Below are 241,390 nucleotides of genomic sequence, written 5' to 3'. Positions count from 1 at the left end.
GTGCATTTCAGTTACGCTTTTTAAAACCCATCAGGCCTGCAGAAGGCAACAGTACAAATCATACAGCTACAGGAGGTAAAAGAACAAAATTCACCCCGTTTTGAATGGAAGAAGTGACGCTGATGCAAAGTAGTTTTGGAAACGTCACCTCAAATGCGTGAAGATACATCCACCCAGCTGCTACCAACAAAGTGTTTCATTTTTCATTTTGCTTTCCACAAATCCCAATCCTTAGCATGTCATCTATTTAGCTGAGTTACTGCAGCCTTGCTTCCAGTCTGTTGTGTGTGAGGACTCCAGCAATGGTGCAGGGGCACGAAGGGCTGTCCTGGGCTCACCTTGTGCTAAGAATACTTGGTGCAAAGAACGTTAGACAGCAACTTGGCAAAGCATTGGGTACTCTTGTTTCACTTGGACCTTTGTACTAGTTTGAGATAGGGAATTTAAAGCAATATGATTTTTAAAATGCAGATTTGCTGCAATATCGTTAGCGTTTTAAAATCCCCTTTGCGCGGTAAAATAGCATCTTTGTGATTTATATTTCTGCAGGTTTCTCGGTTGCTAGGTGCTTTCAAAAACCAAAAAAAGGTGACCAGAAGTTTTGGTAATGCTGTGAGTATAATAGTCCCATTTTTTTCTTTCATGAAGTTTCTCAATAAAGGGGTTTGGAAATTTCGTTGTTATTTTTATATTCCCCAAAAAGAAGGGCCAAAGAAGTGAACATAACGTGCTCTTAATGCCATCCTGGATTTACATTGGTTAATCACTGTCACTGGCAATTGTATATTAAGTGTGAGTGATAATACAAGAGGCTTTGGCAAAAGATTCAAGTGGCATGAAAGTTCTCATAAAATACAGACATAAACCAGTCTTCTGAAATTCATCTGGAAATGAGCAAATATTGGGCAAAACAGAAAGATTGTTGAGAAGCTTCTCATTTTCTTTCTTTTGCAGACTTCCCTCTAAGCACTAGATTTACTTTACTGCTGCTTTTAGAATACCTTGCATCTAAAATTCTGCCTTTTCAAGGTCCTCTTTAAAGTATCTTAGACGTTGATTGTGTATTTCCCAGTAGCTGTTTTACCTTCTTTATGTGTCTTTGTTTGAAGTGCCCATGGGCCTTTTTTTTCAGTGAAGGCAGGAGCAGGGCTCAGCATTGCTGCACATACCTTTAAGCAGGATTTAATTTTAAAGAGGAGCTGTGGCTTCTAATTACAAGTTTTGTGCACCAGCTAGAAAAGAAACCAAAGGGTCACTTATACAGTACAGAAGGAATCAGGTGAGGCACCTCTGGCTCTGTTCATAACACACTTAGCTCAGGTGGAGTCTTGCAGTGCTGTAACAAAGCTCTGGGGTTTTGTCGTGCACTGTGAATTTCTCTGGCTCAAATGAGTCAAAAAAATCAGTCAAGATGTATTGAAATTCTGAATATTTTGTGTGGAGAGGGGTGGTAACATATCTTGTCAGTAGATTCAGTCTGGAGTTTTGCAAATAATATCTGAGCTGCCTTTTTCTTAAGTAATGAGAAGCGCAGACAAAACTGTTGGAACTCTTTAAATAAAGCAAAAAGGGCTGGGGCATGTACCTCAGACTAGTGATCATAACTTATTCTTTTTTTCATCAAAGCACAGTACTTTCTTCCCCCGTTATTCGTTGAGCCTGAGCTGTGCAAAGAAAGAAAAAAAGACTAAGAACATGGGAGGAAAATAAACTAATATTGTCAAAAACGGGTCTGAGATTTTTAGGAGGTCACTTGAGAAGTTTGCATTGGCATGACCCTTTTTTTTTCTTTTTAAGATGAATGCAGCTTCTCCTATCCCTTAATCTTTTCTAGCATGTGTCAGTGTTACACAGCACATGTGTAACAGAGCCATCACTAGGTAACACCACCTCCTCTTCAGGTTTCCACAGAAACCATGCTGAGATCATTCATTCCAAGGAGTACTGAGCAGGAACCTGCCTTTCACATTCAACCTCTGTTTTGAAATAGGAACAGATAGTAGGCAAATTTTTAAACAATTCTCTCAAAACATTTTCACAATCCCTTGGAAAGCAAGGGAGTTCATTCTCACTTCTGTCCAGGACTGCTATTCTTCATAGTGAATGTTTGGTAACTGAAAATTTCTCTTGTTTTCTGATAGTTATTTGGTTCCTACAACACATGAAAATGTTTTCTGTGCAGAAAACAAACATTCATTTGTTGTACTACTGATATTTCTTTACCTAGGTACAAACAGTAACTTTAATCCCAGGAGATGGCATAGGACCTGAGATTTCTGCTGCTGTCATGAAGATCTTTGATGCTGCCAAAGTAAGTCTCGTTTGTCTTGCTATAAGAATTGTAATTTTAACTACAACAACAAACACTAACTAGGCATGTTTAAAAAGTTTTCCCTTTAGCTTCCAAAAGATAAAGTAATATTTAAGCTATTAAAACTTCTTGAGAATAGAGTTCAAAGCTTTAAGTAATAGAAGACAGGAATGTGATATCAAGGCAGGGCTTGAAACTGTTACGTGGCAGACAAGTAGAGAGTTGAGAGCAAATGCTGTGCCTAATTTTTGGGAATATGAACTCAGTGTATCATGTGATACTCAATGAACTCAGTGTATCACCTGGCTGATGTAGTAATCCTGAGGAACTGATAAGAGCCTGTTCTTTCATTGATTGTGCTTCCAGTGCAGGTGAAAGTGTGTGTGAAAGGACTGGCTTGTTTTTAGGAATCAAACTGCTGCACTGCCAAACACATCAACTAAAGTGATATGAAAACTCACTGTATCCAAGAACTGTGGGCCTGCCCACCTGAGGAACTTCACCAGAATTGGTCAAGTTTCCTTGAAAGGAAATGGAGCTCTTCAGGCAAGATGCCTGTTCAATTGTTCCACATTAGTAACAGCACCAAGGCATATTCCCTTTCTATTACAACTATCCAGCCTAGATTTACAAAAAGTGAATTTCTCTTTAGTGATGTTGTATCTTTTCCTTTATGGCCCTCCCTGCTGAAGTGAAGGGGTGGCAGCCTGTCTCCACTCAGAAGATTCCTGTGGTGAATGCAAATTCAGAAACAATTGTGGAACACATGCAGATTTTCAGTTAGATAACAGATACATATCTGTGTCATGTACTGTGTTCCAGGCAGGAGAGATGATGAGTTCTCAATGAATTCAGTTTCCAGATGTTGTCTCTTGTATACAAAGAACTCACCAGCTCTAAAAACTTGAAAGAAATAGCACCTGTCTTGCAATTCTAACCATTTCTGTGTATATGACACCTAGGGAGGCATTGTGGGATTCAAGTTTATGACGATGTGCTGGTCATACTACTTCATTTTCACTTAATTGTCTTTTTTAAACACTGCTTTAGTTCAAACATCTCATGCTTACTTTCGCTCACCAGAGAAAATTTGTTTTATGAAGACCTGGACAAAATTCCTAATGCACTTTTTTATGAAAGGAAAGTTAAAACTTGAAGCAAAAGTCATGCCATTTAAGTTAACATGGAGTATATGTGTTTAGGCTCCTATTCAGTGGGAAGAAAGGAATGTTACAGCTATCCAAGGACCAGGAGGGAAGTGGATGATACCCCCAGATGCCAAAGAATCCATGGATAAAAACAAAATGGGATTAAAAGGTATTTTAGGGGTTAATACACAGATATTAAATACTGTTGTTTTTATCATGAGTCTGACTTAAAGCCAAAGTTCTTCATCTGTAGCACAATAAAATGGGTAATTATAGGGGACAGCCTGTCCTGTTGTCTGTAATCTTGAAACAGTCCTTCATTTCCAAGCCATACTTTTGATAGTTCTCATAGCTGAAGGTGGGTATTACTACATTCCAACCTTTGGACTCTCTGCAGAAGGCATTTCTAAGATACACAATACCACACAATAACTGTATTCATAATGAGCAGTATCTTTATATGTGTTTTCAGTGAAAACCTTTAGTAAATTCTCCTATTCCATGTCAGGATTGCGATTTGGCCTTTAAACAGCTGATTGATGTCCCTGTGCAGCACTTGATAGCACAGAGAGTTCCCTGGCATTTCAGCAGAAGGGTTACATGGGAATTTGGAGATCCTCTCCAAGAGTACACTGGACCCAGAGTTTCAGCTCTCAAACCCATGCATATATTTTTTCATCCAGGGCCTTTGAAGACCCCCATTGCCGCAGGGCACCCCTCCATGAACCTGCTGCTGCGCAGAACCTTCGACCTCTACGCCAACGTGCGTCCCTGCGTGTCCATCGAGGGCTACAAAACCCCCTACACGGACGTGAACATCGTCACCATCCGCGAGAACACCGAGGGCGAGTACAGCGGCATCGAGCACGTGGTACGTGCTGCAGGGCTGCCTTCCTGGGGGCTTCCTGTGTCAGGGGTCCTAACTCTGCCCACCTCAGGGGGGTTCAGGGTGGTTTTTGTTTGGCGCTTTCCCTCTGAAATGCAGTGTTGGGACTGCCTCCCTCAGCGCTCTGCTCCCTCAGAACTCTGCTCCCTCAGAACTCTACTTCCTCAGCATTCTGCTCCCTCAGAACTCTACTCCCTCAGCATTCTGCTCCCTCAGAACTCTGTTCCCTCACCACTCTCGTCCCTCAGCGCTCTGCTCCCTCACCGCTCTGTTCCCTCACCGCTCTGTTCCCTCACCGCTCTGCTCCCTCAGAACTCTGTTCCCTCAGCGCTCTGCTCCCTCACCACTCTGCTCCCTCACCACTCTTCTCCCTCAGCGCTGTACTCCCTCACCACCCTACTCCCCCTCATCCCAGTGACTTGAAGAATGATCTTACACTTTTATGCCGATGTAATCTGTCTCTCAGATCGTCGATGGGGTTGTGCAGAGCATCAAGCTGATCACAGAGGAAGCCAGCAAGAGGATCGCAGAGTTCGCTTTCGAGTACGCCAGAAACAACCAGAGGAGCCACGTCACGGCTGTGCACAAGGCAAATATTATGTATGTCCACACTTCTTTTTGAGGAGGACAGAATAACAACATGCATTTAATTACAAACAACTTGTTAAGTCTTACTCAAATGTGTAACTTCTGTTGATGCCACTGGGAGTAAGTAAAACGGCAAAAGAGTGAAGTAAATTCCTCCTAAGTAAAATGGGCCATACTGACCCAGTGTTGATAAGGCTACAATAATGATGTACTGATGTACTTACTAGCAAGTTTTTAGGAATCTTTTCGTGCAAAGCTCTTATTTTATAAACTTTTACACAAGGCAAATTAGTTTAAAAACTGAGGATGAAAGTGGCTAGTGTCTTTTACAGTTTCCAAGCCTGAACTGAGTCATAACACCTGGGATGTGTGACACCACTGAGCCTTTAGTAAAGGAATAGAAGGCATTCTGACAATGAATGTGTATGGCTGTCAAACTACTGACACAGAAGTGTTTTAGGAGGAAATTTAAAACTTCTCTGTAATATACTTAAAATATTAGTTATATTTAGGAGACAGTCACAAATTAAGTTTCTGCAATCTAGTATTTTTATTTAAATCTCTGTTGCATGCAGTTTTCTTTACCTTGAGTACTGCTTCCTTACAATAAATGCAATGTTATCTTGCTTATCTAATTGCAGGAGAATGTCTGATGGGCTTTTCTTGAGAAAATGCAGGGAGGCAGCAGAAAACTGTAAAGATATTAAATTTAATGAAATGTATCTGGATACTGTGTGTCTGAATGTGAGTATTTATATATTTTAATTTTTGTTGAGGTTTTTTTTGTTGTTTAAATTCTTAACCTTAATGAAACTATACTTCCTTCTAGATGGTTCAAGATCCATCACAATTTGATGTGCTTGTTATGCCAAACTTGTACGGTGACATCCTCAGGTATGGAGATTGTAATTTCAACTAACCCAACACATAAAATACTGATACTTTCCCAACAGTCACTGAGGTTATGTGCAAGCCAGATGGGTGATCTATGCATCCAGAGTTGAAAACTTCATAATCCAGACTTGAAGTGGGAAGAAAGGATGGTATTATTACACTTCAATTATTAATGTATTGTTGGGTGGGGCTATAGGATGAGAATGTGCTTCTTATTTAAAAGAGAAGTTGCTGCTTATGGAGTCTATGAATATTGTTCAGATAGGGCAGAAGAGAAATTTCTCCAAATGTGTGGAGAATGTAATGGCTTACATTGCAATCAAGAGTGCTTGGTTAGAGATTAGGGAAAAACTTTCTCATCTTTAGCACTAAAATAGATTTTGTAGGGTTACTGTGGGACCATGATGTGTACAGAGAGCTACTCACACAGTCAAATGATTCTGCAGAGTCACTGAAGAACCAAATGTGTGGCCTCTTCATATCCTACCAGCTCTTGTTTTATGTATTATGTTTTCTCCTTACCTTCAAATGAAATTTCATATTTGAACTACATTAATGCTGGAGGAGCTTGGTCTCTTGAAGGCAAAATCCACCAGCACACATTTTCCATTCTGTAAAATGTTTAGGTAGAGTGTAAATTCCATCAAATACTGTAAAATGAAGTGTCCCATCTGAACTTTAGGTGTGGAACATAACATGGCATCTCCTTGCACCTTTTAAGGAGACATTGAGAAACCAGCCTGATTCAGGATTTGTTTTAAAGTTCAATGACTATTTACATCTTAGAACCCATCTCCTGTTTGTCTACAGATAATAAATTGAGGGGTAACTTACATATAAGAAGAAATGCTTCTTAAGCTCTTTTAAAACTGCCCTCTCTCTGTGATAAGGCTGTCTGTCCACTCCAGGAAAAATCAGGTTCCAACTAATGCTTCTTGCTGTAAGAATTGGTAGAGGAGTGCCCAGGGCCCTCACAGCTGCTCTTAGCTGTTAACTAAAAGAGATCAAATCACGAGTCCATCATCAGTACTGTTGCAGCTCCCTTCACATAGTTCAGTTTTAAAGTTCTCAGAGAAATTCCATAAAAGATTGCAGTTCTAAAAATTTGCAATAAATCTGAGTCTGTCCTTGAAGAGGGCACTGTGATCACTGGGTAAGGCCAGCATGAGCATAATGCCAGACAGGTTTCTTGGTCTGAATAGGTACAGAAGGAAATGTCTTTCCTTGAAGCATTTAATAGTTACAGTGACAAATTCAACTGTATCCTTTTTTTCCCCAGACTCTATAAAGCTTTATTTTAGATTAAACTCACAATATTGTTCTGTAAGGTCAAAAAGACTTTTCTGCTTGTTAGTCCTTGCTGAGCTGAGTTGTGGGCAATGTGTATATCTGTGAAAACACCCAAGTTTTAAGAGCATTGTTTGTCAGTATGTTCAGCTCTGAGGGCACAGTTGGTTTGTCCTTCCCCATGTTAATTTTGGAGGAACCCAAATGCAGATGGCTGATGACCTGCTAACGTCAGACTGGTGACTTACAGGCTGTTCAGGAAAGGGAGGGGGAAAGTTAGTCTGGTGTCACTTGGAAAATGTCCCTTAAACTGCACACAAAACACTACAAAACCACTGGTAATTCAGCTACCCGAGGAAAATTCTTCCACCTTTTTTTAGAAGGACTTTACATATGAAAAGTAGTTCTGTGGCCTCTTCAGAGGAAATAAGATTTCTGGATAGTTACAGGGAGCTGTACATTACAGTTTTTACTAGTTTTTTAGACTCCTACACATATTCTGTGCTTTTAGTACTTCTTGTTGTGCCTGGGTCTTACCAGCTCTATCCTAGAATTTGGAATTTCCTTTTGATTTTCCTTTATTACATTGCCTTCTGCTGGTAGTCCTCAAAATTTCCAAATGTTCTAATGGAGCACAAGCATCTGTTCTTAATATTATTCTCAGACTGTGTAGGCGCATAAAGTAAGTTACAGTTGCAGTAGATTGATAAACAAATATTTTAATACCTTACAGAGAGGTAACTCTGTATGGAAAAACTTGTGTTCCTTTCATTTGATGGTTGGGTTTTTTTCAGTGACTTGTGTGCTGGGCTGATCGGGGGCCTGGGAGTGACACCCAGTGGGAACATCGGGGCCAACGGAGTGGCCATTTTTGAGTCGGTAAGTTTTGTTATCCAAGGGGGGGAGCAGGAATAACTGCTTTGTCTCCACTTGGGAATCTAAAACCTCTCCATACTATACAATGTGACTGACATTTAACAAAGTTCTGCATAAAACTGGTTTTTACTGTGGAGCTGATGAAGCTTTACCCAGAGAGACTGGGTAAAGTGTGTCTCGCGTGGAAGTTTTTTGCACGTCCTTTTTCTTGACCAACACTTTATTTTCCCTCTTTTTCATAAGATAAATACCCTCTATGAAGCAGAACCTGAGGGGCACAATTTAGAGGTATTAGGTGACCTAGTTCTGCCATTCTGATGCCTTTGAAATAAATTGTTTTGGTCTTTGGTATCTCCTTTGCACTGACTGTATTGCTGCAAAGTAACTCCCATTTTAATATACGTGAGGATTTATGGTCCAGATTTGCACACACTTGGACTGCCTAGGACATTTTAATCAGCATATTGACATCCCAACTGATAGGTTTGCTTTTATTTCCAGGTTCATGGAACAGCACCAGACATTGCAGGCAAAGACATGGCAAATCCAACTGCTCTCCTCCTGAGTGCTGTGATGATGCTGCGTCACATGGGACTACACAAACATGCCACAAAAATAGAGTCAGCTTGCTTTGATACCATTAAAGATGGAAAGGTAATAGGAAGGGGTGCAAATAAATGCAGTGAACTAAAATCATATTATATCACAGCAAAAATTCACTCAGAACATGACCACCAGAAGGGTGGCTGACCTGCTGTGCTGGCCTCTTGCATGAGCAGTGCCACTGTCCTTCTCTGACAGTAATTATATTATCTTTGGTGGTATTAAGCCTGCCCTTCTCAGTAATAAAGGACAGGCTGTAGCATTCCTGGTGTCTCAGTAATGCTCATCTCACATTTCTACAGCTTTGTCAACTCTAAAAGCTTGAACTGGATGTCTATTTTTCAGGGAGGGGATTAGAGGTTTAAGTAACTAGTAGCATTTCACTTATAAAGTTTATAAAACATATACAATGCATATATATTTAAATCTGGATCCTGAAGTGAAGGACACTCCTTTGCCTTTCACAGGCCTTAATCACCCACTTAGTTTATAGCGTTCCAGTCCTGACTGTAATACCTCTGTTCCTATTTTTTTCAGCTCAGTTATTTTCTTTTTTTCTTCCTTACTGCTTTTACTCCTTTTTGAACTACAGTTTTTATCCAGTATTTACCTTTTCCCTTAAGATTATATAGGATTTCCCTTTGGCAGTAAGTGTCTCTAGATTTAAGACTCAAATAGGGTATTTGGGGGGGTGAGGAAGGACTTATGCTCTGAAACTTGACTTGAACTTGTGCTCTTACCATTATTGGTTCACTGCTCTGCTTTGATGTCCATCTTTTCAAAGCAAAGTTGGAAAGATCCTGGAGCTGGCAGTTAAGGAGGATGAGCAGTTAGCCATGCTGGTTCAGGACCACAAGAAGCTGCTTGGTAATTAAAATAACAAGCATGCTGAAACCAAAAGTTGTCATCACTTTGCAAGGGGTCTGTTTGCAGCTACCTAACTGTGTTAAAAAACACCTAAACTTACAAGTGAATAAAGGGGTGCTCCTGTAAAGTTCCCATTTACTGCTCTGGCAGTGGAATCCTCCATCTGCAGGTCAGTAATTCTATGGAAGATAACACAGAGCAAGTTTTGTGACATGGGTAGTTGTTCCCCAGTTACTTACAACGTTATGATTACATGCTCACAATGGAGAGAATCTTTTTATTTGAATTTTAATGCAGTTAAAATTATAAGGTCTTACAACAGTAACCTTGATGGCTTCTCATGCTGCTATTCCTCCCTCCCCTCAATCATTTAATTAAGAGACGTGTGTGTCATGTAAGGGGGAAACTAATGATTTTAAATTATCTCCCAGACTGCTTTAATCTAGGTTAGACCAGCGGTGTTGCCCACTTTTTATTTTACTCTCTTAAAGCTCCCAGACAAGAGTTGTACTTGATGACAAAGATGTTTAACTCTACATTTTCCATCTCTTAACTAAACTAAGCAAACCTAAAGAATTGTTAACATGTAGCATTGTTATGTGTGCTTTTTCTGTGTGGGTTTCCTTCAAACAAACAAAACAAAGCAAAGGAAAAATAAACTCTTATGAATTACTCTCAATTAGTGCTGAGCCTTCATATATGAATTCTACTTCCAAAGGACAAACTTCTTACTGAAAGCTTAAATACTTAACAGTTAATTACATTATTATGGAGCCAAAGGACTTTGTAGAGCTTTGACCAAACACACTTTCTTCCTGCAGTTAAGATAAAATCACGTTCAAATTTGATAACATTAAAGTACTTCATGTTGATCCTCCAGTTTCTGTGCCTGTGCCAGTCCTTCCTGCTGAATTCTGTATGGGCTGCAGAACTCCTCAAACGTCCCGTGTTCCTTCTCACCCCTATTTCCTATCCATGCACAACATATCAGAACATGTAGAACCGTTCAGGGACAGGACTATCCCCATGAAACATCTCAGTAATACTATTTTTTCTTCCTTTCAGGTCTTGACAAAGGACTTGGGGGGCAATGCCAAGTGCTCGGAGTTCACAGACGAGATCTGCCGCAGGGTACGGGACAAGGACTAAACTTCCCTCACCCCGACTCCTGGAGGACGTGTCACACACAGAGTACATTATGTGTAACTTGATATCCATATGCAGATAGTTTGCTTATCTCTTGAGAGCAAACTTTTTAGTTAAGGCCTCTCCATTAATAAATTTAGTCCAAATGGCTACAAACGATGCTTGTGCCTGCTTTCAGTGGACTTTTCCAAGTGCTTTGTCTTATTTATTTTTTTTTTCTATCTGGTGAACATTTTTATGTAAGTGAATTCTTTTATTGGCACTGTAACTGTCTACCATTTTCCATTTCAGTTAGAGGGTTTTACTTTCCACAAAGAAAAATTATGCAACTATAAACCAGTAACAGAAGTAGTGAAATGTAAAAGCACCTTAATGGTTAAAACCTGCTTTATTGGTCTTGCTGAAGTTGGAAAGGTTTCCAGCCTAACAGTAGCACAAGGTGACCTTCAGAAACAGAAACGGGTATAAAATAACTTAAAATAGCAATTTCATGTTAAAAGCAACGAGAAAACCACATTAGATACTCTGGTGATGAAATATAGCCCTGCCCACCAAAGGCATGAATAAAGAAGTACAAAATTCTAGAGATTTAATCTATTTGTGTACTTTAAAAAAGCCCACAACCATTAACTAGCAAAGGGTGAGAATTAACGCTGAAGCAAAGTTATTTTTCAAATCTAGATACCACAATAATTCTTACAAGTTTTCCCTCTCTGAAATACCCTTTCCAACGGAGTTCTAATGAGGGTAAATTATATAAAATTACCTCGGCCGTATATTGTGAAGGGAAAGTATTAACTTTGCAGATTTATCCTAGATATTTCATGACTTCTGCTAGAATGCTCTTTGTGTTGTAGCTTTCTGCATAGTCTGTTCAGTGTGTTCTACTGTATTGACTGGTAATTTTATCCAAAACTGAATGTAAGGGACTAGTCCTAAAGGGATTAAGACAGATCAGCGGTTTGGCTCTGGTGCCTATGTTCCAGAAATACATTTCATCCCTATTCAAGGGGATCCAAGACTTATTTTTTTCCTTGCTTTCTAAGCTTAACAGGTGCAAAAACAACTCTTCTCCCTCCCTCCTTCATCACGTGCAGATGGTCATACGAGTCATTCTGACCTGTATGTCCAAAGGTATCTTCCATCAGTGCCCCCAACGAGAAAATGTGTATTTTAAAACTCGTTAGTATAGCACAGGATTATCCCTACTGCCAGAACCAGGCTTCTTAAAGCTTAATTCTATTAATAGAAAGTCACTAAGTGGAGTAATATCTATTAAGACTGTTTTAGGCTGGTTGTTTCAGAGGTGAAATCGTTTCTGAGTAACGTGGCTCTACAAAGTGAGCATCCCAGCTTTTTTATACAGTCTAACAACATGTTGGAGGAGCTTTATTCCTCAGGCACTCTGCTTTTGGTGAATAGGGCAACATTTCTTTCCGTGTTTTACAAGCTGCTGCTTCCTTGTTTCCTTCGGATTAATATTGTCAAAGAACCTCTGAATGACCATTGCGCACAAAATGGGGAAGAATAAACTTTTCAAAGCCCTCTTGCTTGTTTTGTTTTTATAATCTTAGCCTGCTGCCTTGTCTTGTGTGTTGAGCTGGTTATTGGTACTTGCAGCAAATCTTAAGTCTACAAGATGAGCCTGGTAGTGGAACTTCCATGGAAACAGTCTCCTGTTCCGCAGCACGTTTTCCTCTCAGGAACAGTGGCTGGAGCTGCCTGCCAAGGGTCACTCACAGCACACCCCTGACACAACTGTGCCAAGCATGTCCTCCACGTAACATGATTTATTTTTCATAGGGGTAAGAAGAAATGCAGCTCCAGAATTAGTACAAAGTGAGTGTTGGCACACGCAGCTCCACGCCAACAAACACTGCTTAAAGAAAAGCACTGTAAACAATCTGAGAGAAGTTTCTGTTCTAAACAGCACTCCCATGGAGAGCTCCTGTATTTGCTGCTTTTGTCTTCCAGTCTTGGGGAGTTATTCCCCCAACTTTTTTGATTATCTGTTTTTAGGAGAAATAGTAATGCTTATTCCAACACGGACTTAGAAATGAGCTGCTGTTTTCACAGAAGCCACTGCAGAAATGGAAGAGAAGCCTTTAGGTTCTGAAATGTGTTAGTGAACAACAAGAGACTCCTGTGTAGGAGGAGAAAACAATTCAGCCCTTTTGATTTTTTTTTTTTTAATAATTCTCGCTGGAGTGGTCTGGCAGTTTTATTAAGCAGTACTGCCAACTACCAAAATGTATCCTGAGCTATGGGCAATGGCCTGTGGAACAACAGGGAAAAAGGAAAATCACTATATAAAAAAAATGGTTTTCCAGTCTAGAGGAATTAATTAGTTATACCCAGTTTATACAACACAGAAGGATGTTCTAATCCTTTAGGTCATAAAGTAAAAATAGTATTAGAAAATGGACACACTGTAGATGCTTCTGTAAAAAGAGGACAAACGATCAGGTGAGTATCAGGAACAACTAAACTGACACAGGAACAACTAAACTGACACAGCAGCTTTCTAGTGGTTTGGTTCAATAGACTACAGACCCAAAAAAGGCATAAATCTCCATTAATGCTTTTGATTAGAAAATACTTTCTTTTGCTCACAGATCTTTCTTAATGCTTGGAGGAAAGGCTTCCTACTCTTCATAGAAGGAGTCTACTTCATTCCTGTATTTCTCGAGCACCATGAGCCGTTTCAGCTTCATTGTTGGACCTTAAAAGAGAGAGAGAGTCACAATACCAGAAATGGGAACAGAAATTCCTACCCACTTGGAGCTTTGGTGCCTGAGTTTTTTATTGAAGAGCCTGTTGGGAAGCACATGCTCCAGTTTGAGTGTAGATAAATGCTAAAAGTGAGAAGCCAGTGTAAGGCTGCCTCCATGTAAGCATGAGAACCTCAAAGGGAGCTGCAGATAAGAGGGTGATAACTGAATACTACTTTTTTTCATTAAAAATAAGGAGTGATGTTTTTGAAATTCCAAGTTCATTCAGAGAGCCTGGTGATGTGCTTCAGGCTCCATTATCAGGCTTTCACTGTCTTGCTTATCTTTTTTTTTTTAAATGAGAAACTTGCAGTATTATTACTGGAGGTTATTAATACTGCCCAAGGAATTAACCAAAATTGACTGCTTAATTACCCAAAGCAATCTGAAATTTAACTACAAGAGCTGCACTTGCAAATATGCACACAGCTAAAACTCCCATTTTTGTATTCTTTACCACAGACTGCAGAGTGTTTTGTCCCTTCCCTCTAATGGCTGTACCCAGAACCTGGCACGCAAAACAGTACCTCAATATAAATGAGTAAATCTTACCTAGTTCTCCCCCCGAAATGGAGAAATCCCTTGGCAGGACTGTCCATTTTTGAATACAGTGGACCCTGTTGGTGGCGTTCCTGTTGACTCTGTTGATTCCCTCCTGGATGGCCCCGTAGATCGCCCGGTCTCTGGTGGCTACAATCTCAGACACTTTAGTGGCTTTACTACCACTCTTCTGGCAGAAGTCTCTGGCTTCCTCAGTGAGAATGTCAGTGGGATCAGATGTGTCTGGGTCCAGCTCACTCTAAAATATCAAATGAAGTGAATCACCAAATGCTCCCTCTTAAAGGCATTAAAGGTTCCCTGATCGGGTCCTCCCCGACTGAGAAGGCTCAGCACAAACACACAAACACTCTGTAAGCATCAAAAAGCAGGAACACCTACAGATGGTGGTGCTTTTCTTTCCACTTGGCTACCAAATGCAAATATTTTTGGCTTATACGTACATGAACAGACTTGAAATGTGTGAATGAATCAGGCAATAGAGTCCATCTATAGACCTGGAATTTCTACCATATTTTCCAAATGACTCCATTGGTACAGAAAAACATTTAGCTCATCACTAAATGGAATTACTATGGTGTAATGTAAACAGCTTGAGATAGAAGCATTCTTTTAAGTTAGACTTCTTAAATTAGCATTTCTTTTGTGTCTGGAGATAGGGAGTATCAGTCACAGAGGTAAACAACTTGAAAAAACCTCAGTGTCAGTCACTCAGGTATGTACACAGAACACCAAGTGCAAATGTTTTAGGAAAACAGTGATTTCTCAATTGCAGAGAATTGTATACCACAGCAAGGCCATTAATTATTTTGTTCTACAGTCACCCTTCTTGTGTTATAAAAATAACTAGTTGTAGAGAAATGCTTCTGTTGGGAAGTTTCGGGGTTTGCCCATAACAGAAACATTTGTTGGCTTTGCTTGTCTGTCAGAATAAAACCTGTTATTGTACAGAGACTTCTCAATCTTTCAGCATTTCTTAATTGAAAAGTTTGCATTTAAATAGAAAATAGCTCTTATTATATACATAGGAGAAACAGCAGTGAATATGTAGATGTTTAGCAGATCATGTAAGCAGAAGTTTAGACCCAGCAGGATTTAGTTTGTGGTTGCTGTACATTTTCCCCCCTGCCAACATCTCCTATGTAATTTTAGGTCTTTTTACAAATGGTTCAAAATTATTCTTCTTTTAGGTGCAGGTGTGTAATGTCACCAAAAGCAATATTAAAACTGGTTTACCTTTAGGGTCAGGAACATTGACAAAAACTTCTTTTTATCCCCAATCACCATAGCATTACTAACAATGGGGAGCTCTTTTTTAACAGCATCTTCAATTGGAATTGGAGGCACGTTTTCACCTCCAGCTGTAATAATCAAATCTAGGCAAAAAAAGAAAGGCTATTAGTTGAACTCAAATAAATTCCAGGCTAATGTCTGGATTGACCTGCTCTCCTTATTCTGACATAAAGAACGAGAGAGATTTTTTTCTCAAGATGTTTTGCAAAGACAACAAATCCTACTAATTATCTTCAAAGAAAAATGCTACTATTTTTCAAACATGCTCAAATTCTCAGATCTCCCTCAGTATAACATATTTGGTCCAGATAATGTTTCACATAATCCAGTAACAGGTTATTCCCAAGGCACTGTTACATAACCTGGAATTTTTCTGTGAGACATCATCTCTTCCAAATTAGCAGAGGATTCACCTTCTGTTTTATGGTTGCTATCTCACCAAAAAGCAAATTCATTGTTAACATCATGATTAAAACCAATTCTTAAATCCACCAAGAGGGGTCAGACAAAAATAAGTTACTACTGCAGGAAGGCTCCACAAAAGAAAAGGAGAGAGGAGTGTGGGGGAGAAGCCAGGAGAGGAAATTTGCAGAGGAAGGAGCAATTCCTGCCCTACTTTTGACATGAGGGGAATGCAATGACAGACTGGAATCTTAATACCCTTAAGGTTTGGAAACAATGGTAGTGATACCTTATTCTGTTGATGAAGGAATGTGTATTTTTATTTGAATACCTTTGTTCTGAAATATGATATGTATATTCAGTGAAATTATTACAAATTTGACTATTCTCTAAGTAAATCCCAACTCTTTGCTTTCATTGCATTGGTGACTTCTCCCTGTCCTCAAAGAATAGTCTTTGCAGAATTTCAAAATGTGCTTCAACAAATAGTGCAGACAAATCTTCCCAGGCCTAACTTTTCCTCTCATTCCACCCTCCCTTTGCCATAGCCCTGTCTTTGTCTTAGACCCTCTACCAACCTCTGGCCCTCAGTTTTTCACTGTCTGAGTTGTCAGCTTTTTCCAGCTGACCCAGACAACTATAATAATTGCAACAAGTTTTTCACACCTCTAAAATACCCCCCTGTATGGATTTCTCCAGCTGCATCTTTGAGCTCATGAGCCCTAAAACTCATAAGACATGGATAAGCAAAGGAAGAAGTTCTCCTTGTAGTCACTATAAAAAAAAAGCTTTTCTATTAGATTTTACCTTATTTGGACTCTAATTTAAAACTTTAATGAAACTGGGCATATGGTTATTTTATCCCAGATGGTTTACTCATCCTGTAATTTAGAGTAATTGCTTTTAGTTCAGCAACCAAGGCAGATGTAAGAGAAACACAAATGTTCAGATGATTGAGACTAGGGGTTGTCAACTGCTACACTAAAGGAAAATTAATCAGACAAGAAAGTAAGTTAAAACCAAGATATCTGCATTTGGTGCAGCCTATTAATAGTACCAACCTAAGTCCTGATTCCCAGCAGGACATGATGCCACCTGTGACAGATTCACTCATCCACGTTATCTCCCTCGTGATTCATTCTGTGTTCTGAGATGATACTCAATTCTTAAATTTTCTTCAGACTCATCTTGCCTGTGACCAATCCCACTCCTTGAATGTGTTTTGTGAAAAAAAGCTCCCAAGTAACCAAGTGACCAGTGTGACTGTCATTGACACTTCTGTCAGTGTTTTGTAATAACACCTCACTTCATTGCTTTAGCTTTAACTTTCCCCTCTGCTCTCAAGCTTCAACCCTCTGAAAAAACATCACCTGAGGCATCAGAGGAACCTACCTCTGACCTACAGCAATAGCTTCCAGACAACACAGGTGTCCTCTCCTTACTGTCTAAACATTCTAATGTGCAATTAGGACAGTTTAGCAAGATTCAAAGGGAGCCTGGACAGCTTCATGAATCATTCAAATCAAAGAAGACACATTAAACCCATGTTAGTAGTTTATATTGCTAATTGTAATTAATACTGAATAAAGGTCTGGGAGACAAAAAGCCTCATTGTAGGAACTGAATCATCTCCACCTATTACAGATTGGAGGAAAACCTCCCCTGAACACACAGCACATGCATGGGAAAGTTTATTTCACCTTCCTATGAGGGCAATGGTGCTGGGAGGAGAGGAAAACACTTCATTAGTGACCACATCTGCCATTAGACTGAACAGTGCTGAGCAGTTACCACAACATAGAGTAAGACTTTGCCCATTACCTTTAATTCTTCCAGTTACATAGAGAAAGCCATCCTTGTCTAGCTTTCCTAAATCTCCAGAATGCAGCCAACCTTCCTCATCAAAGGCTTCTTTTGTTCTGTCTTCCATATTTAAATAACCCATAAAAACAGTCCTTCCCCAGAAGCAGATTTCTCCGTTGCCTTCTGTGTCCTTGTCCACCAGTTTCACTCTGCATCCAGGGACTGGTTTACCACAGCTATCAGAGAAGAGCAGAAACACCCCCCAGGGAGCACAGAGATATCAAACACAACACTGATAAGATGGCTCACATCCCAAAGCCCTGAAACTACCAAAACACTGCAAACAACACCGTGCTGAAACTGTTTGACAGTTATGGAATATTAATTTACTAGGGCAGAGATGCTGGAGTATCTAACCACTTTTTGACAGTCTGTCTTGCCTGTGCTTGCTGGTTTTTCCCCCTCTGTATCTTCAGGCATAAAACCACTTTTGTGTTTGAGGTCTTGCATTTGAAAGTTATCCTGCCCCAGGCCAGGGCTACAATATAAGTCAGATTTAGGAACTGTTCTGCATGTAATGCTGTAGCTCACTGTCAGTGCTCCTGGCATGGCATGTGCTCAGCTTCTGACCTGCAAGTTACTCTGACTCCCAAAGGCACAACAGAGCACTCAGAAAAAATAAAATAAGCCATAAGACCTTTGCTGGCCTTAGTAAATACTTTTTTCATAGATATAATGAAACAGGCCATATTAAAAAGATAATAATAATTAAAAAGGTAAAATTACCTGTGCTGCCTGTAAATGTAAGGCCCAGACAGGCAATGTGGGCCTGTGGTCTCACTCATCCCATAGGCCTCATACAGGGTGATGTTCAGACCCAGGAAGAAATGCAGTGTTTCTGTGGTGAGAGGAGCCCCCCCACAGAAGTGCTTCTGGCAGCAGGAAAACCCCAGAGCGCTGCGGATTTTTGCAAGCACGAGGTAGTCTGCCAACCTTGTCCAGAGCTGCTTTAGGTCACTGCTGAGTACAAAACACACAAGTCAGAGCAACCTAGGAAGTTTTCAGAACAAAATCAGGCCCAAATTTTGTTTAGAGGTATATCTGTCGTTTGGTTTTGGGTGCTGATAGAAGTTACATCAGTAAGAACAGGTGACATATTAATCCTTTTTTCATTTATCCAGTGTCTTTCATTGCTCCAACTTTCACATCCCCAACTCTTGAGGTATCTGAATACAGCAAATACATAAAGAATCTGTAAAAACATATTGTACACAAAACAGCTCTTGTGTTCATGATTTTTCATCACTTAAGTGTGTCTCTGACAACCTACACCACTAAAATCTGAAAATTGCAGGACCTCTCTGAGAAGTTGAATGATCAGACAAGCAAAGCACTCTCACAGAATGATCTTTTGGAATACCATTTTCCGTAAGCAATTTCACACTTCATTGCACTGTCATGCTTTAAAGAACCTTGGAACAGGAAAGGATTCTGAATTAAGTTAGTATTTGAATTTATACAACATTATTTATCTGGGCAATCTTATGGAGAAAAACACCAGTGGTCTTCAGAACAGAGATGATGTACTTGGAGCTCAGAGAACTCATGGGGGTTGTCCCTGGGTTTTTGCAGGGAGATGAGATGTTCTTAGCTCTCATATCCCAAACTATCATGAGCCAGCCTGTCTGGGCCGTTCCCCAGAATTTGCCCCCTCTCATACACACCCCCCAATTTGATGCCCTTTCCTCTCAGCAGTGAGTAGCACTTGCACAGCCACGGGGAGCAGGGACTGCAGCAGGGAACTGTCCCAGCTGAAAACCAACCTGTTCAGTCCCAGCAGAGCCAGGGGCTGTGTCAGTGAGTGTGTGTGCTCAGGCAGGAGGCAGAGACACTTCTGACACTCACCTGTGTTTCAGATCAGCTACAGTAATTGATAAACACCCCCTCCCTCTTGCATTATATTTGCTTTGTTGCCAGGCCAGATTTTACCCATTTATATTTAGAGTCTCACTGAGGCTTGATAGTTCATTACAAGCAGATTGCTACTTGCAGGTTGCTGTAAGTCTCACTGTCTGTAATACATACCTGCTTGAGCCATTCAGGTTCCTCTCTAAGCTAAGGGACATGGCCCATGACAGCATTTTCTTCTTCACAAATCCTGACTGAGCAGAAGCATCCTTTAATTTCTCCATGATTTTCTCCCATACTCGGGGGACTCCCATGTGAGCTGTTGGCTGCACTTCTTTTAGTGTGTTGATCAAGCTGCCCTGTTATAATCATTAAATAGCTTCAAAACTTTGCAAAAGGCACACAGCAGACCTAAAGAGGTTTGGTGATGCAAAACCTGCATCTTTAGGGGTGTTGAACATGACTAAATATGCAGGATATAAAGAAGGGCTGCTGAGCCTCCTTCAGTCAGACATATGCACTGACACGTGTCAGCTCTGACACACTGGGGAGGTTCCTACACCAGAAGGAAAACACACAGGTGGGTTAGTTCCTCCTGCCTCCCTTTCCTCCAAAAATTGCTCAGACTTCTTTTGCTTTAGATGCCTACTCTTTTGCCTTAAAAGAACCTTATGGATCTGGATTATATATTTCAATTGGAATCTAGAGCACTGGATCACAAATCTAATGGACTTGATAATTCTTACAATAACGGACGCTCAATCTTCATCCTTTACCACTTCTCAAAAATCATATTCTCTCCCTAGGATGCTTTCTGACAGAAAGAAGTGCAATCTTAATTAGATGCAATGCAAGACAGGATACCTTCAGAGCATCTGGCTCAGCAAAGTAGACCTGCTCTCCCCATTTGATGCCAGTCCACAGGTCATACATCTGCGCAGCGACGTGGCTGAGAGGGAGATAACTGACTATAGACTCCTGCTGGAGCTCTGCAGGTTGCATACCTGCTGCTCTGCTGCAGTGTGCTGATGTCCAGGTTATCTGTTTGAATAAACAATAAGACACATTAGGTATGGCGAGGGGTTTGGACTGGGAGTTTTATTTCTTTTTTCCTTTTAACATGAACTAAGGACCCTCACGCTGCTCTGATGTAACTGTGAAGAACCTGTGCTCACAGACACTGCTGAGGACACTGCAATAGTGACTGTCAGTGCCCTGGGGACACTCAGGCCAAAGCCAGGTGACCTTCACAGCAGTACAGAAGTGCAGATGACAAAAGCACAGAGAGTTTCTGCTGCCTGCCATGAGCATTATCAACCCCCCATGCCCCAGTGACACACTGAGCAGGCAGCATGGGCTGGATGGACAAGGATAAAGGGATCTGTCCCTTCCTTTGCAACTCTCCTGCTCTGCAGACTTTCTGTTAAACTGGCACTTTGCACCAGTGCTGTATCTATATGTTTACCTGAAAAAGAACAATAAATACTCAGTGATCAGTGAGCTCAAAGGAAAATTCAGTATCAGCAACAAGCTCTTTGTCCTGTATTGATCCTCCTGGCCAAGCACTAAGGAGGGTGACAGCAGCTGTACTCTGCTCCTCTGGGATATTCACCACAGGGGTTCACAAGTGCCACACACACACACACTCCCCCTCTTATGAGAGGCAGCACATACATTAATATTTTTGAGGATGTGCTCCTTGACCTCTTAGTGAAGCTGGATGATATTTCCCCCCACTTCTTCCCAGTTCCCACATTATCCCAGAAGATGCAGTTCAAGGATGCTAAATATGCATATCTTCATTATCAGAACACAGCATATGGAAGACCCACAAATACATGTGATGCTATGAGAGACGAGGGAAAAGATGTATGTGCACAAAAAACCCAACCAAATAAAAACCAAAACAAACAACACCTCTCAAAAAAAACCCCAAACAAACCAGAAAACCCCAACCAACAAAAAGAAACAGCTCTTTCTCTGAGGAGTCTGTAATCTAAACTGGGTAGTGCAGGATAGAGAAATGAGATTATTCAAGGTGGCAGAGCAGAGACACAAATCACAGGTGATACCTGTTATCAGAGTACATCCCTGCCACCTCCTCTGTAATAAATTAGAAGGTACAAGTGTACACTTGGTCTAAGGAAATAGGGATTCTCAAGAGAGGGGTTTAAGACCAGGCCAGGCCACTCCAAGTTTAGAGGCAGCACTGGACAAGTGGCTGTGGGAGACTCACACAGCAGGAAGAATGGGATGTCTTTAAGATGTGTCCATTCATTGCTTGCCCTCCAAACCTCCCAGCAGGTCAGTGGGAGCACTGACTCAGCACTGGTTTTGCACAGGGACAGTGGCAAACAGCTTTGACTAAAGAAGGCAGCAGCACAGCTCCAGGCACGGCATGCCTTCCAGTGTTTGTCAACATAAAAATAGCCTGTTTGTGATCAGCAGCCAAGAATAGTTTGGCAGCTGGCATGGCAATGACACCAGGCTCCTTTGAGATAGAAGAGCATAGATCTGCAACGTCACATCAGTCTTTTTTGTCTACCAAGTCCACAACGTTCTGCTGCCAGATACTACTGTACTAATTCCCTACATTTGGGTGAATTGCTGTTCACAGTGTGCATGTCTGCAAGAATTTCTGCTTCATTTTAAGGGGAAGGCCACAACTTAGACCTTTCAAAGATTCTCTGTGTATTCAGAAAGGCTCCCTACCACCTTCCACTCCCACTCAGCCACCCTATGAAAAATTAAATATATAAACTCCCAAAACAACTACACTTCAAATCTCTGCTAGCTGACCTCTGTGAAAGCTCCACTTTGCAAACAACTTGCTTTTCTCTATAACTGGAAATGTTCTATTTGCAAGAATGCAGGTAGGGCTGTTGTAGTACCAGCACTGTGCACCAGAGCTGTGTTATCCCCCAGTGACAGGTGTAGAAACCTGCACACAAGTCTAGGACAAAATGCCAAAGTACAAACAACACACATCCACCCCCAATTTTAATTAAAACTGCAAAAGCAGTCCATTGGGCTGTTTTGATAGCAGCTGGCTGATGCCTATGATTTGTTTTACATCCCCTGAGAGACTTTGTGTCAATCTGTGAATTTTATTTATGAATATATGCATTAGATCTCACAAGAAACTGAGTGAATAAAAATTTCATATTCATAAAGAACCGTTCAACCTTGTGAAGTGCTGGTTTGAATGGAGTTTCACTCTCTACCTTGTTTATACTTTACCAGAAACAGCTGACTGCACTTCAAACATTGCTTTGCAGTACGGTACCCGTGTTACAAAAGCAAAAGGATTTCAGGGTTCTGGTATGTACAGTCACTTCAAACCACAGGAATAAACATCTTCATGCTTTGCTATTTCTCTGCTAAAGAAAGAGCCTGAGGTACATACATTGTCATGGCTCAGCATGGCTCCTTTGGGCTTCCCAGTTGTCCCAGAGGTGTATATCAGTGCACAGCATTGATTAGGCTTTTGAGAGTTAATAATATCATCCAGAGTAGCATCAGATATGTCATGTCCCAGCTCCAGGAACTCCTCCATCTAGAACATGTAACAGAAAATACAGGATATCAAGTGGCTTGTTATGAATTGTTACAGGACTGCATCTTTCCCCTCCCAAAAATGGCAGAACACTTCAGTGCCTTGTTTGAACCTCTACCCAAGGCGAGTTCCCCCTGATCTTGCCTATGTAACAAATATGGTAAGTCTGGTTTAGACCTTAATGTGTGAATTGCAAACAGACTGTGCTGTCATGAGCCTTTTCAATGTCTAAGAAGGGAACAGTAATACTATTCCTCCTCCAACGTGGATATAGGGATCAGTCATGGAGGCTAAAATTCTGCTACTGTCTCACACTGTAAGAATGATTTTGAGTCTTATTTAAAGGAATCTGGATGCAATATTTTTAGGTTAAGTGCACACTTATGCCCCCTCATATATAATTCATTGTACTCTATATAAATATAAACTATAAAGCAACTGGATGGAAGCTTCTTTGCAAAAGCATCATTATTTAGATGTGTGTATGTTAGCCCAAATTATCTGCTATTTTATAGGAAACAGAGCATATGATGCTGGTCACAACTTCCATTCAAATTTGGCTCTTTCTAGAGTGAGATAAACCTTTTAATGACACTGCGCTTTTGTGCCACACAAATCGGCCCAGAAGAATCCTGAGCCTGATCCTCTGTATTATATTGGTTACTCCTTCCTTTGCACACCCCTGCTCTGCTGCTAAGTGCACCACTGATTTCAATGTTAATTGAAATGTAAAAGAAAATCAATACCCAAACTGTCAGTTTGCCATTGCAATCATGTGGCTGCTGCTGTGCTACAGAACTGTGCTATTTAAATGCAAGGTGCAGCACCTCCATTTTCTTGGAGCTCTATCTAGGACCACAAAGCAGAAATGGGGATGAGCTGAAGGACAGCAGAGGTAAGAATGGAGAGTCTGTGCAGCACCTCCATTTTCTAATGATTTCTTGGAGCTCCATCTAGGACCACAAAGCAGAAAATGGGGATGACCTAAAGGACAGCAGAGGTAAGAACAGAGAGTCTGTGCTTGAGGGGAGTTTGTTGCTTCTTTCAGACCTCTGCCATCGTTACTAAGGTTACAACACTCAGCCTCTGCTGCCCCTTGAGTGTCTTCTCCTGGATGGCAAGGCTGTCCTAAGGATCATTCAGCAGTTTTACACTTTCTTCCAACAAACCACAGGTCTGAAAAGAGAAGCTGTAACTGCACAGCTCCGCAGCAAGTAGAGATTTGTCCCATTCCATCTCTCCCCACGGAACGTGGCAGCATCAATCTCCCAAGCTCCTGCAAAGTGTGGCAGTGTCAAGGATGCAGTTGTTTGTCCCAGTTTTCCTGACCTTAGTGTGTTCTCCCCCTGGAATGCATCGATCCCCGTGAATGCGTTGCCCAGGCTTTGTTTACTGAGCAGGACCCGCCCCAGACGGTGTCAAACAGTCACACACACAGCTCTGACTTTGCCTTTGCCTTCTGGAAACAGGCTGTGCCCTGGCTGCAGCAGCCCCTCCTCACACAGGAGCTGTCACCCTGCCCCACAACCCCCTTTTATCAAACCCCCCGTGGGCTGGGGGGTTTGCTCTGCATCAACCCTAAGGAACAGTCATTTCTGCCTGTGGTGACCTGGTCTCTGATTTTCCCTTTAGATGACACAAACTATGGCAGCTGTCACACACTCTCAGAGCTCCCCTGCTCCACTGAGAACACGTCCAACACGGCACTGGAACGGGGCTGCTTGAGAACACAGCAGTTCTCAGGCATTTGGGTTTCAGCAAGCTGCTCAAGAATTAAATGCTAGCACTTAATCTTTTCACTAAGAAATATAAATAGTAAGATCATCTTTGTATTATTTTTTTTATGGTACCAAGATGCAAGGCATGCTCCATACCAGTATGTACAGTATTGGAACAGTAATTGTTTATTATTAAGTTATATGCAAGATATGGGGGAAAAAAGGACAGAAGACTTTTTTTCTTATCAGATTATTAAAATTGCAAATATTTTAAAATAGTTCTGTACTGTTCACTTCTCATTAATATATTTTTTCCACAGTCAAAGTTTTTTAGCCTAAAGTCTGATCAACCATAGTCGACTTAAAATATGAATTTTTTTTATTCTTATTGTTTAAGAATTACTGAGGTACAATTATATTTTCAAAATATATTGTAATAACACATTTCAAAAACCTGCTTTGCCTCAAGCCCTCATGCTTCTTAAAGGCTGAACTTCTACCACTCAGAAATTTCTCATCCTGGTTTTGTCCTTTTTCCTTTTATTTTTAACATCTAATATGAATATTCTACATATACAAAGAAAATGTGCTGCTTTGTGCAGTCCACAGTCATTTCTCTTCACTTGTTGCCTATCACCAGAAATATTTGGTGCAGACAAAATGCAACTATCACCTGTAAAAGAACAAGCATTCTCATGTTCTTGGATCCTGTGTAACTCACCACAATTCAGTTTTCACCAGGGGGCAACTTTTATTTTTAACCATGTGAGACTACACATTCCCACCTGAATAGGTATGAATAATAAGTGTTTTAATAGTCCAGTCAAGTTAAACACCAAGAAGACACAAGACAGAGAGTTAAGCAAGGTATCGCTAATTTTAAATGCAAAGTATCAAACATGAAGAAAATTAAACAGAAAAAGCTGATGAAGTTTTTGAATGTATTTGCTGGAACACAGCAGTGCATTCTAAATGACACTCTGCTGACAAAGCATAGTAGAAATTTCTCAAATAAATAATCCCCCCTGAATTGTAAGTCTGTTCTAGCACTCACATACCGTATATAAATTTGGATGTCTCTCTGGAAGGGAGTCCTTATATAGCACAACAGCTTTCAAGTGTGGCAAGCGATCCCAGATCTGTTGGATTTTTTAAAACAAATTTATTATTTATTATTCATATCTTGTGTGGGCTTTTTTTCCCCACTAAAATACTGCCAAAACTGTATTGGCTTGACAGGCACAAACCCCCTCCTGTTTCCCTCCACCCCCAAATATTCTCCCCTGAACTCACCCCCAGTCAGCTCAACTAGAGGCGGGGGAAGGAGGAGGGGACTACACAGTCTGCACAGTCTGCTCTAGAAAATCTGGTTTCAGCCAAAAAGAATAAAAAAACCCAAAAAATACACCCAAAATGGCTCCTCAGCATCCCTTCTCACAGTGCACAACAGGGCACATCAAGGAGCAGGGCAGATCAACCTGGAAGCTGACCCCAACTGCTGTGGTTTGCAATAAAGTCCCTCAGCAAAAACTGGTGTTCAAGTGCTAAAAAAAGTTCTACTTCCTCAAGGAAAAGAGGAAAAGGAGCCATATGGACAGTGGAAGGATACACAAGGACATAAAGCTGCAGGCCCAAGGCAGACAGCCACGGCTGCTGCTGTCAGGAGCTCTTTGTGTGCTTTGCATGGCCTGCAGAAAACATTCATTTCACTCCACTCCCTGGGCCTCATTGACCACATTTGGAACTGAACCTGTGCCAATACAAAAGCAGTGGCTTGATGACAGCCATCGTGTACACATTATTAGAAGGACAGCAATTGAAATGGTGTGTTATCATTTCAGTCTTGGGTTCTTCCAGGAAAAAAAGGTTCTGGAAAACCCTCTGTTCTAGAATTCTTCTAAAAACCTGCCTGCCTACAAATCACATATAAAACAAAGCCGCAAAATACAAAGTCATTAATGCATAACTTATATGAAATACATTTGAAAAAACCCCACTCTGTGGCAGGTACATGTTTTTGGCAGAAAACTCCATCATGAAGGGGCCCCTTTGCTTCAGCAAACTGAAATTTGGTGCAAGTTTGATGGGTCATCTCCAGCCAGGGGCCTCCCTCGACACCTGACAGACAGACAAGCCCTTCCCAGGTTGCTGCCTGTGCTCCTGGGCTTCTCCCCAACTCCTGCAACCGGGATCCTTCTGTTAAATTGGTCTTTCCCTCTGGCACCGCTGCTGAAACCCAGTCACGGCTGCACAAGGGTTGTGTCAAAACTGTGACTGGTCACCTGAAGAGGCTCCTGCTCCTTTTTCACCAAGGTCTATCTCATGTAACCATCATGCTGTTTAACCATCATGCCACCAAAGTGCAGTAACTCAACAGCCTTAATGGCTACTATGACAAGATATGGCAAGCAGGATAAGATGACACCCTGGAAAGAGGGAATCCTGAACACTGGCACACTTCACATTTGAATTGCAGGCCTTTACAAACCCCAGTGTAATCTCTTCATTCCAGTGGGCTGTGCTTTGCCAAACAGAAGCAGGTGGTGACAGTATAACCATGGGATGAAAAGGTGAGCTTTTTCAGGGAAGTCTGCAGTGAACCATCCAGTGAGCTCTGCTGGAGCCACAGACACTGGAGAGGACAGGGCAGCAAGGCACCCATGAGCTCAAGCACCAGATACTGGATTTCTGAGTAAGAACACTCCCATGATACAGATAGTGTATATGGTGTTTGGGACCAACACAGCATCAAGAAATGAAAAAACTATGGCTTTTCAGCAACCCTTCAGCCACCTCGTACCTGCATTATCTTGTCCAGTTGTTTCTGATTTTCCACAACCATGATATTGGTTTTGCTGTCATGAGCAATGTAGTGACAGGCCTCTGGAGAATTGGTTGTGTATATTCCTGTGACAATTCCTCTGAATCAAAAAATTTATATATATACACATATATAAGAACATGTATTTATATACATACACACACATATACATGCACTTAGTATCAAAAAAGAGTAATAATCAAGGATCAGATGAAAGCTGAAAGTATGAAGATGTGGAAGCAAACACAGCACAGCTCTCATTTGTTTCATGTATTCAGATATAGATATTTATCTAAATCTCTGATTTATGCACATTGCAAAAACTAATCTCTGAACTCTATTCAGTAGAAGGTGCTGTAGGCTGGGATTCAGTGTTTTAACCCACTTCAGGCTACTCAGGATCAGCTCAGGAAGTTGTAAAAAATCCCCAGTCACGTCCCCTTCCTGTTCAAGCTGTACACAGGTACCAATTTGGATGTCACTGGCACAGAACAGCTTAAGAAGTAAAACCCAAATTGTGTGAACAGGTATCAGGACAGAAGGAATCAGGCTGGTCAATATTCATATGTTACTTCATCTATTTGAACATATCTTGCTGTAGATAAATATCATTAATATAAAACTGTGAGTCTCATCTGTTTCCCACATCTTCCAGAGATAAGACACTGTACAACAGCTCCTGTCACAGTTCAGCCCACAGCAAACAGGATCAACTTAGGAGTGTCTGGACTATTTCAGATAAGAGACTCCAGCAGGTTGCTGAACATGCTAATCAGTAGCAACACAACTTCCAAAATATGACAGCAAATACTTATTTGCTACATTTCCACCTCCAGCAAAACGGAAATGCCCAAAGGCCCTTCAAAATCAACACCCCTCAAAAATATCTTACCCAGCAAAAACAGCTCCAACAGCTGAGATGAACCATTCTGGAGAATTAAATCCAAGGATTGCTACGCTGTGGAATCGTTCAAGTCCAAGCTTAAAAATAATAAGCATGAAGTTTAATATAATGTAGGCACACTGGAGAGGAACATACACACAAATATAAACCTTGGAAACTTCTGATTTATTACTGCAGTATTGACAAGGCATGTCCACACACAGCTCTGTGCTGGTATCCACAGCAAACCCAGTATTTATCAGCAGTAACATGATGTAACTTTTCCACTACCTTCTCCTGGCTGGTTGAGCTCTGCTGCCCAGAAAGGCCTGAAATCCAGAACATTTCAATATGAACAAGACATCATGAGTACCAATATTACCCTGTGTTTAGAAGGCTTTAGAAATTGTGTTTATCTCACCAAATTTGTGATAGTACTGCTTTCCCCTATTTTTCTGGTTTTAATCTCAAGGGCCTCGTGCTGAGCTCTGTAACCACATCCCAGTGAGGAAGTGTAACACAGCAGCTCTTCCCTTGCAGCCAGGCTCCCCTCACAGCACTGTTATCTCTGGCCAAAACCCATTTTCATCATTATTTCAATAAAGAATATGACTACTGATCTTCAAGTAATGGGAAAAGCCTCTTATAGTGTGGGTTTTGGGGGTTTTCTGTTCATTTGTTTTCTGGGGTTTTTTTAAAGGAGACAAAGGGAGAAAATGAAATGGCTTTGTTTCCTGTACCTACCTTCAAGAAGCTCTTGGCCGCTTTCCTGGAGAGGCAATAATACTCTGAAAAAGTTATTTTCTCCCACTTTCCATTCTTTTTGCTGGCCAAAGCATTAAGGGACCCGTATTTTTCCAGGCTCTCCTTGAACATCTGATGAACCGTTATGGGAGTCTGTGGACATGAGTTATCTATTCTCAGTCTGACTCTGCCATCAGCAAGGGAAGTCCACAGGGACTCTGGAAGGTAAAGCACTATTGTCAAGGTATTCCATCACTGAAAAATACCATGTGACTGTGTACCAGAGGACAAGAGAGCTGAATAAAGACCACAAGACTAAGCACAACTCTGGCACTTCTCCCCCTCTGAGAGAAGGGCTTCCCAATTTTCTTACTATCAAATACACCACATAGAAAGAGAAATCTTTCTCTGTTACATTTTGTTCTGCATCTTGAACAGAAGTGCCACTGGACAGAATTACACTGATCTTCTGTTACAGACACCCCCTCAATTCCAGAGCAGTGTCTGCCCGTGCTCAGCCCTGCAGTTCCCTTTGTGTAGTGGAGTAATTGGTGAATTAGAAGGCTACAGAGAGCCAAAAGATCTGAAACCTCTAACCCTACTCAGCATCCAAGCTCCTTTTGCTTGTTATAACTCTTCCCTCCCTCCTTCCCCTCCAGCTCTTCTCCCTCATCCTGTCCCTGTTCCCCACTACTTCCCACAGTTTTTTCCTTGGTCATCTGCCCCACGTTCTAATTTGTACAACCACTCCACCCACTCCTGTCTTGCCCTGTTCCCATGTCATTTTTCATCTTTTCCTGCTCTTGTCTTCCTCACCCTGCCTTTCTACCATCCACTTTTTTCTTCCTGTATTTTTCCTCCCCTTCCTTGACAGGACACAGACACAGAGCACCAACAAATGTCCCTTGGCTCTCACCACTGGTTCCAAGGACTTCACAAGAAATGTCTCTCTCAATGACTTTACTTGGCTCTTGCAAAGCCAGAAAAAGGTTGAGTATAAATACACTCCTTAGAGAATGTAGGGGTTAGCAAGTTGGCAAAATTCAGGTGAATTCTCACAAGGAAAGCACAAACCCTCCCACGACTCCCCTGTCAAACAGTTCCCAAGCTTTTGAACAAAACAGTACAAGAACATTGTAAGAACAACATTTTTTTTCTTTAGATTCACGTTCATAAATGAAGAAATAATTTTAGCATAAACATAAAAATACGTATGTATATTCTAGAGGGAGCTGATGAAAAAATTTCAAAGTGCATAGGCTTGTCAGAATTGAGTGTAACAGAAAATAGGACTTTTTGAAGTTCCTGATAGAAGTTAATAAGCATGATTGTCTTCTACTACACTTATGGAAAGCAAACACTGTGAGAAAGCTCAGACAGCATCTGTGGCTGAAAAAAGGCTGTTCTGGAGTGTTCAAAAGTCCAACATCCCTGTCCAATGCTACTCCTCTTGTTGCTTCACGGGGAAACCACCTCTCTGAGCATTTCTGGCAATATGTGAACACATCAGCCACAGCTCTTGGATCCACACGAGCTCTTCAGGACACACTTGCAGCCTCTCTAAGCCAGGCCTTGCAATCTGCACGGACAACCCGAGGCACAGCAGGCTGTTGCAAGCTCACAAACATCATGTTCTATTCCTGCCCCTGGCTGGCAGATTTGCATTTGTTCTCTTGACAAACAGAAGGTGTTAATGACAGCAATAAATACAAATAAAGCTGGTTCATCTTCCCTGTGCCTTCGTTTGCTCATGTGCAAATTGCACATAATGATTTTCAAAACATAGGTGTGGAGCTTTCCTTAGCTCAGTGGAGAAAGGGCATCATACATCCAGAGTGTTTGGAAAACAAGTAGCTGTGAAGGATTTTAGGTTACAGACAGACTTTATCCAAGTGCAAACAGTATCACCCAATAAATATTTTATGAGTTGAGGAGGCAAAGCAGGTGTTACTGCACTTAACCCCAATCCTGGTGTGGAGCTGTTGTTAATCCAAATGCTTATTTTCTGCAGTGACACACCACAGCCCAGGTGAAAAACTCTAAATATAGATGTTCTGGCTTCTAAACCAACCAAGGGGGCCGGGATTGCAGGTGTGTGTGGGCACAGAGAGGTGACTGCCCTGTTGAAAACAAAATTGTACCATACAGAGCTAAAATACAACATTCTGGTTCATGTATTAAAAAAATGCTCTGCAAGGGAAGTGAAAATATTAGAACATTCCTGAACTAACATCACAAAAGTTGCATGATTACTGTCTTTTCACTGCAGAGGTGTAGTAGAGAACAGAATAAACAGAACACTTTCCAGAGAAGAGTGAAAATCATCCATCAAATCACTGAAATATCTATACATAGAAACCAAAAATGTCCTTGGAAACTAAGTTTCCTTTTGTTTTTCTTCATGCAGGTTTTTCCAGTGTCAAAAAGGCATCTTTGATTCCCACCAAAGACTAAGAACAGAATCAGTTTCAGAGACTCTGGGCATCACCTTAATAATACAAAAGATACAGTGCAAATGAATATAAACCTAAATGCCCATTCAGTGTCTGCTTTTGCATGTATTTGCAGGTAGAATTTATCTCAAAACAGTCCTGAAATCCAGATATAAGCCAAATAATTCTAAAAATCTAATGAGTCTGTCCCGTAAAGTCAGTAAAACCAGCAGAACATGAACAATATATTCCTCTGTCAGTTTGCAGAGGGTTTTTGAGCAGAGGGCTCATTCTTCTCAGAAAGAGCCTGGGAAGGAATGCCTGGCAAAATACTGAATGTGTCAATTATCAACTCTGGGAAAAGCAAAATAGGTGCTCTGCCTTGCTAACATCTGAAAGTTAAACTGCAATATCCAGGCTGGAAATGAACTCAGAACCTCCTGAAACCAAAGAGGCAATCAGAATAAAACCCCTCTAAATGCACTCTTAGCTTTGGTACATTATCCAGCTGTAGGTTTACAGGAGAAAACAAACCACATTCCAGCTTTAAGTACTTGATGCCACTGAAAGTTCCCTATATGCAAATTTATCCCTTTCCTCTTTCTCCCACTAACTCCTGCTACCTGCATTATACTTTGCACCCAAAATGCTTTTTCATTCACTGATATGTGACCTTGGCTCATGTCCTTCACATCAATCCACTGAAGGGCAGAGATGATGAGAAAAGATTTCTGCTTAAAGAAGGTGATGTTGTATTTTAAAATAAAAAGAGCAGAGATTTTATTCAATAAGTCCTTGTGACTGTCACTCTTTGAGCCTCTTGAGCATCATTCTCCTCCAAGGCCAAATTCCATGATCAGACACCTTCTCCACGTTTCACTGTCTTCACTGCTGAAGGAAGAGGTGGCCTGGAGTAGTCTCATAGTTCTATAGTTACACTTATAACAGGAGGGCTGGGCTGCAGTTTGTCTTGGGAACTGCTCTAGGGAAAGCTGATCTTAATACTTGGGATTTTAGGTGTGCAGTTTTCCCACTAATGTGTAAATTTTCAACAAGAAACTTTACAGGAGGAAAAAAAAAAGTAGTTAAGAACAACTTAAAAGACACACCAAAAGTTTCCACCTCATTTTTCACAATACAACCCTAAACTTATGAACCATTTACATGTGAATACTGATTTATAAAAGTACATCTGTTACTCAGATATTTTCTTTCAAGTCTGAAACGATGCACAATATAAACACATTACAATTGTTGTATTTTTATCAGCCAGTTTATTCCTTCCATCATGTGATATAAGAGTTATGACACAGTACGGGCTGTCTTTCCCAGACCAAAAATTACTTTAAACAGACAAACAAATAGCAAGTCCATATTTATTTATTTTTTCATGAATAATCAGCCTGGGTGAAACTGCTGGGCCTCTGGGATGTATAAAGGAAACTGTGTACTAGTTAAAAAAAAAAGAAAATTAAAAGAGAAATACACTAATCCTGCAGTTTAAAGCTAATATAATCGATGAGACCTTCTCTCTGTTCACTGATATCCTGGTGACTGGCAGAAGGGATCTGAGAATGTAAATAAATTCTGATGTTTCTGGAACAACAGCTCTGAGAGCCACACAAAATGCAAGAGAAGCAAGGTCACCTTTCAGGCAGGTAAACAAAGAGGCTGATGGAGGAGCAGCCCTGCTGTATGACCTGAGGAGCTCCAAGTGATATTCCATGGATGTGCCCTGAGAAACAGGAACTAAACCAATAATTTAACTTCTGCTTGAAAATGAATCAGATTTAACTCTCAAAACAGTGTCTTGATTATATGCCAGCTGCTGCAAAACATCCCTCTGCCCTAATGAGGAGAGCAGGAATTCAGCTCTTTGCTGGAGGCATTCCTGACAGTCATCATCCCAGATTCCACAGCCATGATGCCATCACATTCTGCTGACAACACAAATGCATCATTCCTCCTCTCACCCAATATTTTTTTGCTTTTCTTCAAGATATCTGTGACCCTAAGAGATTAATTTCTTAAGCTGAGTAAATTAATTTCTGTAAAAGCTGAGTACACACAGGTTGGAGTCTGAGAGCTTGGTATCTGTGTCAAACTTCCCCTTGTGCCAACAAACAGACTAAACAAAAGTACAGAACTCTGGAAATGAAAGTGAACCTGAAAGTATCAGCCAGAGTATATACACAGTGATTCTTCTAATAAAATACAGAAACCAGCTTCCTGTTGCTTGCCTTGCCACAGCTGGGGGAGGAAAAGGGTTTTCTGCTACATTACCAGTTTTCCACAACAAACATGTAATCTTACACTGTCAAACAGGAAAGGCTGAATAAATAGAGGAAATCTTTTTCAATTAGCCAAAACACACAAAAATATTTCAGTTCATGGATACCTTTTCCATTGGAGGAAAAGGGAACATTTATTAATTGCAATAAAATATACTGCTCTTCATAGCAGTGAACTCCTGCAAGTGTGGATCAGAGAAATGAGATATCCTGCAAAGAATCCTCTGTGAGCTGACGTGGAGGGAGTGGTGCATCAGGGCAAGGACAAAATAAGCCTCATAACAACCCTGACGCTTCTAAAACTGATTACGATGCACCAAAATGGAACGTGTGGAGGGTGTAATCAGGAGGAAACATCACCACAGAAACACTGCCCAGGCATGCAGGCATGGAAAGTCAAAACTCAGAACTGGGATTGGTGAATGATGGGAAGAGCCACAAGAAGGGCTTCTATAGGTACACAAGGAGAACCAGGGACATCATGGGCCACTTACTGACACAGGACATGCAAAGGGCTGATGCTCCCAGTGCCTTTTTCACCCCAGTGTTTACTGGCAGGATCAGCCTCTCTGGGTTCCCATGCCTAGGGACAGGTGAGGTGTTTTACCTACAGCAGACAAAAATCAAATAGGGACCACTTGCACAAACTGGACACGTGCAGAAGTGTTGATGGGACCACATGAGATGCTTCAGAGTGGACACTGAGAAACCAGGTGAAAGCCATTGCAAGGCTGCTCCCTGCCATTGAAAAGGCACAGCAATTTGGAAAGGTCCCCATGACAAGGAAAAAGGCAAATGTCACACCTGTCTTCAAAAAGCAGGAGAAAGAGGATTCAGGTAACTAAAGGCCAATCAGCCTCATCTTGGTCCATGGAAAGGCTGTAGAACAAACTCTCCTGGAAATCATTTTGGGCTATAAAATGGTCACTGAGACCAGCCAGAATGGACAGACCTGATTTGGCCTTGGGAAATCTAACCCAACCACCTTCCACGACGAGTTGACTGGCTGTGACACGGTGAGAGCAGTGGCATGTTGTTCACTTTTTACCTTTAACAAGGTCTTTAACAAGTTCTACATAGCCCAGCATGGAAGGTTTGAAGCAGGTGGAGTTGGAGGAACAGGTGGATAAAAAAGTGGGAGGATAACTAGTGTTCAAGAGCAGTGGTCAACAATTCCAAGTGCAGCCAGCAGTCATTACAAGTGACATTCTTCAGGGGTTACTCCTGAGAAGGACACTGTTTAGTGATGGCACTGCTGTCCTGGACTCACAGCTTCAGAGATGACCCCAAACTTGAGGAACTGCCCAACATGACAATCCATCCAGAGGGACCTCAGCACAGCAAAGAATGGGCTGACACAACCTCAGAGCTCCACAAGGGTGAACATAAGTCTTGCACTCTGGGCAGGAGAACCCAATGCCCCAGCAGGGACAGGATGGCAGCTCAGCAGGACAAACCCTGTGGCTCCTGGGGGACAGGCTGGATGTGAGTCCGTACATCCCGATGGAGATGAGGGCTGACTGCATCCCAGCTGCACTGGCAGGATTACAACCAGCAGGTCAAGGGAAGGGATGATTTCCCCTGCTCAGCACTCCTGAGGGTGCACCTGGAACAGGGAGCAGCTCTGGAAGCCCCAGTGCAAGAGAGAGATCCTGACAAACTGACACAAGCCCAGCACAGGGATTCCCAGTGGACAGGGGCCTGGAACACACCGGGTAGGAGAAGCCTCTCCAATCTGGAGAAGAGAAAGAATGAATCTCCCTGCTGTCTGCCACAGACTGAAGAGGGTGCTGCAAGGAAAACAGATTCTTCTCAGAGGCACCCAGCAGAAGAACAAGAGGCAATGGACATGAGCTGCAGCAAGGGAAACTCTTGCTGGACCAAGAGAAGTTATTTCCCAGTGTAGGTGACTCAGCTTAAAAAGAGGGACCGAGAGGCTGTGGAATTTCCATCCCTGGAGGTTTTCAAAACTCAGCTGAACAAAGCCACAAGCCCTCCTATGAGCAGAGAGATGGACTAGTTGCCCTCCAGTGGTCTTTTGCAACATAAATTACTTTGTGACTCCATCAGTATAAAGCCAGCACGAATGAATTCTCTTCTAAGTCAATATAATGGTTTTAAGTCAATATAACGCTTGCTGCCAACAGTAAGGGTACTCTGGATTTACAGATGCATTAGAAAACCCCAAATCTGGCCTGCTTCCACAGCAATGAGCTTCTATACATTGGTGGAAAGGAATGGGGAAAAAAATTCCAGAACAATCTGCAGTCCTCACTGAACAAATTTAGTCCCAAGGTTGCAGAACGTATCAATTATAAAGCGAGAAAGACAGTTCTGCACAACTAGAAAACATCAGAATCTCCTCCTTTTCTCTTTATATACAATGTAGACCCACTGAAATTAGACACTGACCTTCCTTCTCACGAAAGATTATTTGGGAGAAGTGTTTGAAATTCAGCCCTCACTTTCCCACTCAGCATCTGCAGAGCAGCGTGATGTGTCCAAGTCAAACACTGCTTCTCATTTAAATGGATAACAAGCAGTGCCACAGATTCTCAAAGTCAAATAAAAGACAAAGTCTAACAAATTGTGAGCTCCTGATTCATCACCTTAGACGATCTAAACAGCAATAAAGGAACTGCTTAATTAAAATGGATGAGGTGTGACTTGTGTTTGCAGGGAAATTATGACAGAACAGCTGGAATGGCTTCTCCCCTCATTGTTCTCCTCCCCTCTGTGGCAGAGCTGTGGTCACCTCTGCAGGAGTGGCTGCATGGCATGTGCATTCCTTCCTGAGCAGGGTTTACAGCCCAGCATATTTCTCTAAACTGCAGCCAGCAGCAAACTCTGGGAGGAAGGCAGGGTAGGTACTGACAGCAGTAACCAGAGTCCCAGATAAATTCTTAGAAAAATAGGTCAGAGCCTTCCTGAGCACACAAGGACTCTGCAGAATCACAGCCTCGGTAATAATCTAAATATAGAATGTGTGCCTCAAATAGTTCCATAGATACCCTGAAAATTGGAAGCCAGAAGTTAGTTATCACCTTTATCCATCCAAATTTATTTCCTGCTTCCTGAAAAAACAAAAAGCATAGAGCTGGCAGGTCAATTCTGGGAAAGAACTTACTGTGTCTCAAAGAACTGCCTTTTAAAAAACAAAGGTATGTATTTATACATGTGTATAAAATCTGCATGGGAGATTCCTACACAGATCTGATATCTATGCAGTCATTGCTCCAATTGTCTCTAAGAACAAATATTCTGGTTAAATGAGCACATTTAGATACCAGGAGCAGCCTCACCAAGGCAACAGGGAGCTCTCTCAGGACAGCAAACCTTGCAAGGAACCTCACAAAGTTCTGCTAACAAACCTCCTTTAATCCTCCCCAGGTGACAGCTGGGGAACAGGCTGTGATGCCAAAGGTAACACAATTTGGGTGATTTAAAATGGGATCAGTCTGTTTTTCATTCTTATTTGGCCACTGCCTCAAATACAGACAAAAACTGGGAGAAACTATTGAATCCATGCAAATTTACAGCTCCTGAAAGCTTTTCAGCTGCCCAGACTCACTTCACTTTTATTTTTGGTTTTTTCTCTCCTTATCCCAGCTCTGAAAAATTATCAGTCATAACCTGCTAGAACAGAAATACAAATTGCATTAAAAAAGAATTCAAAAAAGAGCTCAAATGTCCAAGGATCACCTTTGCCAGGCTCACCTGCTGGCTCTGTGCCTTCACCCTGGGCCTCCTCCAAACGGGGCAGTGAATCTCTGCAGACAGTCTGTGCACCTGGAAAGCTTCTAAAAGAAAATATAACTATTAAAAAGTTATCCAGGAGTGCTGGTGGGATCCAATACAATCAACACAATGGTTTGAAGTGGAAATAAAAACACAATTTCCAAACACTTCGAAATATAAACTGGTAAAAACAGGAAGCTCAGAGGTACCAATTCAGTTCCTAACAACAACAACAACAATAATAATAATAATAATAAAGTTTCTCAAAAACTTCCCTAACACAACAAATTATCATTAACACATGGATGACATTAACTTCTCCTGGCTTAAACAGACCAAATACAAACTCCAACCCAAAAAGTCTGCAAAGAATTACATGAACAAAATATCCAAACAATAACTAAGCATTTAGAAATGACTGACTGCACACAGCAATGAACTGCAGATTATTCATGAATGGCAGCATAAAGATTTTTTAATTTAGCTCATTTCATTTCAAGAACAAGTTGGGATTTCCTTCATTCCTCTCAACAGAAGAGTCCTGAGGGAAGCTCAGAAAGTCCTTCCCTTACACACCGTAATAAATTAACTCAAAAGGTAGGAAAAGAAAGATGAAATTATGCCCTTCCCAACTTCCAAATAAATAACAACTTCAAAAGCCATTTTTTACCCAGCAGTGTCAGGTACAAACAGCAGGACCTAACACCACATCAGACACTATTTCCTATCTCATATTAACAACTACACTTGTAAAATAGTTCTGTGTGGAACACTCCTAGAATTTATTATTGTTATTCACAATGAAATCATGCTTTAAAAGTGCCTTAGCCACGCTGGGTCCCTTCCACAATAATGTAGCAGACTTTGTAATTCTTCACCCATCAGAAGTGACAATCCCAGTTCATTTCCTCCCTTCCTCCTCCTCCCCAGATTCCCGAGTCTCAGGTCACAAAAGCAGCCGAGGAAAACGAGGAGTCATCACTAATCCTGCCTGCGAGGATATTTCCTCTCTTGTCAACAGGCATAATGGGACAAAACATGAAAGGGCTTGTCTGATAAGCAAAAAGGGGTCTGAAAATAGGCACTGCCTTGGTGAGGGCGGATGTTGATGAGAACCTGAGTAATTTAAATATAGAAGGGGATTATACTGCATTTTGAAAGGTAAGCCTGTGTCTCACACATGGTGGCTTAATGAACTGGGACTGCAAAGAGAGAATGACAGACCAGGAAGAGATATTTGGGAATAAAACCAAAACAAAACATCTGAAATAACTTAAAAACATGTGTTTTATCTGCCATCTCAAAACACTTGAATTTTTTCCTATTTTACAGAAAAACTACATTTGATGCTTCAAAATCCAGTGGAATCTTTTCCTTTAAATATCTTCTGAATAATAAAGCTTTTAAAATTTTATTATTTTACAAAACAAACAAAACAAAGTCTTAGTCTAAAGACATCTGAACAATCCTTTTGAGGAAAAAAACTAGCAAAAAAGCCTTCTGAAGAAAACAGCTCTGCAGTAATGTACCAGAAGAGCCTCCTCTGAGGCTACTCAAAACTTTAATAAACATGATTAGTGACTTTTCCTAGATTAATATCTCTTTAGTTTGCTTTAGTCTCAGCTGTTATAGGCTTCTGGTTCAGTTTATATTATGTTCCCTTCATAGAAAAATAACCAACCACCAAGTCTGAATTTCTGGATGCTCTCTGGTAATGTTTCACCAAGTAAAAGTTGTATGAGGAGCTCTACCCATCCAGCATGTTCAGGAGTGTTACAGTGGGAACACACGTGCCTGGGAGTTGTTACCTCCCTCCATGGATTAAGGATCCATTTGAGAGTGAGGCTTTTTTTCACCCTGAAAGTACAATTAAGAAATTTCCTCTTCCACCAACAATTTCCGTGGATATCCAGAACCATCCCATCCCTTCTGAATGAACAGATGCGGGTTTTGATGTCTTTCCTTTTACCTTCTGTCAGGAGTTATTCCTTTAAAACTGCAGTAAAGCCCCCAGGAATGGTTGTGTTATTTGGAATTGTTCAAGACTGAACTGAGCAGAATTCAGAGGCACTGCCTGGCCCAAGCTTGCTGAGCACACTGCAGCAAGGAGAGAACGCACTGCAGAACCCCAGCTCGGGGCTGAGATGCCTCAGCAAAGCTGGAATGCTTTGGAAATCTCGACTTGGGCTCCTAAATATTTTATTAAGACCGAGGTTCTGCATAAATTATTCAATGTTCTTAGTGCAGGGCCAGCGTTTTCCAAAATCCAGCTACCAGTTTAGAAGTGGATTTTTCACCTCTGATTCCTGCATTGGAAGTTTACAATTCCAAAGGTAACACACAAAAACCTGCACAAATCCCACCCAGAGAGGATTTAACGCGGAGGTCACTGGAATGAGTCAATTAGAACAAACTGAGATCACGCTACAAAACCTTGATCAGCTGGAACTAAACAAAGCATATTTCTGTATAGCTCCATTAGCAGGGGTGGGTTTTGAATGACAGCACTTCCTGATGCAATTTGGGATTTAATTTCAAGGTACCATTCCAGCAAACATGACCTCATTCAACACCCTCCCTTCACCTGAGACACAGAATTCTCAGGCTGACTGGTTTATCCAGGGGTTTGGGGCCAAGCACAACCCACCTGCAGCTCCCACCACTGCCCTCTGCCAGCTGGATGCTACTTCCCACTGAAGCTGTTCCCACACATCAGGTCAACCTGGAAAGCAGGAATCTGAAAATTCCATATATTGGAAGAACAAAGGGAAAGCTTCCCTTCCTTCAGTGTCTCCACGATTGTAGCAGCTCTAGTGAGATTCATCTTTGCAAACCCGTGGAAGGTAAAATAATGACTGATGGAAGTGACAGTCCTTCCTGCTGGGCTGAGTCACCAGGAGCAAAGCATCCCATCTGGATTTGCTGGCATAGCAATTACTGGTTTTATCTTAGTGTTTTTGAGAGCAGCCAGTGAATATAGTAGCATTTCTTATTGTAACTACAGAAAGTAAATGCCACAGCTAAATCTCTCCACTTTTATCATTACAAAATGCTCTTCTGCCAATTACACACTAGAAAAGCTGTTTGTTCTGTTACCATAATGATGCTGAGTGATTAATGGCACTACTGACTGTGATACTAATTGCCATAGTTTTTTTGATTTGTTTTGTTTTAAGGGAATTTGGAATTAGCCTTTTCCTTCCACAGGCTCTATGTTTCCTTCTCTGGTAATTAGAATTTCTGCTTACAACTCATACTCCAGGTCAAATACAGTCAGATATTTGCTGTCATCTAAATTCTTTCCTCATAGCAAAATTTTGAGAAAATACTAACAATAAAACTGAAAAGAAGCTATAAACTCAGTCTTTAATATGATAATAAACCAACGATTTCCATGGAGAAAATGTTGTACAGAAATTCTCACTTGAATAAGCCTTACAGGATACACTGGTTGTCCTGTGTAATTAGGTTAGAATCTTCCCTCTCAATTTTAAAAACTATGAATTTCAGGTTCTAGGGTATTATATATTTTGGCCTTAATTCTGCAGAGTGATTTCTGATATCGTGAATTGCACCAAGAGAATATGAACACTGTTTTGCAGCAGTCATATTATCATGAGATTTGAGGGGAAGCTATTCATTAAACAGATTATGTATAGTGGCAAATAAAAGACATCTCATATTCTGTTTGTATTCCTATTCTTTATCACTATTGTTCAACTCCTGTAACATTGTCAATGTTAAGTTTTTACCAGTTGCCTCTCTACAGGGGTTATTAAAATTTTTAAAAATAAACCATCTTTCTATAAACTTGCAAAAATAAGCCATTTATCAAATAGCTATATATGTAAATTGTTACTATATTCTCCAGGTAAAGGTATTCCTTTAGACTTCAGTATATTTACTTATAACCCTTTACAGACATAGAGCAAGTCAAAGTACTTTTAAGTCTGGAAGTCACATTCACAGCTGCTCACAAAGATTTAAACAAATATTTTTTGGCAACTAAACCAGTCAGTAGTTCAGACTAAGCATTCACCCAGAAGCCACATTCTCAGCTCCCAGATTCTAGAGGAAGATACCATCTCCTCCTCCCTTCCCTGGTATTCCCGTGCAGAGCTTTCTCCAATTATGCAGCTTCTCCACTCCCACCTTGCTCCTGGGTACTGTTGTACCTTGGGTGTGAGCTCACCATGTACTGGAAGTATTTTTATTAATTAGTTATTTCTAATGGTTTAATGCATGAGAAATGTTCACTGTTGAAGATTCTGCATTCATGGTATACATTATCAGAGGTTTATGTGAGGCCTAATTTTAGAAGAATGGTTTGTTCAAAGTGCAAGGCTCTGGTCAACCATGTCACTGCAGTTCAGGCCCACTTAATTTCCAAAGCTTTTATTATAAAACTATGGCATGATTTTTTTGCTTTTGTCCCTTCAAAATAAACACCCTGCAGACTGTCTGCAACAAAGAACACAGCCAACAACGAGGCAACGCTCAATAACAGTGAATACAGTATCATTTCTTATTGTAACTGAGTTGTGTGCTATTGTAACTGTGTGCTGAGTGCACACAATTTCCCTGTCGCTTCCATGCTTTTTCCAAAAAGCAATCCCATCCAGCTGCTCCTGGGAGTGCTCTCACAGCCCTGCTTCCAGCCTCAGAGGCTCTCAGCAAGGCTCAGGTGTGATGACCTCACTGTGATGACCCAAAGCTCTGCAGCTCCTTCCTCTGCTTTGCTGTCCCTCCAAGCACATCATTTCCAGGCTCCCCCACCTCCAGGCTCATCCATGAGGCAGCAGCATTACCTCACATTTCTTACAACACAGTCTCCACCTCATAATTAAACTCCTTTCTCTGCTGGCCTTGCCCAAAGAAGCATTTTGTAAGACACAGGTGTTTATCTCGGGCAGCAATGTGTGCAGAGCCCCATTTGCACCAGGACTTCCTTTCTCAAACACTTTTGTTGAACTGGCTTCCCTAACTATTAATCTGATTTAATACACAAAAAAATAGGCTGAAGTGGAAAATATCCATTTTCCCAAGACGGAACTTCTCCATAAATTTTGTTTCAATCTTTCACTGCTTGCTTCTCCTGAGGATGACTTGGTGAGTTCCTCCAATAAAATCCTACAGTTTGGTTGTTTGATTGTTTAAGTAATCCACAATAAAGAGGATGATAAAACATCCTTATTCCAATCAGTGTCTATCTTTGAGTGTTTCATTCTTGGTGGCAAGTGTCCTAAATATTTATCCCTGTTCCAACACTGAGAAATTCCCACCCCCCTCAGCTTTTGTTCCGTGTTCTCTAGGACAACCCAGCTCCATACATTCCAACAGCCTTACTCTGCATCAGAGCTGCTTTGGGGAGTGTTTTGGGTCTACAGCTGCACATTCTTAAGAGCTTTTCATTGGGTGTTAGACATTTTCAACAGCTCATTGTGGTATTTGAATTCAAGATGGAATCATTAAGTATTCATCTGACAACTCTTCTGGCAGCAAAAAGCAACAGCTTAAATTACCTATGGGTACCTCTGAAAGCTGTAATGATTCTGGCACTTTGCCTAGAAACTTCAGAAACCAAATATCTTCATCTGGATCCCATTCATGACAAACCCTTTCCCCATTCCCCCTGCATCCTGCAAGAGCCAAATCCAATATTTTGAAACAGAGCTCTGGGGACAGATTGTAGGACTGAGCCCAAGACAATAAATTTAGAATCACAGATCTGTCCTAGAGTTCTAGACAAAGGCAATAAAGTCACTCTGACTTGATCAACACAGCACCACAGCTTTGACAGCTGAGCAGCTCAACAGAAATCTGGGACCAGCACAGGAACGGCCAAGTAGCAAATACTGCACCTCCAGACTCTGAGGAGCTGTCACTTGTTACCCAAGACATTCTGAAGATGTCTTCTCATTTTTTTACAGCATAAGGGAAAAAAACCCACAGTAATGACACACAACATTAGTTCTTTAAACCCTCAATTTCTATTCCATTTAAATTCTTCCTGTAAGAAGGAATAAAGAAGAGAGCCACAGGAGGTCCTCGTGGGCAGCAGGACATTGCTGTCTGTGATGGCTGGTTATCTTATTTACTAATTACTCCTCTATTCAAATGAGGGCAATATTATAATACACTCCTTATTAATTCTATTTAAAATTTCCCTTTGCCCTCGAAGAACAGGTTAGATTTAGCTGCTAATTGGTTCTCATGCCCTTATGAGACTTAAAAAGGGGGCCACAGATCAGCCCAGATACGTTCCTACTCTTGCAAAAGGGGTCAGCACAGTGCACAAGAAGCCAGTCTTTCCCAAATCACTCAGACAACAACTTCTCTTCCAAAGGTACCTTTAAAAGCAAAACAAATGCTTAATAAAGAACAAAGTAGTAGAGATAAAGTTAGCAGCTGAGACCTGTTTTACCATATAACACACTTGGCACACACCTTCTAGGAGAACATCTTTACTTGCAAAAGAGAGAAGTAAAATCTTTTTTCCCTTGTTAAGAATAAATATCCTCAAAAATCAGGTCAGTTATTTTGGTGACAGACCAGTTTTATGGATAGCTGGGAACTATGTGGTTGAATAGGAAGAAAAGAACAATAACCCCAGCCTTTTTTATTCTCCCCAAAAAGGCTCCATTCAGCAGTTGGGAGCGTACTACAACCCTTCCCTGACCTTGGGACGGATTTTCTGGCTCTGTTCTCCCCTGCACAGCAAAAACCCAGACCTGGAGCAGAAATTTTCCAGTAGCTGCCTCTGTCTGGCTGTTTGCAGGGAGTGCAGCACACTGAGGTCACAGAACTCATTATTTCATCTCTTCCTCATTTTTTAGGTCACACCGATTCAACTGCAGCCTTATAAAAGGTCTTTTTTAACTCTTTCCAGCTTGCTATGGTTTTATTCTCTTTATCTAGTCCTTTCTACCTAGAATCCTGCTTCCAGCACACAGGAAAAGGTATCTGAGTTTGCTGCCTCACTTTAAACCACACCAGGTAAACAACACTATTTACCAGGATAACATGCCCTGACTTCTTCCAAAAAAATAACATGGAAGTTTTATGCCAAGGGCTTTGAATACACCACAAGTATTTGGAGTTCTAGTGTCTGTGATATTCTTTCACTAGAAATTCAAAAACAAACCAAATGCTAAACATCTTTCTAGTACAGGAAGTTTAAATTTCCTGTTTGCTGTGAATGCAAACCACTGTATATTTTTATATTCTCCTCTAGCTTTTTTTTCTTTAGCAAAGAAAACACAGAAACTTTTCTTTCTTGCTTAAGCATGTCACAAATAGAGGCATGTGTGGACTAAAATAGAGGCATTATCACTGATTTAGCAAAATCCTAACTTTCATGAGTCAGAGGGTACATGTGTCTATATTGATCACAAGTCAAATAGTGTTTTATGATCTTTGGACAGATTAAACAGAAAATGACAATTCCAGTATTAACTGCATTAGGATTCCAGAGGCAACACCAACACATTCAAAACTTTTCAAAGATTTCTTAACTTATTCCTGTTCTGAAAACCTTAAATCTTTGGATTGCTCCTTATGATTCTTATGCAGGATTACAAAGCCCAGAACAGAAGAAATCATTATGACAGAAATTATCCCAACAATCCTTTACCTGGAAGGCTCAAGCAAATCTTCCAAGAGATAAAACATGCAAGTTGTTGCCTAAAAAAATGTGAAGTTAAATGTAACTTAACAGAAGACTAAGTATCATACAACAGTTCAGTCTCTGGGAATGAATAATTAGTACTTAGCAATCCTGACAAGCTTCTAACAATCAGAAGCTAAAATATTTCCCGTGAGATGTCTTGCTCTATTTTTAAAGTAAGTATTTCCAGAAACTCTAGACATGGGCAGCTTTCTCTAACAGGAGACACCACTCCAGAGCAACAGGAACAAGAATGTTTTCCTTTTGTGCTGCCTAGGACAGAAAGGAGACAGCAGCCAGTAGGATTATCTCACATGTAAAAGGTAATATAAACACTGAAATAAACTGTTCTGAAATTCAGTTCTCTAAGAGATGGGTTACCTGGATAAGTTCTGTTGCCTTTTTGGGGATGGAGATGGTCTATCACAAGGACCCATTATCATCTAAGGATTAGTCCCCCAAATCCAGAAGGGAAGAGACCTACTTCCATAGCTGCAGGTAGGGTATTTTTTTAAAGTCCATGCCAAGTAGATTCTGTGCATTGTCAGACATGCAGAGTAACCACTACTGAACTTCCAGAGTCCTTAGTGCCACTCTTACCATCAGAGACACAGAAGGGATGGCACAGGAGCACAGGCTGTTGGCTTTTTATTCCTGACTCCCTGGACTTTGCTGTTCTCTGGTATTTGAGGGTGCCTGTAACCTCACCTCATGATAGAAAAGCCACTGACCACTGAACACTCTGAATCTTAAGACTCTACAAGCAGACCAGGATTTTCAGCTACTCTTCCATATTTTTGCTGTGAGCAGCTGAGCCCTGAGAGCTGAACATCCCTGTCAGAACTGCTGGACACAAACCACTGCCGAGCCCAGCCCGGGGCTAAAGAGCCTCTGTGCTGTAAAATAAACACTCTCCAGCCAGATATATGCCAGAAGGATACAAGCAACACAGCCCACACTGAAAGATGCTGTCAGGTTTAACGTCACAGTAGAAGTTAGCATAGGAGAATAAACCCATTTAGATCCTTCATTACAATTTCCTCCCATTCCAGCCTCAAAAGATGCACCTTCCTCTGCACTAGAGACACCATTAGGCAAAGTCGTGGCTGCAGTACAAGACAAACTTAAGTTGTGAAAAATTGGTAGATCAGTTTGTTAAAATAAATGCTCAAGCTACTTTACCCATTTTCATGGCTTCCTGAAACACTCCCTGCATTTTCATCCTGTGGCTGTTTGGTGAGAGTCTCTCCACTGTTAGGCATCCTGACAAAGCCTCCAAGGCTGGGCACAAATATGCTAAAGGACTGTGCGGGTCAGGCAGAAATAAACTACTTGGACAACTGAAGAAACCAACAGTAACTGGTTATTTGTTAAAAAACCCAACACGTAACACAAGAGGAGGAGACTGCTGCCACAAAAGCTGTTTCTTTCTGATTTTAACATGCTTGAAATGTCGCAGTGCCTGTGAGCTGCTTACTGTTAAACTTTCCTTTTAATTCAGTTTTTCTTTAATTATCCATGAGAAGAATTTTAATGAGTCTACAATGCTTTAAGATGCAAATCTTTTCTTTTGCCAAGATTTCCAACAACTTCGTTCACGGAGGTTGAAGCAATTCTAAATTTATTAACTCTAATTTCGAAAAAGGACATTGAGTGAAGCTATTTTCTCAAAGAAAATGCAGATTAATTACATTAGGAAATGCCTTCAAGTCAATTATACCTATGAAGCCCAGCACTGCAACAGCCAAGCCCCTCCTCCAGCATCACAACTACACCAGCACTTCCTCGGCTTCACCAGACCAGTAATGTCCTGCAATGTGGAATTTTCTACACATGACTGAACAAATTACTGCCCAGGATGTAAGGAAGTCTAGTGCAGTTACTTAGGCCACTTCTACATTAGTCAACAAAACAAGATCCAGAGAATGGCTCAAGCCACCCACTGTGAGCACCTTCCCTGGGATGGTTTGGTCTGTGGGAAGCGGAATTTCCCTGAGCCAGGGGATAACCTGGAGATGGTGTTAATGGTTACCCTGCCTGGAGAGGAGGAGGGATGTGACCTGTGCTGTGCCACAGCCTTCAGAGCCAGAGAACATCATCTGGAATGTTTAATTTACAGTTCAAACACAGCCACAGTGATTAGGAGTATCTAAGACTGGTAAAAGTTAACTTTATACAAAGATGTGGATTTTATTCCAGAGTATCTTACACCATATCCAGATGTGGGATTGTAGACAATGCAATTTGTAGTGAAAAGAAAGAGAACTTTGCAGTGAGATCTAAGGGGTCTATTCTCACACCAGAAACTTGCTTTGAAAATACCCAAACACAGAACAGGGGATATTTCAATGGTAAAAATGTGTCATCTTATGCAGCAAAAATTCATTTTTGTCAGGATTGATTTAATTCCTTCAGTTTGGGATAATTCTCCAAGCTCTGACTTTGTTCCAATGATTCTTTGAAGGAAGCTGCTAGGTATCTTCCTTGGGCTTGCAACCAAATTTGCAGTAATATAATAAAACTGTTGCAAGAAAACTAATTTTTTTATTCTTCTGACAATCTAAAATGTTTTACATGCTATATGAAGGAATCCAATTAGACAACTGCTCATTACCTTGCTTGGGTTGCATGTTGGGTGTTGAGTGGCCAGGTAATAAGCTGGTCTTGTGGGTAAAGCTGGTACTTTCAGCAAATCAACAGAAAATCTCAAATATATGTGTCTTCTATACACACTGTGTTTAGAAAGGATTTTTTTGTTTTATCTTGATTTTCCTATAATCTTCCTTAAACTTACTGTTGGTATTTTGACACAATCAAGGATTCCTCAATGATAAATCACTTCCCCCATAACAAGGGCAGTTGCAGGGCTGGCAGGTGGGGAAGCAAGGGGGATTTACTGGGGGGAACTGGTGAAGAGTTGCTTTTGGACTCTGTATCATGTGACTGTAACAGAAAACTCAAAATTGTGACAAACTGGAGGTTTCCTGCAATTGTCAGCTGCAAACACTCCTGTCCCTTGAACAACAGGCTCAAGCTCTAAGAAACAGCTCTCCACAAAATCTGCCTTTGTAGTTCTAGCACATTCCTAGGCACCCTTCAAGTGTCAAGAAATAAATCCTGACAAATGAGGCTGGCAACTTGTGTAGAATTCAGGAGGAAAGGCCTTCACCTCAACTCATTTTTCCATGCTGCAGCTTACATGATGCTCTGATCTTTTCCTTTTTGCCTAGACCTACCTGCACGTGAGCTGCACAAGACTGAATTTTTGTGGTGGGCAGCCACAGGTTAAGATTTCTGGGCATTCACAAAGCTGTGAAGGACCAGAAGAGGCAAACGGAGCTCCCGCACTGTTCACATCCTCTGCTCTGCAGTTACGATCGGTCTCTCTCACGAATTTGCAACTCGATACCTCAGAGCTGAAGACACCGTCCCCACAAACTTGCACCGTCACAAGACCCCAAACAGAACTACCAGAGAGGCCCAAACAAAGCCACGTTGTTACCGAGGTCAGCGAGCAGCCCCGGCGTGGGTGGAGCGTGGCTGGGACAGGATGTTTCAGGTTTAATTCACAAACGCCACCATGGCAACACGACACTCCCCCGAGCTCTGCGCTCCCCCAGCTATTCACCTGGGAGGCAAGAATGGCAATGTTGGTGTTTCACCATAAAACCTGTATTTCTTTAAAATGAATGGAGGAGTTCCCTAATTCTGGATGCTCCTTGCTGTTCAGCCCAGTTAGTTTAAGCAACCGTGTGATAGCCCCCCCCCCCTTTTTTTAAGTAATGTAACTGGTAACAAATATTTTAGTGTAAAACAATACTTTTTGGTACAAACACGATATCATGATATTAGACTTGTAGTCCTGTTGTTATTCCAGTCTTCCAGCACTGAGTCTAGAAAACCAACCCCCTCACCCCACAACAGCCACCAGCAAAACATCTTTATAACCTTTACCTTTCCTATTTCAAAGGCTTTGTTACATTTATTTACAAAATGGCACCACTTCTAATCTTTTTTTTCATTATTTTCAATCACTTCTCTCAGAGCCTGGCAGCTTTTCAACTTGCTGCTAATTGCAGCCCTCTGCCTGCTATGTTCCTCAAAGACTCTTAACTGCATTTACTGTGATTATTTACAGCTTTTGCACACAATACATTCACAGAGATTTCTTTTTCCCAGTTTCTCATAAAATTAAGGATTTAATTTGGCCGCTAAAGCACTTCAGCTAAAATAAAAACAAAATTAGCTCCACAGTTCCTGTTAAATGAGACTAGGTTTCAGGGTTTATGAAAACTTCTAAACCCAAACATGTCTTCCAACATTACTGTGGCAAAGCCTCCATTTAAGTCTTACTAAACAAGTGAGTCTCAACAGACACCTCAAAGATCAACCAATTTACACTACCTTGGGCCAAGGACATGATGCTGAGGGCAGATTCCACAATGAAAAGTTCCAGGCAAGCAACATCTTTTTAAACTCACATATGTTTTTTACACTAATTAATTTGTAATTCAGATTAGAGAAAGGAGGATTTTTACCCCTACCTGTGTCTCCCTACACTTGCAGAACTATAGAGAATTTATCCATACTCAAATCAGCATCCACAGGCAAAACAAAGACTGCCTCGTGTACCTTCATCAGGTGAAACAGTTTATCCCACAAAACCCTTTGCTACCCACAAGCACAGCCAGCTGAATGTATTCACATTTCACAAAATTTCCACCAGCAACCTCCCTGTAAAAATGTTTTCTCTCATTGACCACACCACAGCAACAGGATTTTCATTTTGCTTTTCTGGACAATGTATTCTGCTTTCTGGGGAATCGTTCCACAGAAATACAGAGAAAAAGACATTATTTGTGCAAAGCTTCTGGAGTCTGAGTGCCAGCAAAAAATATCTCAGGTTTGCCTGTAACTACCAATTTGTACCAACTAAGGAAGAGGGTTCTGGGGAGGGGGGAAAGCAGCTGAAAATGCACATCTGGAGATAGAGGCAGCTGTTTCTGAGCAACTGGAGAGAGGCAGAACATCCTATCAGGTCAAAACAACAGTTGGTCTGAGGGCAGGCACATCCAGAGACTATTTTGTTCCTTCTTTCTGAGGAAAAGATTGGTTTAGGCTCAAAGTAAGTAGCTGCACTTTCACATTTACCTGTAGGTGTTCCTTTATCCTGCCATATTTGCAGTCAAATTTTCTACAGGCCCAAACCACTTAGAGATGCCCAGCCTCTAACCAATAAAAACTGCATTATGAAAACAGGTCTTTCTCACTCTTTCTGCATTACTAGCAATTAAAATTAATTACTACAGATTGATGCAAATTTTAATTAAAGTTGCCTCAGAAAAATCCTCTAAAGATGCTACTCACTCACTATACACTGCCCTGAAATAGCTCAAAACAAATGCCATCATCTGAATTTTATTGCAGATACAGATCTTTTACTCTCCATCTATAGCAAAATGATTTTTCCAAGAAATTTCTGTGTGAAACATCCCTTTCAGATATTAATTCTGGGTCCAGTACTGTTAAAGGGCCATTACATGGAACTGTTATACTTGACTTTTTAAAGTACATTTTTAATAAGACTAAATATGATAGGTTAAAAATATTATTCCAAGAGTGTTGTCCTAACAGCTTTGTAGAAATTGTGATACCTGTTCAGGTTTGGATGCTTGAAAGAATCCAGCTCAACACTAAGGAAATTCTGCTGTGATTCTAATTTCACCTTCCTGAGGAACTACTGAAGCTCTTTACACAAATTTAGTGTGACTGAAAACAGACTCGAGTTTCCAGCCCTCAGATTTCTGATTTTTTTTTTTTCAAGTGTTTGTAATAAAAGTAATTCTTGGCACTTCTTTACAAAAATCAAGGGTGCTGCAAGAAGCTGCAATTCAGCAGGTTGTCCTGTTACCTGTGTCTCCAGGATGCTGCTTTCAACCATAAGGAGAAATGGTAATATGGCCAGATAAAAGACAAGAGATGCAAACAAGTAGATGCTGGGAGTATTTGATATAGCAGGGATTAAAAGATAAATGTATCATTCTTGTAGCATATAAAAGATGCCACGTGCTCCCAAGGTTGGGGGGGAGGCAGTGGTTTAACTCTTGTTTAGTGCAAACAGAACCCATTTCAGAATCAATTAAATGAAACGAGCAGCAGATCTAATTATTCCCCTTTCCCAGGCCAGTCCTGCCTCCTTGCAGAGCACAGAAGTTCTCTGCTTGTTTTCCTGCTTGCACCTACACACAAATTTGACACTGGGCAAGTAAAAAGTGACACGGTGACTGATGTTACATGTGGCAGGAGGGAAAGGAAGGGAAAGAGCAGTGAAAGAAATCAGCTGTTCATCTGAAAAGTGGGTAAGCAACTGCTGGTTAGCAACCACAGGCTTAAGGAGGCAAAGAAACAGAATTGGGTACAGACACCCTTGATCACCAGGTTGGTTGAGTAAAGGAACCAGCACTGTAACTGCTGAGAAATGTCTGCACTATAAAGGCACATGATGATGCAAAGAATACCCATGGACTGCTATCTCTCCTATTTTTCTAATCCAAAACACCAACCCTTACTACTTTTCCCACTAATTCTTTGAATAAATAAGGACTTTAGTTGCATCAACTGCAACCAAAGATGGAGAAAACAAATCTTGAATTTCAAAGTCAATGTAACTTGATAGCTCTCTCTAATAAAAGGAAAGTAAACGAAGCAGGAGGCTCAATGCCCTTAAGCAAAGATCCATACCAGCCAAGTTTTTGGCTGTTACTACTGGTAACAAATGTTAACAGTAAGAAACCACCCACCAGTCTGAGTTCTTATTCTATTTACCAATATCTACACATGCCTACGCAAGGCTTTCTACTCACAGAAATTATATACTGTATTTTTACAACATATTATACATTGAGCTCTAAAATTCAATATGTGCTTTGAAAGCTTCTCATCTGCTGAAATATTCAGCCTCTGCAAAGCTAGTAACAGATCTATCAATTCTTCTTAAATAGAAATATTGTGTTCAGGACTACAGGATTATGGTGAAATTATCTTTAAGGTAAAGATCATTACTAGAATAAACCTTCTTTTTCCCTTAAAAAAGGGATATATTGTTCTCAGCTGACAAGTTTAGAGAGTAACCTACCATAGTTATTTTAGAAAATAATTTCTGTATTTGCTTGTCACTATAATTTCACAATTGCAAAACACAGATTTATACGTTCAGCTGCTGATATTTATGCTTAGAGAAAATAATAGTTACCAACACTGATTTCTTTCTTGGGTTTTGAACTGTTCCTTTCACTGATATTTTGGGTTGTTCTCCTGTAATTAGCTCCCCCTTCTTCAGTATGTTTACATGTTTAACACAAGCAGGTTGCATTAATTCAATCTTCTAATAGGATTTACCTGAAACACAGTAGGAAGTTCATTATAACAGCACCAGAGCTTTAAATGATGACAAATTTTCATTCGGACCCCACATTGCTTTTTTCCCCTGTTTTCTTTTTCTCCATTTCCCACTGTTAGACAACACAGGAGGGCTCTGCTTCCCAGTCCCCCTGACTCCTAACCTGAGCTGGGGTTGGCAGGGCAGGGCACTGCAACCTTTGGGTTACCATAACCAGGGGAGATGCTCTGGCTTTAAAAAACTGTTCCCGGGAATGAAGAGCTGTTTCCTGGAATAAAAAAAGCGGCTTGTAAGCACTTCTACTCAACTCAAGTTTAAACAAAATCTGTTCTCAGTTCATACAGCTTTTCTGTATTTTTCAGCACTAAGTTGCCATCTTCTACAAAAACACGCTTTTGCTCAGGTCCCACACCAGCACCAGTACTCTCCTTTTCCCTGAGCAGTAAATAATTAACTGGGCACCTCTGGTTGCCTGGAGAACGAGGAAAACTACCCCAGCTTCCGAGCCTGCTCTCGGCAGGCCGGCTTGAGGAAAGGGCGAGTAACAGACACAGAGCAGGGGCACAGCCCAGTTAATTTAAAAGGCCCAAAATCCTGAGGAACAAGGCGTCAGGAGCACAACCTACTAACTAACCAGATCCAGTGCCCAGCCAGCACCCGCTGCCCAGCGCGGGGCAGTTCGCATCAGGGTGCTCGCCAGGCTCTGCCTGACGGGAATTAATGGATTCCACAGGGAGGGGAAGGAAAGCGCCGCCGGCAGAGGCGGCTGCCCCGAAATGGCCCCTCAGGGCCGCGGGGTCTGCGGGAGTGGCCCCAGCGCGTCCCTCCCTCAGGACGAGCCCCCTCAGCCCCGGCCGGGCCCGCCCGATTTCAGGACTGTCTAAAGCCGACACAGATGGAAGATTCCTGGCCTAGGCAGAAATGATTGATTCTACAATACAAACGCATAAAATAAGGGGTTTTTAAAATATATTTTGAATTCCATAGTCACATTTTAACCCTAGTGAAATGCCTGTCTAAAGCCTCTGTTTAACACATCTACAATGTTGAAACTTTCAATATATATATACAGTGAAATATAAATTTTCACTGGGTATATATGTATTACGTATAAAGAAGAGGTAAGAACAGGCCTGCATTATCACGTTAGCCTGGCTGTTAGTTCACGGCTCATACTGAGGGGCAAACTGCTCGTTAGTGCACTGCCCGCGTACAGGTTTGCGAGTTAACCGTGCTGTGGGAAAGCCAGGCCCGTCCCGTCAGCTCAGCCGTACAGACTGTGGGATTAAGGATATTCAGGGCTCTTGACTCTAAAACCCCAAATTAAACCCCGAGCCCCAGCCCCAGGCTCGGGCTGACACTCGGCCTCAGACTCGGCCCCGGGCCCCGCCCCGCGCTCCTCCCCGGCGCGCGCCGCCGGTGACGTCACGCGCGACCGTTCCAGACCGTTCCAGCCGTGACGTCACGCGCGGCGTCATTCCAGAAGATTCGGCCGGGGCCCGTATAAAGGGCGCGGAGGGGGCGGGGCCGCGCCGGGAGCGCAGAGCGGGCGGCGGGAGCAGCGGCGGGACCGGGATCAGTGCGGCCGCGGCGGTGAGCGCGGCCCGAGCGGCCTCCGCGGGGCGCCGGGCGGGGCGAGCGCGGGGGTGACCCGGGGATGACTCGGGGTAACGTGGGGTAACGCGGCGCCTCCTCCCGCAGGCACCCACAGCCACCATGGTGAAGGAGACCGAGTACTACGACATCCTGCAGGTGAAGCCCAACGCTTCCTCTGAGGAGATCAAGCGCGCCTACCGCAAGCTGGCGCTGAAATACCACCCCGACAAGAATCCCAGCGAGGGCGAGCGGGTACGCGGGGCCGGGGCCGGGGCCGGGCCGGGGGCCGGGGCTGGGCCGGGGTCCCTGGGCCGCCCGCCCGCCCTGAGGCGGCGGCTCCCGGCGGCTGCGGCGGCCCCTGCGAGGGGCAGGGCCGGGGTCGGGCCGGGCCTCTTAGGCCGCAGGAGGAGTTGCGCCCCCGCAGAGCGGGCGATGTTCCATCCAGCGGACCCGCAGTTGTAATTTAAATCCTGCCTTGCCCTCCCTGCACCATTACATGGAGGCTCCCCCGCTCCCAGGTCTCGAACAGGCCTGCGAGGCCCATGCGGGGCGGAGGGGATGCGGGAATTCCTCTTTTTGGACGTAGTTCCTCCCAGTGTCCCCGTGGTTGCAGTAGATCAGCCTCAGAGGTGCGGGTTAAAAGAGGCAAAGCTGGAAGGGTTTTTAGTGTCCCAAAGGCCACCGTGCTGTTACAAAGGCCGGTGGTGGGTCCAGCTGCCAGCACTGCTGTGCTGGGTGGGTTTGTGTCCCCGAACAGGAAGGGTTTTCCTCAGGGAAAAATGCTAATGCTGATGTACAAGGTAATAACCATCCCCAGGGGATCGCTGGGCTGCACATGGGTGGACTGTGTGCAACAAAAGCACGGTCTCAGCACAGACCCTCTCAGCTCCACGTGTTGGCCCGGAGGGTAAATGGGCATCAGCATCTGAGAACTATGGAAAACTGTGGATGGGATTGTTTATCTAAAAGCTGGTCTGATAGTACCTTAACATAGGAATAGAAACTCCAGATTTATGTCTCTAGTATACTAATTTACAGAACTCAAGTTAAACAGTAGTCAAAGGTAACCTTTTCTGCTTTTATTCTTGGCATGCCTTTTTTTTTTTTTTTGCTTACACCACTTTACCTGATCATAAGCAAATCAAGTTTCAAATGGAAGTAGTCGTTCGGTAATAGCAAATTACGTTTAAAAATTCAGTTGGTAATCTTAGTAATAGGAAATTCTTTATAGCTATTATAAAAAAAAAATCCTTGATTGTTTTGATACAGTGGGTGTTTTGATTTCTATCTAAGTCCTCGTGTTTGTGATGAGTAAGCAGCCCCAGTGTGTGGTCACATCAATCCCTGTTTAGTTGTAGCTGGATGTACCAGCTCAGCAGGCCTGGAGGATCCCTGGGTACTCAGGGCTGACTGGCACCAGGGCCATGAGCAACTGGGGACCTGCAAGACTCGGGGGACAGCACCATGTCCCTCTAAATGGATTTGTTAGAGCTTACAGTGGTGGTTACAACTACCACAGCCATCCCAGCATAGTCTGAATATGCTTGTAAGTTGGATGTGACTCTGAATTAAGCCCACTTAAAATCTGGGAGGAGGGGGGAGAGGGAGAAAGGGGGTGGTTTTCTTGGACAAAAGTGTCCCCTTATGGGAGTTTCCTGTTGGAAACACACAAATGCTACAGGAGGGGGCTGTAGGGGCTCGGTCTGAAGGTGGAGTTGCATATGAGAGGGTTACTTTTCCTCTTGGTCATAGCTGTTCAGAGCTTCTTTTTTCTTTTTAGTTTAAACTTATATCCCAGGCATATGAAGTTCTGTCGGACCCAAAGAAAAGGGACCTCTATGACCAGGGTGGGGAGCAGGCTATTAAAGAAGGAGGCCTGAGTGGCGGCAGCTTCTCTTCACCCATGGACATCTTTGACATGTTCTTTGGTGGTGGAGGCCGAATGAATAGAGAGAGAAGAGGTACTCAGTTCTAAACAAGTTCTAGAAACTCTAACCATGCACTTCAGCATAAAACACCGTGCTATGGTACTGCTGTTCTGCTAAGTGCACATAGTGTGGATATTGTTGCAACAATAGAATAAGTAAACTATGATTTTTCTAGTTACTCTAGCATTAAGATTCTAATACAGTAGATAACATAACTTAGCCATAGCCATCTTTTTCTGCTAAGTTCTGTTTGTTTTTTTTTTGTTAAAGGGGGTGTGGGTAGTCTGTAGGGGAGGGGGAAATATTAGTAGGTCAGCAGTTGAATTAAACCTGTTTTAAGTTACCTTTTTCCAGATCTGTGCCTCACTTGCTCATATGCTTTGGGCAACCTGCTTCAAAGGACACCATCAACTTAAACTTCAGTAAAGTTAAATCTCATGAAAATATTTGGGAGAAATTCTGTGAAACTGAGCACAGAGTGCTACCAAAAGCACAGTTTGATTTTTGTCTTTTTCATGCCCAATGCCTGTTGAAGGAGCAAGTAGTGACTTGCTGTAAAATCATTGAAATTATGCTATGAAGTGGCGTGGAAATTCATAGGTAGGCATAACAGCAACTTCTAAATTCAAAGATCTGAAGCTGGTAGTGTCCTTGCATCTTGCTGTTTCAGTTAAGCTTATAAAATTAGGAGTAGGGGCAGGGATAGGGTGGCTTTAATGATGCTTTGCTTAATTACAGCTCAACTTTTATGTTTGGATATAAATGGGTGCAGCTTAGTGGAAGCTGATGGAACTGCACATGCTTTTAAGGGGGCTGAGCTGTGTTCAGAGTTTGGAATGAAGTTTGCATTTCTTCAGTGAGACTGTGCATGAACATTTGTCTTCCCAACAGCTGAACAAGTATTAACCTTTCCTTTTTGTTTTTTTAAAGGCAAAAATGTTGTGCACCAGTTAGGTGTCTCTCTTGAAGACTTATATAATGGTATTACAAGGAAACTGGCACTGCAAAAGAATGTTATTTGTGCAAAGTGTGAAGGTAAAAAAAAAGCAAGTAGTGGTTTCAAACCCCTCTTCCTTCAGGGGATTTTTCTGTGTGTGTGGGGATTGTCTGGGGCTGAGAATAAAGTCTGGAGGTTTTCTTACTTTCCCCTCTCCTCCCTAAGAGTCTGCCAGGTTATTTAGTTCTTGTTCATGCTTATCCAAGAACAAGCCTCTCAAACACAGTGGTATAGAGTGATTGTTCTAATGGCAGACTAAAACTTGCTGAGTTATAGTTAGGGGGACCTAAATGAAAAGGATCTTCATGCAGAACTTGAATGGAAATGTCTGCTCTGTCAAACCTTTTTTAATTGCTGTGGGTGGGAGTCTGGCTTGTGTTATGCAACTCACTTTACAGTTACTAAGTATCCATAATGACTGGTCTTCTTTGAGGTAAATCGTAATAAGGTCTTGTATCTTAGTACTCAGTTCAATATTCAGCAAGCAGATTTTTTCCAGTTATTACTGGAATGTCTGGATCTTGAATTTAGTATGCTGGTAGTTCCTTGGAAACCAGGATTTCCTGGGAGGTGGGGCAGAGGCTAATACAATAAGCTGTACAAGCATTTTGCTTGAGGCTTCCAGCTTGTAGGGCATGTTTTTGGTGATGGCAACTAAATTTCATTACTGAACTACTCTTAAGTTACCCTGAAGATGCTCTTGCAGTCAGTGAGTTCCAGCCTGAGTGCTGCAGAGTAACTGTTCCTGAGGCTGAGATCCAATCTAACTCTTTTGTCCAAGGTTATGGTGGAAAGAGAGGGGCAGTAGAAAAATGTCCTGTGTGCAAAGGAAGAGGAATGCAAGTCATAGTCCAGCAGATCGGCCCTGGCATGGTACAGCAAATCCAAACTGTGTGTCCAGAGTGCAAAGGCCAAGGGGAAAGAATAAATCCCAAGGACAGGTGTGACAACTGCAATGGCTGTAAGGTGGTGAGAGAGAAAAAGATCATAGAAGTCCATGTTGATAAAGGTAAGGACTGTGTGTTTGTGCCGTGTCCCTGATCTCAGCCTGCAGTTAGTTCTGCTGAGAATAAATGGGTTTCTCTTCCCCAGGTATGAAAGATGGTCAGAAGATAGTGTTTCATGGAGAAGGTGACCAGGAACCTGATTTGGAGCCTGGTGATGTTATAATTGTGCTGGATCAAAAGGATCACAGTGTCTTTCAGAGACGAGGGCATGACTTAATCACAAAAATGAGAATTCAACTCTCAGAGGCTTTATGTGGTTTCAAAAAGACCATTGAAACCCTGGATAACAGAGTCCTTGTCATAACATCTAGGCCAGGTAGGTGTTACAGAGTTCTAATTCTGTATATAAGCTGTATCAACTGCTTGCCTGTCTCATTGTGTCTGGACTGGAGTTTTTTGGGGAGATCGTTTGGTTTGTTTTGGGGGTTTTTTTCTAACCAGATGATGCAACAGATTCAAGCTACACTGGGCAGTAATTTCATTTAGTTGGTTCTTTAACATTCTTGTCACTCCTAAAACATACAGAGTTACAGCTAAAGCTGTCAAATGCTGCTTAATAAACTTTAGCCTCAGCTGGTGATTAGCCAGGAAAATATTAGACGTGAGAATCTTAAATGATCTGTTCATTCAGCCCGAAGGCTGTGCCAAGAAAAGCTGATTGCTCTTTGAGAAAACTGCCCAAATGGCTTGGGTTTAGTACTTCTCAGTCTGCATTCCTTCCTGTGAACTGCTTGGACTCTGTCCCTGAGGGGCTGTGACAGCACTGCCTGTGCACAGCCCTGCTCTGGGTGGCCGTGAAGGGGCTGTCACATCACACAAGCTCACTCCCAACTCCTGCCTCCCTGCAGGTGAGGTGATCAAACACGGGGACCTGAAGTGTATCTACAACGAAGGGATGCCCGTCTACAAATCTCCAATGGACAAAGGCAGCCTCATTATCCAGTTCTTGGTAAGTTAAATACTGAGCTGTAGCCACAACGCTCGTGTTTGCACCGGGGGTGGGAACTGTTCATTAAAAATATGTACAATTGTAGGTCCAGTTTCCAGAGCACTACTGGCTCCCAAGGGAGAAGCTGTCTCTGCTGGAAGCTCTGCTTCCTTCCCGAGAAGATGTGATGGTCACAGACGACATGGATCAGGTGGACCTTGAGGATTTTGATCCCAACGAGCAAACCTACCGGAACAGCGCGGGAGAGGCGTACGAGGAGGATGAGGAGGGTCCAAGAACGGGAGTACAATGTCAGACATCTTAAAGCAAGGTGGAGGGGATGTCATCTACCATGTAAATTTTCACAATGAAAACTGCATGGCTGTAAGAGCCACTGCTTGTGGTTTTTGTGTTCAGCAAATTGAGTTGCTGCGCTGTCGGTATCACCTTTTTGTAACTAATTTATATTGTGTTCTTGTAGTCTTTCTATATAAAGCCAATGTCACACAGCTGAGAGCCAGCTGAGTTGGTAAACATTTTCCTTGCTGTGAAGGTTCTCAATTTATTTCACCTCTGCTTATTTCTAAGACTTGGGCAATATGGATAGAGGCTAAGTGGAGTGTCTTATGTAAATACTTTCATACTGGAAAATTAATTTCATAGAATAAAACATAGCAGAATAACTTCTAATAAATAGTACTTCACATTTTCTCATGCTTCTCTTGTACTTTCTGAGCCACTCTCGAGCCCCCTTTACTTAAGGAAGTTTTTCTAAGCTCAGACTCCTCTCCCCTAGAGTAGCTCATTCTCCAGGGTAGCTGCACCACGAGTACCTGTCTCACTGTATTTCAGGAGCATTCCCCCTCCCTGCCTCCTCCCCCTCTGCCCTGTGTTCCCCTGGGTTTCCAGTAGCCTTCCTTCAGCTGCTTTCTCTCCTTTTAAGTGTGACTCAAGGTTACAAGCTGTCCTCTAATGTGTTACATACAGGCAAATACTTCCAATAAAATTTTGACCTTTCAGAAGCTCCAGCTTTGTATTTCAGCCTTCCCTAGAAAGGTTTTTACTTCCTCCTAGGCACTGTGTACTTGTGCCTTCACTAAGATGAATAAACCAAAACCACAGGCTTTGGGTCCAGTGCTGCTGTTTTATAACATGACCAGGTGCCACAGTGCCATGATCACATTAAAGCTTTTTATACCTGTTTTCTAGCAGTGTTTGTATTAAGTGAGGGTTGGAAACAACTGGCACCTTTTAGGGCAGTTAAACCACGGTGAATGAGCTCAGTGGACCCCACAATTGCTGAGTCCCTGGGACAGCATCAGGATGAGCCCAGGCTGTCATTCCCCACTCCTCCACCCCAGCCTCAGCCCCTTTATTCTGCTAAAATAAGACTTGGCCAATGCTCTCCAGCTCTAGTCTATTTATGTAGAAAGGCAGGAGAGATTAACTGAGCAGTTACTTCACCCATGACTACGTATTTCCAAAAATACATTTTTGCAAGGATTAGACACAAGGACTTGCATCTGTAGCTTTTATTTTAAAAAAGTAAGGCTTTTCTCTCATGCTAAACAAAATCAAAATTGGATATAAACATATCTGGGTTTGCAGGTCAGTATGAAATGGTTTTATCATACTAAAAAATTACATAGGACAGGAGCAGTCCTTGAAAGTGCCCCAGGAGTTCACCAGAGGGCCTGAGTCGAGACATCTAAACTGGACAGTCATAAATATGGATTTCTTGGTCATCTCCAACAGATACAATTTTGGACCCACTTCCATTGTATTTCACTCCCCAAACCTGCAAATAAGATACACAAGGTTATCAACAGATGCCAAAGAATGTCTTTGTGGCAGTTTTATTTATTACAACAAGCAGAAGAGGGAAGATTATTTAAAATTCCTTAAAGGAGCCAGTGCAATTCTGGTTTCTGCTTTCCCAGCAGGTGAGGCTGATGGAGCACAGAGGGACACTGCCATCTAGGAGCATGACAAGCTCCTACAGCCCGTGACAATGGATCACACAATCTAAAGATATACTTGAAAAAGGCTGGAAAGTTGCCTAAATCAACCCCAGCATTTTCACTCTTGCCCACGCTGTGGCCCTTCCTGAAAATAGTATTTTACAGTGCAGGAAAGCAAGAGAGGAAGTGTTCTTCATGCAGGCTGACCCATCCTCAGGGGCTGAAGAATGATCTGGTTTATCCTTGGGCTATTTGAGAGAGACATTTCCTTAGCAGTGCAAAACTTAGCAGAATTCAGGTCAGTCCTCTGATTCCAAACAAACTCTGAAGGGACACCCCTGTCCAGCAGAGTGACATGAGGAGGGTGAAGGGGACCCAGCACATCCACATGGGATTGCACAGAGGGGGTATTGACAACAGTGTGTTTGGGGCAATTCTGTGCACTCTCTTGCATTAATACCAAAACCCAGCCTTCCCAACAACTCTGCCTGTCCTAAACTTCCTGAGATTACAGACACCAGCTAAAACAACAGGGAAATCAAATTCCACAGGGTACTTCAATATTAAAACTCCCACAGCTGTAGGTAACTGAAAAGAAGGTCATCAGCAAAAAACTACTGTGGAAGAAAGAGCTCAAATAAAATCTGGAATAATTCCCTTTGTTAAGTCTTTCTCAGTGATCCATTAAAATATAACATTTTTCTATTTTATCACCTAACATTTGGACAAAGAGTAAATGGGTAGAAACCTAACTTCTCCCCTCTCATGTTTATTAATATTAGTATTAATAAATATTAATAATTATTATTTATTAATAAACACCTAGTAATTGAGCAATAAATTTAAAAAATCCCACGGTGTTACAGACATTTGGAGGAGGAAGAAGTCCCAAGTTTCAAGGCTGCTTCCAAGCACTGCTTAGATAATTCCACCCTTTTAAACAAGCATTTCCCCCCTTACACAGGCCCATGGTGTACAAGTGACAGAAACAAGACCACAGCCAAAGTGGTCTTGGCAGGACTCTTGGCCACTCAGAATTGCCCTTATTTGGGCCTAAAAAACGTTAATTACTTGGAAGAGATCAACCTACACACTTGGAGTGTTAGTTCAATATTAAGGGACATATAATCACAAACATTTCTAAGTTCCTGCATTCCTGCAGCCCCAGGGGGAAGCACAAATGTGCACAGCTCTTAACAACTCAAGTTCTCCTGGGAACAGTGACCCAGGGAGTCCCAGTCATACCTGGTCCTGGTGGTCAAAGAAGGTGTGAACACAGGTCCTCGTCCCAGCATCCCAAACTTTTACACTTTTATCAGAGGAACTGAAAGAAAAGTAATGCTGATCAATATTTAAAGTAATAAATTAATTAAAGTTTAATGCAAACACTAAAAGTCTCCGTGGTAGACATAAGGAACCCTCTTTCACCCCTCTAACACAGGGATGAAGTAGCAAAGAAGAGCATCTTCTGCCAGGTCCCAGTCACTTTAAAATATATTTACTGTTCCAATATCTGCAATGTGAAAATGAAAACTTCCATTTTGGCCAAAAATTCTTTCAGGCAAGTTCTCTGGATAAGGAAACTTCTGTTCCATCCACTTGGTCCCCCAGCTGCCTGAGCTGCTTTAAGAATTAACATTACAGTTCAGGCAGATTAATGCACTACTGCCTTAGGCTGCACTTTTTAATTCAACAGCCATTTTTCAGCTATTAAGAATCAAACTGCCCTTCTCAGGTGTCCTTCACTTGTAGGGAACTGCACTGCAGTGGGATGACTTACACTATAAAATACTATTCACTACAACTGGTATTGGCTCCTGAGTCTCTTACTGTATTTTACTCCATTATAGATCCCACTGCAATTTGTACACATTTACTTTTTATGATCCATCTCCCTTTATAGATATAAAATCATATTTTTTTTTTTCAGTGAGCATAAACGAGTTAAAAGTCCTCAATACCTGGAAACAAAATGGGTGTCATCAGGACAAAATGCTACATTTAAGACCCAGGATCCATGACCACTTAACGTGCCAGCCAAGTTTGCATGTTGCCTGTGGAAAGAACAGATTTGAACATTTGGTTTGTGGATTCCAGGGGAAAAAGCTACAGGAATATACTCGAGCTGGTGCAGTCAGGAATGGTTCAAGAGAAGGTGACCTCTGGACACTTGTTCAGCCAAGCTGAACTGGTGTCACCACACATTCTGCTTTTCAAACAACATACAAATAAGTCACTAAGAAGATACACTGGAGGACAAAATAGTTTCACCATGAAGAGGTCGAAGCAATGAAGGTTTAGGGGAGTGAAGATCACTGAAGCAGTGCCTTTTCCTCCCCAGGGTTTTGAAAGGTTTTGCACAGAAATAGGTCATAAATGTAATTTCTTGGGTAGAGAGCAGATGTGTAAGGAGGGTGGACACAAACTCACAGGACAGATACACAGAACAACCAGCCTGGTCCCTACAGGGCAAATATGAGGAAAGTAATTTGTTTCCAAGTTATGGCTGTCACCTACCTATGCATTTTAAAAACTAGCTGAGGATGTAGCATGTTATGATTTATGATATAAAGAAGTCACCAAAAGCTGAAGGGAACTACAGAGAGCAGAGAGTCTGATGTGTATTTTGCAGTCTCAGCCTCTCTCAGAGCTGCTCTCCTGTGAGCACACCTGGCAGAGCCCAACTTACACGTCGTAGATTTTGATGTATCCATCGTCTGAGGCCGTGACCAGCAACTGGGAGTCGGGGGAGAACGTCAGGGAACGAATGGGCATGGCATGACCTGCAATTCAGAGAGACACAGGGCTCACAATGCTCTTACTCAGGACAGCTACACCACCACAGCACCCCCTGGTCAACCTCTGCAGGCTCTGCAGGCCTCTCCCCACAACAGAAAATGGAAAGGGACAGTCATTCTCAACTTTGAAGGCATCTGCAACATGAGAGTATCTCATTTTTTTTCAGCTGTAGATCTTTATTAGAAATTATGTCCTATTTTCTAGGATGATTTCATATTGAAGTGGTTGGGTTTTTGAGGAACTAAACTGGGCAGAAAGCACATGAACATTAAAAGCCCGTTTATCTGTTAGAAAAACGCACGTCTTCTACCACATGAAACGTTTGGTTATTTTACAGAACAGCAATAAATTGCTACAGGACTGATACCATGAGAAAAACCTGTTTCCCTCTGCAATGCAAGGAACTACAATTTAAGAATTTAGTGAGGCATCACTGACTGTGTCTTCTGAAAGGGTTTTATGGTGCAAGCCTGAGTTTACAGTTTGCCTCTAACATTTTAAGTGGTTGAAGTTAGAGCACATTAAGTAACTAAATACTGTCTAATGGGCAAAAACATCAACTCATTTATGCCATGGTTGTTGTAGCTCATTCTGACCTGCACTGTATCCTTTAATTTGGTTGAGGAACGAGGCCAGAACGTGGGTATTACCAATACCAAACCATTACCTTCGAGCGTGTGCAGGAGTTTTCCAGTTGCAATGTCAAAAATATTGATGATTCCATCTATTGCTCCACTGGCCAAGTATTTTCCATCTGGGCTCTGTAATATAAACACAAGAAGAGTGATTCAGCATCCATGTGCATTTGTGCTGGGTAACCCCTGACATTCCTTTGGCAGCTTTTCACAAATAATGATCTGTTCAAGATCCCTGGGCTCCAGAAATCCTTATGATGACTTATTCAGAATATGTATATAAGCAAGATCAAAGTGTATTTTCCATATATGCAGGGGGGGAAATGTCACACAATTTGTGCTTGGAACTACCAAAGTATGGCTGTCATTTAGTGTTACATAGAGACAAACTGACAGATGGAAACAAAAATATCTATTTACAAAGATATCTATTTACAACAGGTCACTGTGACAGCAATTTCACATGAGAAATTATCAGTTGTGCTTCTTACATAGGCAATGCTAAGGATGAACTTTCCTCTGGTGTCCAGGGAATATTCTTTCTTTCCAGTTTCAACACCAAAAATATTTACTTTCCCCACATGACTTCCTGTTGCCAGGTACTGGGAGTCAGGTGAAAAAGCCAGGGACCAAGCATCAACTGTGTTAAAAAGAAAAAATGAGTTAGCTGGATCCCTGGCTCCTGTTTCTAGTTCTTATTCAACACTGTCAGCTCTGTGTGAATCTGTTTAGACATTTAACCCTCTAACTGCTCTTAATACTCACAACTCTACTCCCTTCTCTTAAGAGAAGGGTACAAGCTCATGCAAGTTACCCCTTCTGTGTAATAAATGGAGCACAGCTCGAGCCATTTATTTATGTTTAATGAAAGATTACATTTTATAGTAAGACCCTGATCTTATTAGACCCTCCTGGAACAATAAATTGAGAACTTAAGACTGCCTCAGTTAAGTCTAAATTCTTAATTTTCCCCTAAAAAATTATAAAACTAGTGAAAGCAAACAACACTGGTTATCCAGCAAAGCACAGAAGGTGCAGGAGAAATGCAGATACACAAACATAACACAGAGCAACATTCCTGCAACTGAAGGTAAAAACCCAGCATTTTTTATAGCAGTGCAATGTATTTATCTGGCACAATGTAATTCACAGGTGTTTTTCTATAAGCTTAATATTAATTACCTAAAACACTGCAAGGTTGTTCTTGAATTACTCATTACCTACCAGACTAATTCAAGAACAATTAGTGAGTGCCAGTGGACCAATGAAATACTTGGAATAAGATCTTAGGCCCTGAATTCCAGCCTGGAGGATGTTACCACTGTTAACATTGATAAATGCTTTGAGTTGCTCACTCAGGGCTGGATGTGCTGCATAAACAAGCACCACACACGGAGCTCAAATTCAGTGCAGAAGTTTCTTTGTAAATTAATCTGCATAAGCACTTGAATTATTCCTTTGATCGAGGATATTTTTATCAATGCACCTGTAAGTGCAAGCTGGTTTCCCTCTTGCTTTGGTGCACGCAGCAAAAAGCCTTTCCACCCGTGTCTGAGGAAGCACAAAAATAAACGTACGATTGCCTGGCACCGCTTCGTGCTGAGCTCAGATAAAGATTAAAACATCCCAAGCAGTGCCCTGACACAGCCAGCCCTGCCCTGGGCAGCCCTGGCAGCAGGAGCAGCTGAGCCCTGGCACTCACCAGGCCCGGCGTCGATGGATTTGACCTGCTTGCCCGTGTCCAGGTCCCAGAGGCGGATGTGGGCGTCCAGGGAGCTGGAGGCGGCGATGGCGCCCGTGTGGCTGATGTCCACCGACACCACCCCCAGCTGGTGCCCCTCCAGCGTCCACTGCAGGTCCAGCTTCTCGTCGTTCCTGGGGGGCGAGGGGAAGGGAAGCCCAGTTATGAACAGCTGGGGGTGCTGGATGGTCCCCAAAGTAAACACACAACCCACGTCCCTCCAGTTCAACTCAAGGGGGATCCAAGTCCACCCGTGGAAGAATTTCTTTCCAGAGAGGGTGATCAGACATTGGAATGGGCTGCCCAGGGAAGTGGTGGATTCTCCATCCCTGGAGGTTTTTAAGATAAGACTGGATGTGGCATCAGTGCCATGGTCTGGGAACCACAGCTGTAGTGGATCAAGGGTTGGACTTGATGATCTCGGAGGTCCCTTCCAACCCAGCTGATTCTATGATTCTATGGGATGGGAAGAGAGTGTTGCACAAACTCTCTGTACTCAAAGAACTGCCCAGTCAATCACTGACCACATTCCTGCAGAGCAGGCACTTCACCCTCAGTTTGGGAACCACCCAAAAATGTCCATCCCACAGCAGGCTGTGGGTGCCCACAGAGCCAAAGCTCCTCTGTCAGCACAGCAGGGCATGGTTATAACCATACCCAAGCTCCCCATGTCACTGAAGTGGAGCTCACACTTCACACTGCTTGGCCCAAGAGACAGAACAACTTCTTTGCAAAAGCACCTCCATGAGGGTTATCAGGGTTTATTTACCTTTTAATAAAAAAGCAAGCTGTCATTTCCTTTTTCACTCACTTCCCATTATTCCTTTCACAGGACACATCTCCAAACTGTCTCATCAGAGGCTGCATTTCTCATTCCTTGATTTAGAAACAAACCAGGTGTTGTCTGGCAGACAACATGTAAAGTCTGATGTGCATTTCCAAAGGGGTTCTCATTCTGTGGCAATCAGAGCCCACCAGAATGCCCCTCTCCAAGAGAAACCCCCCCACCAGTGAAGTTCTCCTGCCCAAGGGAACAGCTCTGTGTGCCAGGCCACCCCTTCCCTGGTATAACTTCTCAATCCCTGTGCACTGTGGAAGTCCAAAACTGCTCCATCTCCACACTGACTACTTCCAAGCCTAAAACTGGTTAAAACATGGAGCACTCACCATTTCCAGACCTTCACCAGGTCATCCAGAGAACCAGAGATCACCGTTTCAGAACCATCATTTTTATTTTTCCCCCAGGCCACCGACCAAATGGCATCATCGTGGGCTGAGAGGGGAGACAAGCACAGAAATGAAAGATTGAGTGGTTTCTGCTGACAGGAGACAACAAGCGGCACTGGTGAGCGCTGCAATGGCTGAGTGCAGTGCTGGCAGGAGCCCTCCTCTCCCACAGCCCCCTTTCCGTTGTTGTGTGACCCAAGGCACCGCTGAACAAACAGCACGGCAACTCACATCTATCCGTTATACAACCATGACCAGCTCTCCTCACACCTACACCTACCGACACCTGCCATTACCAACTTTAATCGCCCCAGAACACCAACAGTGCCCAACCCGCCAGCGTTCGCTCACCTTGCTCTTGCTTGAAGAGAATACCGTACTAGAAAGAAAAGAATAACTAATATTACACATGAGCAGCCTACAAACAGCCAAGCCAGCGGTCGGCGGGGCTGAGGCGGTGTGTTTATTTACCTGCGTGGTCATTTCTGTGGGAGCGATCCCGGCGGGAGCGGCCTGGGAACAGCCGCGCACAGCGCCTGTCGCCGTCGCGCCGCGATGACGTCACTACCACCGAGAGCGCCTCTTCCAAGCGCCGCGCCGCTCTCTAGCGCCGCCTTGTGGCCGGGAGGCTCCCCCGCCCCTCGCGGCCACAGCCCGGCGGGACCGCCCTCATGTCCCTCAGAGCCCTCAGGGACAGCGGGGCTGAGCCCCCCTATCTCGGGTCCCTCAGGGGCAACGGGGCTGAGCCCCTCGGTCCGTCAGAGTCCTCATAGACAGCGGGGCTGATCCCCCCGATCCCTCAGGGACAGCGGAGCTGATCCCTCCGATCCCGATCCCTCACGGACAGCGGGGCCGAGTCCCCCGATCCCGGTCCCTCAGGGACAGCGAAGCTGAGCCCCCCGATCCCTCAGAGCCCTCAGGGACAGCGGGGCTGATCCCCCGATCCCAGGTCCCTGAGTTGTGTCCCCCAGTTCACAGCTGCAGTGCCATGGCAGCCCCCCGGCCCCTCCCGCTGTCCCAGTGACCACCCGGGCGCGGGGCCGGGGCTGTCCAGGAGCCCTGAGCGTCTCTGGGCTGTGGTACCACCGTCGTGCTGGAGGCACAGGGGGATGAGGGCTGCCCTCCATGTGAGGAGCTCAATGAGCGCGTCGCCTGAGGCTGGAGCAGGCCCGGGGCAGGCAGAGCAGGCGCCGACCGACCCCGCGCCCCGGGCACTCTGTGACACCCCCGCGATCCCGCGGTGCAGCGCTGCCCGTGGCTCTGATCGCAGCACACAGGGTTTAACTTCCCAGAGTCACAGCACCACTGAGGCTGGAAAAGCCTTCCATCAAGTCCAGCCTTTGACTGCTCACCACCTTGCCAACTAAAGCAGAGCGCTGGGTGCCACGTCCTGTCGTTCCTTGGACACCTCCAGGCGTGGGGACTCCACCACCTCCCTGGGCAGCCCCCGCCAAGGCCTGACCACCCTTTCCAGCAAGAAATTGCTCCTGATGTCCAACCTGACCTTCCCCTGGCACAGCCTGAGGCCGTTTCCTCTCCTCCTGTCCCTTGTTCCCTGGGATCAGAGCCCGACTCCCCGGCTCCCCCCTCCCGTCAGGGAGTTACAAAGAGGGAGAAGGTCCCCCCTGAGCCTCCTTTTCTCCAGCTGAGCCCCCCCAGCTCCCTCAACCACTCCTGCTGCTCCAGAGAGGAAGTTTCCCAACTAATCATCTACTTCAGACTACAAAAAAAAAGGTATGACTTTTTTGGAAGCTGAGATTTTTCAAGTTGCTGCCTCTCCTTGAGTTAGAAGTGGAAAAAATGTCTGCCTTAAAGTTCAGGAGAATAAATCAGATTCCCCGAGGCTTAAAATTAAAGACAAAAAGCTGGTCTTTCACAGCTTTTAATCTGTTTTTATGTGTACACAAAGCTCTTTGAGATCAATGGAACTTGCCTGAGTAAGCAGAGTAACAACTAAAACAGGAATTCTGAATGTATCTTAACACAGCTCTGCAGTCAAGAATGAAAATCTGGGTAAAACTCTTACACATAATTACAGACTTTTACATATAATTACAGAATGCTTAGTTGTCTGATTAGGCTGAGCTTTCAGAAGACTTTAAGGCATACTACAATGTATTGAATTTCAGAAAGCCTCATTTTCTCGTTAGTAATGACGCAATGGTAAACATTTTCCCAAAGTAAAAGAAATTATTCTATTTCTGTTTCTTACCAGGATCCTTCTAAGAATTCTTCTATTAAAATGTGCACTTAAAATGTAACTCTTTCACCTTATGTTCAAACAATCAGGATTTGGTTCTGCAGTTCTGTATAGAGTACTGCAGGACTGTAACATAATCTTTGACTGACGAAGTGTTTCTAATCCCTCCAGAGTTTTCACATCATGCAAAGTTCTCCTTTCTCCACGCTGGTATTTACTTTGTACACAGAACACCTCAGACCCTCCTGGGAAAAGGTTGTTATTGTTCTCCTGTGAGTGCAGAGTGAGACTGTGTGTTATTTCCTGCATCACTTATGACACAAATCTGTATTTGTTAGAGTGAAAGCTGATTAGATGCTGCTTTGGTGCATCAAGAGGATAATCTGAAGCAAAGTGTGCCACATGTTTGATTTACAGATAAACTGTCTCCTTGGAATAGTAACTGAGAGCATGTTTCTGTATGTCTGTCCTTGCTCTGGAGCACCAGCACGTGCTGTGTCTGTGTGGGTATTTCAGCCCTAACCACAATAATGCTTTAGCAGTGCCTAGGTGTTTAAATGACAGCTTTTAAACCGTGTTCAGGGGAAAAACATGACATATTAAAAGCCATTATGATCCCCTCATGTTGTGCCCACACAGAGAAGTGAATTAGGCTGAGACTTTGGGTGCCACATAAACATGGCAAAAGGCACTTCCCAGCCTGAAGCTCAGTGGCAGAGAACACACTGAGAGCAGAACACTGAGCTTCAAACCCAGCAGGCTGAGAGCCACTGTGTCCTGCTATTGCAATCCCAGTGCAGAGCAGCATTCACAGCTCAACACCTGCCCAGCCTCACACACCACACCAGTGCCAAGTAAGCCTTGATTTATTAAGGTCTTGAAGACACATGAGTCTCCACACAGCAGCAAGGCTGGATAATTACCTGGGAGCTCCAGCTCTGCAGGTATAGGAACACTGCAGCATTCAAATGTCAGACATGTCAACTTCTCTCCCTGCTCCACACTAAATAATTCATTTGCAGGCGGGTTTGAGGGAAATGGGAATGGTATTTAAGTTATGTGTGGGGTGTGCCAAAGTGGTAATACACAAATATGTATTTTTGTGGGTATCAGAGTCAGGCCATGGCAGTTTAGAAAGGGAACTGTGTAACACTGTACCTGCTGAGGGCTGGATTGAATTCCAGGCCCCTTTCAGGAACAATCCATCAATTTTGGGTTTGATTTTCCACCTTAGGGTTCAGTGTAGGATCAGTCACAGAAACCTGCAGGCACTGCAGAAACAAAGGGTGACTTCTTGCAGAGCACAGACTCTGCATGCAGAGATACATACATATATATATATGTGTATTTCATCTGTGTGTAGATAGAGATATATATATATATATATATATGTATTTCATCTGCCCATTGTGGGGCAGCAGCAGCAAGAGCGTCTCCATCCCCTCTCCAGGAGCAAGGGGTTGGCATTCACAATGACACATTAATCACTCCACATCCTGTGTCTGGGGACTCTGAACAGTTGTGGCAGGAGCTAAGAATCCTTCTGTTACCTGATGTGCCTCTAGGAGATCATTAAGGGGCTGTGTTCCTGCCAGGGAATTGGAATGGCATTTGCACTGTTTGCTCTTTCATTTCAGATCTCTGTGCCCCCCATCAAGGCACTCACAGCACATCCACATGTTTTGTGCAGCCTGTGTCAGCACTGCAGGGCATTAGCACTGGGACAGTTGAGGCAAAAGCAAGAGCCACAGTAAATCAGATCCTTAAACAGTCTTCAGTTCCACTTTTGAAACGTGTCCAGTTCCTTGCATGCAGATTTGATGAACTTTCAGCTTTTGTTGCTTTTCCTCTGCTCACTTATTTTGTTATATCTTTTTTTTTCAGCTGCTGTCTGCTTTCTTCCCTTTTCTTGCAACTTCATGTGCTTTTTCACTCATAAGTTTGTCTTTGATGGTCCCAAGCAGCTGAATTAGGAGCTGGAGTTGAATATAAACCTTCCTGAAATTCACAGAGGTTCAAATCAAAGTTTTGCTTTAAAAAAACCCTCTTGTCTTATTTCCAACAACATCCACTGTAAAGGCACCCCATGTTTCAGGTGGTGGCACCACACCCACCAGACTTGGCACTGCTGGAGTTGGAACTACAGGCACATCTTTAGTCCCAGGGCTGGCCAAAACAGGGAAATGATTTAATGGAAAAGCTCTTCTTTGAGAATCTGAAACCAAGTCCAAATATTAATGACATTCTTGCCCTATGAGTCAAGGAAGGATCATTATCCCGTTTCACAGAAGGGTGAAATCTGAAGCAAGGTGATGAATTTAGTCAGTGGTAGATCGAGGAATGGAACCCTCTTGGTATGTGCTCTAACTCAGGGTGTACCTACACACTGACACTGCTTTAAGTTTACACCTAAATACTAAATTGTTTCACAGCAAGAAAGCAAGGATTTCAATGTATTCATTCAGCAAGCAGGGAAAAGTACTTGGGACAGACAAAAATGGAAAGGAAAATCAGAACTGCCAGAGAATCAACCTAACAGGAATGAAAATAAAACTTAGCACTTGCAGGAATAAATCTTCCCCTGGCCAGAGGTGCCCTGATGGGGTTCTGGTCAGGGGAAAGCTTGGCCTGGAGAGCACTTTCCTTCAGAATGGATGAGGTTCCTTCGGAATGGAGAGATTGGTGTGAATTAACAGCTGCTTCTAGGAAGAAAAGAAGAAAATAAAACAGTTAATTAAATAAATCCTAACAGCTAGACTCTCCCCTCCATGGAAGCAACCTCATCCCCACTGTCACCTGCAGAGAAGCCAGAATGGTGAGGTGTGATTACAGACCTCTTAATCTCCTGCTTATGGCATGGATAGTTCAAAGGGAACCTTTCAGAGCACAGTTGTTTTGAAAGGAATAATCAAATAACAAACAAAAAGCAAAGTCATTGTTCTTCATGATTTTCTATCAATTGCTCTGTGCTTGATGGTAACTGAACCCAAATGTTATTTTTCAGCCTATCTTCTCTTTATCCCTGGGAGAAGACTTCAGTTCTTCCTTCATTTATTTGTTTTATTTCATCAGAATTATCGTATTTTATTCTTTACTTTGTTCTTTCACAGCTTTCCTTTTTTTTTTTATGGGGCAAGAGGTGGGTCAGAGAGAGTTTCTGAGGCCTTGCCCTGAGCCTGAGATGTTGACTGCCTGCCTCCACTGAAGGCCACCACGATAAAAGAAACATCTGGTGCTCATTTTTCAGGATTGAAATAAGGCCCTTTTAAAACATCATGCATGTAGTTGGGACTGGCTTATGCAAAGCACAAAGTTTCAACCCATACATCAAATCTAGCAGTAAAACTTTGCTCTGCAGGATGATGAATTTCACATGTTTCACCAAAATTAATGTATGCCCCTCACCACTGTGGTTTCAGATACACATGGCAGGTAGTGAGGACCTGATCTAACCTTATGTACCAACATTTTTTCTGATCCATACAGACAAAGGCTTAAGAGGTTGCTGCACTGGGAGACAGAGAGCAGGGAAGGGTTTTCCTCCACCTGCTGTGGGACATTCTCTGCCTGACCAAGCTGCTTACGGTTCACTAATGATGCAGTGAAGGCATCATGGATCCAGGCTCTGGATGTGTGATTTGCTCCACTGAAAAATGTTATTAACTTTATGCTTCTTAGGGAATCTCTTCATAAATTGACAATCCACTTAGCTACTAAAATTGGCTTTTAGCCAGTTTTTTTTCTGGAGTAGGGAGCCAGAAACTGGCCTGGCAATGTGACACCTTTGTCACGTCAAGGGTCTTTTTTATATGGAAAACTTTTACAGGATCCAATGTAGAGGACACAACTCTGGCTTTTGAGAATAATTAGTAAGAAAACTCAGAGAGAAAACCCTTCATTCATGGGCAGTGGGTGCAAAGAAGGTTGATAATAATTAGCTCAGACACCCTGAGAAACCTCTAGTTGTGTTTAGTAAGTGTTCGCTCCTGTGTATTTTTGTGTCACCATCTAGAATATATTTACATAAATAGGCACTTAGCTCTTCCCTGCCTGGTGTCCGTTTGCATGGGTTGCTGGCAGGCAGAATATATGGATACACTTGGCTCAACCAGCCAATTACTTTGCCACTTATCTTCATGTCACTGCCCCTCTTTGTTATTGCAGCCCTCAATGCCACTTCTGTCTTCATCAACACTGTCTCATTCATGCTGTTTGCTTTGATGACTTTGCTGGGCAACCTCTTTCGTGTGCTTGGGTCCTTCTGAGAGAGGCTTATTCTTCTGCAGTTGGGCCTGTCTGGCTCCCAAACCCCTGTGAACTGAAGGTATTAACCTGACACAGAGGAGCTGTGCTGGGGGATAAATGCCAGTGCTCTGCATGCTCTGGCTGCCCTGGAAGTCAGGGGGAGGAGGGCTGAGCATGGCACACCACAAAACATTACATTCAGCTACCTCTGATGCTTGAATCAAACCCTGTAAGTTTGTTAAATCGTTGTGTCGGTTGCTGGCTGTGAAAACCCATTTTACAGTGGTGATTCAACATACTATTTCTGCACAGCAAGAGCATGTGTTCATGTCCCAGAGATTTTACTAGTCCTGAACACGTGTTCCAGTCTCTACTGAATCGGTTCCATAAATACCTCGTATAAAGTGCTGGACTCTTTTGTGAGTTCCCATCAGAAGTACTTCATTCACATTTGACATCGTACCAGTGATGGGTGTTTCATATAATGGAAAAAAAATTCCAGGTTTGTAATGAAGTGATTGTTTGACTGCTTTGGTCCACCTATGTTTAGTGATGTGTTACTGACACGAGCAGGAGCATGGCATGAGGAAATAATGGATTTTGTATGTAAGGTAATTGTCATCCATGCTGTGATACCAGGAAATCTTCAGTTCTGTCTGTTTTCTCCAACAAGAAAACCTTTCCTTTGACACTTTTAACATTTGAGATAATTTATGAGGTGACATCTGGAACCCTGTGCTTTTTGACAAGACATTCTTCAATTTTGGCTTGGAAATACCATCTCAATGCAAGTGTCCCTTCCAAATTGAACTTCCAAGTTCCCAAAATCGCAGTGGAAAACTCCTGAGGAAAGGTTTTCTTTTAGAGATTGATACATTGAAAATACTGAGAGTGCAAGTTTCCCTGTGGTGTCTTGGCCCTCGAGGGTAGAGTTAGAGGTACTGAGGGCGAAGAGCCCCAAATATGTTCATTGCATGATGTTGGACCAGTGTTAGTGAAGTGGCTTTTGCACTGCACAGGAACCAGTGCCTTCTGCTTCAGCTGAAAGAGAAAAACTAGTTTCTGCAGCTGTACTGAGCCCTGTTTGCATCTGTGACCCACTTAGTTCGTGATGCTGCCTAATGGAGGAAGTCGTGCACAACGTCTCTGGAATGACACCTAGGCCAGAGCTGATCCTGCATGAAAACAATTACCCACTGACCCCAAAACTTCCCAGGTCAGGAAGGAAGACAGTGATTTTTAGGCACCATCAAATCCCATGAAGTGCAGTCAGTAGCTCTCATTTACTAGCCTTAGTTCACATGTTGTTACTGACAGAGATTCAGCAGGTTATTGTTTGGAGTGCTGCTGTCACTACAGAATTAACTGGAATATTTCGAGTGTGAGTGCCATCACTGATGTTCCTGTGACATGCAGTGTGTCACAGCAGTAGTGGATGGGACTGGGACAAGTCCCTGCTGGCAGTTTAACGGAAAAATCTGTGCCATAGGGACTTTAACACCGGGCAAGGTGGTAGTTAAAATACCTGAGTGTTGGCCAGCACAGCATTCACCAGTCTGGTGCAAACAGACAACACATAAACACGGCCTTAGAAAGCAGAGAACGAGTTTTGGCCCAGTAGCTCAGTATGGAATGAGAGGAAGGGCAGCAGTGGCCCTGTCTGGGCTGCCACTATAAGTGGGGATTTTATGAGAGTGCTCAGAAGGTGGAGGGGTTTGTCTGGCCCTTCTGCTCTGCTGAACTGAGCACACACAAGTGTGCTCAGGTCCTGATCCAGCACGGGATCAAGCAGGCACTAAGTGTTTTAGCATTGAAGTACAAATATTTGCAAGCATGATGTGTAAGTCGTTTGCTGGTTCTGAGCCTTAATAACAAGAGATGAAGGTAATAAAAGCCCCCTCCCATCTCCTCAGTGAAGATTATTGCTCAAATCCTAAAATTGAATCATTTTAAGGAGATATTTTAAGCTGATGTTTTGCCTAGGTCAGATTGGTCAGCTCCTGAGTTGAGGATGCTCCTAGAAGAGTCTTCATACACTTTGATAAAATGTGGGTGGGCTATGGGGGCCTCTGTGAGAAGAGTCACTTTTCAACATAAAAGGTGCTCTATCAAACATCAGAAGAGAAAATGGGAAATTCAGCTTCACAGCCGGTGGTCTAAATATTGGCACATGATCCTCTGCAGCAGTTTTAGATTTTGAAAAGCAGCTTTTCCAGCACGTGTTTAGAATTGGAATAATTTACAATGTGAAGAAAAAAACAAATGACAGATTTCCAGTGTAAGTCTGAAGGACCAGTCGTCTCCTGTTTCCATGGACTGCTTCCTGTGCCAGGTTTTGACTTCTGAGGAACCGAGCAAGGCCCAGGAGAAGGCCTCTGCTGGGAGAGGAATGCACAAAAGCTAAAGGACACTTAGTAATGTGAGCTGGAATCTGATATACTTTGGAGCCTTAAGTCCTGCATAGCCAGAATCTGGTCATCTCCTCCTGACCCTGGACAGGGAAGAGCACAAACCTGGCTGGCTGTTTATCCTCAGCACGATGTCAGTTGTGTTGCATGTGTGCAAATCCCAGCAAGAACAGCCTTTTTCCCAGGGCTGGGAAGTTCCTGGGTTTATTACATGTGGTAATAGAAATGTGTTATAGCAACTGCTGATAAGGTGCTGATTTAAAGAGAAGCAGCCTGTAAGTCCTGGTCTCAGTGGACACTTTTAGCTTAGAAAGACTGAATAAAAGCAGAAGGGTTTTTGATTGCCTCAGTAATGAACATCTTGAATTTGAGGGCTAGATTTCCTCCAAATGCAAGTGGACAAAACTCAGCTGTTAACAGAGTGAGCTTGCCTCTGAGGATTTAACAATGTCCAGCTCCTTAAAGAAAATATCAGCTTGCTGAGGAAACACAGTCCCCTTTGCTTTGCTGTCTCTGCACTGATGTCTGCTCAAATTCTTTTTGCTACTGCTGGTCTGGGGATTTTTGTTGTGTTTTTTTGTTTTGTTGTGGGGTCTTTTTGTGGTTTTTTGTTTGTTGGTTTGAGGGGGCTTGTGTATTGGGTTTTGGGGATTTGGGTTGGATTTTTTGGTTTGTTTCATGGGTTTTTTTTAATTTTGTTGTGGGGTTTTTTTTCTTTTTGTATGAATTGGGTCACTTTCCAGTCTCCTTGCATTAGGGCATGGTAACAAGATCCAGTGTGACAGTTCCCCAACTGTTCCAATGTTTTCAAGAGGGAGGTGTGAGGCAGCAAAGGAAGGCTCTGCCCTCGAAGGAATTTAATCTCTTGGAAAACGCCGTCTCAGGTCCTTCCAGGCACTTCATTGACCGACTTTTCAGCAAACTGCTGAAAACCTAATGGACCACGTTTTGATGGGTAAAACAGATGTGGGAGGCAAAGGGGAAGATGGGCTGGGAAATGTGAGATACACCCCAGATTAGTGTGGAAATGAGCATCCTCTCGGCTGAGCTGGATGTTCTCAGACCGGTTCTCACTGTGCAGGAGGAAGGAAACAGCCCCAGAAAGCGGGAAACTGCCTCTGGCCTTACCTGCTGCTCTGGGGGGAAGTCGAGCTGGTGTGAGTCACATCAACCTCTTTGCTGAGGCCAGAGGAGACAAACTGGGCAGGGTGGGCACACCCTGGGCTCCAGGGAGGATGAACTGCAGCACTGAGTGGTGGAGAGGAGGGCTGGAGGGAAAGGCAGAGGGTGTGCTCTCTGCTACCCGTGGTACTGCTGCTGCAGCCCAGTGTCCATGAACTGGTGCTGCTGCAAAACAGTGGCTGGGGACCATGAGCACCCCTCTGCAGAGCTTCCCTCATCCCCTCCTCCTCTTTTAGCTCACTACCTCAAAAAGAAGAAGAGAAATCCCAGGGTTTGCTAGTTGGTCCTGCCCTGATGCAGTCCCAGCAAGACAACAAATTTTTTTTACATCATGCCAAACTCCTCTCAAGAGCAGCCACAATCTTTTGGGGGCTTTTTTTGGAGTGGCTGTGTTTTCTTTTCACCTCTGCTGAAACCAAAATCCCTGACCTATGTTCTGAAACCTACACCATAAACTGAATTCTGATCAGACCATCCCATCATTGCAGTGCATTCCACTGCAAATGCACATGCTCAGAAAAATTATTGCTGTAGGCATAATACTTGTGGTTTAGGTGCATATTTTCTTCCCAAATTATTATAATTAAAAGCACTGATATGAGAGGTCCAGGAATGCAGAACTGGCATCCCTTTGTGAGGCCTGTGCGTGATAAAGGATCCATGGGGAGTTTAAGTAGAATCTGCACCACAAGACAAGAAGCATTGCAGAAAAGAGGACTTTAAGGAGAGACCTGAACTAGAGAAGGAAGAACAAACTCGAGGATTCAGAATGAATCCAAGGACCCCACTCCAGTGGGTGATTGCAGGTTTCTGCTGGAGACCTCCAGCTCTGTGCAAAGGTGAATGTCCCCTTGATGTTTCTGACTCCCCACAATTTCAGAGGAAATGCTGTCTTGTGTGTAGCTGGAGTTGTTCAGTTGTACTTGCAGGTAGAAGTGAGCTGGTAAAACGAGTGTAAACTTAGTACCAGCTTGTAATTATTAAGTCATATTTGTTGAAGTAAATCTCTTCTCTTATGTATCTCTGAGTAATGTCATTTCCCCCCCAATTTCAGTTGGAATCACTGTACTCCCAACCAGCTGGAGTCCAACCTAGCCAAAAAGAGCTCATTATCTTCCCTCTACCCTTTGTCTTTCCCAGTCACTGAGGAAAACATAACCATTAGATGCATTTCTCAGCCATCACATTCCACTTGCCTCTTTCCTGTGTTATTATCTGCCCATCTCTAAAGCCTGTAGAGTCTTTCCCCCTAATATCTCTGATAGTTACAGCCACAGGGCTCAACTTTAACCCTGGGACTCAAGTCTCTGCTGCTATAATATTCTTTTCTTTGCCTTGATTGTTTGGATTGCTCTACCCACAATGATTTTGCTCTAACAATTCTGACTCGTGCACAGACTCACTTGCTTTTGTAACTTCATCTTGCCAAGCACAAGCTACTTGTCTTCACTCTCAAGACCATTCCTAGCTACAAACTGTGGCCCTTTTATCGTCTGGCACTCAGTACAAAAGGTTCTGCAATAATCTTGTAACAATGGGCTGTTACAAGTGGAGTCTGCTTCTCTTTTCACATTTGTCCTGAGCAGCCTCTTTGGTTTCACTGGGCATCCTTGGGAGATTGCATACAACCCATCTGAGTAAGGCCAGGAAAATCTGCTCTGACTTATTATCATTATTATTATTAAATAAATAATCTCCAGATGAAATAATTGGATGGATGTCAAACTCAGCATCCTTTGGAACAGCAGAGTACCAAGAACAGATGTATCCCCGTGTCAGCAGCGTTACAAATGCACTAAAGAGATGCCTGTGCATGAATGTCCCCACTGAGCATCCATCAGCTCATGTTTGGAAATAACTGGGGTAAGAAAACTGCAAATAATTAGCATAATTAAATCAACTCCTGTACAATCACAACTACAATACTGCACCATTAGCTAGGTTAGAGAGCTTTCAGAGACAGTTATGGATAGATTTAAAAGTGCCTCGTTGAGCCAATAAGCTGATTTATTACTCTTTGATCTTTCTGTGCCCAGGGCTACGCTCTTTGCAGTTAATAGTAGTCATTCTTGGTAATGATGAAACTGCTCTAAAATGAGCATTAATGGAGACTTAATTAACTATCATGATATCAGCTGGAAATAGCTCTTGTGGCCACAGAGAATCCTGCAGTCGTGGAGAGATGATTGGATTTAACAGTTTTACTGAACAAAGCTGCTCCTTTCAAGTCCAAGATTTAGACTTTCCTAGAACAGCAGCTGGAATTCGTTGCCATGATGAAGAATAGCACATCTCTGTTTGGTTTGTTTATTTGTGCAGTGGGCCAAGGTCTGTTCCTGTGTGTATTATGCTTTATCAGAAAGTTAGCACTAACTACTGTGGAGTAGTTGGACATTACTAAAGTTTGGGTTTAAAATGTTGGAAAACAATGGTTTATGTAGACTCTGATGTAAAAATACATCTTAAACACCAAAAATGGCATAAATAAGTAATTAGCTGCTTTTCCTTATCTTCTCCTTTGGAGTATGTTCCCCCATTGCCAGTTGTGTTACGAGTGAATTCATGTAAGAGCACCTTTCTAAGCTTTCTGGGAAATATTCTTTGAATGTGAATGTGACATGCAGTTAAGGAAAGCAATAGCAAATACCTGAATCTTCATAATGTTCCAGATAAACCAGTGCCTCTTCCTAAATGCTTGTGGAACAGGGAAAGCACTGGATCACAGGATAGGTGGGGTTGGAAGAGACCACAGTGGGTCATCTGGTCCAGCCTCCCCGCTCAAGCAGGGTCATCCCAGAGAATATTGCACAGCATTGCATCCAGATGGTTTTTGAATATCTCCAGTGAGGGAGATAAATCAGTCCCATAGATAAAGTTTCATTATTCTGGCTTGCACTGGGCTGTGTGTTAGGGAGAAGTGGTGAGGAGGTGCTGTAGACAAAAGCGTGTGTATGTGAAAGACATTATTTGGTTTTCTGTCAGATGAACTTCTTAGATATCAGTACAGTGACATCCCTTCTGGCCCGGGTTAATCTTCCCAGAATTGATCCAAGTGGTAGAGAAATACTGATTTCCTAAAGCAGCAGCATCTGCAGGGAAGGGCTGTGTTTCTGCCACATTCCTCCCACAGAGGTTTGTGCCACAGGGGTTCCTCCAGAAACGTGAACTGCAGTAGCATCTTCTTTATTTTCTATTCTTGCCTGACCCAGAGGCTTGTTCTGTCACTGAGCTTTCATGTGAGGATGGGGATATAACAAGAAGTTTTAAAATTTAATTTCCAGGGTTTTTTTACTAAATCCAACTGTGGCCTCTCGCTGAAAGTGGGAGTTTGCTTTCATCCTATTGCTGTAAACAGGCACCCTGGTGAGACACAGAAAACCCAACCAACTTAAAGCAAGGAGTTTAAAACTGCAGGAGGTGCTGCCTGGAGTCCTCCTGCAGGTCTGGGGCTTTGCTACCACTTCTCTTATTTTTTTAAAATGCTTTTCTCTGTAGTGTTTATTTGATAAAGATATAAAAGGGGATGTGGAACAACTAAACGCTGTGACCCTGCTCCTGCATGTTCATGGGGGACCACAGTGACCATGCACACTCCTGGTTAATGTTCAGGAGCTTTCCCTCCCACCTCCAAACTCAAACTAACCCTACAGAGCAGAGCTGGCTCCAGACAGGGTCTGAAGAAAACACCAGAATTTACTGAGCCAACATTTCGGAGAGTAAATGAGTTGAAAATACCATCAGAATAATGTTTTGTCTCCAATTCTTTACACTTACAGGAATTTGCAGGAAAATCACAGACACATATGATTGCATTTCTTAGTTTGTGGCACCTTTAAATTAAACATAATATTCAGATAGATAGTAATAAAACATTAGATCCCTACAGTACCATTCTTTTAAGTTGCAGGCTAAGGGATGTGATTTTTCTTCATATTCTTCTGATAAAATTCCAAATATCAATTATTTCTTTTTGTCCCACAAGTGAAGCAATTAGCCTGGGGGAGATGCCAAGAACTTAAAAACTGTTCCAGTGCGTTGGCTTGGCCGCCTGATGGCTTTGTAAAGTGACTGTTTCTAACACTCCCATCATCTTCCACACATGCACACGGCGCTGCCCTAATGTTCTCATCCACTTCACCATTCCGGGGTGTCTGGAGATCACAAAGAGTCAATGGAGCACAACCACTCCAAACAAGCACTGGTATCATGAGTAAATGACCTTCTCTTTCCTGCTGCTGTCAGTGCCCAAGGCCAGGAGATGCAAGGTTTTAATGTGTTCTGAAAGCAGAGTGCTGGTGTGCTGCTGCTGGGCTGCCACGAGCAGCAGGGAACAGGCTTCTACACATTATAGTCAGGACTGTCATGCACTTAATTAGTGCTACATGAGCCCTGCCTGGCCTTACATACTATTTACAGTCCACTTTTGATGCACATTTAGAATTGGGACACCATGGTGTAGATCCTTTTTTCCAGTTTACTAGTGGGTTCATTGTGAAGGTCTGAGCCAAACAAAAATGAAGTTTTACAGACTCTGCAAGGTACTGAGGGCTTTTAATTCCTGCTTCAGGAAGCTGTACCATTGGTACACCTTCAGTTAGAGTCCCACACAGGTAGTCAGCTGCCAGTTTGTCTTTTCAGTGTGTCACTTATCCCTCCTGCTCCCATCTCACTTTCCATGGCCTTTGTGAGTTTGCTTCATATTTTACATGGTGCCCCACCTTCTCTTCTTGTCAGATGTAATAATGTCACAGCATCCACAGGAAGGAACGACATTTGGGAGCTGACTGCACAGGCTGGTTCCCTCATCAGGCTCATACAGTATGACTGCTCCAACACTGCCCCTATTTTGTGCCTGGCCCTTCCCAAGGTTGGGCACTCCCTCTGAAATGTGTGCCAGCTGAACCAGTGTGAGTCATCTCAGATGGGTGAGGCAATGGCTTGGCCCCATAATACATTATATTTGTGGGTTTTCTTCCTGCCCAAAGTGCCTCGTGGAGTGGCACACTCTACAGAGCCAGTGTCACACCCCTCACTGCATGTGAGCATGGTACAGCCAAGCCTTCAGAACTGTCACATAAAACAGAATTTGAAACCTTTAGCCAGCAGCAAACTGTGCTGTCACAGTCATTAGTCTAAAAAACACGGGAAGCGCATTAGAGGTTGTTGTGAAAGTATATTCTGCCTAATCACAGCTACAGGCAGTGTCGTCGTGAAGCAAGGAATAAATCATCAGACTGAAGGCCTGATTTAACAGCAGGGAGTCAGAAGGAGTTATCTGCTGTTTACCTTCAAAGGGAAGGTGAACCTTGTGTTTGGTGTCTGTAACTGTTCTAATGAGTTAAGTGTTTCATTATTAAGTCCACAATGCTCAGCCCACTTCCCAAAGGCAAATATTGTATCTAGAGCTGGGCTATCTCCAAATCATAAGCAGCAAGATACAGTTCTTTTTTCATAGAGGTTTGCTGGTGTCACTTGAGAAGACCAGCAAACCTTTCCCATCATAACAGTGGACAAAGATAATTGGAGCTGGTGTCACAATCTGCCCTTGTGTGTCTTGTCTGCAGAGCAGGATTCCACTGTGACTGAGACAAGGTCCTCCATCCTACCCAGTTCTTCGTTCCCTCTGTTGATCAAGGCTCCTGCTCGGTTTGTCACTTTGCAGGAACAGCTCCCATATGTGGCACCTGGAAGCAGAGGGGTTTGGAGTCCCATGGGCTGACTGCCAGGGCATCCTGCCTCCTGTGCCACACCAGTGCTACAGCAATGCCACAGTTACTGAACTCTGTGGTGCATCAAGTCCTTACCAGGCAGTGAGTTCAGATTCCTGGAGCACAACAAGCTCCCGAACACAGTTTAGTTGCCTTGAAATTCCTCACTTTCCCTCCTGGTTTAGATCCCAGACAGCCCTCCCAGCAATCCTGCTTCTGATATTGGAGCATCTCTCTGTCCAAGGAAGTATCTCTCTGTCCAAGGAAGTAGCTTCCATTACTGACCCCCCTCTAAGTTGGTTAGTCTAAGTCTTTTCATTACTTCTACTCTGGCAGTGGATCACAGAATCTCAGAAACCAAACCAAAAAACAATAGAGAGACTCCATTCAAAGTCAGTGGTGTTATGAGCAGAACCCCTCCTGTTCCAGACAGGAAGATGCACTCAGTGCCTTTCTGTCATAGCTCATTAAGCAAAATCCAAATTAATCAATATACTACAATTTCTTCATTTCCAGCTGTGCTACTCTGAAGTTGTGCCTCTGACATATGGGCTCCATTTCTCTTTAGAGATCCTGCTTAGGCATGTAGCCTTCATTGTCACAGAGATTTCACAGCCTGGCCCCCAGATATGGACAGTGACCTGTTTGTACCAAGAAAATATCATTTACCTTTATTTATGAATGGAAAAAGCATATGGCATAATGGGGGTTTTAATCTTGGGAGGGCCTTTTAAATGGAATATAAGAAAAGAGTTGAAAAAGATGAGTGTTGTCTGTGGTCTTTCCTGATTTAGGTCTGGCTGTTTGCATGGAACTGTTGAATTTTTCTTTTGGTTGTAGACAAATGCTTTTAAAATGTGCATGTAATGACATTTCTTCTTTTGTAAACCATCTGCCCAGTCACAAAAACTCTAAATGATATATTAAAAAGAAAGTCTTTCTTTTTTTTCCCTTTTTTCCCTTCTAAAGGGAGAATCTCTTGTATGGGCTGGAAAGCCAGAGCCCTCTGACAGTCTGGTGGCAGAAATTGAGTTCAGATGAGGGGAGGGCTCTTTATTCAGTGACCCACAGTAATTAATAGTAAAAAGGAAGTGTTCAGCTTTTTGCCCTAAAAATTTATGGTTTGGGATTGCTGTTTAGATTTCTGACACGGAAAGATGTCGCTGTTCTTCGCAAAATAAACCAATATTACATTAAAATAACAATTTAAATATTCCTGCAGCTTCACTGTGGCCCCTTTTTCTGTCACCTCTTCTGAAAAGTAAAGAGTTTTCATCAGCACAACCAAAGTTAAAGTTTAGCAATTCCCCTTTAATAGTGTACCCATAGAATAAACTTCCTATTTGTCAGCTTTCATAAAAATACCCTCCCGAAATTCAGCTGCGGTATTTCACCCTGAGAGCTGATACCCCGAAATTACTTGACACAACATCCTGTCCCTCTCCCATGTTTTTCCTGTTAACATTATTGAGGGAAGATGCTCATAGGAAGCTGCTCCGGGCTGGAGGCATCTGGGCTGCAGCTGGGAGAGCTGCCGGCGCTGACATGGAGCGCGCTCTGCACTAGGTGGTGCTGCCGGGAGAACCAGGACACACCGCCACCACCTCTGAGAGAAGAGGGCTTCAAAGACATTTGGAGACGCGCAGAATTGATTTCCTACATTCTTAGCTTTTTAATGGCCTCTTTTGCGGGAGGGGCTCTTGGGAAAATGAGACAAAGTGAAAAAAAGTGACTTATTTGTACTAATGGGTTGCATGAACACGGCCTGCAGTTCCTAAGGGACTGAAGCCCCTGTAGTATGACCCTGTATCTTGGCCAGAATTCCTGTTTCTCATGGATGTGTTATACAAAGAGCTTGAGGATCCTAAAATCTAAATCCATCTCCTTTTGAGAATTTCATTCATGCTTCCCAAATTTGATTGCTTTCAGCAATTGCTTCATCCAAGCATCCGGTGAGACTCAGGAGTAAAAATATTGTGATTCATAGAAGTGCTCAGTTCTTTTGACTGACATTAGTGGCAGTCAAATTATTATTAACTCTGAAGGCTGAGGTTCTTTTATTTAGATGCCTCATGATGTAGTTTGCTACAAATTTCATCATCCCAGTTTGAAAACTGTGGCCATAATCACTTAGGTCCCTAGAGATGACCCCTCTAATCTTAATTGGCGAGGAAGTGGCTCGAGTTATCTTGATGCTTTCCAGATAATGTTTAGACAAAGAATGTCTGCATTATTCCTTTTCAGGCTGAAATCTGCAGATCTAGTACTCGGGAGGAAGCCTGGAAAACAATGACCTTTTTGTCAGGGACTCTGGTTTCTGTTGGGAACGGTCACTTGGCCTGTTCAGTTAATAAGCCCCAGAAACCTTCTGAATTAGAAAGAGCAAAGGATGTTAGTTTAGAAGGTCAGAGGGTTAACAATGGAAGGAGCAGTTGTACTCAAGGTCATTTTCTGAGCAAAATTTAGCGAGACAAAACAAAACTGGGAGAAGGATTGATAGGAGTTAGAACACCTATGGCTCACATATTTCTAGATCTCATCTTCTGATAGTATAAATTGTCATCTTTCCCTGACCTAGTTAAATTAGAGCTCTTTATATCAGTAAGAACTAACTCAAATGCTTAGACTGATTATTGCTTTGAAAAGAGGCTGATCAAAAACCTTTAAAAAACATTTGGAATTTTAAATTGAATTAACGGATGAGATCCCTATTTCCTGGTTCTAATTTTTGTGGAATGCTAAATGCTCTGTTTTGTTAGGAAAGGGAAAATGAAGTTTCTTCATCTTCTTTTTGTCTGCCAGATGTAGTGGAAAGCTTTTGAATTTAGCACATACACAAAGGTCAAGGCACCGTGATTGTGCAAATGGCATGGCCTCTATAGCTTCAGGACATGGCCCTGGTGGGAGTTCAGTCCAGACCTAAATGAGAATATATTCCTTTGAATTCACTCATTCTTCTTCTGGACATTTGGGAAAAACACCATGGTCCTCTGTCCCGGGAGACGAAGATCCTTTAGGAATCTCCAATGACCACGCTCGGTCCATCTGCCTGAGCAAGTCAATCTTAATAGACCTGCCTTGTCTTCAGAGAGCTGGCACAGTTTGATTCCTTTTCTATTGACAGCTATGGCTTTATTAATGCCTTTTGTTCAAGCAAAGGAGAATTGCTGAGTTCCTGAGAGCCTCTGTGAAAACCCCTGGTTTCTCATGTCGTGGTAACCCCTCCATGAAAAAGAAACAACTCTTCTGCATTGGAGGTTACAGGGAGGGTTTCCAGTTTAACAACCAAACCCCAGCGATGCCATGGCCTGAAGGAGCAGAGCAAGGCTGAGACACACAGAGCACCACTCTTGCTGCTCTCACATTGTTAGTTTGCTGTAGTGACCACGGGGGGGAATTACCAGACACAGCTCAAAGGAAGGGTTGGGTTTTCAGAGCAGCAGCTCTACCCCTTGCCTCTGAAGTGAACCTTTGGAGACATCCAATAAATACATTACATGAGGTATTTCCTTAAAATCCTCTGATAGGGGAGCAGGAACTTTGTTCCTGACTGTTGGACATGCTATGGAAGACTCTGGCTTGGAGCTGGCTGGATTTTATTTCCTAGAAGTTTATGTGGACCGTTATCTTCCAACATCAGGAGCCCAGGAAGCTCCTGCCTCGGATCCTGTGCTCTCCCAGCCTGGGCCTTGCCTTAGGTTGTCTGTGAACAAGTGCCAGTGACTTGGCTGCTTAAAGAGCTGCTCATTGTCTTGTCTGAAGTGAAGGTGTTGGGCTGAAGGGAAGCATCACCAAAATTAGTCGAAACAATCTGAATGCACCATTTTATTTTGCTTCCTTCAGCTAAAGGAGAGGAAAGCTGGGGAAAGAGAAAAGGAAGTTAATATCTTATTTGCTATTTTGTCAAAAGTCTACTGGGATTCTCCAGGATCTTCATTCAGAGAGCCATCCTTGACTCACAGTTCCACAAACAATCCATTAAAACACACGTAATGCACAGAGAATGACTTTCACCCCAGGCCATGGATTCTGAAATCAATAAATCCTTGTTTTAGTTTTTTCTTTCTGAAGTACATTGTCTTACCCAATAAACCAGAAAGCTCTGTTTAATCATGTGAATAGATTTTTTTTCCCCCCTGCTCATACAATACTGTGTTTTAAACTTGACAGATTGTTAGTGTTGCTTCCAAACTGTTCCTTTCTGCCATGTTTCTTTATCTGAACTGGAGGGTTTGGGGATTGATGACTCCCTTTCAGCTGCCAAGCCACATGCAGAATCTGACTTTTGGGAGACAGGAACTGTGCAAGGCAGCTGGTGATGGCTGGACAGTTTGGACAGAAGGTAATGTCACTTATGTTCCAAACACTCTCAGTCAGTGCTCAGATTTGTTACATTACAACTGCTCAATTGTACATTAAGAGGTCCAGCTACTAAAAATCTCTGCTGGATGTTGGTTACTCAGTATGACCCTGCTGCACAACTATTTAGCAGTTTGTAAGTGGTTTTCCAAAGCAGTGTTCTGAACTAATTTATATTACAGGCAGAACATTAGTCTGAGACCGAGTGATCTTGATTTTCCTCTCTATTGATATTTGTGGCTTTATTCTGGTACTGGCCCAGGAAAACACACCCAGGAGCACCTCTAGGGCACAGCCCATGGTGATTGTGTTACTGCCATTGCCACCACACCGTGCTGGGGCGGGATCAAATTGCTCAGCAGTCTGCAGAATTAATGCCCAAGTGAAAAGACAATCAAACTCGCTTTGTTTTCAGAGTCAGAGCAGCAAATTTTTCTTTGGCTAAGAAAACAATTCTCAACTTTATTGTATTCTTGTAGCAGATCGGAAGATAGGAAGAGCAGGTGGCCAGCTTAAAGCCTGACTGTGGAACACAACACAGATCAATTAATTCCTCTTGGAAGGGAATATTATGGGGAAAGAATTAAAATGATAATATTTATTTTTCTTAATGAACATAAAACTGGCAAACACTTTCCTGTCTGCCTCTAACAATGCAAGAATTCATTTACTTTCCTATTAGTTATGTCTGAAAAACCAAAAGGATAACTTGGCACTGGAAATCTCTCCAGCATTTTAACTTGGGAAGAGTGGGTATTCTTTCAGCTTAATGAGAGGGCAGTAGGAGACACAAGGCAGCACTGCAGCAATGCTGGTCCATCACATACATTCGTATTACATTTCACCCATTGTCCTGCTGGAGGCCCATTGTAAGTTAATTTGGCAGGTAAATTTACGATGGCAATTTGCCTTCCAGTTGTATAATTTATTCGCGTCAGAAATAATTTATTTCTTTATTATTTATTCTGCCTTAAACCAATCTTTCTTTCTTTTTTTTTTTCCTTACCTAGGGTACCACCTTAGCAAATAAAATCCATTGTTTGCACTGAGCCCTGTGTGAGTTCCCAGTGGTCAGCCAATAACCTCAAGGGGATAGTTCTGGTCCCATTACTGGCCACTTATTTGTATGGATGATGGAGTGCCCTGGTCCCATCTGTACATATATTACTTTCTTTTGTCTTAGAGGCACTGTTGGAAAGATTAATTAGGTCCATCTGCAGGCAAGGCTCAGCCTGAGGGGATTCAGGTAAACAAAATAAATGCCGAGGGGAAAAAGTGCTGAGGGGCATGTTTAGAAAATCAAACTGTTTTCCATAACATTAATGGGAAAATTACATACAGAAGGAGATTGAAAGAAAAGTAAAACTGCCGTTTAGTCTGGGTTGTTTCAGCATGACCTGATAAACATCCCCTATTGCTGCTGTGGCAGGATAAGGATCTATGGAGGGCTAAAGTCCATGGGCAACATTCTCAGCTAATATAAGTCAGCACAGCTTGGTGATCTTCACTTTATAACAGCAGAGATTTGAGTCATATCTGCCATAGTGATACTGTTTCTGTCCTTCATTTGAGTGATCCCAGACATGCAGTAAACCCATCCTAATTCACATTCTGCCTTTTTACTTTTTAACAGTGCTATATTCCTTATGGGTCTTACATCACAGCTCTGTTTTCCTTTCCTTTAAGCTTCTTTCCATATTTTCTTCCTTATCTTTTCCTTCCCTTTCCTTCAAACAGTTCAGCATGCAAATGAATCTAATAGCATTGAGCTGATACGATCAGAGCTCATAAAACAGAAACTCAGCTCTTACTGACTTTTATATAATTATTATATGCATAAGTAATTAGTGTAACTGGTGCATAAACCACGTGAAGTTTGTTGCCATTGAAGTTACATCTCCCTGTGTTGCCTTCCCAGCCTAAGTGGGGATTTGTATTCCACAATGCAATGGGATTACAATCCACGATGTTTTCATGAAGCACCAAATGGAAAAACAAAAAGACAGTTTTTCTCACTGAGCTTTGGCTGTCCTAAGCGACTGGAATAATAGAGCTGTTTTGCTTTTAAACTTTTGTTGGAGTGAAGTTAGCTTCCTTATGAGTTCGGAGTTCAACTCCTGCTGACTTTAAAATTAATTAGTAAATCCAGAGAAACACCAGGGCTTATTTTTGAGAAAGAGAGGGAAAACACAAATTATTTAAAAGAAAAGAGAAGAAGCATAGAGAAAGGACAGGAAAAAATGTAACTCAAAGAGTAAAGGGGGAATGCTTGTTGGTGATCTGTTCAACTACTGCACGAGAGGGAAAACATTGGCTCTGGAATGCTCGTGCCTGTCTCCCTCCTGTGCCAGCAGCAGTGGCCCCTCGGTCTCAGAGAGGGACAACTCCTTCTGGGGTTGAACTTTCAGGTCCAATTCTAAATAGCTGCTAAGTCTGCAGTGGGCAGTGCTGGAAGGAAGCTGCCTCCCTAGATAAATAAGGTGTGAACATGTACACGTGTCCAGAGAGAGCCAGTGAGCCAGCCCAGAGCCTAACTGGCTTTTTGGTTGAGCAGCTGCACTGTAGAGGTGGAACGGCACCTCACGGTCTTTAGATAAGATTATAATGTAAATAAAAGTGTAACTTGATTCCATGTATTTAGGATGAGTAGCTCAATGTGCTGCCATTGCAAAGCAGAGCCTTTTCTGACCAAAGGCACTTCTTCCTTCCAGCCTGATGCACATTCTAGATGAAGGGTGTTCTGAAGGCTCCCTCCTGGTCTTCATGAAATAGGTCAATGGCCACAGTCCAACCCCTAGGACCGAGGCCTACATCTTAGAAACACTCTCAGGTGGCATCTGCTGGAGTAGTTCTTGTTTGTATCAGTGGGGGAGCAAACGAAAGAACAGTCGAGGAACTTAAATGGTCCTTTAAAGAACAAATTGTCCCTCCTTAAAATCTTCTGGGCCAACGCATTTCCTCAGGTAGAGACAGGTGTTCCTGTGTGGTTTGTGCTGCTCAGACTCATTCTCATAGGGAGCTGAGGGCTTTGTCCTGTGGAGACTGAGCCATATCACTGGGATGCTCCAGGTATCCACATTCTGCAGGGTTCTGGAAGCAGGGCTGGACCATGGGAGCGTGTTTTCAGTTGTGCAGTTGGGAAGTTGAAACCGAGGTACTGAGCAGGGTTTTTCTTCAGTGTTTCATAGCAATACACAGGCTTGGTGTGGTTTTTTTGGGCCTGCAGCATTATGTTTGAAAGTCTTAAACCTCCCTGCAATAGGGAAATTATTTATGTGTCTGTCTTTTTTTTCCACAAATGTTTTTCTTTGAGCCAACTGGGATTTGTAAACAAGTATTTCAGATGGGGGACTAATTTATTGTCATTTACTTAAAAATGCTTCGTGCTCTGGTTTTTGTTTTTGGTTTCTGTTGTTGTTCTGTTTGGTTTCTTTTTAAAGAAATCCTGTTATTGGAAACAGATATTCCTAACTTAAATTTTCATTTCCTGGAAAAAAAAAACAACAGATTTTCCATCAAAATATTTCAGTTAAAGAACTATGCCAGGTCTCCAGGGTATCCTTCTGAAAAGGCAGAAATAAAACTCAGTAAAAAAAGAGTGACAATCAACAGACAAATATTTGGTTCTGCTCTGTGTTTCTTACTCGGGTAAAACTCTTACTGGGATAAAAAAATGAGGGCAAATTTCAGCATATAGGAACTGGAGAATCCTGCCCAACATAGTAACTCCCAGATCTATTCATTTTCCAGGAGCAAACACGTTTTATACACACCTCAGGTAACCTACGTGTTCATTTTACAGAGAGAGTCCAAAAAGTGAAGAAGGGTTGTGAATATACTGTGAAGGTGGCTCAGCAAAGGTTTTCCTATAATTAAAACACATCTGGCTCTGTTCTGATTGGGAAATCACGGACTTCTGGATGATTTGAGTATTTCCTTATGCACAACAGCAGCAGAAAAACTCCATATGCCTTAAATTCTGTTCCCCTTAATCATGTGGATAAATCAGCTGCAATAAGGAACTTTAATGTAGCATCTTTGACCTGAAACGAAGGGATTCAAAGCAAAGATGGTGGGAATGGTCCTGGAAAGCCTGAGAGGCACAGAGCAGCACTCATCTACAGCACACTGGTGTTCATTTAAGTCAGTGTGAAATAGCTTCATGTGTTTCCCCATAAAAGCTTGTGACCACCGTGGGCACTGCTCTTTCTGATGCCATAGGAACAACTTCCAGCTCCACACCTGTATCCACCTGCTGCCAAAAGCACCACAGAGCAGTGAGGGACCGTGTGGCTGGGGCTGGGGAATTTCTTGTCTCTCTCTTTGTCCTTCACCCTTCTCGAAGGGGCAGACTCGGCTTAGGGACAGTGACAGCTTCCTTACAACAATCCCCTACCCTGGGAAGGGCTGTGCTCCCTGGCACCCCTTTGGCTCAGTGGCTGTCCCCAGTGCTGGGGCAGGGGGTGCTCCTGGCACCCCTTTGGCTCGGTGGCTGTCCCCAGTGCTGGCCAGGCTGGCAGGTGAGCAGCCCGCCGGGATGTGTGAGTGTGGGGAGCTCGGGAGCTCGCTGTCATGGATTGCTGTGCTTCGGCCGTGCCGTGGTGGGATCAACCCGCTGAGAGCCTGGAGAGGCTGCACCTACTTGGATTGTCCGCTGCCTTCCCTGCCTGCCTCTGGGGCCTTTCCATCAAGTCCTCGGCGTCCCCCATTTGTGGGACAAGCGACAGCCGGGCTCTCCTGCTTGGGCAGCCCCAGGAGGCTCCCGGGGGGCTGCAAGGGAGGCAGGCAGGGAGTGATGGATGGAGAGGGCAGCAAGGATGGATGGATGGATGGATGGATGGATGGATGGATGGATGGATGGCCGTGTCTGGGAGGGGGCCGGCTGTCTGTCGGCGTGGTGCCGGCCCGGGGGAAGGGGTGGGGGTCGGGTGGGTGTGCCCCGCTCCCGCAGCCGCCGCCGCGGTCCGCCCCGCTCACAAGGTGCCTGAGCCGGAGAACGAGCAGCAGCGCCGCGTCCCCGCCGCCTCCGCAGCGCCCGCCCCGCCATGCCCAACTTCGCCGGCACTTGGAAGATGAGGAGCAGCGAGAATTTCGACGAGCTGCTGAAGGCGCTGGGTGAGGCTCGGGGAGCCGGGAGCGGGCTGTGCCCCGCGGGAGGGCGCGGGGGGCACCGCGGCCGCGCTCCGCTCTCTCCGGGCGGGCACTCGGCTCAGGGCACTCGGCCGGAGCGGGGGTGGCTCATCCCTGCCCGGGGAGGGGCGGCCGAGGCACGGCGTGTCCCCGCCTCACCTGCGGAGCTGCCCCGGGAGCCGCTGGCCCGGCGCTGTGCCCGGGCATCCCCCCGACACCCGCGGTCCGTGCGGAGCCGCCGCAGCCCCGCAGCTCCCGGCCCGCGGCACTGCCGGGGGGTCCGCGCCGAGCCCCGGCCCCGAGCCCCGCTCCCCGATCCGCCCGATGCGGGGCGAGGTCAGCCCGGGGCACGGCCGGAGGCGTCAAGCTCTGCTTTCCTCCTCGCTCTGCCCAGGTGTCAACGCCATGCTCAGGAAGGTGGCGGTGGCAGCCGCCTCCAAACCCCACGTGGAGATCCGCCAGGACGGCGACCAGTTCTACATCAAAACTTCCACCACTGTCCGCACCACCGAGATCAACTTCAAAATCGGGGAGAGCTTTGAGGAGGAGACGGTGGATGGACGAAAGTGCAGGGTAGGAGGAGAGCTGGGGTGTGTGTGAGGGGGGTGTTTTACCAAGTTCCTTTTAGATGGGACAAACACATCTGCTGCCGGTGTCCCCAGGCAGTGGCGTTGCTGCCCTCCATCCTGTTCTAGCCAGAAAGTCCTCTTCGGGGGTTTTTGGTGGTCACCACCACTCTTGTCCCTCTTGCGAGACAGAACTGAAATCTGAAGGCAACAGAACACGACAAAAAAGAGCACTCCCAAAAGCAGAGTTCAGATACCTGTTTGCCAGCTCCTTGGCTGGCACAGTTTTGTCCAGCTTTTTTTGCTTCCCTCTCCCCTGGAGACTTAGGCTGCAGGGAAAGCTCTCCCCAACCTATCCCTGACAGAAACATTGGAAACAGTGGAGCGAGAGAGACCTCAAGAGTCGGGATTTGGTGCACAAACCTGACATAACTTTTGTCCTAGATTGAATCAGAGTTCACAAGCAGGACCACAGACTGTTTGTAGTTTGGGGCTGAAATCCTCTTTCATGCCCTTGTAAGTGCATATCTCCAGTTTGCTGAGCAGAGGGTAAGGCAGACTTTCAGGTGGTGTTATACCAGCCACAGTTACACCATCTCCTTGAGCAGAAGTGAACAGAGGACACTCACTGGAGTGTTTTGGGCTTGATTCTGTGTGTGAGACCTTCGTAAGCACTTGTGTGGCCATGGAGGGAGATTTCAGTCAGCAGCAGCTGACACCAGGTTCTCGCTGGTGTAGGTACCTGGGGTCTGAGGTACTGGGGACATGGGCTGTGGTCATAGCTGTCTTTTGAAAAGAGTTAGTTGTGCTTTCCTTGGGCACTTTACTCTCACAGTCATAAAAGAAGTACATATAAAACTCTTATAAAAGAAGTACAAATAAAACTCTTATAAAAGAAGTACAAATAAAGAGCATCAGAATGTAGTCCCAGATGAGGATCCAGTTTTAAAAGTATCCAATGATGGTGAAATAATCTACTTTCCAAAATATGATCTCTCCTAATTCTCGGGCCAGCTTCTGAGACCATTAAAAATTCAGAACATGCTGTTTTCGGTGCAATTGCTGTGAACTTAAATTTATGAAAAAGGGAAGGAGATTCTGGGAGTCAGTGAACGTTTAAAACATCCACTTGATCTCTGGGATGAGTTCTTGTATATTTAACAGTTTGTTCAGGAAATGTTGCTGGCTTTGTTAATTTATCTTGTTCTGCAAAAGTAGTATTTTAGTGTCTTCATGCATAATGCAGATACAATAAAAGTGACCCGCTTTCTAGAGAAGGATTTATTGCTGCAGATGGAAAAACAATAATTATGGCTGTAAGCTATGAAAGTTGGAAAAACCTGAAAGAAATGTGTTTTGTGAAGTAGTAAATTTTTTCCATGTGTTGTGGAATTATTTATAGTCCACTCTCAGGAATAAGTTGTACTGCTGTGTGTATATAACCAAGATGGGGCCACGGAGCAAAGGCTGACAGAGAATAAAGTAATACTCCAGAATGTAATTTGCAATATCTGGCAAAACTGCTGACTGGTGATAGATTTTGATATACTTTATGGGGTGGAGGGTTTTGTTCTGCCAACTAACTTGATCCATTGTTCATACAGACAAAGAGGGAGAACATATGTAGTTGTACTGCAAGGCAAAGCTTCTACAACTGCCTCTTGAGAATGGCTTATAAAACCTATTGTTTTGAAAAATATTTATAAAGTAAGCAGCTAATCTTAAATCAAAGTAGAGGGGGTTTTCCCTTTGAATGTCTGGGAAGTGTTAACTTGAATTTAGGCATATATATGCACCCACACACGTGTATATAAATATATATGTATATAACCACAGACTAATGAATGTCTCCCCTGTGTAGTTATAAAGTGATTACTTGCACATTCATTACAGGGCATCCTCCTGCACAGCTGTTCCATTGCACTGTGCAATGATAGTTCAGTGCTAGAATGAAAAGCAAAAGACTTGCCTGTTTGTGAAAGTTAAACAAAATCCTATAGTTTTTGGGTTTTTTTTAATTTTCAGTGGTTTCATAGTCATCATTGCAATGCTTTGAAAAATGCCCAGGCCCACAACCTTAAAATGTAATGTCACAAACACCCGAACTCTTAACCAAGTTTCTTTAATTTGGTTGTGATTCATTCTAGTTTGTTTTATATACAGCTAACTTGGCACAGTGCCATATAGCAGGAAAGATTGTAGGTGACAAATACTGCATTATATATGACCACAGTGTGATATATAGGATTGTCTATGCTTTGACTCTAAGGGGACTCTAGTGATAAATAACATGTCAGATCAAATCACACATGTACAGAGATGCTTGGGAACACAGACACGACATTGCCGTGTTCCTAAATTACACTTTTCAGCAACAAGCGTTTTATGGAAACTGAGTGACTTCACCCTGCAAAGACACATTTACAATTACCTTGTTATTAATCTAGACCTCTTTCCAAGATGCCCCTTCACACCTTAACTTTGATGTCACCGCTTTCCTTTATCTATCTGTGTGTTGCTCCTTTAGTGAGCAATTATTCTCACTGCTGCTCATTGTTGTGTCTCTGTCTCCTGCTACTGGGGAATATAATTAATGTATTTCCTAATGGTTTTCTTGCCTGCAGAGTTTGGCCACTTGGGAGAATGAAAACAAGATCTATTGCAAACAAACTCTTATTGAGGGAGATGGCCCCAAAACATACTGGACTCGAGAATTAGCTAATGATGAGCTGATTTTGGTAAGAACCTTGAACCCACTCAATACATGCAACCATATTAACAGGGGTTTTTGTTACCACATAGTATGACTTATTATTTTTCCTTAATTAAGTCCATCTGGAATACTACCATTTTCATAATCTTCTACCCATACAATTAATAAATCACTCTTTTTCCTTTCTTTGTATTTTTTTTAAGAACAAAGGGAGGTATATGCATGTTCTGACTTGCATTTGATTATTATAACTTTTGCCATACTTTTACTGGTACAATAATCACAAGTGGGCCACTTCTACTCTGTAAATGCACCCTACCAAAGAATTTGCTTGGTTTATTGCAGATTTTCTCTGTTGAAAGTGAGATAAAGGCATTTGACCTCATTTCTGGAGAATCTTCTTTTTTAGGCATGTGCATAATATTTCGCTTCTTATCCACAGTCACGTGGCGTATAGAGGGGGAGATGTACATGTTGTTAGCATGCTCTAATCTCTCCTCTTTATGGAAAACATGTAATTTCCTTCCCCAATTCCCTGATTATCTCTGAATCAGGTTCAGAACTGCCTTCATGAGTTTCTCAGAAATACACAGGTTTGCACATTTGCTCTCAGCCCAAGTCCCCCCTCGTGTGTGACTCCCCTCTGGCAGAGGGTGCCGGGGGCGTTTGAGCAGCACCTCTGCTGCTGCCTCCTCATTTAGATTATCCCTGTTTCTGTCAGAGTTGAGTTCTCTGCACTGCACCTTTCCTCAGCAGTCACTCCACATCAGTTTAGCAGTCCCCAGCACTGAGGGAAGACGCTGCAGCACAGTTCAGCTCGAGTTCAGAATCATTTTCTTGCACGTGTTCTTACCGGTGCATTCCGGATAAATAGTTGATTAGACTGTTACGCCTCATCGGCCTGGACGTGGAAGACAAGGCTGCTGGAGTGGGGGTAAGGAAACATCAAAGCAGGGAGGTTTTATTCCAAACTATCACACTGACTAAATCTCTGCACTTTAGAAAACAAACAGCCTCCCCAGTGTTTCTCTAAAGCAGTTGGAGTTCTGTTTTTGAGATTGCATCTGAAACAAAAACAGGACCCAAACCTAACCAAGTATAAACTAAAAGCTTTTAAGCTGTTAATATTTTTCCAGACATCTTGGAACTGTTCACCCACCCCTTAGGAGGAGGTGTCTGCTGTTAGTGAAATCACACTGCTTTCTACTGAATGAATACTCCCATGCTGGAGCGTTTCTTTTGACTCAACCACTGGAATTCTTTATATTATCGCAACACTTCAGAAGGCAAAGCACTTTGATCTCTGCTTTGCATCTTTGTATGTAATGCAGTGCACGAAATATCTTCTCAACTAGAATTTTTCCAGCTTTCTAACAATACATTTCTGTAGCTGATTATTTAAGCAACAGGCTAATGAGGCAGCTGTTAAACGAAGTGAACTGCTCTGAGCAAAGCAGGAAAGGCAGTGAGAACACAACTGCCTCCTGCAATCAGCAACGGGAACTTACCCTGCTGGGGAACAGTAATGAAGTTATTCCAAGATTATAAAGCCATCTAACCGTTTTTTCTTGTTTAATACAATCTGTTGAACTTTTCTGAATTAATTCTTTTTTACCAGTTAGGATATAAATTAGAAAAACTTGCTTCCTCTTAAAATGTTTCCATTTATGGCATCTCACAACTTTTTCTAAGTTGGTTTACTGGTTCATTTCCTTGCCATTAAAATATAAACATTCCAATCTGTGTATGTGTAGATTCAACTTCCAGTCTTTACATATTGTGTATAAAAGAACCTAAATAATATGCCTAAAATTTTATATTGCAAATACTTCTTTTAACACCCCTGATCAAGCCACCTCTTGGAAGAACTTTCTGATTGTTGAGCTAAACCATTGGAAGACCTCGAGCTCCTCAATGTAAAGGAACCTTTCATTGAATCATTCTCTGAGTGCTTCTTTAACCCCCTCCAGTGTATCACTTTCCTCTCTAAACTGTGAAAACCAGAATGGCACAGACTGTTTTGGTAGCAATCTAGCACCTGAAGTAGTGATGACTTCATCTCACTACTCTTATGTAAAATTATTCTGATTCATGTGCAAAGACTTTGTTAACTCTTCTCTGGGAACTCATGATCCCAAGCAATTTTCCTGGTTTCTGATTCCCCAGAGTGATCCCCTTCCCCTCTCTGGCAAGCTGGGACCGTGTTCTTTGGTTGCAATGTATTATTTTACTGTGGCCATTATGAAAATATAGTGTTTGTTTCCAAGTGACCCAAATCATTCTCTCTTGTTTTTACTACTCAATATGATATGCAGTTCCATTCTCCTACCTCTTTTTTGGATCACAGTGGCCTCTTTTTCTTTTTATTCACTACTTTGACAATAACTGGTCCTCAGGAGAAGTATTTTCATGCCCTCATGACATTAGATGGGACTGAATGTACAGATCTTTGCAATACATGGGTTAACACGTTCCAAATCTCCTGACACCCTAAAGCTCAGCAGTGAGGTGTTTCTGGGAGTCAGGTGGTGAGTGTGAGGCCTCTGCTCCTCTGGAGAACCTGAGATGGCCAGAATTAACCCTTCCAAGAGGCAGCAAAGGGTTCTACAGCTTGGAGGGAGATGGAAGAGGGTAGGCTACATTTTCTTGTCTGTGGTCCCTAATTTTAAAACCCCAGAATATTCCCTCCAGACTTGGGCTTTAACAGCTAAACTGCCTGAAGGGGTTGGCTGAGGTGTGTTCCTCGGCTATGAAAGGGAACAAAGGGGGAATAGGAGCTCTTAGTGAGAAGACCCTTTTGATCTCTTGCCTCTCCGCCGTTTGGGTTTTTGGCTGTTTGGGTTTTTCGTCACTCCAGCAAACAAAGATTCAATTTAGATTATTTTGTCTTGCTTGGAAATCTTCCTTGGTTCTGAACCTGTAAACCTCCACTTACATCTTGCTTCTTCCAAACTAAGAGCACAGTGAGAGGGAGAGATCTTTTGTTGTCTTCTCCTTCCTTTCTTCTTCCATTCTCCCAACTTCATTAGGGATCTTTAGGACCTGAAGTTCACTTCTCATTCAGTTTTGCTGCCGATATCACTTCAAATATTTAACAATTCCCATCTTCACATTTCTCAAACCTCCCTGCTTATCTAAGAAATGTTTTCCTTTACTCTTTCTGATGGACTTCAATACGTCTCTGCCTCTGTTTTTCTATGCAGAGAAATCTTTCCAGAAGTCTTGAGACTCCTTCTTAGCTGTTACATACATTTGCAGAAGAAATCAAGAAAATTCCTACCCCTTTTGGAAGAAGTTGCAAGAAATAATCAAAACTGTGTTAGACAAATTGAAAAAAGGCTTGGGGTAGCAGGCAGGGGGTAAGGAATTAGTTTTACCCTCTTAATCCTGGCTGCATAAATGTTGGAGCTTTGCCACATCATTTTGATCTGATGTGCTGCATTGCTTAGGGGATCCATTTGATTATGACATTTTCCTAGTGGAAGGAGGTATTTTTCTCTCCAACACAACATGTTAAATAAAATGCATTTATTATCACATATAATAAAACAACCAAATCAGTGTTGAATTGCCATGACTACCACAGAGCTAAAATAGAAACCATACTACTGTAAAATTATCAATGTTTCTTGCATCCTGGCAGAAGAATTCCTTATGTTCTTCCTAGATATTCCCTGGAGCAATATGATGGCCTTCCATGCCCCATTGTGTCCTCTGGTGCACAGATGCTGGAAACACACTATTTATTTGGCAAAGGTTTTCTTTACCTTCAGGTACCAGTTGCCTTTAGTTGTCCTCAGCTCCTTGCAGCTTGGAGAATGGAATTGCTCTTATCAGGAGAGAAATAATAATTGGCTCATACAATGGCAGGTGTAGGTCTAAAGTCCTGTTAGAAAAAGACTCTTTTCAGTGGAGTAAGGGAAGAAGGATCAAGTTCTGCTTTATAAAAAAGGTGGTCTAAATGTCTCAGAACATTGCAACTACTTTTATCAGAGCAGTTTATTCTAATCTAACCTGATGCACTTGCTGGGACTTCAGTGCTGCAGTTTTAGAATTACTGAACAATATAGATAAAAAATGCATGAAATGTGCAAGCAAGGGAGGATGAAAAGGATATTTCCCCATCAAAGTCCACATTTATTTGTCTTGACACTATATTGTATTGTGCTTTAGGACTGTAATGCACACAGAGTCAGAACATCTGTATTTACAAGTCCAGATTCATAACCTATACTTGGATTAGCATTTAAGCAATCAAGATCAAAATATAACACAAAAATATATATTTCCTTTACTTGTTTGAAAATTATGACCCGGGATTAAGTGCCTTTTCTTCCCTTCATTATACTCTATAACATTTTTGCTGTCGCTGTGTGTTTTTGTCAGGGACATTAATGAGCTATCAATCACTTGTGTAAGTCAGAAGAACAAAAGGTCTGCTCTTTACAAAGTTAAAGGATGCTGCTTACAAATATTAGCTATTCAAATGAGACACATTTCTATTCAAACTTCAGCTGCACTGCTGCTTTCAGGGCTGCTCAAGCCTCCATAGATTTAAGTTTAACCTGGAACACACAAACATTTTAAAGTGGATGTGAAGAGGGGCTTTAAAAACAGCCTCTGACCACATTTTACACAGTTCACGTATCACACAGGGGTTCTCAGAATCAATTATGGCAAGGGTCAAAGATCAGAACATTAGGGGGGTTTCAAGCATGGTTTCTGTTCTGCATTCCCTCCCCAGAAAAACCAGGCCCTGGTTGATTAAAACTGGTGAGCTGCGGAGCCTTGATGAGCGAGTGAACATTTTCTAAATGATATTGTTGGCTTTTAAAATCCAACCTGGTGGGGGAGAAGGGTCAGTGCAGATTTGGAAACCTGCTTTGGAGCCTTGTATGGAACAGTGTTCCACTACCCCCGTGTTTAACTTTTCTATAGCTTTTGGAGAGTGATCCTAAATAAAATCAGTTGTCAAAAGGAGGGTCTGCTCCTCCTGAGCTCGGTGTGAGGAGCTGCTGCTGACCTCGTTAAAGCAGCCCCGATGGAAGTTCAGGAGCCTGTGATGATGCAGGCGTGTGTGTTGCACGGGCCTAATGCTTTAATTTACTCTTTGCCATGAGCAGATTTACAAGGGGGCTTAGGGAGCTACAGCCCCTGCTCTCCCCTGCAGCCTGGGCTGGGTCACACCCCCAACAAAGGAAGAAGCCACAGCCGTTTCCATCTGGGATGCACCCAATCCTGAATGCAGCCTCTTATAATATCACTGGCAGCTGAGATGTTCTCTGTTACTGGCTTTCAAGACTATTACTGGGAGGTACCATTGTCTCATGTTCTTCCCTCTGTCATTCATCTGCTGCACGAAGCTCTGAGGAATCTGTGTGATCCAGCAGTGCCCAAACACACACACTGACACTGAGGCCCCTCGGTGAATGGCCTGGCTGTGCGTGGGCCTGTCCACTGATGTCCTGAGGAGACTGAGGGCGAGCTCATAGGGTTGATATCCAAGTTTCAAAGGGCTCCAGATCCATAATGATCTTTCCCAAAACATTTTGGGGGTCAGGAGGAGAAAGGAAATATGCAATGTGCCTTTGTTGTGAAGATCTGTAGCTTTATTCTGGGCAACATGGAGGTCTGCACGTGGACAAACCCTTTACTGAGCATTCATTTAAATAATATCTTCTTTTCTCCATTATTTTGCTGACACACTCTGCCTTCCTTTTGTAAGTCTCTGCATTTTGGTCAGTTATGAGCAGATAAAGGGATTTTTGCATACAGTGGCAGAAGGGATCTTTCTCAGGTGATTGTTTCAATGACACTCTTCCTAATTATACTGTGTGTTCCCTTTATCACAAAGGCTCCTCAGCAAATGTTTATAAAGAAGGCCTTCAAAGAGCAGATTTACTCCTACCAAAATATATTACTGCCCTGTAATTCTCTTTTAATCTCTCATGATGTCAGTGGTCATCAGATTTTGAGTGAACTGAGAGAGGTCAATTTATTGGATTATCCCCCTGCACAGGGCTTTGTTTGCAGTGTGCTTTTGGACTCTTAGCTACAGATTATGACAAGCCAAGTGAAGAAAACAATTCTGCAATTTGCAGTCACTGCACATTTAAAATCCTATTTTAGATTTAGATAGAAGTCTTGCCTTGGAGCGTTTTGCAAGCTGATGAGAAGGTGGTGTTTGAAAATCCTACATCTTCTCATTAGATCTGAATTGCACTTTGGTAGCAGTGCTCTTTTTTTAATTGCTCTGATGTAACTTCATGACCAAATAGCCAGGATTGCTTGGTCTCCTTCTTTTTGTTAGGAAGTTCTGCTGCTTTAGGTCCTGGAAATCATTAAAGTCAGCTTGTTCTGCTAGGAACTATCACTTCTTTTGAATCTGGAATTAGAACCACAGACACTAAACTCTTTATCCTACCTCTGAATACAAGGATTTAAGTGTGAAGGACAGAGGAGTAACAGCCTTTTGATTTGGATCCTCCCCTGACCTTGGGCCCAGCTGTACATTCGATGTTTCTGTGAGTAACCACAAGAAAAGGAATGCAGCAAGTCTGAACACGTTCCTCTTTTCTTTCTTTAGTATCACTGGGTGGAGTTCATCAACAGTGATAATAAATTACAATAAGATAGGGAAACACCTTTTATGTATGTCCACATTTAAACCATGTGCATAACTGTGACAATAAGGCCCTTTATTTATGTGCTTCAATTAGGTTATTAATCATCTGAATGGGTGTAAGGTATAAAATCTAAGTGCCAAAAAATGCAACTTATTCCCGAAACAGGTCAGAGGCCACATAACCTAAGCTGGGTCTTCAGGGAAATGATAGCTGATGTTCTAAGAAGTGCCCAGTGGCTCCATGGTACTCCAGAGTCACTGTAATTGGGCTTTGCATGATTTTTATCTCTTTACAATCTAGATTTCGAGATATGATTGTGTTAAATTTTAGTGATTTTCCAAACGGTGAGACCGGTGTGTTGCAGAGAACGACAACCCTTGTGTGTAACAACTGATTCACTATGGATTTGGGTTTCCTGGCTATGTCCATGTTTCCAAAGTCCAGAAGTCCATCTGGAGCTGGATGTTGGAAGTACAAAATGAAGGGCCAATGTACCATGTCACGGGCGTGCCAAGCTGTGACTGAGAGCACAGCAGCCCTTCTGCATGTGCCCCTGCTCACCCACACTGAGCTTTCCCAGACAGTTACTGTTTCTTTTTTCTTCCTCCTCAAATTTTCGTCTTTATTTCCACACTCCCTCCTTGCAAGTGAGTCTTGCAAGGAGGCTGCCAGTCAGACTCGGCTGATGTCTCAGGAGCAAGCTCTGCCCTGCTCCCAGTCTCAGAACTGGACACTGGAATTTCAGACCCTCGGAGCTCCAGTGACTCCCTTGCAGTATGGAGCACATCTACCTCAACCTGCTCCTCCCTGCAGTGTTCCCTCTCCATCCAGCTGCTGGCCTGTTCTGAGAATAACTGCTGCTGCACAGGTTTAGGGGAAGGAGTTTCTCTCTTAACTCCCCTGAAAGAACAGACTTGAATTGTCTGGGGAGGCACAAGAGTTTTGGCTGCTGCAGCCTTTCTCATTAGCACTGGCTGCTGTGGCACCCCCTCACATCACAAGATGTGGCTGCAGAGCTGTGCAGCTCCAACTGTCAGGCTGGGGCCCTGCCAGCTCGAGGGGAACACTGCACAGGGGCTGTTTTACCACTGTTCAGGACTTGTGTTGAGGGAGCAGCAGGGGACCCAAACTTCACTGTGCTTAGCAGTGCCTGACTGTACCACAGAAAAACAGCCACTGTCACAGGGACCTTACAGTCACCAAAGACAAAATCAAGGCTTGGATGGTCTTAGCTCTGACTTTCTTTCTCTGGAAAGCTCCTGCTGCAGTAATTTTGCCTCTGTGTATAATTTGGAAATGTTAAAGGAAGCCATAGTAAGGGTATTTGCAGCTGGTGCTGGGGACAATAGAGAACTATCCACATCCTTTAGTGTTCATTTCCAGACATTTTCATGTATAAGCTAAAAATGTATATAAACATTTATATGATATTGATGTGCATAAAACCAAAGCCTATATCCCCAAAATAATAACAGAGTTGTCTCCTCAATAATGTGAACAAAACATAAGCCAGAGTCAGTTTTAAAGCCAAGTCCTTTCAAAGAAGAGTTGGCCAAAACAGGTGTAGAAAGCATTAAAACAAATAGTGCAGCTGAATTTTCATAACACACTGGGGTAGGTCTTAATTTATAGTTTTCAGTGAGCCCTTGGCAGTTACTGCAGCCAAACATCCACCTCACAGCTTGTTAGTGCCGAGCTCAGAACTGTCTGTTGGTGCAGCTGAACGTGAAGTTTTTTGCAGTCACTATTTCCTCGCTCTTGCACCCATTATTTCCTTCACGTTTAATTGCTTGGATTTTAGCCTGCCAGACCTGCAATTCCAGACAGACACTTTGGGATTCAGGTGGCTTTCTCAGACAGCTGCCACGATCACTGTCCTGCCTGCATATCCTCATAATCTGTGTGGCCCTACAGATCCTCCTCATCCCTAACAAACCCCCCAGTCAAGGTCACAGCGCTTTGAGAGAAGGTTGTGACTGACACTGAGGGTTTGGTGTCCTAGGATGGGGTGTCAGCAGCCTGGAGCAGCATTATGTTTACAGGTCATAGGTGTACATTCTCCTGCTCTCCATCATCCCTCCCCTCACTTCATTTGAACTGCCCGGATTTGTATCTGGGAATATCAAAGGATACCTTCGGAGCTCGCCGTCTGAATTCCACCCTCAGCAGTTCTAGTTCAAAGTGCTGCGACTGTTTCTAAATATAACAACAGCACATTCCAAATTCTCTTTCTTTTCTCATGTTTATTTATAAATGCGTGCCAAGAAACTATAGAAAAAGGGAATTTATGCATCATTTATCATTCTGACAAAATTCATCGCGCCTCGGAAAAAGGGTCACTTAGATTGCATTCCTCTTCCAAAATGACTTCTTTCTTTACTCCCATCTGTCAAAAGACATAAGAAAATGTATTTCTGCTGTAGAACTAGCTACTATAGTAAAAATAACATTTCAAAATGGTGTTAAATGTTTGCTGGTTCCATCTCTTCTGATTGATTTCTATTTCTTTTCCAGACCTTTGGTGCTGATGATGTTGTGTGCACGAGAATTTATGTAAGAGAGTAAAAACATCAATTTGCTTGTCATCTGGGATGAAGTGGAGAGCTGTGAAATCCCCCAGTGTAACGAGTATCTGTGTGTGCTGTTCCCAATGCGGTGTTGTATGTGACCACGTGTGTTCTATCTGAACCCAGAGCCTCTGTTAAGTGTATTTTGCTTTCATTTTTCAGTGCAGACACTGTTCCTTCCCACTTTTATGCCATTGTTTTCCGTGTCTGCTTTGTATTTTGTAGTTGTCACTTGCTATGGTTTCCTCAGTTATTAAACTTATTGGGCATAACTCACAGATGTTTTGGGGTGTTTTTAATTGAAAACCCAGCAGTGCTTTGGATAGGACTGAAACACTTCCTCCCCTCTGCTGAAGTGAGTGTGGAGTTTCCCTGCTGTTGGCAGGTACAGGAAACACTTCCCAGGGCAACACCAAGGGATGGAGAAAAGGAGTGGCAGGGCCTTTGGCAGAGCTGCAGGCTGCTCTCTCAAACCCAGAGCTCTGCTGCTTTCCTTCTTTCTGTCTTCTCTCCTTGGGAGGGTTGCTGAGGAACAACTCCTCCTGTATCCTGTGATTCAGCTGAACCAGACAAGACAAGGCGAGATCTTTACCCTCTTCCCTGCTGTGTCTCTTGAGGAATGCCCAGACTTTCCCTGTTGAGACATGCACCATCCAAGAACAAACCCCAGCTGCATCTACAGGACAAATAACAGTGTGATCATGACTAATACTTATTGTCAGCACACCCAAGCACCTCAGGCCTGATCAGAGAACCAGAAGAATCTGACACAAAAAAAATAAAGCTGAGGAAAGCTGCTTTTGTCCTGCCTTCTCACCTGGGACAGAGAGAATTTCCCATGGCTTCACTCCCCCTCTGTGCTACAACTTCTCACTCCTGGTGATTCAACATTTCACTCTTTGAGCAACTAAGTATTTCACAAACCAGGGCCAGAGTTCAAGAATAAAAGAAACACCAAATTTAATGTATTTATTCTGGCTCAGAGTCCTGGCTGCAGCACTATCAAGTATTAGTTTCAAGCTGAACAGACATTCCACTAATAAACCAGAAACTCTTTGTTCTTCAGCCTTGGAAGTACCTGGAGTTTGAGACTTAGGAGCACTGCTTATTTCAGTGCAATATCCAACCTGATCTGACCAGCTTTCTGCTTTGCAAGAATGATTTATCTGCTTCGTGTCACACAATCACACAAGGTTTTTAAGAGGTTCAGTGTTAGCAGAGTATGTGCCCTGTTCACTGGATTGTGCTCGATATTCAGAACGGGAAAACAGGCCCAAATCTTGATCATGTTGGGACATCCCTGGCAAGCAAATTACTGTGTCTCTTCCTCACTCTCATAGCAGTGCAGAGGGATCCCCTTGGATAGGACTGTGCAGGAATCAGCCAGCTGAGCTGTTCTATATATTCAGGGTGAGCTACAGAAGCACAAGAGGAGACAAACACGCAATGTTTTCGGTCTCCTCTGCTCTGACAGGTCGTGCTTGCTTTCCCTGCCACTGGCACTCAGGATACCATACTGCAGCTGGAAAGAGGGTTCTTTTCTTCCACACTCTATTGTTAAGCCAAATCCTGTGTCCAGGACCTTGGTTCCATTGGTACCAATTAACACAGTGCATATTAGCTCACGTTGAGACGAGAGCTGAAACTGGTTCATTGTGGTTTGGATGCAGCTGAAGCGGCCCCCCAGTAAGAATGAAACCATGAAGGGGGATGACAATGATCTATCTTTATTTTCTATCTTCTTTTAAGATCCAAATTAAAATAGCTGAGTGTTTTGTTCCAGACAAATTCCACCTCAGGAGTATGTGGGCCTACTTGTGCAATCAGCCGTGCCAAAGGGACCCCGGTGAAAAGTGCCAGGCTTTGAGCTGGCTCAGAGCTTCTCAGGGATGCAGACAAGACTGTCTTGCCACATCAAGGCTGAGCAGTAAATAGCACTGTGTTGCAGGACGTGTTGGCACACGTCGTATCCCAGAGCACCAGGAGCCCACCAACACCACAGAGGGCTTTGCCTCCACCTCCAAGAGGGTGGGTGGTGGGTGTGGGGACTGGTACAAGCTGATGAGGCAAGGAATAGAGGCAAAGGCAGTAAGCAGCAGGGCTGGTTTGCCATTCCAGGAAAACATGGCACTCCTGGCAATCACCTTTTCTACCTGTGCCTGGAACAGCCCCGGTGCACCGTTTGTGAGGGTTCAGCAGGGCACTGGTGTGAACTCACACTGTCTGAAGTGTTTGCATTATCTTCAGTGTTGTGGCAGCTTGGGGCACTGCAATACAAGAAAGATATGAAGGCATTAGAGAGTGTCCAAAGGAGGCAACAAACATGGGGAAGGGCCTTGATTTGAAGCCGTGTGAGGACACTGAGGGCACTTGGTGTGTTCAGCTGGAGAAGAGGAGACTGAGGGGAGACCTCAGTGCAGTTCCAGCTTCCTGGGGAGGGGCAGAGGAGAGACAGGGACTGAGCTCTGCTCCTTGGGGAGCAGGGACAGGACCCAGGGAACAGTTGGAGCTGTGTCAGGACTGGGTTGGGTTGGATTTTGGAAAAAGGTTCTTCCCCCAGAGGCTGGTTGGGCACTGCCCAGGCTCCCCAGGGCAGTGGGCACAGCACCAAGGCTGCCAGAGCCCTAGGAGGGTTTGGATGATCCTCTGGGGCACAGGGTGTGGCTCTTGGGGCTGGGCCTGTGCAGGGCTGAGGGTTGGACTTGATGATCCTTGCGGGTCCCTTCCAGCTCAGCATATTTTGGGATTCTGTGATTTAATGGAAGCAGTGATTTCTGTGCTTCATTTCTAGGAAGGCTCATGCTAAGCTGTTGTTCTGCTCAAGCAAATATCCTTCAGAAAACTTTCCCATCAACTGGAAAATACCAAGTCCGGTTTCCATCCAGTTGGCAGCTTCTATCCAAGTAGTAAAGCATGAGCTGTGTGTAACTAGCTTGTAGAGGTTATGATTAAAAACAGGCTCTTGAGATATGAGCTACCCTGAATATCTGGGAGCTTTCTTCTTCTGTCCCTGAAGCTGTTCCCCTAAGCTTCATTTGCAGTCTGGCATGACAGAAGTTCCTTTCTTTAATAATTTCAGTGTGGAAGATTCACCATTTGATTGACTTTTGTGGAGTTACATTAAAGTTACTGGTGCTTGGCTAAATTCATATGAACAGAGACTAGAATTGGTCCAGGGTGTTAGTTTTATGGCTCATTGTTGAAACAGCGCAAAGGCCAAATTGCATTTTGTGAGTCCTCTTGGGTTTAAAAGCTCTTCAAATCAAGGCACACAAGGATTTGGAGTGAATTTACTGGCCAAAAACTTTGCAGTTGTCTCCTGCTTTTCTTTTCTTTGCTAAGATTAAGATCCTTTGGGAATAGGGGAGTCGAATGATGCCAGGGTGACCAACAGAGAGACAGTTTTATCCACTTTTTGTGTAAAAAATCATGAATTCACTCCTCCCCAGATGAGGTGATGGAAGCAGAGTAGAGTTACTGTAGCTCACATCCACAAAAATTTGGCCTCGTGATGTCTGAGTGTTAAATGGTTGCGTGGCAGAACAGGGTCCTGAGAGCTCCAGGCACACAGGAGGGAGGGACTTCCCCAGGCAAAGGGGCCAGGACAGAGGAGGACCTGAGGGTTCCATGAATGCTTTGTTCATTACTTGACAGCGTGTGGATGTCTGAACAGGGCCCCAGGGGTTGTATGGGTATTGTCTTCCAGATTCTAATCAAAGACACGCTGTCTGCAGCACTGTCACTCAGCCAGGGGCAGGACTGGCTCAGAGGTGTGCCAGGGAGCAGCAGAACTGCCCCTCCTGCTGCTCTTCCAGCACTGTCCCTTGGGCTGGAAGCTCCCAGTGGCTCCAAGCACTGGCTGGTGACATGGATTGACCTCTCTGTGCTGTCCTGCACATCCCTGTGCCCCAGCAGCTCCCAGGCCAAGGCACCTTCGGCTTTGTTGCCAAGAACTTTCTGATCATAGAGGTGGCTGCATCAGGGACTCTTCCCTGTGAGTTTATTACACACTGGTTGTGTTTGAGAGCATTTCTCCACACAAGGGCAGCAGAATGCAGTGAGCTAAGAAGGTGAGGTCTTCCTCCTTGAAGCCTGAAGGCTTTGTTGGGCCTGAACAGTCCTGCTGGTCCAATGGACACAGTACAAGTGAGTGTTCAGACACCTAAACATGGGTATCTCCAGCTGTTTTAGATGTCCTGTGCACCCAAGAGATCTGCACAGAGCTGGCCTGCAGGAGAGCTGTGCCTCTTTTTGGAGAGGCAGCAGCAGAGCAGGGACAAAGCCTGAGGGCATCACAACTGAGGTGGCTGTGATTGGGCAACTGACTCCCAATTCCTGTGCCTGCAGGTTTGGGGTTGTGCACTGCAGGGACCACACTGATAACTCACTGCTCCAGGAGACAAAGAAAGGGTTATACAGATATCTGCAGCTACTTGGCACACGTGCAGCATTTCACAACAGCAAAACTTCCCCACATGAGTGGAACACTCGGATACAGAGGCCATATTCTCTGCCCTAGGGCAAGAAGAGTTCATTTTAGGATTTTCCTTTGATTTTCATTTTCATACTTCGCTCTTAAGCTGCTTTCATAAAACATTAATTGTTTTTCTTCAGGAAAAATAAACATCCTAACCAGTAAACAGGTCAGGCAGTGAAGTTAGATTCAAAATAATCCACTGTGGGAAACTCAAAATATGAAAAAAAAACCCCTCAGCTAGAAATGTGATATTACATTGACCAGTTCAGTTCACACAGATCTGTCCCACCAGCCCCTTTTGTGTGGCTCAGAGCTGTCCCACTGATGCTGAATGCTCCAGAGAGCTACTGCTGCTTTACCTCAAGTGATCACTTCTTGCACTCTGAGTGCAAAGAGAACTATTTCTGACAGGAAGCTCCAAATCCCACATGGCTGCAGAGTGCAGAGCCTTTGAATCCTGTTAAAATACGTGCTGTCTGAACACTGCCATGTCAGGAGTGGGCCAGCCTGGTGCTCTGCTGACATGAAGTATGGTGACCACACAGTGCTTCTGCCACAGTCTCAAAGCAAAGAGGAGCGTGGCAGCTGATCCCTTCTACAAGCTTGAGCACAATTTGCTGTTGGAATTTGGTGGATGGTCGCACGCTGCAACCAGAGAGGGACGTGGTGAGGCTTGAAATGGTTTCTGCAGCAGACAATACCACAGTCTTCTCCTAGACACTGCTCTCTCCTCACACACCACTGCTGAGAGAGGCAGTTTGGGTGCTCAAGCAGAATGGATGTGACAGTGTGAGTGGCTGCCTGAAGTGCAGGTCTCTGAGAAGCCCTGCAGATGTGTATCTCAGGGTTAATCTTCACAAGATGTTCATGTGGAGCCAGGGGACTGATTTTATCACAAGCCTGATGAGTTCACAGAAAGTTTTCAAAGGGCTGAACCTTTGGTGTCTGAGCTGCTGCTGCCGGGAGATAAAGGTGCAACTGGAAATGCAGTGATCCTACAGAGATTGCAGATAGGAATAGAGAGAGTGGGTCAGTGCAAAGGTCCTCTGGGCCTCTCTCCCCCAGAATCCAGTCCCTAAGAGTCCTCCCTGAGACCCCTGTGAGCCTGCACATCCCTTTAGCAGGCTGACAGACATCCAGCCAGTCTGCCTCCAGACCAGGCCTTGGGAACACCTCTGTGTGCTTGTGTCCCAGTCCCTCCCATTTCCTCACCTTTGTGTTACACACACACAAAAAAGGCAGGAATTTTTTACCCCCATCAAAGAGACCGAGGGATTGGTCACCTTTTTAAATGCATTGAGAATTTTTGGCACCTCAGGCTGGGCTGAGACAGACAGCATCACTGAGGTACACAAAAGCTTTGAGAATCAAGGACTTAGGGATTCTGTACATTGTGAGAAAAACAAAAAGTCTGCTTTGCTTTTGTGTTTAGTTTCTGTTCTGCCCTGTGACATAAACCCACAAAATACACCTAGAAGATATCTTAGTATCTCTGGAGAAAGATCAGTGACTACAAAAAATCTTGATGGAAAGCAGTGCTATCAAAGTTACTCAGATCTTTTGAGCACTAATATATATAGTCCCTGTCAATGCTGAGATTCTGATGCTATTAAGGGGTTGCTGATTGCTGAAGCTGTTTCTTTCCATTTCTCTTGCTGCAGTTGGGAGATTATTAAAATGTTCCATATGTGGAAGTTTATGTAGAATTGACACTGTGCCATAATGATGCGTGGTGAGTCTGGAACATCTAAATATTGATATTAATTTGCATGATCCCCTCTAGGATGTGCCAGGACATCAGCAATGACTGCAGTGAGAAAGTCTGTCTCTGAAGGAAGCACCTAATAACTCTTTCTGCAGGAGTTTTTAGCACTGAGCTTATGCAGTCTGTGGCAAGGCTAGAGACTGAGAACATATTGCAGTTATTACAGGGCTTGAAGTCCAAGTTCCTTTTAAGACACGTCACCAGCAATGTGTTTTAATCAGAAGTATTTTAGTGAAGTAAATTGGAATCATCTGGTCCTGACCAGCATCATGTTCTCTCAAGTGTGATTTATCCTGTAATTCCTTTAATCAATTTGGTATCAATACTCTGGGATGAACAGGAAGAGCAAACGGGAAGGATCTGTAGTGCTTCCATTAGCACAGGTTGGACAGAAACGTTGCTGTTGTTGATTTTGCTGCAGCAACAAAGAGAATCCTCAAAACAGGTCCCAGGGCAGCTGTGGGAATGGTCAGGATGCTGTAAAAGGTCCATTTTCAGGGACAGAGCTTTCTTCCCTGCTTTGTTTAAGTAAAAAGAGAATGAATTAATTCACTGATTTATCGCCGATGTTTCATCCTGCTGAAAAAATATCCAAGAATATACTCCAGGACTTGGGATGGGGGACATCTTGCAGTGTTTCTCCTAACCCCATAGCCAGGGTCCCAGGGAGGAGGGACACAAAGCCACATTTTCAGGAAAGGGAAGTGGGAGGCAGGGAAGGTGCAGTGTGTGTTTGTGTGTGTGTGAAACAGCCCCTGGTTTTCACACAGCTCCAGCAGACACGGCTGAAGATGAGCACAGTGCTCTCTTGCTTTTCTTCCAGTTCATTAGAAAGTGACCCACTTTGCTCAAAAGTCATTCACTTCCACCTTCTACTGAAGGACAGACAGATGGCATGGCTGAAAAACCTCATCCTAATCCTGGGAAACCAGGCTGAGACCCAGTGAGAGATGTCCAGCTGACACAGTTCTGGTGACAGAAGGGGACACTGCACACTCCTCAGGTGGGGTGAACGGTGCTGTTGAATGTCCCATTCTGTTATTTTCCCAGAGTTTTTTGATTTTACATGGGGATTGGCACTGTGGCACACGAGATTTTCCACACCAACACAAATAGCTCTTTCCCCTCTCACCACAGATAGTATTCTGTGTGTTAATGTGTCAGTGGGGAACACTCTGCATTGTACATAAAAGTTAAAAAAAATCTCAAATATAATACTTGGAACCATAGAGGGATCTCAGCATAAAGCCCTGAATCTGTTCCAAGACAGGGAGGAGGAGAATAGAAAGGGAATTTATAACTTTTTCTTACTTTTCTTCTTCTTTATTTTGGCTAAGAAACAAAACTTTAGGAAGGGTTGGAATACTTTGCTGTAATTAAAAGCCTGGGAAGAGCTTCTTTGTATGCTTTTTAACTTACATGCATTTGAACAAATTGCTGTATAGCTCCCTAAACTGTTTGACATTTGCTCTTGTTAGAGCAAATTATGGTTACATCTACTTCTGACCCCGATATTTTGTGAAAGAGTAAGTTGCTCTCTTCTAAGTTTAAACAATTGCATGTGCTAAATGCTTGTAATAAGTGCAGTGGCCTGTTAAATTAAGCCTTAATTTATTCAGGATATGTTAATTTTAGGAATACTTTTGAATAAGTAATTATAATTTTGCCCGAAGCCTGTCATTTGGATGCCGCAATAATTAGGGTGCCCATTAGCCAGATTTCATCATCTAATAACACAAAGTAAATACAGAAGGAAACTGAGGAGAAAAAGTTTGTATCTTGAAGATATTGGGATGAGAACTTAAAAGACATTTCTCTGTAAGCAGGACGGGGGTTCAGTCAGTTTTTGGAGCCGATTCAGCAGCGACACGGTTCCTGTGGCAGGCGGGGCCGTCACAGCTGGGTGGCTGCAGGGCAGCAGCAGCCCTGGGGATGGCAGGGGGCCGCCACTCTTTGTGCTGGGCACGGCACAAGCATCCCATGGCAGCCCCCTAACACCCCTCTGGTAAAGAGAACGGTTCACATGGTCGTCAACACGGTCATAAACAAATGAGATCAGTCTCAAGGAAATGATGAGAACCTACAAACATCCTGGTGCTCACTGGCTGGGAACGGCGTGAATCTCCCTCCCAGTTACCAGTCCTGGAGGTGTCTAATCCCTCTGTTACCCTGCACTCTGGGCAGCAATTCTGAGCTCATTCCTATGGAACTGCATCATAATGCTCCCACAGTTACCCACATATATATAAAGGGGCTTTTTAAAATGAAGTCTTCTCTCTGTAGTTTGGGCACATGTTCCCAGGGGAGTCCCCTGAGTCTCTGCACTGTCCAGAGTTCAGTACTGCTGCACACAAGATGGAAGGAAGGAGCTGCTTTGGAGGGTTATCCATGGCCATAAGGTGTGAGAAGACCTTGCCTCACACAGATGTGAGCCCTCACGGAGCAACAGGGTAGAGGATGCAACACACAGAGCCAGTGCCAGTCAGCAGCCCCAAACAACTTGCCTTTGGCCAAGGAAGCAGCTCTTGCTCCTCCTCTGCCCCTGCTTGAAGAATCAGGATGTGCCTTTCTGGATGAGCCTAGGAATGGAGGGAATGGCAGGAAGGTGGATGGTCAGGGATTGCAGCCAAGATTTACTCAACTAGAAGATGTTTGTGGGAGACACACTTCTATCCCTTGAAAATAGATGCAGGAGTGTCCTTACACACAAGGATGTGTCACACAGCTCCCTCACCCCACCCAGGCAAGGCCCCTGAGTTCAGTGCTGCTCCCCTGGCAGCCACAGGGCTCCTTCCCAAGGGCTGCCTGGCATGTGCTGGCCCTGGGCACACACAAACACTCCAGACTGGGAGATCTTGGTGCAAGGTTGCTGAGGGAAACCACTGGTGTGGCCATAAAGGATTTCTTTGAAAGTTCATCTGCAAAGTGCCAGCTGCATTTCTAACTATAAAAATAGTAACAGTGCCCTTTGTACATATGACTTTAAGGGCATAATTTGTCTTGTATTGGTATAATAACTACTGTCTTCTCATGCTTAGTGTTGCAAGAACAGCCAGGAGGCATCCAGCCTGCATGAAACCTTCATCAGAGATGTTGTTTTCTCCATGAAATGTGGCAAAGTCCTCTATTGTTTCTGGAGATCTTTGTAGCTTGGCTGCATTGTTCTGCTGTCTCATCATCCGTGCCCATGATAAACTGGGCACTTCTGACAATTGTTTTATAAAACTGTGGCTAGGAAAATTAAATGGCCTTTTATTTTATTAAGGCAACAAAGTGATTTATGAAAGGACACATCCCCTTCCCTGCTGGGAAGTCCATGTGTGCTTCGAGCCCCAGAGCTGAGTGTGGGCTGAGACTGTGCCTTTGCCATAGCTGTTCACCACTGGCATTACTGGAGTGCCCAGGAGGACTGAGCCCCTCTGCTGCCCCCAACCCCACTGGGCTACCTGATGAACAGAGATGGTTTGAGGCCCTCCCAAGCTTCAGTCTTTGTAAATGCCCTGGGGAAATGCTTCTGGGGGCAGAAAGACACACTCCCTTCCCCACGGGGCTCAAATGATCCACATGGAGGTTGTCATCTCTTGTGTTCCAGGGCTGAGCTGGAGGGACAGGAGGAGGATTAGAGCAGCACAGAAAACAAATCATTCACACAGCCTTGCTTCAGTGCCTCCCCTCTCAGCTCTCCCCACAAGGCCTTCCTCCAGAGCCACACTGTTTTCACTTCACTGGGTTCTTGGTCTCCGTCTGTGCCTGGGAAACATTGTCCCATCTGCTGGGGGGGTGTCTCGGGCAGCCCTCAATTGTGTGACATGAAGCTGTGCCCAGCTTTATCTGGAGTTACAGCTGAGTGCATCCAGCTTGGCTGGGCAGCCATCAGAGCTGGCTGGGGCCTCTTGGCTTCATCTGGTGAAAGGTAAATGACTGAAAGGATGAAAACAGGGCTTTTTAATTGCCAAGCCACTTGAATCAATAGGGAACTCTGCATGTTACTACGTGTGGTCTCCATGGACCCCATATGAAGGATGAAGGCAGCTGTGACCTCGCTTCATCACCCTGGCCTCAATCAATAGCTACCAGCTTTTAAAGTCCCAAAAGGTGTGATTAAGTCTCTGCTGCATGAAGTTAGCTTTCCTAGCATATAGCCCATTGTCCTGACTGAAAGGACCTGAAAGCCCTTATTCTGTGGGGGTTAATGACCAGATGTCCCTGGAAGGAAGCCCATCAGCCCTGGGCCTCAGTGCCAGGAATTAGTGCAGCTGATCTCACACCCCTTTGCACCCCTGCCTTAGCTGCAGTGGGCAGTGTGGAGCACTTCACGGGGGGAAGCAGGTCTGTGTGTGCAGGGATAACCTGTGGATAACCAGGGATAACCAGTGGTGTCCTGGGAGAGGACTGGAAGGAGAGCTGTGTTATTCTATTCTGTTGCTCTTAGTCTATGAGAGGACACTTCAGAAGGAGGCAAACTCAGACCCTTCCAGACCTGAGAGTGTGACAGTGCATGTTTCAAGTCCATACATCCAGCACTTTCTCTGGAGCAGTCCCTCCTATGCAGTGAGTGTGTACATGTGACAGTGCCAGCGAGGCCTAAATCAGACTGTCCCCTTGTAATATCAAGGCTTTAATAATGCATGAACAGGACAATTGTGTCTGTGTGAAAACAGTAAGGACAAGTTTATGGTTTGCAACAGCAGGTGCCTCAGCACCTCTAGCAGGAAGGGAATGGGCAGAATAGTGTGGAGGCATAACTGAACAAAGCAGAAGTTGCCTCATATGATGTACCTGACTCACTTAGCAGTGCTAATATTGATACATCATTCTCAAAGGGCCACTTCCATGTCACCATTTTCATGTAGAAATCTAACAGCACATCCTTCAACTTAAAAGGGCTCTGTGAGGAGCTGCTTTCATGTATTTTCCTTTTACTCTGTCTCATTATTGATCCTCCAGAGGCTGTGAGGATGCCTCACTCCAAGGAAAACACTAATACTGGTATCTTGCTCTCCACATGGTGTATTATTGACTGTCTGTTACTCCACTCAGGCAGCACAATTGGATAGGGAATTTGGTTAGCACAGTATAACCAGGCTGTGTGATAATTACTGGAGCATCATTATCAGTCTTATGGCATGTTTTTGCAGTTGTTAATTAAGGCTTTTATCTTTCTTTGCACATTAAAACTTTGAAAAACACTGAACAGCATTAATAAATCTCTAGTCCCTGCAGCCAGCAGCAGCTTTGCTTTTAGAGAAAGAAAAGCTCTGGAAGTCTTCCTTCCAGGCAGTTGTGCCTTGCAGGTGAGCCTATGACAGATCATTAAGGATTTGCTGCTCAAGGATGGAGGCAGAAATAAACTTACATATGCACAGAGCATGGAGCACAGATGAATCCAGCCATGATTCACTTGGAGTGCAAGATTAGTTTCCTTTGAAATGCCATCAGAAAGCATTTGCTCACAATCTAGGTCACAGCAACAAAGGCTACGGGAGGGATTGACTGAAGGCAAGAGGAGTGAAGCTGAAATTACCTATGTTCAACAGCTGCCCCAGCCAGATGTTTGCAACATTAAATATTCTGTGGGAACAGAGCTCTGTAGCCATGCAGAGCCTTTAGTGGGAAGAAATGGAATTGTACATTTATGTGAGTCCACACAATGATGTCGTAACTCTCTTACCTGTGCTATTGCTAAAAATCCCTGCTTCTCTTCATGCTAAAAGTGTGTTCACAGCTCATGCTGTGTTTTTTTTCTACTGCTTCACTTCCTTTCCCTGAATATAATAATTGTTCTTGGAGCTCAGGACCGTGAACCAAACATTGATAGAGATTAAGAAGACCAGCAGACGATGGGAAACAGAAAATTCAGCCAGACTCATCAAGCATAAACAAATATTTTGAGGTGCAGTGCTCAGGCAGTGATTAGTTTACCAGCTGTAGGCAGAGCTACAGAGGAAATTAAAAAGATGGAGTATGCTGAAAACTGCAAAGAAACTCCATCAGGGTACACTGACTCATAATGCATCAGGGAAAGAGTGGGGTTTAGACTGGGATCTGCTGGATTTTAGGATTCTTGCTTCCCTGAGAGCCAGCCTGTCTGTGAGACACTTTCTGTGTCACGCCAGCACTGGAGCGGAAACTTTTTTTTTAACAGGCAGGAGGAGGGGGGAAAGCCCTGCATAAAACCCAAGCTCTCATAAGAGGAAAATATTGCATGCACCTTTTCAAAATCCTTCAGGATGCAGCTGCAGATAATGAAGACAAATGATGCCTTCAAAATAAAGATAATAATGGAAACAAGCTATGCCTAGAATTCACCTCAGCTTTAGATTCTGATGGCAGCAAAGGTAATAGCATAATGGAGCCCATTAATGCAGCAGGAGGCAGAAACAGACAGAAACTAGAAGGATGAAGGGTTATTTAAAACATCTAGGGGATGTGTACAAATGAGTCTGAGGCAGCAAATCATCACTGAGATCATGAAAACATGAACAGTCCTGATGCATGTTGGAAGTATGTTGTGGCCTCTCTACTTGTTGGTAGTTGGAGCAGCATCTCTAGTGCCCTCTCCAGAATGAGATGTCTCAGCAAACAGCAGCAAGTAGAAAACAGTCAGAATGTTTTCAGAAATACACCTCTTTTTGTCAAGAGACATCAGTGAGGCTCCAAAGCTCTCCTGTCAGCGATGGAACATCAGCTGTGAAAAGGCAGCGGGTTTAAGGTAGGATTTCTACTGAAAAAGCACCCACTTACAGAAAATACCCCTGTAATTTTGGCACTCCACAGTATTACCAGAGACGTGCAAAAGCTGGTTCCAAGATCCCCTTCCTGTTTTAGATGATGCCATGAGCTTCAGGCAGATGATATGGAAGATGCCTGCCTGTGGGAAGAGCTTTTTGGCAGCCTGGAGATTCTCCTCATCCCTGGAAGTGACAAAAAGATCTAAGAGAAAGAAATCTAAACGATATGCACTTCTAAACCAGAATACTGGTCACCTCATCGCTTTCCAGATAATGTTATTTGATAATGCAGCAAGGCTGTAGTGTCTTTTTGTGTTACTTCCTCTGACTTTTAAGAAAACTTGGGACATAATTTAAATGAAACTAAATAGAAAAAGCATATTTTGAGCTAGAGAGGAAACTGAGAGGATTCAAGGATGGGATGAAACAGCTGGAGGAGTAGAAAGCCTGGTTCTTTTCTGTCAAACTCCTCACAGCATTCCTGGATGATAAGACAGCCCTCGTGAACCCTGAGCAACAGGGCAGGCCTGTTCCATGTACAGAAAATGTGGAGTTGTCACCAAGGTCTGGTAAGAACAAGGCTGTAGGTGTAGGGGACACGCAGTCTTGGCAGGGCTGCACTTACAGATCCGTGCTGGAAGAACAGCTGGCAGCCTGTATTAATAAGGTTTAATCTCTTCTCCAAGGAGACCGTAGATACATGACGGGAGTCTGTGACCTCCCAGAGGGAGACCGACTGCTGACTTCACCAGGACAGGTTAGAAATGATCCTGTAGCCCTTCAAGGCCTCTCCTCTACTGATTCATCATCTCATATGCTTTTGAGAATTTATCTCACACCTGCCCTTGAAACCTCATTCTGTTCCTTTTTAAACTTACCCTGACAGCTCTCTTAGACTTCAATACATTTGTAAAAATCCCCAGAGCCACAATATCATCCAGCAAACCTGCCTGTGCTGAGCTGTGAGTGACACACAGGGCAGTGCTGTGGCAGCAGGAGGGCAGTGCCACTGCTCCTGATGGGCACTGGTGCCCTGAGCCTCCTGCAGCTCTGAGCTGCTCGAGCTGCTGCAGCAGGAGCAGCCCCTGTCCCTCGTGCACAGTGTGTGTTACACCGGGGTCTGGGGCTGGAGGCAGCATTACTGCTAAATAGAAAAATACTGCTCTGAGAGAACAAAGACTTTCAGCTGTGATTAACATTTTATTGCCTGGGCGGTGGGTATCAAAGGGCTTTTGGGCTCTTCTGGAGGCACTTCAGTCCAGTTGGATTAAAATCAGCACAGCTGTTCCCCAACTGGCTTTAAAAATGCTTCCAGCAAATGCCACTTCCTGCTGTTGCTGTCCTTCTTCTGGGAGCTGCATCGCCCTGCTCAGCTTTGCTTGAAGACCTGCTCTTCTACTTCCTCCTCCTTCCCTGTGTGTTTCCCTGAGCCCCAGCAGTGTCCATCCCTGCATCCTCCCTGCACCTCCCAGCACCAACCTCCAGCACAGAACTGAGGAGTGGGGCGTGGTGGGGGGTTCCCAAATGGAACTGCCCACACAAACAAGTGAGGCTGTGAGTGTGGGAGATGCCAGGTTATCCCGTTCTGCTCTTCCCTCTACCCTGGCCTTGGGCGCCAGGGCTGGAGAGCTCCAAGTGGCTCTTCCTCAGAGATGGACAAGGGGAGCTCTGCTGTAGCCAGCTGAGCCCCATCTGCTGTGGGGCTACACAGCAGAGGCAGGAGCACAGCTATTTCCTTGGACAGGCCACGTGGAGGGGAGACTTTGAGATGCTGAGGATGGTACAACCAGCAATAACAATTGTTTCTGCCTCTGCTGCGTGTGCAGAAATCTTTGGTAGCAACGCAGGGGTGAAGAGGGGCTGGAAGACTCAGGCCTCTGACTGCACTGGGAAGTGAGCAACAGAGGGTGTAAATTTAAAAGCAAATAGTTGAGAGTGCCTGTGCAGAAGAAGCCAGGACAGCAGGACTGGAGCAGCTCCTCTTCTGCCAAAGAGCTGCTGCTGGGTGATGCCGGTGGGATGCTGAGCAGCAGAGCGACAGAAGGAGGGTTCTGAGCGTCTGAGCTCCTTTGATTTCTCTCTCAGGCACTGCCTTGCTCCAGCCTAGATTTCACTCCATCCCTAGGATGCAGATGCCATCTGCAGGAACTGCTGGATCCAGCCTCCTGCAAGCTACAACAACCGGGAAGGGAAAATCTAATCCGAGTAGTGGAAGAGGTGCCAGAAAAGAGCCCCCGCCTGCCTCCCTGCCTGCCCCCAGGAAGGAAGCACAGCCCTTTTCTGTGGAGGGACCTGCAGGGGTGGGGTGGCAGCAAAACTGCCCCTCACAGCCACGGGCCAGGGGTGGGGCACACTGGTTTGCTCGGGCACCCTCCTACCTCAGGGGATAGATTGAAGGTGTCTCCCCGTAGAGCTGGGGGACTCCCCCTTCAGAACAAGTGTGTTGGACAGGATTTAGACAGAAAGACTGGAGTTGTCTGCTCCCACACCTGACTTCTTGCCCAGTTGGCCTCTTGGGTTCTCCTGAACACTCGGCTCTGTGGGACTCTTACCTAGTCCTGACTTGAGGACCATTTTCTAAGACAGATGATCTGGTGTTCGTAGCTCAGACTGTTCCCAGTTTCTAGGAAGGATGGATATGGTCATTTGCTTCAGAGATTGGAGTTTGTGTTGCTAAAAGCCTCACGCAGTGCAATATATTAAGAAGTCCTGAGCACAGCCCCAACCTCTCTCTGTCCTTTGGGGCACAGTGACTGAGCTGAAAGCAGAACTTGCTGTGAGCCACATCCCAACTCACCAGGAAAAACCACATCCTTGTGGCTTGTCCTGCTGTGGAGGTTTCCATGGATGACTGAAGACTGTCAGGTGTGGATGAGCTGTCATCATATTAGAAGCATTTAATAGCAATCAGCAGTTAAAAAGAGCTTTAATACCATCCATACTTCCCTTAGGCACTAGGGAATTGCAGTGCCTGGTGCTGAAGGGTGTGACTTCATGGTCATTCTTGCCAACTGTTTCACTAAATTCCCCAAATTTCTTTCTTGTGGATGTATGCAGTATGTTCTCTGCTTGCCATCTCTCCCTGCAGGGCTGGAGCTCTGGGCTCTCTGGGATGCACCCAACAGCAGTGCCCAGCACTCCACCCCCTCTCTTTCCCCCTGCAGATGTGGGAAATGCCCATGGTGGCACTTGCCAAAGGGAACATTCTCCTGCAGTGAGTGAGGAGAGCGAGCAATTTGGCTCCCCAGAGCAGATGGCAGGTGAGCACTACCTCCCTGAGAGGGAAAACACTTGTTCCCAAGGGTTTTAGGGGTGGAAGCTCAGCGAGCAGTGCCTGAGTTTGCAAAAAATCCTGAGGTAAGAAAGCTGAACTTGCCTCCCCTCTCCATTTCCAGCAGCGTTAAGGGAAGGAGGCAACAGATGCCATCCATTTAAAACAAGCATGTCAGAAACAACCACAGCCTGAACCAAAACAGATGTCATCTCCAGGGCTGTTAAGCCTGATACTTCCCAGGCTGCCCTAAGCCCTGGACAGTGTAGCTTGAGGTTCCCCAGTTGGTTGTTGCACTTCCTGAAATGCTCATGCTCACAGCTCGGAGTTCAGCTCATCTGCCATCGGCACAACAGAGTCCTTCTTCTTCCTGACATCTCTGGCAAAAGGCTTTGCCCACACTCAGACTCTGCTGAGTAACTAGAAAGGGCAATTTTTCAAGCTCCCTAATGATACAGGAGGCACAACGGTGCTGCAACCTCAAAGTAGGTGCCTGGTTTCAGAATAGCAAGAGTTCACCACCCTATTCCTGTATCAGATGTAATTGGAAGTAAAGGCTGTTCACTGGATTTCCCTTTTGGTCCTAATAAACTTTTCACAGCAAGGTTGTTCTCCCAAACACAACTCCTGAAGGATACTGTATATTAGCACTTCTTTCACAAGTAAAACACCTTAAAACCTCTTAAACACCTCTTTCCTTCATCTGGAGAACAAAATGTGCTGAGGCCAAGAAATAAGTTTAGAAAAGCAGCTTCCATGACACTTGATCCTCTCCACATACCCAACCTGAGCTTTAGAACAGTTCAGGTGCTATGTGTAGGAATTTACAGGACAGCATTATCATCTGACTCACTGAGAGTCTCCTCAATGCTTGGCAGGGACTTTTAGAGGGGATTCAGAGTTGTGTGCATCCATCTAAAGGGCAGCTCTCGTAAGAGACTAAAACTAAATTTTTGATTTCCCAGGTGCCAGCATTTTAGAGGAAAAACTATGACAGCAACTTGAATTGCTATCAGTGAATCAAGTAACAAACACCAGTCAGAGTTAATTAGTATCCCAGGGATGAGAAATCCAGGGAGTATCATTTCTTAGTGGAGCCTCAGCATGGGTAAGGAGCTTGACTTTCAGTGTCTTTTGGGACACTGGCTCACACAGCACAGACTCGTGCCAGGAAGAAATGCTTTTCCCTCAGGCAGTCATTAATCTACTTATTTTGATATTAGGGATTTTTTGTGGTGAGTATAAGCAATATCCAATAAAAAGCAAAGCTTACATTCATATTCTTGAAGATGACATGGTGGCATTGATGACACTGCATTACAAAAAAAAAAATATATATATTTACATAAGCAAAGATTGTATCTCAAACCATGTGGTGTCAAAAGTAAATATTCAGTCATGTCATTAGTGAAATATCCATCCTGCCATGTTCTCAGTTTACAGCTCACCTGATTCCTGTGGCTTTGCTGCTGTGGCACAAGACATAAGGGGAATATGACCATTTGATTGTTTTTCTTACAAATTGTTCAACCCAAATGCCAAAATGTCTTTGTGACCTTTTTAATCAGCTGCCCCATGTAGCCCCAATTTTGACATACTCTGTACACAGATTAGTCTCACCCCCCTCTGTACATTCACTTGTGGACTCAATTGATTGGACTGACCTAAATTTTTTAAGTAAATATTCTAAAGAGGTTTCCCAAGTTTTCTTCCTTATTCTCACAAATTCATTCAAGTGGAATAAAAATGTAGGTTGCTATGTTATTTTGTTCCATCTATAGACGTGTAAGGATTTTTACTCTCCTCCTCTGAAGATCTCTCCCTGCCTTGCAAGAACTGTGTGAGATTTACTGCATCTGAGCTTTAAATACAGCAGTCATATGGAAGCCAGGATTAGAAGTGATTTATTCAAAGGGCTCTACTTCAAACTCCTGGATCGACCTGCTTCTCCTGCAGAGGGATGTGTGGCATGGGTGCTCTCTGGTTCTTCCTGCTGCTGTCCTCCATCCATCTGCACGGAAAAAAGGGAGGAAGACAAAAGAAGGGCACAACCAGGGGAGTGTATTGCGTTACTCTGGGTTCTCTCACCATGTGATACTGCTGTGGAACACACACCTGAGAGCAATATTTAGCTCAGCTCTTTCCACAGCAAAACCGCTGCCTGTGTCTGAAATGGGGTGAAACTGAAATTCTCTCCGTGGAGTGACTGCCTCTTGTACAAGGAGCACGAAGTAATTCCCTCTATTCACATTCCCTTCTTCACTAAGACTCTGCTTAGCCTGTTTCTGTCAGCTCTAATTACAAACCAGCAACACCCAGCCCCATTTTTTTCTGGATAAGCTCTCCCTTGAATTTGACTTATTGCAGGATGTTGGATGCCAGCTGGGAAACAGGGAATACATTCTGGAGACTGCAAAGACATCTTTCTTTCTAGACAGTTACACAATACCTTAAAGGAGTTCACGGAGTCCCACAAAAATCACACAAAAAACTAGTAGGCAGAAAAATGCAGTAGCTCAGGTGCTAGTAAGCAAAAAGAAAGAAAATTTTTGGTACAAATTAAAACCCAAACATTTTGTTATATGTATTAAAAATATATGGAATTTGGAATATTTATATATGTAAATACATCTGGAATATATAGGAGATTTGCTTTCCAAGAATCCGTCTGATGTGTAAAAAGGGCACAAACCCCTAAACATGAGCAATCTGGTCAGAGACAGACAGCTTCGGGCACCATGAACTTGCATTTTTGAGAGCCCCTCTGGCCACATCTGGGCCACATTCTCCACCACATCCCCACCCACCCCGTTCCCTCTGCCTGCAGTCTCTCAGAGATAGGCCAGACACCATTGCAACCTAAAACAGGGAAAAGGAAGCTGGAATTAGGGTTTCTCATGCAGTTTTGAGTATAATTTTGCAATCAGTGTGTCAAGTCCCTCTGTGACTGTTCAGTTTAGGGCAAAACAGATGCAGGCAAAAAGTGGGTCAATTAGAGGCTGAGATACAGACATCCTGCAGGAAATCTTTGCTGCCTGAGACTGGTGGTGAGTTCTGGCTGCATTAGTGTCTAAACCCCAGATATTATCTATGTGTTATAGCCTGGAGAAACTACTGCTGCTTGACTTGTTCACCACTGGGAGCGTGGCCTTGTGTTCTGCCACCGCTGCACTAAAGATCAAGACAAAAATAAAATTCCATCATCCAGCTAAGAAAAAGAGATCACTTGAGGGGAAGGAAAAAAGAAAGATATGGAGAGGAAAAAAACCTCCCAAAGAAATCCAGTATGAGAGACAGAGCAGAGCCAGGTCAGGCCCCACTGTGGGACAGTGCTGAGCACACGCCTTCCCACTCCTGGCGTGGTGATGGATGTTCCTGCCCTGCTCTAGGAACCAGCTCACGGGCACTTTTCACCCCCTGCCCTGGGGAAATTCAGGTTGTATACTGGGGAGAAATCCTTCCCTGGGGTGGGGGGGAGGCCCTGGCACAGGTTGCCCAGAGAAGCTGTGGCTGCCCCATCCCTGGAAGTGTTCAAGGCCAGGCTGGATGGGGCTTGGAGCAACCTGGGACAGTGGAAGGTGTCCCTGCCCATGGCAGGGGCTAGGAATAAATGACCCTTAAGGTCCATTCCAGCCCCTTAACATTCCATGACTGCATGTGCCGAGGGGCTGATCCCGGGGGTGGGACAGGGCAGGGACACGGACACAGCAGAGGAAGGGGCAGGGAGGGGGGCAGGGACAGGGAATGGGACAGAGACACAGGGACAGGGAATGGGACAGAGACACAGGGACAGGGAATGGGACAGGGACACAGGAGCAGGGACAAGGGAAGGGAATGGGACAGGGACAGACAGAGACACAGGGACAGGGACAGTCTCACAGGGATGGGGCAGTGTCGCAGTGTCACAGTGTCACAGGGAGAGTGTTACAGTGTCGCAGTGTAATAGGGATGGGACAGGGGCAGTGTCACAGTGTCACAGGGATAGGGGCAGTGTCACAGGGACAGTGTCACACTGTCACAGGGATAGGGCAGTGTCACAGGGACAGTGTCACACTGTCACACTGTCACACGGTCTGTCCCACCCGCTCCCTCCCGCGGTACCGTTCGGTGCCGCCAGGGGGCGCCCTCGGCCCCGCCCCCGGCCCCGCCCCCAGCCCGTCCCACGGGGTGGCCCCGCCCTTTTCACCGCCTCTGTTATCGCGAGAGCCGCCGCTGCCCTCCCTCGGCTACTTCCGCCCTCTCTGCGAAGCCTCGCGGCATCTCGCGCCCTTTCCTGCCCGGCTCTGGGGGCGGTCTCGCGAGATCCGTCCCCCCGCGGGGGCGGGGCGGGGCGCAGTCTCGCGAGATCCGTGCCCCGGCGGCGGCGGGGCGCGGCGCAGTCTCGCGAGAGGCGCGCGCCCCCCCGGTCCCTCAGGCGGACATGGTGGCCGGCGATGGACCCTCCCAGCGCAGGTCGGTCACCGCGGGCCCGGGGCCGCCCCGACGGGGGCCCGGCGCAGCGCCTCGCCCTCCGCGCCGCCCAGCGCCGCAGCCCCGGGCCGCGGGGGTCCTGCCAGGCGCGGCGGCGCCGTCCCCGCCCCGCTGCCCGCGCCCCCCCCGGGGTATTTATTCTGTGCACTAATGGCTGCGGCGGGGTTCCTTCTGTCCCTCGGCCGCATGACGCCGGCTCGGCGGGCAGTGCTTTGTGCCTCCCGCTGTACCGAACCCCGGCTCTGTTATCTGCGCCGGTGCCTTGCCCTGTGTGTAGATGGCAAACCGAGACAACAAAGGTCAGGTGTGTGCGGGCTGTGCCCGTGACCTGCGTGACCCGTGTGCACCTGCTATTGCAAGCGCTTCTAAAATCCACCTTAGTCACACACCTGCATCACGAGGTGTCTCAATCCGTTTAGAAGCCTGTCCGTATTACATCTACTTACAGTCCAGAGGAACGTTATTTTTGGTAAAATCAGAAATAAAATCTTTTTCCTGTGAGTGCTCTGTGGGCGCTGGAAGCTCCCGTTCCTTGGTGTCTGTAACTGTTTGTTTCCTCCCCAGGAAGCCCCTACCAGCCCGTCATTGAAGCTTTGGAAAACCACCCCCAGAAGAAGTTCTACAATGTGTCCAAGCTCGGAGGGACCAAGTATGGTACGTGGTGCTCTGGGGGGTGACTGGGGTGGGACCAGCAGCAAACGGCCCCCTGACTGCCCTGCAGGGTGGGGGGATGCAGGCAGCAATTCCTAATGCTTGGAAGCTGAGTGTTTCCCACTTTGTCACTGCTTTAGGAAGCTGGCAGGGGTAATTCTTGGAGCTTTTTATCAGCAGGGTGTTGCTGGAGTTTTCAGCAATATTCCAAATCAGAATAATTACACTTTTGGAAAAAAAAGGTGAAGTGACAAAGAACTCCTTCAGAAACAGAACCAGCTTTTACTGTAGTTTTGTGCAGCTTCGTGGAGTTCTGGTTTCACCTCCCCAGCAGCCTCACGTAGTCTGTGTTTGCAGGAACGTGGCTCCTGCTGCAGGAAGGGGAGGCTTTGTTTAATCCCAGCCTGTCATTAGTATGTGACAGTGGTCTGTGCCAGAAAGGCCTTTATTGGGTCTGCCTGTCCCAGTGCCTTTTGAAAGCTCCCAATTGCACATGTGGTGGGAGGGGATCCAGGGGAGGGAGCTTTGCCCAGTGCCAGCTGGAGCAGGGAATCAAAACACACTTGTGTTATTCTCTCCCTTTCCTCTCATGTTAAACTAAAATACTTACATGAGGTACTTACTAGAGGCATTTGGGATTTTATTTTTTTTTTCAGTTTGGCAAGGTCTGAATTCTTCTGTATTCACAGGATTTGTGATGTGTTTGTTAAGTAAAAAATTACCAGTGGATGTTTCGCATTAAACTGATATTTGACACAGTAATTAATTCTCTGTGGTTTGAAGGGGAGAGAGAGGGGAGCACAGGGCACAGAGTCTGCTGACACTTTGTGCAACAGCTGAGGGCTCTTGCAAATTCCTCCTGCTTGTGGTAACAAAGTTAATCTTTCAGATAAGCACAACTGAAGGAAGGAGAAGGTTTCTGCTGGTGGCTTTGCCCAGGGAGAAGCAGTGCCCTGGTAGTAACAAAACCAGGCAGTTCCAGAGCAGTTTTTTGAAAAGGCTCGAGACAGGAGTGGAAATACAACCACGAGATACCACTTTCTGCTAAAATGTGCCATAAATCTTGGAGCAGCAACGGGTATTCCTGAAAAAGCTCTCAGGAATTTGGATTAAGAGGGTCTTTGTCTTCTAGTAGAAACTTCTGTGCAGAAGTTGGAAGCCTCATGTTAACTACAAGATAGCAAAATATTAAATAACATTTAGACACAGTGTGGGGCAGCACTGGTAGCAAATCCAGCCTCTGGAATTGCTCTCTGCATTTGTTGCTAGAACATTTTCAGTTTTACCTGTTTGCCCTCTGCCTTGGGGCTTCTGGCTGTAATTGTTTATGTTAATCAGATTACTAGTGTAAATGTTAATTGATTTATTTGCCAGTTTTCTAGGGAGATTTTCTAATGTTTGAAAGTTATGGGGAAATGGGGACCTGAAAGAGCTCAGAGGGATTTAGGGCAGAGGGGACATGCGGGGATGTGGATGAGGCTCCTGCTGGGTCTGCAGCTGGTGTGGGGAGCCTTTATCAAGTGAGCTCTGCAAGGCTGGGAGGGCAGAGACTCCTTCCCCTCTTGTATCCTGTGCTTCACCACCCTCCTGTGAGCTGCTTTTTCCTTGTATCCAGTCCCAGTGTCCCTTCCTGCACCCCGGGACTTTCATTGTGCTTTCACTGGGTGCTCCTAAATCAGACCTGCCCTTGTCTGCAGTTCTGGGGGTGGTGGGTGCTGCAGGCCCCTCACTCACTGTGTCCCTCGGGGGCAGCCAGCCCACAGCACCTGAGGCAGGCACAGCAGTCCCAGAACTCTTGGAGGGCCCTGTGCTGGATGTGATCCCATTTCTGGAGGTGTCCTGGAGCCTGGGAAGCCCCCCCTGCCCACAGGATTGCAGCTGGGAGCTCGCTGTGCCTCCTGGAGAGGAGCAGTTGGTTCTCCACAGCCGGTGCTGAGCAGCCCCGGGGCGGTGGATTTGTCACTGCCTGGTGTTGGTAACCCATGAGAAACCAAAACAGTCCCTTCTGGGAACTTGGCCTGGAAATCATGTGAGAGGTGGCATGACAGGTCATTAGATGTGGTTCTGGTGACATCTTTATACTCAAAGTCGCCTAAATCTTAAACTGGAAATAGGGACTTGTGTAATTAGACAACAATGAATAATACCTGAGAAAGACACGGTGGGAACAGAGTCAGCAAATTCTGTATTAATGGTTTGTGAACAAACCTCTGGATTAGGTTAAGACCACCAGTTCTAACCTTTTTTTATTAAAGCCTGAACTTAACTTTCACCTCCTTCTAACTTTTTTTGTGTTTCTCCCTGTTCTCATGAAGTTGACTACTTGAATGATGCTGAAAATAATGGTATTTTGGGGAGGAATCAATTAACCTTGATTTTTTTTGTTTCAGTTTTTTGTTTGTTTCTGTGCTGTGAATAGTGACATTGGGGGTTTTTTTCTTTTCTCTCTTTTTTTCATTATATTTTCATTTCCCTATTTTTTTTCTGCCAGAAAACTGCTGCTTGTGGTTGCTTAGTTCAGATCAGTAGCAAACTAACTCAAGTTACATTTAGTGAAATGCCCTTGTTTATATTTTATGAGGTGTGTTTCATTTTAAAAGGGCACATGGCAGAACAGTTTCTGGTCTTCATATCACTGTTTATTAAAATAATATTCTGGCAGTGGATGCTTTTGGCTTGATATCTCGAGTAATGCAATGGTGAAATTTACAGTTAAAAGTGAGTTTGAATATTCTAATTGCAGTTGCTTTTGGCCTGCTCTGATCAGTAATCCCAGCTCTGTGTTCCTGGGTCTCTCCCCTGGCAGCATAACGTACCTTCCTAAATGTCACTTTTTGCACGCAGTGGGGTCAGGCCATGGGCTTCTCCCATTCAGATCCCACAGGATAACTCATCTCCTGCAATATGGACATTATGCAACTCACTGGTCCATACTGTGTGAGGAAGATCAAACCCAAAGGCAACTGGAAGAGCAGGCTCCTGAAGGTCTCAGCCTTCCAGTGCCTAGAAAAGTGGAATTCTTCAGGAATGGGGGATGTAACTTTAAAAAGCTGCAGGTGTTGCTGTCACTGTTCCCTGCTCCCCAGACACTCTGCCTTACTCCATCCGAGTGCTGTTCGAGTCCAGCGTCCGCAACTGCGATGGCTTCCTGGTGAAGGAGACGGATGCCATGAACATCCTGGACTGGAAAACAAAACAGAACCATGTTGAAGTGCCCTTCTGTCCTGCCAGAGTTGTTCTTCAAGACTTCACGTAAGTGTGGGAGCACCAAAAGCCCCGAAAGCACCTGTGTGAACTCCCTGAGCTGATGTGCAGTCCTTGGGCTCGGGAATAAATCACGCCATGCCTTTGATACCCCAGGGTCTGCTTTTCCAGTGGAAGCCGGTGCACTGCTCCTGCTGCGCAGGGGATTCTTTGTGATAGTTCCATGTGATGCAAGGGCAGGAGTTGTTCCATAGGGTGCCCTGGCTTTAGTGCAGGTTGGCAAGGCTGAAGCTGCTGGTCCACAAGGAACACTTCACAGGATAAGAGCCAGAACACAAAAGGAAGTGGTGATGTTTGGCTGTAGCCAGATGGCTGACAGTTCACTGAAATACATGGAATTCTTGCTTGAGATAGTTGAAGATTAAATATTGCTTACTCCACAATGAGTAATCCAGTTGAATCATGAATAATACATACATCTAAAAAGCAGTCTCTTAGGATATTAACTTTCTTTGTGATTGGACTTTGGCATAGCTAAAAGGACAGTCCTTCAGCAACTTGCAAACATTCAATTGAAGCTGTCTCACTGATTACTTATTAAGAAGTGAGATAATTAAAAAAAGGAATTATGATAATAATAAATTTGAGGTAACTTCTGCTTAGCAGGCAAAGCCAGTGAGGTTTATGTAGTTCTGTGTTGTATAAACGTTACCCACTCTCAGCTTTGTACTTCAGGTGTGCTTATTATCCATGTCATAGCAACACAAATAGTTTTGTGAAATGCTATGAGCTTCAGAAATGGCTCTGTTAGACAAAGAACACCTGCTGAGGTGTTAAAATGTACAGCAAGGTTCTACCATAAAGGTAAGGAGTATCTAAAGATTAGCTCTGCAGGGAAGCACAGCCAGACACAAGAACTGTGGCCGTGTCTGAGGTGGTCCTGTGTTCGTGTCCTCACGCCTGAGGGGAAGGTGAACCAACCCCACTGGCTTTAGAAATGGTTGAAGCCCTTTAAAATTGAGAGAATATAATAACAGGGGGTTGTCATCTGAAATGAGACTTAGCTAGATCTAGAATTAAATACCGTTAAAAAGAAATTTTTTGGTGTGTTTTGGTGAGTTCATGTCTCCTGTACTATTTTGTTTTTCCATCTGTCAGTGGAATTCCAGCGATGGTGGATTTTGCTGCCATGAGGGAAGCTGTGAGAAATGCTGGAGGAGATCCTGTGAAAGTCAACCCTGCCTGCCCCACTGATCTCACTGTTGACCATTCTCTGCAGATTGATTTCAGCAAATGGTAATGTACTTTTCTTTTACAAACCATACATTTTTGTTTGACACTTGAGGTGTGGATTCATTCAGGTCCTGGTACTGTCCCATCATTTATCCTGGGTGGATCCTTGCCATGAGATGTGGTGGTATCTGAAAAAAGGCTGGATAAAAGTGGCTAAATTAACACTCTAGAAGGAGAGAAAGAATGTTTGTGAGGCATTCTGGGTGAAGCTGACTGATAATCCCAATTCTGGGCAGGATTTTTCTGAAATAACAGGATCTGGCATGGTTTCCAGAAAATAATATATCTCAAGAGGATGAGGCAGAGGGAGTTTGTAATTTTGCTTTGCTCTGTTTATATTGTTCAAACAGATAAATGTAGCTGCATATATTTTCAGCGAGAATAAGTGTACTTGGAGAAGTCTGGACAAGTATGAGGACTGGAAAACTACCAGTGTGGTTTTCCTTGTCTGACAGGCAGTGATGTGATGAACACAGCCTGGGGCTGCCTTTGCTAGAAACATAATACTGCAGAAGAGGAACAACTTGAGTTTTATTCAGTGTTTGCTGAAGGAAACACTAAATAACGTGGCTTCCCTCCACCTTCTCCCCTGCCCCTCCATCGTGGAGCCTTCCAGACTCCTGCAGAATTGCACAAATTGCTCAGGCTCTTTGGGAATTTTAAAAGTTCGTGGGGAAGAGAGGCCTGTGGTCAGATGGACATGGGTGTGTGAGTCATTTCTCTCAGCCTTCCAGGGGCTCCCAGGATTTCAGTCTGGTTGGTGGTAGGAGAGGAAGAAGCTGCAGCTGATGGGCTGTGCTCTGTGTCCCTGTGTCTGCAGGGACAGCTGATTCCATTGCAATTAGGCCAGCCTAAAATTATCAGGCAGCCCAAGCGTTGGCAAGAGGTCTCAGTGTGCTGCTTTGTAATGATAAATCCAGGCTCTGTAGCATCACTTGGGAAGCTTTTGGGTCTCGGCAGCTGCTGGGCTGTGATAAGAAGCCCTTCCCTGCAGGGTGGTTTGTGCTGCTTTCACAGAGCTCCCACCTCCTGCAGCCCAGGGCCTGGTGGGCTGGGGTGGGATTTACTCGAGGTATCCTCTGAGCCAGCACTCTCCTGCCCTTTGATAACTGAGTATCTGCCTGTGTTACTAAAGCAGGAGAAAGCAGTGGCTTTAATTGCAGATATGTGATTTGGTAATTACTGAGAGGTAAATAGTCATTAGTTTTTTACAAGCTTTCTTTGCTCTCCTGCACAGACTGGAAGTTGTACAAATAGAGGGTACTGTGCTGTATGGGCTTTATTTTTTAAAAACTCTCTAACTTTTCTGTCCTACTTCTGACTGACTTGAATAGTGTATAAAATTTATCAGAATATTTGAGAATTTGGATAAAAAGCCTAATTAAATAATAAAGTTACATTTCTTTCCTCGAGAAAGCTTTGCCTGTAATCGTTCCTCTGTGGATTTAACAGAACATGTACAGAACACTCTTAAAAAAAAAGAAACAAGTTGATTCTACTGTTTGGATGAGACTGTGTGAGCACCTTCCAAGTTTAAAACACTGGTTCAGCCTTTGCAATGCTGTTTATAAAGATTTCTGGCCTATTGTGAACAAGTGGAAGGAGTTGTGTGGTGTTAATCTTTCGGACAATCCAGTTCTGTTCATTTACTTCTTACCGTGCCACATTACTTAACTAAGCTTATCAGCGGTAGTTTACTTTGCAACAGGCTTGTAGCAAAATAACTCTATTTTTTTCAGATGATATTTTATAATCTGTTGAAGGGATTGCGAAAAAAACAAGGTGGGAGCGGGGAAGAGCAACCTATTGACCGAGTTCTCGTTGTCTTTGTGTTGCAGTGCAATACAGAACGCCCCCAACCCCGGCGGCGGGGAGGGACCGAAGCCGCCGGCCCGGCTGTCGCCGCTGCGGGCGCAGCCCCGGAAGGTGCCGTGCCGGGGCCAGGGCGGCTGCAGGGGCGGGCCCTGCGAGTCCGGCCGCCACCCCGCGCCCTTCTCCGCGCAGATCGAGAACACCCCCATCCTCTGCCCCTTCCACCTGCAGCCCGTGCCTGAGTATGCAGCCTCTTCTCACTCACTTCGTACCTTGTGTGTTGTTGAGCTCTGCCTGTGACAGCTCATGGAAATGGGATTTTTTTTAAACATCTGTCCTCTTCAGCTGTGCCATAGGCAGGTTTCAGTAGCTAGAAGAAGGTCAGATGTAGCAGATATGAATTAGTCTGCAATAAATTTATCGTTGTACAAGAAGAGCTTTACTGAACTCAGTGCAGATGGCCAACTATTGGCTTATGGCTGTGACTTTTAAATTAAATTTTGATACTTCCTTTGTTTCTTCACAAGGACAACAAAGCAGAGGATCATAATCCTCTGTATGTTGGAAAGCAAACCCGAGTGAATAAATCAGTGAAGCATTATTTTATTTCTAAAAGTAATTTATAGCTTTTGTGTGATAACTTTTCAGAAGTCTCTGGCTCTTAGAAGTAGCTTATACATCATCCCCCAACCTTTACAGGATCTCACAGTCCATCTGTCACTGAGCTGCAATTCAGTAAATATCCTGCCCTGTAATAGCCCAGGGGAGGCTCATCTCTGCCTTGCCCAGGTTTCTGTGTTATTCCCAGGTCGGTGTGTGCTGCTCCAGCTCTGCCAATTACACATAATCACCCTCCTCTTTGAGCTGCCTCCTTGGTGGCATGGACTGTTCAGATCCCAATCTGCCTGTGCTGGGCAGGTGGAGCATTTCCCAGCTGATCCAATCTGTATCCCACAGATACTGTGCTGAATGCCGTGGTAATTTTGTCGATGTGGGAACGTTCCTGCTCGGTGCAGGTGCAGGAGTGCAGGAGCAGTGGTGTTTTCAGCAGCACTGGTGCTGTGGCACAGCCCAGCAGGGGTGGTGATGGAGCTGCAGTGTCACACTCACTGTCCCTCAGGGCCTGGCAGAGCACTGGAACTGCTGAACTGCTGCTGCTGCAGAGAGGAAAGGGAAGGGTCGTGGTGTAAAATACACCTCTGAAAATTGAGAACTTCCTGGTACAAAGCAAATGTGTTCCCTTCCTTGTTCAGCTACTCAAAGCAGAGATTATTCCTCTTAAGTTATGGATTACTCTGTTATAACAACTATCAGTATCTTGATAAATACAACACTTACTAAGAAAAATAAGTTCATTTTATGATGCTACAGATGAGTACTTGTGAAGAAAAAATTGTGGCATGGAGGGAAATACAGGAATGGAGGACAGTCACAATTGCCCTGATGTTCTACTCAGCTGCTCAGGGCTAGTTCTGAATGTGGAGAATGTTTTTACAGTAACTAGTGAACATCTGGGTTCTTTACTGTGTGGGGTTTTGAGGTGTGCAGCCTGTGAGACAACTCGTGGGGGTAAAAAAGCTTCTGTGTATTGTAGCATATGCCTGGAATAGATCCCTTAAAGTATTTCTGAGATCAGATGCTTTAGGCAAACCAGACCTGGAATAAACCTGTTCTCAGGAGCAGCACACGTGGAGTCAGCTGTTTCTTACTGTTTACAGAAAGCTTGCTGCAGGGAAGCAATTATCTTTGTTCTAATAAACCACTTCAAATAGTCCTGCAGGCTTAAACGAGTCTTTCATCAAACAAGCTAAAACTACAACTTGTTCTTCTGTAATTTGAAATGTATTATGACAGTCCTTGTAAACTTGTTATCTTCTAGGCCTGAGACGGTATTGAAAAATCAAGAGATGGAATTTGGCAGAAACAGAGAGAGGCTTCAATTTTTTAAGGTATGTCTGTGTACCTGCAGGCTTTGTGTTCTGGGCTTTTTTTAGGAGCCATTTGTCTACCAGTGTTCAGGTTTAGATGATAAACTTAAATGTAATCATTTGGAAGTGTTAGACTCTCAAATCTGAATTTAGTACAGGAGCAGAAAATTGGCTTTCTAACTTGAAAAAGTTTACTCTGATTTGGTTCTTGTCCGTGGGGATTTATGAAGCATTAGTCTTTTTAATGCCTTTTCCTGAGCTCAGTGCCTTAGGTCACAATGAGTTTCTGGATAAAGGGTTCATTTATCCACAGCCCTGTTATAAAACTTCTGGAGCTGGAAGTGTTGAGCAGAGAGCAGTGTTCAGACATGGCTGCTCTCAAACTGGGCAGCACAAATCCCATGGGGAGCATCAGCTTCTTTGCTGCTGGGCAGGGACCTGCAACACTGGTATTTGATCCTCATCATATGAACTAATTTGACATGGTTTAGGAATTCAGTGCAATGATCTAAGACTGTTTTCATATGTGTAGACTAGGAGGTTTCTCTCTGAAGCAAATTAGCTTTTACATTATTAAAGAAGGAAATGGCCAAGCTGAATCTTGTTACAAGTTTCCATGTCAGCTCTGTTAAATGTACCATCCTGAGTTTGCAGCTGGTCTCACCCAGGAGTGTCAAACCTAAACTCAATTATGCTGTAAATATAAATTCTGCTGTAAATACAAGTGCTTAGGTTCTGTTCTCTAAATATCAGTCTTAGGTGGGCTTGAAATAAGTTGTGTGAACTGGAAGGTAAGAGATTTCTGCTGCCCTGCTTTTGAAAGGTAGGTATGAATTATTGATTCAACCTTCACAGGAGCTGAGCGAGTGGTTTTGTTGATAATTAGAAATGTATCCAGGGGGATCAGATGCCTCTGTTTGACAAAGGAGCAAAAGCCCCCTGGGTAAATAGTAAGGACTCCTTTATTGTGTCTTAGTTTTGCCTTTTTAGTTATGTTCTAAGAATTAAATACACCTTTGAAAAAAATGCAACTCCTTTTCTTCTCGTTTTGAAAACATTTCAGTGGAGTTCAAAGGTTTTCAAGAACATTTCCATAATTCCACCTGAGACTGGAACGGCTCACCAAGTGAACTTGGAATATTTGTCCAAAGTTGTTTTTGAAGTTAAGGATTTGCTCTATCCCGATAGCGTGGTTGGCACAGATTCCCACACAACCATGGTAAATGGCTTGGGTATCTTGGGCTGGGGTAAGTATGCTCAGAGTAACTTCATTGCACTTGGACAGGCACACTAAAGCTGCATGTTTGTATCTCAAGCATAACAGACTCTTGAATTATTCTTCTGCATGTTTCTTGTCTAAAAGTAATCTTGACTGACATTTCTTTCCATTGAGAAATGACTGTAATTAAAAGAGAAAACAGCCAAAACCCAACTGATATTCAAATAAGTGCTGTTTGCACAAATTTGCATGAAGGTTTCTCTCAGAAAATTAGCTTGAGATATTTTTATATTTTCTGCTTGGCTGTGACGTTTAACCTGAGCAGTGGTTGTGCTTGATCTGAATTTTGGATTTTGATTTAACGCAACTCCTGCGTTTCTTGCTGTGTCCGTGTCGGGAACGGAGGGATGTCCTTCACTTGTAAGAGAAGCAGCAATATGTTTGTTGTCACAGCCTTTAGGCTTAATAGACAGGGTGTTCTTAGATTTTTAGGAGCTGAGCATGCAGAGTGTTGGTCACTTTAGCTGACGGGAAGCACTGTGATGTTCCCTTCCAGGTGTCGGGGGCATCGAGACGGAAGCCGTGATGCTGGGAATGCCCCTCACCCTCACCCTGCCCGAGGTGGTGGGCTGTGAGCTCACAGGCACAGTCAGCCCCTTTGCCACCTCCATAGATATTGTTCTGAGCATTACAAAGGTAAGTGTTTGATGCCTTTTCAAACTAGAGAGAGTTTGTTGCCAGTAGCACCAGTGGTGTTTGAGACCTGAATTAAACACCAGGAGTGTTTTCAGTGCACCTTTGATCAGGGCAGTGCAGAACGGTACAAATAATCTCTAACCATTTTTATTTACTAGTCCTTTGAAGTAGCAGGTTTTTCTTTCCCCTTATAGTCATTTTATTTACATGTCCTCTTTCACTAAAAAGTAATTTATAATATTTTTTTTTCAAATGTAACCTTAGGGTTTCAGCTTTTTATTTTAAATGTTCATGACTCGTGAACTGTTGTGACAAACGTGGCTTGCATTGTACCTCTGCACATAACAAGTGTTGTTGTGTGTTCTTTCCAACAGCATCTGAGGCAAGCTGAGGTGGCTGGAAAGTTTGTGGAGTTTTTTGGGAGTGGTGTTTCCCAGCTGTCTGTAGCAGACCGAACCACAATAGCAAATATGTGTCCTGAATATGGTGCTATTCTGAGTTTTTTCCCTGTTGATAATGTGACATTGAAGCACTTAAAGCATACAGGTAAAGGTGAAATTAAAAGAGTGATTCATTCTAATTGTACTTTTGATTTGTGGTAATACACTTTTTTGCTTAAAAGTCCATAGTTCTTACACTGTGTAGAGTTCTGATGTGGATTTAATGTATAATTAGACTTGTGCTTGAGGTTTGTGTCCAGTCTGGTTCATTTGTCTAATACCTGATTTATGAACATGATGTTATTTTTCAACATCCACAGCCCTTGTTTTTGAAAGCATCTGTTACCCTTTAAAAGAAAAGTATGAAGGAAATTCTCAGTTACATTTTGAAATGTGTATGAAATGTAAGTCTTCTCAATTTGAAATGAATCCATTAACCACCTGTAGATTCCCTACAGAATCAAAATTTAAAATGATTACTAGAAAGGAGTGAATCTGCAGAACAAATCACATCCTGATTTTTTTCCCAGTGGATTATGTTTCCCTTTGAAGCTCATGATTTCAGGCTAAACAAGGAGAATGACAATTCCTTATCAAGCTGCTGCAAACAGAGAAAGCCACAGTGACAGATACCAAAAAAAGCTCATTCATGAGGGAGCCTTTCTGAAATGAAATCTTTCAGTTTTAAATGAGTTAAATATTTTTAACAGCAAACATGTTTGTCTGGCCAGTGCAGAGCAAATGAACAGCTTCCAAACAGTAGCCAGCAATTCTGCCTATTGTCAGCTCAGCACATGGTCTGTATTAAACCAGTAAATCCTAACAGAGAAAAGCCTTATGGCCTTCAGGGACACATCTGTAAATTTAATTAGAGTCACAACTGCTAGAGCTGGAATAACTTATTTTATTCCTTGGTGTAAGAAGACAAGTTAAGCTAATTTAGAAAAAAAATAATCATTTATAAATGTTTTAAATTGTGTATCATTCCTGAGGTTGGGGTATGGAAGTGGTGTGCTTGGAAAAAAAAGTACTTTGAACGTTACACTTAGGAATCTAAACTTCTGAAAATTGTGTGTTTTGTTTTACTTATGTCTTTAATGTGACTCTTCTCACGTTTGAAATCACCTTCCTAAGGTTTGGACAAGGCCAAGCTTGAAGTCATGGAAGCATATCTTAAAGCTGTGAAGTTATTTAGAAATGCTGAGAGTTCTTCCAGAGAACCCGAGTATTCCCAGGTATGCTGGAAAGGACTTGGTGGGGTTTGATTCTCCTAAATAACTGCTGAGGATTTAACAGGCTTGTCTCCCCCTGTCATTTGCATTGCTTTCAGCAAAGTTGTTATGTATTAACTCACAATTTCAAGAAGCAGAGTTTATTTGCAAAACATAAGAGGGGGTGGGGAAAATAAGGGAAGTACAATAATATTGTGTCAACTAACAGACGCTGAATTCCAGTCACTCCCAAGTCTTATGGATAGTAGAAAAGTTAAGAATAATGTTGAAACCCCTGCAATAAGATGAGTAGCTTTTTACAGTGAGTGGTCTTGAAAATGGAAGCCCAGAGTTCTAAATGTCTGTGAACATTGAGATTTTTAACAAGAGTTCCACATCCATGTCCTGCTGGGCTGGGATTGGTAATGCCTGTGCTTTCTGTTCCTTGGTTTTTTAGGTAGTGCAAGTTAGTCTAAGTTCTATAATTCCATATGTCAGTGGTCCCAAGAGATCCCAAGATAGAGTGGCTGTTAATAACATGAAGAGTGACTTCCAAGCCTGCTTAAATGAAAAGGTTTGTACCACTGATGTTCTCTTCCTAAGGTGTTTCCTATAATCCATGTGAATCAATGTTATGTTGCCTGTTCCCTGCACAGCTGCTGACCCTCCTTCTTGCTGCACAACTGCTTGGCCAGGGTGTCCTGTTCTTGCTTGACAAGTGTCCCAAGGGTAGTAGTTGGTAAATCATAAGTGGTTTGGCAGGAACATGAGCTTCCAAATATCCTTAATGTCACAGTTTAGATTGCTAGGGAGGAAGAACTTTAAGTAATACACAGTGTGAGCTTGTGAAACTTTTTCAAGGATTTTTTAAACAGTTATGTCTTACTTGATTTCCACAACAGAATTTATCAGGAGAAAAGAAAATTCATCATATCTTAAAGGAGATTCAGAAAGACTGCCAAGATTTGTAGCTAAGCAGCATTCCATGTTCTTAACTTAGCAAATGATTTTTGCTTACAGCTTAACTCGCCTTCACAGAGTGAATGTTTTCACTCTAAGGTATTATTTTTGGTTAGGGGTATGTTCAGGTATCTAAGAATGCAGCCAATACAGGAATGTACCTTCATTTTTAGTGTTTATCACTAAAGTTCAAGACTGGCAGCAGTGTTAGTAAGAATTCATCCTGTTGGCTTTGGCTTTTATTGAGGCTGTGACCCAGTGGTCAGTCGTGCTGGAGGAAATGGGAGCTGATTGTGGAAGGCAAAGGTTGAGGTTGAAAGGGACCCCTGAGGATGTTTGAGTGCTGGGAGCACTCAGGTGAGGGTGTGAAATGCTGATTGACCTACTCTGGTTTAGTTACCAATCTCTTACAGTTAATCTTGGACATGCTTCTAATTCAGGAACAAGTGTTGTGTGGGATTAGACAGGGACTCGTAAGGGGCTGTTCTTTGCTGGACAGCAGGGAATGAGTTGTGGCATCAGCCACTTGTAGACTGGCATTTGTCCCCAACTGCTGCAGAGTTAAAGCAGTTGTGAAGGAAGGAGGATGAGACCAGTGTGTTTACAGAGGGGCATGAACTGAGGGCTGCCTGTAAAATCTGTTTGAAGGTTCCTGATGGCACAGCTGTTATTTCAAGATGAGGCTTCCCTTGGTCTCTCTGTTGTCATCCTTTGTGTGCTGTAGCAGCTGCTAACAGGTATCTTTGCCCCCCAGTGTGGTGTGAAGGGGTTTCAGATTGCAGCTGAGAAGCAGAACGACACGGTGCCTGTTCAGTATGAAGGAAATGAATACAAGCTGTCCCACGGCTGTGTGGTCATTGCTGCAGTGATCAGCTGCACCAACAACTGCAACCCCTCTGTCATGCTGGCTGCAGGTACGTCAGGAGCACACAACCCACAGCCCTCACCTTCACTGCTGGGGGTTCTCTGCAGTGACTCCACCTAAAGGGTTGAAACTACAAACTTGTAGCCTTAAATTGTGTGTTCTGGAGGTGATCTAGTGACAGTTATTTTTCCACAACACAGTCTCCAAGTTTGTGCCATAAAGCAGTATTAAAGAGAGTAATTAAGAATATTTACACCTGGCAGTGCTCCAGCAGGGAAGCAATTGCAGGGCTCTTGTCAGGTGACACAGTTGATGCACAGGGGGGCTTTAGCTTGGAGCCTGTCCTGGATGATGATGAGCTGGAACACCACAGAACAGGACAGAAACTCTGCATTGCTGAACAGTTGATGTGTCACTTTTTAAGGGGTATCTGCTGCACCTTTACAAGCTGCAGATGGTTTTGCTGGAACAGCTCATCTGTCACAGTTTGCTCTCATGTTTTAAGGTCCTCTGTGGCCAAGGTGAGCTTCCCTTTGGGGCTCTGTGGCCAGTCTCTAACACTGAATGGATTTACACTGTCAGCCAGAGCATGGGAAAGACATTTTCCTTACAGAAAAGAAAATGGGAATGGGAACAAAAACCTGTATGGTATTATGAGTCAAGAAACTTTATTCAGGCCAGTAGTTGCTTTAATAATTTAAAAAACAGGAAGTTGTCTAATCCTCTGTGGGTTTTTATGCTTCATTTAACTAAGGTAGCAGCATACAGGTGTTGTGTTAAGGGATATAAAGGGATACACAAATCATAATCTCTCTCTTTGGCTTTTTCCCTTTCTGTTTGGTAGGGCTCCTGGCCAAAAAAGCCGTGGAGGCTGGGCTGGTGGTGAAGCCCTACATCAGAACAAGTTTATCACCAGGCAGTGGCATGGTTACACATTACCTCAGTTCCAGTGGAGTATTGCCATACCTCAGCAAGCTCGGGTAAGGCCTGGCTCCCCTTGCTGCAGGTGGTGCACAGAGGGTTTGTACCAGCTGAGAAATAGGATTGCTGCTCATTTGGAGTCGGATAATTCTTAATAGATTTTCATTTTACTTGCTGACTTAAAATTGTTTTGCTCCATTGTATTCCCACTTTACAATTCACTATGTGTAGCTCTACCCCATCTGAGCTCTGTTTTTCCAGTACTGGACTCCTTAATTTTAAGTGTCTTGCAGGACAGGATGCACTTGATGTATTTTAAAAGTGGAAGCTGGATGCAAATTTGTCAGGACAGTCACTATTAGTCTTCTCTTGACACTACTGCTGTCAGTGGTTGTTCAGCATGGTTTTGGTTGCTCCACAGCAGATTATGCCCATAATTCTGCAGCAGTGCCCAGCTGTGCCTTGCATCAGTGAGATGTGATGTCTGCTGCTCACCTCCTAAAGAGTTTTAACTGCCAAAGGGAAAAAAATTCTTAGGGATTGCTGGTAAAACAAAAAGCAGTTTTGCTGACGAATTGTTTGTGACCATGGAATGTGTGACTTGTTTGGTTTTCCCATGTAGGTTTGAGGTGGTTGGTTATGGGTGTTCCACCTGTGTTGGGAACACAGCCCCTTTGCCAGAAGCCATCAGGAATGCAATAAAACAGGTAAAGCTCTGCCTGGCTTGTTAAATACAGAAATGGGTTTTCCACCCAGTTAAGAAATCAGGAAATACAGCAATCCATGCAAAATACACTTCATTGTTGGTTTGGGCTTTGCATGATGTTTTTGCACATTTGCAAGTCAGGGAGACCTGACAATTCATTGCTGTGTATAATAAATGTTATAAATGGTATTTGTAGCATTCAGCTGGAAATTACAAAGTAAATACATGTGATCTAATCTTATGGAGGATGCAACGTGTAGGTTTTGTGTCATAAGTGAAGAGGAGGTTTTTAAGGAGCTGTGGACTCGAGTCACTTTAACCAGCAGTGTGTCAACAGCTGCAACTTTTCTCCTCTTCTGAAGCAGAAGAAAAATACAAGAAATAAAAGGCAGGAGAGGAGTTGACTGAAGGGACAGGAGAACACATCAGAGGGTCAGAAGGGAAAACGAGAGGAGAAGGGTAGTGGGAGAGAGCAAACTGCCTTTCAGCTGTAGTGTTAGAGGAAATGTTTGAGGTGGAATGCTAAAGCACATCTGACTTTGCTAACCAAAACCAGCAGCACAAGTTTCTGTAACAATCCACCTGGCTCTGCCTCTCAGGGTGATATCATTGCCTGTGGAGTGTTGTCTGGCACGAAGAACTTCGAGGGCCGCCTGTGCGACTGCGTCCGTGCCAACTACCTGGCGTCCCCCCCGCTGGTGGTGGCCTATGCCATCGCAGGCACCGTCAGGATAGACTTTGAAACGGAGCCTCTGGGTGAGTGTTGTCTCACAGCTTCCACTTCTGCACGCAGGGCACGTGGGGAGGGCTCTGCACGTGCATTTCAGCACCACAGCCTGGCGGTGCTGGGTGTTTGAGGAGAAAGCACAGCTCTGTTTGGTGTTACCTGTGGCTAAAGCAAAGCAGCCATTCAACTGCTCAGATTCGTTGCCTGTTTGGTACCGTCTCTGAATGCCTGAATGTGTACATGTTTATATTCTAATATAAATCTGAAGGCTCATGTTTTATTCTTTAAAACTGCTGTTCTGTTTGGAATCTTACTCAGGCATTGGCTTTAATGGCAAAAGTATTTACTTACGAGATGTTTGGCCCACCCGAAAAGAGCTTCACACAGTGGAGGAAGAGTGTGTGATATCATCCATGTTTAAGGAATTGAAGGAAAAGATGGAGGTAAGAATGGTCTTTTACTCCATGTAATTTAAAGGTTGCTTTTCATTGTAGCTTCATAGTATCATCCAGTTGAATGTGGTTGGTTTATCAGTGACTTCCAGGGCTTTAACTGGCATTAAAAAGTGATTCATAAGTAGTATCCAGTGAGGTAACTTGTAATATAGGATAGAAAATTATTTACTAAATAATAGTAAGTAATAGAAAATCACCAGTAAGTCTTTGGTTTCTGAAGGTAAAGATATAATTAACTAATTTCTGTTCGTTTTGCTTCATTTTCTTTCTTGTAGAAAGGAAACAAACGATGGAATTTACTGGAAGCACCAGAGTCAACTTTATTTCCCTGGGATTCAAAATCTACTTATATCAGATGTCCTTCCTTTTTTGATAAACTTGTAAGTACAATGGATCTATCCATCAGATGATATGCATTGCATTGAAGTAAAGGAATAGCTATTCCAGTAAATCTTCAATGTTTAAGTAACAAATTTAATTATCACTAATATTTCTCAGTCTTTGAAATACTGTTTGTGTCTCTGGAATGAGTGGAGCCTGTACATCAAGGTGCCTTCATACACTGCAGATGTGTTTTATGTCTCTAAGGGTCTTGGAAGAAAATGTTTCTTACACTTTTTTCCCTTCTGTTCTTTCCCCTGCCCCTTTCCTTTCAGGCCAAAGAACCAGTTGCACCACAGCCAGTTGAAAACGCCCATGTCCTGCTGTACCTGGGGGACTCTGTCACCACAGATCACATATCCCCTGCTGGGAGCATTGCCAGGAGCAGTGCTGCTGCCAAGTACCTGACCAGCAAAGGGTGAGCACTTGGCACCTTGCCCAGCCCCTGCTGTGGCACAGGAGTGCTGCACATGGCAGAGAACTGAGCAGCAGGGCTGCTGTCCTTTAGGGCTGCCCCTCTGCGCAAAGGGGACATTGTGTGGGGAAAAGCCCAAAGTCAGCACCTTCTGGGCAGGCTGTCCAGGTTACAGCAGACACTGAGACACCCCTAAAGAGCTGCTCCCCACAGCCCTTGGCACAGTACCAGCTGCTGCCACAGAGATGCCAGGGCAGAACTGCTGTCCTCATGTACAGATCAGTGCCTGCTCTGTTAGCTGAGGTCAGTCATTGTCACTGGCCTCAGGAGCAGTGAGATGCACAGATGATCAGATCCTTTTTAACACATCAGTTTAAGAAATGAAGCCCAGTTTTATAATTGAATGTGGGGTGGACTCTTCTTTCTAACCATTACATTCAGTCTGAAGGAGTCATATTGCAGGAGAGAAAAAATTAATGGGCCTTTAATTCCAGGATGGTTGGTTGATTGATGAGTAAAGCTCTCAGTTTGGTACAAGGCTTGTTAATAAATGTGCTGGTAATAGTAAGAGGATTAGTGAGCTGGGTTGTTTCCTAGAACTGTCTGCCCATAATTCTCCTGGAAGTACCACGCTGCTCGTAGCACTTCATAATGAAGTTGTAGAAAATCAATTTAAAATTGCAGCTTTCCTCCTGAGTAATCCAGCAGTGGTTTACACATGCTGTTCATGATTTATAATAATTACATCTTTGGAGGACTAGTTCCTTACATCTTGCACCAAAGACTTAGATATGCTGCAATAATTATAAAAAAATCATAATATCCTTTTAACTGGATAACCTTTAAAGTAGCTGATTCCCTCTTCAATTTGCTTTTTATTCTAGGCTCACACCTCGTGAATTCAACTCTTATGGGGCTCGAAGAGGTAATGATGCTGTGATGACAAGAGGTACCTTTGCAAACATCAAACTTCTGAATAAGTTCATAGGAAAACCAGCTCCTAAAACAATTCACTTCCCATCAGGACAGACGGTAGGAATGCATTTGTTTGCACAGCTACTCTGAAACGGGGGTGCAGGTTTAGAACTCACACTGTGTCACTTTGCCATTCCACAGCTGGATGTGTTTGAAGCAGCAGAGCTGTACCAGAAGGAAGGCATTCCTGTAATTATTCTGGCAGGAAAGAAGTATGGACTGGGTAGCTCAAGAGACTGGGCTGCAAAAGGACCTTTTTTACTGGTACTGCTGGTTTGTTTGGGTTTGGGGGGTGGTTTTGTTTTTTTCTGGAAGTGCCTAAAAACACATCATATGCTTTCTTTGTTAGAATCTTCATGGGAAAGAATCACTAGTCAGGATAAGTCAGAATTTCCTAATTATGTAACTTACCCTCTTGGGTACCAAACTTTGAGATAAATTAGACACTTATCTAGTGCTGACCTCTCTTTGGTCTCCAGGGGGTGTTCAGTATCTCACTATTGGAGACTGATTTCCACTAACATTCAGAATTAATAATAGTCAGCCATTGATTCATGTCCTGCTAACTCCAGCGAGGTCACTGTGTGTGACAAGCCCCATGTCACACTCCATGGGCCTGCTCTGGCTGCTTTGCTTCCATCTGCTGTAAAACCAAAAGATGCTCCAGTGCACTTAGAGGACTGGTGTAAAGAAAGTACTGTCTTTGCTCTTAGTTTGAGTGGCAGGATTTTGGCCCTAAGGTGTGTTGGAAGGTCTCACTGTGCTGGCTGTTGTGTGTGTTTGCAGGGTGTTAAAGCTGTGCTGGCTGAAAGCTTCGAGAAGGTTCACAGGAGTCAGTTGATTGGAATTGGCATCGCTCCACTGCAGTTTCAGCCCGGGGAAAATCCCAGCACTTTGGGTCTCACTGGCAAAGAGCAGTTTTCCATATTGTTCCCTCCAGAGCTGTCACCCAGAATGACTTTGGATGTTAAGGTATCTTTGCAATATTTTTAATTTCTCTGTTGAACGTGCTGACGATTGAAAGCAGAGAAAGAAAAGTTAGTCCTGATGACAGGAAGCAAAGCAGGAAAAAACAAACCTTCATTCTCTTGGAAGGTAAGCTTATAGTGCTGCCTGCAGGCTGGCATGGCTGTTGAGTTTCCCAAAGCACATACACATGTTCTTCCTACACAACCTGAAGTACCTGATTGTTCCTTTGGGTGTTGTTTTCCCTCTCCTGGGCACTGTGTTAGGGTGGAATTGAGTTGTCGCTCATTCAGGTGCTTTTAAAGACAAAGGTGTGATGATTTGAGGGAGGCTTTGGCTCTCCCAGCACACAGTTGGTGCCACCTTAGGGACGTGGCACCTTGGTTACAAGGGGCACATCGCCTGCTCCCAGCTCCATCTACACTGGGCACTAAAACAAGCCTCCCATCTGCTCCCAGCAGTCCTGGGGCTGTAGTGGCACATAAGAGGGTTGAATTCCCTTGTGTTCAACAAAACGTGGGGTTAGAATGTTAGCTGATAATAAGCAAGGGGAAGTGAAAGCAAAACTTAATTAGTTTCTCTTTTTTTGCTTTTGTTTTGAAGACGAGCACTGGAAAAGTATTCAGCGTGATTGCCTTGTTTGAAAACAACATGGAGATAACTCTATACAAGTATGGTGGAAGTCTAAACTTTGTGGCTCGAAGATTCTTATAGTAGCTACTGACTGTCTGGGTACCTTGCATAACTGGTAACTCTGCAAATGCCTTGTGTGAACCCAGGAATCTGTACTGTGGAACTGCAAACAGTCCTAGTGTGCTCAAAGTTACTTCGTCCATGGATGTAAAAGATTGTGAATCATTGTAACTGCAACAAGATCCTTTCTGATTTTAAATAATATTCTAATGGTGCTATTAAACATTGCTAAAATCAACATGTGTATTGTGGCAGAGAGCTGTAAGTATGGAGGGGATGTTTTATCAGACCATTTTGTAAATAAACTATGCGAAATCTGAAACTGATTGTGCTGAAGATTCTTATGTAAGAAGATTTTCTGCAGTTGTTTCCACTCGGTTTTTGCACCTGTAAATCTGTGTACTGCTGTTTGTTGGTTTAAGGGTAGCAGATGGCCTGGAATCTTAAAGGCCAAACTGAATTTTTTTTCCATCTGGAGCTTAAAAAAGATGCGGAGTTTTGAATTTCTTGTTCTTCGGGTTATGGACTGAACAAAAAGCAGTCCACTTGAGGCCCATGGTATCCTGTATCACAGATGATGACCTCCTTACCTTTATTATGGGATTATATTTCATCTGGATACAGATTTAAAACTGCTCAAGCTATGAAATGTGTGCTTAGAAATATGGGAAACATCTCTGCATTTAAAAACAAAGCTCACAGTTGTTTGGTTCAGGCAGGTTTGTTGATGCCCTTCTATTGAAGTTGGTCAAATCTGCTTCAAGGGATGCAGTTTGTCATTTCTGGCATCAGATTTTCCTGTGCTGTCTGCAATATCATCAAACAAAGTACCTCCCCGTAGGGTTTTAGCCTTTAAAGATCTTTAAAAACGTCTCTTAGGACTGTTTAAATTCATCTGCTTTAATTACAGCCTGTGTCTAATAAGTTGTACTTGTCAGATGTTCAAGGGCCGGGTGGCTGTGCTGCCTTTTTCTGCTTTCTCCCGTGCTGTCAGTTCCCAGCTCTCCCAAAGTGTCCCGATGCCCTGTGGAAGAGCCCAGATCCCTGAAGGAGTCTCCTGTGGCCCTGCAGTGGCTGTGGCTGTCAGCACACGGAGGGTGAACCCTGTCCCACAGTTCAGATCAGCACAAGGTGCAGAGTTGCTGCAGTCGCTCGTGTTTCCCACCTCCCTGAGCGTTGCTGTGTCCAAAGTGTCCAGGGAGTGCAGCTCCAACCCACCCCTGCTGTGCTCCTGTATCCTGAAAAGCTTCCTCACACCTCTTAGGGTTTGTGTAGAGATTAATTGCTGCTGGAGAACAAAACTGCAATACTTGCCTTTTGCTTGAAGACTTTTTGTTCTTGATAAACATTGTCTTAAATATCAAAATATTAACTTTACTTACCTGTGCTTTTAATTTATAACCAGACACTAAGCTAGCTGACTTGCAAACTAACAGATGCACTGTTCAATTCTTTAAATAGTATGTTTGACATTCCTTAAAAAAACCCCCAAACAAAACACCCAAAACCTCTCATGGTTATATAATTATGGTGTATTCATTTTTTGACAGTTCAAAGGCCAAACTAATTTAATTTCACTGACAAAACTTCAATATATCTTTTTCTATTTTATTAGACAAAGTTCACTAAAATTTGAAGTTGTGTATAATCTGGTTTTATGTTTCACTAGTTTGATGTGGTTTCCTTTTAGGTGAGATGAAAACCCTTCGGTGACTCCTGCCACTGATAAGGGGGATCAGTGGATGCGGGTTTGATTATAACATCCAACTGAATGCTGAATGAGTCCTGTTCTGTGGTACATTCCCACTGATTCTGTCCAGAGTGACTGAGCAGATCTTTCTCCTTTTACAACTCTAATGCTATTTTATCCCAGCTCAAAGGTGTATATTCTTGATTTAGTTCAAGAAAATGTACATTACTGGGGAGAAAATGGGAATTTAGTGCTGGCACATTGTGATGCCTGATGCAGATGATAAAACTGCAACTCCGAGCCTGTTTACAGCTTGTGCAACTGCTGAAGCTGGAAGGGAACACAGCCTCCCACCCTCTTCAGGAGACAGGGATCCAAGCCCTGCCAAGGCACACTGGTGGAGTTAAGCACAATTTCAAGGGATGTGACTTGTCTGCAAGTCGTCACCAGTGAAGCATTCAGCTCTTTTCAGAGACATGATGGCTTTCAGTACCACAGCAGCTACTTTAGTTCTGCTGCACTCCTGTGTCTTACAGTCCATGAGAGAGGGAGAGAGAGAGAGAGAGAAAGAAAGGGAGAGGTTCTGAGCCGCGCCTGGGGCTGGAGGCTCCTGCTCACGGTGCTGCAGTGGGTCCATCTCAGGTCAGTGGCATCTGAGCTGTGCAGTCTGACTACTCCCCTTTGCTCTGTGCCCCTGGGGTGCAGGGGGGCTGTGAGGGACCCATCTCCTCCCGTGGGGTGAACTGCCAGTGCAGGTAACACCCCATGATCCCTGGGAATGTGCCTGTTCCCACTCCCTTGTGCAGCAGTGAACATTGTAAAGCCCAGCTCAAGAGCCCAGCAGTGAATGTTGTAAAGCCCAGCTCAAGAGCCCAGCAGTGAATGTTGTAAAGCCCAGCCCAGCAGCCAAGGGAAGATGTTTAACTGTGGGCACTGCTCAGATCCTGTGAGCTTTAGGTGGGCAGCAGTGACCCCTTTAGGAGGGGCCTCGGGCAGTGCAGGGCATGGACAGAACTGCTGTGATCACACCCCAAAGGTTGGTCATTAGACCTCTCTAGTATCTTAAAGCATAGGAGGACATGTACCTTTCTGTGTTAGATGTATTTAACCCAGACTTCCCTCTCCATTTTGATTTGGAGGAAAAATCTGTTACAATTTTTCTAAATGTTTTCTCTCCGTGCTTCCCTCTTCCTCCCTGTCCCAAACTACAAAGCTTTGGGATAGTGTTGATGTTTATACATTTTACATCTAAGCATAAGAACATGAAACCATGTATATTAATCATATTTAAGCAACTGCAAATCAATATCTGCTGTTTAAAGCCAACAGAACAGTGTAAGTTTTAAGTTCAGTAAGTATTGTAGAGATATACATTGTTTGATTGATGAAAATTGTGCATAAAATGTTACCAATGCTGTAAATTATTTTTAATAAAGAAAATTGTATCACAGTTCTTGTATGTTACCATCTGTTTTGAGTAGAATGGAATACACATGAATTGGTACTGTAAGTATGTCTGAAGGGGTGGGGTGGATATGGGAAAGGGATAATATCATGTATTATATAATTATGCACGTTTCAGTTTCTTGTTAGGATTGTCACGTGGGCTCACTAAGCATGTTTAGCTGGTGTCGAAAGATGTTCTCTGTGTTAGCTGAGCTCCAGATACCAGACTGGATCTTACATCAAATGATTTTTGACTAACCTTTTTCTCCCCTCCAGAGTAATGTATGATTTAGAATCTAGATGAAATCCTGAATTAAAGCATTGACCAAGGTTACAGCTGTGACAAGATCCTCAGCAGTGATGTGGGGATGTCTGACACTGACCCAGCTCTGAAGACTTGCTTTTTCAGCCTTGAATTCAACCTGCAGGTGCTGAATTACTCATGTCTGATCTCTCTACAGGTATGGAGAGAGGCTGAAGCACAACCTTCACCCTGTGCCTTGCCCCACAGCCAGGGTGTGCTTCCCCCCAGAGCACTGGGCAGGCAGGAGAAGCACAGAAGTTTAAAGGTCTTAAGTTTTGGCACCCCTGGCTGGCAACTGAGGCGAGAGTAACGAGGTACAGATCTGCAAAGTGCATTGTAACTGTTTGCAGACAGCAATATGTTTCTGTAAATCTTAAAGCATAGCTAGAATGCTTTCCTGCTGTATCCATCTTGTTCCAACGAGCTAAAGCTTTGGTTGGCTTCAGAAATTAGGAGAGGGAACTCTAAATATTTTTCAGAGCTTTTATTCTTGAAAAAACTTAGTTGTGTGATTTCTGGTGAGAGTAGTTGGCCAATAACTTTTAGTAACATCTATTCTGAAATTGGAGGGGGCAAATTTGTTTCTTGGGGAAATAGTTTCCCTTTTCTGAATTGCCTGTTTGATTAAAATAATGTTTTCAAGTTCATGTCCATAATATTACAAATAATACTGAAATAATGGGACAGAGGATCCTTAACTGATTTACTTATAATCCAGATGTTTGGGTTTTGTTTCCATGAGGGGTTTTTTTTCTGTTTTGTTTTTTTTTTAACTTCAGTATGCCTTTTCTAAATTCCTTTTTTTTTCATGTTCCTAATTCTGTCATAGCAGGATCTCAACTATTGTAGATTACTTTTTTTCATTAGGAGTTTCAGAAGAGATTTCTTTATTAATCTTGAGGTTTGTCATTAAGTCTAAAATTCTCTAGGTCTGGACACGTGGTCTCAGTCTGAACTCAAGTACAGTCTAAAGGACATCCTGAGCAAGATGCTTCAGGTTTGTTATTTGTATACGTCTAGTCTTCGGTCTAAGCATTTGGCAGATTTTGATCTGCTGTGCTGATAGAAGGATTTAACCAAAATAACCAAACAGGCATCTCCCTCTTTGCTATCGCTGTGGCAGCGCTTTTTTTAAAGCGTTTTTTTCGCTTTGTGACAGGAAGTGGTGCCTTCCCTTCCCTTCCCGCTCGTGCTGTTGGACAACAAGCGCCGTGCCCGGGACGTCGCTCTGCGCGCACCCCCCGCTGCCCGCGGGAGGAACGGGAGGCGCGGCCGGGGCGGCTCCTGCGCAGGGCCCGGGGAGAGCCGGGGAGAGCGGGGGCTGGGCTGACCAGGCCCCCCCGGTGCCGCCGCTCCCGCAGCCCCTCGGCCCCCCCGGGCCGGGCAAAGGTTGGCGGCGCTCCCGCCGAGTCCAAGGGTTGCTGGTCCGTCTGGGGAGGCCGAGCTCGGGATCCCTGCGGCGGGGCTGCTGAGAGGGGAGCGAGCGAGTGCAGGTTTGTGCTGCCTTTCTTAACGCAGGAACTTGGAAGGCCGTGGCCAAGAGCAAAGATTTAAATTGCTTTAACGTTAGGATTTACTAAAATATTTCCTGTCTTTTGCAGACGTGAATTCAGAACTTCCTGGTCAGGGATTCAGCAACTCTGTTCCTTAGGAAATCATTCCTACCTATCAACAATACCAGGTTAGGCTGCTACTAGAAACGAGCTAATAAAAGTACTCCCAGTTAATAAGCTTTTCACGGCTGCTGGTTCTGAGCAGATGGAGTGCATTGCTCCAGGAGTCTTTCCTTGGGGGAGTGCAGCCTAAGCAGCTGATAAGCTGTGATGTAAAACCTGGGCTGGCTTGGTGGCTTTTCTTTGGGAACCCTCCTCCAGTAGCTGAATGCATTTTGTTGCAGTAATTACTGCTTCTGATGTCAGAGTACAGATCATCCAGCTTCTCTTTTTCTCCTAGAGACAATGTCTTCTGGAAATGACTGTCGGCCCCAGACTTTCACCAAACCAGCACTGAGTGAGAAAGAAGCAGCTGAATTGGTTGACAGGGTGTTTGGATTAAAGGTGTCTTGGCTGAGGCCACTCCCCAGCTATGACGATCAGAACTTCCACGTGTGTGTCTCGGGAAACAAGAACGGGGCTGAAGGTGCTGATGAGTACGTCCTGAAAATCACCAACTCGGAGGACACCCGGGAGCCTGAGCTCATCCAAGTGCAGACCCAGGCCATGATGTTTCTCAGTGCTGAAGGCTTTCCTTCAGCTACTCCTTATCTCACAAAAGATGGTTCCATAATGTCTCTGGAGTCGGGAGGTGAGCAATTGCCAGCACCTTTGCTGCCCCACCCTTAGCTCAGCAGGAGCTTGTGTGTGGCACACACACTGTGTAGGTACTAAAGGGTAACTCTGGGCTTTTGTTTAACTATTAGGGGATATGTGTCAGGTGACCTGTATTCCACCCATAATAATCCAGACTTAAAATACCAGAAACAAAGCAACTCAAAGAAACTAATAATTAACTATGAAAACACTTAGGAAATCACTTCAATATAATGAATTGGATAAAACATTTATGTGACGTGAAAAGGAAAAAACCACCTCATTGACTAAGTGATGCTTGAAATTATTTGTCTACAGAATGGTGTAAAATACAGTTCTAACCCATCTATGAATCCAGAACAAATTGCTTTGACAGAGCTTGGAAGAAAGGTTGTGTTGACATTTGGCTTTTACTGTCACTGTAACCTTCATACAAAATCTGAGATTCCTGAGACCTGCTGTTCTGCTGCAAAGCTGTCAGTGGGTGTGTGGGCACTGGAGGAACCCTGATGTTGGCAGAATCGGTCCCAAGCACAAGGACTTGAAATCCAGCATAGATTGCAAGTGTGTTACGATTTCAACATCATTGTACAACACCCTGGTAAATCAAATCTTTGCATGTTTTATCAGCTACATCTGACGACTCCTACACTGGGATAAACCTTTTTTGCCTCTTGCATTGACTGATACTCAGTAGCACATATGGAAACAACTGACAGATCTGTCCTTGCTTGTCAGATGCTGGGAACAAGAAGCACATGGTCAGGCTGCTGACCTACCTGCCAGGAACACCAGTAGCCAAAGTTGCCACCGATGCCCAGCTCCTGTATGAGATCGGTAAACTGGCTGCCAGCCTGGACAAAGCGCTCGCAGAGGTGAGTTCCCATCTGCAGCCTCACACTTCTTCCTTCCTGAATGTCTCCTCAGCGTTTGTTCCTGTGCTCTGCCTGCTCTCCCGGGCTGCACAATGCAGGTGTCACTGACTCTCCCCTCAGTGTCAGCTCCAAGCTGGGCTGCTGAAGCCTCTCCCCACTACAGGACTGGTGATACTCTTGCAATGCATTTTTGTACCACCTACTGGGGGACAAGGATTTCCTTTTGCTTACGCAGAGCTCACCTGCTTAGTGTTTCAAACCTGGCAAGTGAGGAGAATGAACTCCAGGGTGCTCACATTAGAAGCATGCCAAGCTTGTTTTAAAGGATCTTTGTGTAGTGCACAGCTGGCTGATCCATTACTTTGAATTCCTTTTGACTTGGTGACTGTCTCCTGGTCATCAGCCCTGTGACCATTTAACATTGGTAGCAGCTGGTTCCTTCCCTACAGTGCCAGCTGTGCCAACAAACAGAGGTCTCTGACACTTCTCATTTGCACTGCTACCACTCAGTCTCAATGCAAAGTAAGTTTTTCCTTTACTCTGTAATTATACAGGATAATAAAGGTGATAAATCAGCCAGTAATTAAGTTTGATACATAAAAGGACTCTTGCATTATTTATTGCCTTTCATTAACCTTTCCTTCTCATGTTCTGACTACCAGCTTCAGACAATTATGAAATGTGAATTGCCAGCTTTACTAACCACATTCTTAAATTACAAAACCATTTTTCAATTGGGAAAGATAACTTACAGTTGCCTTCTGGCACACTGGTCACACTCTTATAATGCGATTAAAACAATTTATGTAGGCGAGCTAGTCTCAAAATAAGCCTGTGACTGATCCTGCCAAGGAGGAAGTACTTGATGAGAAAGCAAATTCTGATGGAAAAGGCTCTTTATGCCCTTAACACATGGATTATCATCTACCAAGGCCTGTCATTTAAAAGAAAGCAAATCACAATAATTCTTGTCAAAACTTCAAAATGTTGTTGGCACTAAAAATAATACCTAAGGTATTAAGTTTCCTGACGACAGACCAGAAAGTACAGCCTGTCTTTTTTATCTAATTAATTTACTTTATTAATCCAGTAAATTTTACTTTAAAAGTAAATTTAATTTACTTTTATCCAGTTAATTCACCTTGCTAGCAAAGCACTGTGCCATGCTTTGTTTTGTGCCCCAGATTGTATTCCCCCCCTTCTCTGGTGGTGTCTGTTTGGCTCGGATGTGCCTCGCAGCCCCTAAGTGGAAATGAGTTTATGGGTGACCTTCTAAGGCTTGGCAGTGAGGAGGGCTCATGACTTACCACCCTTACCAGCAGATGGCTTTATTCCTACTGATGTGTGGCTTCCCACAGCATTAGGGATCCTGTATTGTGATTTTGGTTTAGGCTTGATGTTCCTTGTTCATACACAGTCTGTTTTGACTGTCATTTAGTGATCATTAATTACAAGCATAGTTTTTATTTTTTTTTTTTAAGAGGAAGCCAGCTGCTCTCATGGGAAGTCTTTTATTTGCCCTATGCACTGCCACCCTAATAAGCATTTGAGGAGTGCAGGTGTGGAGTGTGCAGTGGGAGAGATGCTTTTCCTCTCTGAGTGCCTTTTCCAAACCACCTTTTCCATTTGCTGGTGAGAGAGAAGTTAAGGACCTTGTTTGTTTAAAATAGCAAGGCCTGGTTGTACAAAGGCAAATTCCCATACGAATGAAGTCGTGGTCAGAGTCTCCATGAAGTACTTTGTCCCCAGGGGTTTTCACACAGCAGCTGTTCCTAAGGCTTGTCCCCAGAAGCTGCCACCTTTAAAAGCACAGAGTGTGCCTGTTCCCACCACGCTGGCAGGTTTTGTGTCCCTTCTGCTCTGACATCTTTCTGCAGTGCCAGCTGTGCAGGCTGGGCTCTGCCAGTCTGGGGCTCTGCCAGCCTGGGGCTCTGCCTTGGCAAGGCCTCAAAGTCACCACATCCTGTCACGTTACGGGCAGTCAACAGCAATTTCAGATTATTTAAGTGGCAAATGACTTAAATAATCTTTGTACCTTAAACCATGGGAAAAAACAACGTTCAGGCTGTATGTAGATACTAAGATGCTTACCTTAATCATTCTTCAAGTTATTCTTTTACTTGATGTAAAGCAATAGTGCAAGTAATGGTGCTTTTCAGTGAGTCTCATTAGAAACCTGTTAAAGTTAATAGGGGCTTTGAATCAAGCCCTTTAATCACAAACCCAGCATTTCTACTTATGGCCTATTTTATTGTGTGCTTTTTCCAAAGAAATTCCATCATCCATCAGTAAAAAGTCTGCATCGAGGTCAGTTCATTTGGAACCTGGCAAATGTTCCTCTTCTGGAGCAGTACATTTATGCCTTGGGCCAGAACAAATACCGTGCAGTTGTGGAACAAGTTATTGAGCAGTTTAAAGGGAAAGTGATACCCAAGCTAAGCAGTTTTCGAGCCTGTGAGTATTTTGTTCTCATTTTAATTATGTTGAAATGAGACACGGAAAATTCTTTCAGGAGTTTGGGTCTGTGTAGAAGGCAAAAAAAGGCAAAAGAGTAAATCTCCTTTCTCCCCTGCCTAGACATGGGCAAACATTGTGCTGAAATGGACACAGCATCTGTAAGCCAGGAGGAATGTGCTGTCCAGGGTCAGGGTCAGTTCCTTTCTGCTGAGTTTGCTTCCAGTTAAGGTGATGATTTTCATGCTGTTGTATCAGCTTACTGAGTATATATGAGTGCACCACTTCCTTTCATAAAGGCCCAGATAAGTACTTAATCATACTTTTGGAATTCTGCTCACATTGATCTCGATGACAATGTGACAGTTTTATAGTTGGAACTGCTACTGTGTATTTGGAAAACATGTAGCATATCACAGGTGGAACCAGACCAGTCAGATCTTGAAACAATCCCTCCATCCACTGCTGTCAGTGCAGTGGAGGTTCCTGGGCAGCAGTAAAGGTGTGAAAGGCAGCTCTTGATGCTGCAGGGGACTCGTGTGGTTTTGTAGTTGAGTGTTAGTTTGAGCCTTTATGCATCTTCTTAAAGCTCTTTCACTGAGAAACGTGGGGGGAAAAAGTTAAATTCTGCTGCTTATTGATTATTAAGTACTGTTTCTCCTGTGCTTAGGTATCAATCATGGAGATCTTAATGACCACAACATCCTAGTAGACTGCAGTTCTGCTTCCCTGGAGAACCCCCAGTACAGAGTGTCGGGCATCCTGGACTTCAGCGACATGAGCTATGGGTATTACGTGTTTGAGGTCGCCATAGCCATCATGTACATGATGATCGAGAGCCCAGACCCTCTGGGCGTGGGGGGGCACGTTCTGGCGGGGTTCGAGAGCGTGGTGCCGCTCACGGCCGAGGAGAGAGGGGCCCTTTTCCTCCTGGTGAGCGGGAGGTTCGCGCAGTCACTCGTCATCGCTGCCCACACGGCTCTGCTGTACCCAGAGAACAAGGAGTACCTCATGATCACAGCCAAAACCGGCTGGAAACACTTAATGACAATGTTTGAGATGGGCCAGGAAGCGGTGGAGAAGAAATGGTTTGAGACTGCCCAGGCGTACGTGCACCACACACCTGCCCCGTCGGTCAGTGGCTGCTGAGGTGTCACTGGCAGTGACACTGGACCAAATAAAGGCAATAAAGTGGGTGCTGCCTGGGCTGGATGGGACTCGTTTGCAGGCAGGGGTGGGAACTGGGCTTGGTCTGCCTTCCCCAGGGGATGTGGCCATTTCTCCCCCTCACAGCAGAGTGTGGCCGTTACTGACCCTCAGGGCGGGGGTGTGGCAGTTCCCGCCCCGTTCCGCCGTTCCCACCCCGTTCCGCCGGCCCCACCCCGCGCAGGGCAGGGAAGGGCACAGGCCCCGCCCCGGCCCGTCTCGCGGCACCGCGCAGGCGCGGCGGCCATTTCCGACGCGGCGGTGAAGGCTCGGGCGCGGCCGCAGCGCCCGGTTCGTGCCGCGGGACGGGACCCGCCGCCCCCGCCCGGCCCAGCGGCTCCTCTCCGGCCCGCCGTGAGTGAGGGCGGGCGGCGGGCGGGCTGGGGGGTGCGGGGCGCGGCCCTGCGCGGCGCGGGGGGCGGCGAGGCCCTGGCGTTCCGCCGCGCTGAGGATGACTGTGCAGTGCGGGCGGGCGGCAGCGCCCTCTGGGGCCGGGCCGGGGGCGCTCGGTGCCGGTGCCGGTTCACGTGTCCCGTGTTCCCCCGCAGGCCCGGTGCCGGTTCACGTCCCTGTGTTCCCCCGCAGGCCCGGTGCTGGTTCCTGTGCCCGTTCCTGGCTCACGTCCCTGTTTTCCCCCGCAGGCCCGGTGCCGGTTCCTGTGTCCGTTCCCGCTGCACGTCCCTGTGTTCCCTCGTAGGCCCGGTGCCCGCGGCGCGTCCCCGGCACGATGGTGAGTGGTCCCCTCTCCCGGGGCTCTGCGGGGCGCGGTGCTGCCGAGTCACGGCCCGGGCGGTCAGACCGGCCCCAGCTCACCGGGTATTTGGGTCTGTTGTGTTTGTTACACGGGAACTTGGAGGGTTGGTGTCAAGAGACTGACGGTACTTACTGAGCTATTGCTTTTTACAGTCTCGAAGATATGACTCCAGAACTACCATATTTTCTCCTGAAGGTATTTTTTAACCCCACACTTTCAAGTAAACTCTGACTGCTCTATTCATCTTCTCACTTGCATGAAGGTTGGTTGTTTATAGCGTGTTTCTGTCTGTGTATGAGTTAGAGAAATCATATTTACCCAATAGAAGTAGCACCCAGTTCTGTAAGGACACCAAGGGTCCAAAGTGGACATTTCCAGATTCATTCTGACTGAAGCAATAATAAACCCTTCCCTCATTAGTGAGTAATATCACCTGCCACATTTTTGAAATAACCATTTATCTTTTATTTGATATGGGTGGATTTTGTCACTCTCTCCTAAGACTGGACAATATCCTGCTGGTGCAGTCACACCTCTCCTTGTTATTCTTACACATGCTGAAACAAGTGTCTGCACACCATGTTTTCCTATTTCTTAGATGGAGGAACTCAAAAAGTTCAGTATCAGATATTTTCTTTGATTATTGAAAATCCATTTTGGCTCATTTTACTGCAGTAGAGACTTCTCTAGATTTTTTTTTTTAATTTTTTTCAAGAAAGGATATTTTCCCCATTTTTGGATTTTCCTTCTTTGATTCCTTCCTCCTGTTCAAACTGTTAATTTGCTCTCAACTGGTAACAGACTGGAGAAGTAAGAGCAGCTTGTATAATGAGCACCTGCTAGATTCTTGCAAGTTCAAGTCAGTGTGTGAACTTGATGTTCTTTGGTGTTATTTTTTGACATTATCAATTGAAACCCTCTCCCAGGTCGCCTGTACCAGGTGGAATATGCCATGGAAGCCATTGGACATGCAGGCACTTGCCTGGGAATTCTGGCAAACGACGGAGTCCTGCTGGCAGCAGAGAGACGCAACATCCACAAGCTGCTCGATGAAGTGTTTTTCTCAGAGAAAATATACAAACTTAATGAGTAAGTTGAAATGATGATCAAATGTCCAGTGATGCTATTAGTAACAAAACACTGGCTAGCACATAATCTGCTTTTATTTAATTTGAAGTGTTAACAATCTTTTTGGTGTTTTAGACAAGTATGACTGCTTTGTTGTTGCTCACTTTAGTAGTTCTCCTTCTAAAGCAGAAATATTGCTGGGTTTGGTTTTTTTTATCTCTAGGAGAATTTTCCAGGTGGAATAGCCTATTTGTTGTGCTGTGCCATACAAGGTAATGGTATTGCAGCAGTTCAGAAAATTGGGAATTCTGTTTTACAGAGTACCATTAGGAGGCAGAATGAAGAATGCACACATGCTACTTCAGCTCAGGATCCTCCTCTAAGTCTTTGTTTTTCTTTGGTGACTCAAAGAGAACAAGATAATTGGATGTCTTAGGCTTCTTTGCCACAATTGTAGCAGAAATGATACATCTCCCTATTACAACTTCCATTTTAGTTCTCTGGAAATTACATTTGTGATGTCACAGCAAAGATTATTACAGATTATGCTTTCTTGCCTGTAAGGGAGGTAGAGCTTCATCCTTGCTGGAAGGTGCACATGAAACACAAATAGTTTTCCATCCTGTCAGCCTCCCATTCCATGTTGATCCTGAAGGCAGTTAGAACAGTAGGAAGCACTGGATTTTAGAGGAGGCAGTGCACTGGAGCAGTCCCTAGAACAGCCCTTCCATCTTCTGGGAAATTCCCAATTTCACAAATCCTTCTTGGGTAATGAAAGCTTTGTAGCAACATGAGATTGGGCTAAAGAGCTCTTAATTTAAGAGCTAACAAAACAATCAAGGATGTGAAGTGCCTGATTTTATTAGGGTCATATCCAGATGACTGAGTTTCAGTGGCACAGATGCCGTGTGTCAGCCAGCAGCTCCCACTGGAGGCCTGTCACATCCGTGTGGTTCCACATCAGGTGGCCTCCTGAGGGGCACCTGCATGTACCTGATGGCTCTTGTAAAGCCACCTGGCACTTGATCATGTTTGGCATGATCTCAGAACTCTCTGTGTAACCAACATGCTGACTCACTCACATTCGCTGTCCAGCTCTGCTCTCAGGAAAGGGTTACTAATATTTCTGGTGTACCCTAAAAGCAGGAGCTGATGAACCTGTTTTATGTGGCAGCTACCTAGTTTTGATCAGAAAAGCCTTGACAGCAGGTGTTGTGCTTGGACCCCTGTGTGAAGATGTGACTGTCGGCTGGAGATGGGTGGGAATTCAGTCTGTGCTTCCCTTGCAGGGACATGGCTTGCAGCGTTGCAGGAATTACTTCAGATGCCAATGTTCTGACCAACGAGCTGCGACTGATTGCACAGAGGTGGGTCTGCTGATAGTTCACATGGTTTTACTTGCCTGCCCTGTCACATTCAGTTCCCTGGGTGTTAAACCAAAATGAACGTGCCTTTAGTAGATCAGAAGTAGATTGAAATAGAACAGCTAGATCAAAGAGGCTCTAACTTGGGAACTTGTTTCCTCTTAAATGTTGTACAGGATACTGTCAGCAAAACAAGTTTTGAAAACCGTTTTTTCTCCTCTTTGATATTAGGTATTTGTTACAATATCAAGAGCCCATTCCCTGTGAACAACTAGTAACAGCACTGTGTGATATCAAGCAGGCTTACACACAGTTTGGAGGTAACGAATGTGATGAGTCATTGTGTTATTAAATGCCTAAGGAACAATTCTCTGTCATAATATGAAGGATCTAAATCTCTGGACAGTTCTACTGAATTTAAGTTATACTGAGAAAAACAATAGCCTAATTTAAGAGGGGAATGGGTAGTCATGGTTACTGCTTTGCTGCTGAAGGTGCTACTTTTTATTGATTGGGAAATTGATGGCTGAGATGCCATCCCATTGCACAGAATGCTTTGAGTGCTCTTGTATTTAATCAATGCCTTCAAAAGACCAGTAGAGAATTGTTTGATAGGCAGCTTTTCAATGTTTGGGGCCCACCCAAAATGTAACACTTCAAAAAATACTATTTCTGTGGCTCGAGGAACATGTCAGAGAACGAGGTTGTCTTGTTCCTTAATATGTGAACATTAGTATGTATTCTCTGTTTTACATATATGTAGTGTGAAAGAATTACCTTTTCATGTACTTGGCTTTTGACACTGTTAAGTTAAACACTTTAACAGCTAAGCTACACACTTTAAATATTCAATTTTGATTTAAAGTCCTGAGATGATAAATTACAATTTGTGGAGACAGAAATGAGCTGCTCTTAGGGTTAAATGGAATAAATCTCTGCTGCCCCCCACCCCATGACTTAGAAAGAGATGCTGGCGTGCTTATCTCAAGCAACAGAAGTGCAGAACTGTCTGTTAAATCCCAGTTCACAGGAATAGATTTGGAAAAAGAAATCAAAGAAAATAATTGTCACTCATGACCAATCTTGTTACTAAATTTAGATTGCTAATAGCCTTCTTTTCAACAGGAAAACGTCCTTTTGGTGTGTCGTTGCTCTATATTGGCTGGGATAAGCATTATGGATTTCAGCTCTATCAAAGTGATCCTAGTGGAAATTATGGAGGCTGGAAAGCTACATGCATTGGGAATAACAGCGCTGTAAGTTCTGGGTTTTTTCTTCTCAAAAAACAAGGAAAAAGGTGTAAATTGCACTGTACTAATTAAACTGAGTTGTTTATTACTAGTGCAGAAGAGATTTACAGGTGATTTTAGCAATGCTGCTGTTACTCATGTATTATCTGCCAAAAAGCCCAACAGTTTGGTTGATTGCCCAAAGATACCTTTTTAATTTCTGTCAAATTTACAGGCAGCTGTGTCAATGCTAAAGCAGGACTACAAAGAAGGAGAAATGACCTTAAAGACTGCCCTGGCCTTGGCCATCAAGGTCCTGAACAAAACCATGGATGTCAGCAAGCTCTCCGCAGAGAAAGGTGAGCTCCTGCAGTGCCACCGTCTGCAGTGAGGGCACGTGCTCTAGATGTGGGTTGTTGGCTCTTTTGTCATGCAAACGATGTAGGGGTGACACAGGGAGTGTGTCAGTGCTGTGTGCTCTGCCTGCTGGCAGGGGGAGGACAGGAGCCTTGTGCTTCCCTGTCACTTGTGCTCCCAAAGCTCGCCCCAGTGCTGCTGGCTGTGCCCGCAGGACAGAATGTAACGCGCTGTCTGTTCCATGTGTTTCAGTTGAAATTGCAACACTGACCAGAGAGAACGGAAAGACAGTGATAAGGGTTCTGAAGCAAAAGGAGGTGGAACAATTGATTAAACAACATGAGGAGGAGGAAGCAAAAGCTGAACGTGAAAAGAAGGAAAAGGAACAAAAAGAGAAGGATAAATAGAGTATGAAATCAAGTGTTCTCTAGATAATAAAGGACCTGCTTCAGTAAAAGATAATCTGGATTTCTGTCTGGTAGAAGCCTACAGCTACGCCATGGAGGACCCAGAATTACTTTTGATGAACCAGGTCCTTAATCATCATTTAGATAATTAGTTTACTGCTCCTTACGTTGACCAATAATTGCTTTAATTCTCGAACACTCTATTTCTTTCATCTTCTATTTTTTTTTTTATGGAATAAAATTTAAGAAGAATAGCGATGGGTGTCTTTATTTCCTTAGTAATGCCTGGATATGCACAATCTTGAGGAATTTATTCGCTTTAAACCATTAAAACAAGGTATATGCTAGTTGGTAAAGAACAAATATGGTGTTAGAATTGTTAGAATTTTGTGTGTATGTGTGGGTTTTCCTTTTAAGGTAGTGAAAAGAGCTCCATAGTTTGAGAAGTCATTTCACAAATACAGAATTAAAGTGTGCTGGCATGCCAAGTTTTAGTTTTGGCCTATTTTGTTCTATATCAGGCTCTGTCAAACTGATGGTCTTGCAAGCAGTAGTGTTTTAAAAATGCCCTGTAGCAAATGTGTTCAGTTTATCATAGCCTTCACCAGTGCATGTGTTTTCTAAGAAATTAATCATACAACACGAGCTGTATTCACACAAACTAGAAAGACATTTTACAAAGGCCATGTGAAAATGTTAATCTATCTTGTCAGAATAAAAATAGGTAAATAAAAGAGTGCATGATTTTAGGCCATGTTGACTATTTCACATTTTATCCTGAAAGGAAGTTGAGATGTTTTATGTTTAGCTTGGTGTTGCTGATATGTCCTCAGAGAATTTGGTTCCCTTTTCAGGCACAACGGTCTTAAAAAATACCAATTAACCACCTGAGAAATCATAATGTTTGTGCATGAATTAGAAATTATAATAATTTTTGTCCAGCTTGCCCCTATACTGAATGCAAGAAAGTGTACTTGTCAGATTAGCAAAAATCTCTTCTGGAAAAAAAACCAGAGGAAATGAAAACAAGTTATTGAAAATTATTGTGCACCCTTTCAGATCTCAAAAGCAAAGTGAAAAGCTCAAGTGACCTGGTTAAATGTGAGGCCTTACTTGCTGAATTTCCAGCTGTGACGCTGGTGATCCAGCCCCTTTGTGCCCACCCTGGATTGTATCGATCTTGTGGCTTTTTTGGTTGGTTGGTTTGGTTTGTTGGGAGTTTTACCCCAAAGGTTATGTGATGTGGACAGGATTGAATATGACCATTTAAAGAAACTCAGTGAATCCATGCAGTGTTTTGTTGTTAATCCATCCCAGACATTTTTGACTAAAATGTACTTTGTCAACATGGCCAGAAATGACCCTTCATCTCCACTAAACCCATTTTTGAGCTCGCTGCTGTAAGAGTCACTGTTGAGAACAGAGGGAAGGAATCTGCCTTGAGGTGTCTGTGCTGCAGCTGGTGCAGATGCCCTGAGCTCTGGCAGCCTCTGCAGGGACAGCAGGGCTGGCTGGGGGCTCTCTCCAGGCTGCAGGACCTGCTTGCTCATTATGGCTCAGTGCAGGCCAATTGCTTTAGTCCTTTGTACTGAACTTAGACAGCACATGGTTAATATTCAAATTTTACAGCCAGTAAAAGTTCCACTGACTCTTCTTTACACCCTGTGCTACAGCAGGTCTTCCAAACTAACACAGGAATGGTATTTCATGTAAGGAGCCCTGAACAGTTGCAGACAACGTGCAATGGGTAAGATTCAATCTCCATCATAAAGGGTTGTATAAATACCTCAAGCTCCATTTTTATGTAGAATTCCAGTGCTCAGTCTTTCTATTTTTTGATACCATGAATGCAATATATCAGCATCTTTTTGCAGATTTCTGGATCACTGATGATGGTTATACAAGTGCTTGGAATATGCTCTAAAACAGCAATGCCAAAATGGAGTTTTGTCTCATTTCTCAAAGATGACTTGCAACAAAACGTGATGGGCTCCAGCAATGCTTTCTGTCTTTGGGGAAACCAGGAGAGCATCTGAGCTTGTGTTCATCGATGTATATAGACCATACAAGGCAGTTTGTTCAGTGGAGTAGTGTAAGTATTATTAGTTAGCTTAGGATATAGACTTATTGAAATATTTTTTTGTAAATGCATCTTTTTCTAACAAAATGGGGATAATCTTTGTTTAAAGAACTACCAATAGCATTTCTTTGCCAAACACTGCATAATTTGCTGTTAAAGGAGAACTGTTTAGATACTGTAATAACAAAGAATTTGGAATGACTTAAGTAATTTTCTGATCTGTACTCCATTATGTCTTGAAGCGTTGTGTAGTTACACTAAATTTTAAAAGTTCTATTTATTTAAAGGTTTTGTTTACCCAAAGTAAAAGTAGTGTCAAGTACTTTATGAGTATAATCTTTGAACAGTAATTACCAATTTAATTTAAAAAACCCTCATCTCTCCTGAGTGCCATTAATAGCTGATTGTGAGCTGAGCCTCGGTACTGCCTTGGAACAGGCAAGTAACTCCAGCTGGCACTCCTGTCCAAGTTGTACAGCAAAGTTCTCCTGAAATAAATTTAATTTCTGATTTTTTTCTGCATTTGAGCCTAGGGCAATAAGCAGATGCTGGGGATCTCTCATGACTAGAATCTTCCTGAGCCATCCTTGCAAGTTCCTTACCTGTTCTTCCTAGAGATAAGAGCAGTGTTTGACTGCATTGGCCTATTGTGTTGATTCTGGCTTTGTGTGTTTAAACAAAAAAACCTAAAAAAAAAATCACCACCATCTGTGCCTTTTCTGGGAGTGGTTTGGGGATAAGTCGTAAGAACAGAAAATGATTCTGGCGATACATTTGAGGTATCTTTGCTAATCAAAAGATCTTCCTGTTCTTTGTATGTTTTTTTTTGGTGTACGTAGTGTTTACGTAGAGTTTACAGTGTATTACATAAATATTTCAAATATTTAGCTATTGCTGTGGCTTAATTGTTATTTTAACACCAGAACTTTGTGTGGTGCTGTGGAAGGTGACAAATTTTTCACATTAGGTAGACGTATTTACTTGAAACTGTTTGCATAATATGATGTTTGTAAACTTAAAAACTGGGTAGCTTATATCTCACGTGACTGCATGATAGAACTTGATAGGGCAAATATGCAAATATTCACAAATAGATTGTCCTAAGAAATTGTAACGTGGTTTGTTATTCTAAGTAGCTTAAGAGGCAATGAAACTACTGCTTCTCCAGTGATATCTGTGCTGTCCTTGCATCTGTCAGTGTTTAAAAAGAGAGTTAGCTTGTTTTCTAGGTGACTGTATCCTGCTCAAATAAAGTCAAACTTACTTCTAAGACTGCTTCTTATATGACCTCCTTTAGGTATGCTTCCCTCTTCATCCAAATATTTTCCTTGTTAGTTACGAAAGCACACAAATTGAGATGAAAAAACTTCTGATGTTAAATTTGACAGCTGCTTCTGGTTTGTTATGGATTTCCTTCTGTTCATAACCTTCAAATTAGGGACAATGCTTCTCCACTGTGTTGTGAGAATGAATACATTAATGATTGCAAGGTGTTCAGAGGAATGGTTTTAGAGGCCACAGAACTGTATGTGATAATAGATAACAGAGCTAGGTGTGTACAAGATATTAAGTCCAAGAAGTTAATGCACTTGGGTGCTTCATACATGAGAGAAATCGTGTAGCTTCAGACTAGATGAGATTCTAGGACTTAAATGTCTTTCATTTTCTTTAAAGAATATTTTCCATTACAGTTCTTCTGTAGTGAAAGCTGTCCTCATTTTCAAGTTTTAATTGCGGTTATTTCTATTGCAATATGAAAGACCACTGAAGTAACTTGATCTAAGGGTATCCTTCACTGGCTTTAATCTGGACAAAATTCAGCTTCACAAAGTTTTTAGAATATTTCTGATTTTACATAGAGAACTGAGCAGCTTGCTATTTTTATCTGTGTTTAATTTGGCATTTGGCTTTCCAGTTAAACTACTCTTCAGTGCACAGTGAAAGCTGCCATCAGCCAATTTATTGCAGATTCTCAGAGCATACTTTAGTGGGGACCTTCAGATGTCACCTCCAGCTGACAAGGGCCCTTTGAAAGACACCATCACTCATGTAACTGTTTAGGCTTTCACTTAATGACAAATACTAAACATGCTGGTGTTATTATTAACATTTTGCTCCAAGCCCAAAGCAGCAGGAAGAAACAGCTGCTTATTTATAACTACTGTTTTCTAAAACAGTACTAATACAACATAATTAACATGTGCCAGATGACGCTACATGAAATATTTAGCAAAAGGTTGGGCATGTAACCCAGACAGTTTGATCCTTTTATATCTTACAGCATCTGTTTTGCCTGGTTAGGACCCAGCTGCACACAAATCCACAGTTATGTAATAAAACCAGTTTGCTATGTCCTGCACGTTCCAGTGGCAGCTATTTCAACACTGTTAACGGGACATGAAGGCTCTAAAATGCATTTACTGCAAGGCACACACACTCTGCTCACAGAAATACAGATTTTACACCATCACCTCATGTTAGGAACACCAGGTGCAGTGCAGTGGGGCATTGAAGCAGTTGTCATCAAAAACTACAGAGTTGCAATTTCAGTACAAATATTGCCAAGTAATTTTTGGAGCACTCAGAAAACACCAGAACTCTGGTGTGTCACAAAAGAAATAAAGTAGGGTTCTTTTGTGCCCTGTTTTGGGCTAAAATATATTTTTTATTTACTCTAAAATCTTGGGTTGACCACTGCATACAGACTGAGCATTTCAAAACAGGAGTCGTGCTGCATCCTTTCACACATTTATCTTTTGATTGTGCAGGACATGCAGTACACAAATGGATCCTCGCTATATAAAATGACCATATTTACTGCAGAGTATTCAAATCAATAGGAGTGTGCTGGAAGAAACTACTGGGTAAGCAGCCTTTTTCTGGGTGCTTGCACAGACTGCACTGTGTCTTGCACAGACATGCACAACCCAAATATGGCTGCAGGGTAAGATCATACAGAAAAAACCCAAGTTTAAAAACGAAGGGATTAAAATGCTCCAGTACTCTGTTTCAGTCATTGAGAAGATTCACAGTTTATACAGAGAGATGCACTATTTTTCTGGAAAAGAATTTTGACAATTGACAACACACTTAATGAAATTGCTACTTTGGGTAATGCCCATTTTAGGAAGGTATGAAGTTGCTAAAATTATTTGAATTAAATAAGGACCTTATTAAATAAGGACCATTTTCCTGAGGAATATGGTATCCAGCCCTTTTCATGTTGCAGCTGATTAACACTATGAAGCCATTTAGCCCTTCTTTCCAAATGTTTTCTCTCCGTAAAATATTAATATCTCAGATGTAAAAAATGCATTAATGCCAGCTGCTTCTATTTTCTGTGGCAACGTGTACACCGTGCATTTCCATTAGGACGATTTAGGAAAAATCACTAACTGAGTTTCACAGTTCATGCACTGAAAGTTGTCTTTTGTAGCAGATTTTATTGATCTGATGCAGAAAAAAGGTGGGTGTTTTGTACAGAGTATTTATTATATATGTTATATATATGTTATATATAATATCTGTTATATATACGTTATATATAATATGTATAACATATATTATACGCATTATATATTATTATACCTATTATGTGTATCTATATCTATAATATATATAGAGATGGAAATATCCTGGGTCTTTGTAGCTTGCATCAGTTTTCCTATTTTTGGTTAAAAGTTCCAAAATATTCTGATTTAGAAACTTCTAAAAATCCTACTCTTTTAGAAACTTAAAAAAAAAAAAACACCAAAAAAACCTACTGTTTCATACGGAACGGAAATTAAAAGTTAGTTTAATTTTCCTTTTCTTTTTCGCTAGAAGTCACTGAAACTTACTCCCTCCCAGGAGCACGGTGTGGGAGCAGCAGATGTTGACCGGGGTGGGTTTGCCGGAGTTGTTTTGCGGGCGCGGCGGGGACGAGCCTGAGGGAGCGGCGGTACCTGCCGGGAGCTCCTGCGGCGGCACCGGCTCCCGGAGCGGCTCGGGCAGCCCGGGGGGGCCGCGGCGGGCGGGGTGTGGGAGTGTGCGAGTGAGGGTGTGTGCAGGTGTGTGGGGATGCGGGTGCGAGGTGTCCGGATCCCCGCGGGGCCGGGACCGCCGCCCGCGCCCTGCGCCGGTTCCCGCCCCCCGCGCCCCCTCACGGCCCCCGCGGGGCGGGGCCAGCACCGCCCGGCCCCCGCCCGGCTCCCGCCGCTCCCGGCTGCGGGGCTCGGAGGCAGCGGGGGCTGTGCCCCAGCCATGGCCGGGCGCGGAGCGGGACTGCGGGGCTGCGGCCGCGCCGCTCTGCTCCTCCTGCTCCTCCTCAGCTGGCTCTGCGCGCCCCTGCTCGCCCAGCCCGGAGTCCCGCAGGCGGGTAAGGGGTGAGGGCCGGCGGGGGGAAAAGGCGCCTCAGCGGGAGCCGGGAGGGTGTGGGAGGGCAGGGCACGGCCGGCCGGGGGTCAGAGCCCTCCCGGCGCTGTTCGGGGCCGCCGGGGATGGAGGGGGTGGTACCGCGGCCCGGGGGGCTCGGGCACCGCTGCCTCCCCCGGCTGGGAGCGGTTCGTGAGGGGAAACGGGCGGGATTTGCGTGTGGGGGGAGACGCCGCCGGGGCTGGGGCCGCCACGGACCTGCTTCGCTTTCCACGGCATCAAGTTTTGGCCGGACTCGGCTGAGGTGGGGCTGGTGCCGAGGGGGAGCGGGTCCGGCGGGGGCTGAGCAGCGCCGGGGGAGCATCGGCGGCTTCAAAAAAGGGAACGGGACCTCCAGGGACCGCGGCCAGACCGCCTGGCCAGGGCTGCCCCGGGCACAGGGGGGAAAACGCCTTTGCCAAACTACGGCTTTTCAGGTGCACATCAGCCTCGATTGCCACACATTTCATTGCACAGTGGTTATGCTTTCTAAATGTGTATGTATTGTGATACACTTTAAGGATTTCAAGTGCCACAGCTTTCACTTTTTGCTCTGCTCACTGGTACCGTTGTAGGTTTGTGTGCGTGCAGCTGGTACGGAGGTAAACTTTCAGAATATATTTTAATAGTTGCAGTTTCACGTATGGATGTGGCTGCACATAAAAACAACCTTCTTAAGAATTTATAACAGAACTCTCCTTAGGTTGGTCGTGCGTTATTTCTTTGACTTCAAAAGAGTCAGTCTCGTAATTCAATCAGGATGTAACTTTCCAAGTTGAAGGATGTAAAATAGCATGTGAAGATGGAGTGTTTATAGAATTACACAAAGATTAAAGGAGCAAAATCACTCGTCAAAGATTTATGTAGAAACAGTTATTTTAAAGCGTGACTTGTATATAATTTATAGGTACATTGCTAAGAATTTTGCAGAATGTCTTGAAACCATAACTGCCATATTTACAGGCAGAAAGAAAATGAATGAAAAATGAATTTGACCTTTTTTTAAATATTAACTCAAAATTGAAAAAGTGGTTGTAAGTATGGTTTGTGGAAAGTTGATTGTGTTGATGTCTTGGTTTTAATTCAGCTGACAAATACTCAGTCTGTTATTGCTAAAAGATTATTCTTTGTCTCAGCATTTGGAAAAGTGTTTTTCATCATGAGAGAAGATATTGCTGTGCAAAATCATTTTGTTCCATTATATGATTTATGTGACTACATGTAATTACCCACATTCAGGTTAAGCCAAATTTGGCCTTTTGGCACAAGCCAGCAGTTTTGACTTCATTGAGAACTGATCATACAGAGTGAGGATAACATTTTCTTTTCACAATTTATTTGCTGTAAAATAACATGAAATTTGCTGTAAGAGTGCTTGTAAATTAATTTGGTGTTTTCTTTCATTAGTAGTGAACCAACATTTTATCTTGGATAACTCTGAATTGTCGAGGCAAAATACTTGCTGACTTAAAGTACAATCAAATTATAAGTTTTGTTCCTTGCACTGAATCTTAAACTAAGAGGTGAGCCTTAACTGCCCAAATGGACTCGAGGTTACCCAGCACCTCTAGCACTGCTGTGCTGCAGACCTGTGCTGGTGTTTCCTCGGGAGTTCATGCACCCAAACGTTTCCCAGTCATTTTAACAGAGCAGATCCTTCTCCCTGCCCAAAAGGGAGCTGCAAACCTTCCTGCTTGTACGGGTTTCTTGTGATTTTCCGCTTAAAATATTTTGTGCTTTCTTTAGAGATTCTTAGGAAGAAACACGAGCATTGATTTGTGGAGAAATGTCTGTGTTGATTTGTAGAGGGAACTGTGGAAGGAAGTACTTGCATTTTCCTGGTTTTTAGAATGGTAAAACCTGGGGTTTATGTGGTATTATAAGTTCTGAAATCTTCTGTGTATCTGGTTTTGAGTAGAGTGCCTGATTTCTAAACAGAGTCTCTGATTTCAGTGAGCTGTAGGGTTGTGTGTTCTGATGTATCCAGGACTGGAACTGAGCTGGGTGGGCAAAATGCAGCTGTGGCAGCTTGTGAGGAGCCCCAGTCTGTGTCTTATTTACATAAATCCTGGATTTGTGTTCACTTCCATGATGCATAGCCTCTAAATTTATATGTATAAATGGTTCTACTTATGACATTCTACATCCTTGTTCTTCCTGTTTCTCCCTGCACTCTGCACTTGTACTCACCCTGTTTGCTGCTTGTTCTCAGCATTTCTCAGTGCTGTCTTCACAGTCCATCTTTAGTCCTTAATGACAGGTCAGCAATCACTGGAAAGGATGAAATGATTAAAAATGGTGTAAAGAGAGATGACAAAATCCTGGATCTGTTACGGAAAAAGTCCCCCTGGTTTCAGAGTGGTGGAATTTTTCCCCTGAGGCAGCCTCTTGCTGTGCCCTGGCCCTTTTGCTGTGCCCTGGCTGTCGGGCAGGGAGGAGATGCTGTGGCAGGGCACAGACCCGCTGCTGGAGCTGCAGGGGGCTGTCAGTCAGGAGGCTGCTGCTGGCAGCAGTGTCACCAGAGAGGTCACAGGGTGTGTGTTCCACAGGAACCACAGCACAGCTATTCAGACAGGAGTGCTTTGTGCTCCTGTTATCTCTTAATCTAAAGACTGACCATCAATTCGTATCTATTTCTTGGTTAGTTACAAACTACATGGCAATGTATTATTCTATTACTAATCAAACTTGTAAGTGTATTCAAAAACACGGGCCATAATTATACCTTGATGTTAAGCAACTAGGGGATAGTTTATTCTGCTTTACAATTATGAACTCAGAACTTTTATTTTTAAATTTGAGTTGGATGTAAGAAACACCTTCCCTGCTTTCTGTGGGCAACTCTTGTACCTCTGGGCATGTTGGTAAGTACTGAGCAGTGTTACAGTTCAAAATTCCTCATAGTTTCATGTCCAATATATGTCATTTTATTTTGCTATTGGTTGGGCAGAGGTTGATGTGTGAAGTAAGAGAGAAGGCAGAAATCCTCCCAATAGCTTGAAAGCCCTGTATATGGGTATATATATAGATATGTACATATACCTTTTCTATGCTTGTAGATGTAGTTTTTTAAACAGGGGGGGAAAGATAGTTCTAGGGAGTTCAGAATGTAATAGCTGGCTTTTCTGACCCTTTCTCAGTACGTTGGATGGAGTTAGTAATGCTGCTTTGACTTACAGACATCCTAGAAAAGATGATTTTGATCTCTCTAAATGTTGCTGTTAATTAAACGCTTGACTGTTTGTGATTGGGTTCTTGGCAATTGCTAAAGCACAGGAGGAAAAGTAGGCCAAAAAATTGAAGACCATGCAGAAAGGGTGAGTCACGGTCCTTTTAAAAGGGAGGGGGGAGTCAGTGCAGAAATAAAACTTCCATTTTATGCTTCATTTACTATATTACATATATTTTCTACTTAATGAAGTAATGATGGGAAATCATCTCAATAAATGAGTGTACTGAAGGAAGTACATATATATATATGTGTGTGTATATATATATGTGTATATATACTGTATTGTATATATTCATTCACCTTCCAGGCTTGTAAGAAAATTATTAGTTGTAGTTTGTAGTAGTTAGATTTGTGGATAATAGTCTGTATGTTATGATAACACACAGTTAAACAATATAATGTTAACTGCAAAGTATGGATATTTTGCAATGTTTGTTGTCCTTAGCAGTGTTCTTTTTCATTATAATGGTATATGTTTATAAATGTGCATTAGTAATATATATTACTTCTGAATCTACACCTTAGCATAAGGCTTCTAAAAAGTGACCCTTTCCTTTTTCCCATGGACCTCCTTTGAAAATGCACCAGGTAGTGATGCAAAGAAAACCTGAAATCATTAACACTCAGTTATATCAATTAGCAAATGCTTTGAACTGCACTGTTTAATGTATAAGGACCAGCATTATACCTGCAATCCCAATGTGGTTCTTAGACACGTTATCTAAGGAAGTGCAGAGGAATGCAGAGTTCAAAGAAAGCTTATTCTTTGGAGAAACGTGGACTGTGGTGTTCTCTCATTTGAAAACAAACAAATATTTATGAAAATACATCTGAGATAAAGCTGCAACACTGACTGTTTAACTGGTAGTTCTTATAAAAAGAATAATGCTGCTAAATCATATTAAGATGCTAAGAAATGTAATCCCATAATGGTACAGGAAGAAACAATTTAAAAAGAAGGATTTTACAAAAGAAGAACACTTTTGTAAATTATCTGTGGCAATTAAAAAGTCTGCAATCAGCAGCACAAGTGACATTTTGACTTGAGAATGTGAACAAGATGAATAGACATGGACATGTTTTGTCGTGCTATTCATGCATCTGAGACCCATGTAATGCTTCCTCCTATTTTCTAATTAGTTCTTCCAAAGTACTTTAATAAAAGAAGTTTGTTAAGTGCTTAGGGAGGAAGTGGTAGAACTGAATTTTTAAATATACAATTTTGTCTAAGATCAAGTGTTTAATTAGAATTTTTACTTAACCATTTTGTCAGAAGTGTTCTCCAGCTACTTCAGGGTTTAAAAAAATTTGAATCATCAGTCTGCTTTGTGCATGAACATTTGTTTCCTTTGTGCAAAATTCAAATTTAAGCCACCCAGCATCTTATGTGATTTAGGGACTGTTTGGGTTTGGGTGGGGTTTTTTGACATGGAATCCCACAGAGAGGGAGTGAGAAGAGTTTAAGGTGCAAGTAATCAAGTAAACGTTGTCAGTGGGATTTCCCTCTGCTCAATACAGAGCTCCCTGTGATCAAGGCTGCAGAGGTTACCCTGCCCCAACAAAAATGGAGCCACACAAATACAGGCAAGCTCAGAACTGCCCTTCAAAGGCTACAAATCTCCCAAGTTTATTTTAGTCCAGGGAGCTTGTGGCAGGGGTGATGCTTCTGTAATCTCTTGCCATCTGATTTAGGATGAGATTGTACTCTGGGTTGTTTGTTTGCTAATCTTGCTAGTCATAGGTTTTAACCTCTTTCTGTTTTTCATAGTTATTCTGCTGCCTTAAACCTCTGACTGTGTTTTACCTGTTCTCTTCTGTACATTTTTTCTGCTTGTCACCAGTTCTTCACAATTTTGTTGTTGATACAGGGAGTAACTAAGAATCACACCCTTTGTTGTAATCTTAAAAACATATAAATAATGGAAAAGAGAATGAAACCCATGCAGCCTATGCAACAAATGAGTTGAATGGTCCTGTTAAATAAAATATGCAAGGTAGGGGTGGTTACTTACTTTATTTTTGCTAATTCTTAATATACTGTTACCATTTCCAGCCTCCCCATAGAGCTCTCCTTTGTATTGGCAGTCTTTTATAGACCAGTATGCCCCAGCTTCTTGATAAACAGAATAAACTAGAAATATTGAAAAGTGGGGATATTTCTGTGATAAGAAAAACAGGAAAAAAATTAGTCAAACTATATTGTTAGTAAATAATGGTCATTGTAATAGATCAGTGAGTGTACTGTAGGTCTGAGTGTAAAATGTTTGGAAAAAGATCTGTAAGAATATAAAAGCAGTAAAATAACGTGTCCCCATTTAGCAGAGCAGAGAAGTTGCTGTGTTTTAAGAGAAGCTTCATCTGGAAACAGCACATCTCTGAAATGCTGTGTCTCTGCACAGGAGGTCATCTTACAGAACACAGAAGTGGTGAAAGTGCAGCTTTGCCTCTGCATTGCTTCAAGGTCAATTAATGCAGAGAGAATATCCAGCTGCAGAGTCAGCCTCAAATTGTACAAAAAATTCAGTTGAGAGTTGTAACTGTAGAAGGGAAATGTAATTAATGCTAATACAAACATGAAGTATTTATGAAATGTTAGGCTGAAATATACACAAAGCCATCCATAATTCAGGAAATAGGGATATGGAGATAGAGAAATTAAATTGTGTCCTCAGGAAGCGTTCTTTGGGATGCCTGTAACATGTAGGACTTGGCAAATCTGTGCCTACTTACAAATAAGGAAAATTCCTTGGCTAATGAGGACATACTGAACCAATTAAAATAAATGTATTTTAACCTAATAGCTGTGAAGGCAACTTGTACGTGTGCAACCTTGTGTTGCTGCATCATTTTTGGCAGCAATTTTTATGTCCTGTGAGCTTTCCTGTGCCCCTCTGAGGTGTGTTCAGTGGTACAACACAGGCTGCCCATCACATCCCTGCTGTCACACATCCCACAGGTCAACAGCCTGGCAATGGAAAGGTGCCAAATTGTAGAGCAAATACAAATAATCCATCTCCAAGAACAGTGGGTTTGTGAACAAATGAAATTAGGTTTGTGTTTTGAAGCAGAAGGGTGAACTGTCTTAAAACTCAGATGTTGCTTGGGCCCACAGCAAGAACCACTCAGCAGCATGTTGGTGTGGGGGAAGATCTGGGGGGAAAAGGAGTCCTGCTGCTCCCCCTTTGCTGATCCTGCTCCTTAAGCTGCATTCTGCTTTTGCTCCTCTTGTGACATTTCAGAGAAAATCCAGTTAGTATTTAAATACTAATATTTAAAAAACTAGTTAACTAGTTTCAGTTAAAACACTAAAATCCTAATACTGGACTGCCCCAAAGCTGCAGTGCAGAAGGCAGGGAATTGCCTTGTTGGGCCCTGCAGGGCTTTGGCTGTTTTGTCCAAAGGATCTTTAATTTAAAGCCTTTTGCAGCACAGCAGAGCTGCTGATGAGTGTGAAGGAACTTAAAAACTCAGGTTGCCTGCCTTGGTTGTCTGGGCTGCAGTGGTTGCAGTCACACAAAGTTGGTTAGGCCAGCCCAAGTTAATGGCTTTAGCTTTAGCAGTGGTAGCCAAACCTCTGCAATAAATGCAAGTCACTGTTGGTCCAACTCTGAGGCAGCTTTTGCTGGTTGTGTTGGAATGAGAACTGACACCCTGTGCAGGTGTGACACTGCCTGAGACACAATTGAGTAACCCCAGGGCATTCCAAAATTCTAGTCTTCCTCACTATGTAATAATCTCTGATTTACTGCATGTTGATGGTCATGAACTACAAATGGACATTGTTTCTGCTGCCTTTAATTGGTGCTTTATTTCCTTTACCTTCTTTTATGAGAAAGATTAAATACAACCAATGTTTTTTCTGCATGTATTGGTCACTACTTGCTCTACTTCTGTTATGTAGACTAAATTTACCTCCTCTCCAAACAAAATAATGTTAAGCTTTTAAATCTCTCCTTGTATGGATGACTGTCTCTGGCTTTAATCTGTTTATGACATTTTCTGGTGCTTTTCTGTTTCTGATATATCTTTTTTTAGATGGATGCTGTTAGTGAGCACATGATTTCTAGAGAGGTCATGCCATACATTTATGTAATGGCATAATATTTTAAGTCTGCTTTAAAAAGAGATGGTGGTCAACTTTTTTCTTTTGTTTGCTCTGTCCCTTAAAGTGACAGTATTAATTCTTAGGTCTTCCTTTTGGCAGTAGTTTCAGTCAGTTCAGATCTCATCAGTGAGTAGTAAAAATCTCTGTCTAGAGCATATGTTTGTGTTTTCTGGTGGTTGTTCTGACTTTTGGCTGGGAATTGGAGAACCTTTCCATTCAAGGTGATGTGTGTAGTTTGTGCTGATTCTTGAGGCATCCTCGGGTGTTTCACACACCACATTTGAAGGCCGTTCTTACTGAGTTACTCAGTCAGACACTGATCTTGCCTTTTTTCCCTCCCCTCTCTCTGTATCTTCCCCAAGTTTCTCCTTCTCTTGCTGTTTAGGGCATATAACATTTGTGTGGGTTCTCACAGTGGATAAACCTTAGACTTTGCCTTTTTTGTATGTGTAGCAAGGTTTCTTTTGATACAGTTCAGTGAGAACACGTAGGTAAAAACCAAATTTTTCACAGATTCTGCAAGATAAAAGGACAGCAGTTGCTCAATGAGGTGCTTGAGGACAACTTACATCTCTCTTTTAAAGTCCAGGCTGCTCTCTCTATGCAGTTTCTACATCTACAGTACTTTTTTTACCCAAAAAAAGCTCTGCCATGTATTCCATTCTCTCAGGAGACAAAAGAATACATTTAGTTTCTACTTTTTTTGTAAGCTATACAAAGACTTTTAGCTGTTCCAGTCCTCTGTCTGTCTCCAGGCATTGAATTGACTCCTTGAGAGCTACAAAAAAGAACTAGAAAGGTGCTTTCCAGTCAGTATAACATCAGGATAGGTAGAGGATAGACTGGGAAACAGATTTGCATAAGCATTTAAGAGGCAAAACAGTGGTGGGGGAAAGTGCTCTACAAGCAAGAGCAGCAAAGTTTATACATGACAGATCTGGCCAAACATTGGAAAAATAATGTATAAAACCTGAAGAACTGATGTTTCAAAGTGGATTACAAGTTGTGCAGTGTGTTACAGACCTGGATAGTGTGGGTGGAGTTTTTGGAAAAGTACCACCTTGTTTGGAGAATGAAGGACTGAAGTTCCATCATAGATGAGCTTTCAGTTTTAGAGGAGATCTATAATTGCATGGCTCCAGGTAAATGATAGAAGTGCATTTTGCCTTTGTTATTACTCAGATTATCTCAGTGTTCTTGACTCATAGATTTTAAACTGTGGTAATGGTATAAAGGTGCCAATAAAACCAGGTAACTTCATAAAATTCTTCTCCCAGAAGCTTGGCCGTACTTCTGAAGAAAAGGGGATAAGATGAGAAATTGAACTCTGCATAAACACAGCTCTAGCTCTTTGGACATAATGCAGATGTACCCTGCTCATTTAAATCAATGGTAATAAATTCCTTTTTTTATAGGTGTCTCTGAACCTTCTTTCATTGCTAAAAGTGAAGATCGTTTGTTCAAGCATTTATTTGAAGACTATCAGAGGTGGGTTCGTCCAGTGGAGCGCTTGAATGACACAATAAAAATCAAGTTTGGCCTTGCAATCTCTCAGCTGGTAGATGTGGTATGTACAGCCAATAAGTTGGATTGTTTTTCTCACTAACTTTAAAATTCTGGAACATAATGTCATGTGAAATAATTGTGCATATTTTAGCTTAAACACAGTAGGTTAATCTTCTAGAATTATTGTCAGTGTAATGAAAAAATGCAGTGTGGATGCATGTATGATGTCCTCATATAAACAGACTTAGTGACTGGAATGCTTTCAGAAGTGTGTTTTGTATTTTAAATTACAGACCTCTATGAACTAAAGCAGCTATTTACTGTGAATGTTCTGTGCTGGTTATTTTTGGTAACATATACTTTTCTTTATAGGATGAGAAAAATCAATTGATGACAACAAATGTGTGGTTGAAACAGGTACGTGTAAAATATTGATGAAAAATTCTGAAGCTTCATAACTGCAAATGAAAGTTTGGAAGAAACTTTTCTAATTACTTGTATATTTAAAAAAAAAATCAGTTACTGCATGAATTTTTCCTTCACACAGTGTCTTTGTAAAATGTCCCTAGAAATGCTTTAAAGGCTTAATTGTTACAAACCTCTTAAAAAATGTAACAAACAGACAAAAAAGGTAAATAAAAATAAGGTAAATAAAAATGTACCAAATCAAAAGAAATCTGATATGGCATTGCATGGCCATTGCATGGCAAGAATGCAACCATCAGTTGCTGCCTCAGTACAAAAGTTTTCATTCAACAGCTTTATTAAGAAAAGCAGGGGTTGCTGTAGTGTTCTGTAAAATAGTTTTGAGGTCTTTTTCTTGTGGGATATTTGAGATTATGGAATAAACATCACTGAAGAGTTTCACTTTCAAAGTTATATATGCTTGCTATAAGGAAATACTTTTTCCTCTTAAGAATATTTGGGTTTGGGCAGGAAAAAACCTCAAGCTGTATAATAATCAGGGTCCAGTGCTAAAGTTAATTGGCATTATTATACCTTGGGAAATGCTGCTCACAAACCATTCTTGATTTAACTCAGCAGAATGTTTGCAGACCCTGATTATACTCACTATTTTTGTTTGGGCTGCTTCCTTTCTGTTTGGTTGGTTGCATTTTTTTGCTTTGTTTTGTTTTTTCCCTGTTGATTCCCTTCTTTTCCAGTAACTGTCATTTCAGGCCAAGTTTTTATTTTCAGGGAAACTTTGAGACTACCTGGCAAATGTGTTGATGATAGCACTTTGTGCTCTGTTTAATAGTTTCTACAGATCTTGTTGAACCAGTTGAACCATTTTAAATAAAATAAGAACTGACCTGTATATATCTTTAAAATTGTGTTTGATGGTGAATTCTTAGAAACTTAAATTCTTCCTCTTGAGCTTGTAGTTCAAGTGTAAAATTTCCAAAACACTACTGTGCTTTTAATGGTGCTATTTTTAATGTTGCCGGTAGAAATCAGAACTGCCTTTTAAGAGTTGGATTTTTTTTCTGTGATGAAAATGTCTAAATTGCCTCTGATTAGCTTCCAGTGTTTGGTATTGATTCAGAACAAGCTTTTTTCAAACTTAATTTATACAATTAAATTACATTATAACAGCCCTTACTTATGTATACATGCTCTGAAAAGGGAACTTCATATCTTAAGTTCTGTACAGAAATAATGTCAAGTGGCTCTTACAACAGAAAACAAATACTGAGTGAGGTAACTACATGACTGTTCAGCAAATTAATTGGTTTATACAGATTTTAGAAGCCAGTCTCATTGTTTTGAATTGCCTTATTATCTGTTTTCATCTGGTGTTGCCCTGCTTAAATCCGCTTCCAAACAATAATGGTTTTTACATCTCACATATCCACAGGAATGGATAGATGTGAAATTAAGGTGGAATCCTGAAGACTATGCTGGAATAACATCCATCCGTGTCCCATCAGATTCCATTTGGATTCCAGATATTGTGCTCTATGACAAGTAAGATTTGAGTCTTTTCACAGGAAACACATTTATTTTCTAACTTTGCTGTCCCAGCTGGTTCTGGGAGGCTCATTGGATGGACACATTCAGTAGAGCTAAGGCTGCTGGAAGAATTTGCCTCTGAATGCAGAGGGACTTTGTTGCCATGTTAAATGCCAAAGGTTTTGCTTTGCTTCTGTATGGCATTTCTCATCTCTTTAAAAGGTTTATTTCCATTTCTTCAGGTAAACTCCCTATTAAAAAACACTGTCTTGCACAGTGCTGTGTACAAATAGTGTAGAGTGATGGGAGGGAAGCAGCTAATTTATACTGTTATAAGTCATATTCAGCATGGAATTGAAATTAAGTACCCTCAGCTTGAAGGGGGGGGTTGTGTTGGGTTCATGTTGTTTGGGATTTTTTCTTTTAAAAATTCTCAAATATCAGAAGCAATAACTTTTGGGTTGACCTTTCTGCTCAACTCAGGTGCGTGTACAATGCTTTACATTTCCTGACTTGTTGAGTCAGGATAAAAGGCTGTTGCAGTGATTGTAAATTCAAGTTTGGAGGTGGCAAACAAGTATTATTTTAACTGCTTCATGACTTTTTTTCCTTGATAATTATGATTTGGCCAAATTGAAAAGTACTTATGCTGCATTACTAATAGAAACACCACAGTTGGGTCATGCTGTTGAAGGTCAGGGTTTTGACAATCCTTTAAGTCATCAGGACCACAGAAAGTTGCACAGACTTTTTAATGACTTAAAAATACTCTTCACTCTTCCAAAGCTGTTCACCTTTGTGAGATTCAGACCTAACAAAAAAAAAAAAAAAAAGACTATGAAGACAGTACTAAATTTTGGCTGTCAAGGGGGCTAAGGGATAAAGAGCTGAAATGCCAATAACAAAGCATATTTTTCTATTTAAATTCAGCCCCAGACCCCCGTTGTAATTGCAATTACTCTCTTCTTTCAGTGCAGACGGACGTTTTGAGGGAACATCTACAAAAACTGTGGTTAAATATGATGGCACCATTGCTTGGACTCCGCCAGCAAACTATAAAAGTTCTTGTACTATTGATGTCACCTTCTTCCCCTTTGACCTCCAAAACTGCTCGATGAAATTTGGCTCCTGGACTTACGATGGCTCCCAGGTTGACCTAATTCTGGAAGATTATGATGTCGACAAAAGAGATTTTTTTGATAATGGGGAATGGGAAATAGTGACGGCAACGGGGAGCAAAGGAAACAGGACTGATGGATGCTGCTGGTATCCTTTTGTTACATATTCATTTATAATTAGGCGTTTGCCCCTTTTTTACACGTTGTTTCTCATCATCCCTTGTATCGGGCTTTCGTTTCTCACCGTCCTTGTCTTCTACCTGCCTTCAAACGAAGGCGAAAAAATTTCACTTTGCACTTCAGTACTGGTCTCTTTGACCGTTTTTCTTCTCGTTATTGAAGAAATTATTCCGTCATCTTCCAAAGTTATCCCACTTATAGGAGAGTACTTGGTGTTCACGATGATATTTGTGACCTTGTCCATTGTAATCACTGTGTTTGCCATCAACATCCACCACCGCTCCTCGTCCACGCACAACGCGATGGCGCCTTGGGTTCGCAAGATATTTCTTCACAAACTTCCCAAGCTGCTTTGCATGAGAAGTCACGTGGACAGGTACTTTGCCCAGAAGGAGGAAACAGGAACCATGAATGGCTCAGAATCCTCCAGGAACACCTTGGAAGCGGCTCTGGATTCCATCCGCTACATCACGAGGCACGTCATGAAGGAGAACGAAGTTCGTGAGGTGGGTGAATTGGTCCTGTCACACTGATCCTGTACAAGTGGGAATTAGGAAACCAAGTGATGCTTTACTGTGCAGTGTCCTGTTAAAAGATGTGCTATGGATTTCCAGGCTTGGTGCTCCACTGAAAGCTGGGTAATTGTTTCCACTGGAAAGAAGTGCATGGTACAATGCTGAGAATTCTTATGGAGGTTGGGCTGATGCAGCACAGTCCTTGGGTTCTTTAAAAGTCTTTTGCTTTCTTCTAGCAGTATGTTCATGTTGTTAGTTACACATTGTGAGGCACTTGTGTGCTCTAACTGTTCTCTACAGAGCTGCTGAGGTGAGAAGAGAAGGAGGTGTTTTTCCCTTGAATGTTGTACCTGAAGGCTATCTGAACAATGCCTTATATTTTACTTATATTTGCCTTATGTTTTCAGAATAAATATGGCCAAGCCATGTTTTTCACCTTTCAATTCCAAATAAAAACAATTTCAATGCTCTAACTTATATTAGTTTAAATACAAGCTGTGTCCCTAGGTAGGTCATTTTGTGCCAAGATCAAACACGGACTAGATGACGTCCTAAGAGTTCTCTTCTGCCCTTATTATTATTTGTCTCTAAGTTATATTAAAAGATGTCAGGGGCTTTTTTTCAGTCTGTGCATTTGCACTCTGAACTGCCCTTAATGGATGTTTCCACCACTTGGGTAAGAGCACTATGAATCTGTTTTCTTTACATGCTTTTTAAACTGGCACCATTGGTACACCAGAGACTTAATCTGCAGGCTAGTGTAGAAATATAGAAGGCTGTGTGTGGTCTCATGATACTGCTGCCTGTTTCTGATGGCACAGCCTGGGATTATTTCAGTTTATATGGAAAAGGCTCTCTTCAGAAGCTGCTGGTTGCTAAGAGTGTTCTCACAGTCTAGGAGTAAGCAAACTCCTCTCATGTGCCTTCTCAGGACTTGATTCTGACATTGTCACAAGGGATCTGGCCTAGATTCTTAATAAATGTATCTGCTGTACTGTTAAAGCAGCATCTAACAACTCTGCATTGTATGAACAACAGAAATAGTTTGCTATTAAATACATAATTTCCTATGTATTATGGGTTGCTTTTCTTTCTCCTGTGAAGTTACTGTATTTGACTGTGAGTGACAAGAGAAGTGATAAGTATTTTGCTTTTCACATGTGATGTTTTTGTGACTCTAAACCTCAGAAATTAACATACAGATGAGTGGGGATTCACTTGTGTTTTATTACTTGGGCTCCAGAGAGTTTGCAAACTTTAATTGCAGAAGTTGTTAATAAACAGCACACAGCTAATGCTGTTGTAGCCTTACATCTTGGGAAGCGTGAGGCTTGGGGAATGTGGAGAGCTCCAGTTCAACTCCAAGGCAATTGTTTGGCAGGGCTTTCATTTGCTTGCACAGTTATATCTGCTACACTTGCAAAACTGTGTATAGGTATGAATAATCCTATAAAAAGGAAGGTAGTCTTGGAAGTACAGTGAGTGTTCTCCCCAGTGTGCAATTCTGTGCAGCAGTAACTTCACAGCCTTCAGATCTTGTTTGTAACACAACAACTGCTCAGGACTGTAATATTATTTATTTTATTTTTTAATTTGGGAGGTTTAGTGGGTTTTGCTTAGGTGATGAGAGGGCTTGTTGTCTTTTTTTTTTTTTAATAACTTTTGTTTCTAGCTCCTGCCTGGGATTTCCACTTTATGCTGTCGTGTGGCATGAATGCTGCAGTGTGTTAGAAAATGGCACACCAGTTTCATCTCTCTACAGATGAGGATTTTCAGTGCTTGTCAGGGTTGGTTTCTGCATTAAAATCTAATATTGGTCTATACAGCTTACCAGTCTTCACAGGGGGCAGTTTGCTCCTGTTCCTGCTCCGAGTGTAATTATAAAATGTTGTTAAACAGGATTATCTAATGAGCAAGGCTGAAAAAAGTGTACTTTGAAATGATTAAGAATTGCAGGGCATGGTACTGTATTTTCACCTGTTCTTGCACATACTGACCATCTCTTGTGCTCTTTTGTTTCTTAGGTTGTTGAAGACTGGAAATACATTGCTCAGGTGCTTGATCGAATGTTCTTGTGGGCTTTCCTTCTGGTTTCAATCATTGGATCTCTTGTGTTGTTTATTCCTGTTATTCATAAGTGGGCAAGTATAATAGTACCTACACATATAGGCAGTACAAATGCATAAAGGATTTTTGGAGCTGTCTCCTGCTAATATGGCTCCAAAGAGTTTTGCAGCAGCTCTGTTTCCATGCACGTTCTTTGTAGGCATGTTTCTGATAGAGTGAAAAAAAAAAACATTCCAAAACTAGAGAATTAGGATTATATTAAAGCATGGCATTCCTAGGACACATAGAAGTCAATTTGCTTATTGCAAAATTGCTTATTGCAAAAACTGGCAATTTGCTTATTTCCAATCTACTAAGTTACTTCTAAGCCAGGTCAGAATTAAAGGAACTTTCTCAAGCATTTGCATGTATGATAGATCAAAAAAGCATACACTGACACCTACTGCAAAATAGAAGGATTTAAAATTTTTTAGTGATGATCACTGTAGTCCAATTATTAAATTACTATATAAATTGATATACAGAGTATTATACTTGCAGTTACTTACACAGCAGAGTTGCTTATTTCGATTTACTATAGTATAAAAAGGAGAATTTTTATCAGTTCTCTTGAATGTGCTGTAAAAGTATGAAGTTTCTACAGAGTAACTTAAAATAATAGAAAAAAATGCAAGTTAAACTTCCTGTATGTCCAATATACAACTGAAAAGAGTGATTTGGCCATGTTTTGCCTTTATAAATTTTCAGTGGAATTTGCTGCTAAATTTTAAATCTTGTCAGTTCTATGATAGTAACATGAACATTTAATAAGCCTTAAAATGCCTAAAGCACATGTGTATATTGATATCTCCATCAGCTTTGGAAAGGAAGGCAAACACAGTTAAATGACTTCCCAAGTTGCACAAGGGCTGGAACATTCAGGTTTCTTTATCCTTGATGAAGAATTTGATACAGTTTGTGAGTTGCAAACTTCTTAATTATTTCCTGTCTTTGTGTGTTTCTCAGAATTCAGTTTTTAAGCAGAGGGTTTTAATTTTTTAATTTTAAGGAATCTGGAGGAATGTCTTTCTGAAGGAAAGGTTATTAAATTATTATGCCATGGAACCAGATACAGATGATTAAGTTTTCACACATTTGTTAAACTGAACTTAAAAGAGCTGCCTTGAATAGGTTCTCTTGCTTATAAAGCCACATGTAACTCTAAGCAGCAAGGACTTACAGCTTCCCATTCTTTCTTTTTCCTGAGTGTTGAAAACAAACTTGCAGCTTTTCAATTATTCCACTAAAATCTATTCTTTACATTGATTCCAGTGCCACCTTTCTTCATTTCTTGAAAGCTTTATTTCTGGAAAACACTCTAAAATAGTTGAGTGTTTTCCCACACCAAAGTTTTGTCAGTGGTCTTCAAAATATAGTTGTTATCCTGTAGGACCAGCAGAGCAATGCCAAGCTAGAGCAAGTCTGGGGAAGTTTATGTTTGTTTAAGTTACTACATTAATAATAACAGGTTTAGATGAGAAGTTTTAATGTAAATTGTGGTATCTTGGATAATGTAAGCTTTTATAGTGGTTATAAATTTGAAAACCAGATACATACTCCCCACACACCCCCCTGGAGCTCCTTTAGAATAGCCCTGTTTGATTATAATAGTGATTGCTTATGCCATAACCTATATAGGACTGAATATTTATTTCAAATTGTCTTAAGATGTAGGATTTTCTTGCTTTTTTAAGAGAAATGATGCCAGGCAAGCCTTTTTTTCAATAACAATTTATAAATAATTCTGATTGTAAAGGGAGTTACTCTTCTTCAGCTACCTAATTACATTTGGCATTGGATGTCTGTGTTTCCTCTACTGCCATCATAATTTTACAGGTGAGCTTGCAAAGATTATCTGATTTAATCCATTAATGTAAGAATTTTAACTTCCTTGGTACTACTAAGATTAAACAATGCATCAGTGACTTCTCTGTGTGGAAGTTGCAGAAATACTTCAGAAAGCTTGTTTCCTGTTCAAACACAAAATTTCCTTTTATAGTCTTCCTTGGGTTTGAATTACTGAAATTTGCTCTTGCCCAAACAGAAAGCAAAGTAAGTAAAAAAGTAGATTAGATATATATATATATTATTTTTTTAACTCTCTACCTTATCTCTTTCCCCTTGTCAAATGATGTCTGTAGACTGCCCTGATGGGCAGCACATTGCCCAATGGAGTCACAGTCCTTATAATAATCCCCAATTTTTGCAAATGCATGAATTTCTTTTAGTCACTTCTACAGCCTGATCATGAGAGATTTAGAGCTGGCCCTGGAATCCTTGGGGTCTGCAGCTTATCAGGTGTGTCTGAAACAAAAGAATGTTAACAGACTCAGAAAAATGCACCTTTATCCTGTAACTTGTATTGAATGTATTGAACTGTAGGCAATGCTACCTTATCTAGGTTTTTGTTACTTGGACAAAATAAATGGAAAAAAGGCACCATTATCAACAGTTTGATTCTCTTTATTTTCATAAATGTCACACCACTTGATACACTGTATTTCCAAAAGGTTTTCAGTTTGGTACAGAGAGAACAGTTAATATTTGTACAAAATATGTTCTCATTACAGTATTTTGTTGCATTCTTTATTCATGCTCTTAAATAACTTGCAGTTACTGATTAAAAAAATGAAGATATATATGCCTAAGCAGTGATTTTTAGCACACTTTACAGGACTATTTTGTGTCTACCTGCCTTCCCTTGTCAGAAACCCCTTTGCCTCTGTATCCAAACTATCCCCTCAGAGTGTTTTGATCCTTTGCACCACCTGCAGACTGTCCTGGTGTGTGTTTGACTTGTACACAGCTCTAAACATCACTAGGTTTGAGTAGCTTTTTTTCCTGACAGTCCTCACATCCATTGCACTGCGGGGATATGCAGAGTTAACTTCCTGGCTGCTTTATTACCATCATCTGCTATTTCAATATTTGCTTTCCTTCTGTAACAAACCTGCCCCTGGTCCTTTCTTCCTGCACCGTGGGTCAGTTCACACTGCAGATGGTGATGTCTGCATTCCAGCACTTTTATACTTGTGCCTTCCCAACCATTCCATCCACATGAGGGCATTCATGGAACTCAGGATGAACTTCTCCCAGAAGGTCCTGTCATGGTCTCAAGACTCTTAGGCTCATGAAAACAGCCCAAAGCATTCAACCCATCTTGACTTTCCAAACATTCGTGTAATTTTCCATTTCTTTATTCACCCCTTCTTAAACCATTCCTATAAAGTTTAATGTTCTACCCACATCATTTCCTGTTGTGGCAAGAAGTAGCTGTAAAAGCACAGCTCCTGTTCTTGGAGATTAGCTGTCATAAAGGTTCAAAAGAATTTCTTTTCCCACGTTTTTAACAAAGCCGCCTTGGTCAAGCAGAGTTGAGAGTTCCTTATTCTGCTACACGTGGAAGAGACAAGGGGTGCTGGGGTGGCCATACAGAGTTGGTTGGCAGTTTTATTTGATTTCACAACATATTGTTTAACCTTTACATTTCATCTCCAGCCATCAGAGGTTGTAAAAACAACCCTGCTGTTCCTAGAATACATACCAGGATGAAAACCCAGAGAAAAATACGGTCGATGACCATGGCAACGTATTTCCAATCATCCTGAATCTGGAAAAAGAAAAAAAAAAGGAAAAAAGAATAGCAAGTTGGCATGTTTATTAGATCAATGATTTGCATTAGCAATTAGTGCCATTTTATATAGGCTTTTTCTGTGTGTAGGTATCTTTCATGCTACACAACTTACACATCTCTGTTTTCACTGACTAATTCGTCTTGAAGAAGCTTTGTTTGAATATGCTCTTTGTGGCAAAGCCAAAAGCTGCTACTTCAAATACAGAAAGTTTTTCACCAAGACACTGGACTGGAGGAGATACAACTTCTCTTCTCTGTGCCAAAAATGAAAATGTAAAGCTTTACATTCTCAGCTGAAGAGGTTTGTCCAGAAAACTTGACTGAAACAGACTGCTCCTATTCATCTTTAGGCAGTATGTAAAAGCAAAAGCTAATTGGTATATAGTTACTTGGTACTTTTCTTATGTAGTACTGAAATTTGATTGTTCTCATGCATGGTGTAAAATTCATCTCTGTACCTTTCCTGCAGAGGAGGTTTCAAAAAAACCCAGATTTTTTCTCTTTTTTTTTTTTCTTTTTACAATGAGTGTTATAAAAAGAGTGACACTGAAATATTATATATGCTATATATTAATAGTAACCAGGTGATCATTTTAGTTACCATTGAGATTGCAATTTAAATTTTTACTTTGTTTTTCTTCTGGAGTGCTAATAAATGAGTAATGTGTTAGTTGTTTTTGAAATTCGTGCTTTTTAGCTTACAACTTGTTTGTTAGGGCAGACTTAAAACCCCAAAGCAACCCTGTATTTTTTGTACCAACTAAATATCAATAAAGCTCTGATTTCAGCACAAATGAAGTAAAGTTAGAATGAGTTTAAGTGCTATACTGCAGAGGTTTAAATTCTGTGATAATTGTGGGGGGGTGGCTACTGCTCATAATATGTTTGGGGAACATGACAGAGAGAAAGCTTTCCATTTTTGTTTCTTTATTGCATTAAGATGCAGCTTTATGAAAGATGCTGGTCCCAGTGTTGCAGCAGTTGCCTCATTTAGCTCCAGAACTTTACTCTGCAGCAGCAACAGAATAAACAACATCATCCCTACGAGGGACATTCACTTGTGGTTTTGTTGTTGATGGTAAGCTGGGGGAGAGAGAATGAAACTTTCCAAAGGCCACAGAGTCAGCAAATTCCACTATTAAGATCATGACTTGGAAAATCCTAACTTTAGCTCTGGTGGGATGGATGCTCTCCTATGTTCCCCCAGCAATAGTGACCTTAAACATGCTTCATTCAGTATTTATATTGTCAGTAAAGAGAATCTTGTGCAACAGAGCTGCTCCCCAATTATATCAATTCAAAATTGCACATACTTGTACACAGCTTGGGTAATTTACTTGTATAAAATAATGGTCTCTGGGGATTTTTGCTTGTTTGTGTATTTGAGATCTTTTTCCTACAGAAGACTCTAATAACGAAAGGTATCTGCAGTTTGAGTAATAGTAAAGTATGTTCTTACCTCTTTTGCTTCATTCTGCATTTTCATATTTTCTGCAATGTATTTCACACTTTCAATAGCATCTCTCATTTCTGGCGACAGAACTGAAAACGAAAGCAGAGGATCTACAGACTCAGAGCTTGAACTCCTGGTGAGATTGCCACTGAAATCCGAGAACTTGGTGCGTTGGTACTGGCAGCAGCTGCATGCCATGTCCTGACACACAAAGCCATCTTTGCAGCATTTGGCTTCAGAACTGCTGAAGCAATTAAGGTTTGAAAACTCAGAAGTGAACGGTGGCTTTGGCTTCTGGTTGTTCTCTTCATCGCTGGCAGGCCTTGTCATGAACATGATCCTGGGAAGTAAGTTCAGGAAAATGGTTCTCACCCACACGGGCATCGTGTGTGTCTTGGGTGTTCTGTAGTGCACATTCAGCACAAATACCGTGATGACAATTGAGAGAGTTACAAATATCATGGTGAAAAGGAGGTATTCCCCAATGAGGGGAATCACCAGGGAAGTAGAAGGTATGGTTTCTGTGATAACAAGAAGGAACACTGTTAAAGATAGAAGGACTGATATGCAGAGTGTCACCTTCTCACCGCAGTCTGAGGGCAAATAGAAAACTAACACAGTAAGAAAAGAAATCAGCAGACAGGGAATAATCATGTTGATGGTGTAAAATAAAGGTAAACGCCTGATGTAAAGAGAATATGTGATGTCTGGGTATATCTCTTCACAGCAGTTGTATTTGATGTCATGTTTATACCCAGGAGCTTTAATAATAGCCCATTCTCCACTCTCCCAGTAATCTTTCAGGTTCATTGTGGAGCCAATTAAAACTAAGTCAATTTTGGCTTTATCATAAGACCAGGAACCAAACTTCATGGTGCAGTTCTGGTAATCAAACGGGAAGTAGGTTACATCTATTTTACATGAGCTTTTAAATATAGCTGGAGGTATCCAGGTCACATCACCCGTGTATTTTAGTAGGGCCTTTGTCTTGTCATCAACCTGGAAATCCCCAACTGCACTGTAAAACAAATAAAAATAACAAATATTAGAATGATCTACTCCAAGTAGTTTCATACATTCAGATCACATACATTAACTCTTTAATCTGCTTTGGGAAAGTCAGCAATTACTTGTTGACTTGGAGCTGAATTGCATGTGCAGGACTGAGCCAGTGGCCACCATAAATTTGCACAGTTAAACTGAAACAAACAGCTGTATAAATTTACCAGGGAGGAGTTGAAAGGGAATATTATTCATTCCCTTATTAATAATATGGCTCAGTGCAATCAATATTCAAAATGGCAAATAGCAGACTGCAGATGGCAGTTCAGCTAGATAAGTGTTGTAGGTCCCTTCCAACTGAACTATTTTATTCTGTTCTATTCTAGATCAATCAAGCACGTCAGAACCCAGGGGCTGATAAGAGGATACCTGTATTACTGGTATTCCCACCTCTTCTGTGGACAGTGCAGGTAGTAACTATTGAAAGAGGGATTAGGGTTGGGGTACATCTTTACATTAAGGAGTGTATTTGGTGAGGGGTATTGCCAAGTCCCACTTTGCTGTCTTATATGATCCATGTGACACTTTCAGTTGTTTCTATGAAAAAGTAAAACTAAAAAAGTAATTTAAAATTTTAAGACCACTGTTAGAAAAGGAGTGTCATCACTGTTGATCCATAGAGCTAAGTTTTGGATGTGGGTAGGTAAGTCCATCTCCCTGAGAACTGTTTCCCTACGTAGCAGAGGGAGCCATTTAGTTATGGTTTGGCTCCTCAGTGTCTCAGCAGCTGACATCTAAAGTAAACTTTGTCTGTGGCTTTTATATGTCAACACTGTTATTAGAAAGGTTGTGAATTTAAATTGTGAATTTAACTGCTAAAAAGCTGGAAGTTGCATTTTTTTCAGTTAAAAGTCTGACTCGCAGACAAGAACTCTCCAGTCTAAGGGAATTCCTGCCAGCTCCCCTGGTAGACAGTGATACAAATAACAGTAAAAGTGAAGGGGGAAAGCCAAGTTCGCTTTGGCTTGTCCACTTGCAGCTCCAGGTTAGAGCTGGCTCCTGCCCAGGGATGCTGATGGAGCATGGAGGTGAGCACAGCAGAGGGGGATGTGGGACACAGGTGTGTTGGAAAGCAGGCTTCTCAGTATATTCAGGGAACTTGCTGATTTTTTTTTAAACTGGTAACATCACCCCCCTTCTTCGTGAATGAAGGAGATAAATATGCAAGAGTCTTACTTGTTATATAAAACAATATCTGGCTTCCAGATCTGGCCAGATGGTACTCGGATGAATTCAGCACCTCCATAGTCTGCTGGGTTCCACCGAAGCTTGTAATCATTCCAGATCTAATTATGGACAAAATGAGTCTATGTTAGGTTTGTGAAGAAACTGAAATTCTGTGGACTAGACCTGAACCAAGTGTTGTCATATCCTAGGGTTGTTTTATTTTGGATACACAGTGTTTAGCTGTTTCTTTAACAAACACATGTGTGGTGTTTGTTCATATGCAGATTGTAGGTGGGCCTAGATATGACCTTGTTGGTCATATCTGGATGTGACTTACATGTGTGTGACTCTGTCCCAGGAATGTCTACTCAGCAGTTGAAACAAGGTGAGAGAAGGAGTAAGACTCTTGTCAGAGAATGTAGGACTTCAATAATAACTTCAGTCTCAAGAAACCAGGTATCTGTGAGATAGTGAGAACAAATTCGTGGAGGCTGTGGGGGTAGGTGTGAGCATCGAGTGAGGGACTCGGGGTATGTGGGTCAGAAAGAGCTGCAGGGTGTCATTGCTCAGTTCAGTAACAGCCTCGGTCCTTAGGGCTCGTTAAACCCCGCTTAAACAAAATTGAATATCAAGCCGAAAACAGGAACTAAGCTGGTTATTCCGCTGGCTGCAACAGTGAGTAACTGCATTTTTAACCTCTGAAGACCCTTTTTAAGTGAGGGTAAACACTTTTGGTTTGTTCTCACTTTCCGGGAACCAAACACCACCAAGTGATGCTGTGCGGAACAGCCGTGCTGGGTGTCTGCCAAGGCAGCGCGTGTGGGAATCTCGAGAGCAAAAATGTTTTATTTAGCGGCTCCCAGCCGGTGTAGCAGCGCTGCTCTGCTCCCGTCCCATCCTATCCCGTCTCTTCCCATCCCTTCCCTTTCCCGTGGGCAGAGCGGGCCGGTGGCCGCTGGGAGGCAGCAGAACGCCAGGGACGGGCGGCGCTGCCGGCGGGGAGCGGGGGGAGCCCGGGATGCTGCCCCAGGAATGCCACCCGGGATGCTGCCCCGGGGATCCTGCCCCGGGAATGCCGCCCCGGTGCTCCCCGAGCCCGCAGACACCTCGCAGGACGCTCGGCTCTCCCCGGCCCGGGTGCCCCGGAGCTCTCCCGCGCTGGGGGGGAAGGTGGGTCGGTGCCGCCCCGGCTGTCACTGAGCGCTACTTACGTGCTTGAGCCACAGGTTGGTTTCCATGATCTGGTTGACTTCGTCCTGGAAGAGAGAGTTGTGTCGGGACAGCTGTGTCGGGGCAGACGCCGGCCCCACCGCGCCGCCCGGTACTCACCACCTTCACCAGCTGCGACATGGACACCTCGAACTGGATGATGACCGGGTCCGAGACGTTCTTGACGGGGCGCACGAACTTGTTGTAGCTCTGGAAGAGCGCCGCGTAGAGCCGGTGCTCGGCCTCGGAGCCGCCGCAGCCTGCGGAGGACACGCGGTGAGCGCCGGGGCAGAGCCCCCCTGCCCGCCCGCTCAGCATCCCCTGGGCTGGGCACTGCCCAAGCCTCGCCCAAGTGGGCAGGACCGTGCCAGGGGGTGCGTTAGCTTGGGCTGGGGAGAAGAAAAGCAGCGAAGGGTAACGCTATGATAGAGGTCTTCTCACGCACATCTCTGCAATTAAGTTTCGGGGAGTTACTGAAGAACTGGAGGTACAAAAGCCCTTTCCCCTCCCAGGCCCGGTCCCCTAGACCTGCAAAGCTGTGGAGCAAAGGAAGGGGAAAGTGCAGCTCAACAGACCAGGCCGCTTGTGAAAGGTCAGAATGTTTCACAAATAGGAGGATTCTGAGGAAACAAATCTGCTTTCTAGCCTGAGTCACAATTGTGTGATTATGGCAAGGATAACAGTCTGCTTCTTAAAATAAAAAAAAAAAAAGGATTAAAATTTATTAACTGTTATATTCAAAGACTTTTCAGCACATTCAAAGAAATGTGCTAATTACCTGGTTTTTATCCTAAGTAGTTTTTATTTATAATAGATTCATATTGTCCTTTTGCCACTCATAACTGCAGTTCATGGTACCCTGTGGCCTACAGAAAAACTGCAAACTGAAATTCTAAAAAATTAGGGTACTTTGCTTGTTTCGGGATGAGGTGTGAGAGCCTGTATTTTACATTACCATTTTCCTGTTTAACTCACTAGGCAATAGCCATCCTAATGCTATTTAAAAAGGCAGTGGTCTTTTATTTTTAGAATGATCTCTTAAAACTATCTCTTAAACTCGTTTTGGACAACACATCCCCATGAGCTCCAACTGAAAAGGAAAACAAGGCCTGTTTTGTCATTAATGGATGGCACTATGCAAATTTGGCAAAGGCACGAACTGAAGTCTGTTGAACGTATTCTACAGTTCCTGTGAAACACAAATATGAATCTACAGATTTGCAAGGACATGGGGGTTTTTTGTCAGTTGTTTTTCAGCAGAGAAAGAGGAGGGAGGCAGAAGTATTTGCAGGTGACTGATCTGAAAGGTTACACAAAGCAGGTGTTACTTTCCAATCTTTGTGAGTCCTCCCCTCTCTCTAAAACGAGAGGGTCCCTCTCAAGTGAATCTACTCAGGTAAAAGCTTGTTTGTTTGGGTTTTGGTTTGTTTGGGTTTTGGTTTGGCTAATTGGTTTTTGCCCCTCTCCCCTTCTCTTGCTCACTTAGAGGGCAATTTTGTTTTCAGATTAGTGAAATCATTCAAGCCAACTTGCAAGCTAAAAAATGAACGCTTTTGTAATTGCCAGTCTTGTCCATATTATTTATTGATATCTCCTATCTCTCATATCAAGATTTCCTGGAATAAATACTCTCAAATCTTTTAGGTAAATAGTTTCAAAGCTAGATCTTAACGACTCTGTTATAGTCAATCCCCAATTGCCAGCCTTTTTACATGTCACTAGCATTAATTAAATCCAGCATCCACCGTCTCTAGAGAAGTGCACTACTGGGGGGTTTTTTATTTGAATATTTTGGTGCTTTCCATATCTGCAGAGAGAAGATGGGCTGTTTGCAGCTCATATTTGAAGCTCTTTAGTGTTGCCACTTTCTGGTGGTCTTCTCTGCAAAATGTGAAACCACACCTTTACGTGTAAGGTGCTTTTTCCTTAAAGTTAAAATGGCTTTGTGTGTCCTGTTTGGCATCTTTAATCAGGACAATTAAATAGTTTACAATGATGAACTTTAAAAACCCACCCACCGAACAACAAACTGCGTAACAACAAGAGCTGTACTAGGATTTATCCCTTAGCTTGGGGTGAGCTTCTTAAAAATAATGTGCACCAAAGCCACCTCCTGTCCACCTTTTCGACCCCCCCTTTGCCACCAAAGAGTAACAAATGAAGGATCACTCACCTTGGCAGAGGAAGCAAAGAGCAGCAGTCAGGAGGAGAGCGTGGATGCTCTCCATGGTGTTATGAATTACTGCCTGTCGACAGAGGCTGCTGGAGATGAGCGTCGCTGCCAGGACTGTGCGAGCACAGGGAGCAGGGAGAGCTGCGCTCCTCCGATGCGTGAAATGCCTGAAGCAGCAGCCGGTAGGACCCTGAACAGCTCTGCGCAGTGAGCTCCCATTAGGGTTGCTGTGCTGCCCCCTTCCTGGCTACCCGGGCTGTCAGAGCTTGGGAAATGGCAAACAAATTGCAGGCCAAACAGATGTTATTGTAGGCAAAGAGCAGTCTTCTGGCAAGGATAATGGGCAAGAGTCCTTAAAACGGTGCATAAATGAGCCTGGTAGTCTGACAGGGCTAAAGATTTTTCCTGTCAGCTGCTCTGCAGGCTCCTTCTCTACCAGAAGCTCATAACAATCTACTAAGGGAAGTTTAATTAATAAAAATCTTGTAATTGAATTGTGCTGAAATGAATATTGACATTAGGGATGCTTGATTTAGCAGTGAACTGAGATCTTGGGACCTGCATTTACAATTATGCTGTTAACACTGAGGCTTTTTTCCTGCCCGTGTCTCGTCTCACGAGCGCATGTGCTGGGTGCTTGGCTGTATAAAAAGGATGTGCTATTCCCAGGAGTAATTAAAGGCATGTGCAACTGTTGACAGGATCTAAGCCCAGAGTGGTAAACACAGCAGCTGGGATCTGGCAAGAGCCAGGGCTTTGAATGGAGAACTAAACTTGATCAAACTAGTGAGAATAACTGTCTTTAGGCCATTCCTGATTTTGTTGATTAGAAAGATGAAATTTGAGAAGGGAATAAGAGCACAGGATCCCGGCTTGATCCCACAAAACCTTATTGTTCACAGGGAAGGACACTGGGAAGAATGGGGAGTTGTGTTTGAAGTTCAATCATAAAATCATGATTTACAAAGGGACTCATTGCCCAGATGCCCATCAGCTTCCTTGTTAACTTCTGTCACCTTTTGTGTCCCCCCACCCCTTGGATGAGCAGATGATGCAAGGCTTGCACAGCTGCACTCATCTGTGTGGAGGGAGGGAGGGGGAGAGAAAAATGTGGGATTCCACCCTCATTTTTAGGACTGATGAGAGAGAAGCCCTGTGGGACAGGAGCTGCCCCAAGAGGTGCTTCCCTCCCTGCTCTTAGGGAGTGGTAACCAAGGACCCCTTTGCTCTGTGTTAAGAGGTAACACGGGGAGAAAGAGCACCAGGCTGAGTTCAGCTCCTGGCACTGAGCTTGTTTATCCTGTTAGCCCTATCTCTCAGAGCATCATTCACTCTGTCCCCAGACACATGCTCTTATGATAATTTCTGTAATTCTATTAGCTTGGAGGAAATAGGCTTTACTGTCCATTTGATTTTATTTCTTTTTTTTTTTTCCCAGAGAACTCGGCTGCTTGGTCTTTTAACTTAACCCTTTGTGGATACTTTTGTCTTTACCTTTCCAGGACATTGAGATTAAATGCCTTCCCTTTCTGCTTCCTTGCTATAAGGACCATCATAACTGAGATTTCTGTTTGTTCTTTTTAATCCCAACTAGAAATGAGTTAAAGCTTCAAAGACAATACCATAAACTTGTATTCCCCCAAAGTCAGTGCTTAGCCTGGATAATTTGGAAACATCTGATCTGCAGAGGAAGCAAAGAGCCATTACATCAAGAGACACAAGTACTTCAGTTTAATTAGCCTAGTTACTGAAATTTTCAGTGGTGTTTATGTGGCACAGATGTTTTGTTTCCAACACCCCATGCTGGAGGTGCTGGTGAAATCAGCTCAGGATTGTGGTAGGATTATTTTTATGGCTAAGGGAGAGTGTTGTGATGAGAACACGTCACCATGACTGCATTGCAGAACTACATAGAAGAAGAATTTGTCTGATTAGGGGGAAGCTGATCTACCCAAGAAGATCTGCAGTAACAAACTATGCAGCCTTTGCTTTTTAATAAACATGCTCAGGTATCAACTCAGGTAATGAAGGAAAGAATATTTTCTCACTTTTGCTGGGATATTGATGCTCCCTCTTGAAAAATCCAACACTGCTGTTGCTCCCAGTTTGCTGTGGCTGCAGGGGTGCAGAAACAGTCCCAAATAAATGCACCTGGATGCAGGTGGTACATGTGTGTGGTGGTGGTGGCATTTCTGCATGTTCTGATGAAAGGCAGGATTGGTCAGGATTAAAAAGTTTTATAATTCATGTAAGAGTTGGACTTGATCCTCATAGGTCCCTTCCAACTCAGAATATTCTATGAAATCTGTAATGGTAGGGAATGGGGAGAGAGCCAACAGAGGCTTTTCCTCACTGGTAGGGAAGCAGACTGGTTGCACACTGCTATTGAAAAACAATTTTAGTGTAAAATACATTTTGAATATCCTTTTTTTTAATGAAAAGTATTATGGTAAAACCCCAGAAAAGTGGAGATGTTGAAGTTTATTTGCTTTGGTGAACTGGGATACTATTCATATTTACCTGCAAGATGCCATTTTTGATGTTTCCTTTTCTCCAGAAATCTTTTATTTTTGAAATTTTGCCAGGAAAACCAAAACAGAAAACCCTGTAATTCTCTGACAAGTTAAACTGGCAACAGTTCTATGTATTACGTAGGTGGAGCTACTGAGGGTTAGGCAAAAATAGTATTTGCCACTTCGAAAGCCTGGTTTTAGGAGGTCAGATTTTTCAGGATTTTAGGACTTGGGGTGAAGTTTTTCATTCCGAAGTTTTCTATGGATTGAATTATTTCTGGAAATGTTAAACATGCAGTGGTGGCTTCCAAGGACGTCCTTAGGAAAGATGATATTGTTTCAGTTGTGATTAAAAAAGGAGTGCATGGAAAGCAGCAGAGCCCATTTCCTGGATGAGGAGCCGTGTTCCCCAGGCATCTCCCTGGGGCCAGCGATGTGCCTTTGGAAAGCTTTTTCTGGGTTTGTCAAGTCTGAGGCCTTCATCTGCCTGCACTCTGTGTTAGCTGCTAGCTGAGCTGCCAAATCCTTTCTAAAACTTTTGTGTGTGCTGAGGATAATTCAGCTGAAGGCTGTGGTTACAGAGCCAAGTGCTATCAGTCTTTACTTGCTCATGAGGATGAGCCAACTCTGAGATGGGAGCACCGGGGGCCTCCTTTCAGCTGCGCTCAGGCAGTGAGGGGGAGGATGACAAGGAGAAGGGTCTGGGTAGAAGAGTAAAATTTGGTAAGAGGGTGAGGGGGGGGACAGATCCAAAAGTGCTGTTGGTGCTGGTGAAAATGGCAGAGAGAGGAGTCTCTGCTCTGCACAGCCCCGGTGTCATGTGGGGGGACTGCAGGGGCCATGGCAGACTTGGTGAATCTTTGGTTGCTTGGGAGGGTGAGTCCCCTCCCTTCTGTCCCCAAGGGATGTGCAGGGTCTCTCACAGCAGTTAAGTCTGTGCTGCCTCTTTCAGATTCGCTGGTCAGGGTTATTTTGATATTTAAAGGGCCTTCACCTTTACACTATCTGCACTGGCAGCTGCTCTGCCTTCCCTGTGGCTTCTCTGTCAGCAGAAAAAGCTGTTTAGCAGCTGGGGCAGTGTGTGCACCTGTGCTTGTGATATAACCTAACACAGAGGATTATATGTATATATATATGTATATATAACCTGCACTGGGAGGGCACCCCTTTGCTCCCAGGGGCTGCCTGTGCCCCATCTCCTCTCACAGCTGTTCAGTTGCCTGCAGAGAAGCAGCTCTGCTCTCTAGGCCTGCAAGGGAGAAGGAAACATTTAAGGCAGGGAAAGCAGGTTTGACTTTCCCCCACCCACCAGTCACCCCGGGAGTGTCTAGAACAGATAATGTTTGGGGAGGTGGCCAGGGCATTGCCCCCCACTGTGAGAGCAGGATGTGGCAGCTTGGCTGATCACAGGGTGTACCTGCACCACGAGGGCTGTCCTGCAGTTGTCCATCACCTTCTGCCCCGTCTGTGATGGACACGGTCACAGTGCTTAGAGGAAGGGGATTGGGAGGGAGGATGACAGTGTGACAACCCTTCCTTCTCCTAACATATGGCCTCAGGGAGCCTCAGTCACCTCACTTGTGATACTTTTTCACCCCATCCTTCCCAGAGTGCTGGGCACCAGGCCATGCTCAAGTGTTCAGGCCCTCCGGAGAGCCCTTCCAGGGCTCAGGGGTGAGTGTGTGGGGTGAGGGTGTGTGTGCCAGTGGTGCAGGGGAGTTCAGCCACAGGCTGGGAAGGAGTGATTGTGGTCCTGCAGCTGCTCTGAACAGCTGGAAAGGTGGATGGAACTGTTTTGGCATGTCTAAATCTATGGAGTTATCTGGAGCTTCCTGGGAATGCTGATCTAGGGGGAGATGTAGCTCAGTTTTGATGAAGGCAAATAGATCTGGGACTGTTGTCATCTGTGGCTTTTGAAGAACACAGGTTTGGGAGTCAGCTGGTCCTTCCCTGGGACAGGTGAGCCTCAAATCCCCTTCACAAGCACTAAAGGATTTTAACAGTTTGTTCTCCAGTCATTAGTTGTGATTATCAATGGTGGTACAACTGTTATGTGTCCTGACAACACCCCAATGGAAAGCTGAGGTTAGCCAGGAGCCCAGTTCTCTTCTTGCAGGTTACCTGGAACAAACTGTGGTGGGATTGTCCTGTGATGGGAATCTGGGGCCTCCATCTGTCCTTTGCCAAAGTCTTTGAGACTCCACATGCCTTATGTGCTTCCCTAGCTAATTTGTTGAGGATTAGACTTAAATCCACCTTAAAATCTCCCCAGAAAAACACACAGGTCTGTGTGTTCTCAGGTGTCCTTCTCATTCTTTTTGCCTTTCACAGTTGTCTTCTCCAGTTGCTTTCCTGTGCTCTCAGCCTGAGATTCATTAAAGTGCATATGAGCCCCAAAGACATGAAAGTTGCAAGAACATTTGAGGACCAAATCTATATAAAGGAAAAATTTCTGTTTTATTTGTATTTCATCAATGAACAGAGTATTATCCATGTGTTTGTTTATCATACATTATTTTTGCCATTGTTGATCGACCAGCTGTCAGGGATGGCAAGGTGAGAGACCTTGCAGTGGTTACCTCAGAAGTGGGTTTCTATTTCTAGGTTCAGGTTTATGGATCAAACCCACTTGTAAAGTTCTTTATGCATCAGACACAAATTGTTTTGATGCATTTGAAGGAAACAGATTTCATAGCAATACCTTCTTGGTAACAGGGAAATTGCAGTATTCTGAGGAAAGAAAAGATCCTTCCTAAGGCAATGTATGTAAAATATAATAATAATAGTAATAATAATAATAATAATAATAATAATAATAATAATAATTAGCCAGGATGGCATGTTGTACAGTAGAAGCCTTTTTCTGTAATGTTCAGACTTCAAACAATTGAAAAAAGGGCCAAGATATCACCAGAAGTCCTGGACTCACTGGAAAAATTTTTTAGTTTTCTGCTTGTTTGGGTTTTTTTTCTTACCACAGTAAGTCAAGTTCTACTTTCCTTTTCCCTGCCCTAAGGGATGTAAGTGCAACTCACTTGGCATCTCTGTGGATTTAGCAGAGGGGAACTGGGAGTAGAATGAGACCCAACGTTTGTGTAAATATTGACAATTTTAAATGACAACTAAGGGTTCATGGCAGCAGTGTGGTTTTGAAAAAGGGGTTGCAGAAATAATCCAACAGTCCCCAGGACACACACGAGGACAAATATCCAGAGGAACAGCCTGTCCACTACCATGGCAACATACTTCCAATCTTCAATGACCTGGAAGAAAAAGCCAATTAAAGATATTAGCAATTTGTCATATTCTTTTGCTCTTCCTCTTGCTAATGCTGAGTTTCTGTTTATGAAAATAAAAGGAAACAGATCTCAATGTTCAGGGAATGAACTGACTTCAGGCTTGGTAAGGGGTTTTTCTCTTACAACCATTCTGAGCAGTGGAGAAAAATACAGTGAATATTTCTCAGCTTTCTTGGCTGCATCAGGTCCTGAGCGTGGCTGCCTGGTGGAAGCCAGTCCTGAAGGACCCACAGTAGAATCCAATTAAGGATTTTTTTCCTTTAATTTTGGTTTGCAGATGCTATTAATCTCAGTGGGCAAAAATAGATGGTGTTTACTGCTGTTAAACAAGGTTAGCTTCAGAATTCTTTTCTTATCAGCAGTCATCTTAATCAAGGGTTTTAATGCATATTAATACTGTTGCTTTTATTAAAATCCCTTTTTGCCTTGCATGTGCTGTCTGTGAAAGCCATAGCCTTGGATTTTGTCTCAAACTGAAGTGACTGTCTGGCTATTACTGTAAAAGGGGAATATATCAACCTCCATTTATATCTCAGGGATATTTTTTTCCTCTTTCATTGTTTCTAGTTCCATGTGGGACATCCTCACGTCGATGGCTTTACCATGCTGGTCAATTGTCTCACGTCTTCTATTAGAATATTACATATTTTTTCCTTCAGTGCACACTTCTAATTTCCACTAAAGGAAATTAAACTCTTCTGAAATTAGACTATATAAATGTACATGAACAGTTGTTATCAGACCGTGGTGATGAAGGAAGGAAGCAGAGAAGAAAGTTATGAATCTAGAAAAATGATACATAATATTGGAGGATTGTATGTGAAAAGCATTAAATGAATTTTTAATGCATAAAATACCCTTGAAAATTGTTCTTACTATCAGTTGCAAGCTTTGTAGATCCTTTAGTGTGCAACACATTCTTGCAAGAGTTTCTGAGCTATTAGCTTTTTTCTGCTCTGTGAAGTCTGCTGCTCTTCAGTCAGCTTCAGTGTTTATGAGCTCATGTCTAATGTTAATAGCTGAACTCCTTTATTTATATTGACAGTAATTTCAGTTAATAGAAAACATGAATTACGCAGTAGCATGCTCCTCAAGGGACTTCTGCAAGACCAGAAACCAGACTTTATTTAATCTTCTTGTTTGAGGGAGGGGGAGCACAACAGGAATAGAGAACCCAGAGTCTGGCTGGGATCTGGGTCAGGGAGAGGACACTGGTAGGTATGAAGAGGGTTTTTCCTAACCATGGGTGCCTGCCTAAACAAAACTATGAGCCAGCTGAGTTTTCCAAGCATTATTCCCAGGGTATTGTCTCAGCTTTGGTGTTCCAGCTGGTGGCCTGTGAGCAGGGCAGCAGTGGCACTGCTTAAATGTGTCCTGGATAAAGTATTTCTCAAAACCATTATTGAGTCTGATTTAACTCAAATGAATGAAGCAGCAGTTCTGCTGCCTTTAGGTTTTTAATGCTACCCATCATGTTTGCCATCTATAGACAGGTCTCTTACCCAGAGAGGGTGTTTGCAAAGGCCTTCTACTGATTCCACTAAATCCTGCTGTGCCCAGTCAGGGAAATAAATGCTGGAGCTGCAGGTAAAGTTTCTAGTTCACTTGGCCTGGCCATGGGTTGAATCACAGTCTTACTGAATACCATGGAGAAAAATAGTCTTTTTCTAACCTGGAACTGAATATTGTTTTCTTCCCCTGCCAAGCACTACTTGAATGTGACAACACAGCTTTTTCAAGGGTGTTTCATGACTAACTGAGCAATCAACAAACTCTCTTTGTAGAAAGAGCCATGTTACTTATCAGGAGAGTATTTGCAATTACCAAATTCCTCTTCATTAAGTCCTTTAATGGCAAAAATTAATTCCTCTTACAAGCTACATCTAGACTGTCTCTAAAAACCTGAGAGTTCAAATACACTTTCTGAGGAGCATGTTACAGAGGAGGACAGGAGATGAAGTTTGGAAAGATGGGGCTGATTTCTCATTTTTACTTACGCTCTGGTCGTTGTCATCACTTTTCATGTGCTCTGCTATAAAACTGACTCCATCAATTGCTTCTTGGACTTCGGGAGAAAATTTCGTGCCTGTTCTTAACCTGAAATCTCGATGACTGCTGATGTTGTCAAGTGTCTCAGAGATTTTCATATCATATTTTTTGGCAGGGGCTGTATTCAAAAAATAGGTAGAGTTCTTGTAGAAGTCAGCTGCCTCCATACAGGGGTGCTCTGCTTTTGTCTTTTTGCAGCTGCAGGGCTTTTGCCGTGGAGGATTATTTTCTGGACGCTTCATGAACAGGTAGGCCGGGAGTTTTTCGAGGAAAACCACCTTTACCCAGGGGGGCATCATGTGGGTACTTGGAGATCTGTGGTGGACATTGAGTACACAGACACTGGTAACTATTGAGAAGGTCACTAGTACCATTGTAAACATGAGATACTTCCCAATCAGCGGAACATCGAGAGACGTCGGAGGGACAATTTTGGAGATCAGCAGCAAGAACACAGTCAAGGCAAGCAACACAGAGATGCACAAGGTCATTTTTTCACCACAGTCTGAGGGCAAGTAGAATACCAGGATGGCTAAGGACGTGATTAGCACACAGGGAATGATAAGATTGATGGTGTAAAAAAGAGGTTTCCTTTTAATAATGAAGTCATATGTCACATCCACATAACTGGGGTCCAGAGGATTTACAGTCCTCCTTCCTGGCAGTGCCACGATGTCCCACTCTCCGCTGGGCGTGAAGTCGTCCATGCTTGCCATGGAAGTTTTGAGCACCATATCGATTTCCGTGTGGTCGTACGTCCAGGATCTGAACTTCAGGGTGCAGTTCTGTTGGTCAAAGGGGAAATGCTTGACTTCAATCTTGCAGGCACTCTTGTAGATGGCTGGTGGCAGCCAGCGGATGCTCCCGTTGTTCTTCACGATGGCGTTGGCGTACAGCGAGACCTCGTACGTGCCGTCCGCGCTGGGCAACGGGCAGAGACAAAGGAGAGAGGGAATGAAACGCTCAGAGGGAAAACACAGCTCAGAACAGAAGAGCTCTTTATAAAATTGTTATTGAGTAATAAATATGCACCTCTGTTTCATCCAGAGAAATCAAAGCACTTTGTAAATGTTTGTTAAAGCAACTTCAGCTCCCTATGACTCTGAAGGCTGAGTGAAAATGAGATCATCCCACATGAAAATGGAGGTGCCTTTGATCTGGAGCACAGGCACTGCTAAGAGCACAGAGCACACTCCTAAATGACTTGGACGAGGAAATAAGGATGAGCAGCATTAGTTAGAAATGCAGGGAGAGTGTGGGCAGAGGAAATGTAATTATATGGTTTATAATTTAGGACGTCACTCCAGTTAATGTTTACTCATTACAAAACCAGAACAGACAAGCCACAGTGTTCTTAGTGCCCACAAATAATCTTGGCTTTGTATCTCTTCCAACTGCTGAACTTCCACCAGGGGAGTCTTCTACTTGAAGATGAGCCCTTTAATTCAGGGAGGAGATCATTATCCCTCAGTGGTCAACATCTTCTCCTGCCCAATGTTCCTGGGCAAACAACTTAGGGCTGTTGAACCTATCAAGTATCCTGAGGTAGTATCCTTGTTTGCTGACAAGACATCATGGAAAATAGGGTTATTTCAGTGCTAAGGCTGATTTTTTTTCTCAGCAGGGAAGTGCTACAAGTATCCAAGGATTGGCACATGTGGAGCTGTTCTCCGGATCAGTAAGGTTTGGCTCTGGGAAGGGCTCGCCTCGGTGAGGTTCTGAGTGCCTGGCACTGAGCTGAGACCCCTGTAGATAATTCATGCAGGCAGTGGAACAACCAGATGCAGAAGTGAGGGGCTGCAGCATAGGGGGGTCGTTAGTTCACTGACAGTGAATAGCTATTTTTTGACAAATCAATAATAGCGTCTCAGTTCTCACATATCTGTGTCTCCCAGGTTAGCTTTACTGTCCTGTCAGACAGTGTGCTGGGCACACTCCTGGGCTGAGAATGTGCTGGGTTTTGTGCTGACTGCCCCATCTCAGCTGCTGGTGCTGCCTCAGAGCCCTGTCCATGGGCAGAGCTGTGGGCACGGGGATGTGCTTTGTGTTTGCCTTAGGACTCACTGATGCCAATGAAACTCTGCTCCAGCAGCAGTAAATTATAGGGGCTTGTCCTTTGTCTAAAACTTCAATTTGAAGCTTTGTACTGATGTTAAAATCCAATATGGTGAGGCTTATTCCCCTACATTTAAGAAACCTTTTAAAACTGTTTCCTTCTATTCTTACAAATCATTAAATGGTATCACTTGGGGAGTAGCAGAAAGAAGCAGAGGGCAGGGGCACAATTTACCAGAACAAGCTTTGAGCAGCCAGTACATCCTAATCCACTGGCTGAATTATTTTGTTACTAATACACTAGTTTTAAGTGTTCATCAAATCTGATTTCCAGTTGTAGGATTCCAAGGACTTAACTCAGATATATATAAACTTCCTGGGTTTCCCATCTGTATATGTCCATAAATCATCATCTGTTTGTGAATTCATTGGTTTTCAAAGTACCATGAAGGTATAAATTTTGATTATTTTCCCTCCAAAATTTATATCATCCACTTCAAGGCTTTGTTAGAGACTTAAACCAAAGCAAAACAAAATTGTCAGCTACTCAAATTATCTTTGAGGCCAGTGCCCCAGTCAGATACAGCTGATACTATCAAACAGTTACAAAATTCAGTTCTTTAATTTTATCAGACCTACTTCATTGTTTCTGGTGCTTGTTTCTTGGTCAGAATTTTGTTCATTGTCTGCATAAACTACAGAAGTTGTACTTACTTATTGTAAAGCACAATGTCTGGCAACCAGATGTGTTTGGCAGGTATCCTCAGCATTTTTATCCCTTCATAGTCCGAGGGCTTCCAAGCCAGGCGATAATCAATCCACTCCTACGAGAAGAATTGTACAGCAGTGATGGGGGTTTCCAGGCCAGCCCTAACAAAACAATCATTTGATGGACTGAAAGCATTTGTGGTTTGCAAGGGCACATCTCTGTGGGTTTGGTTACCTGGTTCAGCCAGACATTCGTAGTCATGATCTGCTCCCGTTCGTTCTGCAGGGAAAAACGGAGACAAAAATTGGCCTCTGAAACATTTCACTCAATTGCAGCAACAAGATTTATTCAGTGGGGTTTTGAGCATGTCTCCAACTGTGCAGGATGATTTTGCTCAGTGGATTTCAAGGCAGGCATTTCTCTGCAGGTAGGATGGCCAGTCTCATACACATGCTGATGATCAATAGTAACCCCACAAGTCTGGAGCTCCAAATGCCTTTTAGCAAGAACAGTTATGGCAGGAGTGAGTGTGGCTATTTGGGAACAATCACCACCACCCTGCCCAGCTGATTTCCTCCCCCCACCCCACTTCTCCACCTTTGATTTACAGAACAGAAAGTACATTTGGCCACTGGAAGGGCCTCCACGAGGTTGTGTGAGGTTGATGTAAGGTTTGCCATGTAAGCTCTCAGCTGGCAGGCTCTGTTCTGTGGAACTGCCGTCTCTCTGCAGAGCAGTCATGAAGAGAAATCTCTCTACAGCAGATTTGTCAGAAGGATTTCTGCAGGAAAACAAGTTAATTCTCTGATCCTGAAGATGCTTGGGATTGTTAGAGCCTATAAAATGCCTAATTTTGTGTTCTGCTTGAAGAGTGAGGCTACAGAGGGATAGGAACTGAGCTGTGCTGTTCTCAATCCCTGCCCATTCATCTGCTCTGTTTAGGCTGTTGGTCACTGCGGCCTCTGGGACATCTTTTTATGCCCAGAATCCGAAATCTTGAGGACACTGTGCCAGTGGTGGTAGTGCAGTGTGTAGGGAGGTGTGTGTGTGTCCAGGTGGAGTTCTCCAGGAGAGAGGGAGCACTCATACCAGAGTCACCTGGTATACATGGCATTATATCCTGTGTGTGTATATATATATACATGCACACAGGCTGGATATTTTATATACATATATACATACTTGTATATAAAATATATTTTTATCTGTCTATCTATCTATCTATCTATCTATCTAATATCCAGCCTGTGTGTATATATCTACACACACAGGCTAGATATTTTATATATATATATGTAATATCCAGCCTGCACATGTGTATGAAACCTCAGCTGTTTGTACAGTTTCCCTTTTGTTCCATCTGTGTCTCTCTCATTTCCTCTTGAATTTCAGACTGTAAATTCTCGAGGTCTCTCAAAGTTTGCAGCAGTGCAGGCAGTAGCCCTTACAGAGATTCTGGCAGGGAGGCAGCCATCTGTGTCTTTGTGACCCAGGGAGAGAGCAGCACAGACAGGAGCCCTGATTCAGGAAATGATTCCCACTTCTGTGCTGGCTCTTGTTCCACTGCAGTAAATGCTAACCTCTCTTGGCAATGATGTGTTTGTACCTTGGAAGAACATGCTAACCTTGTGGGTGAAAATGTCTTTCAGACCTATTGAAGTAATTTTTATTGAATATGAGGAGTTGTGTACATGAGGATTGTTTTAACCATGTTAAGCTATTCCAGCCAGAACTAATATGCCTTTTTCTTTACAACATTCCACTGTTCTTTGCTTATATGTGTGAGATTTTGATCTGGCTTTGTAGCTTGTTTTCAGGCCATTGAAAGTAGAAGATGGTTTAGCATTGTGGGCACAGTCCAGGATGGATCCTGACCTGGGGTAACTTACTGTAGCTCTACTGAAACCAGTGGAATGATTTTGAATTCTAGATCAATGCAGTTTTATAGGATGAAGATCTGGCCACTGTCCTTCATTGCTTAGGCATAGATTGATCTCCCTGTAGCAGCTGCATTGAGGTGTAAAACCAGTAAACTGCATGTGTGGGCTGTGCCTATTAAGTAATATTATACAAGTGAGAAAAGAGCTGGGACACTGTAGAACCAATATGGCTATTAGAGTGCTGTGCAGGTAGTAATGAATTAAAAGGCATAGCCTAATTTGAACTTACCACACTGATGAGCTGTGCCAGGGAAACCTGCAGTTCTATGGACACCAGCTGAGAGGAGTTGACAGCCGGTCGAATTAACTTGTTGTACCTGTCAGGACTCAGGAGGTGGTTCATCAGCTTTTCTTCAGCGTCTGCTGCTGTGCTTCCTGTAAAGCATCAACAGGATTAGAGAAGGGAGACCAAAGTGACGTGATAGAGGGATCACAGAATCCCTGTGCATCAGATCATCTTGTGGAATAATGAGGGCTTTTGGCTTTCCAAAGACTGGAGGCTTGTGTGAGCAGAAGGATGTGCTGCTTGCACCAATATCTGTTCTGCTGAAGCTGATTGTCTTTCACAGAGCACAGATCAAAGCAGATCAACTGAAACCCTTTGGGTTTTTTCACAGTAAAATGTGGAGCTCAGATTGATATATTCTTTTTGATTACACTTAGAAATAGACACCACCCTCTTAATAGCAGCAGAAGAATTATTCTATGATCCAAAGGCAGGGGTCCAGCTGTGACTTCTCTCTTTAGTGCCGTAGGAGATGAAGTTGCAGGTACAGGTAGAAATTAAAAGACTCTAATTTAAATATGAAAAACCAGGGGATAAGCTGAAGGATACCTAATGATTTTTTAATGACTGGGAACTCTTTGGTAGCTACTGATGATTCTGTTTCAGAATTTGAAAACTCAAGGCAGTATGTAATCCTTAGTTTGTGTGGAAGCAAAACCTGATTTGTGGACTAGCACAAATACCATAAATCTTAGATTGCCAAAGCTGGAGTTTAATGATTACAAAATACAGTATCTACAGGTTACTATCAAACAAGCCTGAACATTCTCCATGGAGCAGAACAGCTTCTGGCACAACCCCAGAGGGAGCTGAATCTGTTCTCATGTTCTTGAATGTGCTTTTTAAAGCCTTTCTAGTGGACTTTTCAAAGCACTATTGACCATGTGGTAATACTGATGACTGAGGTCCTGGTAACATCCTGCCACCAGAACTGACCCAGAGAGACTGTGCTGTTTGTCAGTTCTGTGATGGACACAGATGTTACTGAAAGCAGGTTCTAATCCAATGGATACAATGATTCTTCCATAGGAAGGGTCACCTAATTCAACTGTAGGTATTGCAGAGATGAGGGTAGTGTCCCTACAGCATTCTTGCTTTGTTATTCCCCAGAGCAATTCCAACAGTAAAAACCATTGCCCAGGCAAGTATTTTAAATTTGTGGTACATTAATTTGTTCTGTTTTTTTTAAAGTTGGAGCATATCTATGAGATCCAGAGACAGGCACACATCCAAAGGCCAGGATCAGATAAGCAGTCCAAGTTTGTGTGCATTTCTGGAAGGTGCCTAGTTCCCATGTGAAGTGGGCTGGAAGTTGTTAGGGTGAGCAAGTCTCTTGAAACTTGGTTCTTCTGAATCCAACTCAGGTTAAAAAAATACCCCAAGAACTTCTCGTTTCTGATCCAGTAAGAGAGTGAAGAGATGTAAAAGGAAACATTCTCAAACAGAGCTTTCACATCTAAGAACAGCTTTTGCTCAAGCTCTGTGGAAAGGCTGAGATGAAGCACCAGGCCTGATTTAAATCCTTTCAGACCAGCATATGCTGCAGCACTGGTAGCCCAAATTTTGTCACATATACTTAACCATAATACTGTTCTTCAGAATAGGCTTCCCAAGTACTTCCCAGGCCATTTGGGAAGAAAAATTTGGATGAATGCATCTGTGTTTGTTGGGTCAGTTTGTTTTTGGATTCACACTTGCTTTGTGCCTCCCTGCAAGTCATTACAAAAGCCCTTGTACCATGTGATATTTTAATATCACAGTTATTCTCAATGTAAGCTGCCTAATCAAAAGCTTATCAAACTAGAGCTATGCTGATTCTTGCTAAGCTCCAGATTCTGGATTTTTCTTGTGTATTGCATTCAAGGAAGAGCTAAATTTGATATTGTAAAGAAAAGGGGGCCACATTCTGTGTTTATAAGGATAGATTAGAAGTCTTGTGGTAGCTAAAGAGAGAATACTGGTTAAAGTTATTGTGTTGTGTGGTTTAGTGGGGTTTTATGTTGGTTTTGTTTGTTGGGTTTTTTTAACAAACATTCCCACTGTTGCATGGGGAAGTGACATAAACAGATGGCTTTAATTCAAATATAAATAAATTGTGATTTGGTCACTGAATGCTGCTAGCAAAGACTGAGTTCTTGTTTGAATTGTTAAATATGTTTTCACTGTACTTCTGCCTTTGTCCATAAATACTAGAGAGCATTTGCTAAACAGAGAGGAAGCAGTAGAAATTGCAGAATATTTGCAGAAAGCTAATTCTGGATTTGTAATTAGGTTTTTTCTCTGAAACCTGCTTTTAGCAATCCCAGTTGTCTGGTCTGCAAATCAAACCAGGGTCGTCTGGTCTGGATGTCTGACGAGAACAGCTCAGATTTCGAGGTACTGACTCTGTCAATAAACTTGATGCAGAATAATGACAAGACACAATTCTAAAAAATTATTTGTTCAGCAATGAATCCCTTTAAGGAATTATTATCTGCTCTTAGTGAAAGAATTCCTGTAATGAATAATTCTTTGTAAAATGGCATCCCATGCCAATCTTTATAATTTAATAATCAGAAGTAAAGGTCAAAGGGGTTCCTCTTCACCTCCCTCAGCTGCCTGTGTCACACACCACTAGATGTCAGCCGTGCCCTGCCTCAGAGCTTGCCAAAGTCAAGGGAAAGGAAAATGTAAATAAAAAGGAATGGTTCCTGTATAATTTTTATAATCTATTTTCCATTAACAGTCTACATATTAACCAGATGGCACCTAATGAAAACAAAATTCCCGGGCATTCAGGTTCATCTTTCTGTGCCTTTCATGGCAGTAGCCAGGCATTAGAAACTCCTCTTTCTCCTCTCACAGTTGGAACAAATGAAAGTGCAGTTTCTCTCCAAACTGTTGTTTTTCTTCCCAAATAACAGTGATCACCGGAGATGCTGCAGAGGGAAGGCTGATGCTTTTAGCCAAAGGATTGTAACAGCAGTGAGGAAACAGTCCTAATCTAGGGCTGGAGTATTTTTGTGTACTGAAAGCAGGAATAGAGAGAACACATTGGGGTGGCTCCTGAGCTGGGGAAATGATTTCAGCCTCACTGAACACGCCACACATCTGCTCTGTGACCAGGACAGCAGTTGCCACATAACTTGCAGTAACATTCTTCAGTAAGTTTGTTTTCTCTGTGGGAGCATGACCATTAAAAAAAAATTACATCAGGATGCTTCCAGTTTCAGAGCAGGAGAAACAAAACCCTTTCCCTTTTACATGGTCTAATTTCAATGCAGAAAGTGAAGTAACTCGTCACCCTGTGTTATGTTGTTTGTTTTCAGTGTAATGACAAATTTGCTGGAGTGATTTCCACAGAAAAGAAGCAAATACAGAAACACAGGCAAGTCCACTGTTATCACTAAATTTAAAAATTTAACATAAGGCATGTTTCCTGTGTTTCCCTGACTTCACTTATTGTTATAAATGTTGAAATAGCATTTGTTTAGAAATAATTTTGTAGCACGTGTTGTCATTTTAGTTCTTTACTCTCTCACAAATAACTTATGTGGACAATAGTGACATACCAAATTCCCTTCTGTAATTAGTAAAGAGCAAGCAAGAAGCAGCAATGAGACAGTTCCATTATCTTCTCTAAAATTACTTTGTGATGTTGTTTCTTTTCAGCATACTCTTGAGCAAAAAGGTTTTCATGACCTCTTAGAACAGCTGCTAAATTGGAATGCTTATTGTTCCAATGGAAGTACCAGTGAATTTATTGTAGTTTAAAGACTTTTAATTTTTTATGTTGCAATTAATGCAAAAAAAAAAAGGAAATAATAAAGGCTTTTATAAACCAAGAATCTAAAGTGGGTCCTCACTCTTCATTTATTAGAAAGCAGATGTTTTATAAAGTTACCTTTCAGTGATTGAAGGAAAAAACAACAACTCTGGGATGAATAGGTAATAATGGGAAATGTGTGATCTTTGTCTTGGTTTGATTTCAGCAACTTTCTCTGAGAACACTTCACTGGAGTCTCTCCATGGGAAGAAGCTCCCATGGTAAATGCACTATTTCCTGCTGCTGTCAGGCTGCTCATGTTGGCTAAAACACATGGAAGAAATCCTTATAGACTGAAGAAAATGTATGTTTGCTTTTTTTAGCACATATATTTATATATTACAACTTAATTTAAACTATTTACATGCTAATAAAAATAATTAAGAAGTGTGAACTTCGCGACATACAGGAACTTGAGCAAATAATTGTAGAGGGATGAGAGCTGCCTTATTTATGGTTCATGGCTCATTTTTTTTCACCCTCAGCACAATATCTGCTTTTCCTATCACAGATGATCCTGGGAGCATCTAAAGGGATAACATTTAGTGATTATTATTGTCATCTCCTACAGTTCTGTCATTTTACATCCAACTTAACTGTCTGTCCGTATCCATCGCAGTGCATTTGCAGATACCAAACAAGCCCAAAACAACACTAGAATAATCAATTTTATGCATCCTCTCAAAGTCTGCAAAACCTCCTGAGGTGATAGTTATGAATTGTCTGTGAGCTTTTATCCCAGTCCTGCCTCCTGGCCCCCAAAGCTATTGCTGCTCTGAAACTGTACCCGAAAGAAAAGGTCACTTACCGTTAAAACAAAGGGAGCCCACTACAAAGAGAAAGAGGGTGTACATTTTCCTCGTGGCAGTAACAAGGAGAGGTGGATTACTGTCCCTCAGTCAAGCCAGCAGGCAATAGGCTCTGTTGTCAGGGATGCACAAGGAAGAGATGGAAAAGCAAACCTGAATCTTGGAGGTATTAAACGCCTGGAAAAGAGACAGACAGTAGGACCTGGCAGAAGCGTTCTGCAAAGTGGAGTTTTCGTGAGCACAGTGGTCCCTCCCCCTTTGCAGCTGTTTAAAGAGCTTTGTGGAGAGGGAAAGCACGTAAGGAGAGGGAACACAATGTGATAATGTTGAAAAAGAGGAAAGGAAAGCGCAAGCTAAAGACACATGATGTGCAAAACACAACTGCTTAATTCTTGCTGCTAGATAACATTTAGAAGGCTTTCTGGTTAATGAGTGCAATGGGTGGGAATAGCTGTGTGGGAAAAGCTGGATACAACTTTGTGCCATAAAACTTGCTAGTGAAAGACATGTCATAAATTAAAGTCCCAGCAGAGGGTAATTTTCTGTGTCAGGGGAGAAAGTTTATTGCCTGCTGCCAACCCTTTTCCACTCCAAGGCCCACACATCTGATGTCTTTAAAACAGAGCTCCAAAAAGCTTTCTGGGAGCAGCAGGAGAGGAACAGAGAATTTGTCATTAGCATCTGATGGGATTTTTTAAAGAAACCTAAAGCAACCTGTTGTGAAGTAGCAATAGCAATAAAGACACCCTAGAGGAGCATTAGAGATTCCATGGAATTCATCTTCTAAAGCTAAAGGGTTCAGCAGAGTGTAGAGTGTCATTTGTTTTGGGACTTGCATGTGGGAAGATTTGTGTAGAAGGAAGGGGCAAGAAGATCTAATGTGCCCTCTGCAAGCACTGTAGGCTATCTTATATCTCTCTCTTATATCTCTATCTTCTATCTATTTACCTTATATAGTCTCTGGATATTTTCTATGCAGGCTGAAGTCCTGTATAGAAAAAAAAAGGGTGTTAATCTTCTAAATACTGTTTTTTCTCCATATTGAGGTTCCTGTCTGCTTCAGCTGGCCACAGGATGCAGCTCTGCTCTTGTCCCATCTCCCAACAGACTATAACACCACTGGCTGAGATGGAGCCATTCCTCATTTATCAGCATAACACACCACACTTCTGCATCTGGCACAGTTGCCACCTGACTGGGGTTATTTGGAGAAGGTCACCTGCTGCTGTTTTTAAGCAAGCTGTCAGTATGGTGTTGAATAACTCATTGCCTTCACCTTAAATATTTTAGCCACCTCCTTTTTCCACTAAATATTTTATAACTTTGTTGTCTTTAAAGGAGGTGGCCCAGTACACCAAGAGACAGTACAATTTTTTGGTAATTGTACTGTATACAACCTATGGAACTTCTCTAAACAGGCTATTTGTTATTACTGGCTCATTTCTTTGTCTTAGGAGCATGGATTCAGTGAGACAGATGGAAAAGCACTGCATGGACTTCTGTTTGGATAAAACAAGTTGTCACATCAGCTTTGATGAAGTGGCTTATGCTGCTACCTTCCCTTCCTCTGAAAACTCAAGGTATGTCAACTGTACCATATCCTCCACTGAGGACTCTCAGCAGTTCTGTAAAAACTTCACAGCCTTCTACTGTGAGAAGGATGGCTTGTATGTTCTCACCTTTCTTCACCTGCAATCTCAACCAATTTCACTTTATATACCTTTAGTAAAATACCCTCTGTTATAATCTCTCAGGTTTTATAGTGGTTTTAACTTAAACTTCCCAACTTTGATCCCTTATAGCTTCTGAATTTTTATACATATATATCTAAATGCGTGCCATCAGTTTGTTTAGAGGTGGATTTATTGTATCTAATGCTATGCAAACACCTCAGATAGAAAAGGTTTTGTGGACTATGTAGGAATTGATGGGTGATGATTTCTGTATACTCAAGAAATCATTACTGCACACAGTTGCTGACTGTTGGCCATACCAACAGAAATGCTCTGGGTTTGTTGCTGATCTCAATTATTAAGTTGAGCCTTGTATCAGAGATCACCTGTACTAGCTCCTGCCTGTTATTTTTGGTCATTTTTCTGCTTTCATGACTCCTTTTCCCCTCTTATTCACTATCCCTTAGCTGGAATTGGTTTAAATTGGGATTGTTTAGCCTGGAGAAGAGAAGGCTCTGGGGGGACCTTAATGTGGCCTTTGAGCACCTTAAGGTGGTAACTGCTGTTTTAATAGGACAAGGAGCAATGTTTTTAAACCAGAAGAGGTAGATCCAAACTAGATTTAATGAAGAAATTTTTTACAGTGATGGTGTTGAAACACCAGAACTGGTTTCCCAGGGAGGTGGTGGATGCCCCATCCCAGGAAACATTCAGAGTCAGGTTGGACTGGGCTCTGGTCTAGTTGAAGATGTCCCTGCTCATTTCAGGGGTGGGTTGGACTAGGTGACCTTTAAAGGTCCCTTCCAACCCAAATTATTCTATGATTCTAAATAATGTGGAATCTGAGGGGGAGGAGGATGGTTTCAGTGAGACAAACAGGAGAAGTCTTCTACTTGGATGAAAAGAGCCAGTGCAGCCTGAGTGAGTACCTGTGACCAGACTAACTGCATGAAAATATGACGCTATTTCTGTGTTCGTCTCCAGTATTTAATTAACAGGGTGTAGAAAAGGAGCCCTCAGAAAATTGCCTTCTTGCAACAGTGACAAACCCTGGGAGGTGTGTCCCAAGCAGTGTTCATCCCGAGCCTTCTGCTTTTTCCTTCTCACTTCAAGGCCTGTCCCTTGTCAGAGGCTTGTAGGGTCGCAGACCTTGCTGCACTCCTGAGCCTGCTGGGCCAGGTTGTGTTTCATAATGTGCAGGGCATTGCTCTCCAGAGCTGAGCCTTCACTTACTGAGGGGATGTTTGAGCAAAGTCCCAGCCTGCTGGGCAGGGAAGACGCAGCTGTTTCTGCATTTTTACTTTCTGATGTCTGACCTGTTTCTCCCTAAAGGCAAATCTTCCATCTGCCAACGCAGCCTCTGTGCCTGTGCAGTGGTTACAGAAGTAACAGATGTATGGCCCCTGAAGTCACTCTGCTTGTACCATCTCTGCTGCTTGGTGCTTGAGAGTTGAACAGCAGCTCAAGTATCACCAAATAGGTTGGGGTTGCTTTCCTGGAGCCATGAATCATCAGAGGGTCCCAGATCATGCACTGATTGCACTTGTTTTGCTGCTGAAGCTGAGGTGGACAGGAGGAATTACCACAGCTGGTTTTCTGGCCATATTCCTTCCTTTGCCATCCACTTGTGTTCTTTCATTCTGACAGAACACGCAAAGTCTTCCTTCATCGCTTGTGCTCTGCAACTGTTTTCCCCACAGTGATGCTGCAGGATTCCATTTGCTCATTAAGCTCAGGTCCTGAAAAGTCTTTTCAGCAGACATTAGCATATGTGATTTTCTGGGCTCTCATGTTAATGCACTGTGCAAGCATGGGAACAGCGTGGCAGAGAGCCATCCACCAACTGGCTGGGGGGTTGTTCCTGGTGCTGTAGTGCTTTGCATGCCTTGGGGTATTAGAGCTCTTAGATGCATGAGGAATGCAAGATGTTCAAGTGCCCAGGAAAACTGGCAGTCCCCTTTTTGTGGATTTATCATGCTGATTTCAAGCTGCTGCTTGCATTAAGAAAGAACCAGTCAGAAATGCTGGAGCTTTCAGAGTGGAAGCAGCCTGGGGTGCAGCCAGCTTCCTTAATGGGACAAGTACAGGTGCAGGCAGTTTGCTGCAAAAATAAAAGCTTCCAGGTGGAAAGGCACCATTAGTTTCCATTAATTGTGATGCTGAAATGAAGTTCAAGGCTGAGGTCACAACTCAACTGGATTGATAAGAGGCTTCAAATGGGCTTGTTAAGTAGTGGCCTTACAGAACACATGGGACTGGCTGACTGACTGCTGCACAAGCAGAACAGCTGTCACCTTCTGCTTGAAAATTACTACAGAAAATGTCAACTAATGGCAGGGTTTTTTCCTGTCACCTCGTGCCTGAGTGAACTTAATGATACCTGCCAAAGTCCTGGCTCATGTCAGCAGCAGCAGCAAGGCTTCCTTGGCTCTCTATTGGCTGAGGAATGGAGCTCCTTACAAGTAACTTCTGCAAATATCCAGCAGGCCCTGCAGGTAAAACCCTACTTTTCCCTACTCACCAGTATCTGGATGAGCTCATTAGAACAGCTGTGCTGGAGCCAACATTCTGCATCCTTGGAATTTTTTTCCTTACAAATGCACTTACAGTCCTGTTAGAGGAAGTGATGGCTCAGTCATTCTGGTGCTAATGTTTTTGGGTTAAGTTGTGCTGTTGCAGCTTCATTTAACAGTGCTGTGGTGTAGCCCCAATTTAAAATCTGCAAGGCAAAACAAAACTGTGGCCCTGTAGTTCCAGTAACTGTCAGCTGGATGAGCCTAACTGTATCCTCCCAACTGTTAGCAGGAATCAGTGGGAAGGGCAAGGATATGTATAATATTTAGTCTGTTGTAATCTAAGGCTTTGGAATTTAGTAAGCTTTTTTTTTGGATTAGTAGGTGCTTTATACTGGAGGACTAGTTTTCATCCAGAGGCTTACTCTACAGAGATGGACTGTATCTATGTGGTAATTATGTCATAAAATCTGTTTCCTGTAGCACCTCTGTAGTTACCTTTGCCTTGCCGGATGGATTCTAAGGAATTCGTTACAGGTATTTGTAATAAGCTGCCTTCAGGCACAACACCAGCTGCCTTGATGGCATAACACCATCAAGCTTTTGCAAATGGCAGTGCAGAACAGAGCTGTGGATGCTGCCAAATTATCAGGTAAATAACACTCTTTTAGGATAACAATGATGCTATATGTTATCCCATCAGAATCTGCTCTAAACCCACACAGTGTCCCAGAGAATTGCCACTGATAGCACTGGGACAGTGTTAGTAACAGTAATGACTCTTTAGCAATGGATGTGATTCCAGTTTTCATGGTCAAAATATGAGTTATTATGGACAAACGAAAAGCCACCTTTCTGCTCTGATGGCAGACAAGTCACTCTTGGAAAAACAATGCTTTCCTTTTTATGGTTAATTTTTGAAAGTTGTCACCACGTGCTGTGTGAGCTGACAGGTGTGTTGTGTTTGTAGAGTATTTAGAGCAGTAATAGTAAAGCCTCTGATTATCATCATCTTTAACCTCCAAAGTGCACAAGTGTAACAAGGCCAGAGGGCCCTCCAAAACAGCAGCTGGAGGATGCTATTTTGGAGCTGATGCTTTTGTTTTTACTGTTCTCTTTTGCTTCCTTTTACACACTTCGAGATTTGTTGCAGGGCAGCCTGTTGACTGCCCAATATATGACTGGCAAGCAGTCATGCATTCTTTGACCACATTGTAAATGAAGCTGTAGCCATTCCTGCAATGCCTGCATTTTGCATGAAGTTAATAAAAAAGGGGCTAAATATGTGCACATCCTCACCAAAACCAGTGTGTTCCTATGTGGAGCATGGGCATTTTTGTGTGCTCTTACTTTTTGAAGTAAAAACTTCCAATATAAGATCCAGGATTGGAAGCTCCGTTTAAGTTTATCTACCTTGCTACATTATTCTGACTAAGACACTGCTTCCTTGCCTGCCAAATCACTGTAATTGTTGCCCAGTTTCCAGTTTGGGTGTAACAGGAGAGTGTGTTATATCTTTTGGTATTCATAGTGTTTTCCAGATTCAGTAGAATTGTCCCTTTAATCCTCATCACTTTATCTGTTACCAAACTGAACCTAAGAGTCTGTTACTAAGGATTTGTTCCTGGTTTTTTCAGTATTTACACCTTTCTACTGAAATACGTGTGAAGTCCTGTAGTGAAATCCTACAGCAAACAACTATTTAAAATTATAATGCACAGAACATTGCTGTGAAATAAAACAGAATTACCCCAAGAGTAAAGAGTAAGCAGCCTGTGCTAAGGCACATGCACAGTCAACTACACAGATTGAAATTTTAATGCCCTTTACTACTGTCTTCTGCAGTAATTGCTGAGCTGTTGAGGAAAGCTCTACTGCCTACTAAAAGGAGATGCTGTGAATAAATCAATTGATATTTTTCCAGCTGTTGTCAAATTTAATGTCGCAGGGCCAAACCTGCAGATCTTGCACAGACTGTAAAGTCATGTGAGGTTTATCTGTGAGGTTGGCAAATTTTGTACTGGACAGAGTTGTATTAGAAGGATCACTCTTTTTTTGGCAGTAAAATGATTTTTCTTCTCAAGGTGCCTCTACATACAGTAGGATGCTCACAGCAATAGATAAATAGCTAGGGGGTCATCTGGAAAACCCAGCAGTGCTGTGGTGCAGGACACAGGTCACTGCAACATTGTGAAGAGTTGTACTGGATTTCTAACCCTCACTCTTCCCTGAGGCAGACCTGCACTCTCCTTCCCTGCTGTGTGGGCTGGGCCCATGCCAGGACAGTAATGGCTGTTTTGTACACTGGGGCTTTTAGGATGAGACACTGGCATTTGTGGATTAATCTTCTGAGGCCCTTGTGTGCCAGAAATAAAACAAACCCATAACTGTCCATGGCAGAGTCCAAAGGTTTCTCTCTCACACCCACGATGGAGGGAATCATAACTTCTGTATCTGCTCATCCCTCCAAGTGGAGGAGTAGGAGAAGAGTGAATGACAATTATACTGTTTGAGCTTTACCTTTGTATTTGGAACTGCTACATTTCAAAATGAGCAAATTCCAAAGTGGAGAAAAAAGAGGGCTTTAGGATACAAGACTGAGGGCCAGAAGACATGGGCTTTGTTCTCAGCTCTACCGTGACTCTTCAGGGCTGTGTTTAGCTGAGCACCATCATTGCTCAGTGCTCCATTTTCCCCAGGTGTGAAGCAAGGATAAGGATTTGCAAAGAATTAACTAATTTGTAAAGGGCTTGGATGGCAAGGAATGAAAAAGAATAATGAAAACACAAGGGAGCCCTGTAGTACTTGGGCTTTCACATTTACACTTCTACTACCAAATAGGCTTTTGTTTGTTAATGAACAAGTGAATGAAAAGGATGCTGGGTTTATCTGCTGTGGAGGGAACCTGGCAGTGCTGCTGTGGCAGGACTAGGGATCATTAACAGCCTTTTAACTTCAATAATTCCCTCTGACTTTCCTTCTCCTTAACAACTGAGATCCAGCTGTGGCTACAGTGTCGAATACATCTTGGACAATAACCTGCATCCTCACTGCCTCGGAGTGAGGACTGTCTAAAGCACACTGAGGGTTGGCAAAGGCCTATTAAGGAGTTGGACATCCAAATTCCAAGTTTTCAGGCTTCTGCAGTTTCAAAGTACTCAGACTGTCAGTGCAGCACAGGAGGCTGTTAGTGAGATTCCTTTTAATTTGAATTGCTTTGAAGGAGCACAATGGAAAATAAAATCCAGTTCTGAGTTCAACAGAGTTTTGCTGGAGGCTGACTTTGTTATGGCTGCTGTCAGTGAGAGCTGGATCCCCCTTTGGAGTTGCCTTCAGCCCAGCAGGAAGCCCAGTCTAACAGCTCTCCCATAAGGCCCTCCTGTGTGGAGTTCTTTGGGTTCCTGCAGCCTTCTGGTGGTTGCACAGGGTGGTGACAATACATATGAAGCCTACATAGACTGATATAAGAGCAGAAATGGCAGCTGCTGAAACTGTGAAAGTGCAGATGGTGGGTTGGTTCTGAAAAGAACTGAATGAGCAACCCCAAGTCAGGTGCCTGCAGAAGCATGAAAATTCAATATATGAGCTCTTTGCCCTCTTTTTGGTGGAACAGAGCTGAATGCTCACTGTGATTTTAGTGTCAGAGGCCCTGAAGCAGCTGACTTGTGCTTGGAAAATATTTAATGTATAACATGGAAGTATTTGATCTCTTGAAACTCTTCCAAAATTAAACATGCTAAATGTAAAGAAATGCAGCCAGGACAGATGTGCAGGGCATGTGGTTCTGCAAATATGGGAGTGCACTCTGCATGGAATCTTCAGTATGAGAGACTTTCACTTGGAGATGTTTGGGTACAAGTCAGATCTGTTCCTGCTGTGATGCAGAGAGGGATGGAAGTGAAAACACAGGTGGAGATGCAGGCACAGCCTCAATTTTTGCCTAGAGAGGGGCTCCAAACTTAATTGTTTTAATTTGGGGCTTTTATACCTGCTGAGCTTGGGAAGTAGCAATCACTGGGAGACTTGTAGCCCGGGGGTCTGATCCTGGAGCAGATAACTGGGATATGGTGACGGTGCCAGGGCTGAAGTGGAAGTCTGAGCAGGATCTTTTTCCAGTTGTGTCTGTGCTCTCCACAGGACCAGCTGGACCTCAGGCTGTGTGTGAGAGCAGCAGCTGTGGCTGTTCTGAACAGTTCTTTGAAACACTTGTGACCTGACGAAAGTGGAGACGTGTAAAAGCAGGAACAGCAGATGGCAACCAAGAGCTTGGCTGCTGGTGCACTCAGGGCCATACTGGAAATTATGCAGGATAACGAAACAGTTACCAGGCCTTGGATTTGCAAATTAAGTATTTGTATACACAGTAACAAAAAACTTCGTAGAGCCATGTGTCTGACAACCTGTTGGGTTTTTTTTTCATATCACTTGAAGTGGTAAAAGATCCCGCTCCTGCCTGCAAACTTTGCCTGGTATAGAACTTGTGAACCTTCCTCAAACATGTAACCACAAACATTTCCTCGGCCCTTCCTTCGACTTGGGCCTACGAGGAAAAACTAAAAGAATAGGAAACCATTTAGAAAAACACTCTAAATGACACTGTATATTCATTATTTTTCCAAGCCGAAAATAGAGCTCCCTAGTTTGCTACACAATAACTTAATATCTCAGCATTACACATCAATATATATTTAATGCAGAGACATGAGCATCTAAACACAGGCATTTCTATTGTTTGGGGGTTTTTGGTAATTTAGAGCAAGAATCCGAATTTTGATTTTTTAAGTATCAAGCTTTTGAAGCTGCACCGGTGTCCCAAATTAAGTTTTTTTCTTTTGCCTTACCCAGCACCCCACAGCAGAATTTGTTATTTCCAAGTCAAAGGAAGCAGTTCCTTCTGTCTCTTCAGATTTGGGTTTGGTAAGTCTCTTTAATGCCTCTGGTTCTCTCATCTGCGCTGTGTGGAAAGCAGTAATTTGTGCTGACATCATCTAACTGCCCTGCAGAAAAAATATGTTGCAAATCACTAAGGAAAGGGAGAAATTTATCTATAATTTAGGGCAATAATGGGGCTTAATTCACCAAGTCTCACAGCATCTCACATACTGACAGATTCTACTATCATTAGCGACGTCTTGGGATTCTGTTGTGTGGATATAATCAGTTATGACTGAGAGGAAATCATTATGGGGGCCTCAGTTTTGTAACCACTCCTGGGCTTTATTATCCTTTGTGGCAGCTGTGCTTATGAGAGCTCGGGAGTTGTTTATTTTTCCAAGCAGGGAAACCCACAGGAATTATTGATATTTTGGGGGGCGGGGGTTGGTTGTGGTGAGATGCTGATGCTGAATAACAGGCTGGGTCCTCCTCCCCAACAAACCTCTGTGACAATCTGATACATTTGATTCAGAAGGTAATAGATCTGACTCACTGGGTCATTCATTTGTTTCCTAAGCAGTACATATGAGCTAATTAACAAAGCATCTGCCTTACTGTATGATCTGTTTTTTTTTTTATCCTGTATAATTAACCTGGGTATGTGTGTGAGATTCCTCTCTGTCTGTCCATAAAATCTCTGTCAAATTAGGTTTGTGACATGTCTGTCCCAGTGTGTGGTCAAAAACAATATGTTGTCATATAAAATTTAACAGCAGTCACTCCGAATGTGGACATGAGCTAAATATAAGCGTGGGATACATTTGCTTGTCAGTAAAGGTGGTGTATTTTTAGAATTCGACTGGAACCTTACAATTTCTTATCCGTGATTGAGAGTCTCCAGAGACTATCTATGTGTCTTGCATAGCCAAAGACTTATTTTGAGTTCTATCCAGTGCAATCTATGTTCCATCTGCTCCTGATCTGTGGCAGTCTGAAGCACGCCAACATGCAAAGGAGCAAAAGCCATCCCATTCTGACTAAGCTACAACCATGTCTGTGATGTTCTTGGTACAGTCCCATCTGAGGCAATAGGAGTAATTGATTTAGTGGGATTGGCACAAAACCAGACAGGTAGGGCCAGATCAACGCTGAACTAATTTCTCGAGGATTTTTATTGATGAATTTTTTTTTTTTAATAAATACGTTGTCATTGTTCCAGCTGAAATGCTTTGATTTTGAGCAAGTTGTAAACATTGCAGTCACTGAGCTGGACATATCCTGAGGTGAAATGCTTCCAGTCTCTCATTGCCACTGATTTCCTTTCCCAGAGTTTTTAAAATACTCCCTTTCTAGTTCTAAAATACTCTCTTTCTAGTTCTTTTAGTTTAGGTGGCCACTTTTCCATGTGCACTCCTTTGAAACCCAGAGCCAAGCTGGGTATTTCTGCCTGCCCCTACCTTGTGACTGACAGATATGCCCAGACTTGCCATGATTTACATGACTGTTTTTTTCTGCCTAAATACCATTTTGTGGAGGTTTCAGTTATTTCTAAGTGCAATTAATTTTTGTAACAACTGTCAGGGGGAAGTTCTTGTTCACCTGAAGGCAGCTGCTGAATGTGAGCATCTGAGGGAAAGGTGAGTCCTTTGTCATTAGAGCTGTGAGGTTTGTCCAAAGTGCCACACTCATCCTCCCAGCCCTGCTGGTGACCTGAGTCCCTTTAGACCTTACCCTTTGAGAAGATGATGTTCTTGAGGCTGCTGTCATTGAAACACAGAGCTAAAGCAGCCTTAAAATGTGAGATGAAAGGGGTTGGAAATCAATGTGTTGGAAAACAGTTTCTCCAGGGATCAGTTACAGCGGCTGAGAAAGGGGGAGAAACTGCCCAGAGACCTTACAGTGCTTGATGTCTTTATAAAGGCTAAATGTGTCAGGACAAAGAATTTAAAATTGCTGTTTGCTGAAGATTTATCATCAGCCTTCAATTTAAGATGTGAGAACAGCAAACAAAAGGCCAAAGGCCTTTCATAGTGTCTCTAGCAATGTCTAGGGAAGCTAGCCTTGATAAAGTGTATCATTCCAAGATTCAAAACCTTCTCTTTCAGATTAATCCCTTGTGTTTTTCTTAATTCTCACAAGAAGCAGCTCTCTTTTAACATGCAAAATGTATAATCCATTTATAATGAAACTGTCTTGTGTGTCTCTGAGGCTAGTGGTTCTTTCTGGCTTTGGGCTACCAACACTGGCACCAGGGAGGCTGTGGAAAGTGAGTGACTGGCACAGGAGAGCAGAAATGTGCGGGTTAAAAAGATACAAATATCTCTGCTGAGAATGAAATTGGATTTCAGGCTAACAGGATTTTCCCCTGCTCTCAAAGCACATCTATAGGCCTTTGTCAGCTGGGGCTGAGGAGGAGAGAGAGAGGGAGAGGGAGGAGCTGTTTGTTGGTGCACAGAGACTTCCAAGAGGTGGCTTTGGGAAACCTCATGTTGTATGGAAGAGCTCTCTGCTTACAGAGGAATTATCCCAGACTTCCTGTGACCGAGTGGGTCTCTTGGTAAAACAGACAACTTCAGAGAAGGGTGGTCCCAAGGGAACACAGAATATTTGCATGTGATGTGGTAGCTTTCCCCCCCTTACACTCCTCTCTGGCTGTCTGACTGAAATAATTGCTGTGTGGTGGGTAGGAGGAGATATCACATCCCTCAGCTTTCCCAAGTTCTGTCTCTGCCAACTTTAATTCAGAGGACTCTCCTGCCTGATGTCTTACTTCCCACTCCCCATCCCATGCCTGCATGGGTTCCTTTGCCAGGGACACCTCCAAAGCTGCAGAAGCAGAACCAATCTGATCACACACCCCATTAGCATGATGTGCTGTTTCCTGTTAAGAGCCATGCTGGTTATACCCCAGTTTTACTCTCCAAAGCACAGCTGAACTGGAAATGCCAGTCCAACCCATTTGTCCTGGCCCTTGTACTGTGTGTGAGCACAGGGTAGCAGGTTTGTGAGCCCACAGGGAACTGCAGATCCCACAGGTCTTTTTTTTTCCCTTATTCTCTGCCAAGCAATCATGATCATCACACTGAGGTTTGTGTTGGCTTCAGTGCTTTTTTAAAAATCATCTTTAGGATGTTTCTTGTTACCTTGTTGTGTGCACTTGGAAAATCCTTCAATTAAAGCAGATTAGTGTTTTATTAACATGATTCATATCCAGGCTGTTGTGAGGCAGCTGCAAAAAAAAGAGAAGGAATCTCACAGAAAGTGATACAGAGGATAAAAGACTCCCAGTTGGAAAGGTTGTGGCTGATACTTCACTCTGTATTGCAGTCTTCACAAAAGATAGCTTTGAACTAACTAGGAAGCACGGTGTAAAACATAGAAATCCTCTGGAGTGCTGCTAATCTGTCTGAATGTTTGGGAAGTGCTGGAAACGATGCTTTCAAGTACGTTTGAGGGGCTGGTGTAACCACCTGCTCACAGCTACGCTGCCAGCAGGAGCAGCTTGCAAGATGGGGATTTAAACGAGGTGTGCAGAGGATTTGGAGGTTGTGCTTTTCAGCCCTGCAGTGCCTACAAGTCAGACGGGAGGCTGAGGAGACAGGCTCCACAAAACCGTGGGCAGCCACCTTGTCAAGGCATGAGAAGGGCACTTCTGCAGGTAAGAGCTGTAAGCACTGAGCTGAGTACCAGAGTGCCTGGGGGGATGTCTGTGTCTGTACCTGGAGAAGAGTGGGAGAATCCCTTGTCCCTTGTCTGTCGACTCCTCAAAGTATCTGAAAACTCACACACTGCTTTGCCTGAGGTCATGCAACGAATCAAGCCCAGGCTCTCATCCTGGTAGGTGGTGGCTTTTTTATACAGAGTAAGCCAAAGTATTGTATTTGGGGTTAGCACCCAACTACATACAGTGTGAATTTGTGCCATAATTCAAGCAGCTTCTACTGCCAAAAAACACCAACAAACCCCAGAAACTCAGGTACCCAGTCTCATTCTCTTTAGTTGCTTGGGTCATTCACCAGCTGCTTACAGTCACAAGTAAGTCAGAGCCAGGCACTTCAGAACTGGCTGAAAATAGAGTCTGGTTTGCAAGGCTGGGTCTAGTACAGGTCCCCTGATGCTTAATCAAGGTGAGCATATTGGGATTTCTCTCCTCTGCTGGTTGCCTGTCTGCAGAGGTATTGAAGTGGTTAAAAGCCCTGCCCTTCAGGTGAGCACAGCTTTAATCAGCTGTGAAGTTTCAAAGGTATTGGGGGCCAAGTGGACAGGAATGTGACATGAATGAGAAGTCTTGTTTTGTCAGCAAACAAGGCTAGGAATATAAAGTTACTACCCACAGTTGTTAAGGAGATGAGCTTTTCCTTGTTTTATTTGCTTTTTACTCGTAGGGTATGCTTTTTAATATTAGGATGGTACTTACACCGAATCTTATTTTTCCAACACTTCCTGTTTTACACCTTTACATCTTTCACCGTTGGTAAATCCCAATGTCTTTGTGAATTAACTATCCACAAGACCTTTTCACTGTTGAGTTTACAGAGACATCCTTTCCTTCTCTGAAGTTACTCTTTGCACCTTCCTTGCCTTTACCCACCTCCTCCTCTTTTGCTTAACACTTCAGCTGTTTCTGCTTCCAATTTTATCACACCAGTGGCACCAGCAAATTGGCAAATGCAGGAATCCACTTCAGTGATGGCTCTGGCTCTGTTTGCCAGTAGCCAGCTGGAGAACTAAATGCTGGTGAGCCAGACACAGTCTACTTTCACTGAACTTCATATTGCTACGAGATCCAAACCACCCACCCCTTTCTGTGTGTTCAGTCCTGCTAAGTTCTCCCAGAGTTGGTTCTGTGCACACTGGATTCACAGGAGGTGTAGGGTCAGGCTTGGGAGCTGAGCGTGGTCAGATGTCACGGTCTTAAGTACAGCAGAATTCCAGAGCATGAGTTTAGGAGCCGACTGAAAAAGGGCACGTGGGCTTCTGTGAACCCCCAGCTGAGGAGCTGTAGGCTGTGGGTTGGGCACATGGCACGTGGAGGACTTAAAACCTGTGTGTTCTTTATTATGTTACCTGACAGCAGTGCTGGGGAGTGCAACCTTTGGCTCCCACTGCATGTGTGTGTTCCACAGAGGCAGAACAGTGTCTAATATTCCAGGAGCTGATAACCTGTAGAACAAGATGCCAAGAGCAGGCTAATTGAGAGCTGTGGCTGGTGAGGGTGACTAAAGCCATCCTGAACAGCACTGAGCAGGCACCACAACTAAAGGGAGATGTTCTGTGGGAGCTCTTCACTTTTATTGCTTACCTGTGGATTTACAAGTGCTCTAAGGAGGAGGCTGAGTTCAGAAAGCAGCAGGTGCAGAAGCTCTCCACATGAGCAAGGCTGAATTTCACTCTTGCTTAAACATCAGTGATTTCTTCCCCCTCTGAGGTCAGTTATGCTGATTCTACAAACCCAAATCCTAACCTGTGTACAATCTTCTTATGCCAGGGTCACCTTAATCAGGTGGGATGAAAAATGTGTGCTCCAAGCCTGTCAATAAGACATTAGAATTCCTGGTGACTGGATCACTATTTATTGCAAGCATGTTTGGTTTAAATAATAAAAAAGAAAAAAAAGTCATGTGCTTTATTTTTCCTTCTATCACCACTTAGAGAACCATTTGGGTCCAGCATCAGGTTGCTGAAGGGGGAATTTTCTGATGACATAGCAAGAGTTGATTACTTTTGTGAGGCAAAAGACAAATAGCCCAACTCCTGAGATGTGGCTTCGGGGCCAGCTGTGTATTCCTGCAGAAAAATTGCTGTTCCTGTACAGCTCACAGGGGACATGGTATTGAACTGGCTTCTGGTACTTGCATTACAACTGACTCCTTGAGTTATGTGCTTCTGGGGGAGTTTATCATGTGCTGCTCCTGTTTGGCTCAGGAGTGTGCACTTCAGTTCTGAGGGTTTTATTTTTAATCTTGCAGCAATTTAAAAAATCAGAGTACTCTACCATTATAAAGGATGATTAGCTGGCTGGGTTTATTTCTGATAATTTACTTAAGAAGTCATCTAAATAACAGCAAGATGGTAACAGCCAAAATGTGAGACAGTTCTTATTAGTTTTTCTCTATATCCAGGAGTTTTGGCTTAGAAGCAGGAAATTAAAGCATTCTTCATAGCTGAATTCAACAGTGAATAGAGTTGGTTCAGCTGGTTCCTTGGTTGTTCATTGAGAGCATTTGGGTTGCTTTAGAAGTATTTCTAAAAATTGATCTAGTGGTGTCTGCTTTAGGTTAGGTTTATGCAAAGAACACTTTCTTAAGCCCCAAAAAAGCTATTTACAGCAGCTTAAATATCAAGCCAATGAGGTAAAAACTGAGATGTTTTGTATTTGAGGAGAATAGAAATTCCAATTCCCAGTCCCACTGGGTTTATTGACAGAAGGTTTTACCATCCTTTTTTGAATCCGTTCTGTCAAAGTGTGATTGTTTTCTGATTTTGAACAGAAAAATTCACAAATATAGGCAGTGGAATAGAATAAAAAGTCTGAATGCTGCACAGTATACCTTTCAATGATATTTTTGGATGCCTGCTCTGGTAAAGGCCAATTATTTTGCTCTATGAGATTGAGTTAAACTGACAGAAAAGGGAGATAATTAATTCTAGTAAGGTGAAAATACCCAGTGAGTTACAGTGTGCAGACCATGAAGTTCCTGAGTCTGTGTTCATGCATTCAGTGTCTTAGTAGGTCAAGTAGCACCTTGCTCTGGGCCACAATAATTGACTGGCCTCTGCAGAAATTCAGGCTGAGGTTCACTTCATCTCTCCATCAGACATTTATGAGTTTATTTATTACCAGCAGCGTGGAGCAGTAGAGTTCACACTGAACATCATGACCTAGATGCAAACATTTTGGCAAAGTGTTATTGATTTCAGACCTAGGGAAGGAGGATTTTTAGACTCCCCTCCTTTGGCCTCTGCTCAAAAGGTTTGTGTAGGTGGTACAGCAGGGACTGTGACCCTGCTGAGACCCTTCAAAGTCTGCAGGGGCAGCATTCAGTGCCCTGAGTGCCAGGCTGTCTCCTCTGGAGGTAGAGCTGCATAGGAAATGTGGGCAAGACCATCATTTGGTTCATCTAGGTCATTAGAGTGATGTTTTGAAGCCTCCCTAGATGGGTTTGTCGTCACACACTGTCTTTATTTTAGGGTCTGAGAGAGGTGTAGAATAAGAGAAATATTTTGGCTTGTTTAACAGCCAGTCAGGTCATTTTGGGGAGTTTAGAAAAGTACATGATGTTGCTGTGTGCATGGGAGAGGGAGGTGGCTGGGGAAGTCATCTTGGTTTTACTTAGGCAGCTTTTGGCAAGGACTAGGTAAGCATGAGTTACAGCTGAAAACTAGTCCAGCCAACAGTGGTTTGGTTTTACTTCAGTGCTTTCCATGTTCTAGCAGGACAAAGTCAGGGAAGCCTTTCTGGGCTTGTGTATGCTCCAAACATCATTCCTGTTTCTCCTGCCAGCTGGCAGAGCCTTAAGTCATCTCCCTGCTATGCTTTGGGCAGAATTATCCCTGTTACAGTCTCGCTGAGGCCAATGGAAAGATGAGACTAGATTTCTGGAAATGTATTTTCTGTCCAACCTGTATTCATTTCTTCCTCTTGCCTTTGTCCACTTCACTCAAAAGCAGTGTGGTTAAGTTGGGAGTATTCTGGGACACTGGATTTGTGCAGCAGATGCCATGGAAGGCACATAATGCTGGATGGATTGTTTTGGATTGTTTTCTCTAACCAGTGTGCATGTTAAGCACTAGGCTAAATCCTTTTGGATTGGATAAGTGAGAGAAAAAGAGACTATTTCTAGAGAGTATTTTCTTTCCATGCCCCTGATTTTTGTGTATTTATGATTTTGCTCTGAACTGGAATCAGCGTGTTTGGCACATTTGATCTTTTCAATCTATTGCAGTTATTAAGTTTTGAAGTAGCATCCCAAAAAAAAGTGCTGATTCCTTGAGGATGACTGAGCAGCCAGGGCAGCACTTCAGCACTTTGTCACAGCTCTGCTTGCCAGCATGCTACGTGCTATTTATATCTCCTCTTGTCTTTCCCAAATCCTGGCTGGAGAAGAAGTCCAGCAGGCTGGATATGATATTTAGCTCTTCATTTCTCCTGCTTTTATAGACAGCTCTGACATGGTTGGATTTGTTAACAGGGACTTAGCTGAGGTCTGGTGTGTGCACTGTCCATCACCCTGCACTAGCTGCAGGATAGGAATGAGTCTGTCCTCTCAACTTCAGTTCAGCTGAGGCTGGAGGCACTGTAAAAGCAACATCTCTGCCCTCCAAGAGGATGGCAGGTCCAGTTTGGGTCACACTTCACTGCTTGTGCTCAGCTGGGGCACAGCCTGACTCATTTCACAGCTGCAGGGGGAGTGTAAAAACAGCAGCCCCTACGTGAAGGAGCACAGAAACATGGAAGGTTAGGTTGTGTCCAAAGGCATGGATCAAAGTCTCCAGAGAACATCATCCATCTCTGGTCCTTCCCCCACACTCTCCAATGCACACACATGTGCACATGCACTGACTGGGAGCTCTGATGCACGGACAAAAATCAATATGCTGCTCACATTAGGAAGATAATGGTGGGTTATACCTTTGGTGCTGGGATCAGCTCTCTAGTGTGTAGTGAGCAGAGTTGTTTCTAATGCTTTAGAGCAGAACAAATTATTAATATTTAAATATATATGCCTTCTCTGTTCCACTTTTCCTGAAGGCATGCTGTTATAGATCATGCTATTCCAGAAACCAGTAAGAAAAAGGACACACTGAGTGTTATGTTGGCAACTTTTTTTAATTCAGTTTCTTTTACTCTTTCCTATCCCTAAATTGCTGGTAGAATTGTCATGCTGTCCTTGTAAAAACTCTGATATGGAAGAACTGACATCAAGAAAAAGAATTGAAATCAGATAATACCATCTCTGACTTTTGCCTGCTTGCCAGAGCTCCCCACTGCCTGGATTGAAAAGTTCATTTCTGCAAAGCAAAATCAGAGTCAAAGCAAAGGGGTCTGGAAAGTATGTTCTCACATTTTTGGGCTCCTGGGTTGCTCTAACAATAGAATATTTTAAGAAGTCACTGCTGCTTTCAGGATCTTTAGGACTTGCAGGAATGAAAAGTCAATGAGTAATGGGAATAGTAAAATTTACTCACTCTACAAATGTATTTAGGTAGTAGGATGCTGTCTTACTTTAAGACAGTGGAAAGTGTTGCAAAAATGGAAGGTGTCTGGTCCCTGCAGGGGTGTGTGCACCAGGCTATGGGTTAATCAATGCAGCCCGTTCATTTATAACCCTCACTATGAAAATGTTCCCAAGAAGTCCTCTCATGGATGATGTGCACTTTTTGCTGATAGTGATATGTAGCAATAATGTAGGGGACTGTCTCAGATCTCACTACCCTTCGTACATACAGGAACTGATGAAACTCAAGTGACTCCCCTCTAACTCTGGAATGTGCAGATTCCAGTAGTGAATGCATATATGAAGGGTCAATAACTGCTCCTTAGGAGAAAGCCCATTAGTTTTGGGAGCTCTGAGATGAAAGGGCAGAGGTGGTGAAGGAATGGCAGAGTTTCTCTGTCAGCTCTCAAGGCAGAGCAGGGTATGAACAGCAGGAGCAGATGAGTCACTTTGCACAGGGAAGACTTTGTATGGACTTTCCATGTGTGGAAGCCATGAGCAGTTGTAGTGTCTCCAAGGACAGTGGTTGAAGTCACTATATTTAAAACCTGACCACAGAAATCACCCTAAAGATTTTACTTGTGTTGTTGTTTCCTCTCGTGGGGGAAGCCTGATTTCTCAGCAGCACCAATAAACTGAAGTGCTGCGCTCCTGTGGGATTGCAGGGGCTCCTGGGTGCCCACAGTGGCCTTCTGTGTCTGAAACCCTTTTCGTAGAATGTTACCTCCTGGTGCCAGGCAGTGAGGGCTGAGGCACTACCCTTGACTCTCCTTGTCCATATATGAGTCCTCAGGGGGGTGATGTGACTGCTTTGCTGCCTCCTCGTGCCACCTCAGCCCTGCCAGCTCCGTGCAGTCACACTGTGACTGTGTGCCAGGGGTGCAGCAGCTGGAGGGATGCTTAGCAAACACTGCTGCTGTACCTATGCAGGGAAACTAATTTGCTTCATCCTGGATTGAATTCTTTGCTCTTTATACAATATCTGATTATACTCCTTGAATCAATTCTTAAACTTTGGGATTACAGGCAACTTCTTAAACACCAGACTTGCAGATATTGAAAGGCAAAGATAGGTTTCATTACTTATCAGTTCTTTCCCTTATGACAGTCTTGAAGGTGTTCTCTCTGAACCAGCATTAGTCCCACTTGAGCACATCTTTGTCCTGCAGACACATTTGGCCAGCAGAGCATTTGATGTGCTCTGCAGCTGTGCCAGGGCAGGGTGGCAGGAGGTCAGCGGTGCTGCGGGGCTGGGACAGAGCTGGGCGTGGGCTCAGCTTGACACTGAGAGGGGGAGTGCTGGAGAACGGGCCTTTTGTGAGATACAGAGAGAACTGCACAGGAATTTATACCATCCATGTGCACAGATTTAAAAATAAAGAAATAATCGGTTGTATCTCTTTTAAACGTAACTATGCTGAAAATGCGGGTAGGAAAAGGTGACTTGTAATCAACACGTGGGTAGGAACAGTCCTGCTGGGGCAAACACAGGTCCTTGCATTCAAATACCTGATCTCTGCTGATAGTTTGGTAATACATGAGATGCTTAGAGAAGAATAAAAGAAACATATTAGTACTCAAAATGCAGGTGCATGAGATTTCTGCAAGGAAAAACTCATGTTTTCTGTTTTGCTTCATTTTCTTTTTAGTAATTCCAAACATATCTGCCTTTGGAGTCTCAAACTAACACTTTCTTAGACCCATTCATGATGACTCTCCTATTACTTTACTTAGGGACAGTAAGCAATCTATTGATAAGTATATTTAATTAGCAGTGTTTCAGCCTTGTGCGCATTACTGTGTTGGAAGAATATTGAATTTGAATGCTTATTCAGCATTGTGAGATCATGCTGTAACTCCTTGCAGTCACATTTCGATTTAATTACCTGAAATAACTTTGTATCTTTACCAAACCAATCAAGCAAGTTTCTTATTTAAGTCACTTCATTGTGTGACTAAGAGAGAATTTAACTTTGAGAGAGACACTTTGAATGCATGTATGTTTTGAACATAAATGCAGATTTTCATGCTGTTACTATTCTGCCAATGATGGCATAGCTTTGCTAACTATTTTTATTCAGATTTAAATGTCTAAATAAAATGACCAAGACTAAAGTCCAGGATTTTAAAAAGTATGATCACAGCTGTGGGTAAGGGGTAGAGTGCCCTCCTGTGCCCAGTGTCAAACTTCACCTGTGCACAGGGACCACACAGTCTGCTCAGACTCTCCATTTCTGTTCTTGTTGGTTAATGCAGTTCTTGCATTTAGAGTTGAATGCATATTTCCTCTGGAGGCCAGGAAGCAACACTGAAGACACATTTATTTCAGATACTTTAAGGACAGAAATTAAAGTGTAGTATTGCTTTTTACATCCGTAACTTCAGATGGCTATAGCTCAATATGCTGAAGTAATCTAAATATTGTGTCTGATTGCAGTAGTGAGAGGGAATTTGGTAATAGCTGATAATATAGATGCTCTGTAAGTATTTGCACTGGTAAAACTGATTAAAAAAAAATAGCAGCGCTGGAAGAAGAATCACAAGTGAACCTCACAGGGTGAATTTGGTATCTGCTTTAAAGTAGTTTTTAATTCTTTATGAATTTTAAAGAATAGAAAAGGCTTGCTTAACTCATAAAGAAAGAAGGCTCTTTTCCATAAAGATGCAATAAAATGGGAGTAATAAAGCATTAACAGTATCAATTTCCTTATGTTGCCTTGAAATGGTTTCAGTAAAGTACAGGAGTTGGATGAAAAAGGCAAACACTTTGGAGGGTGAATTTCTTTAAAGGAAACTAGGGCTCTTCCAGGAGAAAATAACTGATTTAAAATCAAGAAAAATTGGATGGAAAAGATGCCCCTCGTGGTTTATAGCCAACTGTAGGTGCTGTGGGATGCACAGAATGTATATCATGGGAGCAGCCATCCATCAAGCCACCTTTTTCACATGAAAGAATTCACTCCAGGCCTGGTACCTTTTACCCCAAACACTCGGATACAAAGTACTTACCCTGGCCTGAAAGAAGCCTCTGAATGTTTAACAGCTCCTATTGATAAAAACCTACTTTGTTCTTCCCTGGTGGGGCTGTGGGAGCAGGGCTGGCTCAGAGCTGCAGGACAGGAGTTTGTACCACTCACTGTGTGAGTTCTCTGAAGCTGAAATTTGCCCACAGTAGCTCTGGGGTTTCTTTTTGCATCACTCAGAGATATTTTTAATGAATTGCAAGTATGCATTTCTCTAACCAGGGGGCTGCTCTTTTGCACCTGTAACTGGTAGGATCACAAGTGCAGCTCTACCAAACAAACTTCCAAATTCTTCTAGAATATTTGGAAATGTCTCAAAACCAGACCTGGCTAAGCTGATGCACTCTTCTTACAAATTCATCTGCTCACTCTTGATCCTCTTCCACCTCTGTCTTTGGATTCAGGAAAGTACATGGCTGACATTTATAGGCACACATGGTGTGATGGAGCTTCCCTGCCCATGTCTCTCAGCACAGGTGCTGTCCCTCTGTGCTGAGCAGCACAAGGACAGAGAATGGAGTGAGTTTGTGACCTGAACAAAACCAGGAAGGATTGCTTGAGACCATCAAGTCCTTACTCACTTGATGTGAGAACAAATCCACTTTCTAGGATATGAAGTTAATTCTCTAAGTCACTGTCTCTGCTTTGTCCTTTTCAATTACTTCATTTGAAAGTCAGTGACTATATTAAATAAACTCCTGCCAAAGGGGTTTGGAATATCTCCTTTCTAGCACATCCCCAGGGAAAATTATTTAAATTATTTGAGAGAAATAGAGAGAAGAAGACTTGGCAGCACTAATTCACCATTAGCTACCAATTATATTTGTGGATGGTCAATATCATACCAGAAATAATGCAGGATGACTTAATTATCTGCTTCATGATGCTGGCCTGCTTCCCTTTCTGATTAGCCCACTTAAAAGCAAGTAAAAGCAGAGAAGAGAAGATCATTTATGGGTTTGGTTTTATTTTTTACCTTTCAATGCTTTACCTTATGAAGTGGGACTTGATTTTGCCTCTCAGGTGTGGGGCAAACCACAGGCATTGCCTATCCAGAGGCCTTTTGACCCACACGATGCAGATTTGTTTTTCCCAGCCTGCTTTGTAGAGGGTGCCTTCAGCAGTGACAGCAGAGGATGACAGTGAGCCAAAGAGACCTCACTGCTGTTTATCCACAGAGACCCCACCTGAACTGTGCCCTGCTTCTGCATTGCCTGCTTGACTGGAGAAAGCCATGATTTAGCAGTCAGTGTAAATAAGAACAGGATTAAATTATCACTGTGACATGGCACTGGCCACAGTTCATTTTCAGGGCAAAGCCAGTCAGGCTTCGTGTCAACTCACTCTGGACTGACATGCACTTGGCACTGCAGGAACTTAAAGATATAAACCAGCTGTGACCCTTGGCACTGCTTCTCCCCGTGCCAGACAGCTCAGTGGGCCACAACTCAGCACCAGGCAGCTGTAATCTTAGCCTGGAAGATGGGTGAGAGTCAAAATTGCCCGTGGTTTGCCTTGAAGCACCAGGCTGAAGAGGGCAGTGGTTCAGGGCAGTGGTTCGGGAGTGGGCTCGGGGAGGTCTCTGAGGGGAGTGCCAGCCCCTGGGGCAGAGCAGGCAGGGAAGGGAAAGGTCTCAGGAGTGGCAGTTCAATCCATTGCCAATTGCCTGTGATTTTATATGGCAGGACAGGGAGTTTCAATAGGAAAATAAGGGGTTTCTTGCACACGGGCTTCCACTGTGTTTCTTAATTGAGAATAAAAACGTGCTTCTTCCCTTTCACGGCAGAGTGGAGGGTTTTCAGCTGGCTGTAGTTCAAGAACATTTAACTCATATAATCTTTTACATGAGTGCTCATCCTGGTATCCAGTGCTATGCTCCGTGGAGCTGTTGCCCACAGGATTAAAATGAGTGCTCTGCTGTTTGTAACTCTGCCCATAAATATGGAAGAGCTGTCTTACTCAATTATTGTATTCATACTACAGTGACTCTGTTCATTTTCCTTTTTCCCAGATGTGAAAAGAGCAACCCCCCTGATTTTTACATGTGTGATAAGAAGCAGTGAGAAATACAATAGTGTTCTTTTTTGCATTATTGGTCTTAATCTTGGCCATTTGCCCAGTAGCTTTTCATGCAACTACTTAATTATTAGTCTGATTCCTTGCAGTTTCTTTGTATATACCATAAAGAGTTACTTGAGACATGCACAACAGAGAACATAAGGGAATTTCACATAGTTCAGCAGTTCCCTATTCCTGGTAACTTTTTCACTTCACAACTAAAGGATTTTAGCTTTTACTATTTTTTCTTTGTACTATATGTGTGTTTAAAAAAAAAAAGTCCTAGAAATAGTAGAGAAAATAAATAGATATGTAAAAAGTTAAAGCTTACTGAGGATAGAAAGATGTGTGATAGGTTAACAGGGGTGAATTTTTACAGGAGCACAGACAAGGTTTCCAGGTATATTTGGAGGACATTGGTTATATGGCAAAAAAAAAGGCTTTTAATTCAGAAATTTCTTGTAAGGTGTTTAGTTTAATCCACACATGACCAGCTGAAGGAAGATTACGCAGTGAGTAATGGCCTTGCAGGACTCCTTGAGCAAAGGCTCAGAGTCAGGACACCTATTGTAGACCTGGCTCAGGTCTGCACTGTGATTTTGGTGCCTCCACCCCATCAGCTTTAATTTCCCCTCTGACCTTGGCTATATCTTTTCTATTTAGGATGTAGATGTATCATAAATGAGATTCCCTTTGATGAAGTGCTTTTGCTATGCAGTCATAATCTCTGCTTCTGAAATAGTATTTCATTAAATCTGCCTGGGTGAGGGGCCTCTCTCAGACTTCAAATTTAGAAGCCGTTTGAGACAAGCAAAGCATTTTTTTTTTCAGTGTCAATGATTTTTAATTGGAGCTGAATTTCCAGTGCAATCAGAGAAATATTTTAATTTACTTGGCAGTATTGTCTCCTCCTTATGGTGAATTAACATTGCTGGAGTAACTACTCTCCAAACAAGTTTCCCAGCCAGGAGCTCTGCACACTCCTCTAGCCCCTGTTATGAGGATGAGAGCATCAGGAAGCTCCTGAGCTTCGGGCTGGGGGGAGGCTGGTGGTGGTGTTTGTTTTCCCCTGTGGAATTTGGAGTTACTGCTACCCAATGAAATCCTGAAGGGACAGTGGAAACGATGCCATTATCAGTTGTGGTGGGAAGATGTGCTGGCCTGGTTTGGTCAGGGGCTGGCAGAGGGGAAGGGACTTACTAATGAGCAGTGAAAGGAGAAGCAAACACAGGGTGCACTCTCCATTCTTAAAACTAGGTCAGTCCTCATTAGGCAGTGTTTTCATATGTCACAGAACAGATAAACCCCAGAGTGCAATACTTCTTTTCTGAATATAAATGGACTCGTGTTAGTTTTGTGATGTGAGAACCTACATTGCACTGTACTCTTATTTTACCATTAATGTTTGCCCAGCTCCTGTAGAATGCTGGATGTTAACTCGTTGGAGAAGTTTATGACTTGTCTTCCATTTACTGTCCTAAGCCCTGCAATCCTGATTAGCTTTTGCAACAAGCATGTGCAAATTATGCTCCCAGTGTCTCAAATGGCATTTTCGTGCTCGTAGCTCTTGGCTGCTGATCAACGTGCAGAAATGCTCTAACATTTAAATGGCCCCAGAAACTTCACCAGAGTTACTTGCTAAGAGCAAACTGCAACATTAAAGCTTCATTTCACTGAAGCTGCAGGCTTTCACATGCCCATTCAGCTTTGGCATGACCCCTCCAAAGCTGAAGCTGCACCTGCTCCTTAGATGCAGACTCTTCATCATGTGCTGGTTTTGTTTTGTAGGGCACTTGAGAGTAAACCCCTGGAGTGATCCTGAGGAGTAAAATGTCAGTAAGGCTGGGATCCTTATGCTTTTAAGCCAGTAGCAACAGAGCTGGCATCTAATGTGTTTCTCTTCCTGTGTGCTTTATTTGTTGTGTTTATTTTAGTTGTTTTCAAGATAAAGAAACCTACTTGCAGAAGTCCTGCTAGTGTTTGTGCAGATCTCAATTTGTACTTTACTGACCTGTGAACACTGGACCTGTGGCTGTAGTTTCTCCAGGTTTGCCAAATGTAAAATGGGGAGAGTACTTCTCATGGCTAGGCTTCGCGAACGAAGATTTGGGAAGGGCTCTACCCATTTTTCATGCAAGCGCGTTGGTGGCTGAAAAGGCCAATACGAGAAAGGCAGGTCCGGTTGCAAAAGACACAGCAGAAAGACTCCTTAGATGGTATATTCTGCAAGGTTCGATTCTTTCTGCGTTGTCTTTTCTCCTCAAGAGTGATCCTGCGTGCTTTCTCAAAAGCATCAGCAGCGTTATAAATGGTCTGTCTCCAGGCCTCCCGATTAGAGGCCAGAGTGGACCAGTTATGGTGATCAATATGCCCAAGGCTGAGTTGTTGCTTCAGGGAGTCCTTGTATCTTTTATTTGGAGCTCCTCTCTTGCGACAGCCAGTGGCAAGTTCACCATAGAGCAGGATCTTAGGGAGGCGGTGGTCCTTCATCCTAGAGACGTGCCCTGCCCATCGCAGTTGCGTTCTCAGCAACATGGCCTCAATACTCGTAATTGCTGCCTGTTCAAGAACAGATGTATTGGTCACATAGTCTGACCAATGGATGTTAAGGATTGTACGGAGGCAGCGTTGATGGAAGCGTTCTAGGAGACGCAGGTGGTGGCGGTAGATGACCCATGATTCGGAACCATATAAAAGAGTAGACAACACTATGGCTCTGTAAACACTGATCTTGGTGCTTTTCTTCAAGTGTTTATTACGCCATACTCGTTTATGGAGTTTTCCAAAAGCACTATATGCCTTCGCTAACCTATTGTCTATCTCCCCATCAATCTTACCATCTGAGGAGATGAGGCTGCCTAGGTAATTAAACTGTTGGACTGAATTGAGTTCTGACTGGCCGATGGTGATGTGGGGATGGTGGGGGACTTCCTGAGGTGCAGGCTGATGGAGAACTTCTGTCTTCTTTAAGCTGACTTCCAGCCCAAAGAGCTCAGCAGCCTCTGCAAAGCAGGATGTTAAACGCTGCAGAGCTGCTTCTGTGTGGGCAACAAGGGCGGCGTCATCAGCATAGAGTAGCTCCCGGACAAGATGGTTAAGGGTCTTAGTATGGGCCTTCAGTCGCCTTAGGTTGAATAGGCTTCCATCAGTACGATATCGTATGTAGATACCGTCCTGATCATCGAGGTCTGCCGTGGCCCTTTGGAGCATCATACTGAAAAAGACTGTGAATAGGGTAGGAGCGAGAACGCAGCCTTGTTTCACACCATTCTTTATTAGAAAGGGCTCAGAAAGTGTGTTGCCATATCTGACTTGGCCGTGCTGATCCTCATGAAGTGAGATGATCATTTTAAGGAACTTGGGGGGACAACCTAAACGTTCCAAAATCTGCCAAAGACCTTTTCTGCTCACAGTATCGAAAGCCTTGGTGAGGTCGACAAAGGTTACATAGAGACCTTTGTTCTGTTCCCTACACTTCTCTTGCAGTTGTCTGAGAACAAATATCATGTCTGTGGTGCTCCTGTTGGCTCTGAAGCCACACTGACTTTCAGGTAGAATTTCTTCTGCTATAGCGGGTATTAGTCTGTTCAGGAGTATTCTTGCCAAGATTTTGCCAGCAATGGAGAGCAGAGTAATACCACGGTAGTTTGAGCAGTCTGATTTAGTACCTTTCTTCTTATACAAGGTGATGATGACTGCATCACGAAGGTCTGATGGTAGTTCGCCTAGTTCCCAACAGCGCACCACAAGCTCATGAAATTTAGCATGGAGTGCAAGGCCCCCATGTTTCCAGACTTCAGGTGGGATTCCATCAACCCCAGCTGCCTTGCCGATTTTCACCTGCTGTATGGCCTTGAGGATTTCTCCTAGAGTGGGGGCAGTATCCAATTCGTATTTCACCGGTTGTTGTGTGATGGACTGAATTGCTGAGTCTTGTACTACACGGTTGGTACTGAAAAGAGTCTGAAAGTGTTCAGACCATCTATTCAGAATGGAGGTTTGATCTGTCAGAAGCGTTTGACCATCTGCACTGAGTAGTGGGCTTTGGACTTGGTATGTAGGCCCGTATGCTGTTTTCAGGGCCTCATAGAATCCTTTGTGATCCCCTGTATCTGCACATAGTTGAGTTTTTGCAGCTAGATCGGTCCACCATTTGTTCTGGATGTCACGGAGTTTCTGTTGGAGCTTGCTGCAAGCAAGACGAAAGGCTGTTTTTCTAGCGTGACAGGATGGCAGTGCAAGGTGTGCTTGGTGGGCAGTTCTCTTCTTCCTCAACAAGTCCTGGATTTCTTGATTATTTTCATCAAACCAGTCCTTGTTCTTCTTGAGGGAGAACCCTAAGGATTCTTCAGAGGATTGGAGGATGCTACTTTTAATATGCTGCCAAATTGTTTCGGGAGAGGAAACTGCAGAATCTGTGGAATGGTTATCAAGCTTAGTTTGAAGGTTTGCCTGGAATCTTTCTCTTACTGTGGCTGATTGGAGATCATTAACTTGGAGTCTTCTCCTTGGGATACTGCCCCTCTTGGGTTTGAATTTGAGATAAAGGTTGAGTTTACAGCGCACAAGCCGATGGTCTGTTTGACATTCTGCGCTGGGCATCACGCGGGTATGGAGGACATCGCGGACATCTCTCCGTCGCACCAAGACATAATCAATGAGGTGCCAATGCTTAGACCTGGGGTGCATCCAGGTTGTCTTCAGACTATTTTTCTGCTGAAAGATAGTATTGGTGATGGTGAACTGTTGCTCTGCACAGAATTCTAGCAGAAGTCGACCATTATCGTTGCAGTTTCCAACACCATGCTTGCCTAATACTCCTTTCCAGGCTTCAAAATTCTTACCTACTCTGGCGTTGAAATCACCAAGGATAATGATCTTATCATCTGCGGGCACCTTTTGGGTAAGACAGCGCAGGTCAGTGTAAAATTTATCTTTTTCAGCAGGGTCAGCTTGGAGAGTTGGGGCATATATACTGAAGATGACAACGTGTTGGTTGTTGTTTAGTGGAAGGCGTAGGGAGATAATGCGGTCAGAGTGACCTGTCGGCAGATTTTCGAGTTTAGGGACAATGGAGTTTTTGATCATGAAGCCGACACCTGAGAGATGTTTTTCGGTTCTGGGCTTACCTGACCAAAAGAGTGTGTAACCGGCACCATGTTCTCTGAGGCTGCCTTCCTCGTGAAGGCGAACTTCACTGAGAGCAGCAATGTCGATGTTGAGACGAGCCAGTTCATGGGCAATTAGGGCAGAACGTCGCTCAGGACGTCCACTATTGGCAGAGTCGAGCATGGTTCTGATGTTCCAACATGCAAGAGTTAATTTGAGTACACCTTTGGAGGCAGGTGCATGCCTTTGTTTTTTGCTCTTTGTGCGACCGCATTGGAAGAAGATGCCCGTCGGTCTGCGGTTAACCAACCGGGTGAAGGTGGAGATGAGCTTTGTTTAGGCCACCTTTTCTAGGCCCCTCTCCGAGTGGAGCAAGCAGTGCTGTCCTTGAAAAGGCTGCTTGGTCGTTCAGGGTGCTGCCCCAAGAGACTCTCATCTCCGTCAGTCTCAAATGACCAATATCCTGAACCGCCTGCATGCAGGGTTGAGTCTGCGGCTCCCAGTGCACCTTTCACCTACCGTTTCGACCCTCGCCCGTCGCTGCAGGACTTTTTGCATGTGGGTAAAGCCTTCAAGCCTGCGCAATGGATTTTTTAGGTGAGATGCAGTATGCGCGGAACTGAACCCACCCTTTAATCCTGAGGTTCATCTGCCAGGGCCAAGCAAGCTTGGACGGTGGCAGCGAGGTCCTCAGGACGTAGGTTTGATTAGAGTGACCTTCTCTGAGATGGATGGCCTTCCAGGGCTAAGCGAGCTCCATCTGCCCGGGTTTGGGATGAGAGTTGTCCTTCTCCTAGGATGACTGCCAGAAGGCTAATGAGCTCATCCTGCCCAAGAATGTAGTGTAACTGGTCCTATGGTTTTGACCTGTCTGGCATGGGTGACCCTACCGAAGGCATGAACCCTCGCCAGCATAGCTCGCAACCACATAGGGGTACATAGGCTACGTTCCTGTTAGAACGATTTGGGCAAGTCTTTTATTTCCAGTAACAACCCTTTGTCCTGCCCACTCTTTCAGGCTGTAACAGAGCAAAGCAAATATATCCAGAACATGCCGAACCTGGGCAGTAGCCGCAGGAGAGCCAAAACGAAAGAAATAAATAGACAAACAAACAAACAAACCGACCAACCGTTCTGGCCCCCGTACCTGTCCAAGGCTGAGGCACCTTACAAGGCCCCAGCCTGGCCGGGACCCCCATCAATCAAAGAACCCACTGTCCACCCAGACCTTATCCTTCCTCCACTGTGTTACCACAAATTCCAGGCGCATTGCTCACATGTGATGTGATGTTTCATACGGGACAGCCCTGCTCTCCCACCCGCCAGTCGAAGGAACCCCATGGCCAGCTCAACACCCTTCCCTCTGCGCCGTCCCCCTCCCCCTCTCCCTCCCTCCCCAAACCTGGAACGGCAAACCTCTGTGTGCTCCGAAGCTGTGCTCTCATCTTCCACGGGGGTGCAGTACTCGCTGGCAAGGCTCCCCCTCTCTCTCCTTTCTCCTGCCGCGGCCTTGCCTGGGGTCCAAAACCGCGCGCGCTCCGCACGTGCGGTGCGGAGGCTGGGCCGGCGCGGCGTCCCGCGCAGCGCCTGCAGCAGCCACCGAGCCGAGCGGGGACCCGCATGGCGTGTGCAGGGCTACCGGCCAGGCACGGAGCTCCGTGCGTGCGGCGCGGAAGTTTCCCGCCAGCGCGAAGCCCCCGGGCCGGCGCGGCGTCCCGCGCAGCGCCTGCAGCAGCCCCCGAGCCGAGCGGGGACCCGCATGGC

At 43.3% G+C, this 241,390-nt stretch overlaps 11 protein-coding genes and 2 long non-coding RNA genes across 31 annotated transcripts; 9 read left to right on the top strand and 4 right to left on the bottom strand.

Annotated features, from left to right (window-relative positions):
* Nucleotides 1–526: 526 nt before the first annotated feature.
* Nucleotides 527–12,152, top strand: IDH3A (isocitrate dehydrogenase 3 (NAD(+)) alpha). The gene is made up of 10 exons (XM_027698162.1): nucleotides 527–612; nucleotides 2,228–2,311; nucleotides 3,514–3,628; nucleotides 4,143–4,330; nucleotides 4,812–4,945; nucleotides 5,575–5,677; nucleotides 5,763–5,827; nucleotides 7,909–7,993; nucleotides 8,492–8,644; nucleotides 10,526–12,152. The coding sequence occupies exons 2-10, from the start codon at nucleotides 2,288–2,290 to the stop codon at nucleotides 10,607–10,609; spliced, it is 951 nt and encodes a 316-aa protein (XP_027553963.1). The 5' UTR covers nucleotides 527–612; nucleotides 2,228–2,287; the 3' UTR covers nucleotides 10,610–12,152.
* A 618-nt stretch (nucleotides 12,153–12,770) lies between these two features.
* ACSBG1 (acyl-CoA synthetase bubblegum family member 1) lies at nucleotides 12,771–54,100 on the bottom strand. Of its 7 annotated transcripts, none has more exons than XM_027698155.1 (16): nucleotides 54,036–54,100; nucleotides 52,753–52,857; nucleotides 52,447–52,588; nucleotides 37,504–37,586; nucleotides 29,064–29,281; nucleotides 28,329–28,417; nucleotides 27,416–27,536; nucleotides 25,674–25,754; nucleotides 22,748–22,897; nucleotides 20,206–20,382; nucleotides 19,519–19,700; nucleotides 18,220–18,453; nucleotides 17,452–17,669; nucleotides 15,172–15,311; nucleotides 13,930–14,176; nucleotides 12,771–13,328 (listed from the first exon to the last, which is right to left on the bottom strand). In XM_027698155.1, exons 3-16 carry the CDS (start codon nucleotides 52,560–52,562, stop codon nucleotides 13,252–13,254), a joined length of 2,133 nt encoding a protein of 710 aa, XP_027553956.1. In that variant the 5' UTR covers nucleotides 52,563–52,588; nucleotides 52,753–52,857; nucleotides 54,036–54,100; the 3' UTR covers nucleotides 12,771–13,251. The 7 variants fall into 7 exon arrangements, with proteins under 7 accessions (XP_027553956.1, XP_027553959.1, XP_027553958.1 ...); XM_027698158.1 differs by having other exon boundaries at nucleotides 37,504–37,583; XM_027698157.1 differs by lacking the exon at nucleotides 52,753–52,857 and having other exon boundaries at nucleotides 54,036–54,054.
* A 150-nt stretch (nucleotides 54,101–54,250) lies between these two features.
* DNAJA4 (DnaJ heat shock protein family (Hsp40) member A4) lies at nucleotides 54,251–60,062 on the top strand. Its single transcript, XM_027697978.1, has 7 exons — nucleotides 54,251–54,437; nucleotides 55,966–56,146; nucleotides 57,044–57,148; nucleotides 57,892–58,119; nucleotides 58,203–58,433; nucleotides 58,966–59,066; nucleotides 59,152–60,062. Exons 1-7 carry the CDS (start codon nucleotides 54,306–54,308, stop codon nucleotides 59,368–59,370), a joined length of 1,197 nt encoding a protein of 398 aa, XP_027553779.1. The 5' UTR covers nucleotides 54,251–54,305; the 3' UTR covers nucleotides 59,371–60,062.
* Nucleotides 60,063–60,562: 500 nt separating this feature from the next.
* On the bottom strand, nucleotides 60,563–67,965 carry WDR61 (WD repeat domain 61). The gene is made up of 10 exons (XM_027697980.1): nucleotides 67,880–67,965; nucleotides 67,760–67,787; nucleotides 67,349–67,454; nucleotides 66,143–66,315; nucleotides 64,932–65,080; nucleotides 64,473–64,566; nucleotides 63,696–63,789; nucleotides 62,968–63,060; nucleotides 62,252–62,330; nucleotides 60,563–60,843 (listed from the first exon to the last, which is right to left on the bottom strand). The coding sequence occupies exons 1-10, from the start codon at nucleotides 67,889–67,891 to the stop codon at nucleotides 60,754–60,756; spliced, it is 918 nt and encodes a 305-aa protein (XP_027553781.1). The 5' UTR covers nucleotides 67,892–67,965; the 3' UTR covers nucleotides 60,563–60,753.
* A 24,525-nt stretch (nucleotides 67,966–92,490) lies between these two features.
* On the top strand, nucleotides 92,491–105,388 carry CRABP1 (cellular retinoic acid binding protein 1). Its single transcript, XM_027698062.1, has 4 exons — nucleotides 92,491–92,625; nucleotides 93,035–93,213; nucleotides 95,831–95,944; nucleotides 105,060–105,388. The coding sequence occupies exons 1-4, from the start codon at nucleotides 92,556–92,558 to the stop codon at nucleotides 105,108–105,110; spliced, it is 414 nt and encodes a 137-aa protein (XP_027553863.1). The 5' UTR covers nucleotides 92,491–92,555; the 3' UTR covers nucleotides 105,111–105,388.
* A 20,329-nt stretch (nucleotides 105,389–125,717) lies between these two features.
* Nucleotides 125,718–146,666, top strand: IREB2 (iron responsive element binding protein 2). Of its 2 annotated transcripts, XM_027697972.1 has the most exons (22): nucleotides 125,718–125,808; nucleotides 126,391–126,480; nucleotides 129,564–129,729; nucleotides 130,840–130,977; nucleotides 132,813–133,028; nucleotides 134,666–134,735; nucleotides 135,778–135,961; nucleotides 136,490–136,629; nucleotides 137,004–137,175; nucleotides 138,204–138,304; nucleotides 138,738–138,854; nucleotides 139,995–140,154; nucleotides 140,950–141,085; nucleotides 141,649–141,733; nucleotides 142,332–142,488; nucleotides 142,778–142,902; nucleotides 143,190–143,294; nucleotides 143,571–143,713; nucleotides 144,595–144,742; nucleotides 144,827–144,949; nucleotides 145,472–145,657; nucleotides 146,255–146,666. In XM_027697972.1, exons 1-22 carry the CDS (start codon nucleotides 125,790–125,792, stop codon nucleotides 146,363–146,365), a joined length of 2,892 nt encoding a protein of 963 aa, XP_027553773.1. In that variant the 5' UTR covers nucleotides 125,718–125,789; the 3' UTR covers nucleotides 146,366–146,666. The 2 variants fall into 2 exon arrangements, with proteins under 2 accessions (XP_027553773.1, XP_027553774.1); XM_027697973.1 differs by lacking the exon at nucleotides 132,813–133,028.
* Nucleotides 135,575–156,628, top strand: HYKK (hydroxylysine kinase). 4 transcript variants are annotated; one of them, XM_027697975.1, is made up of 7 exons: nucleotides 135,575–135,580; nucleotides 137,067–137,074; nucleotides 151,373–151,465; nucleotides 151,738–152,088; nucleotides 152,832–152,968; nucleotides 155,239–155,422; nucleotides 156,093–156,628. In XM_027697975.1, the coding sequence occupies exons 4-7, from the start codon at nucleotides 151,743–151,745 to the stop codon at nucleotides 156,569–156,571; spliced, it is 1,146 nt and encodes a 381-aa protein (XP_027553776.1). In that variant the 5' UTR covers nucleotides 135,575–135,580; nucleotides 137,067–137,074; nucleotides 151,373–151,465; nucleotides 151,738–151,742; the 3' UTR covers nucleotides 156,572–156,628. The 4 variants fall into 4 exon arrangements, with proteins under 4 accessions (XP_027553776.1, XP_027553778.1, XP_027553777.1 ...); XM_027697977.1 differs by lacking the exons at nucleotides 135,575–135,580; nucleotides 137,067–137,074 and adding an exon at nucleotides 151,173–151,270 and having other exon boundaries at nucleotides 151,372–151,465; XM_027697976.1 differs by lacking the exons at nucleotides 135,575–135,580; nucleotides 137,067–137,074; nucleotides 151,373–151,465; nucleotides 155,239–155,422 and adding an exon at nucleotides 153,418–153,490 and having other exon boundaries at nucleotides 151,482–152,088.
* A 336-nt stretch (nucleotides 156,629–156,964) lies between these two features.
* Nucleotides 156,965–165,157, top strand: PSMA4 (proteasome subunit alpha 4). Of its 3 annotated transcripts, XR_003536606.1 has the most exons (10): nucleotides 156,965–156,982; nucleotides 157,270–157,358; nucleotides 157,535–157,577; nucleotides 158,309–158,471; nucleotides 159,740–159,817; nucleotides 160,046–160,134; nucleotides 160,940–161,070; nucleotides 161,279–161,402; nucleotides 161,653–163,554; nucleotides 163,682–165,157. XR_003536606.1 is itself a non-coding variant. In XM_027697969.1 (9 exons), exons 2-9 carry the CDS (start codon nucleotides 157,356–157,358, stop codon nucleotides 161,805–161,807), a joined length of 786 nt encoding a protein of 261 aa, XP_027553770.1. In that variant the 5' UTR covers nucleotides 156,965–156,982; nucleotides 157,270–157,355; the 3' UTR covers nucleotides 161,808–165,157. The 3 variants fall into 3 exon arrangements, 2 of the variants coding, with proteins under 2 accessions (XP_027553770.1, XP_027553771.1); XM_027697969.1 differs by having other exon boundaries at nucleotides 161,653–165,157; XM_027697970.1 differs by lacking the exons at nucleotides 156,965–156,982; nucleotides 157,270–157,358 and having other exon boundaries at nucleotides 157,558–157,644; nucleotides 161,653–165,157.
* Nucleotides 165,158–168,137: 2,980 nt separating this feature from the next.
* Nucleotides 168,138–191,714, top strand: CHRNA5 (cholinergic receptor nicotinic alpha 5 subunit). Of its 6 annotated transcripts, XR_003536605.1 has the most exons (11): nucleotides 168,670–168,776; nucleotides 177,032–177,183; nucleotides 177,495–177,539; nucleotides 178,981–179,090; nucleotides 180,048–180,879; nucleotides 182,913–182,942; nucleotides 187,575–187,706; nucleotides 188,169–188,247; nucleotides 189,470–189,553; nucleotides 189,675–189,786; nucleotides 191,531–191,714. XR_003536605.1 is itself a non-coding variant. In XM_027697965.1 (7 exons), the coding sequence occupies exons 1-7, from the start codon at nucleotides 168,773–168,775 to the stop codon at nucleotides 187,620–187,622; spliced, it is 1,227 nt and encodes a 408-aa protein (XP_027553766.1). In that variant the 5' UTR covers nucleotides 168,670–168,772; the 3' UTR covers nucleotides 187,623–187,963. The 6 variants fall into 6 exon arrangements, 5 of the variants coding, with proteins under 5 accessions (XP_027553768.1, XP_027553766.1, XP_027553765.1 ...); XM_027697965.1 differs by lacking the exons at nucleotides 188,169–188,247; nucleotides 189,470–189,553; nucleotides 189,675–189,786; nucleotides 191,531–191,714 and having other exon boundaries at nucleotides 187,569–187,963; XM_027697967.1 differs by lacking the exons at nucleotides 168,670–168,776; nucleotides 187,575–187,706; nucleotides 188,169–188,247; ... (1 more) ...; nucleotides 189,675–189,786; nucleotides 191,531–191,714 and adding an exon at nucleotides 168,138–168,244 and having other exon boundaries at nucleotides 182,913–183,255.
* Nucleotides 185,442–194,087, bottom strand: CHRNA3 (cholinergic receptor nicotinic alpha 3 subunit). Of its 2 annotated transcripts, none has more exons than XM_027697960.1 (6): nucleotides 193,693–194,087; nucleotides 191,640–191,779; nucleotides 191,522–191,566; nucleotides 190,320–190,429; nucleotides 188,088–189,099; nucleotides 185,442–186,604 (listed from the first exon to the last, which is right to left on the bottom strand). In XM_027697960.1, exons 1-6 carry the CDS (start codon nucleotides 193,745–193,747, stop codon nucleotides 186,476–186,478), a joined length of 1,491 nt encoding a protein of 496 aa, XP_027553761.1. In that variant the 5' UTR covers nucleotides 193,748–194,087; the 3' UTR covers nucleotides 185,442–186,475. The 2 variants fall into 2 exon arrangements, with proteins under 2 accessions (XP_027553761.1, XP_027553762.1); XM_027697961.1 differs by lacking the exon at nucleotides 193,693–194,087 and adding an exon at nucleotides 191,883–191,981.
* A 170-nt stretch (nucleotides 194,088–194,257) lies between these two features.
* LOC113974646 lies at nucleotides 194,258–208,901 on the top strand. Its single transcript, XR_003536608.1, has 3 exons — nucleotides 194,258–194,478; nucleotides 195,287–195,413; nucleotides 208,841–208,901. It is a non-coding gene; the product is annotated as an uncharacterized LOC113974646 (long non-coding RNA).
* CHRNB4 (cholinergic receptor nicotinic beta 4 subunit) lies at nucleotides 198,665–211,417 on the bottom strand. Its single transcript, XM_027697962.1, has 6 exons — nucleotides 211,157–211,417; nucleotides 206,487–206,632; nucleotides 204,552–204,596; nucleotides 204,323–204,432; nucleotides 201,502–202,474; nucleotides 198,665–199,468 (listed from the first exon to the last, which is right to left on the bottom strand). Exons 1-6 carry the CDS (start codon nucleotides 211,200–211,202, stop codon nucleotides 199,328–199,330), a joined length of 1,461 nt encoding a protein of 486 aa, XP_027553763.1. The 5' UTR covers nucleotides 211,203–211,417; the 3' UTR covers nucleotides 198,665–199,327.
* Nucleotides 210,528–220,220, top strand: LOC113974645. The gene is made up of 3 exons (XR_003536607.1): nucleotides 210,528–210,652; nucleotides 212,612–212,737; nucleotides 220,189–220,220. It is a non-coding gene; the product is annotated as an uncharacterized LOC113974645 (long non-coding RNA).
* The last annotated feature ends 21,170 nt before the right edge of the window (nucleotides 220,221–241,390 follow it).

This window comes from Neopelma chrysocephalum, unplaced genomic scaffold, assembly GCF_003984885.1.
Source record: "Neopelma chrysocephalum unplaced genomic scaffold, ASM398488v2 Primary Assembly neopelma1_124, whole genome shotgun sequence".
NCBI lineage: Eukaryota > Metazoa > Chordata > Aves > Passeriformes > Pipridae > Neopelma > Neopelma chrysocephalum.
This window is presented reverse-complemented; position numbering and strand designations above follow the sequence as displayed.

What these genes read in the sequence shown, in the direction of transcription:
- IDH3A (XM_027698162.1), top strand. Translation starts at nt 2,288, where the DNA reads ATGAAGATCTTTGATGCTGCCAAA. An exon ending in GTGCACAAGGCAAATATTAT is followed by an intron (nt 4,946 to 5,574) that starts GTATGTCCACAC and finishes ATCTAATTGCAG; the next exon opens with GAGAATGTCTGATGGGCTTT. An exon ending in GAGTGGCCATTTTTGAGTCG is followed by an intron (nt 7,994 to 8,491) that starts GTAAGTTTTGTT and finishes TTTTATTTCCAG; the next exon opens with GTTCATGGAACAGCACCAGA.
- ACSBG1 (XM_027698155.1), bottom strand. Translation starts at nt 52,562, where the DNA reads ATGCAACCTGCTTGTGTTAAACATGTAAACATACTGAAGAAGGGGGAG. An exon ending in AACCCAAGAAAGAAATCAGT is followed by an intron (nt 37,587 to 52,446) that starts GTTGGTAACTAT and finishes ATTTTCTTTTAG; the next exon opens with AAGCTTTCCAGGTGCACAGA. An exon ending in TGAAGGCACAGAGCCAGCAG is followed by an intron (nt 29,282 to 37,503) that starts GTGAGCCTGGCA and finishes TTTACCTTCCAG; the next exon opens with AGTCCCTGTGGACTTCCCTT.
- DNAJA4 (XM_027697978.1), top strand. Translation starts at nt 54,306, where the DNA reads ATGGTGAAGGAGACCGAGTACTACGACATCCTGCAGGTGAAGCCCAAC. An exon ending in AATGAATAGAGAGAGAAGAG is followed by an intron (nt 56,147 to 57,043) that starts GTACTCAGTTCT and finishes GTTTTTTTAAAG; the next exon opens with GCAAAAATGTTGTGCACCAG. An exon ending in GCCTCATTATCCAGTTCTTG is followed by an intron (nt 59,067 to 59,151) that starts GTAAGTTAAATA and finishes GTACAATTGTAG; the next exon opens with GTCCAGTTTCCAGAGCACTA.
- WDR61 (XM_027697980.1), bottom strand. An exon ending in TCTCTTCAAGCAAGAGCAAG is followed by an intron (nt 67,455 to 67,759) that starts GTGAGCGAACGC and finishes CTCCCCTCTCAG; the next exon opens with CCCACGATGATGCCATTTGG. An exon ending in ATCCATCGACGCCGGGCCTG is followed by an intron (nt 65,081 to 66,142) that starts GTGAGTGCCAGG and finishes TTTTTAACACAG; the next exon opens with TTGATGCTTGGTCCCTGGCT.
- CRABP1 (XM_027698062.1), top strand. Translation starts at nt 92,556, where the DNA reads ATGCCCAACTTCGCCGGCACTTGGAAGATGAGGAGCAGCGAGAATTTC. An exon ending in CGAGCTGCTGAAGGCGCTGG is followed by an intron (nt 92,626 to 93,034) that starts GTGAGGCTCGGG and finishes CGCTCTGCCCAG; the next exon opens with GTGTCAACGCCATGCTCAGG. An exon ending in CTAATGATGAGCTGATTTTG is followed by an intron (nt 95,945 to 105,059) that starts GTAAGAACCTTG and finishes TTTCTTTTCCAG; the next exon opens with ACCTTTGGTGCTGATGATGT.
- IREB2 (XM_027697972.1), top strand. An exon ending in AGAGGCTTCAATTTTTTAAG is followed by an intron (nt 134,736 to 135,777) that starts GTATGTCTGTGT and finishes AAAACATTTCAG; the next exon opens with TGGAGTTCAAAGGTTTTCAA. An exon ending in CTTTGAAACGGAGCCTCTGG is followed by an intron (nt 142,489 to 142,777) that starts GTGAGTGTTGTC and finishes AATCTTACTCAG; the next exon opens with GCATTGGCTTTAATGGCAAA.
- HYKK (XM_027697975.1), top strand. Translation starts at nt 151,743, where the DNA reads ATGTCTTCTGGAAATGACTGTCGGCCCCAGACTTTCACCAAACCAGCA. An exon ending in AATGTCTCTGGAGTCGGGAG is followed by an intron (nt 152,089 to 152,831) that starts GTGAGCAATTGC and finishes CTTGCTTGTCAG; the next exon opens with ATGCTGGGAACAAGAAGCAC. An exon ending in TGGACAAAGCGCTCGCAGAG is followed by an intron (nt 152,969 to 155,238) that starts GTGAGTTCCCAT and finishes CTTTTTCCAAAG; the next exon opens with AAATTCCATCATCCATCAGT.
- PSMA4 (XM_027697969.1), top strand. An exon ending in AAAATATACAAACTTAATGA is followed by an intron (nt 158,472 to 159,739) that starts GTAAGTTGAAAT and finishes CTTCCCTTGCAG; the next exon opens with GGACATGGCTTGCAGCGTTG. An exon ending in CTGCGACTGATTGCACAGAG is followed by an intron (nt 159,818 to 160,045) that starts GTGGGTCTGCTG and finishes CTTTGATATTAG; the next exon opens with GTATTTGTTACAATATCAAG.
- CHRNA5 (XM_027697964.1), top strand. An exon ending in TCTCTCAGCTGGTAGATGTG is followed by an intron (nt 177,184 to 177,494) that starts GTATGTACAGCC and finishes TTTTCTTTATAG; the next exon opens with GATGAGAAAAATCAATTGAT. An exon ending in CAAATGTGTGGTTGAAACAG is followed by an intron (nt 177,540 to 178,980) that starts GTACGTGTAAAA and finishes ACATATCCACAG; the next exon opens with GAATGGATAGATGTGAAATT.
- CHRNA3 (XM_027697960.1), bottom strand. Translation starts at nt 193,747, where the DNA reads ATGGAGAGCATCCACGCTCTCCTCCTGACTGCTGCTCTTTGCTTCCTC. An exon ending in TCTTTGCTTCCTCTGCCAAG is followed by an intron (nt 191,780 to 193,692) that starts GTGAGTGATCCT and finishes TGTCCTCCGCAG; the next exon opens with GCTGCGGCGGCTCCGAGGCC. An exon ending in GATATTGTTTTATATAACAA is followed by an intron (nt 189,100 to 190,319) that starts GTAAGACTCTTG and finishes TTTGTTTTACAG; the next exon opens with TGCAGTTGGGGATTTCCAGG.
- CHRNB4 (XM_027697962.1), bottom strand. Translation starts at nt 211,202, where the DNA reads ATGTACACCCTCTTTCTCTTTGTAGTGGGCTCCCTTTGTTTTAACG. An exon ending in GGGCTCCCTTTGTTTTAACG is followed by an intron (nt 206,633 to 211,156) that starts GTAAGTGACCTT and finishes GATGCTTTACAG; the next exon opens with GAAGCACAGCAGCAGACGCT. An exon ending in CGAATGTCTGGCTGAACCAG is followed by an intron (nt 204,433 to 204,551) that starts GTAACCAAACCC and finishes TTCTTCTCGTAG; the next exon opens with GAGTGGATTGATTATCGCCT.